Source organism: Lonchura striata, chromosome 17 (assembly GCF_046129695.1).
Source record: "Lonchura striata isolate bLonStr1 chromosome 17, bLonStr1.mat, whole genome shotgun sequence".
NCBI classification, from domain to species: domain Eukaryota; kingdom Metazoa; phylum Chordata; class Aves; order Passeriformes; family Estrildidae; genus Lonchura; species Lonchura striata.
Genome location: NC_134619.1, coordinates 7,401,139 through 7,646,533, shown reverse-complemented (window position 1 = coordinate 7,646,533; position 245,395 = coordinate 7,401,139). Strand labels below are relative to the sequence as shown.

Below are 245,395 nucleotides of genomic sequence, written 5' to 3'. Positions count from 1 at the left end.
ATACAAAAAGTTTGTGGTATACAAAAAAGTCTCGGGACGGACCCCGGCCTCCCGCTCGCCCCCGCCCGCACCGAGGGTCCCAGAGAAGAAGGTGGCACACAGAGTATTTACAGTACGTGACAGCAGCCACCAGGCCCCAGTGCTGGGGGTTCAGGGATGTGGCTGAGACCCCGCGGCAGCCCCTGCCAGAATGAACTTTTCTCACTCCCTGAAGCTGGAGCAGCCCTGCTGCCACCCCTGGCCGCCACCCCAAGGGGCCAGAACCCCGCCATGCCCAGTGGGAGCTCGAGCACCCCTGGAGCTGTGCCCATCCTCAGCCCCGGCCGTGCCCTGCTGTCATCCCAGAGGGCAGGAGCTGCCACCCCGATGGGGGACAGGGCGCTGGGTTTGGCTGCCACTGTGGTACAGGCTGGGTGGGGGAAAGGGGGCTGGCCTGGAGCAGGAGTGAGACTGAGGGGTCCCCCCAAACCCCCCATGTGGCCAGACTCCTCTGCCCAGAGCAGCCCAGGGCTGAGGGTACCGTGGCTTGAGTGCATAGAAAAGTGTCCCTCTGACCCACCAGCGTGGCCCTGGGGTCCCCCACAAACCCCGGCATGAAGGGCATGCCCAAATGGCATCTCTGCCCTGGGGTGGACAGGGGCAGGGGGAGCCCAGAGGAGCTGCCCCATGCTGGCACACAGTCCCCATGTGGCCCATCCCCAGATCCTCTGTGAGCCAGACCCAGGGAGGGGCTGCCACCACCTGGGCACCATTCAGGAGCTGCGGTGACACTGCAGTGGTGAGCCCCCGGGCCAGCCTGGCACCCCTGACTGCTGCCCCCACCTTCCCTGAGGAAAAGAGACCCCGCCCCAGAGCCGCCCCACGCTGGGGCTGCCCCAGCACGACCAGCACACACCACCGGGGGCTGCCCTGATGGCAGTGAAGGAGGAGTGCAGGTGGCAGGGGCCCAGCCCACTGCCCAGCCCCAGCCATACTCTGCACCCTCCTCCTGAAGGGTTTCCAAGGCTTCCAGTTAGCACCAGTTAGCACCAGTGAACCCAGCGATGGCCAGCCCAGCCTGCTGTCACTCCAGCTACCAAGAAATGGGAAACAAAAGCAACGTGATGCCACCACCACTGCCACCACACACCCTTCCACCCTGGCCGTGTCATAGGGCCGGGCACCCACACTGGCCCCCAGGGACCCCACATCCCAACCATTCCCAGGTGCAGCTCTCCCATCCCACCCCTCCCATCCTCTAGTACCTCACACGGTGCCCCATGGCACAGAGGGGCTCTCGGTGCTGCCCACGCTCCCCAGCCCGGGCAGGGCTTGGCACTGTGGCTCGGGGCAGACAGAGGCTGGAACCCTTTGGAGCCACGGTGGGGGCACAGGGGAGGCAGGGAAGGCACAGGGGCCGTGGGTGTGGGGGGCAAGGGGGGCAGCACAAGGCTGGGGGGTCCAACAGCTCCCCTACCCTGCCAACCCCTGCCAGCCCCAGCACACACTCACACACACACACACACACACACACACACACACACACACACACATGCACACAACCCCCAGGACAGTCCCGGCCTGGGGGGCACAGGGTACATTCAGCCCAGCCCCTCAGTGTGGGCCGGTGGATCTGGGCAGGACCAGGGAAACATTCAAAGCCAGAGCCCAAGCAGCCCCACTCCTCTGGGGAGGCAGGAGCAGACAGGGGCAGGCGGGGCAGAGGCTGGGGACAGGAAGGGAAGAGGCAGGGGGAGGGAAGGTCCCAGCTCAGGTTTATACTGCAGAGCTGGAGGGGGGTGATGCTGATGAAAGAGTGAATGGAAATGCTCCCGGGAGGGAAGGGATGCCAGCCCAGGAGAGGAGAACAGCTGGGGGTGAATCCCACTTTGGGGAATCCAGGGAACGCCGGCGGCCCCGCAAAAACCCCTCAGTGGTGCCAGCCAGGCCCTGCCACCCCCGGCCCCAGCGGAGGTAGAAAATGTCACACAAAATGTCACCATTCAGGTGAAAACAAACCCAATGAGATGAAGCAGTTCCTGTGGGGATGGGGGAGAGGATGGGGTGCAGCCATCCTGGCTGCAGCTGGGGTGCAAGGTTCATGCCCACCCAAGAGGGGCCCCCCAGGCCAGGGTCTACACCCCACAGGATATTGGAGACCCCATGGAGCTGGGAACATGGCTCAACCCTAAGCCAGGGGGACTGAGGATGGATATGAAGGGGCTCACTTCAGGTTGGTGTGGCAGAGTGTGGGGGAAATGGGACACATGGTGGGGGACTGAATGGACCCCGGCTGTCCCTGCCCCAGCTCCCTGGGGGTCACAAGCCCCACGTACACCCCAGCGAGGCCATGTTCCATCCCCACGGCTCTGCCGTGGCACAGGCACCTGTGTTCACGTGTGCTGCCCACCGTGCCCCACCGTGCCCCTGGCAGCTGCCAGCCCCCACCCCAGGGTGCCCCCGGTCCCCATCCTGCACCACCGATATGCTGATACGGGCCACCGCACCCACCGCCTGGGCTCAGGCACCGGTGAGGTATTTTGGCAAGGACGAGCCCCGGAGGGCGTGGGGGCGGCCGCGGTCGGGTGGGACGGGTCTGGGCTGCGGGAAGGCAGCGCGGGGAGGGGATAGCACCAAGAGACCTCCCCGGCCACCTCCCACGAGATGCTTGGCACGGCGACGCGGCAGCGCCGGCAAATCCAAAGGAAGGCAAACAGCTGTGGAGACACAGGGTGGCCTGGTGGCACCGGTGCTCCCGCCGCAGCCTCACGCCCCGCAACCTACACGGTGGTCTCGTACTCCAGCACCTCCTGCGGGGCGCCGGGGGTGCGGTACTGCAGGCGGGGGGTGGTGGGCGAGGCGTACTCCAGCGCCAGGATGGTTTTCCGCAGGCGCCGGTCGATGAAGTGGGCATCCCAGGCCGGGTACTTCTTCCTGGGCAGGTCAATGCGGATGACGGGCCCCTCTGTCCGCGGGGCGCGGGCGGCCGGCGCCGGCGGGGCGCAGGGTCTCACCTGGAAGACGGGCACGCAGCTGTCCCGCTCCCCCGGCGCCCCGTCCCGCTCCCCCCCTGTAGTCCGCGGCAGCGAGCGCGGCGGGCTGGTGACGGCTTCCACGGGGGACCCCGGCACCGGGGGCGGCTCCTGCCGGAAGATGCAGCCCACGGAGCGGTGGCTGAAGATGGGGCCGTTGGGGTGCAAGAGGCAGTAGTAGATGAACATGAAGAAGATGCCGAGGGCGAAGCTGGAGCTAACCACGCAGACGAGGATTAAGGCGTTGAAGTCGGAGGTGGCCTTGCGGTCGTAGTACAGGAACCAGAGGATGGTGAGGGCGGCGTTCTCTGACAGCGTGATGATGTAGTAGATGCACATGCGGTAGCGGCTCCGTCCCTCCTTGACGTTGAACCAGCAGAAGATGTAGATGATGCCCACCACCATGTTGTAGATGATCTCCTCCCACTTGGACATGCAGAAATCCGTCTCGCCCTGGATGATCCAGAAGGTCATGATGCACCAGTGGGTGACGATGAAGATGCCGAAGTAGAGCTGGAACACCGAGGCGAAGAGGGCAAAGGCGATGGCACGAGCGGCGATGGTGAAGAGGTGCCAGAGGATCTGCACCACGGCGCCCTTGTAGGACATGGGCATCTTGTCCTCCCGCGAGTCCCGCAGCACTTTCTGGTAGGACGCGATCATCCAGGCCAGCGAGACCAGCGAGGCCGAGGCTGAGAGTCCTGCGGGGAGCGGCCATGAGAGCCCACAGAAGCCAGGGACCTCCCTCCCCCTTCCCTGTCCCCTGCAGGCGCTGTCCCTTACCCTGCAACGGCTCGATGTTGTTCTGCTGCACCATGATGCTGAGCTGCAGCACGAGCTGGGGCGCGCTCTTGAGGAAGGCCTCCAGCAGCCGCAGCATGCTGATGTCTGCGCTCTCAAACATCATCCGCCAGTAGAAGTGGCGGCGGCGGTGCTCGGCCTGCCACCGGCTCTGCAGCCCCAGGTACAGCGTGCGGAGGTACCTGTGCGAGGCAGGGGAAGGGTGAGACGAGCCCACGCTGCCAGATGAGCTCACCCCACTCTGTCCTCTCCAGGAATGCCCTGTGACTCCTACCAACCTGCTCCTGCTGATTTGGGAATGGAAAACCCCCTGGACCAGGGGTGCCAGGAGCTGCAGGGCAGCAGCAATGACGAATGCATCCCTGTCCCAGGCCAGGGTTACAATCTGAGAAGGGGCAGCTTGTGCAAAGCCAGCTCAGAACCCCAGAACCCCAGGCTATCGCCACGCTGCCCATCCAGCCATACACTGCCTACCCATGCATCATCCCAATCCTTAACCACCCATGCAGGGTCTGGCTTCCCCCAGCCAGGGATCCCATCCACAGCTTCACTTTCCAGCCACCCAGTGATTCAGGCTGCCCCAACCCAGCACCACATCCGGCTGCTTCTCAAAAGGGATATTTTGGTCCCAGCTGGCGCAGAGCCCACCCTGCTTCCTCCTGCCCCGGCCAGGATGGAGGAACCAGCTGGTTGTGCCGTGCTGCCCACAGGAAGCTCCTGGCGCTCATGCCGGTGTTGCCTGGGCTCTTGGCAGGGCTGTGGGCGCAGCCACACGCTGGCCCTGGCCATCTGGTCATCGGCCGGGGGTCAGGGGAGGTGTGCGTGGCACCGACGCACACCGGGCTGAGTCACCGCCACCAGGGACCCTCCCCGTGGCACCGGGCCAGATCTGGCACCACGGGAGGGGACGCAGGGCTGGCCAGGCAGGGCTTCCCCGGCCAGGCCTGCCCGCAACATGGCCAGGGCTCTGCTGGCGAGGAGGAGAAGGGAGCCGGGTGAGGAGGAAAACAGGTGCAGCAGGAGGACATCAGGCCACAGATTCCTCCCAGAGAATAAAATCCTCTGGCAGAGCAACGGCTTCTCCATCAGCTCCAGAATGTGCTGCCAGACAACTCCATCAGCCCAGAGCATAGGAGAAAGCCTGATCGCAGCACTTTCAGCTCATCCGTCAGCAGGAGGAGGCAGGAGCCAGCCCTGCTCCCGCTGCAGGGACAGCAGAGTGCTCCCACCCCCGGGGCTGCACAGCCCGGAGAGCACAGTGAGGGCCACCAGCTGGGGCCACCGAGCCCTCAGGACACTCTGCTGCCATCTGCTCTGCCCTGCCAGCCCCACTCCCAGCCCTCACCGGCTTCTCTGTGCTGGTGTCAAAGTGACGTTTTAACCTCCACCTCCGGGGCAGCACCTAATTTTAGCCTTTGCTGCAGCCTGTCCCTCACTGCTTGGGGTGGGGAGAGGCTGTGGCCACCTGGCTCCTGGCTCCCGGCACAGATCTGCAGCCCAGTGCCACCTGCTCACGGCAGCCAGGCTGGTGCTGCCATTGGGGCACCACCAGGGCCACAGTCCCTCAGAAGGGCCTGGTGAAGGATCCTCCTCTCTGGTGGGGAGCAAACCAGTGGGCAGCCCAGGGGTGGAAGGCACAGCACGGGGGAAACAACAGGAGAAGCAATGTAAAGCCCTGGCTGCTGTAGGGCACCACGGCTGTCCCAGGGTGCCCATGCATGAACCAGGCTTGGGAGCTGGTGACCTCATCCTGTCCCTGTAATTAGTCTTGATAATTGGGCTCATCAGTGATCCCACTGTCCCTGGCACAGAGCAGCCCCCTCACACACTCCAGAGCCCCAGCCCTGGGGTCCTGCCCTGTTCAACAAGTGACCCGTGGCCTCCCCAGCTTTCAGCAAGGGCACAATTATCCCTCTGTCTGCCAGCTCCATAGGTCTCATTAAAATGAGATTTCATCTCCCATCAACTCGCCCGAATGAAATGTTGATTCTTATTTGTTCTGCATTTGATCATCCCGTGGTGTTTCAGCCCAGCGAGCGATCCCGGCGCTGCCAGCACGGCGGGCGCTCCCCAGCCCTGCGCCATGGCAGCTGCACGGGAAACACAGAATCAATCACTTGAAAAAAAATCATTTAATTTTCAAAAAAACTGATGATGAGGCAGAAACCGACAGCGAGAGCTCTCAGGGCTAATTGCTCCCTCCTTTGTATTGCAAAGAGTGATCCGACAAAAACCCTGCAGCAGGAAGGTGGTGGCTTGGTTGGGCACTGGTTTTGTCAGAGCCCCACTACTGGTGACAAGCTGGATTTGTCACCAGTGTCACTGTTTGCCCCCAGCTCCCAGCTACTGAGCCCAGTTTTCAGGTGTTGGAAAAAAATGAATGAGGAGAAAAGCCCAACCCTGGTTACAAACAAATCCCCTAATCGTCAGCCTCAGATGGAAAAGGATGAGGGACCCTCTGGTCCCAGAGTGAGCCATGGGAAGTGTGATTTTCCTAGAAGATAATTTGGGCTCTCATCCCTTAATCCTGTATTTAAACAAGGAGAAAATTACTTCTCTGTTACAGCCATTTTAATCCCTTACACATCCTACCAAGTCAGGTCATCAGGGAGAGCTGCACATGTGCCATGTCACCGCACTCACTGGTCCCACCAGCCCCACACCCCAAGATGCCCTGGCTACTCGGGACAGATGGAAGTACCTGAGGGCACCTGTCCTCAGGGAAAGGCTTTGTCTGGCCCTAAAACCCCCTTGTCCTTTGCATCAGGGCCAGGTGGGATCCGCCAGCACTGGGTCCTGCAGCAGAACAAGCTGACACCCCAAAGCTGAGTGTTCCCAGGGCTGGGAGGGTTTCTGCCCCTACACAAAGAGAGCAAAGCTCTAGGGAGCAGAGTGGTGGGGAAACCTGCAGGTCACAGCTCTGCCACCCCTCATGAGCCCACCCAGGATGACCTTGCTCTCCTGGACTGCTGCCAGACTGGCACCAGGACTGAGGGGTGGCACTGGGTCCCCAGGCCAGCAGAGGATGGGGGTACACAGGCTGATGGGGGCTTTCAGAAAAAGAGGGAACTGCTGGTCTGGCCCCAGGGACCCCAGGCAGCCAAACCTGTGTGACCCTGGGCTAACACAGACACAGGCACAGATGGGGCTGTCCCCAGCCCAGTGGGACCTGCAGCACACCCTGGCCAGCCCACGGAGGTGGCAGGGGACCCCAACATGCTTCTGGGCAGGAGGCACACTGGCATGTGCAGCACCCCTGCCCTGCAGAGCTGCTTTGGTGAAGAAGCTGAAGACTTTGTGAGTGGATGACAATTTCTGAGCTGCAAAATCATCCAAGCATGGCCCAGAAGTACAGTGGTGGTGTGGAACCAGCTGGGGACAGACCCATGCTGCTGCTGCTTACACGGGCACATGGTCATGCCACCGGCAGCATCTCCAGAGACCACCCGTGATGGAACTTGTGCATGTGCACCATGAATATACCAATGACAGCTAACTTCAACAGATTTAATTAGGGATAACCACAGAGCCAGTGCTCAGGGCTGCTTTTGCAGTGGGAAGTAGCTTTCTTTTTGGGGATTGGGTGGGGTCTTTATCAAAGGTGTGGCTCGGGGCTGTGCAGTGAGGTTGGTAGAGGTAACATCTGCAGAGAGAGGGAGGAGGCAGGTAAATCAGGAAGGGGGAGATGTTTGGCAAGGGGCACAGTGCTCTGACCAGGGAAAATCCTTTCTTTAACCTGCAGCACTTATCCAAGCCTTCTCTAACTGCCACATCCTCCTGCACCGGATCCAACCCCACTAATGGGTTTAACAAACTGCATTTAACTGGTCACCCGAACTAATCCCAAATCCAGAGATTAGAAAGAGCCTCAGCTGCTGCTTGAGACCAACGTGTCCTGGAGGGTGAGTGCTGAGAGTTACCGCTTTAATTGGCTTAGGAGTCTCCATGGTGCAGCCGATCCAAGAGCGGGACTGACACCCCCAGGAGCAAAGCCCCCGGCTGCGGCTCAGCTCCAGCTTGGGCTGGGATCAGGTGTGTCAGGCTCACACCAGCCGCAGGCAGGGCCAGAGAGCTCCTGTCCTCTCCCTCACCAGCTCCCCTCACACACCAAAGAAGGTTTTGCACCCACCCTGCAGCCAGAGTACCCTGAGAGTGGCCCCACGTCGGGGGGTGGGGGAGGGCAGGTGTGCTGGTAGGTGTGCTGAGCACGGCACACGCTGCGCTGTCAAACAAAGTTAAACACCCCGGAGCATCCCAGAAGGAGCAGCAGAGGAATGAACATGCAGACACCAGGAGTGAACGAGCAAAGAGCTTCTACTCCAGCACTTGGGAGGGGAAACAGGATGGAAACCCGAGCGGGGAGTGCTGCCGGCTCCACGCATTGTTCCGGGCATTGCCTTTGTCTGCCCTCCCGGCACCAGCTCCTCAAGAGCCACTTGGTGCCAGTGCCTGGCTCTTCCCCAGTGCGTGGGGCTGGAGCTGGGAGGGCGTGGGGCTGGGTCTGCAGCACAGAGGAGGAGGGTGCCAAGAAAACATCACCTTGAGCAGCTGGGGTGTCTGCAGAGAGGAGGATGAAGGGCCTGGAGCTGTCCCAGCCTGTCTGTCTGCTGCTTTCCCTACCCACACCACCAGCCTGTCCCCAGGACTGGCATGGGGCAGCAGCAGAGCCTGGACAGGCTGGGAACCACCAGCACCTCCTTGCCCACCACTCCACAAATACAAGTGAGATCAGGACAGGAGCCTCAAGGTGTTCAGGGCCCAGCATAATCACTTCACACCCCTAGGACCACACTGCCATGGCCAGGCAAGTCCCCAACAGGCCCAGCACCACCTGGCAGCAGGAATGGTAGGGCTGTGGCACCGAGCTGGGCTGCAGCTCCTCACCCGCACCCACAGCTCCTACCCACACCCACAGCTGCTACCCACACTCCCCTGTGCCTAGGGCTGAGAGCTCTTCTCTACCACCCATCTTTCTGGGGCTGCAGAGAGACTGATCCCTGTGCCTACCCCAGCTGTCTGGGCCCCTTCTTCACCTCTCCATCCCCACCCATTTCCCCATGCCCTGCCAACCCCTCCTGAAGTCTCCATGCTGTTATCCCCACCCATGTCCCTGCTGCGCTGTGCCGCTCCCTCCAGGCCAGGCCTGGCTCCATGACCCCCATGTGCCCCCCTCCCCCTGTACCTCCAGCCCCGCCTGAGCTTTAGCAGGCGGATCAGGCCCTGCAGCAGCCCCATCCCAGCCCCCTGTACCCTCACCCCCAGGTACCCTCGTACCTCCAGACCTGCCCCAGCTGCACCAGGTGTATCAAGCCCAGAAGCATCCCCATCCCCTCAGCACCCCTATCACCCCAATACCCCCACACCTTCCCATACGGCCACACCTGCCCCAGCTGCAGCAGGTGAATCAGGCCCTGCAGCCGCTGCATCCCCGCTGTGCCCCCACCCCCCCAGGCACCCCCACGCCCCGGGTACCCCCGTACCTCCAGACCTGCCCCAGCTGCAGCAGGTGGATCAGGCCCTGCAGCAGCCAGACGCAGAGGCGGCAGCAGCCGCGGGGGCCGCTGTCCTTGGTGCCGCCGCCGCTGTCCTTGGTGCTGGCGGCGAAGTCGTAGACGAACCACCTGAGGCTGAGCATCTGCACCACGAGCGAGGGCAGCAGCACGAACAGCAGCGTCAGCCCGAACCACCAGCGCTGCCCCCGCACGTAGTAATGGGCCGCCAGCCACAGGTCCGAGGCACCGTCCGCGAAGCAGACGAGGAGCGCGCAGAACACCCAGCACCCGTCCCGCAGCCGGTACCGCCGCGCCGGCGGCTCCGCGCCCGCCTCCCGCCGCCCGCCGCCGCCCTCGGGGCTCTCCAGCAGCACGGCCGGGCCGCCGCCGCCGCCGTCCGACTTCGCGGCCATGTTGTCGGGGGAAAGGAGGAGAAAGGAGGGAGCGGGAGAGACTTCCGGAGGGATGGAGCCCGCCCCGGCAGCGCCCGCCCCCGCCGGCCTCGCCCCGCGCCCGCCGACACCGGCTCCCCCCGCCCGGCGCCGGGAGCCCCGGCGGGTCCCGCCGCTCCCCGCCGGAAGGGGCAGCCGCCCCCCCGCCGGCGCCGCGGGGTCCCGGAGGAGCGCTCGGTGCCGCCGGCGCCGCCCCGCGCTGGGAAGGGCGGCCGGCCCCTCCCCCGAGCGGCCCCCACCCCCCGGTCCCCGCCGGTAAAACCGCCCGGACCCGCCGAGCCCCGCACGGTGCGCCCCACCCCGTCCCGGCGGAACCACGCTGGCCGTGCTGTCCGACCACCCCTTCCCAGCCCACCGGGTACCGGAGCTTCCCGGGAAGCTCCTGGGTAGCCCCGCGACCCCCCAGCCCCGAGGCTCAGTCCAGGCAAGACCCTGCCCGTGAGTCCAGGCTTGGGCCGAGGTCCGGGTGGGTGGGGGCGTGGGTGCTTCTTCTCCCCTTGGGCTGAGACACGACCGCAGACCTCCAAAGCCCTGCCCGATGCAGCCAGAGAGGCCAGCAGGGACTGGCTGGGCTGCACCTGAGCCCTGCTTTGGAGGGAGACTCATAGAGTCATCATAGGATGGTTTGGGTTAGAAGGGACCTCAAAGATCAATTTGTGCCAACGCCTTACCAAGGGCAGGGACATCTTCCACTAGACCAGGCTGCTGAAAGAAGTTGTATCCTCTTTGAGAAGACCAAAGATGGGGTTTGGGAGTAGGCTTTCGTTGTTCCCGAAATGAAACTCGTGAAAGAGTTACATATGTTATTCCCCAGCCTTGGGAATGTCCCTGAAAGTGAAGTACCAAGGCCACTGGAGTCTGGGTGCACAAGAGCCCTGACGCTGCCCCGCTCCGGCGCTCCACCTCTCCGCTCGCTGCCCGCGGCAGCTCGGACACAAGGTGTCGGGCAGAGCGAGGGGCCGCACCCCGGGACAGGAGCTCAAAGGAGGAGCAGCGCTGTGCCGGCATCCCTGGCACTGCTGGGCGGGAAAGGGCTGCGAGGGAAAGGGCTTCCTCTCCTTTGTGGCGGGTCTCCAGGGAGGGTGACTGCATACAGCAGCTGCCTCCTGGAGGCAGCCCCAGCCCCCAGCCCCCGAGGCTCAGCCTGGTGCCTCTGCCTGCGGAGGAGCCCGGCTGGAGCCCGGCCCGTGGTCAGCACGCCGTGCCACATGGAGAGGAGGAGGGTGTTTGATCCCGGGAAACACAGCTAACTTCCAAATCCTGCCTTGTAGGATGGCCAGAGGGATCAGCACAAACCGGGGGTGGGGTAAGCCTGCATTCCTGGGATGAAATCCAGGGGGTGAAGATGTTACTCAGCACAAGGCAGTGGCCGGGCCCTCGGCAAGGCTCTCCCCGTGCTGCATGTATTAGCATCGATAATGAAACACCTCACCTTGAGATGCTCCTGACAGATCCCCTCCACAAATGCCTGCCTGGGGGAGGGGATGCTCCCAGCATCCCAAAGCCTGAAGAAAGCAGCCTTTCATCAATAACCAGGCAGGGCAGGGCCCCTTCCAAGGATGGGGTCCACTGGCCAGAGCCCCTGTCAATATTTGGCCACTCCAGACCTCTTTGGGCTTGGTCCCTGGGGGCTCTCTGTCTTGGCTGGGTGATGGAGCACAGACCACGTTACCATGACGGTGGGCACAGCGCCAGGGAGAGGGGACTTGGAAATCAGGGAGAGACAGACCCACCTTTCTCCCCTGACCCTGAAACACCCCCTCTGAAGCAGCAGTTAAAGATCCACAGCCTGAGAACATGGAGACCGTGGTTTGAAGTCTGATTTATCTTAACAACAGGCCCCAGCAGCCACATGAAAGAAGAAGAGAGAAAAAAAGCCTTATAAACATCCCTGAAGCTTCCTGTGCAGCTGCCAGCAGGCAGGGAGGGTTTCTGGCTGCATACAGAAAAGGGCTGCAAGGAAGAAAAAGGAACATGATGAAACCAAACCTGCTCTTTCCACAAAACACACAGCAAAGCAAAGCAGCTCCCGGCAGCGGGTGGGTGGCTGCTTCCCCTGAGTGCCCAGTTCCCAGGGAACTGGTCCAAATGGACCTCTGGTTCCAGTCTGAGTCCAGCCTCCAAGCAGAATGTCTGCCCCTGGTGCTGGCTCCAGGAGGAGAAATCCATGATGATTTGTGGCTGGCTCAGAGCTGGCTGGGGAGAGGCCGCAGAGTGCAGCACCAGCCACTTCTCACTGCCCTGAGAACGTTTTCCAGATGCCCATGGCTTGGCGATCCCTCAGCTGTGCTTCCCCCATGCCTGTGCTGAGCTGGAACCCACTTTCCCAGGGAGAGCAGCCCCTGCCCTTCCATGCAGCCCAACATTCCTGGCAAAACCCTGTCTTCACTGCACTGTCATTGGCAACCCCAGAGTCACTGTTTCTTTCCACTGCTGCCAGGACACAGCCAGCCTGCTCCCATCCCTGTTCCCATGTCACATCTCATCCCATCCCCATCCCCATCCCCATCCCCATCCCCATCCCCATCCCCATCCCCATCCCCATCCCCATCCCCATCCCCATCCCCATCCCCATCCCCATCCCCATCCCTCCTGCCCAGACTCTGAAAGCCCTCCCTCCTTCCTGCTTTTTCAGATCTCCAGCCAGCTGCTCCCACCGACAAATGAGCATTTCCTAGCATTGGCATCCAGCCCCAATCCCAGTACATTTTCTGGCTGATGTCAGGAAGGAATCTAACCCGAGTGTGGATCATTCCCAGCCTGGAGTGCCTGTGTGTGCCCCAGCAGTGGCTCCCACTGCTCCCCTGAAGCTTCTGTACTTCATTTGATGCAGCCACAGACAGAGATCTCAGTTAACTGAAACAAATGATCTTATGGGATTAGGGCCAGTAATCTTCCGATCTGGGTAATCTCCCTTAAGGGATTATTTGCCCACAGAAGTGTGGTGACCACCAGCCAGCTGCTGCCTTTCTCTCTCCATCCCTGTCCCCTGTGGTCCTCATCTCTGGCAGCTCAGAGGGGCCACAGCAGTGGGGTCACCACCTTTGCAGAGCTCCTTGTCAAATGAGTTTCATGAAGTGCATGTGCCAGGGCCCCCAAGTGCTGGGGCTCCTCCTCTCCCCAGCCCCTATTTGCTGCTTCAGGCAGGTTCTTGGGGCTCCCTCCCTTGGAAGCACTGATCTAAAGCAGATCAGAGGTCCCCCCACTATCACCAGGAAAGCAGCAGCTGGGGGGCACAGCCATGGTGGCAGAGATGGACAGCTGGGGACAGGGCTGCATTCAGAAACTTGAGATGCTGTTTCAAGGCTCTGTCCAGAGAAGGGACATGGGACATGAGAACCCATGTGCCCTGTTACCCGCCAGCCCTGGGTGTGCTCCTGGGGGCCCCTTTCCCTCTGCAGAGTGCACACGGTGAGGGTCTACCAGTCCTCACCATCAGTGCTGTGTCTCTGCATCTCCCACACCCCATTTTTGCAGCTCCTCTTGCTCATGGCTGGGTGGGGCAGAAAGAAAGGGATAAAAAGGATTTTGAGTGGCAATATATTTGCCTTCCTGCAGGCAGGGGTGTTCAGAGCAGCAGATGGATATGGTCGCCTGCCAGAGCATTCCCGGGACCAGCCCTTGCCTGACACAGACTGGGGGGCACCGGGGCTGGCTGAGGGTGAGTCAAGCTGCCGGGACCACAATTGGATCCAGTCCCTGGGGATGGCAGGTCCTGGACGCTGAGCTACAGATGAGCCACCAGCTGCACGAAAGGAAACCTGAGCTAATCGCCCCTCTCTGAGTGCCCTTTATTGCTTTCTGGGATGACAGAGAGGTCACCTGATGCTCCAAGGGCCCAGCTGCCAACAGCGGCACCGTGCTGGGAAAGCAGCGAGGAAGAGGAGACAGACGGCGGTGCTGGGGGCGAGGGGATGGGCTGTGAAAAGTGATAAATAATTCACACACAAAGGGACCAGGCAGGCCAGGGCTCTCAGCCCCTGTCCCTCAGGGCTGTGCCGAGCGGGGTGGGTTGGGGGCCGGCGACGGGGCCGAGACCCCCACTCCGGGGCTCGGTGCCACGCGGCCACACCGAGCCCTCCATCCTTCTGCCGGGCACAGAGGCAGCGCGGAGCCAACCGCGGCACCGCTAGTCTGCACTACGGAGGAGACCCCGCGCTGGCAGCGGGCACGTCCGTGCCAGTGCCAGCCCACGGCCGTTCCCGGCCGCTCTCGCCCCACGCGTGTTCGCGGCCCGTCGGTCCCGCCGCTCCCCGGCGGCGCTCCCGGCGGCGGCCGCCAGAGGGCGCGCTGAGCCCGGCGCCTCCGCCGCGGAACCGCCCGCGCGGCCGCGGCGGCGGCCCGGAGCCGGACGGCGGCGGACCCGGAGCGGCCCCGCCATGGCCCGGGACCCGGCCTTCGTGCTGCGCTACCTGGCCGAGGTGGAGGAGCTGGCCGAGGACGTGCTGGCGGCACGGCAGCAGGTACGGCCCGGCTCCGGCGGGCCTCCCCCGCCCCGCTCTGGCCCGCCGCCGGTAGCCCCGAGTCCCGGCCGCTCCCGCCTCTCTCGCTCCCGTTGCAGATCGTGGACCTGGACGTGAAGCGGAACCGCAACCGCGAGGCCCTGCGGGCGCTGCACAAGGACCCGGAGCCCGACGGTGAGGCCGGGCGGGCTGCGCCCACCGTGACCTCGTGGCCGCGGGTCGGGCTCCGCTGACAGCCCCTTCCCTTCCCTTCCCTTCCCTTCCCTTCCCTTCCCTTCCCTTCCCTTCCCTTCCCTTCCCTTCCCTTCCCTTCCCTTCCCTTCCCTTCCCTTCCCTTCCCTTCCCGCAGAGAAGGCCATGGTGTGTTTCGGGGGCATGTTCATCGAGCTGCCGAAGGCGAAGACCCGGGAGATGCTGCAGCAGGGTGAGCTCACCCCGAGGGCTCCGTGTAGCTTTAAGTGATTTAATCAGCACCGTAATTAACAAGATGTTGGCTCAATTAACGGACTTGTGCCCAGGGATGGGCTCTGAGGTGCCCAGAACCTCTCGAGAGGCTGATTCTGGCCCGAGCTGTGCCTTGGGAAGCACACGGGGAAGCTGCTCAGCCCCGGGGGTGGTGCAGGCAGGGTGGGACTCCCCTGTGCCTGTGTTGTGTCCCATGGGAAATTGAGCCTTCATCCCAGAGCCCACCGCAGTCCTCCTCACTCCCTCCTCTTATCCCAGACCAGGCAGAGCTGGATGAGGAGATAAACAACCTCCGGAAGGAGCTGCGGGTGAAGGTCAACCGGCTCTATGAAGCTCAGGGTAAACTCTCCCGCTGGAACCTGCTCAGTGCTTGGGAGCTGACTCGTGTATCAGCAGATTCCTTAGTTCCATGTGTTCCTGCAGCCTCTTTTCCACTGGTTTTGCAGTTCCCTCCCTGCCCCAGCAGCGTTGTTTGTCTCTGTGTGGAGCTGCCACCCAGCAGCATCCTAAACCCCCTCCAACCCTGTGCTGGGGTGACCCCACTTCAGCTTCCCGGGCTGTCCCTGCCCTCCCCACAGCCCCTCTCGAGTTGAACATGAACTGCTGCACTTCTTTGGTGACAAAATCCTGATGTTTTCAATGTGTTTTCTCAGGTAAACCTGAGCTGAAAGGGTTTAACCTGAATCCCATGTCTGCTGAGGAAATGAAGCTCATCAACCGCATCCTGGAGGGCTGAGGTGGCTGTGCCATTGTCACAGCGTGTTTGGCTGTCACTGTGGGCTCATGTTGCAGCAGCCACAGTCCTTGGGATTTGTAGGACGTTGGAGTGTCCAGAGCCCACCCAGGTGAGGGCCCTGGGAATCCTTTGCCTCCTCAGCTGCAGCTCTGCAGTTTCTTTGGACCACAAACCCTTTCCTGCTCTGTGCTGGGTCTTAGCACAGTGCTGGGCAAAGGCCCACAGCTGGGGTGGAAGTGGGATCATTAAAATCAGAGCAGTGAGACATTCCTGACTCCATGTGCATGTTCCTTGTTGGGGGTTTATGTGAACACTTCTGGGGCTTGGCTTCAGAGCTGCTCCTTTGTCACGCTGGGAACAGGAGTAGGAGGGATTGGGAATCCTCCACATGCCTGAAGCACAGAAGAGGAGTTGTGCACGCCTGTGGCATTCAAACAAAGCAAAGCTGTACATCTGAGGCACGTCAGGAATCTCTAAGGATGTGTAGGGAGGAGCAGGAGGAGGCAGCATCCTTTTAGTCTTGCTGGGAAAACATGTTCCACTGTTGGAGGGCAGGAGATGACAGAAATGAGGCTTTCAGGACTGGATGAACTCATAAAACTGGGGTATGTTTTAAAAAGCAGCCTGAGGAGGGCTGAGCAGGAATAGTCACTGAGTTTGTCTTGTAGTAAAAGGACAATTGATGTCATTAGTAGTAGTTTCTGCAAAGGTTTTAAAATTTGCTGTTTCTGTGCTCCTCCAAGTGATTAACTTGGTCAAGAACATAAGTTTTTAAAAAAATTAGTGATAATTAGTACATGACTATACAGTGAGTTTGATATTTTTCCTGCACACAGGGAAGTGTCTGGGTCCAACCAAGCCCTTAATTTTTTGAACTTCTGTAGAGATATTTCTGGGCAGAGTTTCAGAACTGTAAACATGACTGTTGTCCTTTCTCCAGCCCTGAGTTGCTCACCTGTTCTGCCAAATCTTGCATGAGCAACAGAGCTGGCTCCTGGTCCCTTGCTCTCTTTCCTTTTTCCCAGCCATGAGAACATCAAACACAGCACCACCATTTCCCTGGCTCCCTGACCACCTTCCAACTGAGCAAGGCATTTTCCTGCCCTGGCCAGTTCTAAACACACTTCAGATTACAGAGAGTTCCAAAAAAGACCCTGTATCTGACCCCTTAAAACCAAGGTGTGTTTTCTTTAAACCAAAAATCCAACTACCATTGCTTGGTCTAACTTTTGAAATTCTACTGCTGACACCACCTAAATGTGTTTCTGTCCACTTCAGGCTTATGTTTCAGATACACAGACTAAAAATAACAGACTTCCTACCCAAACTGTCTTGCCTGCAGCTTTTTCAGAAGCTTGCCTGTCTCCTGGGAGCAGGAGGCAGCTCACAGTGGCACATCCCAGTGCTGGAGCTGCTCTTACATAAGCCATGTGGTGCAGCCAGTCCGTGTCTCCATAATGTGATGGCAGGGTTATTTTTACAGTCTCATGGCAACAGGTTTTCTGCTCTGACATGTTTCCATAGTAGTAGCAGGAGGAGGATCAGGTGCCTGCCTGCCCTAAAAGCTTTGTTTTGCTGTGCAGAATGTGTTTAGCCCCTTTGTTTTCTTACATGGAACAGAACTCAGCTCTGCAGTGCAGGGGGCCAGCTGAGCAGCCAAGCATCCCTGTGTCAGCTAAAATACCTCATTCCAGCCCACTGCAGCTTCCAAACTGGGAAATTCTCAGAAGCAAGGGAGCCAGTACCTTGTACTGAGCCTGTGTGTCCAGAGAGAAGTGGGAGCTGCTGCCCCTGACACGAGGGGAGAGTGAACTTCATCCATGAGGGTGTCTCCCACCCCAAGCTTGGGATCAGCACCACCACACTTTCTGCTGTGCTGCCAGATTCCTGTTTCTTCATTTGTTTCTTCCTAGGACACAGCAGCCACAATGAAAGCATTAACAGGCAAGTTACACAGCACCTTCCTCTTCCTGCCTGTAGAGGCAAGGTGATGTTTCACTTTCAGGTGAGGCTCTACTCGTGGGTTGTTAGTTAGAATCCACAGCCAGAGATGATGCTGCACACACTGAGGTGTGCATGGCAAAAGGAACAGTGTGAGTCAGCTTCTCCAAGTATAGAGAATCCAAGTACTGCTTCCCATCAGTAAAACACACAACTAGCTTCAGGAGAGTGCCCAATAAAGTCACCACAGTGCCTGCAGTCATTTTTGGAAAACATTTGGTCCTTTTGGTCTCCTATTTCCATAAGAGCTCACACACCCATTCTTGCTCCCCAGTGAAGATGTGCATTCCCCTCCTGTGCCAACAACTTCAGGACCCAGCAGAACACCTGCCAGCACCGGATGATTTCTGCACCTAAATGTGTGTTTGCCATGAAGTTCTCATTCACAGAACACCCAGATCTCCCCCTCTGCTGACAGGTCAAAGCCTCCACCATGCTGCTCCTTCCCTGTCAGCCTACAGCATCAAACTCGTGGACTGAAGCACCTGAGCAATGACAGTACCACAGCTTCATGCAGGAATCAACTCCCAGACAACCAGGGACACAGCTGAACAGCTGAAAGCAGAGGACATCTCTCTGCTATTAATATCTGGGGTTAGCACAGTTGTATGGTCAATGACAAAATGCTGCAAGACCAGCTGCTGGGAACAGAGTGCTCCAGCAGCAGCACGAGTGGGAGGCACAGTGCACAAGGACCTCTGACAGAGAGCTCTTGTGCAAGTCCTGGCTCCAACATGGGCTGCAGTCCCTTGGCAGCCCCATGCTGCCTTGTTTTCCCACTCTGAAGGGGCAACTTGCTTCCTTACTTTGTTCTGCTTTTGGATATTCATCATTTAATCACTATGAAGGTTAGAGGATTATGATCAGTTGCCAAGAAAATCATGAAACCAGACCGTCCATCCCAAACAGTGTAATAAAACCCCTCAGAAAGTGATAAACATCTTCACCCCACCCTGCTCTCCCTGTTCACAATGCAAAGTGAGTCTTTCAGAAGATGAACTTGAGTTCAGAGTCTCCCTGGCAGCTGGCAGTGTGTGAAGTGTTTACCTCCAGAACCCAGCTGAGGAGATATAACAGTATATTAGGGAGAAACAGGCAGTTTTACCAATGCCTCATTAAGAAAAATGCCTGCCCACAAAATCATTACCCTGCTAGCAGGCAGGAGTGAGTGTGAAGCAATAGGAAATCCAACCCTAAATCTCTTTCCCATGTGCTGAGCCAAAGAACATTCTGAGCTTGTTGCAAAGTTTCTATTCCTGTTCTTGATGATACTAAAGAAAAAAAAAATCCCTTTGGCTTCCAGAAAGAAAAGTAAAAAAAAAAAGTCATGCTGAAGCAGCAAGTGCTGAGGAAGGTTCACAAAATGAGCATTAACCCTTTTTAATTGCAGATGTGGGTGTCTGCAGGGAACAGGTTCCCAGCAGAGTGTTCAGATATCTCTCTGAGAGCCCAGCAGCACTGTGATGACATCAAGGACTTTCATTCCAATTAATTTCTTTCCTGACTAACTGAAGTTACTTTGGCCCTTTACCTGCAGGCTGCCTTAGCAGTAATTTTGTTTGAGGCTGTGAACATAGTAGATTGTACACATTAGAGCTATTCCAGACCAGAAATGAGCTTAATTTATTTGTTCATTTGAAATAAAACTGTCCCCAGTGGCACCATGTGAAATATTGGGCTGAAGCTGACAGGACACATTGCTGTAACAAGTAATACCAGTGACCATGTCTTGTTAGAAGAGTTAATTTAGAGGCATTTGATAGAGCACCAGCAATCTAAGTCACATCTAAGGGAAATTGCCTTACCTGTGCTTCTGCTTGCTCTTTACATGACTCAGACTGAAAGAATAATAATCGTATTTTTGCTTGTCATTTTTGTAGTGCTATTTGCTGTTTCTGTTTCTCTCAACTCTTGTAATGACACATCAGTTGTGTTCTCAGGTTTCTGCTGTTGCAATACTTCTGTTGCAAATTCAGCAGATAAATTTCTGAGAATTTCAGCTGAATTTCATGATAAATATTTTTCACTTAACTAGGGAGAAAACCTGTGTTAAAAAACAAACAAACAAAACCAACCAAGTCAAATTCTGTTTTAAAGGGGCTTTTTGTTGTTAAGTACCCTCAGTTCCTGGTCTGCATCTCAGTCACAGCACCATGGACGTGGTGATGTTCATTGCTGGCAGCCAAACCACTCTGGGGGGAAGTTTATCAATGCTGATGGGCACTGCTGTGGGACACATAAGCAGGAGAGGTGATCATAACCCTCCAAGTGCTCTGATACTTGTGATTTGCTGGTATTTGGAGGGGAATATCTTCCAGAAATAGCCAAGTTGGCAGGGTTTCACAACAGGGCTAGAGATCTGACAGAGTTACATGGTGCTGCACCCAGCTGAAGTCTGATACTCTGATTAAAAGCAGCTATATCCTTCCAGGTGGCAGCTTCCTTCATGTAACCAGTTCACACAGCCGTACATCTCACTTGCTGCACCACACCAGCTCACTCAGCCTGCAAACCCCTCCCTACCTGCAAGGTGTGAAAGCATCACGAGACACCCCCGTGCCAGGGCCAGCAGCTGACCCGACACTGTAATCCCCTGTCTGCTTAAGAACACATTGAGGGTTTCAGATCCTGACAGGTTGGGATGTCACAGCCCAGGAGATCAAAGTAGCATTTGTCACTGCTAATCCCCTTCTGGATGAACACTGGATGAAAGTGCTTGTCCATATCCACAATGAGAACCTCCAATGGCCGTGGCCCACACTTGGGAGTTGAGCACTGTCCAGTTTGTTTGATCACTCACCTGCAGTCCTGAGACATCCAAACAATTACACAAAGTCATTCCCAACAGATGAGCACACATTTAGTCCATGTGATTTGTTTTCAATCATAATCTCCACAGCCCAGCAAGAATTCTGAGTGAAAGGCCAGAGACCATAAGGCTGGGGCCACCAGCCACACTCAGCAGTTAAATCCTCCAGGGTTAACTACTATGCACCTATAGGAGAAAACAATCTCCAGGTCTCCATCAGAAGTTCCCCAGAACAATTTACATTCTCTCTGCTATCAGGGTACTGCAAAAATTCTCCCTTCCTTAGTGACAAGAGAGATTTATAGAAGAGAGCAGCCCATAAAATGGGATATTAATGGGGAAAATGGGAAATACACCATCCTCCATTATGCTCAAACACCATTCTCAGATTCATGAGGAATCTGACAACCTATTTTTTCCCTTCCATCCTCCCTCTCTCTCTCCCTCAGCTGCCACCTCTTGGGAGAGGCAGCTTAACAGTGACAGCTGTGTGCAGCAATGCCAGCCTTGCTGTCCCTCTGAGGTCTCAGAAGCAAAAGGCTAAGCTACATCTACCTCTCAGGAGTGCACTAACAAGAACATAATTGAGTTTAAAGTAAAAAAGATCCACATTATAGATGCACAAAGTGACATTAAAGCAGAAGGCTGGCCCAGCCTCACACCTAAAGCTGCTACCAGGGAGATCACCTGGCTGTGTGTCAGGGGAAGAGGCAGCACAGTTAAGTGGCTGCAGCACACGTGCAGCTGGCAGGGCAAAATCAGCTCACCTGCACCTGCCAGAGATGCCACAGCAAGCAGCCAGGAATAGCCTGGAGGCAGCATGTCCCCCTCCCTAGCCAGGAGCAGTCAGGTGCAGGCTTTTGTGCTGCCACATTTGTGAGAGGAACACCTGGGCTGAAATAAAGATCCAAGACAAACAGACACTGAACAAGCAAATATGCACTTCTCACTCTGACAGTCCTCTGTGCCCCAGCAACAGTTATTTTCCCTGTCTGTCCCTAAGCATTTTCTCAGTTTTCAGCCACCTGAGCACAAATCCAACACTGCATGATGCTATCTGACCAAAAATAATAAAATTCAGAAGTAGTCGACAAAGTAATGGAAAAGGAAATAACAACAGCCCTTAGTGCTGTACCTTAAGGTGAGACACTGGTACAAGTTGCCCGGAGAAGCTGTGAATGCCTTGTTGTGATAGACCAAAGTTTGCTTAGATAAATTGGTTGAGCCCTGCGATCTATTATTTCCCAGATAACCCACTTTGACAAAGTGTTATTGCATCAGATAAAGGAAAAGGCATATAAGAAGCAGATCCTGCAGAGGTGGGCTAAGGTTTTTGTGACATGCCAATTTCCTCCATCCCTATAAGGCACAGCTTCATGTGACAGAGTAACCCTCCACCCCAAAGGGAGGTATCGAGGCATTTCCCCTAAGACTGAACACATATAACCCATGGAAGTCTTTGTTGTGTGTGGGCACCTAATGGATGAAGACTGTGACCATCATGCAGACCACAGACATTGAAACTGCAGTGATGAAATCTCATTACTGGATCCATGGGTGGTGATATTTTTTCCTCTCCCCTGCCTTTTGTTGTTCTTTCTTTCTCTTATGTTTCCACTTCATTTTACTTTTATATTTTTATAGAAAATAATCAAAACAGCTGTATGCTTCTTTTTCTTTTAATTTGTTTTAAAACAAGCCTGCCCTATATATGTACATTGGTCATTCAGTGTAATTTCACCCTAATTCTCCCCAAGAGATGTATTAACAAGAACCTCAGTTACCACTCAAGGGTGAGTGCTAACACCCATCCCTGGAAGTGACCAAGGCCAGGTTGGATGGGGTTTGGAGCAACCTGGGATAGTGGAAGGTGTCCCTGCCCACGGCAGGGGGCTTGGAACAAGATCTTCACGTCACCATGTCTTAAACCTTGGCACACCCTCCCCCAAGGGTAGGGTACTCTGCACCCGCTACTCTGGAAAGGCTTTTGATCATTTAGAGCGAGTGTGAACCCTGCTGAACTTTCAGAAAGCGAACTGATGGATTTTTCTGTCTCCTAAACCATCAAATTGAGGCGGCATAACTTTTGGGAAGATGTGTTAATCAAATGAAAGCTATCAAACTCAATACAGCAGCAAGTGTGACACGTTGAAAATCAAATAGTTCTCTCCCGTGAATCACCCTGTCCTTACATTCTGTGAACCCAAGGAAGAAGAAAGGCTGCCAAAACTCAACCACTAACAGTAAAACCAGGAGTGACATTTCAGCTTTGTTCTGAGCTGATTTGTCAAACTGACATTTCCAGTGATCTGATGACACCAGTTTTCCAATGAAAAAGGACTGGAGAGAGACAGGGTGACAGCAGCAGCGACAGGCCAGCCGAGTCCTGTAGGTGTTTGCAGGAGTTGGAAGTGACAAGGTTCATCTGATGCATCTAATACCAAGCAGTAGAACTGCACAGTCTCTTTCTTACCCTGCTGGAATCTTAGAAAATCCTGAGTTGCAAGGGACCTACAAGGATCTAAGTCCAACTCCTGGCCCTGTGCATGATCAACCAAAGAATATATAGTATAAATATATTATAACATATGCATATGTTTTATGTATATATGTAACCCAGTTGCTGCCTAGTGTTAGATGTACCTGAGATTGGATGTTTTTATATAAATATGTACACAAAGTGTAAAAAATCAGATCCCAAAAGAAATATCCATCCATTTGGAAAAATCCATTGTAAAAAGCTTTATTGTTAACCTGGAGAATGGTGAAGAGTATGGCAGGAGGTCATCATGGGAGAACAGGCCAAGCACTGGCAGAAGGAGAGGATGAAAAAAGAGCAAATGAACAAAATGCCTGTTGGATATTCCCAAAGAAAAGACAGTCATTCTCACCTTCTTCAGTCAATTATACATTTCAGTTTTCAGGAACATTCCCCCACCTTGTGACTTGCCAACCTACAGATGGGAGAGCAGACTTAGTGGCTTTAATGTTAGCATTTCCTGCAGTTTCCCAGAACTTCAGTGCAGAAGACCTGCATAACCTGATTCATCAGCTGCTCGTGTGCAAGCGTGTTTATTTAAGGTTATGGGGGCAGGGAGATTCAACAAAAACCCCCTCATGTTTGTGTTTGGAGGATTCCTGGAGGAAAGGCAGAGCAGGCAGCCTATGGGGAACTCCCACAGCACCAAATAAACAAACTCTGTCACACGTTTCCAGAAATATACGTAACGCAACATATGTTGTTGGGAATTTTAAGTCCCATTTAAAATTTGTGTATGTTACAGAAGAACTTAATTAAACAGGGAAGACAAAAAAGGTGTTGGAGAACCATGCAAAATGAGCAGAAAAATCTTGAAGGCAAATCTATGCAAAATATTGCATAGAAGAGGGTGAGGAGTGGCCCAGATAAGGCAACCAAGGAGCACAGCTCCCACACTGCTGCCCAGGTCCAGCTTCCTCCAGCCCAGGATGTGGCACTGGGCACATCCTGACCTACAACTGCCTATTGAGTGTGGGAGTGGGCAACCCAGGACATCACAACACAGGGCTGCTCCAGAACACAGAGCAACAGAAGGAGTAACATGGAGTTTATTTTTACTTGCCTGCAAGTTTTGAGGTCAACCACAATCTATTTAAGTTGTTGGTATAATTTCAGTAATCACAGGCTTTTCATATATCCTTATTTACTGTGTTCTGGTTATTTACCATGTTAATTGAGGTTGTGGGGCAGAAAATCAGTTTAATGTAAGGGTTTTGTTGCCAATTAACATTTCCCATTTGTAGAGTTAGATAATCAATAGCTGCTATCCTCCTGGTTGTAATTCACGAGTTAGTTTGCATAATTACCTCCCAGTTATTTCTCACAAGGGTAAGACAAATCCTCCTGTCCCAGCCTCCTCACCAGACCTGCTGCACAAAACAGAGGAACTGCTCACTTGCAGGGGTGTGTTTTTAATTATGCATCACAGCACAACACTTAGGATGTTAAATGGCTTGAGTCGTCTGGCACGGGCAAGGCATTTCTCAGTGTCACATTATATTGTCAGGATTTCTAAAGCAAATACAATTTTTCCTTAACCCCCAGATCACTGGCTGAAGTGGAAGCTGCTGTGTTCAGCGTAGCTCCATGTTTGTTCAGGGGGACAAACATGACTCAAAGCATAAGGCTGCCCTTCTCTACCTGTAGGGCAGGGAGAAGTTCATGCCAACCAAGTCCACCCCACCTTGTGCTCCAGACTGGTAATGGATAGCCCTTCCTGGAAGAGTTCAAGGCCGGACTGGACTTGGGTTTGAGCAACCTGGTCTAGTGGATGTTGTCTCTGCCCATGGCATGGGGATAGAAAGACATTAACTTTAAGATCCCTTGTAACAAACCAAACCATTCTGGGTTTCTGTGATGACGGAGCCTTCCATAATCTCTTCACAGTCTCAGGCTGGAATTCCACCCAGTAAGTTTACACCAGACTTGACATCTAACACAATGGGATTTCCCTAAATCCAAATAGCTCCATCTTTGGGGGCTGCCCTAATGCTCGTTAACCAGAAGCCAAATTAGCCACCTGTCCTGCACACGCCACCTTCTTGCACACCTGCAGCTGAACTGAAAGATTTCAGAGCATGAACTCAGCCAGAACCCCACAGTCAGAACCCCTGGGAGCACAGTCTGTTCCTCCACACAGAACTTTGCACTTCATACCTTTACCACTGAATTAACTTTGGTTCTACAAATAAACAGAGCTGACTTTTGGCAGCTGAAATAAACTCTTACACAAGAAGCAGTGTTTTGGTGGTACATGTTGATCAGAAACCTGGCCAGGAGCACTGCTGCTCCATGTTACCTTGCTCTGCCCAATTCTTCCTGCGGGTTTCCTGCATATTTTCCTCTCCCCCTGAAGAACGAAGGCATCCATTCATCTCTCACTTTCCTTGGGAGAGCACACACTTACCAGTATCATGACCCAAATGATGCCAGGGTTCTTGCAAAATTCTTCCACAAACAAATAGTACTCTGAAGGCATTTTCAGGGTCTTCAGAATAAAGGCACGTTTTCTTGCCTCAGGCTTCCCCGCTTCCCTTTCTAACTGCTTCTGAAACCTCTTCAGATCCTTTGCTAAGCAGCTGTTCTGACTCAGCTGGGTAGGAAGAGAAATACAAGATTCAGCACAACAAATGCTCCCACAGTATGACTTGCTTTAATTGCCCTTGAGAAGCTTCTGGGGATCAACTGCACCTCATATTCTGAGAGGAAAAATAAATAAATATAGATACCACTGATAACTGCTTTTTCTTTGTGGAGGAAGAGGATCGACTTCAATTTTTGTCTCTCTGCATGAGCACTAGGGGCTAGGACAGGGCAAGTATTACAGTACACGTTCCACCATTCCTGCTGTAGCTTTCCTGTGCAGCCAGCATCCCCCTCTCCAGGGCAGGCAAGCGCCCACAGTGACCCTGCAGCAGCTCAGCCACAGCACTCCTGAACCACTGCCCGTCAACCCAGCATTACAAATCACCCTCCACAGAGTCACAGACTGGTTTGGGTTGGGAGGGACCTTAAAAGTTCATCCTATTCCATCCCCTTTCCATGGGCAGGCACACCTTCCACTAGACCTGGCTGTTCAAATGCCATGTCTGGTGAGGGCTGAGGCTCCCAGTGGGATCACATCCTGCTCAGCCACTGTGCTGCAGGAGACATTGGCCAGGAGAGGACTGGGCTGTAGGTGTTTGTACATTGGAATGGGCTGCCCAGAGAGGTGCTGGAATCACCCTCCCTGGAGGTGTTTAAGGAAAAACTGGAGTAGCACCCAGTCCATTGGTCTGGCTGACAAGGTGGCGCTCAGTCATAAGTTGGACTCCACGATCTCAGAAGTCTTTTCCAACCTAATTAATTCTATTATGCCTGTGGCATCTAAACCTACCCATAGATACCAGCCATACTCCCATACACAGTGGGAAGTTTGGGGAGGGGGGCGGAGGGGGCACAAAGAGCATATGGGGCTTAATATATTGCCCCGGGGACATGGAGGAGCTGGGATACAGAGCTGGGAACCCGCCAGGAGCCCCCCGGGCACCCCCCGGGCCCCGCTCCGAGCTAGGCCCGACCCCCGACCCGCGACCCCCGCCCGTCCCCATGGCAACCGCGCCGCCGGCCGCCAGGGGGCGCTCTCGGCACCGCAGCCCCGCAGCGCCGGCCCGGCCCGAGCCCCCCGCGACCCCCGGCCCGGCCCCGAGACCCCCGGCCCGAGCCCCCCGAGACCCCCGGCCCGAGCCCCCCGCGACCCCCGGCCTGACCCGAGACCCCCGGCCCGAGACCCCCGAGACCCCCGGCCCGACCCGAGACCCCCGGCCTGACCCGGCCCCGCGACCCCCGGCCTGGGGCCCCTGCGGGCCGGCGGCGACAGGCAGGGCGGGGGAGCCCTCAGCCGGGCTGGGGAGCCCTCAGCCCTGCCCCTCCTGCGGCCCTGCGAAGTCCCCAGGACAACTCCTGCAGCCTCCCGGGCAGGGTATAAGGATCCTGCGGCACCTGGCTGCAGGTGGGCACGGGCAGGGGTGGGCTTGGAGCGGGCAGGGCAGGGCAGGGAGGAGTGTGGTGCAGGCAGGGGTGGGCACGCTGCGGGCAGGGCAGGGATAGGTATGGTGCATGCAGGGGTGGGCATGGCGTGGGCAGGGGTGGGCATCCTGCCGGGCGCTTCGCCGCGTGGCCGCACAGACCTTCCTTGATGGAGTAGGACAAAGGTTTTGTTCTTCTCCCAACAGTGCAGCCTTGTGCGGCCGCGGGCAGCGGCGACAGGCAGCAGCCAGCGCGGCCCCGTGCTCCCACGCCACGGCGCAGGGGGGGAGCCTCTCCTCCTTTGTCTGCTCCCGGCCAGGCAGCGGCCGGTGCGCGGCAGCGCCGGAGCAGCCGGGGAAGGGCCTCGGCAGCAGCGGCGGAGGACGGCGGCCGCGGTCCCCCCTGCCCCGGCACAGCCACCGGCCCGGCCTCGCCGCGCTGGGAACGAGCAGCGAGCCCGGGGGAGCCAAGCTCTTCATGACGGGAACCCGACCAGGCAGCGCGGACGGCAGCTGCGCCCGGGGACGGGGAGGACGGCAGCATTGGGGACAAGGACACCCGCGCCCCGTCCCCACCCCCGGCGCCCGCCGTCGGCCATGGGGAACGGCATGAGCCAGGTAAAGGGGAGCGCTGGGGCGGCTGCTCTGCGGCTCGGTCGTGCCCGGGCGGCTCGTCCGGTGCTGGAGCTGGGAGCCCCTTACCTGGCAGCTGCCTCTGCCGTGCCAAGCGGCGTTTCACCTGCCGGCACCGGGCTCGGCTGGTTGTTTGTTTGTCTGCCGGCAGAGCACACCGGAGGTGAAACAGGCAGGGACACTGCGCTGGGACAGCTGACAGCTGCCCGGGGAGGGGTGGAGGGAAGGGGTCACAGCGAGTTCCTTCAAGGAAGGGGGGAACTTTTCCCAATACCTTTAATCCCAAGGAACCAGCCACAAGCACACACTGTAAGCCCTGTATGACCCCGAGCCTGGTGGTCCCGCACCCCCTGTTCAGCGGGGCTGGGCTGTGCATGGGGCTCGGCACCACAGAGCAGAGGGGATGGGCACTATTCTATTTATGTGCTGCCCCGTTTTCTCCTCTGAGGAGCGGGTCAGCAGGGTGCTGGGGACAGGCACATGCTGTTTATTCATGGTTCAGTGTCCTGCCCTTGGGAGCTGCCCTTGCTAACTGGCGCTCTCCCACCCGCTCCTCTCAGTGCCGCAGCTGTGAGTTAAAGGCACCCTGTCGATAGGAAATTGATCTAAAATCACAGGAATCACAGAAAAACCCCACTTCTTTAAGCTGTTCAATCGAGAAAAACGTTTCCAAATGTGAGCAGTGAGACAAGTGTGAGTCCAGCTGTGCTGGTGAAAATCACTTCCACCCGCCCTGGGCACCAAATATTGCTGCAGGGAGAAACTGGCAGAGAACTGGCTTGATACAGGATTGAACTCACTGCCCAGGCTGGGAGTGAAGGAGAATATAAAATAGCTCTGGCTGACAAGGTTTGCAAGATGTCCTGCTTCTACATCTGCAGTGCTGTTAACAGAGGCCTTGTCAAGTAATTATCTTTTCATCATGAGAAGTGGAATTTCCATAGGGAAATGAGCTGAAAGCATGGTGTCCAGAGCAATCTGTGCCTGAGCTGTGAGAAATGGGCTTCCTGCAGTGTAGAGTGAGGGGAGTGCAGCTCAGGGCTGGGAGGGGGACAGCTACACTCCCTAGAAGCTTCTCTGTGCCTGTTGCTTTCCCATCCTTCGAGCAGCAGGGCTTCCACAGGTCACGGGTATAGTCCAAGGCTGTACAAAGGTGTATGCAACTTGCTGAGCTCAGGTAATAAACCCCAATGGAGGCCTAATTGATGATAAACAAGAGGAGCAATAAAAAAATCCATGTCTGGCTCCCAGCACCCATGAGAGTGCAGTGCCAGGGCTACATCCAGCCCCACATCCTGGATGCCAGGGCAGTGGCAGCCCTGGGAATGCACAGGTCCAGCTGCCCTGGCACCGTCCCTGCCCTGGGGCTGGCAATGGTCATGTCAATGCCAGAACTGTGTTCCCTCCAGCCAAGGTCAGCGCTTCCCAGCGTGGGTTCCAGCACAGTGGGTACCACAGCACAGGGTCACTGCTCACACTGCCGCTTCCCCTTGTGTCCCACAGATCCTTCCTGGCCTCTACCTTGGGAACTTCGTTGGTAAGTGGAACCCAGCTGCTGCAGAGAGTGGGTTTGCTTGAGCTGGTGTCTCCCTGCCTGCAAATGCTGCCTGACATCCTGCCTGCACCCACCACCCTGCCTGTGCCCACGATTCTGCCTGCACCCACAGCCTGCTCTGCTGTCACCCAGCTTGGGTTGGCAGTAGTGGGAGTGAAAACACTGTGGGAAAGGCAAGGCAGAGACCCCTGTCTTTGCATGGTTTCTTTATTTAACAGCTGTCGTGAGCTCTTGGGATGCTTGGGGGAAAGGAGCCAAAGAGGAAATATGGATCCTGTGCCAGCAGCAGAGGAGCTGGTGGTGCCACATGGGTGCAAGGGAGCGGGACTGGGGCACTTCAGTCAGTCAGCACTTCCCCAGTGTTGCACCTGTAGAAGAGGCCAGAGAGGGCTGCCCACCCTCAAGAGGCAATTTCCCAGAGGCATAGTTACCCCTTCTCACACCAAGTCACTATTTTAAGGAATTTTCATTGTCAGGGGACAGTTAATGACCAAGTGTCAGCATCTGCCATGACAAACGAGCATTTATGAGTACTCCTGCCTCTCTGATTGTCTCCTTTGCCAGCCTGATTCCTGCTGTAAGCACTGCACAAGTTTAAAACCACTGGTGTGAATTGCTAAGGAAATGTCACTGGCGTGGCAGCCCTGTTCTCCCTTTGCCCCATGGAGCACTTCGGGTTGGGCTGGGGGAGCTGTGGCTTGCTGGGAGCAGAGGGACAAGGGCACCCAGCTGCCAGGTTCATCAGGGGGGTTCCTGTGAGCAGCCTCTGCTGTGGGGCCTGGGTGTGATGACATCCAAGCACTCCTCATCACTCTGCCAAGCAATCCAGGGTGACAAGATCCTAGGCCTGCAACATTAAGCTCACAGAGGCATCTCCTCCAACTGGAAGTTTTTCCAGCCTCAGTGAGCCTTGATTTCAGTGTCACCACTTGCTGTCACTGCCTGCTGAGGCGGATGGGAAGATGGCAGGTGTGTGAGTCCTCATCTCCCTCCCCAAACAGAGTGCAGCTTCCCTGCAGAGCACCTCCCTTGAGACTCACTCCTATTAAAATTCACATCATACCGTTAGCACTTCCCGGGCTGGATTCCTGAGCCAAGGTTTTACACCACGTGAAAGTTTAGAAACCCAAAAGAATGAGATGGGGAAATGTTTCCCCTCCTCTCTGGCCACACTTGCTGCATCTGCTGGTTGTGGCATGAAAGGGAGACATTTGGAAGCTGCTCAGCAAGACAAGCACGCTCCCCTCCCTGTGCACCAACTGCTGTGCTGGACCAGAGGCCAGGATCACATCCAGAATGTTGAAGCATTGGTGAGAGGCAGAGCATTGCCCCAAACAGCCAAGGACACCCCATTTCTGTCCACACAGCTGCAGAGAGAACAGACCAGAGAGCAGCAAGTCACTGCTCAGGTGTTTTCTACAGAAAATCAGAGTTGATATAAATTGCTGCAGCTCCACTTCCATAGTTCATAAGATGAAGCAGTTCTCTCAGGCTGCAGCAAGTTCCAGTGCTGTGTGTGTGTCTGATCAAGGAGATGTGGGCAGGGCATGTCTCCTCCCAAAGTGGGGACAAGTACGGGCAGGAGGGACACAGCCTGCTGACCCAGAGTGTTTCTGTGCAAATGTGAATGTTTCAACTAGCATGAGCAGCAGGGAGGAGGGATCATGGAGAGGCCTCTGTTTTGGGATCATGGGATTGGCATTCCAGCTTTCCATGTTTGCCCATGTCTGCATTGCTGCATGTGGGGGTGGGATGCAGTCGATCTTCTGGAGCAAGGCTCTGTGTGCTGGCTGGCTGTAGAAGCAGGGTGGGAGCACTGTGGGAAGAGAAGGGTAGGAAATAAATACATGTTGATGTCTAGTTTTATCCTTCAGATGCCAAAGACCTGGAGCAGCTAAGCAGGAACAAGATCACTCACATTGTTTCGATCCACGAATCCCCCCAGCCCTTGCTAAAGGTAGGGTCCTGCACCAGATGTCACCCTGTAGATTCCTGCAGCTCCTTCCATGCTGCATCTTCCTTCCCCCTCTGAGAATCCTATGGCATGTACACCTCTCCCTGGTCACTGATCCCAGAGGGGCTGGGTGGCCCCCTGACATGGGAAATTGGCTGTCATGTGACTATAACCCGACCTTGAACACTGACGGGAAATAATTTCCAGTTCTCCAGACTCCTCTTGTTTCCCGTCCTCTCCCACGAGCTGCTGGTGTCCACTTGCTCTGCCCTTCACCCCAGGGAGAGTGTGGCCCCATCCCCATGCTGGGGGGATGCTGTGTGGGGGAAGCAAAACCTTGTAGGCAGCTGTGGGCGAGGAGCAAAGGTACTGCCAGCCCTGCTCTGACCATGTGTGACACCCTGGCTGCAGTGCCTGAGCTTCTCCTCTTCCTATTCTGTCTTCCAGGACATTACCTACCTCCGCATCCCCCTGCCTGACACCCCTGAAGCCAACATGTGAGTACCCTGGGCACGGTGAGGATGTGCAGGGAGGTAGGAGGGTGACCAGAGGTGAGGGTTCACAGCTTCTCAAGCCCTCCATTGTGCTCCAACTCCCTCCAGCTCCTCAAGCACAATGACCCACAGGCTGGAGATGTGATGCCACAGTGCAGGGGACCACCCCTGGACCCCAAGAGCATCCCAGTTCAGTGACTGCTGGGAGGGTGTGAGCCCTGGGGTGAGGTGAGGGGCAGCCACTCCACAGCACCCATGGAGAGGGGCAGTAAGTGTCCCCCCAGGAAGTGTGTGGGGAAGGGAGAGCACATAAAGGGTAGGGAGCCAGCCAAGGGCACAGGCATGGCTGGAGATTCAAGCAGCAAGCGTCCCATTGCCCCAGCATGAGTCACACAAGTCACAGGGCAGCCCCGTGCATCCCCAGCACAGTGTCCCCTTCTGTGTCCCCAGCACAGAATGAGCTGGCAAATCCACCTTTCCTTGGGAACAAACAGCACTGAGCTGTTCAGGTCTCAGCAGTGGCTGGAAGATCCCCTAAAACAAACATACAGGGCTGTTCTGCCTGCAGCTAAAAATGCTGTTCCACCCCTGAAGTTCTTATTCTGTCTGGTTTATTTTTCCTGCTAGCAAGAGGCACTTCAAGGAATGCATCAGTTTTATCCATCAGTGTCGCCTTCGTGGAGGGAACTGCCTCGTCCACTGGTAATGCTTCTTGCCCTGAGCCTGCTGCTGTGTCCCCCCAGCTCAGCAGATACAGCCCCCAGCCCCTCACTTTAGCTGCAACCCCTGATCAAAGCCAGCCTGTACCACAAGGCTCTGTGCCAGTGGACCCACCCAGGATCCACCCTTGGATGTGGCTTGTGACTCAAACCCAGCGGGATCCAGGCAGTCCTGGAGCCGGGGCAGCTTTTTGCTGCAGCTGAGTGTGCGGGATGAGCAGGGTTTGGGGCAGGCAGCCAGGCAGTGGCTGCTGCTCCCATTCCCTGTAGAGGAGTGGGTATTTATAGGCACTGATATCCAGGACCTTGGAAGGTCTCAGGCCTCTGGGAGAGCAAGTCCTTGGAGAAGAAGAACTGAAATATCCGAGGCACAGGGGTGGAGGAAGAGGCAAGCATTGGGGCCACGGTGTGCCACTAACACCAGCCCTTCTGCACTTTCCCTTGCCAGCCTTGCTGGCATCTCCCGCAGTACCACCGTGGTCGTTGCCTATGTCATGGTTGTCACGGAGCTGAGCTGCCAGGAGGTGCTGGATGCCATCCGAACCATCCGGCCCGTCGCCAACCCCAACCCCGGCTTCAGGCAGCAGCTCTCCGAGTTCAGCGGCAGCGCAGCCCGCAAGGTGGGACAAGCCTCTGCCACCTGTGCCCTGCCCCGTGGCTCAGCCTGCCATGGGTCTCAGAGCAAGGACAAGTCCTGAGGGGATTTAATTTCTTCCCTGCTCCCTTTGCTAGCAGGCTTGGACCTACCCTTGTAAACCAGCACTATATTTTACTTCTCGCTCCTTCCCCAGGTCCGCAGGCACCTGAAGCAGAAGTATGGGATGTCCCCTTTCAATGACGAGGAAGAAATAAAGGCCTTGCTGCCAGCAGGGAGAGAAGGAACGTCCAGGACAGAGGGAGCTGTGCAAGGACTGGTCCCAAGAACCAGAGACATGAGGAGCACAAGTCCCTTCCTGCTGAGGGTGAAGAGGACGTTCTCCTGCATCCCGGCTTGTCTGAAGTGACTCAAGCCAAGGGAGAGCAGTGAGCATCACCCAACAGCCTGGGAGAGATGAAGGAGATGCAATACAGTGGGACAGGGAGCGCTGGGCAGGAACCTGCACAAAGCCCAGCTCCTTCTTCTCTTCTAGGGTGGGAACGTGCCACTCGCTCTCTGGGCAGGTTTCATGGATGCTGTTGGGCTTTGCAGCACATGCTGGGCTCATCTTCCTCACATTCAGTGTGCTGGGGACACAGACCTCTGTCCCTGGGTCACTGCAGGCTCCTGCTTGGGGCAGAACACAGAGGGGGTCTCTTCTGCCACAGGCCAGTACCCAGGTTGCCAGCAGCAGCTTTAGCACTTGGGTACCCGCTGCATGGCCTCAGGGTGCACAGGAGAGCCGGTGCTCCCCTCAGCGGTTTTCCCACCAGCAGCACAAGCTCCCAGCGTCCAGGTGGCTGAAGAGCAGGGACACACCAGTGTGCCAGCAGGTAATGCCACCACACAGGCTTCCAGGCAAGGGTCCAGCTCCAGACTGGCCAAGCACAAGCCCTGAGCAAGCACTGTAGCTTTAGGAATCCATTGCACCCCATTCCCACCTATCCCAGGGCACAATCTGTAGCAGGTGGGAACCAAGCATTTAACCTGGCCAGACCTCACTAGAGCAGAGCCTTAAGCCATTTTGCTTAAAGACTTTATATGTTCCCCAATAATAAATACCTTTCTCTGTGGTCTGACTCTCCTGTGATGGCCAGGTTGAAACAGGGATGCCAAAGGGGAAGGTCCCAGCATGGCACCAGTCTGGAGCTGCTGCTGGCCACTCTCTGGAGTGGGCTGGGGACACTGGCATGCCCAGACTGCTGCCTTGTGGCAAGGTGACAAGGGAGGCCAGAAATGTGAGTGCCAGGGCAGGGCTCACTGGGGACAAGCACTGCTCCAGGAGAGGTTGGGAGCAGCAAGTGGGAGCTCACCTGGAGCCTGTTTCACTGTAGCCTCTCCACTCACTGGATCCAGGAGCACGAGGTCCAGGAGTCTACTGGCTCCTCCAGCTGCTGGGAGTCTGGCACCAGCTGACTATCACAAGCTCCAGACCTGTCCCATTTACACCTTTTCCTAGAGCAGAGTCCCAGGTGGGAAAAATTCTGAGGATGCCCAGCTGGGTCATCAGCATTGCCCCTGTTGGGACTCGGAGCAGGTTTCTGGGGTCCCTCTCATCCCTGCCCCCTTTCTTCTATGGGGAAGGGATCCCCCAGGAGACAAAGCTTCAAGACCAGGGTTCCTTCCTGCTGCCAGCATCTGCCTGCTGAGCTGGGTGCTGCCTTGGGGTGACCCAGGCAGATTGAGAGTTCCACCCTCTCTGGGTAGATCCTGAGCAAACTGAATAACCAGGGGTGCATCGTCCTTCACTGCTCCTGCACCATCTGCCATGGGAGCCCACTCTCCTTCCAGGTCCTTCAGGCTCCTCTACCCATGCCCTTTGCCTCAGGCCAGGCTCTCCAGCAGCTCAGGCCAGGCTGCTCAGCACCCAGCAGGGTGGAAGCCCTGCAGCCCAGGATCACACATCTGGGATAGATGTGTGCCCCATGCACAGATGCACCCTCTCACACTAGGACACCTTATGCCCAAGGTGTTTACACCCAGAGATTCCCCTGTTCCCACTGTAAACCACACAGGGACCTCCAGCTCAGCTCCACAGCACAGCAGAATGTATTTATTTTGGCAGATCTGTTTTACAGTGCTTGGAAAATCCCAGACAAGGGCAGGGTTAGCTATGAGTTAATGTTTGACTGCCTTTTGAAGCTCATTTTGGCATGACAAGTTTAAGGGTTAAGCAGCTTCACTTTCCCCGGGAAGGGAGAAGCTGGTGAGGAATACAGTGGGAATCCGGCTCCTGAGCGTCCTCGCTGATGCCCGGGTAATTAGATCCCGCGGGTCCTGCGTCACCAGGCGCTGCCACAGCACATGAAATCCCCGGCCGGCCGATCAAACTGATCCCGGCGGGCCGGGCTGACAAACGAGCCGGCGGCTGCGATTATCTCCCGGCCTTGGATGTAATCAGCGAGGCCACCGGGAGGATGTGCAGTGACTCCTTGCCATAGCACTGCTTCCCAAGGCAGAAAGGGGAGATGTGGATTCTCTGTCGGTCAGTTCCCAGGCCCCTTTCCTAGAACACGGCCCTACAGCTCACCCAGATGGAGGGCACAGGTGGTGCCTGGGCTTCACTGTGCAACAAAGGGGTCGCGGGCAGGCTCAATAAGGAGAGAAAACTCCTGCCGGTGGGGCTCGCTCACGTACCCCGTGCGGCCCCATGTGCCCTCTGTGCCACGTGGCTGTGCCCTGTCCTCACATCCTCTGGGAAAGCCCAGGACTGGGCTCTCTGCCACTGATTATTCATTTGGAGACTTTGCAGCTCCAGTAGCTCTCAGGAACTTCGCTTCTCCTCTCGGCCGGAGGTGACTTTCTCTGACTCAGAGCAGGAAAGGAGACCTTGGTGACTGCAAAAGAAGACTTGGGGGGCAGCAGCCGGGCAGAGGAGCAGGGTTTCCCTGCACAGCGACATGAAACTCTGCAGCAGTGATAGAGGAACCGACACCGTTGTCACCTCAGGGTGGCCCAGTGACTCAGCCCGTGCCCTGCTGGGGCCAATGGGGCGCTGGTGCAGGGTGTGTCCCACCCCGGTCCCGGCAGCCCTTGGCACAGCTCACCCACCCATTTCCCGTTCGACTCAGCATCCAGAGCCCCACGAGGCAGGTGTTAGCATTAGGGCAGAGGAGAGATTTCAGAGATGGGGACATGTGACTGTTCCCACCACCCTGAAAACCCCGTGCTCTTCCCGCAGCTCCTTGCAGCTCCCCACACCCATGGATGAGCAGCTGGTCCCATGGGAGGACGCAGCCCCTGGAGCTGGAACGTGTCCGGCTGGGTCCCCAGTGCAGGAAGTAAAGGGAGTAGGGTCCCTCGTCCCCTTCGGGGAGCATGTGGGAGACCTGACAGTTTTAGAGTAAGCATTTGGGAGGGGTGCAGGAGAGTTCCGTGTGCCTTCTGGGGCCTTTTCCCCTCTCCCGGGGATGCAATGTGCCTGCCCCTCTCCCGCGAGTGCAGGGTGACTGTTGAGAAACACACCTAGTGCAGGTATCTCGGTATGTAAATTACCAGTGCGAGCTGCACATTGTGTTCTGCACGGCAGGAAAAGGCTGGAGCCCCAGGCAAGAGCCGGCAATGGGCGCCCACCCTTTGCCTAACAAAGGACACTTCCCAGAGTGGGGGTCAATCACCCAGAGCCTCTGCAGGAGCCAGTGAACAACGGGAAGAGAGTAAAATCACCACTGGCGTACATGGGTGCACACATTGTGAGGGTCTGAAACCTCGGGGATGCCTTTGTCGGGGGTCCCTCCCAGAGGCACCAGCTCCAGCTCTTCCCATTGCTGTAACCGTCAATTACGACATCACTTTTTCCTGAACACGGATGACTGACGCTGCTGCGTGGGGAAAAGCGGAGCAGAAAAAAAAAATTTAAGAACCGTCCCCCCTCCCCGCCTTGGGGCAGCCAGAACCTGCGTCTTGTGCCAGGAAAGGGAAAGTGAAAGCTGGAGCCGCTTTCGGTTTCGCCGCCGGGCCGCGATGGCGGAGCCGGGGTCGCCCATGCGGCTGAAGGAGTGGCTGATCGCGCAGATCGACAGCGGCCGGTACCCGGGGCTGCGCTGGGAGAACCGGCACCGAACGCTCTTCCGCATCCCCTGGAAGCACGCCGCCAAGCAGGACTACCGGCAGCAGGAGGATGCTGCGCTCTTCAAGGTATCCCGGGCTCCCCGCGGTCCCCACCCGGCCCTGGGGATGGCCCCCGGGCTCCGTGTGCCCTCCCGGGGCTCCCCACCGCCCGGGGCTCCGCACCGCCCAGCTCCGTGCGCACCCGGAGCCGCTCACCCAGCTCTGTGCAGCCCAGCTCCGTGTGCCCTCCCGGGGCTCCCCACCGCCCGGGGCTCCGCACCGCCCAGCTCCGTGCGCACCCGGAGCCGCTCACCCAGCTCTGTGCAGCCCAGCTCCATGGGCACCTCCAGGGCTCTCCGTTGCCTGGCTCTGTGCGCAGCGCCAGGACCGGCTCCGTGCACACCCCTGGCACACACCGCCCAGCTCCGTGCACGCTCCCGGAGCTCCCGGTGTGCTCCCCTGCCACCCCGCAACCCCCCCAGCTCCCCGCAGTCCCCCAGGACACACACACCGCCCCGGCTCCCCGTCCCCACCGTGCTGGACCCCCTTGGACAGCCGAGCCGGGGGTCAGGTTGTGGCAAACCCCCACAGAACAGGGCACCCTCTGTCCCTCAGGCTTGGGCCATCTACAAGGGGAAGTACCACGAAGGGACGGACAAGGCCGACCCCTCCACCTGGAAAACGCGGCTGCGCTGCGCTCTCAACAAGAGCACCGACTTCCAGGAGGTACCCGAGCGGAGCCAGCTGGACATCTCCGAGCCTTACAAGGTGTACCAGATCGTGACCGAGAGAGCCTGTGGTGCAGGTGTGTTCCTGCCGTCCCTCCTCCTGTGCCAGATGTGGGGCTGATACCTGAACGATGCCCTTTCTCCCCACTCCTTTTCCTCTCTGGGTGTCCCGGGACAGCCAGCTGCCTTCCCTGGGGCTGTTCCTGCTGTTTGCCAGGGGTTTACCTATTCTTTCTTGCTCTCTGCAGAGGACAATGACACACAATCCCCAGGCAGTGAGGACCAGCAGGTGAGCCTGCCCTGTGCCATCCAGGCAGGGGAGAAGGTGGGACCCTCAAATCCCCCCCTCACCCATCAGCTGCTGCCCTGCTTGCACACTGACTGCATTTGTCCCGTGGGGCATCAGAAAGGGTCCCCTGTGCCACGCACTGCCAGGCAGGGGATCTGCTGGCTTTTGGGGTCCGTAGTAGAGGAAGGAGCTGGCTCAGGATCCCCCACTGCCCGCTCAGCCCTCACCAAGGCTGCTCCTACCACCAGGGCAGCACTCCAAGGAGTCCAAAGAAGGAGGAAAGCCAGGACATGCTGGAGAGTGTCCACAGCCCATGGAGACATGCCTACGTGTCTCCACAGCACCGGGTCTCTGGTCACCCAACTGATCAAGGTGAGGAGGGTCCCTCTCGGTGGGATGGGGTGGGGGCAGGGAGTGCACTCTTTTGCCAGGATCCTGCTCTCCTGTCACTCATGCAGACAACACTTGTGGGGATTGAGGTAGGTGCTGAGGATTCCCACCCTACCACAGCAAAGCCATACACTTAGGGGATATGATGAGACCCAGTAATGAGCCAACACGGTGGGACATGTGGGCCCAGGGTCTTGGGCCAGGAGAGTGCCTGGGAGCCCTTGGGGTAACTGTCCATGTCCTTTTACCACCTCATCTCTGCCCTGGTCCAGGGTGCCTTGTGAGGGGAGTCTTCTATGGCTGGAGCCCAATCCATGGCCAGCTTCTGCCCGGACCCCAGTCCTACCTCCCTGTGGAGGATGTCAACAATTCAGGTAAGAGCCGTGTTGCAGGCAATGTCCTGGGTAACCCCACCAGCCCAGACTGCCCATGAACCGACCCTCCCTTTGCCCCAGACTGCTGGCTCCACATCCGCCTGTACTACTGCGATGTGCTGGTGAAGGAGGTGACCACCCGCACGGCCGAGGGCTGCCGCATCACCACCAGCATCGTGCCGGCCGACAGCGAGCACCTCTACGGTCCCTCCTGCATGGAGCAGATAAAATTCCCCCCGCCGCAGGTGCTCAGCAGCCATGGCCATGTGGCCTGCATGACTGACGTGCTGGAGCGGCTCTTGCCCCACCTGGAGCGTGGGGTGCTGCTGTGGGTAGCACCTGAGGGGGTCTTCATGAAGCGCCAGTGCCAGGGCAGGGTGTACTGGAACGGGCCATTGGCCCCACACAAGAACTGGCCCAACAAGCTGGAGAGGGAGAAGACCTACAAGCTGCTGGACACCCAGCAGTACATACAGCGTAAGTCCCTGTGAGACCCTGCTCCCCTCGGGAAGAGGGGCAGGTCCTGCTCTGCTGTAGCTGATGGGGCTGTGAGCACCCTGTGTCCCCTGACAGGGTTGGTGTCTTGCAGAGGTGCGGGAGTACCTGAGCAACGGGCAGCTCCTGCCTCAGTACCAGATCTACCTGTGCTTTGGGGAGGAATACCCCACCAGAGATGAGCATCCCTTCCAGAAGCTCATCATGGCTCACGTGAGTAGCCAGGCACAGGGACCATTGCAAGGCAGGGACACGGACCTGTGCCCATCCTCTGTCGTTCTGTGCCTCCACAGGTGGAGCCAGTGTTCGCTCGGGAGCTCTTCCATCACGCCCAGCGCTTGAGGCCGACACTGCTCTGCAATTCCCCCCAGCCCTGTTCCCCTGGCACCTCCAGCCATGTTCTCCATGTCCTCAAACAGCTCTGCCAGCCCTGAACTGGGTGGGAGAGGTGACCCCAGTTGCCAGAGTGGGAGGCTCTGAGCCCCATGGCTGCATTCCAGCTGCATGTCCCAAGGCAGGGTGCTCAATGTATGGGACCAGACAAGGACAGATGTTAGCTGGGTGGGCAGGTGTTGCTGCCCCTGTGATTGCTGTATTTATTGCCCAGGAGTCTGCCAGGTGGGGTTTGTTATGTGCCTATTCAGCAATCCAGGGCAGACCTGGCCCTGTCCTTGCAACTTATGCTGCCAGGACTCGTTGTTACAAACCTTAGAAATAAAGGTTGTGTTTTCATATGGGTGTTGGGGGCTGGCTCTCGGGTGAGGGGCTGATGCTGGTCCAAGCGGGAGCACAGGTGGCTGGGGAAGCTGAGTCCAGACAGAGCCTCATGTGAGCAAAGCCCCAGCCACAGAGTGAGACAACCCCTGCCCCAGCACTGGCTCCAGACCTGTCCTGCCCCTTGTCCCAGCCCCTTGGCAGGAGTGAAGGCAGCAGCGCGGTGCCTGTTAGCTGCTCTGCTGACCTGGCAACACAGAGGGTTGTCCCAAAGGCAGTCAACCACCTGTGTCTCTGTTTGCACTCATGAGCAGTGTGATGGAGCTCCTGGGGTCTGTGCTGTGCCCAGAGTTTTGGGAACAATGCCGGAACCTGGCACAGGAGCCAGCACAAGGCCAGGCTGGGGGCAGGGGCTGAGGCACTGGGGTGGGCAGGGGGCAGATGGGCATCCGAGGGCAGGCAGCACCTCAGTCCTGCCAACATCCCTCACTCAGCCTCACTCCAGACCCAGCCAGAGCCCGGCTGCTCACCGTGAGCAGGACAGGATGAGAACCAGGTCGTGGGAACCTTCCGTGGGAAAGGGGGCTGGGGAAGCCGGGGGCTGCGCCCGCCTCTGCCCTGGGGAGGCCGGGGCCGTGCCAACCGCGGGGCCACTGGCTGCCGGCCGCAGGTCTTGGCGGCGCATCCGTTTGTCTGTCCGCAGGGACCGGTGCTGGACGGCAGAGCCCTGCTCCGCCCTGGGCGGCCCCTCAGAGGAGGGGCCCGCCGCCCCCTCGCCGGCGGGGCTTTAACGGGCCGTGCTGGGGCCGTGCGGCAGAGCGGGGCCGGCGGGATCAGCGGCGGAGCCGAGCGGCGGGGCCGGCAGGGAGGATGCAGCCCGACCTCCCCGTCGGCGACGCGGCGCTGCGCAGCCCTCCGGCCCCTGAGCCGGCCGGCGGCACCTTCCCCAGCGCTGAGGCCACCAAGCCACCCTACAGCTACATCGCCCTCATCACCATGGCCATCCAGAGCGCGCCCGAGCAGCGCATCACCCTCAGCGGCATCTACCGCTACATCATGGGCCGCTTCACCTTCTACCGCGAGAACAAGCAGGGCTGGCAGAACAGCATCCGCCACAATCTCTCCCTCAACGAGTGCTTCGTCAAGGTGCCCCGTGACGACAAGAAACCGGGAAAGGGCAACTACTGGACCCTCGACCCCGACTGCTACAACATGTTTGAGAACGGCAGCTTCTTGCGGCGCCGCCGGCGCTTCACCAGGAAGAAGGGTGTGCGGGACGCACCGGGCACTGAGGGAGACGAGGGGCGCGGCAAGACCCCCAGGCAGCAGGGGCAAGGGCTGCCCGCTGCCCCGCTGCCGGACGAGGGGAAGGCAGAGGGGGGCTACAGCTCGCCGTCGGCCACAGGACGCCTGCCGAGCCCTGCCGCTCTCTCAGAGGGCGCCGGGGCGCCGGGGTGCACCGAGCCCTGGGCCCGGCGTCAGCCACCCAAGGCCAGGCAGCCCTGCCTGTACCTGCCGGAAATGGCACAGCCCAAGGGGCCGTTCTTCACGCCCCCCGAGAGCCGCCCGCCCAAGGAGACTGTCTTCGGGGGGCTCCCGGCGGCGCTGCAGCTGCCCCGGCCAGGTCAGTACCCATTGCCCAGCGAGCGCCCGGCCCAGCACCAGCACCCTGCCCTGCTGCCTGCCCTGCTGCCCACCCAGCACAGGGACCCCCCGCAGGACTCACCGGCCACCCCAGACACCCCCCCAGAGCAGCTGGAAGGCAAGGAGCTGGCTGCCACTGGGTTGGGGCCATGTCAGCCATTCGGGCAGGTGCCACCTGCATTCCCTGGCAACCTGCTGGGCACGGGCAAGCCCTCCCCATCGTGCTTCCTGGAGGGAGAGGGCTACACGCAGCCCCACCTGCCCGTGTTCGGCTCCTTCAGCCGGCCGGGCCCCGAGGCGCTGGGCAGCAGCTATCAGTGCCGGGTGCAGGCGCTGAGCTTCTGCGTGAAGGAGCGGCCCTGCAGCACAGCGCTGGAGCATCTCCTGGCTGCAGCCCCCCCGGCCTCCACCGCCCCCCGCCAGCCACCCTTCGGGGCCATGGGGCCACGGGCAAGTGAGCAGAAGGAGCCATGGGGGCCGGGGACCACGATCCCACTGCAGGGGGGGAATGGCTACCCCCTGGGGCTGCCCCCCTGCCTCTACCGGACACCCGGCATGTTCTTCTTTGAGTGAGGGACTCCCCACCCCGGGAAAACCCAGCACCTAATAAAGCACATTCCCCAACGCTGCCTCTGTGGTCTCTATGCCCCATTCGAGGTGGGCAGTGGGCAGGGGCAAGCTGGGGATCCTCAGCCCCAGCCCAGGTGCTGGCTGGGGGGCACATGTGCCCAAGGCCAGCCTCCATCCCCACCAGTCCCTCCATCAGTGAGCACTGACTGAATGGTGAGGCCATGTGGGGATGGGGAATGGCCTTGGTCAGGGCACCTACACCCAGGTCGTGTGTCCCAGAGAGATGCTGGGGACAGGGTCCTGCCACAGTGTGGGGCCAGGAGCCCCTGAAGCACCATCCCATGGTAGTACGAGGGAACTTCGTTCCTGGGGGTCAGGGGAATGGGCTGCAGCAGAAGTTATCCCCCAGTGGAGCCTCACTGTCACCTCCCTGGGCCTGGGACCCCTCCAAGCTGTTTTTTTCACAGGATGTCACACGTGGCACCAGCCTCTGTGTGTGGCCCTGCAAATGAACCCGTGTTGCCCCAGAGTTTGCAGGGAGGCACCAGGGGTTGTAGCACAGTGTGGAGGCTTTGCTATGGGGGGACAGGGCTCCCTCCCCTCTCTGTCCTTGCTTGTGGCTGTGTCAGTGCTTGGCTGGAATTCCAACTAGTCCCTGCAGACTCCGAGACCAGGGCAGCCCCAAAGATGGGCTGTGCCAGGGGCTGCAGCTCTGATGGGAACAGCCTGGAAAGTGGATTCCTCCAACCTGAATCATGCAGGGTGGCTGCCAGTGAAGAGGCACCAGCTGAGTCACCGCTGTTCACACTGGGCTGGGCACAGGGATATGCCCCAACTGGCCCAACTGGGGCCATTGGAGTGGGCAGGGTCCCCACACAGCCCCAGGATGGGACCTGGCCACCAGCTCCTTCCCACACAGCGCTGGAACACCCAAGTCAGCACCTCTGAGCACAGGAGTGGGGCCAGAGTAATGCTGGAAAAATGAGGGGGCTGTGCTTGCACCCCTCATCCTGCCAACCCCAGGCTGGGAGCGGGACCTCCCCAGGAGCAGCAACACCCAGACCCCATGGCACAGCCAGCCCTAGGATAGACACAGCGTTGGCAGGGGCTCTCCGTGCTGATGTGAAGACCAAATTTGTGTCAAAGTCCCCCCAGCTCCCCAAGGCCAGGGGGACTCCAGTTTGGCCAGTCTCGGGGGTCTCTGCGGGGGCCGTGCTGGCACGGAGGAACACTGCCGTCACTCGGGGACCGGGAGCACCGCGGCCGCGGCCGCTCTGTTATCAGCCCGCAGTCTGCTGCTGCTGCGCCATGGCTGAGTCCCAGCCCCGGGCAGGGCAGGGGGGCCGCCCTTCATCGTCGGGGACTGCCACTCAGCCCTAGGCCGCTCTTTTCTCCCTTTTTTTTCCCCTACCCAGTGGAAAACAATATTTGAGCGCCTACATCATGCTGGCGTCTCCGGAGCGGCCGGCGGCGAGCGCGGCTGACCTCAGCCCCCTCCTTCGCACGGTCCCCGGGGGCGCGGGAGGAAGCAGCCGTGCCCGGGGGCCGTCTGGTTCCCACGCAGCGTGGCCGGGCCCATCGCCCGCCGCGGCTGGGAACACACGGCCCCGGCCCCATGCTGTGCCCGAGATGGGGTCCCTGTGCTGGGAGCAGCGTGGCCCATCTCGCTGTCCCCCAAACTGCAGCAGCCGCTAGGGATAGGGATGGGCGCTCCTGTCCTGCGCTGCCCGGGAGCGCAGATCAGAGCCGTGCGCTCTCCCAGCGCTCCCCTTTCCCGTCCTCACCCTGACTGCCGGTCATGGACCCGCTGTTCTCCCAGCTCTGCCTCCTCCCTGGCTCGCTCCCGGCTCGCTGTGGGTGGCCCGATCCCCCGCCCGCTCGCCCGTTCCCATCCTGGGCCGTGCCGCGGCCGGGCCTCGCTGCACCCGGTCACGGGGCGAACCTGCTGCGCTGCCGGCGGCGCTGCCAGGTGCCGGAGGTCTGCCCGCTCCCCTCCTCTCCCCGCACTGCCTGCGGGGATCCTTCCTTCTGCAGCAGGGTGCGTGCCACAGGGACAGGGTGCATGTGGAATGTGTGCTGCTCCACGCTCCGGGGATGGATGCTGAGGACACACGCGTGCACATCCAGACTGCGCCGTGCATCCGTGGGGGTGATGAGGACCCCACGTATAAGGGATGGACCTGGCTGGATGTGTGCTGGACCAGGAGCATTTAGCTCCAATGGGACCAGTCAATTCCAAGCAGCTTCAGGGGCTCACGAGCTATCTGTTGGGAGCATAGGATGGGATCACAGCTACTTCCATGGGTGTCAGCCCTGTGGCCCCATTCATCCAGCCCCAGTGTGTGTCTCTGTAGAGCCCCAGGGTAGGAAGGAGGGGACTGGAGAGACCAAACTGGGCTGTGGGGTAGAGGTCCCACACCCTGGGTTGTGCTGGTGTCTGTGCATCCCTCTGCCGCAGATGTGCACACCCAGGGCTGCATTCAGGAACTGATCCCCTACAGCAGATCAGGATGCCAGGAATGTCCGGGGCTGATGGCCCATCTGGAAGCCCCGTGGCCACCCCACTGCAGTGCCCTGCAGCCCCTGTGGCCGTCCGGGGCCAGGGCCGGGACCGGGGCGATGCGCGGCTCCTGGGGCCAGACAGGAAGGAGACGTCACCGCCGTGGAGCGTAACTCAAACCAGATGGGGCTGCGCTGGCGTCCAGGCCTGCGGGGTGGTCACCGACAGGAACCGGTCAAAGGCTGCCGGCAGGAAGCGGCTGGGAGGGACGCCTGCGGCGGGAGCTGGAGTCCCGGCTCTGGCAGCTTTAACCACTTCAGAGCCAGCCACAGCTCCCCTGGGCAAAGGGACACCCGCACCCACCCGCCCTTGCCTGGGCATCCCACCCGATATGGGCAGATGCTGAAGATGTGAAGAGACGTCTGAATGACAGCTGATCCATCCCCCATCCATCCGGTCATTTTCCCTTCCCCCATCCCCCTGGGGTGCTCAGAGCTGTTGGGTGTGTAGACCAGAAACCCTTGGCACTATGCCTGCACAGCCCTGCCCAGGATGTACCAGGTGGTCCCTGTCCACAGCACAGCTTGGACCCATTCCCTCTACCACAGAGATGAGATTCTGCTTCCCATCTCACTTATCCTGTGACTGTCAGGCCCCACAGGTGGGAGCAGGGCCTCCCCAGCCCCCAGAGTGGCAGGTGTGAGCTGTGGGCAGACCTGTACATTTATTTACAAGAAGGTGAGCACTGTGGAGGGCTCCATTATGGGGCAGGGTCCCACCAGCCGTGGCTTCTGCCCGGTGGGGACAAGGCTGAAGCCCCTTCCCCTTGCTGCAGCCAGTGTGGGGTGGGCAGCAATGATTCCCCGTGCCTCTCCCCAGTGTTTTTCCAGCAGGCACAGCGGGCAGAGGCAGCTCCAGAGCAAACACACAGCCTTGACTTGGGGGCGGCTTAGCCATGGCAAAACCAAAGCTAGGGGACCTCTTGCCAACCCCATCCCCTCCTGCAGTGGGCAAGGCTGGATGCTGCAAATCCCAGGGGATGCCCATCCTCTGGCAGCACCGGGGAGGCCCAAGGGGGGCAGGCAGAGAGGACGGGGGTCGGGACAAGGCGCGGGGCTGGAGCAGCACCCTCTCCCCGGTCGCAGCAGTCCCGCGGAGCCCCGCTCGGGCGGGGGAGCGGTTCCGGTGCGTTGGTGGTCGGCTGAGCGGTGCGGCCGGAGCGGGGAGCGCGGCCCAGCTGCTCTGCATTAGCCCGCCTCGCTCATCGCGATCTGCCGGGGACGGGTGAAGCAGAGGTTGTGTTTTTCCCCCGCTGGCAGAACCGAAGGGCAGGGAGGGCAGGAGGAACACAAAGCCTCCTTCTTTCCTCGTTGGCTCCCAGCTGGGGACGCCGCTGGAAGCGTGCTTGCTGCTTCCTCCCTTCCTGTGCGAGCAGCAGCTCGGGCCAGCTCCGCTCCCACATGGCCAGCTGGCCAGGAGGAGGTGCCTGAGCCCCGGCTCCGGTGCCAAAGCACCGGGGTGAGGGTCCGCGGGGTGCTCCAGGATCATCGCCGAGCCGCAGAGCTGGGAAGGGAGGCCGGGCAGTGCAGGGGCCAGCGGCAGTGAAGGCAGGCAGGGCTGCGGCATTTACAGGCAGAGAGGCACATTTTGAGTCCAAAAGCAGCAAGCACCAGGTGGCCGAGGCAGCGGGATCACACCGGAATGGCCTTCCTCCTCCGAGGGCACGAGAAGGAAGCGTGAGCAGAGCAGAGATGCTGCAGGTCAGGCATCACACAGCCAGGCCAGGGCCAGAGCTGAGATCAGAAACCTTCACTCCGGAGCAGCCTCACAGTCTGAGACCCAGCAGTGATGTGGTCCTGAGCGCAGTGGGACCAGCTCGACAGAGCTGCTCCAGACTGGTGGGGGTCCCTCAAGTGGCTCCTTTCTGGCCTCGGCTCTCCTGGGAGCCCAGCTCAGATGCCCAGCGCTGTCAGGGACCCTGAGCTGGTGATCTTCCTGAAGCGGTTGGCAGCGCACACCCCGATGAAATTTTTCTGTGAAAGGGGAGAAGAAAGATTCTCATTCTCTGGCAAGGGCTGTGGCACCAAAGGTTGAGCCAGACTCCACTCTGGGGCCTGACGCTACTCCTGCCCCTAAAAGCTGCCCTTGGGATCAGCTCAGGAATAACCACCACAAAGGGACCTATGCTTGATAGGGGCATCCCTGCTCAAGGGTCCCCAGCCCTGTGTCCCAGCTGCCAGCAGCACAGCAAGACGGAGCCATTCTCCATACTCCAGATGCCATCCATCAGGACAGGAGGAGTCTGGCAGCCCCCTCCCAGCCCCCTCAGAAGCTGCTGACCCTCATGCCCTGGCCAGACCCCGCACCTTCCAGCGGCGCCTCATGACGTATTTCTTGAGCAGCACTTGGGACTTGAGCCGCCGGTTGGAGCGTTTGGCTTTTTCTGCCAGGTTGTTGAGCCAGGGATGCTGCAGGCACTGGTCAGCACTCATCCGAGCACTGGGAGAAAGATGAGCCCACATCAAGCCCCTCACCCCCAACCACCCCCATCTCCAGCCACTCCAGAGCCCCAAAACCCCACAGCCCTGCAGGCAGGAGCCAGATGGAAGGATGTGCCCAGGGACTGGTGGGGCAGGGCAGGATGCTGAGGGCTCCAGCACATCCTGCTTGGGACAGGTGTCCCTGCAGGGATACAGGGCTCTGTTGGGGACAATCAGAGTGGGGCAGAGCCCCATGGGGTTAATGCAGGACTCAGGGGATGCTGCTGGCTCTGGTGAAGAGGCAGCATGTGGTACCCAAGCCAGCTCTGGGGATGCCCATCCCAGGACCCCATGGCCACTGCCAGCCTCACACCTCTTATCCTTGATGATGAGGTTGGAGACAAAGTCCTTGGCCTCATTGGAGACACTCTCAAAGGTCTCCTCGTCGAAATACCAGTTGGCAGCTAGGACATTGTTGAGTGTCTCGGTGTCATCGTCACCCAAGAAGGGAGAGAGGCCGCTGAGCCTGGGGGTGCAGAGAGGTGAGGAGTCAGGTGCTCTCAGGCTTCAGCACCTCCCAGACCCCCTGGAACAGAGCCAGTCTGGCCAGGGATGTTCCAGGGATGTGCTGCCACCATCCTGAGCCTCTTCATGCTCCCCCAGCCACACACAGCCCCCTCCACATCCAGGACCCACCCCCCCACCCCTGCCACCAAGCAGCCAGGTGCCTGGGACAGCTCTGCACCCAGAGGAGCTGTGCCCCAGCTCTGCAGCTCCCCAGCACGGCTCTGACAGCCCCTGCCCAGCCTGACGTACAGCATGTAGGTGATCACACCCATGCTCCACATGTCCGTGGTGTAGGAGACCTGCTCGTAGTTGACCACCTCAGGGGAGAGGAATTCAGGGGTGCCAAAGTTCACTTTCAGCTTCTCATTGGGATTGTACCTGCAACCGAGGAGGGGTGCAAGTCAGTACAATGGGGACAGGCTGCTCCCCCAAACCACTGCCCCCCTCTCAGCAGATGCTGCCCTCCCCAGCTAGTCAGGGAGTGCCATAGGCAAAATAATGGCCTAGAGCAGGTCCTGAGGCTCCTGGTACCCAAAGGCACACACAGATGAAGGGTGGAAGGGGAACAGGGACAGAGCTGAGAAAGAAAACCTCACCTTCGAGCCAGCCCAAAGTCGATGATCTTCACCATGTGCCCGGTGGCAGCGACGCAGAGGATGTTCTCAGGCTGTGGGGACAGGGTGACCATTGCCTCACCACCAGGAGGGGACATCCCCACTGCACAGGTCCAGCAGCCCATGGGTCCTGCAGCTGACCCCCACCAGAGCAATGCTGACCCGCAGGTGTCCCTCCCACAGTGTCCTGCTGTCACCCTTGGCCCTGTCATTGTCAGCCCCCAGCCCCACACCTTGAGGTCGAGGTGGAGGACGCCCATGTGGTGCATGAAGCGGATGCCCTCGCAGATCTGCCGCACGAACACCATGCAGTCCACCTCCGTCAGGTGGTAGTCGTCGTCGATGATCCGCTCGAAGAGCTCGCCACCCTCCACGCTGCATGGAGACGGACCAGGGGGTCACTTTGGGAGAACTCTCTGCCCCAAGCCATCCTCCTGTAGAGCTCCTTGCCCTCCTGAGGAGACTGGCCCGGCTCTACCAAGGGGGTGCTGAGCAGAGCCAGAGTGGGATGGAGCACTTTGGGGTTGGACAGCCCCAAGGTAGGCACAGGCACTCACAATTCCATGAAGAGGATGATCTCCCGGGGCGTTTCGATGGCATCGTAGAGCTGGATGAGATTGTGGTGGTTCAGCTGGTTCATCACGTCGATCTCCAGCAGCACCATCTCCTGCAGAAGGAGCCCCGTGTGGGGTGTCAGCCCTGGCTGTGCCACTGGGACGGGCTGTGTCCCCACACCAGGGGCACGCAGAGTGTAACACTGCCACCACCTGCCCGGCATCATTCAGACCTTGTCCTTTGCTCCCTGCTTCCGGATCACTTTGGCTGCCAGCTTGAGCCCCGTCTCCTTCTCTGTGCACGTGTGGACTTCACCAAACTTGCCCCTGTGGAGGGAAGGAGGAAGGGAGAGAGGGAGAAGTGCCCCCACCATCAGCCACCCAGGCTGCTGGGGACCCCCACACCTCACTGTGGTGCTGCTCTGCACTGCCCCAAGCACCCACACATCATGACCACTGACACAAGACCACTGCCCAAGGCTGGAGAGCAGCTTGGACAGTGCCAGGAGAAGCACTGGGGCCACTCCTTACCCTCCCAGGATGTTCTTGGAGTTGAGGCTGAACTGGGAGCTGACGCTGGCGGAGCGCAGGGTGACGATGCGATGAGCGAAGGGTGCTGGCGGCGGAGGGACATCATCTGCCCAAGAGAAAGGATGAGGTGAGAAGGGGATCTGCTGTCCAGGGGACCCCACTCTGGGTACCCCGGGCTGCCCTGATGTGGAGTGAAGACAGGCACCCAGCCAAGCCTGTGGGTACAGGATGTGGCCAGGCACTGCGTGCTGGGCTGTGAGCCAGAGGTTCACAGCCCCAGCCTGGGGTTGCACTGGATAATGCAGCAACCCTGGAAGGGTCCCTGGCTATTGCCCACAGCATTGTCCTGCTGCATGGCACCAAGCCTGCTCCATGGAACCCACTCACCTCCATGGCACCCATCCCATTGCACAGCACCCACCTTACTTGACAACAGCCACCCCCACCAACCCACACGTCACATTTACCCTTTCCAGGCCATGTCATTGTCTGTCACCCTCTCCAGGCCAATTCCTCCTTCCATGCCACCACCTCCTGCTCATAGTCCCAGGACAGATCCCACTCAGGAGCACTCCGTGCACACATTCCTGAGCCACCCTTTCCCAGCTGAGGGCAGGACCCAGCCTCACAGGGATCCCCACAAGCACCCACTGCCCCAAAGCCCTGCCATCCCCACAAGGACAGTGGTGCAGGATATGAGGACATGCTGTCCCCTGCCACCAGCCAGACAGTCACTGTCACTCCCCAGGCTCCTCTTCCTCACAGTCAGTGTGGCCAGAGCAGGCCAGGAGGGACGCGACGTATTTAGCCCTGTTTACAGTGAAAGGGGAGCTCGGAGGCCACCGGGCAGGTGACAAGCCAAGGACAGGAGCTGGCAGCACGGAGGGCAGTGTGGGCAGCAGGCAGGGCCAGGGGTTCCCCGGCTGTCACTCCACAGAGTGTCCAGAGGATAAGGAAAAGACAGCTACCTCATGACCTTACCCAATATCTCAGAAGGGTCTTCCTTCCCAAAATCGGGGGTGAGGTAGGGGCTGGGGGGTGGCTTTGCCTCTGTCAAAGATGGTTCCACCACAGGTCCAGGCTGCTCCACCACCCCAGCAGGATCTGGGGGCTGTGCTGTGGCACTGGGCAATGTCCTTTCCTGAGGGGTGCCAGGGGGTTCCAGGGGCTGTAGGTCCCCCAGGGCTGGTGGGCCAGAGCCAGGCTCTGTCAGACCCTCTTTCAGCTCCACCATCGTGGACTCCTCTTCTATTGTCTCCATCTCTGCCACCTCTGCCCAGGGCTGCTCCTGCCTGGAAGCAGGAGTGGCAGGTGAGCAGAGCCCAGCCATCAGCTCCCGAGCCCAGCACCCAGAGACCCCGGGCTGCCTGGAGCAGTGAGGGGGATCCCCCCATCCCAGCAGGGTGTGGGTACCTGTGGCAGGCAGCTGGGCAGCTCAGGCTCTGCAGCAGAGCTGGGCGCGGGGCCTCGGGGATCGTTGGTGGCTGTCCCTCTGTCCCCTTGGACACTTCCTCCCCTTCACCCTGAGCCTTCACAACAGCCATGGCCGCTGCCTCCGTGGGCTCCACAGCCCCATCCCCAGCCTCTGCTCCAGGCGTGGGAGGCTCCACCTCTGCAGCTTTCTTCCCTCCATCCTGAGCCTTTGCAGCAGCAGGGACCTTCTCCTTTTCAGAATCTTTCCCTTCATCCCCAGCCTTTGATGCAACTGTGGATTTTTCCACCTTTGCAGTTTTCTTCCCTCCATCCTGAGCCTTTGCAGTAGTTGGGACCTTCTCCTTTTTAGAATCTTTCCCTTCATCCCCAGCTTTTGATGCAACTGTGGATTTTTCCACCTTTGCAGTTTTCTTCCCTCCATCCTGCACCTTCACAGCTGCTGGGGATTTCTCCTCTGCAGGCTCTTTTTTGCCTCCACCTTGAGCCATTTTTTCAGCTGGTGTTTTCTCTGCCTTTGCTGCTGCCTTCTCTCCATCCTGAGCCTTAGCAGTATCTGGGGCTTTCTCCTTTGCAGGAATTGCAGCTTTCTCCTTCACTGAATCTGGGGCTTTTTCCTTCACTGGAGCTGGAGGCTTCTCCTTTGTGGGCTCCTCTTTGCCTCCATCCGGAGCCTTTTTAACTGCTGGGGCTTTTTCTGCCTTTACCTCTTTATTCTTCCCACTCTGAGCCTTTGCAGCATTTGGGGCCTTCTCCTTTGCAGCAGCTGTGGTTTTCTCCTTTGCAGGCTTGGTATCAGCTGGGGCTTGCTCTGCCTTTGCATCTTGCTTCCCTTCATCCAGAGCTTTAGCAGTGGCTGGGACCTCCTGTTTTGCAACCACTGTGATTTTCTCCTTTGCAGGCTCTCCTTTGCCTCCATCCTGAGCCTGAGCTGCAGCCAAGGGTGTCTCCTCCACAGGTTTTGCCTTCCCTCCTTTTGAGTTTGCTGCAGCCAGAGCCTTCTCCTCAGTGGACTCTGCTTTTCTACCACTCTCAGCCCCTGACCCACCAGGTATTTCCTCCTTCTTGGACTTGTCCTTTCCTCCATCCTGTGCCTCAATTACAGCCTGGCCCTTCCCCTCCATGGGCTCATCCTTCCCTCCATCCTCAGCCTTTGCAGCAGCTGAAGCCTTTCCTCCTTCGAGCTCTCCTGCAGCTGGAGCTTTCTTCTCCCCAGGCTTCTTGTTCTCATCCTTCCCTACACCCTGGGCCTCAGTGGCAGCCAGCACCTTCTCCTCTGTGGATGCTGCCTGTCCTCCATCAGATGCTGCCTGTCCTCCATCATGCTGCACAGCCGAAGCCTCCTCTCCTGGAACAGCTTCCCGTCCATGCTGGAGCTCTGGAGCAGCCAGGGCTGTCTCCTGCTCGGGCTCGCTCGTCCCTCCACCAGCCTTCTCCTGCCCAGGCTCATCTGTGCCTTTGTGCTGTGCCACGGTGGCGGCTGGCGCTGTCCCCCGTTGTGGCTGGGCAGCCCGGGGGCCGCCAGCCCCGCCGGTGTCGGCATCACCCGCGCCTCCACCCCGCTCCATGGGACACTCCAGGTGCCCTGCGGTGCTCCCGGTCCGGCGAGGCTCCTGCGGGAGAGAAAGCAGCAGCTGAGGGCTCGCCGGACCCGATGCCCTGCAGAGGGAACGGCAGGGCTCAGGCAGAGGCTCTGCTGCTGCATGGGTGCGCTGCTGCAGGGGTGAACTGCTGCAGGGGTGCGCTGCTGCAGGGGTGAACTGCTGCATGGGTGCGCTGCTGCAGGGGTGCGCTGCTGCATGGGTGCGCTGCTGCAGGGGTGAACTGCTGCAGGGGTGCGCTGCTGCAGGGGTGCGCTGCTGCAGGGGTGCGCTGCTGCAGGGGTGGGCTGCTCCCATGCAGCCGGGAACCGTGCCCCTGCCACCCAGCCGGCGGCTCCCGGGCCGGTGGCACCGATCCAGGGACCCCACGTGGCCACCGGTCCCATTGTGCCCCGATATCTGCCCCGCGGTGACTGATCGATGGCCTGACCCCGGCACCTGTCACCGGGTGCCTGGGGCCTCCGACGTGCGAACAGCCAGGGTGACAATTCAAGGCCACATCCCACCATGGCAGGGCAGGAGACAGCGGCTCTGGCCCCGGCTGGCAGTGGGGATCAGGAGAGGTGAGCATTCCCGGCACGGCCCCACCATTGCTCCCCACAGGAGGTCCAGCCATGCAGGCAAGCCCCATCTGCTCAGGGGCCACACAACCCCCACACCCAGCAGCCGCCAGCGCTGCTCGTGCCCCTGCCCAGGGGCACCAGCTCTGCCAAGGGCACCTGTTGGTACCTGTACCTACACTGGCCTCCAGCCCAGCACCTGATCCCCAAATCCCCTGGGTTGTTCTGCCCTGGGCTCCACTGCCCTCCTGTGCCCGTCATCTTTCCTCACTCTGTCCCAAAACACCTCCCTGTGCAGCCGTCCAGAGCCCAGGACAGCCCAGCCCCAGAATAAACCCAGCAGCGACCATCCCAGTAGCAGGGAAGCTGTTTGCTGGCCTACTAGAACAGGAGGTGTAGCAGAGCAGTCCCTGGGAGAGCGTTCCCACATCCCACAGCTCAGCACAGGAAGCCCGTGGGGATGGAGGTGTTCTTCCCTGGGCTGGGGGCTGCACTATCCGCAGGACCCCCCACCACTACACCCCAAATCAGAAGCCATGGAGACCCCCCCGGCCCCGTTACCTGGTGCTGGTGCAGTGGGTGGTCAGGGGGGCAGCATCCGCGCTGTGGCAGTGCCGGAGGGAGGGAGCAGCCTCTTCTATCCCGGGTGTAACGGAGCCGGATTAGCCGGGCAGAGGAGGATCCTTTACAGCAGCGGGAGCCGGCCCACTTCGCCTTTCCCAGCACCTGTTACTGCTGGAGCCCGTTCAAAGGACACGCCACTCTCGCCTGTCCCCCGTGGGCTGGGGACACACACACAAGGGGCAGGGGGAAGGGATGGATTTGCCTCCCGCTCCAGCACAGCACCACAGGGAGGGCTGGCACTGGACACAGTGGCACCCCAAAACCATCCCATGGGGGTGGCCTGGGTGAGCTGGACAGGATTCAGGTGACTAAGGCCCTCCAAAGTGCCCACAGGTGACACAAGGATACTGGCCAACCCACGGGGATGGTGGCCAGGAGCAGCTGGTGATGGTGCTGGTCCCTGTGCTGGTGAGCTGTGGCCAGCTCTGCCCACTGGCACTGGCCCTTTGGGAGAGCAGCTCCAAAGGACCCTGTACTCTGTGGGCATGGTGTGGCGCCTCTGGGCACTGCCACTGCGCCTTGATGAAGGGGACAGCAGCTGGGAACTGGGCATGGCCAGCAGCTGCAGCCTTCCCTAGCAACAGTTAAAAGACTTCCTCCAAAATCAAGTGTTTTGGGAATCAGGGAAAGAAACAGAGGAGCTGGAGGCTCCAGAGGGGTTGGGCTGTGTGTACAGGCATTGCCAGCTCTTTCTGGGGTGCTGCACCCCAGGACACACCTCAGGCACTGTGTGGGGCTGAATCCTGGCATTTGCTGGAGTGTGACTCTCCCAAGGCCCAGGCTGGCCAGGTGCCCCTGGGGAGGCTGAGATTACCCTGGGCTCCTCCACCCTGCCAGCTGCAGCCTGGTTCTGCCTCCCAGTTCCCCCCACCCCACAGCCACACAAAGCTCAGGTCCTGCCTGACACCAAACCTCGCTGTTTAAACCTTGCTTTGCTTTCTCCTTAGTTTAAACCTTACCTGTGGCAGGGCTGGAGGCTGCAGCAGCAAAGGAGGTGGGGAGGCTGCCCTGGCCAGTGCCACCCATAATGGAACTGAGACAACCAGCAAGCAGCAGCAGCCCTCCAAGAGCAGTGCTCAATTTGCCTGAAGCACCTCTCAGGAGGACCAACACTGCTCAGGCAGTGCTGCTGCTCCACATTGGCAAATCCCAGCTCCCAGTGAGCCACCAGCATCTGTGTGCCACAGCCTGGGGTCAGACTTTGCCAGTGGTTCACATGTGGCATTGAAATTGAGAAAAGCCAGGAAGGGATCACAGCTGTTCCTCTGTCCTTGAGGTGCTGCTGTCCCACCTGTCCCTGGCCTGAGGCACCCACCATCAACACCTCAATGCAAGAGCAATACTTGCTCAGTGGAACAACTGAACTGCTGGGGACTGCTCAGCAGATATGGAGCTGTCCTGCTCCAGCCTTCACAGATGGAATTTGTGGCTTTAACCAGGCCAGCTCCTTTCTTGAAATCCATGGCGGGACTTGGAATGTGATGAGGACTAGCAGGGATGATGCAGGAGCAGGCACACAGCTCCAGCTCACTGATGTGTTGATGCAGTTGTGTACAAGCAGAGGTGGGAGCATCACCAGCAGCCACAGTTCTTGGTGACAATGACAAACACGCTGCCCAGCCCTGGCACAAGCACCACTCTGTGATGAGTGGGAGTCCCCCACCTTGGCCGCTGTAGGGCCACGGTCAGGAATAACTGGCCAGATGCTGTGCCTGGCCAGCGGGGCCTCTGCCCATCGACTGTCATCGCCAACATACAGCTTGGAATTGCCTCTCTCCTCCTCCAGCCGAGGGCTGCCAGGCACCTGGAGGCCACCAGTGTCACTTCAGGCACGTACTGCCACCACTCCGCCAGCCTTTGGCTCTGCACCCTCCTGGCAAACCCGAGGTGGAAGAAGCACATCCATGCCCAAGCATGAGGCAGGAGCCCATGAGCCAGAGCCATGCCCCACAGCCACCTTGGAGCTCTTGGTGTGGTGGATACCAGGATAAAATTCTCCAAGGAGAGCAGGAGCAAGCAGCTGGACACCAGCCAGCCTTCCTGGGATGCTTGCAATCTTCCACGCTCCCTGGGAGAAAGGTTGGTCTGGGCACAAATTCCTGGCACAAGGTGAGGAAGCAAAGCCCTGGGTGCAGGTACTGGGGAGCCATTACTGGCTTTACAAAGGCAATGGGGGACCATGGTTTGGAATTATCAGATAAAATTCATTTGTGGGCAGAGAGAAATAAGCTGAAATCAGACCTTTGGGAAGAAGGAATTGTAGAATTGAAGGGCACTATCTGTTGCACCCCAGGATTTCAGATGCCTTGGTCCAAAACCACATGCCCAAGGAGCAGCACAGTGCTCCGGGGCTCTGCAAACCAGCCACTACCCAGGCTACTCGGCCTGGGCTTGGGGGTTTTTCTCCTCCCTTCCCATTCAGGAACTTAAACCAGAGCCTACATTGGCTGCAGCTGGGAAACAGCCTGTCCTGGGGCTATCTGGCAGCGCCTCAAGCACGCTGTTCCCTGGCGACGCCGTTGTCACAACTGCGGCAGCACACTTTAACCTTTACGTTTACCCTGGGAAGGGAGGCTCTGCGGGGGCAAAGCCGGCCCATTCCCGGGAAACCCTACACCCCAGCTAAATCGAGCAGCAGGGAAGGCTGAACAACATCCCCACCTGAATCCCAGCCATGCTGCTGAAACACAAACCAGCCAGGCTGTCTGGCTCTACTGCTTCCATCAGAACCAGGGCTTCCACCATGAGCGGCCATCGTGTCATGACAGGTGTCAGCAAGGTGATGAGGAAAGACAAGGAAAAACTCCACCATCATCAAAAGAGCATCCAGAGTGATGTGGCCACCACAGGAGCAGCAGGACCTGCCCAGGTCCAGGAGTTCTTGCCAGGTTCAGGCCAGGTCACACAAGCACCTGCAAAGGTTTCCCAGTGGAGACAGAAGGGAGAAGCAAAGCTGTGACTTGAGAGCATCATCAAGCCTTTTCATAAGAATTTATTCACCAGACAATTTGATCTTGCAGTCAACATGAAAGTCCAGGAGAACATTGGCTGCCTTTAAGTTCCAGCCCTAGTCTCTGTTCAGCAAATTATTTTGATGACAAATTGAGTACAGCCCAACTAGAAGAACAGAGGATTTTGTACCCAGACCTCCTCTCTCCTCCTCCCAATCCTTGCTCTCAAGGCATGCACATAAGGGTGATGAGCTTTGAGTACTGAAATAAAAAAATGTTTTTGCAAAATCCAGACAGAGAACGTAGATTTTACATCAGTTTCTCAACCTACCCTGACTCTAAAGGGAGGTGTTCCAACAGCACTTGGTTAAATCCCAGTCTGTTGCTCCCATCCTGTAAATTTGTTCTCCCCAGCAGAAAAATCACCTGCCACCATTTTCTTGCTGAAGCCTTGGCCAAATCCCATAGTCTCCAACATCCAGCTCCTTCAGATGATTTTTATACTTTATACACCAGAGCAGTTTTCCCACCACGTCACCACTTCCCTCCTAATTAAGAGGACAGGTCCCACACCCAGCCCGTGAGAACCTGGTGGGTGACTCCAAGCTCATACAAACACCCCAGACCCTTGGAGGCACAGCTGCCTGATGCTCCTGCCCCTGTTTGCAATGCATGGGGAATACAAGAGGCCATGTCTGGGGGAAGATGTAATGTCTTTTATTAGACCCAAATGATACCATTAGGGAAAAAATACTGCCAAGCTGTCAGGCACACAACCCCTTCCTCAAGGCAGAAGAGGCCATGTAGGGCCATCAGGGAAATCCAGCTACTTCATCCTTCAGGGATCAGTGGCTGCTCCAGTTCCACGGCCTCATGATCCTGCTTGCATTCACATTCTTCAGCAGCTCATCATCATTCCAGCTTCCCCCTGACTCATCATAAATATTTGCTGCTTCTGCTGCCCACACGCTGCCTTCCCCAGAGCTGGTACTCGAGGAAAAAACAAGGGCTCCCTGACAGCACATCTGAGCTTTTGTGATGTCCCCATCCAGTAGCAGATCACAGGGAACAGCCCCACCATGACAGAAATGGGGTTAAGGCAGACAGGTCAGATCCACACAGATTTTCATTTTCAAGAAGAGGATGCTGACATGTCCCTTGTGCTCCAGCCAGTCCTGCAAATTGTCACAGAAGCAGTGACAGCTGTTTTTTTCTGGCTGTCCTGTAACTCTCAGCACAGTGACAGGGGGCTATTGGCAAAATCAGAAAAATGTAGCTGAAGGCAGACTGGGTGATTAGATCAAGCTTTTGGGCCAGCCTCTGCCACAGCTACACAAAGTTCCTCACAAGAAGGGAATGAAAAGCTGAAACTTGAGCAAAATGGAACCATGTTTGAGCTCACCATTTCCAAGCACCCACACTGCCACAGTGTGGGTCATTCATCCTTGAGTGCCAGCACACTTCCCCAAGCTCTCATTCTCCATTTCTTCAGTTACTAACTGCATAAAACCTATAATTTTTTTTGAAGAATCCTTGTATTTCAGTGTGGGTGGCTTTTCCTCTTTTAATCCCAGCACTGCAGTTTGAAGCTGGAGCTCTTGAAAACACTCCCATAGAGACCCCAGCTGTTCTGCAATGACATCTCTCTTGAGCATCACAATTTTTAGGAGAATTCCTGCAGAATCATCCCTCGGGTCCAATAAATGTTCATCTTGGAATTTAGATCTCTAAGGACTTTCTTTCACTGTTACCTCTCTCAGTCTAGGAGTAAAATAGTGATTGCTTGACGTACTTTGGCAAGAATGAGGTAGCATCTCTAAGCACCCCCTTAGGTGGAATCTAACACCTAGTTTGAACTCTCCTTTTCACCCAAAAATCTAAACAAAAAGCTACACACTCTGGGAATAACTTCTTCAACAGTATCACAATTCAGAAGAAATGAAAGCAAATGTTTTCCATAACCAGCAAACAAGAAAGTTTATCCAGTTAGGACAAATTAATTCTAAATTTCTCTTTCCCCCTCTCTACTAAGCAGCACAACCGCACAAGCAGCCCTGCTCATGTGTTTCAGCAAAATATAAAGGTAAGAAATCAGAGCACAGTACTAAGTAAGAAATAATTATTAAAACTTTAATCTAGATGTGTCCACTCTTCACAAGGCCAGCAGTTTTGTCCTCCAGCACATTTGAGCCCTTGGGCTATATTTAGCTCTGCTCGCTGCCCAAACTAGCCAGAGATGCTGATGGCTCTGTAGCCAAGAGACCTGCACTGGCAGAAGCTATGGCAGCAGCTCACAGCAAGTCACTTGCCAGATAAATTGTTCCCCAAACAGAAGGACTTCAGCTATAAAACAGCAAGATGGTTTAATCCTCTAATATACACAAATAACTACTTTTAAACGTGGGCAAGATTTATATTTGTAGTCATCTAAACATTAACAAGGAAGGCCAGACCCACGCTACACCGGCTTGAAGGGACCTCACTTAACACAATTCAAGCTAAATATAGATTAAAAGACTAAAAAACAGACACTTGAAAATAGCACTTAGTGTAAAAATACAAGACAGCTCTGCCAGATGCACACATCTGTGTGGGCAGTCTTTATCAAAAACTCTTCTGCAGGAAAGGGCTTCAGCCCACTAGCCAGAGACAGCAAACAGATTAGGAATTTTTATTTAGTTAGGTACAAAATACGTTGGTTTAGTCTCTAGAGAAGATGGGGTCTGGATACACAGCAAGGCCAGGAGGCACTGCTGAAATGCCATGGGCTCAGGTGAAGTTTAACTACTCGGTATAACAGCAAAACCAAGCACAGGAGTTCAGACTGAGCAGTCATGGAAAAAAGTTGCTCCCTCTCTCCTACCAAGGGAGAGGGATGGGATCTCCCACCAGCTGTCATGTGGATGCTCATCAGCATCGGAATCTGTCTGAGAAGTTGGGAGACTTTGGCATAGTCAGTGGTTGATGACTGGGCTTCACTTCTAGGCTGCGGTATTTGCGTATTGGGTTTGCCTTGTGAACCTGTGGAAAAATAAATATAAGTAAGGGCAAAACAAAGCAAATTGTTGCAGTTATAATAAAGCTGAAATTCGCAGGTGAGCTGTGGATGAAGTGAAGGCAGGCATCTGCTTGAGACCACCCTGGGCACTGGAGTGAGGTAGTGGGAAAATACACAGCACATGCTGGGGTTGTGGGTTTTACTGAGATCATTCTGCTTTGATAGCTACACATGTGCATCTCCAAAACTCAGCCAACTCAGCACAGCTGCTTTCTTTGTTTGCATAGTTTTGTAGGTCTGCTTTTTTTTTTTAAACCAGTTGTGAATTTAGTGAGTCATCAATTTACAAAGAGAATCTTGAAAAGGCAGTTTTAGCACAGTTCAACTGTGACATTAGCTCCATAAGGATATTCCCACATTCCTTTGGGTTACTTTATAGCCCTTGCTCAGAAACAGCTCACTTACCATTTCTTGTCTTAGCTTAGCAACTTCTTCCTTTTCACGCTCCTCTTGCTGCTGCCTGATCTGCGCCTCATGCCTCTCCCTTAAGGCTTCTGCGTCTGCCAATCGCTTTTCAAATTCTTGCCGTTCTTTTGCTCTTCTTTCTGTTGCTAGCTCAAAGCTTTCAGGAACTACAGAACCAGAAAGGCTCTCTAAGTTTAGAAATAGAGGAGATAACATCGTTTCAAAGACAGTCAGGTAAAGCAGAGCAGCACAAATGTCGATGGAAGCCTCCCTTTGGAGAGCTTCCTCTTGGCAAGGGTGGTTAGGAGATACCTCCAGGCTTCAGGAAAAGAGAAAACTTTACTCCCAGACGTGAGCAGTGTTAATGCAGACGTCACCCCGTCATGGGTGTTCTCATGGGAGGGAGCAAGCACACAATTGTTAGAACAAACATGCTTTTGGCTGGTTTTATGCTCTACAAATCTTAGCCTACCCAAGCAGTAGATGCCTTCATCTCACTAGAAATGGGAGGGAAAGAGTGACAGCACTGCAGAAATGCCAGCTGTCTCTGCAGGGAGCTCCTCACATTCTCAGTACCCTTATCCTGAGCTGGCACACATCAATCATCTGCCAATTGCAGCACAGCTTCTAAATACAGCTGCCATGCTGGAGCAGGACAGGGGGTGGAGAGGAAATCCCCTTGCTCCCAGGGGACACAAGCTGTTAGGCAATTAGTCGATTAAATGCAAGGCATTATTGGCTGTGCTGATGAAGAAGAGGCAACAGCCAGAAAAAACATCACTTAATTGCATCAGTTGTGAGCTATCAGCCAAGCCCACATAGCAAGTACTTGCAACTGTACCTGACAGCATCTTATGTTCCTTTTTGGGCACAAAAGGCTCCTGGTACATCACTGTGTTGGGACGAGCTTTAAAACATGCTGCCTCTTTCTGCCTTTTCATGTCTTCTTTAAGCTGCAAGAGAAGAGAGCATGTCAAGTGCCAGGCAGAAAGAGACCATCTCCCTGTGACCCAGACTCCAGCACTCCCTACACAGGAAAAGCCATGCTGACGTGAATAATTTCCATAGAAAATTATATTAAAGCCAAAAATTGGTGTCACTTATTGCCTGACTGTTGCTTTGCCAGAAATATCCTGAAGAAAGTTTCAGGTGTCCACTGCAGACTTCACATGAGCAAAAGAGTATATTTATGTGTCAATAAATTCCTGGAGATAGTTAGCAAAGGGATTCAGCTGCACAGAGCTGCTACTCAGAAAATACCCCACAGCTGTTCATACAGTTGTGGTAAATCCCATCATTTACCATAAAGTGAGAAAAAAACAAACCATTGACCAATCCTTAACCTATAGCGCAAGTCTCATGTTAAGTACAGAAAAATTCCTTGCTCCAACTCAGCGACCAATTCAATTCAAGGAGGACAGTTTCTCTAGTCAACCATAACTCCACCAGTTGATTTAAGTCTGGTCATTCCCATTATCCTTTTCATCCTACCTGCTGTTTCCAGCTCTGGAGCTTGGCAGCTCCCCGTTCATCCACCTGCAGATGGAATGGCTCAGGCTGAGTTGGTGTTTTGACCTTCTTTTCTGGCAGTTTAACTTGGTCAAAGTAAGGCAGAGGCAGCGCTTTGAACTTTGGCACCTGAAATAAACAACTCAAAATATTTCTTGTCCTTTCCTTGGAGGTTTAATAGACAACAGCAAATCCTATCACACTTTTTTACTGAAGGAGTGGAATCCAAGGTAGCTTTTTACTCTTACCTCTTCCTTCTGTAGTTCTTCTATTTTTTTCTCTTTTTGTATTTGTCGTTCTCTGTCCCGTGCATCAAAAGAGAAGGGGCAAACTTCCACATGCCTCTGCTCTGGCATTTTGGGTTTGAATGGCACTCCATAATGTGGCATAGGATTAGCTTTGATCACAGCCACCTCCTCTTTTTCCTAAAGGGATATTAGCATTAGGATCTGCTTTTTTACTTTGGCATAGGCTGCAACTCCTGCCAAGCAAAGCCACAAAGAGCTTTGAATGAGGTCCTTTAATAAGGGGCACAGCAGATTCTTACAAACAGTGGACACTACAAAAATTAGAAAACCAAGAAGTATCAATTGACTGGCACCCTGAACTACAGGTCCAATACTTCCTTTTTTGAAACCACTCTCAATTCTAGTACTCATTCAAATTATACTGTAATTATTTAATATTCTCTTGACAAGAAGGAAAGAAGAAGGTTGTGAAGCTTTCAGAATCCTGCTCTCCACCTTAGGGAGAAGATCATGTGCAATATCTGCCTTCAGTGACAGAAGAGTGAGAAATCTGAGCAGTTCACCTTCCTCATTTATAGCAGCAACACCTCAGAAACCCTCATCAGTGCCCTAGCATTTAAATGATTTCATTTTTTATGAGAATTCAGTTTCTGTAAAATGAGTAGCAATAACCAGATTGTTTCAAGTGAATAGCACAGACAAAGGTAACCACTGGAGGAACTGCTCACAGGGGGGAAGGAAGAGGCTTCCAGCCCCAGAGCATCCCACCCACATCCAGAAGCACGGCAGGCACTGCAGTGAGAACTGGGCCTGGCTCCAGCCTCATCACAACTGTTACCTTTTCTTCCTCTCTGCCAGACACACGGGTCCTGCTCCTCAAGGTAAAGGCTGGAGACTTGGGGACAGTAACAGGAAGTGCTTTCTTCTCTGGAACACCCTGTTCAGAAAAGCCAGTAAGGAGTTACCCAAGGCCAAGCGCCAAGAAAACGCCTCAGAGAAACAACCTGACAGCACAGGATGTACCTACTGCGGTTCTTACCTAATCACACACACTATTTACCGAGATCATTGAACACATAATACAACATAGCTACAAACATTTTGAAGCTTATTGCCACCAACTCCCAAGCCTGGGTGTTATTAAATTTCTTACCACAACATCCTCCAGGATTTTTGTGGGACATGGCCTGGAATGGAATTCAAAGCGCTCTTCCTCCTGCTGCTTCTTGCTCTCACGCTCCTGAATCCTTTTTTCTATTTCCAATTGAAAGCCAATGGGTTGAGTGAGCTTCTTCACAGGGGGTTTACTGGGCAGGAGTGGCCCACTCTCAAAGATTTTGTGATTGATTTCTCGTGCTTTGAATTTGTACCTATGGAGGAACAATGGAGACAGTCACCAATTGTACATTATTGTGCAGCTATAGTTAGCAATTCTTCCTTTGCCTTCAAAACAGCAAGATTAATAAGGAAAATCTTATGGATTGTTTTCCTAGAAATCCAAACCTTTGCCTAGTTTTGAAGTGCATGCAGGCTGCATTTCTATACTGGGTTTGCTTTACTCATTGTAAGTTGTACTCAACCCAAGATCAGCTCTCCTAAGAGCACGTTCTTAAAAATTAATTGTTTATATTTCACTTCCCTAAAATCAGAACTAAATAATTATGAACAACCTAAAGGAACCTCAATGGTATATGCTACTCATTCTTTCACACAAAAAGGGTATTCCAGAGAAGTGGCATTTTGGTACCTGAAAAATATTTCCAGTGTGATACAATCATCCCCTGGAGGACTAGAGTAAGCCCTTACTTACTGTTGAATTTTCTCTACTTCCTCTTCTTCTAACTCTGCAGCAGTTTTGCAGGTGACAGGTCTCAAGCGCTGCTTTGTTCGCAGCACTGGTGTTTTGGGGTGTGTGAGCCGAGCCTTCACTGGCTTTCTTGAAACTGAGCCTAGAAATTCAAGTCACACAGACCAGCAGTTAATGGCAAGGCCTGCAACAGACACAGGCCATGTGCTGAGTGTAGTTAAAGCATCTCTTGCTCTACCACCATGTCTGTGGACACAGCCAGGACAACTCACCCTCCTCAGATTTCCTGCTCCTCAAATGGTAACGAGGGGGTGTGCGTTTTTGGAATGCTTCTACCTGCTCAGCAAAGGACACGTATTCTGTTGTGGCTTCTTCAAGTTTTCTTTTGTTTCCCTGGGACAGATTGAAAGGCTTGGGGACAGTGTGTCCCTTTGGCATTCGCACCTGAAGACATAAAACCACAGTAAGTATGGCCAGGAGGTTTTGATGACATTTCCTCTCCCCACTGACGCACAGTATCTGTCCCTTCCTCTCACTGCAAAGAAGATAACACCTCACATTAAGCACAAGTGTTAACAGTCTGAAAATGCACAAGTTATATTGGGAAACTGTATCGAGCAGATTAAACCACAAAGTGGAATGACTGGAAAATCTGACATTATAGGGCTCCTTTTCCCACAAGGTTTCTTTGGAGTTTTATGGCAACACAGACACACAGGAAGTCTGCAGTCACATTTGCACAACACCTGCCTCTCCTGTGGTAACCTCTCTGTGGGTATCAACCCAAGCACTGCACAAGCAGCAGGGAAATAGTGGCAAGGATCAGCGAGCTGAGTGCTGGCAGTGCTCTGGCTCTCACCGGAGAAGGGGGGTGCTTCCTCAAGACTGCTGCAAAATCCAGCTCCTTGTACTCGTTGGCAGGCTGGCTTTCTACATTCTGTTTAATTCTAGTCTCTGTGCAGAAGTGGAAATCAATTGGCTTTGTTACTTGACCAACAGGTTTCTTCATGGGTTGTCCTAGAGGAAAATAACATATAAGCACTAGAAGCCTTTTGCTGTGGGGTAGGATTTGTGGAAATTAAAAAAAAAAGCATTTAATTTCTAACAACTAGGTAAATTTTTAGAGAGCTCATCTTTAACATTTCAAAACATGACATAACCCAAACCCACCTGTTTCCAGGCAGTTTAGAGGCTGATCTACATTAAATGGCTCCTAATATTTATTGCAAAGTCTGAAATGCTTGTTTCAAAGGTACTTGCACAGCAATGTACAGCACTTTCAGCTGAGCCTAATGCAGCTTCATTTGGCAATTCAGGCAGAGCCCACCTGCTCCAGCAATAGCAGCTTTCAGAGACTCCTCGTTCTTCTTTCGCAGCTCCATAACCTCCTGCTGTAACTGCTGCATCTTTTCCACCTCCTGCTCCTCTGTACTCTTCAGCTTGCTAGGAGGTTTGGTCCTCCTGCAAAAGCACATTAAAAACTAAGATATGGCTTCCTACTTCCCTGGTTATTAGCATGATGTTTCTGCAAGGAACATGCTTATCCTCCAGCCTCATTGCAGGAGCATCACTGGTTATAAAAACATCCTCTTTAGAAGAGATCTGCTTGGGTTTTGTTTGTTCAAGAAATCTCACAGCTAGCTGCTATTCTGCAGACCCACTTGCTGTGTGCATTCTCAATCCATCAGGAAGAACAACTTTTTCCTCAAAAGAACATCAAAAGCTTTCCTCTGCACAGGTTCAGCTGGTGAAGTACATTTCATCCTAATATTGTTGCCTTGACCCAGTGTTTACTAAATGTGATACCATCACATGCTAAGTTGAAGCTGAAAACACTCAGCCAGGACTGTCACCTAAATCAACTGTGATTAGCACACAAGTCACAAGAAAGCCACGTACTTTAACATTGTTGGCGTGCAGGGCATGGTCTGTTTGCTTTTCCCTCTCCCTGGGGAGAGGTCAGGATCCTGCAGGGGCTCTTTCTTTGTGGATGCTTCTGTCGCCTTCTCTCTGCTACCAGAACTAAGAGGAAAAAGGTGTTAGGGCAAACCCCTCGAATTAACTGTATTCTAAATAAACCACCACCTGCAGCTCTCACCACCATGCACAACATCCCAACACCTGGTGAGGTCTAAGGTATGCCAGGCTGGCCTTACCTCACCCCACGCCCAGGTATAGCCCATCTAGCTTTCTCTGGTACTCTAAGGCTGCAGAAGGAAAGATGAATTACTGAGTTTTTGGAACTTTTTTGGAGGAGGGAGGTACACTGAAGATCATTGAGATACAGCAGTGTTTCAAAGATCACACTTTAATTTCCTGACCTCATTAATTTGAGAAATATTTTAGCTGTGACTCTTTTATAGCTAATGACTGCCTGATGACTTCCTGATGGGTAAGTTCAGACAAATTTAAAGCTGACAGACACTGAGTAAGAAGTAAGAAGGTGAAGAAGGCCATGCTTATTTCATTCACATCTCCACCTCCAAACAGAGCAATTCCTTCAGCATTTACAGCCATTTTGTGTTCATGAAATCAGTATCAGCAACCAGTTTCAGCCACCACCCCCTAACCTTCCTGTAAGAACCTTCTCAGCCAGGTGGAAACTCTTTCCAAAGGGTATCCTTTTTCCCAGCCCTAAACAGAAGGACTTGGATGACATACAGTCTCATTTTCTTCAAGGGTGGAACATCTTCTTTATTATCCAGGGCATTGGCAATTTCCTTTGCTTTGATTCTGCCTGGCTGCTTGCGCTGCTGGGTCTTCCCCTGCTTTGTAGCCAATCTCCTGCCCGGTCTAGAGTAGAACAGAAAGCAGAGGTCAATTTTCCCACAGATCTGAGGACACACCTGACCTGGATAACACATTTGTCAATGCGTCCCCTAACTCCACCACATAAATTGTGTTTAACACAACAATCCAAACACAGCACAATTCATTAAAGTTTAACAATCCATAAACTAAATATTCTTTGCTATATATGAGCATGCAGAACTTGTATTCGTATCAAGAATGAGTTCTGCCCAAGTCAGGCAGATATAAACAAAGAAACTTTATAAGCCATCTCAGTTTCAGATATCCTCACATTCCAGAAGCTCCTGGCGCTGCCGAGTCTCATTTGACAAGTATGTGAGACACTGCATTACATTTCCACCCTAGAGACTGCCCCTCCAGCCTAGCCAGCAGATCAGATGTCCCAATGCACGATCTCCATGTTGGAGAACTCCAGCCCCACAGGATGCCCCAAGAACAGCTTAGACCTGCAGATCCTGAGAGCAAGGAGCTGCTTAGTTACACCATCATCAATCATTGTACAAACTGAACACAAATATTTCACCTCTGAGGGGCCTCTGCAGGGGCAGCAGCTCTCCAGGTTGCCAGGGACCCAACAATGTTCTGAGGGACCGTGTTGCCCTGGGCACATTCTGCTTCACCATTGCTTTCACCTGAGAAAGGGGCAGGTGTCAGCTCATCTGTATATACATATACAGAACAACAAGTAAAACCACATGAGACCTTGCAGGTGAAAGTTTATGAAATCCCACAAAAGCCAGACAGAGGCCTTTTCATTTTGCCAGCGAAAAGCAGGTAAAATTTATTCCCTCCCTGCCCCACTGTGACAGCTTACTCATTGCTACTTCTTGTGATGGGACAGAAGAAAGAATAACATCAGGCTTTGAAGAAGCAGGGCTGAAGTGTGAGACCTTTGCCAGATTTTCTGCAGGAGGGACATTCTCCAGATTGGCTTTTTCGTCTGTAAGGAGAGAAAACTTTCACTATACACACCATTAGGAATACCCCAGAACATCATTATTATGAGGTTAACAAAGGCAAGTTACAGATGACAAAAATGAAATACAAAAAAAACCCCAAAAAAACAACAACAAAAGAAACCCCATGCATGATGAATGATGCAGTTAACATCATGATTAAATGCACAGAAGCCAGGCCCAAAACAAGGATCACACTAAGGTGTCATCCAACAAGGAAATAAGGAGTTGGAAGCAACTTACCAAACCAAGAGTCTGCATTGTGCGCATCATCCTCATTCAGAGTTGCAAAATTGATGCAGATGTTTGGGACATCAAAAGAATAACGGGATTCTGGCTTAGACATCTTCACAGTCACACTGTCCCCAAGAGTCCTCTGTCTGCACTGCTACAGCCCTTTAGACAACAACAGGGAATCAGTGGAATCATCCCTCACCTCTCTGCAGAGTTTCTAGGGACAGGCATTGGGGACAGCCTTTGGGACATCCCCCCTTCTTGCACTTCACACTTTTGGGCAGAACCCCTCATGAGCAATATAGAGTTTTATTCTACTGCTGATCTGCAAAGCTAAGGATATTTCACCACTGTTGATGTTTGCAGGTTCAAAACTGTCAGAAAGATCAAGTTTTAACAGGATTTTTTTAGTACCTGTATATGCTAGAGTTATATTTTTTAAGGAGTAAAGTATAAAGCTTTTTCAGAGAGTGACTGATTTGCACTTTCTTCCCTCACGGTGCACAAGAAGAGTTCTTACCCTCACAAAATTCCCTCCAGAGCACTGCAATGTACAGCCTCTCTCTCTCTCTGAAGGGCCCACAAACAAGAACTAATAACACAAAGGTGCTCTTCTATATAATAAATTGATTTTTCAAAGCAGGAAGAGAGTTCTGTAGAACATTATTACTGGGCAAACAGTCAGAAGGAGGGCAGTGTCAGGCCCTCTTGCATTCCTTAGCACTAGCCCAAGGCTGGCCAGGCTATAAACAAACTGAGCACTGTGATCCATGTCAAACAGTCCCTGCAGTTAATTAATGAAGCACTGACAGCAAGAGGAGTCCCTGTGTCAACAGGTGATATTAAACTCAACAGAACAGGAATAAAGCCAGTGACAAAGTTATAAACCCTGAAATTATACAAAACCTTCTTGCAAAGGTGCTTTTGTGATGCCTTGAACAGCTGTGAGGCAAAGCCCATGAGGATGTTATAAAACACTCCGCAAGGAAATCACCTGAACTTTGCTTTTATGAAACCAAGCAATTCCAAAGCAGCATATTCCTAACCCACAGAGCCTCAGCCCTAAACCATCTGTCTAGGCAGACCACACATGGTTCAAAACCCAGATGGTGCTCCTCAATAAATAAGAAAATGACCAAGTGTAAACCAAAGCAGTGTTTAGGGGGGTACCATGTTGGTCACAACCACTGGCCCCCAAGGATGGGTGCACAGAGAGGTCTCCAGCTCCTCAGAACAGAGCTGTGATAGTTAAAGGCAAGAATGTCATTAGAGAAGCACCAGCTACATGGCTGGGAAGATGTCAAAGTAGGGCCCAAAGAAGGCAAACATAAGAATTAGAGCCAAAACCAACTGTAACTGAGCTCGAGACATGGCTGGAATCAAATGCTTTCCTACCGCCCTTAATCAAGATAGAATTTCTGTCAACACTTTAGACTTTTTTAAAAATCAAATGCGTCATCTGCATTCTCCCCTCACCCTCTCCAGTCAGAGTCAGAGCTCTGGGCATCATGTTTCACAGCTACTTGTGCCCACTGCTACATTGCTGCAGTTTGCAGCTTTTTACTGAGTAGAGCCCATATTCCACAGTGTCACCACCCTCATCATCGACCTCATTGCTGACCACTCTCTCTCCCCTCTATCCCAGACAGAAGAGAATAGTCAGGAAAAGAAAAGGATTGTATCGCTGCCTCAGTTTCATACTCTGTTTCTTGAAAGAGACAACTGGGAGATAACAGTTATTGTGACTGCGCTCCAGAAAGTTCATTCAGTCAGATGAACTCATGACATCTGCTTCTGAAATCCCCACATATCCTCCAAGTCCTGCCCGGAACAGGACTGAGGGTGAAGCAGCAGCTCACTGAGAGGCATCCTGCTCCTCCACCCACCGACTCGGGCTGGGACAGGATCAGCCAGGAATGCCCCGGTGATTTATCACTCCTGTGCCCACCATGAGGTATCTGCAATGCCAACAGGCTCTGCCAAGCACAGCCCAACACCCGCTGCCCACTCCCTGCAGGCATTTTAAAACACACAGTTGTGATTTTGACAGCTCAACCACATTTATCTCAATCCAAAATTCTTTCTCTCCACTGCAGCACTCATCCACCGGAAAGGAGGCGTGGAAATTTTTCCTCATTAATAGGGACTTTCCCTAATTAGCAGGCACTGTGTGCATTTCCCAGGCGTGATTACAGGCACGCTGTAATCCTACACAGCTCGGCGTGGACTTAAAGCATGACCTTGCTCTCCCCCACATCCATCACCTCCTGTGTCGACACGGGTGTCTGCAGCGAGCCAGCCGGGGAACCCTCACCCCCGTTCTGCAGGATCGGCTTTCACCTGGTTTGCAGAGCTGCTGAGGCAGGAAAGGAAGATCTGATCTTCTCGCCTGCAAAAAGACCCCAAATTCCTTCTATAAAGTGACTACTTAATTAAAATCTTCATTTTCTTTCTAGGTCTCCTCTCTCACTGACCTAAAAGTGCCTCCAGAGCAGCACAGCTGTATCCACAGGGAGGAATAGGCAGTGGGTTCCTCTAGACATCAGGTTTCTTTTGAGTAACTACACTTTGGCACGTTCCAGAAGAGTGCCTTGGCATGGTTTAGATTAGTTAGCTTTGAAAAAGGATTACAGTAAATTGGAACAAGCATTCCTATCCCAGAATAAGACTGATCCAACAGCAAGTGCAATAGGTATTTTGGAATAACTTCACACCTCGCTGTAATCCAAATTAGCTTTAAAATTCTGACACAATTCCATCACAGATGTGTTCAGTGTGTTTGTCTCACTGAAATTGTGAATTTTGTTCCAACAGCACAATCTGCCTGGACAAAGAAGCCTCCTAGCCATTCAGGCCATGGTTGGAGATAGGATGCAGCATTCCAACATGAGAAATCAAGGTCAGAGGGAGAGAAAATGGAGGAGTGTGGGAGAGTAGCAAGGACAGGATAGTGATAGGGACACCAAAAGGTTGCAATAAGACAAGTGGGAATGGCTTCAAACTAAAAGAGGAGAGGTTTAGATTGGATATTAGGGAGAAATTCTTCCCTGTAAGGGTGGTAAGGCTCTGGCAAGGGTTGCCCAGAGAAGCTGTGGCTGTCCCTGGAAGTGTTAAAGGCCAGGTTGGATAGGGCTGGTCCAGTGTCTCTGCCCAGAATGGTGATGGGAGTTTGGAACAAGATGAGCTTTAAGGTCCCTTCCAACCCAACTCAGTCTGGATCCTGAGGAAGGCAGAGTTCTGCTCTTTCTTGCCACCTTGCAATGTAGATAAGGCCCTGGTGAACTGGAGATGATGCCTTATCACCACACACCACTGGAACTTCACAAGTGACAGATGTTACTTATGGCAAATCCTAACAGGATCAGAAAGCACAATAAACAATAACAAACACACAAGAAGCTAGTCTAAGTTACATCAGCAGATAAACACAAAGGCAGCCGATCCACATGCCTCAGAACCCAAAAGAGGAAACCAGGAATGAACAAGAGAAGCTTCCCCAAGGCCGAGGCAGCTGCATGGGAATGTGCTCCAGCAATTCCAGGGCCTTCTGCTGGGCTTCAACACCAGCTGCCACTTAAACAGAGGAGGCTGCACTAACCAGGCAGCTTTAATTCAGCCTGGCAGCTTCTTCATTGTCCTGCACCTTAGAGTTTTCTGTTCTTTTTATTGGGATAATAATCCAAAGGTCTTGGATGCTTTCCAGGGTTTAACATGTAAGTTGGAGCATTAGAAATGGATTTACAACAGCCTAGCGAGAACCATCCCACCACAAAGCCATCATCTGAACTCCCTCTGCGTGACACTGACAGCCTCAGAAAGTCACCCTTCATCCTTGCTTTTCCCTGAGCAGGGTGGAAGTGAACACTTCCAACACACTCTGGATCTACAGCTTCTCCCTCCTCTCTTGTGCCCCTTACTCAAAGATCAACTAGGCTTTTCTGCAGCACACAATCAGCAATGGATCCACTACCTCCCAGAACGCTGCTGTTCCATCATTTAATTCTCAAACTGGGAGAAAAGGCCTTTAACTCTCCTCAGGTGAGAGCTGAGCCCGCAGAAAGCTCCGCAGACCACCCCGACCGGCAGCCAAGGCAGGGGCGAAGGGCAGGCACAGCCTTTGCTCTGCTAACGGCCCAGACCCGCCCCCATTCCCAAAAATAAACAGCCCTGACATCTCGTGCTCCCTAAAAAAGATCCCACAAGTTTCAGAAGACATAAAGATGGTACATTCTAAGAATAGACGTTCAGGGAAAATAAAATTATTTTTAGCTACCATAACCTCAACTAATTGTTACATTAAGTTGAAGGTCTTCAAGCTTAAAAAAAGCCCCAGATAAAAATAGTACCCCGAATGTTTTTTTCTGATACTTGGGCCAGGTTTTGCCTGGTTTGCTTCCCTCCTTTTCCTGGGAAGGGGGATTTGGACTGAGACATTACAGAGCTTTCCGCCGTGAAATACACTGTTTCATCAGATTGCGTGACTGTTGAAAAACTTAGAACTTTATTTCACTGCCGAGGCACCCACCCCACCGTAAGGCACACGCCGGGAGCTCCGGTACCGCGATCCCCGCCAGGGGAACGGGAACCGCCCGCCACGGCGGCTCCTCCCGCTGCCGCCCGGGGGCACCGGGCTCGGCTTCCCCGGACAACACGGTGTTCGTAACCAGCCCCCGGGGCTCCGTTACGAGCCCGCCCGCCAGACCGCGATAGCGGCTCCGGCCACGGGCTGAGCGCCCGGAGCCGCCTTCCGTCGCCGTTTCCCAGCCGAGCCCTCGGCCCCGTTACCAATACCTGGGCTCGGAGTAGGCCTGGGGAACAGCCGCAGCGAGAGAACGACCAGATATGGAGAAGGGCTGCGGGTTGGGAAGGAGAGGCGAGGCCGGGGGTGCCCGGCCGGCGCCCCGCACTCACCTCAGCAGCGCCGCCGCCACTCCGCGCGGCGCCTCTGCCGCCGCCGTTAACGGATTTCAAACAGGACCCCGCAGTCCGAACTCACCAATCAGCGCCCGGCACACGCCCTTTGAGGCGCGCTGATTGGCTGGACCCCTTCAGGACCCGGATAATCAGACCCCAAGCAACGCAGTTGCGCTCTCCCTGCAAAGTCTGACGGGAAATGTAGTACGTGCTTGCACAGCGCCACAATGACCGGGCGAGAACCGAACCACAACTCACATAACGCACTGCGGGACCTAGTAGACCAATCAGAAAAGGGGATGCCTTGAGTGTCGTTCCGGGTGGCCTATCAGCGACTGGCGGGCGGGACCCCGGAGCCAGTGTCAGCCGGTACGGCCGCGGGGCCGGGCAGGAGCCTGCCGGAGCCGGGCTCAGGTACGGCGGCTGTATCAGTGTCCGCTGCCCGGCTTCCACCCGCTGTTCCTCAGCAGATCAGCCTTCGGACTGCTGGGCCCGGGAAAGGCGGCTTCCGCCGTCTGGTAAGCCCGGCTAGGTTTCTCGATGCTGTGAGGACAAAGTGCCATTTGCGCAGTGGCGTTTTCGACCCCAAGTAGTGCATAATCTTCCCCGCAGTGCTGCAGAGGGATGGGTAGCCAGCTGTTAACGGCGGGGCAGGCCCCTGCTGCCACAGTCGCTTTCACAGCTTCGGCACTACCCCCATAAACCTCCCCTCACAATCCCAGCACGGGCTCCCTGAGCACTGTGGAGACACAAAACACCCCACGTTAATCCCGGAGTGCTCTGAGGGGTTTGCAGCCGTGTCAGCGGCAGGGCCGTGTCCGCAGGGCGCGGCGAGAGCGGAGGCCCGAGCTGCCACCGCCGCGGCCGGCAGGGGGCGCCGGAGCTCCGCCCTCCGCCCGGCACATTCGCGCATGCGCACCGGCCCAGCCGGCGTGGCGCGTGCGCGCCGTGCCCCCGCGCAGTCCAACCGACGCTCTTCGCCCAGCCTCAGAGCGCTGTGCGCATGCGCACCGCCCCTCTGCTGCCCCCTCCCACCCTACCGCACCCCCCCGGCCGCTCGGCGGGCGATGTGGAAAGGATCCGGGGACTGCTGAGCGGGCCGAGCCCCGGCGGGGCTCCCGGCGACCTCCGGCGTCGCTGCCAGCCGGGCCCGCCCAGCAGAGCCGGGAAGGACGCGGACCCTCAGTCGGGCGCTGAGGTGAGGGGCGGGGTAGGGTGAAGCTTGAGTGACGCGCGGCTCGGCCAAAGGGAGCGGCCGCGGCCGGGCCCCGCCCCTCGCGGCCGCTGATTGGCTGGCGTGTCGGCCGCGCGGGCGCCCTGTCGGCCCTCGTGCGCGGCCCCGCCCCCCAGGTACGGCGACCGGTGGGGCCGTCCCGGGGCCGGGGGGGCGGTGCGGGGCTCCGGGGGACGCGGTCCGGTGGGGGGGTGGGGGGCAGTCTGCTGCTCGGGAGGACCGGGTACCCCCTGCGGCGCTCCCGCCTGCCGCTGCCCGGCGTGTCACCGTCCCGGCCCCAGCGGCTACGCGCCGCTAACCGTGACTGGAATCGCTCCCGTAGGGACGCGAGGCCGTGCGGCGGCTCCCGCGGTGCCGAGCGCTCGCCGGCTTTCAGCGGTTTATGCTCTCCGCCTGCGAGGGGAGAGGGGCTTCGGGGTGGCGGGGGGCTGCGGTGACCATCAAACCGGGCCGCCCCGGGGCTGCCGTGGTCCTTGGGTAGCGCTGCCCGCCCGCTGCCGTGGCTAACGCCGGCGGAGGGGGCGGGGGCGCCGGGCCCTTTAACGGGCGGGGCGAGGCGGGGGCGGTGCTGTCGCGTTCCGGGCCGACCCGAAGCTCCAGCAGAACAAGAACCGCCTCCGCCCCGGCCCGCAGCCGGCCTGCCAGGCGCAGCCCGCACCCGGTGAGATCTGGGGTCTGCTCGGAACGAGCTTGTGGGGGGTCCCCGGGGCTCAAGGCTGCTTTCCGGGGAAGGGGGTTGGTTGTGGTCGGTTCTCTGTGCAGCTTCAATCTGGTGGCCCTGAGCCTCGGCGTAGAGCTGCGGGGTGATCTCAGTATAACGATAAGCTATCGGTGGTAATGGCGCGGGTGCATCTAAGAGCTGTGGCATTAACCGTTTCGGTGCCTCTCTCCTCATCTGTGCTAAGGTCAGATGCTTCCATCGGTCGCGAGGAAGAGGAGTGGAGTCGGGACCTGCTAAGTGCTGATCAGCTTGTGCTCCGGACCATGGACTCATTGAGGGCGTCCCAGGTGTGAAAATGTACAGCAGTAACCGGGAGTTAGTGATTGACTTTGTTTCCTACAAGCTCTCACAGAAAGGATACAGCTGGAGTCAGCTGGAAGAGGAGGATGAGAACAGGACTGACTTTGCAGGGGAGGAGGACGAGATGGACGGGGTCCTCAACGGGAGCCCCTCCTGGCACGCGGCCACCAGCCACATAGTGAATGGAGCCACCGTGCACCAGAGCAGCCTCGAAGTCCATGAGATCCGTCGAGCAGCCGATGTGAGGCAGGCACTGAGAGAGGCAGGGGATGAGTTTGAGCTGAGGTACCGGCGGGCGTTCAGCGACCTCACTTCCCAGCTCCACATCACTCCCAGCACAGCGTATCAGAGCTTTGAGCAGGTAGTGAACGAACTGTTCCGCGATGGAGTGAACTGGGGCCGCATCGTGGCTTTCTTCTCCTTCGGAGGAGCCTTGTGCGTGGAGAGCGTTGTTAAGGAGATGAGGGTATTGGTGAAACGCATCGTGTCTTGGATGACCACGTACTTGACCGACCACTTAGATCCCTGGATCCAGGAGAATGGCGGATGGGTAAGATCACCTCTCTGTGCTGGGGCTGGCTGCCCAAGCCTTCCCTTGCTCCAGGCTGGCAGTGGAGCTGGTCAAGCTGGAGTGCAGCTCCCTGCAATGTATATGCTAGAGCTTGTCCTACTCCTTGCAGGGAGAATAAAGGGGTGTGTGGTCTTGCCTTCTGTGCTCTAAACACTGTCCCAAGAGGGCCAACGCACCGTGTTGACACAGTCTGTGCTCAGATATGTCTTTCTCCATCCCTCCTTTTTCTCCTTCTCCCTGGATGTTATGTAAAAGACCTGTTTTTCCAAGAGCCTTTGGAAATCTAATGTCATCCAAGCTTGTTCTTCAAGCAGAGCCATGGCTCTGGGGCATGTTCTTGGTGTCATTAACAGCAGGGAGTGGAGCTTCCTCCTCTCAAAGCCAGCGTTGTGGTGGGCTGGCTGGTGGTTTGCTGAGGTAACAGCTACTTCTTCATTCTGGAAACAGCATTTGCCTTGCTCATGGTGAAGTGAATCCCACAGCAGATCCCGGGGGGTGGGTGGGCTTCTAGGACTGTCTGAGCTGGTGTGGTGGGAGCCAGAGCTGAGGTGGAGGCAACCTCTGTGCTGGGGAGCTCTAAGCCTGCAGCTGCTTTTCCCTTGGCAGGGAGCAGTGCTCCCAGCTGCCCCAGCAGCAAACCCTGGGAGCTCTCAGTGGTGAGGTATTAACATGAATAAGCATTTCTTCAGGAAGCATTCTTGAAATGCCGGGTCCGGCTGTGCGGTGCAGCCTGGGACTGCCGGCGGGAGGTATATGACCTACAGATGTCTGAGTTTTCATTTGGCTTCTGCATCTTAGTGATTCCCTGCTGGTGTAACCTTTACCGGTTCCCATTGGAAAGAGTTCATGCTGTCAGGCATTGGCATCTAAACAGTGGGGAATTGCCTCCTTGCTGGGAGCTGAGGCCTCTTGGCCCCCTTCAGCTCACGGTCCATTGGCAGAGCCCAGCATTTTGGGAAGGGGACAGGAGCCTTTGAGCCCAGTGCTGTGTTCTGTGCCCTCCTCACAGAGAAGAGGCTCTCCCCAGCTCCCCGTGCCTGGCCAGCAATGCTGGGGACCCCAGAGATGAAGGGGAGAGCTGGTGCACCCAGGGAGAGGGAGGTAGTTCAGGAAGACTGAAAGAATTCCAGGAATGTGACCGCCCTGGGGCACTGCCTGGGTGGGGCTGCTCAGGCAAGGAGCGGAGCTTGGTTTCGATTAGTAGCCCGGGATCTGCTGGCCATTTCATCTGGCTGTATGTGGCCCATTAGCTCTCTCATCCTGCAGATAACCCTGGCCAAATACGGAGTTCCTTCCCCCTCCCTCTGCTTTTGGCTTTTAGAGCCACAGATTAGTTTTGGAATTAAGTGATCAAACTGAGGTTTCCAAGCTAGTGTGGCTGTTGCTGTTAGTGACTGGATTGGGCTGTATCCTGGAGACCTAGGCGATAATGCAATCTGATTTTTTGTAAATGAACTCTCTGGGGGATTTAGATTAAATCACTGGTGGAAAATCACTGGTCCCTGCTTGTGGGGAATCAGACACCTCCTCCCTCTGTTCCCCACCCCCAACCATCACGATTCAGACTCTTCAATTTTTTTGTGTCTGTCTCTAAATTAATTGTTTGGAACAAATATTTGTTCAACAGATTGCGGAAGGGTCAGGACTCCTCTCTATCTGACCCGCCTACCAGCTCTCTTTGAAAAACGCCGTTTCCCACTCAGGGGACCGCCTTGCTCTCTTGTTCTAACCTTGAACCGGGCTTTTAACTTCCCTGCCCAGGCTGTGCCGCTGCCTGGGCTATGCTGTGAGCTGAATGGAAGCCAGGCAGGGTGGTGAAGGCCAGTGTGTGGGGAATCCACACCACCAGCCACCAAAAAAACAGCATTGGGCAGTGTTATTGCTGCCAGCCTGTTGCAAACCCTGAGTGCTCGTTTGACATCTTGGCTGCAGCTTTCTTCCTCTCAGCTTTCATCATGAATGGAAGCCATGTACTCCACACCAAGGGACAGAGGCCATAAGAGCTCCTGAGTGCCTCACATGTGGGGTGTGCATGGGGATGCTTTGCTTTCCTTTGCTCTCAGGATTCCAGCTGCAGGGAGAAAGCCGCTGGCCTTCTGCCAGCTCTCCCTGCAAGAGGAGTGCCACCCTGCCCTGGCTGTGATGGAGCCACCCCTCTCCTGCTGCCCTGTTTGCACAGGGAGTCTGTTTGATGCATTGGAGCTGTTAGAGCCTGTCCCATTCAAACAAAGCACTCCCAAGAGGTGCAGCAAGCAGGTCCTGGTGAGAGAGATGCAAGTTCTGGCAGGCCTGCTTGCAACCAGGTGGTTTGTGTTTTGGAGCACTGCAGCACTTCTCTTCCTGGAAAGCCCCTCTAAAAGAGGGAAGGAGAATGGCTCCATAACAAGTGCTGCACGGCCCAGTTGTGTAGGAAGCTCTGTTTCATTCCCCACCAGTGGAACAAAGGCAGCATAGGAGGACCACAGGGTGCAGGTGCCTTTGAAGGCTGCTGTGTGCTGGGCTGTAGCAGTTCTCTTGAGAAATCAAGTTTTGAGGCAAGGGGAAATAGTAATTCTTGCTCCATAACGTTAACATAGAAGTGTTTTGTCACATTTACTGGCTGTGCCTTGGTTTGCCCTCTGCTCTGCAATCTGGCACTGGGAAAACAAACAAACAAGAGCAACCCAAGGGGAACATTTAATAACCAGCCAGAAGAGAGCTGCTGCCTTGGCAAGCGATCACATCCAAAAAGGAGGCTTTCCTGGGCCAGTTACTTTGACCAGGACCAGGTCCCACTAGCTGTGAAGTTGAAATGGTGGTGCCAGTGGGGATTGGGAGTTGTGGAGGGAGAAATCTGGTGAGTGGGAAGGAAGGAGGGGGAAGCACAGGGTGAACAGGAGAGAGCCTGGCAGGCAGAGATGTACTAACCATGCTTAATCTGTTTGAGAAAGGAAAGTGAGCAGTAGTTCCTGCCTGGCTGTGACCCTCCAGTGCATGGCTGCTTTTCCTTCAAGGCTAAATCCACATTCAGAGTGGGATTTAAAAGAGCGTTTTCTGGTTGAGCTTGGAGTTAGATCTGTAGATATAGACAAGAGGTTTGTGGGGCATATGGTGGGGACCCACATGAAGGGGCTGTGTCAGACTAGAACTGAAAGCAAATAGCATCTTTAGCACCAGTCTGTGGTACATGAATCCCAACAAACTTTACTAGGCTGATGGAGAATGAACTACTTCCTGCGGTGGCTCAGTGCTTCCTGGGCTCTCAGTTGACCCTGGCCACACAGGACTTGGTGTGCTAGGACATGTGTTGTGTCACCCTGCAGGGGACTAGAAGCTTGTGATTCTCTTTGGGGAAAACCCTTTGAAGATGTCAATATAGCAAGCTCATTTTTATCTTTTAAATTTTTTTTCTGAATGATAGGAAATGACTCAGCCTGTGTCATATGACAACGCACAGCTGGGATTTCGTCCTGTGCTCTGGCTCCAAGCTCCTCAGTGGTTTCAGGCTGAGAGTTAGACTTTGATTCTCATCTCTTTGGAAATGCTTTTTGGCCTTGTGTCCCAGGTATCCTGCACAAGCTGTCCCTGCCACTACCACATTTCCGGGGAGTGTGGTTTGCCAGAGTTCTGCCATTCTGAGTGTTACAGGTTGGGTTTTGGGATGCCCCAGCACTTCTAATCCTGTTTGAGATCACAGCCATCTGTTCCATGTGGTGGTCAACGTGGAGCAGAACTGACTCAGTGGAAGTGACTGAGCATGGCCAAAGCCATGCTTTGTGGTCTTGAAGATGAATCCTATGGCTTCATCTCAAGCTGAGAGAATTGGGGTTGTTTGGCCTGGAGAAGAGAGAGCTCCCTGCCAGTGCCTAAAGAGACTCCAGCAGAGGTGGAGAGGGAATTTGGACAGGGGCATGGAGTGACAGGACAAGGGGAAATTCCTTCCCACTGACAGAGGGCAGTTAGATTGGATATTAGGAGGGTTCTCTGCCCTGTGAGGTTTATGAGACACTGGTAGAGGTTACTCAGAGAAGCTTTGGCTGCCCCATCCCTGGAAGTGTTCATGGTCAGGTTGGATTGGGCTTTGAGCAATCTGGTCTGTGGTGCTCAGTTGTACTGTTGCTTTGTACTTTGTCCTCTGTAATTCCTTTACAGCCTTGATTCCTTGCAGCTGAGACGATAGCCCCATTGTCATCATCTGCATGGGGTGAAAAAAGTACTGTCCTGCCAGTGGAGTTCCCCATGTCCCTTCACAGTGCTGGGTATTCTTCCCTGGTTGTGGGAGCTGTCGTGGCTCAGGCTGTCCTGCCTGGAGCAACCAGCCCAGGTAGCTGTATCCTCACTGACAGCTGGAGATCTGGGCTCAGCGTGCAGATCTCTGGCAGCTCCTCACCCAGCCTTCGACCTGGGAGGCTTTTTTGCAGTGCTCTCCAGGAAATGCCATTGGAGTGACTTCCACTGCAGCTTCCTGCCCAGCCCACAGCAGCATTCCTGCCACTAGACCAAGAGCAATGCAGAGGCTGATTTCAGAGCTTTGCTCTTTACCCCTTTTACTCGTTCTCCTTCTTTGGGGCCCTGCCTGTTTTCCTTGGTGCCTCTTGGTGTGTGGTGCAGTTTGATTACGTTCCTTAGATCTGTGATTACAGCAGGCGCCTGGAAAGCCAAACTCCTGCCCGTGGCTGGCTGTGGCTCAGAGCAGCCCACTTAACCCCGGGGTCTTTGAGCAAAAGGGATAGCATTTCCTTCACTCCCAGGGGAGCCACTGGCAACTCTGATTCGTAAAGCACTCCGAGGCTCTTTAATCCGAAGAGCTGAGTGTCATTTAAAAAAAGACCTGTGAAATAATTAACAAACTGTTTCTTGCTGCTCTGTGTTCACAGCTGCTCTCAGTAATGTCATTCCGCCTGCTCATCCTGCTCCTCTCTGACTCTGGAGCCGGGTCCCTGGAGCGTTGCCCAGGCTCTCTCTCTGCCTCAGCAGCAGTGGGGTGTCCCAGCACAGCAGAAAGGGTGGGTGGGAGCTCTCTTTTCCCCAGTGGAAGCTGGAGCTTTCTCTGTGTGTCTGGGCTGCTGTGCCTGATTTCCATGGAGCTCTGTTATGGTTTGTGTACATGGTTCCCCCCGGGAGCAGCAACACGCCTGTGGCACACACTGAGCGCAGCTGAATGGTGGTGTGGTGCTCTGAGACCTTTGCTGAAGCTGAGAAGGTTTGGTTTCCTTTGGTTTTTACCAAGCAGCTAACGGCTGTAAGCACAGTCCCATCCTGACATTATAAGTATTTCTCTAGCAGCTCCTTCCACACTAGCTGTAAAGCCAGAGTATTCCCAGGAGGAACTGGGGGAAGGGAAGGGATGGATATCAGTTGTAGAAGTGTTGCAGACCTGCTGAACCAAGAAGCAAGGGATTAATGGTGGCTTCTGCTGTGGGGGCAGAAGGGGGCTGGGGGCAGCTGCTCTGTCCCCTCTGGGGACCCCAGTGCAGCCGGGATGTTGACCTACCTGCTGATTCAGAGCGAAGGTATTCACTTTGGGTGGCTCTGCCTTGCAGTGGCAGGAGAGCAGCCACTGTCCTCCACCCTCTGCTCTCCTGCTCCACCCTCCCGCAAGGGAGGGATGTTGCCTTTAAACACTATTGTTCCGAGCCACTAAAGATTAACACATAGAGTGGAGGCACGAAAGAGAAGCAGAGTCCCTCAGTGCCAGGTCATTCCTGGCTTTATTGCCCTGACCTTGGACAGGGAAACTTCCTCCTCCCTGCTCCTCACCTGGAAGGATGTGTGGAGGGGTTCTTGGTGAAATTTCTCTCTGGAATCCTGCTCCTAATCATCCTTGAGATGCCAAGAGCTCAAGTTAGGCAACATGCATTCCAGAGGCGTGGGAGAGCTTCTCCCACAGTGCACCCGTGTAGGGGGCAGTGGGGCAGGCTCAGGGCACGGGCTGGCACCCATCGTGGTCAGGTGGGGAGAAGGGTTACTCTGCCACAGCACAACAGCCCAGCGGAACGAGGGTGCTGAGGGCTGCTGGGAGGCAGAGCCGTTAGCAGATGGCTCCAGCTGGGCTTACCGGAGAGCAGGTGTGGGTTTCGGGAGCAGCCTTTTAAGAGAGATGTCAGTTTTGAACCCGGGAGGCTCAAGGGGCTGAGCCGTAGCTGCCACAACTCGCATGCTGGGGAGCTGTGACCTAGTTGTGCTGTAGAAATGCTCGGTTTATTTTTTTTTATTTTTAGGTATTTTGCTTATTTTATCCTCATGTTTAATTTAGTTAGTAAAAAAAGAAGAATCGGGAGGGCTGAACAGTGCTGGGAAGGACTGCCTGCAGGCGGGAACGCCCGCTGCAGCTCCGTGCAGCCAGCATCTCTCCAGCCGCCCGTGTCTTCTCTCGGACACGTGCTCACGTGTACCAGCCCAGTGCTGTCTCTCAGGATCTCTTTAATGGGAAACCCAGTGCACTCAGAGCTGCTGCCTGCCTCCGGGGTAGCGAGGGAGGGAGGGAGGAGCGGGATCCGGAGCGTTAACCAGAGAGGCTCCCGTGACCACAGGGACTGTTTGAATGTTGTGCTGTAACTGGTCTGCCTTCCCTCTGCTGCTGGGAGCAGGAAGCTGGGGGAGCTTGATGTTTCAGGGGGCTTTGGGCTGGTTACTTTTTCGACTGCTGCTTGCCTCTGCACTGGCACAGCAGGCCCAGGGAAGGGTAATGGGCTGTATCTGCAAAGAGGGAAGTTTCAGGGGGTTGTGCGATTCCCTTGGGGAGAGCTGTTTGAATTTATTGCATTATCCTCCTTCCTGCTCAAGCTTGTGTTTCAGCTGTGTCTGCAGACGTAGCTGCTGATTTAAGTAGATCCAATTAGTAGCTAGCTCCTGGCATCAGTATCCTGCTTGGGGAGATGAGCCCTGGAGATGAGGAGGCTCCAGTGGGAGCAGGGCTGGGCTCAGCCTTTCAGCCCCCATTCCTGATTGAGGATGGACCCAGTTCCCCAGCTCACAGCCTTGCACCTGAGCTCAGAGGGAAACCAAGGCAGGTGTCCTGCTGCGTGCTCTGCCTGGCCAAGAACAAAGAGCAGGCAGGTTCTCCCTGCCTGTACTGCTGCCAGACAGGTGCTCTTAAGAGTAAAATCAAATACTCCAAAACGTGACAAACTGGCAGCAGGCAGGGCTTGGAGCAGGAGCTGGAGCTGTTCACACTGGGACGGTGCAAGGGGCCTACGGACAGAGCCATGCACTGACCTGGCCCCTAGGGTAGGATTCAAAAGGGAGCTGCTGGAACTGGCTGCTTCCTGAGGGAGCACGGAAGGGTTTTCTTCTCTGATGGAGAATGAAAGGCTCTTTGTGAAGCTCAGAGAAGAGGTCTAGGAGCTGGTTTGGTTTGAATGCCGCTAGTACCATGATGAGGTGGAGCAGGACAGCTGTCTGCATTGCTTCTCTGAACAGTACCAGTCCCACCATTTGCCCAGCTCTCTGGTTTGTGCCACCATTGAAGCTGTGGAAGGCTGGGGACACTGCCTGTGTTGTGCAGGGAGCACGTCTGGTGGCAGTATGTGGCATTACTCTCTGTGTGTGCCTTGTGGTGAGCTGGCTCAGGGTTTGGGCTGGGATGTGGGTGCTGGGTGTGTGTGTGGCCCTGAGTAGTGTCTGGGTGACATATGACTTACATATGGAGAAAATGAGGTGTTGCTACCTGTAAATCAGTCATCGTGGAGTGTTGCAAGTGCCTTCATCCTATACTTGTATGGCTCACCAGTGTATTAAACTTACTGGAGAGCTAATGTCTTTTAATAGAGCAACTGACCTCATTTAGAAGCTTCCAGTGCACCAGCCAGTGATTATTTCATGCAACAACATGCATGGAAGAGCCCAGGGCAGAGCACAGTCTCCTTCTCATGCTGCACTGCTCTCTCTCACGTTTGCTGCATCAGCTGCCTACTGTGCTTCCTGCCCTCAAGTCAGCAAGGATTTTGCTAAAAGGGATTTTGTGGCTTGAATAATTTGAGATTCTATGGAACTAACAGGAAGTGAAAACAGAATGAGCACATCTTCCTCCTCTTCCTGCACCTCCACCCTTTCCCCTTTTTCATTCAAGTGGCATGTAAGAATTACAGCAGCCTCGTGAGGTGCCGGGACTGAAGTGGGAAGTGGTGAACCTTGGCTGTCGCTCCTCCAGGATGCTGGTGGAATGAGTGGCTGAGGCAGGAGAATCAGGCAGCCTCGTGAGGTGCCGGGACTGAAGTGGGAAGTGGTGAACCTTGGCTGTCGCTCCTCCAGGATGCTGGTGGAATGAGTGGCTGAGGCAGGAGAACCAGGCAGCTTTTCCCCAGGGTCCATCTCAGGGCACCATCCCTGCACCCAGCCTGGCTCCCTTGAGCTGTGGTAACACCAGTGTTCTCTGTGGGGTGGGTTTGGTGAGGCTCACGGTGCGGGTGAGGACCAGAAAGAGCTGTCAGCATCGCCCACTCATCCCCTAGCAGGAGGGAACGTGGCTCGGCAGCCGGGCACACGTGAGCATGGCACGTCTCCCCGGCACAGGTTTCCCCACGGTTACACAAGGGCACGATTGCACAGGAGCTCTGACGTCCAGGAAGAGCAATGACAAGGTGAAAATTGAGCTCTGTTCCCTGGGTGCCAGTGGCCCTGCTGAGGTGCTGTCCGGCACAGCGAGCAGATAACCGGGGCATGAAAGCAGGAGCCTTCCCTGCCCCCCCGAGCGCGCCCCTCGCACAAAGGCTGCTCTGCTGCAGGGCTCAGACACCATCTGTCCGGTGGGGAGAAGCATCAGAGAGACCGTCTTTCCTCGGACTATTCCACTTAATGCCCTTTGGAAAACAATCCCATTCCCAGCAGGTGCTAATCTCTTGAGTGGATCCGGCTCAGCCAGTGTGTTCTTCACTGTGCCTTTGTACCAGAGCCGTGTCTCCTCCCATCCTCGCCAACCCTGCCGAGTGGCCCGGTGCCGGCCAGGGCCTGGTGCTGGCCAGGGCTGTGGCACCTTCGGGAGCCCTCAGCCTGGTTAGCTCTGGGAGGAACACTGATGAAAGATGGATGCAAGTGGATTAGTCATTCACATCGTCTCCGGCTTTAATACACATGAATGTTTCAGCAGATTTCTGGAACGGAGAGCGCAATTCCCTGCTCTCCATCTCGTGCTGTGCACAGCAGTCTCCCGGGGCAGGGACGGGGGTTACAGCTGTCACCGTAGCCTCTTTCATGTATTTGGAAAACGCTGAAATTGTGCTGAATGGTGTGGGGTTATTGCAGGTTCCCTGGAGCCGGTGATGAAACCAGTTTGACAGAAGGCTGCCACGGCAAGGATTAGGGCTGGAATGTGCTAGTGAGGGTTTGTTTCTGGTTAGAAAAGAGCTGGCTCTGGCCTGGGCTAGGCTGGAGCCCCGCAGGTCTGTTGGGCTTAGGCCCAAGGGACAGCCTCCCTGCCAGACCCCCAAGCTACAGTCCCACAGCAAAGCCCGAGTGAGAAGAGAAAGAAGAGGGGATGTTCTTATTTAATTGACTCTTTTGAATTTATGGCTGCCTCCTTCGTAGTCGAAGGTTTCAATGAATGCCCTGGGATTTGGGGAGGGCCAGCACCCCAGGGTCCACAGCACCCCAGCACCAGCTCCCAGGGCTGGAAAGGCAGGAGAGGCTGGTGGGTGGGTGGCATTCCCTGCCATTGTCATGGAGATCAGCAGCTGCTTCCCTGGAGGTCACCATTTGCATAACAGTTAGAGCTGAGTCTCTGGAGTATTTGCACCTGCAGCTGCTGTCCCCAGAGCCCCTTCCCCTCTCTGTGTCCCAGAGCCCCTAACCCACCGCATTCTGAGCCTGCCTGGGGTTGCTGGTGGGGACCAGTGGGGTGAACCTGCAAATCTTCTGTGCCCATGGAAGGGGGATTGGAATTAGATGATCCTTAAGGTCCCCTATAACCATTCTAGGACCTGTGTTTCGCTGGGGAAAGTCAGACCTGCCTTGGATGTCGGGTTCCCTTGCCATGCTCCTGAGTCAGGTGCTCACGTTGACCTCCACTGCCCAGCACTGCAGGCAGTCCTGTGACCTCTGCAGTCACACTCTGTCCCTGCTGCTCTCCTTTCAGGGCTGGGAGTGGTGAGGGCCACACGTGGATACAGCATCAGGGAGAGAAGGGCAGAGGGAGAACCTCTAGGATGTCTCTTCCATTCATATCACAAAGGGACCCATAGAGCCGTGTTTGCACGATCCCAGTGGTAGCCTTTGGGAATGCTTACGTTTTCTTTTATTCTTAAAGCTCTCAGCTGCCTTTTCTCCCCTGTGCTTCACCTCCAGGTTCACATATGCCAGCCCCATGTGGTGAGCTGGCAGCCCAAAGGGGCTCTGGGAGCAGGTTGCTGTCGATACAGGGCTTTGTTGTGGTCTGTGCTGAGCTGCTGCCTTTCTTTTCCCCTCCTTGTCTTGCTGCTCAGCACAAAACTGTTCCCAGCATTCATTAACAAATGTCTGGTCATCCAGATGACTCTGCTCCCGGCCGGCGGTTGCTGTTAGACCTCTGAGCAGGAACACAGCTGTACTTACGGTGAAGGTAAAACAGAAACAGCCTTGTTTTCAAGGGAAACATTGCCTCGTGATGAGAATGCCTGGGTTGGGAGTCAGATGCTGTGGCTCATGCTGCTGGCTCGCACACAGCTCTGGGAAAGGCTCTTAACCTCCCCATAGCTCTGTTGATCCATCTGGGAACAATGCTGATTTATCCCACAGGAGGTTCTGGGGAACCAGATCATTTTTGCTAAAGCACATCAGGATCCTTGGGTTGGAAAGGCTGCTGTGCATGCTGAGGTGCTGGGGGTATCTGTCTCACTGGGCTGGCTGGGTATCAGAGCCTGGGGAAGCTTCAAAGGTCCTGCTGGAGTCCAAGTCTCCCTGTCAAAGTTTGACCAAGTTCACCTGGATACTCCCAGGAGTGCCTGGCTCTTCTCTGCTGGTTTTCAGAGCTTTGTCCCGGTATCTCAGTGACCTCCATGCCCCTCACCCCCTTGTGGAGGGAAAGCTTTGAGCCCCAAACTGCCAGAGCCCTCCCCTCTCTGCTCTCCTGCCTCACCAGAGGCCAGATGGGAGTTTATTGCCCACATCTGCTTCCTTCACCTGCCCTCATGGCTCAGTGTCACCGAATCCTCTTTCCCCAAGTGCTGGGGCTTATCTTGAAAGAGGAACCTGCACAGTTCTGCTCACCCTGAATGGGATCCAGCAACTGTTCTCCTTCCCTCATGGGCAGCACTAGTGAATGAAACCAACCAAACGAATGAGAGCCTCAAATTTTAGGTGTTCCCCTTCCCAGGCTAGGATGTGAGTAGTGTCTCAGGCAGAAGTCGTGTTTCTTTAGTCTTCTCTCCCAGCTGAGAGAGAGCACGTCAGGTCAGACCTGCTTCTCTTGCCTTTTTGCCACAGGGTTGTGGGTGGGCACTGGGCAGTGTTTAAATGGTTGCTGCATCCCCTACAGCGGTGGGTTGCAGTTTAGGGCTCTGTGAGTGTCCAGAGAACTTTTGGCACTGCAGAACCTCTGCCCCAGCTCTGGGCAGTGGTGGAGCCTGACTCTCCAGGCTCTGCCTCCTGCAAGCAGCATGGTGCAGCAGGAGGGGAGCACGCCCTACCCCAAGTCCTTCAGCAAGTGATGTTTTAGGCTCCAAGAAAATGTGGATTCCTTCCCCAGCTCTGGGGAGGAGAGGCAAAGGCAGGGGATTGCCTCTTGCATAGGAAGAAGATGTCTGCTTCCTCATTGCCTGCTCTGGAGCAGCCTCCTCTCGGACGTGTCACCCGGGTGGGGAAGGGGATGTGACGGGCGTTCTGATGGAACAGCCTGTCCTGTCCGGTGGAGGAGGCCCATGGATTGAGACACTGACGTGCTGTTGCTACCACAGTCCTTGTGATCAACTCAGGAATTCCAAATATTTCCTCTCAGATAAAGGTGACTGGAGGAGGCCAGAAATATCTGGACATGCCTGGGCAAGCCTGAGATCCAAACACCAGGCCAGAGAGGTCAGGATCAGTCCTGGGAGTGCTGGGCTTCAGGTGCGGAACGGCCAAGGCCCGGGCTGGTGTGGGAACAGAGCAAGCTGCCTTTCCCTAACCTTCAACCCACCCCCAGCATGGGCAGGGAGGACATTCCTGCCTGTTTTCCCACTCCCTCTGGTCTGGGATCTGGTTCCCAGGGGACACATCTGGGATCAAAGTTGTGCAGAGGCTGAGCTATCACAGCTCCTAGGGTGGTTTCCCCGGGGAAGGGCAAGGCACTCTCCTCGGGTCCCCTACAGCCCCCAGCTGCAGCTCCAGCAGCTGCTGCTCCCTTCCCAAGGGAAGGAGAGGGGCTCACGTCCCCTCCCTGCCTGTGCTGGGCCCTGGCTGTGCTCCTCTCCGCCTGTAGCACCCGATAGCTCTGCGTTCACTGTGCGCCATTTATCTCTCCTTCAGCAAACATTTCCTTTTCTTGGAAGCAAGGGTTTCTTGGAACTGCCTTTCCCCAAGCTCGGCAGCACATGCCATGGAAAAAGCAGCATGGAGAACCGGCTGCCAGCCCTCCTTGGCTCCCTGCCCTGCCAGGGGGGCCTCTCTTGGTGCCTGCCCCACGGAGAGGCTGGGTAGATGTGTTGCCCTGTCCAACACTGCAGCCTTGCACAGTGGGGATGTCCCTGCTGTGGGTCAGGAGGAGCCTGTGGAGATGTGTGGGACTCTCAGTGGGACAGGTCCTACTGAATGCCTGAGGAATGCTGATCTTCTGGGGAATACATCACAAGGATGCAGCTATCTTCCTCCAGCTGAGCATTCTACAGCCTCAGGTGCTGTGAGCAAGTGGCTGGGATGTGTGTCCAGGGGAAGGACCATCCCTGGAGTGAGGGCCCTGGCACTGAGAGATCAAAACCTATGCTGAGTTGGAAGAGACCCACAAGGATCATCAAGTCCAACTCCTGGCCATGCACAGGACAGCCCAGCAATCCCACCATGTGCCTGAGAATGTGGTCCAAACACTCCTTGAACTCTGGTTCGGGCTTAGCGCCATGACCTCTGCCCTGGGGAGGTGGTTCCAATGCCCAACCAGCCTCCTGGTGAAGAATCTTTTTCTAACATCCAACCTAAATCTCCCCAGACACAAATGTTGTAGGGGTGGTGTTTTTTGGACAGGTGCCTTCTGCCCCAGTTCCCTGTGCCCTCCATCCCTGCCAGCCTGCTCTCAGTTTGCTGCCACTGCCATGCCCTGTCACAGCTCCATACTCATCACCACCTATCAGCAGAGGGATTTCCTGTGCCACTATTTAAAATATCTCCTCCTTAGGTTTGGGCTCTGCTCCTGTACCTCTCCTGCAGCACATCACTTGCTGTTCCCTGGGTGAGTGGACTGACAGCAGGCAGCAACCCTCACCTTTCTCCCTGGACAGCATGTGCCTGTGAGCTCCATCCTGCCCATTCCTGCAGGGCCAGGACACAATACAACACCCCCACAGATCCCATGCCAGCTGGCAGGCATGGTGGGAAGTGAGCTGCATTCTGCCACTCTGTGTAGGTGGTGGAAGTCATGGGGATGAGTGTCATATCCCTGAAGAGGACTCTTGAGGTGGCAGCAATGAAATGCTCCAGAGTGAGTTAGCAAAGTCCCTGTGTCCCAACACTCTGCCTTTGTGTCTGTGAGTAACTCCTCATGGTCATGGGATGTGGAAGGCAGCTGGGAGAGGTGTCTGGTGGGAGATGAAGAAGAGCTTTGGTGGCAGAGGCAGGTGCTGAGTGCAAAGCTTATCAAGGACCAGGTCCCCTGTAGCCATGGAGAGGGACACAGCCCAGCTCCCTGGGAGTAAGCGTGCAGGTCTGCTGCAGACCCTGCTTTGAAAAACTGTGTCTGAGCTCGGTCATAGGTATGTGGCAAGGTGAGGAGATACCCCACAAGCTGTGGCCATTCTGGAGCTGTTTAATGCAAGCTGGGAGACTTGGCACCACGTTCCATGGAAGAGAGGCACCTGGTGCCAGACACGACCTGGGCACCAAACCCCGCAGTGCTGCGGCCGCAGGCTGTGGGCAGGTGTGGGAGGCAGGGTGCTGGCAGAGCAGGCAGGCAGGAATGCTCCCCCTGCCTGCGCACAGCGAGGCGTGACAGCGTCAGCCGGGCTTATCTCTGCTTTCCCAGAGCAGCGGGTTACTGGAACTGCATTCACTTATCAGGAAACAGGGGATCTTGCTGAGAAGATGGGCTCAAGGTGCGACAGCATCCAGCCTCTGCTGACGCTGAGCTGCTGGCGATCCCTGAGCCTGGAGCTCGCAGCTTCCTCTGCATCCAGCCCTGAGCCTCCTGCTCAGCCCTGATAAACCTGAGAGATCCTGGGCCACGTGTTTTCCTGCTGCCTGCCCAGGGACCCCTCCTGCCCTGCTGTGTGTGGCTCAGGGACCCCAACAGCTCTCCTTACCATGGGCTGAGGTCTTCCCAGCTCCTGCTGCTGCTGGAGGCAGCCGGCTCGGACGAGCCAGGCCGGAGTGACTGCATTCCTGGCCAAGCCTCGTGCTTGGCCTGCTCTCCTGAAACCGTGGGAAGGCAGTAGCTTGGCGACCCAATGTCTGCCTTCGCCGCAGGGATTTGTGAATTCCAGCTCGTGTTGTGGAGTAACCTGTGAGGGTCAGGATGTGGTAGCGGGAGGTGGGAGGCTCCACTGTGGACACAAAATCACTGGGGGGATGCACGGTGTGGGCTTCCACAGCCGTGGGCACCAGCCCTGATGCTGCTTCCACAGGCCTCGGCCAGGGAATGGAGCCCAGCGGGTTCCCACTGCAATGACTTCTGTCACACTTGGATGCTAATTTTAGAGAGCCAAGAGCACGTGATGCATCCCCTGCCCTGCTCGCGTGGTGTTCTCCTCACAAATCCTTTCTGGCATCCTCTTCTCTCATGACTGTGCTTGTCCCCTTGCCCTGTGTGCGTGATTCAGAGCGAGGAAGCACAAGGCATCTGTCATCTGCCCAGTCCCCACCACCGCTTTCCTGCCAGCCCTTCCTTCTGCTCCACTCACACCCCTGTGCTCACCACTCCCCTGTTTCCACAGGAGCGCTTTGTGGACCTCTATGGGAACGATGCTGCTGCCGAGATGAGAAAAGGCCAGGAGACCTTCAACAAATGGCTCCTGACCGGGGCGACGGTGGCCGGAGTGCTTCTGCTGGGATCCCTGCTGAGCCGCAAGTGAGCGGCCGCCGAGCCCCCCGTGGCCAGGACGGCTGCGCCTTCACCGCCACATCCACTACACTCCACTCCTGAGCACCGCCACCGGCACAGGGGCAGCCCCTCCATCCCGGCCGAGCACCCTGCTCCGTGGAGTTTTCTCCCTCGTGCAGCCAGCTCCTTTTATCGTAGCCCGTCTTATTTACTGTTTCCGTTGTGTTTTAAAGGCGCTGAGGCCAATGCAGCACTTCAGCCACCAGGTCCCAGCGCTGGGGAGATCCAGGCAGCTGGGGAGGGGGGGGCACAGGCTAGAAGGTGTCCCAGCCCTGCAGGGTTCTCCAAATAATTTGGAAGAGAATAAACAGACTTATTTTTGCATGTGTGAGTGCGTGCGTGTGTGTAGATGTGTCACTAATATAAAGTTCCCCAGCCAGAGCAAGGGTCAGGCTCCGTGCCCCCGTCTCTGGCACGCTCAGGCACCAGGAAGAGGCAGGCTGCCCAGCGGAATGGAGCTTCCCTGCAGCATCCCTATCCTGTTCCTGCTTCTCCAGTCAGAGCTCATCCCTGTGGCTGGGGGAGCAAGAGGAGGAGGCAGAGGCCAGAGGTGAGGTGCTCTGCCCTTGGTCAGAATTCCTTTCTCCTCACATACTCAGTTGCTGGGAGCTGCTACCTGTCCCAGACGAGGATGGTGTGCCAGGCCCAGGGCTGTGCATGGTGTGAAGGGTTCTTTGTCCTCTTCCTCCTCCTCACTCCAAATGTAGATGGCTGTGGGACAGTGCTCATCCCTTCCCAGCCTTTTCTGGGCTGGTGAAGGAGGCAGGAGAGGGGAGAGTGCTTGTCCCTGGCACAAAGGGCTTTGCAGAGAGCTGGGGTTGTTGTGTCCAGGAATCCAGAGCTGGGGACTGGAAGGGTCAGGGGAAGCACCTTCACAGGGGTGGCAAAGCCCAGGGAGCAGCTGATTCATGAGACGAGTAGGGAAGCAAGCCCAGGGGAGATGGAAGTGAGGGCTGACACTGGCTGAGAGCCATCTCCACCTCTGGGGAGCCTCTTTGGGGACAATAGGAGCTGTTGGCCTTTCTACTGCTGTTCCCCATGTTCCCAGTCCCATAGTGCAGGCAGATCCCTGTGCCCATGCGTGGCTGTGATGGCTGCATGCAGTAACTGAGGTGTCTGGCTTCCCTCCCCGTCATTCCCACGCTGCTCCTGCTGCTGGAGCAGGGAACCTCCAGCCTTTGAGCTGAAATTAGCTTCCAGAATAAACGCCCTCATCCTTCGGAGCCCGCTGCGGGCAGACACAGCTGTCCACAGCTTGTCCGTGTACATACTGCCCGCGCTCTGCTGTACATATACGAGTAGTTTTTAATTCATTTGTGAATACTATTAATGCTATTTTTGTTATCTTGTCTGTCCGTATTTATGTGTGGGACCGTGCTCCCTGCAGAGGCCAAGCTGGGATGGAGGTGAGGGGAGAACCGGAGGTTCCAGGAGGGCTCACTTGGCCACTGAGCACGGACTCGTGCTGCTCATGTCGGACCCGCTCAGACCCCGCATGGGGAGCACGAGGATTAGCATTAGCCCATTGAACGCTTCGGTTTGCAGGTGGAGGTGAATCCACAAATAAATTTGTCATTCGAGCTGCTGGTGGTGCTGTGGTCTTTGCAATCGTTGGGAATTTGAGAGACTTTGGGACCAAAGCATTTGACTTCAGTGGGAGGGATGGATAGATGGATGGAGGGATGGATGGATGGGAATTAGCTGCTCTCCTGACCTAAGGAAGAGTTGGGGTGATCTTAGGGCAGTTTGCTGTGGTCCAGTGGGGTGGCACTAAGGGGTGATGGGGACAGGAGAGCTCAGGCAGGCTCTTAGCTGGGCTGGGGGTGCTGGTTCTGGGGACATGGGCTCAGCACCCATTGTCACGTTGGGAGGAGGGCAGGAGACTCACAACCTCACTGGGACCCACATCCCCCCGCATTCCCGGGGCTACCCTTCAGAGGAGCACCTTCCCTTTGTACGAGGCTCATTCCAGCGCGGTTTGGACCACACAAAGACTGGGGCTTTTTGGGATGTCACGAACATGGGGAACGCCGAGCCACCCCACATCGCTGTCACGGCAGGACGCGCCCAGCTCAGCCTTGCCCTGTCCTGTCCGGGGGCCTGGCGGGTCCGTGGGCGGCGGACACGAGCACCCTCCCGTGGGCAGCGGGAGCAGCTGCCGCGGGCTGCGGGAACGGCGGGACCCGCACATCAACAGAGCCGCGAGGGTTGGAGACAGCCCCGGTCCCGAACCGGCCCCGTCCCCAGCCCGGAGCCCCCCGCGGGGCACGGAGCCCGGCACGGCACCGCCAGAGCCCCTCGCAGCACGGGACACACGCGGGGTCGGGAGTGGGACCCTGCCGGGAGACAGGGTGAGGGGGCTCCCCATTCACCCCACAGCACTCAGGGCCGAGCTGCGCTCCCGCTTTAATCCCTGCCGAGGATGGGGGTCCGTGGGTCCCGCGGCTGGGCGCTTTGCCAGCCAGGAGGGCACGATGGAAAGGGGATGGAGATGGGGACAGGGCTGGTGGGCGCTGGCGGGTTCCCACGAGGCAGGCGGTCTCATGGCTCGTACTGCAGGTCCGTGGCGATGAGCACGAAGCCCTGTAGGGAATCAGGGTGAGAGGGGGGATCTGGGGGACGTGGGGAACCCTGGGGTAAGGGGACACTGGTGGCACCCACCTGCTGCAGTGAGAGCCGGGGTCTGAGCAGGCTGAGGCCATGTGGGAGGGGCAGGGGGATGCCAGCCTGGAGCCACTCTGTGGGGGGACAAAGTCATAGCAGGGGATGGCCCCGGTGCAGCTGTGGGAGGATGGGGACAGGAGTGGGATAGCACTTACTGTTTGCCCGGGGAACCCCAAAAAGCCACAGCCCGAACTTCAGCAGGGTCTCCAGACGCTTCACCTGTGGGACAGGCAGGCCCTGAGCCCAGCACAGCACAGGTAGAGGGGTCCATGCTGCAGGCAGGGCTCAGCCCCCTGCCAGACTTGCCATGCATGGGGTCCACAGCACCCCAGATTCCCTCCAAGGTGATGTGGAATCCAAGGCTCCCTTTGGCTTCCCTGGCACAGCCACTCACCTCCACTGGGCCCACATTTGATGCCACTTGTGTTACATGGAGCCTGTGGGACAAGATCAGGGTCAGAGCCAGGCACAGGGATGGGGACTGTCCCATCCCAGGGTGGGGACAGGCTGAGCTCCATGGGGGGACCAGGGCCCCAGCAGAGCAGATCCAGCTGAGGACCTACTGCCAGGGCAGTGGCACAGATGTGAACTGGGGGCAGGATGGGGTCTGAGAGGCAATACTCTAGCAATACAGGACTCAGGGAGGCAAATGGGCAGAGGTGGGGAATGGGGGAGCTCTCCAGGTATGTCCTGGGGGAGCTCAGACCCAGCTCAGGGTCGGACACTAACCCTGTCAGTCTCACAGTGCCCCCGAGTCTGTTCCTGGTGATCATTGGCTTCCCTGTCACGTTGGCATCCTGCAGCAGGAAGAGACATTGGAGAGACCAGGGCAGAGCCTACAACCCAGCATCACCCAGCATGGCCCCAGCCAGGAGCACAGGCACACCAGCCCCAGCCAAGTCCTTTGGGGTCCCCTGGCTCCCTGAGCCATGGCAGCAGCAGCCACTCACGATGTTCAGCAGAAAGGCAGGGACACGGGTGGCGTTGGGCAGCACCACAAAGGCCTCGGCAGAGCTGAAGAGGGTCCCATGCAAGGCATCAGCATGGCAGGAGAGCAGCGGCTGCTGGCGGGCCCAGAGCTGCAGCTCCATGGGATGGTCTGGATAGTGCTCCTGCAGCTGTGAGGGACAGGGCAGGGGTGGCACAGAGCCATGCTGGCCATGCCCCCATCAGGTCCCCACCGTTGCCCATGTCCCATGTGCCCATCACTGCCTGTGTTCCTTTCTGTCTGCATCCCATACTGCCTGCAACACCTACCACTTCTACTGCACCCCATTCCCTGTCCTGTCCCTCGTGCATCCCATTTGTCCTCTGTGTCATCCCATGTCCCATCCCACCTGCAGCCTTTCCCTCCTGCATCTCATCCCTCCTATGCCCCATCCCTCCTGCATCATTTCATGTCCCACCCTCCAGCATCCCCTTACATCTTCTGTTCCTCCTGCAATCCCATCTTGTGTCCCATGTCCCATCCCACCTGCATCCTGTCCTACTCCATGTCCTACCTGTGTCCCCTTCTCCCTGCGTCCCATCCCGCTCACCTGAGGGGAGAAGACCTCCATGCTCTTGGTCCTCAGCTGGAGCGGGAACCGCCGAGGGAGCTGGAAGGCAGGGAGGGATCAGGGTGCTGGGGCCGAGCAGGGCTGGGCATGGGGACACCCCAGTGGGGACAGCTCTGCTCTCCGGCCACCCCTACCATGGCACTGGAGATGTTCCTGCGCAGGGCCCCGGCTGTGAAGTAGGTGAAGGCAGCTGAGCTGGCGACGAGCTCGGTGACAGCCAACAGCAGCATGGGCTCATGTGCCAGGGGTGGTGTCGTGGGCAGGGGCGTGGGCAAAGCCACGGGCAGTGCCATGCCTGGTGCCACAGGCGGCACTGCAGGCAGTGCTGAGCGTCTCTGCTGGTACGTGCCCACCCTGAAGATCTCCCCCTGCACAGACACACAGATGGGTGTGAGGATCAGCCAGGCTCCCCTGTTCCCAAATCTGTTCCAGGAATTATCCCCAGGATGACATTACCTTGAGGGCAATGTCCCCATACTCCTCTGTGAAGGTTGGCGGTCCCAGCAGGGAGTAGTCGATGGCAGCAATGGTGTCCAGCTGGGTGGACACTGCAGGGACATGGAGGTGGTCAGGAGGAGTCAGACCACCAGCCCCCTCCCACAGCCTGGCTCTGTCAGGATCCAGCCCCACAGCGGGGTCCTGCAGACCCTGCTGGGCACCAGTCCTGTCCACAGCCTCCCAGGACCACCCTGCCTGTCCCCAGTCTTGGGGTCCCCTCACCCACCTTTCATGTGCTTCAGGGCAGTGTCCAGCCGATCAATGCCCCTGTGGAGCACGAGGCAGAGCTGGAAGCAGAGCAGGGTGTCAGCGAGCCCAGGGATCAGGGTCTCCAAGACTCTCACTGGGCTGGGGGGGAACAGGGACAGCAACACCCCAGGGCACAGGGGCTGAGCACCCACCTGCTTGTTGAGCTGCTGCTGCAGGGTTCTCTGAAGCAGAGGTGCCAGCAGGTTGTAGAGCCAGCTGTAGGGCAGAGTGGGGTGCTCAGATCACCTCATGGCACCCACCCAGCTTCCCCCAGCCCATCACCCTGCCTGGGGCACCAGTAGTCCTTGCATGCCAGGGACAGGACAGAGCAGGGGGTTGGCATCACCTGTAGCCACGCTGAAACTCCATGTGCAGGTCGGTGCCGCGGGTGTCACAGCCGGCGCTCCAAACTGTGGGGTGGCCGCTGCCATCCTCACTCACCCCCAACACAGCTGCCACGGCCAGGTCCTGCATGTGGAGCTCCACAGAGCCGCTGTCCTGGCTGGGCACAGAGAGGGTGAGCACAGGGACAGTGGTGACCCTGAGCCACCCTGAGTCCTGCCCCGTCCCCACGAGGACTCACACGGCGCCCAGCTGGGCTGCCCAGTCGGCGCTGAGCTGGATTCGGGCGCGCTGCACCGTCAGCCTCAGCCCCACGTCCTCGGCAAAGTCCAGCGTGGATTCATTCATCTGCAGCTCATGGATGTGAATCCTGCACAACACAGGCAAGTTGTGCTTGTGGCTGTGGCGCAGACAGGGATGTGGACAGGGACAGGGACCCCATGGGTGGCTCTTACCGTGGCACGGCGTAGGTGAGCGTGCCCAGCAGCGGGGTGTTGTAGGAACCCGTCAGGTTCAGCTCATGTTCCTTCTGCAGCATCGACTGGAGCATCTCCAGCCCAAAACGCCGGCCTGGGGCAAAGTGGGAATTTGGGGTAACACCAAGGAAGGGGCTGGGGTACCTGGGGTGTCAGCAGAGTGAGCAGCCAGGACCAGGATGGTCCTTCCATCCCCCATTCCTGGCAGACTTGGCATCATTCCTGGGAGTTCCCCTCATTCCCCATCCTTAGCAGTCTGGGCATCATCCCCCTCTGGTCTCCCCCATCCCTCCCCACTCAGGAGCACCAACTCACCGAACTCCAGTGTCCTCTGGGTCAGCCAGGCCTTGATGCCAGGATTGGTGCCGGGGCTGGCGATGGTGGCAGAGGCACAGGTGGGCAGCAGGAACAAGAGGCAGAGCCATAGAGTACCTCGAGGCTGGTCCTGGGAAATGGAGGCTGGAGCAGAGGACATGTCTGGGAGACACGCAGCAGGTGTAGAGACCCCTTCCCTGTGCAGCAGCACAGCCTGGACTTATACTGGGACAGGGAGCCCCGGGTGACATCAGCACATGCGGGGACACCACAGTGCTCTGGCCACCGAAAGCCCGGCCTTGCCCAACGCGTGACTCAAAGGGGAACCCCCGTTGTTCCGCACTCGTGGCCATCGTGGGAGCCGGGCAGTGCAGGGTCCCACACCAGCCCCGCCAGCCCCCACCTGGGGGGACACACGAGCCAGGGACACCAGCAGGGGCTCCCCACAGGGGCACAAGACACAGAGACACGGCTGGGGCAAGGCCACACAGAGCTCTGCCTGGAGCATGGAGGAGTGGGGAACAGGGACAAAGTGAGCTGGTCCTGGGCCGGGGGACCTGCTCCAGGGCAAACAGGGCTCAACCCATTTGCACCAGGGGGCAGCAGCCGGTCCCACTTTGGGAAGGGCTCTGGGAACCCTGCCTAGGGTTACCTACATTTCAGGGTGTCCAGGGTGTGGAAGCAACCCCCAAGGAAGTGATGGAAAAGTTGGGACAGTCAGAGCGAGAGCAGAACTGTGCAATCCTTCACAAAAAACCCCAGCTGTGGGGAAGGAGCCACCCGCACTGCCAAGCCCACCATCAGTGGCACCGTCCCCTAGCCAGGGCAAGCCCCTCCAGTGCCGTGGGCTATGGATGACAGGGTCCAGCTGCCCTCCTGGATCCAACGTGGCAGACCCAGAGGTAGGTCTAGGAGGGCCAGGGTCCCATCTCAGCACCACAGGGGCACACAGAGACCACGGGCAGTCTCACCAGAGGGACTGCAACCCACATAATTCACCTCATGGAGATCTTCAAAGCAGCTACCCACTGGCCAGGGATGCCCAGTGCCACCAGCCGTGACTGCGGTGGTGGCCGGTGCCCCCAGCAGTGACCCAGAGGCCAGCACTGACCCTGCCCCCCAGCCCAATGCCTACCACAGCCCCTCTATCCCAGGGTGCCCCTGCCCTATGCCAGCACTCACCGTGGCAGCTGGGTGCAGTGCCCCACACCGCGGGGGCCGCGGGTCCTGCCATGGGTCCCAGCTCCTCCGTGTCCCGGGGACTGTACGCGGCAGTGAAGGGCAGGGGCCAGCTCTGACGCCAGTGTCCATCCCGGGTCCTGGTCAGACCACAACGTCACCCATTTCCCACGTCCCTAATCCCTTCCGGGATGAATCAGGTCCCGTGAAAACATCCAGGGACCGGTTGGGGCGCAGGTGCCCGCGGGCTGGGCGCTCCCTCGGGCTCTCCTGGTGCTGCCGCATCCGGCATCCCGACACGTGCGGGCGGCTGAGCCCTGCCAGCCCCGCTGCCAGCCTGCGCTGGCTCCGTCAGCCCCTTCCCCAGCTCCCCTGTGCCAGGCACCCGGTGGTGGCCGCCCCGCGACCCCTGAGGAGCGGATGACAGCCAGGGCTGCACGGCGAGGGCTCGGTCGTGGGGCACACAGGGCTTAGACAGGGGTCAGGCAGGGACGTGGGGACACACGTGGACACACACGGAGCCCCTCTCCCCACCGTTCCAGCGGGAGCTTCCACATCAGGCGGCAATGAACAGGTAAGGGCGGCACTCGGGAGCGCGGCCCGGGAAGAGCCCCAGCGCCTCCCGCGCTGCCCCCGGCCCGAGCAGAGCCCCCAGTCCCGGTTCTCCCTGTCCCGGGACCTTCTGGGCTACTCCAGGAGGGCGGCCCGGACCGTGCAGTGCGAGCGGACACCGGGAGAGGGACCCACCGGCCCGTCCGCACCGCGCTCCGGGACTGCGAGGAGGGCGGGCGGTGGAGGAGACGCCAGGACGGTGAACAGGACCTGGGGGTGATGGAGGGGACCCATCCAAGGATGGACAAGTTCATCCACAGACATCCAAAACCCCCCTGCTCTATGTGTCCCCTGCTGCTGTCACAGCCAGGACAGGGGTGGACAGGCAAGGCAGTGTCCTGGTAGCCCAAGTCACCTGTGCCCTGCACAGGCCCTGCCAGGGGATCTGCGGGCTGGGAAAGCACGAGTGGGCACGGGGACACGCACGGGACACTCTCGCAGCTGTGACCGTGCCTGTAAACACCAAACACACACAGAGGGCGTGCAGAGCTTCACACATGGACACGCCTATGCCTGGGGCTGCTCAACACCTTCCAGCCCCAAATCCTTTGGCTGGGAGACCCTGGGAAGGGAGGGGCGCCTAAAGGGTGCCACCAGAGTAACAAGAACCCCTCCAGGCACCCCAATTGTCTCCTGCCAGGACCGTAGGGAGGTCTGAACAGATCTGGAAGAGGAGGCTGTGAGATCCTTGGGGTGTTTGTGAGTCACAGGGAAGCTCAGGTAAGGGCAGCTGCCCGGGGCACCCCCAGGCCTCAGGGTTGCATAATCCCTGATGCAATTTCCTTGTCCCAAGCGGTTGTCTGTCCCCACAGGCAGGGGTTGCACCAGGAAGAGCAGGAACCACAGGGGTGGGGCCACAGAGAGAAGCACCCCAGGATTTGTATCTGCACTCCCCTGTAAAGGGATGAATCCCTACATGATCACCCCTGTAATCCCACAGTCCTGACACAGCAACAATTGTGGAAGCCTCGGAAAGGCTGCTGGGTGCAGCTGGCCCAGCTGGGAAGGGGAATGAAGGGAATTCCAGGCTGCAAACACGCCATTGTCCAGGCAGATGGGGAAACCACACTCCCACCTGGGCACAGAACCCCACAGCTGGCTCATAGCACTGTCCCCTCTGTGTCATCAGCTCATCAAGGTGCCTAATTAGGAGAAGATGCATCCCAGCACTGCTGCATTATTCCACCCAGAAGATAGGGTGGGAACAAGCTTTCCTCCTGTGTCTGACCCTCAGCACCCCACGGCTGAGCCCAGGGAGTGAAAACCCACGGGAACTACTGGGAGAGGCTCTGTGGGGGTAATTCTGGGACACAGGGAATTGAAACCAGCCCGTGAGGAGCCCCTTTCCCAGCACCACCACAGGGTCCCAGACCCTGTATCCCCCAACATACCCACCCAGCCCACTGTGGTCTGCACAAGTTGCTCCCCCGTTAAGTGGGGCACAAATCCCCGGGGCTAAATACACCCAAGACGCAGGGGAGGGGGTGTGAGGGGCAGGAGGAAAACGCACACGTGGTCATCAGGGCTTGTTTAATAACAAAACTCCAGCTATTGTAGAACAATATTCTCCAGCATCATTGTAATATACAATACGGGGAATGCTCTCAGTAATCTGAGAAGGAAGGATCCGGCCCACAGCACCCCCTGCCCAGGCTGCGGGGGGACCCCCAGCGCAGCCCCGTCGGGGAGCCAGGGATGCGGGTGAGCCGCGGTGCTCGGGGATGGGGTCCCGGGGACGATGTCCGTGCTGGGACCGGGATCCCGCGGATGATATCTATAGTGGGACCGGGGATGATCCCGCGGATGGTCCGTGGAGGGTCCAGCGCGGTCTCAGCGGCAGAGGATCCGATCGGCAGCGGGAATGCACGGAGCCTGCGGGAAAGACACGAAGCGGCCGGTCAATACTTGCCAGGAGGGCACCGGAGAGGACGGGGATGGAAAGGAGGCAGGAGGAATGGACCCCCCCCCGGGAAGGAGAGGACGCGGTGGAGATCGGGGGAAGGAGATTCCAAGGAACGCCGGTGCTGCCCGTCAGGAGCGCGGGTCTGAGCCGTGGGGTCCGCACTCACCTCGGGGGAGTCCCCAGCAGCGGCGGGGCAGGGGGGGCCGCACTGCAGCTCCAGCTGCAGGTCCCAGATGTAGTCGATAACGTGCTGCAGCAGCTCCACCTTGGAGACTCGCCGGTGCCGCGGCAGCGTCGGCACCAGCGCCCGTAGCCGCGAGTAGCAGCCCTTCATATCGTACAGCAGCGCGGCGGCCGCCTGCTCCGCCACCACCGGGGACACGCCCGGGCCCGGCCCGCAGCGGGCGGCCTCCCCGGGCCGCACCGCCTTCAGCGGGCCGCCGGCGCCCGCGGGCAGCGGCGAAGAAGCGACAGCGGCGACCTTCATGGCGAGAGGCTGCGAGCGCGGCGAGCGGAGCGGGGACGCGGCGAGCGGACAACGAGCCCGCGCCCGCCGCGCCTCTTATAGAGCGCCGCCGATGGTGGGCGGGGCCGCGGGGAACGCTCGACCAATGGCAGCGCAGAAAAAGCGGGCGCGGCCCCGCCTACTCCATTCATGCGCCCCTAAGGGAGCGTCTTAAAGGGGCAATGGCGGAGAGAGCTCCGTGACGGGCGGGTGCTACGAGGGTGCGGAGCGCCCACCCTTCCCCGCAATTAACGTGGGTGCATGCCCGGGGACTCCCGGTGTCGGGCTCCCCGCAGCCCCGCTCGCTGCTTGCCCCCTCCAGGCCCCGGTGCCCCTCCGGGCGCTCGGCCCCCCCGCACTCCCCGCGCCCCTCCCTTCTCCGCGGCGGCTCAGACCGTGAGACGCCAGGGTCGTGACGTCACCCATTCATAAAACCCGGCGCGCTGTCAGCGCGGCGCCGGGCGGGCGGTGCCCATGGCGACGGGGGCGGGGCGGGGACACACACCTGCAGCCCCTACGGGGGGCACCGGGACCCCCACGGAGACATCGCGACCCCCACAGGGACACCGGCACGCCTACGGAGACACTGGCGTCCTCTCCTGGATACGGGGGCACCGGGACCCCCGGGGGATATCTGCACCCTGACGGAGACACGGGGGCATCGGGGCCCCACGGTGGCACAGGAACACGGGCATCCCCACAGGGGACAGCTCCGCGCCCCCTGCCCCGAGTTTGGAGTTCTCCGTTCCCCCCTTTCCCTCCCGGGGCTCAAACCTCCGCAGAGCTGCTCGGTGGCGGCTGCCGGGGCGGCGGGCGCCAGGTTCGGGTCCACCCGAGGGACGGGCAGAGGGGTCGAGCCCTGAGTGTGTGGGGCGGCACGGGGAATGGGCTGCGAGCACGGTCCTGCCGCGGGCAAAAGCGGTGGAGGTCCCATCCATGTGCGAGGCAGCCAGTCCTTGCCCCGAAGGGTTTCTGGTCTGGGCTGTAATTAGCGTTACTGCTAATTACCCCGCACCTGCGGGGAGGGCAGGCAGCGCCCAGGGAGGGCCCCGAGCGAGACCCCGGCACACCCCGAGCAGCATGAAATGGTGTGGGAAGGGAGGGAGGCAGGCAAAGCTGCAGCCTCAGACACTCCCGGGTGTGTGTACAGACACAGACACGCAGGGTGGGTGTGCGTGTGCACACACAAAGGTATGGACACACACGTGCTTGCACACACTGATGTGTGTGGGACATACCCAAATATGTGCACAGGAGCATTCACACACATAGACAAACCTGTGGAGACCAAACACAGCCACAAGTACAACCACACGGATGGACACAAACACAGATACACACACGCACGTGTACACACATGCGTGCTCATACACACATACACCCTGCCTTGCACACCAACACGTGTGCCCAAGTGCCAGCACAGCTCTCCCAGCCCTTTATGGGGTTGGGCTGGGGGTGGCAGACCCTGCCGCACATCCCCAGGCATTCAGGGAGCAGAAGGCCTCCCCTCTTCTTCCTCTTCTGGGGAGGGCAGCAATCCTGGAGAGCACGCATGAACTCCAACCCTGCCAGCCTGGCTGGGGGGAGCCGGATCCCCCTGTCCCTCCCTCTGTCCCTCCTCCCTGTGTCCCCCAGCCTGGTGCGGTGGCGGTTCCCAGGGTGGGCACGGCGCTGGGGTCGCCCCCTCCATTCAGGGCTCGGCGGAGGGCCCGGTGCTGCCCGGTTCCCACCGCGGCTCTCAAAGCTGCTAATTAGCCCCCATCTGGCGGCAGTGGCCGGGCCGCGGCGGGAGGCCGGGGACATTGTGCACAGGAATGTCTTTCAGGGCCGCCGGCCGGCCGCCGCCACCGCCAGCTGCGCCGCCAACAATGCCAGGGTGAGCCGGCCCCGCGGCCCTGCCACCGGCCACCCCGAGCGGCGTGGGGACGTGGACGGGTTTCGTGGCCGTGGTGGGTGTCGTGGCACACATGGCACGGCCGCCCTGGCACAGCCACTCCAGCTGCCCCAACCCACTGGATGCCCCCGAGAGCAGGACAGCCTCACCCCATCCCTCTGCGCGTTGGGGTGCTGGGGATGGGGTGCCGGGTCAGGGCTGCCAGTGTGGCACCGGGACACCGCCTCGGCCACAGCTGGCCGCGGGGTCCTGGCCTGGCACGGCGAGCCGGCCGGCGCAGCGGTGTTGTCCGGCAGAACACAGAGCTTCATTTCCATCTCAATTCTGGGAACGGGGCGCTCGGCGCGGTAACAGCAGCCTCGGCCATATGGTGCTGGCGGGGCTCAGCCGGGCCGGGGGGGCAGCCGGGGGGCGGCTGCTTTGCGCTGAGCAGGGGTTGCCCGGCAGCCGAGCACATCAAAGCCCCCGGCCGCCCCCGCCCCGCCGGGACCACACAGGGCACGGCCGCGCCAGGCCGCCGAGGGGCCGGGGCTGCCTGTGCCGCTGCGATGGCGGGCACGGGGTACAGCCGGCACCCCAGAAGCGGCAGCACCCAGCCCCGCACTCTGGCATGCAGGGCTGGAAGGCAGCACAGACACCGCGGGTCAGGCTGGGCCCCCACCAGTGACCAGGACCCCCAGACTTGGGCTGCTCCTGTCACGGTTGGGGTTGGGCTCCGTCCAGATCCCCTCTCCCGGTGCCATCCGCAGGTCACCCCTGAGGCTACACAGAGCCTCCACCCCCCCATGTCCGCACGACACTGCTGAGCCAGGGTTGCAGATGTGCCGGGCCGCCGGCACAGCTGGAGCGGGGCCGAGGCCTGAGAAAGCCCCTGCGCATTCCCCTCCCGCCTTCTCCCTTCCCGTTCCCAGCTTCCATCCGCTGCAGCCCAGACCAGCTGGAGCCAGGCAGCCCTTCCTGGGATTTATTCCAGCTTCCTGCCCCTCCTCGCCGGCCGACCGGGGCTGGGGCTGCCTTGGGCTGCTTCCTTTCCCTGCTCGCAGCCGCCGGCCGGGCGCCACTGTCAGTACCCATCATCACACGGGACCCCAGCTCTCACCACCAGCACCCATCACTCCACGGGACCCCAGTGCTCATCACCAGTACTCACCATCCCAGCAAGGCACCCCTCACCCTGTATGGTAGAGCATGAGGTACAACCACAGCACCCATCACCCATCATCACCCAGCTGCAACTCTGCTGCGGTGGGGAGGCTCCACGGGGCTCTAAAGACAAGCAGCCCTGGCGTATCCCCCTCACACCAGGCACCAGCGCTCCCAAAACATGAAACCACCTTCCCCCTTGCCTGATGTTTGCACCCTGTGCACTGCCAGCTCAGCCCATCCCACCCCACTGCAATTCCTGGTGGGAGCTTGGCACAAGGGACATGTGCCCATGAGCTCCCCTGGCCAACAGGCATCTACACCACTGCCAGAGGTGCCATGGGTGAGTGGGTGGGTGAGGATCATCCCAAATCCCGCATCTGCTGGCAGCAGAACAGGCAGCTCTGGCCCCTGCCCTAGCTGGGCGCAGTTAAGTGGACGGAGGTTTCCTGCCGGACTCGGCACATCCATGTTTCCGCAGCCCCCACCGAGCCGGAGGGACCCTGCGGAGAGGGGAAAGTGGCCCAGCAGCGGCCCAGACACACTGGAGCCGTGTGGCCTCAGCCCTGCCGGGACCGGAGGTGCCACAGGCCCAGGTGCAGCAGGCGAGAGAACCAAGGAGCGCTGAAGCGCCGGCTCCTCTGGCGGCTCCTTGCAGGGCCCAGCACACTTCCTTCCTCCTGGCCGGCCCTGGCTTATCGGCCAGGCAGGGTGAGGGGTGACCCCGCTCTCCCCTTCCCAGGCCTTCCGCTCCCTGCAGCCCTGGGAAGGCTCCTGGCCACGCTTCCACCACACCGACAGCAAGCAGGAGCTGCTCGGAGCTCTGCAGGGCAGCAGGGAGGCTGCTGGGTGATGCTGGCACGGGGGGTACCCTGTGCACCCCTTAGCCTGCTCCTGCACTCCTGGGGCCTCTGGAGGCTGCATGGGGATGCAGTTCCTACCACCAGAAGCCAGGAAGGAGTCAGAGGTTCCCAGGATGTAGTGTCAGCCCCGCACCAAGGGACACACCATTCCGGGGAGTGGGGTCCTGACTCAAGGTAGGGTCCTGCACCCCACGGCAGAGCTGAAGTCCTTTTCCACGGAACAGTGGAGGCTGGTGAAATCACATCTGGAGTCTAGACTCAGTGACTCGGTGGGCTGGGCCTGGCGGCCGTGCTGTACCCAGACCCTGCTGCACACTGTTTGCTTAGCTGGAGGTATTTAATTGGAATTAAAGTGGCCCCTCTTGTTTTTGCGGACAGGGCTGTTGGAAAAGGAGCTGTAAGTCATAGAAAACATCTGTAGGAGCTTGCGAAGGGTCATTAGATGGCAGAACGCGAGGCGCCACTTTTAGTGCTCGCAGCCGGCACAGGGAATAATGGTTAAATACGGCTTTTGTGGAGGAGCTGCCAAGCCAGCAAACACTTTCTATTTATTCTGGCAGTGGGCATGGCCGAAGGGATGCAGGATCCTCCACATGTGGGCCTCCAGGAGGGGTAGGGAGGACACTGCCAGTGCTGCAGGACACAGGGCAGCTGGTCCCAGTGGAAGCCGCGGTGGATGCTGGAGCTGCCCATGCCTGCAGCCCCTCCAGCCCCCTGCAGAAAATGCCTGCACCAGCATTTTCTGCCCATCCCAGCCCTAAAGGGTGCAGGATGGTGCCTGGCTCCCTGCAAGGAAGGGGGATAATCCATACTATCCTTACCCTGCCGCAGGGCTGGGTTTGAGGTTACCCACTCCTACCCCTCCCATTCCTGCTCCCCGAGGCCATGGGGCGTTAGCCTCAGCTTGATGAGCACCCCAGCAGCTGAGGCAGAGCACGTTCCCATCCTGTGAGGTTCCTGCATCCCAATCCCTGATCAGCCACCCTTCTCTGGGACCAGATGCTGCCTCAAACCCACACAGGGCTCAGTGACTCCGGCCCTAAATCTGGGTATCACAGAGCAGGGGCCAGACTGGGGGAAGGCCCAGTGCCAGAGAAGTGGGAGGGGGAAGGGGATGGTCACTTGGTCACTTGGAAACAGCCAGACAATAGCCACGGGCTCCAGTGGGAGAAGGCGGGGGAGCTGGATGCCAATTCCAGTGCCGGCTGAGCAGGGGCATGGCCACACCAGCACTCCTTCCTTCAATATGGTTTAATATGAGAGAAAGCAAATGCACAATACAAAATTTAAAAACCGGCATACATCGATACCCCACCTGGGTGGCTGCTCCGACACACACAACACGATGCTCTTGCACAATTGTTTCGTCGTCTGTCACTTGCAAAGGGTCTTGAAGGGCCCCAGCCCAGCAGTGCTGGGCACGGCCCATGGGCAAGGTCACTTCTCCTTCTTGGAGGCTTCTGTTGGCTCTTCTTTGGAAGCCCCTGCTGCCTCCTTAGGGGTTGAGCTCTCCTCGTAGCTGGGGACAAGAGGGATATGAGTGGAGCCAGCTCGTCCCTGGGGACAGAACCCCATGCCATGTGGGGACAGCCCAGCCTGTGGCCTTGGCTTCTGCCTTGCTGCTGTTGGAGACAAGGTGGGCTCCAGCCAACAGCACCCAGCACAGGAAGCCCTATAGGGGAGACGAGGGATGCATCCCCCTAGACATCTCCAAGGGTAGGGTGGACCCAGCCAGGGGCCAGCTCTGTGCCTGGGCATCTGTCCTTGTTCCCAAGAGCACTATTGGGTATGCTGTCTGAGCACGGGTGCCAGCAGGGCCAGTAAACAGGGGAACTGCAGCAACACCAACAGCAGTGTTCCCTCCCAGGGTCTCACTCCTCTGGCTGCAAACCCCCTCCAGCAGTGGCCCCAGGGCTCTGGCTAAGGAAATGGGAATGCTGCTCCAAGCAGAAAAAACAAGGTCTGGGATGTCAAATCTTCTTGCCCTTCCCAGTCTCCTCTCTCAGAATGGACGAGAAGCCGGCTCACAGCAGCACAGAAATAGCTCCAGCCTCTGCCCACAGAGTGAGGAGAGCTGTGAATAGGGAGAGATTGGGCCAGGGAGAGCAAGGACCTGCCCCTACCTGGCCAGAGCGACAGACAAGGGGCCCCGGTGGCAGTGGCTACATGGCACTAGGGCTCTGCTGCCGGCGTCGGCGGGGACAGGACAGTTTCTGCTGCATGGAATCAGCCAGGCTGGCCGGCGAGCCAGACACCGTGGGGAAGTGGGTAAGTCTTGGTGTGTGAGGCAAGATTTCAGCAGAGGATTCATAGCTGCAGGAAAGAGAGGAAGCAGGAAGGGAAAGACAAGGACAGAAAGAAGAGGGTGGGGAGAGAAGAAAAAGCAAAAGAGTTTTGGAGTGAGAGCACCGAGAATGCGCCACCCTGTGCAGGAAGCCTGGCATCCCCCTTCACCTGCTTACACCTCCTGGCCTCTCCTTGTCTGCAGTCTCCAGGACAGGGCTGCAGAATGTAAAAGTGAGCACTGAAACTTGGGGATGAGGCAGCTCCCATTGGCATGAGCAGAGCCAGGCAGCCAGAACCTAGGGAGAGCAAGCCTGGGCAGTGGGAAGGTGGTAGTGGAGCAGCCCAGGGACTGGGCAGGTGACAGAGAGATGCAGCAGACCCTGTCCTGCCACTCAAGGACAGTGTGCCCAGGGCAGATGTGGGAGGCAGGATGAGTTCCCACTGCTAAGGGAGCTTCCTGCCTAGCCTAGGGAGGTTTGGCATGGCTGAGAGCCATGGAGCTGATCCCAATGTCACTGAGCTCTGCTCCCCCAGCACCCTTCCCTGGGCCTGCAGCACAGATCTGCTCACTCCCACCCTGCCTGCAGATCCTCACTGCTGTGAGATACCATGTGCAGGCAGAGACCACAAGAACTGCCAGCACCAGGGAGGATCCGGGCACACCAAAGCAGCACAGCAGAGCTACCTACACCTGGTGGGATTCCTTCGGTGGGAGCCACTGCCCTCCAGGCATTGGTCCCTCTGAATCCCACTTCCTCTGCCTGCAACTGGAGCCGCTTCAAAGGAGGTCTGGCCCCCAGGGGCCATCAAGTCTGTAACCCTCCAGCATCCTGCCCTTGCCCTGGCAACACTTTGCTGCTGGAGCAGCTTGTGCTATTGCTCTGGGAGGGCACTAGGCCCTGGCTGCCAAGCTCCCTGCGGTCCTTGCTGCCCAGTGGGCCCGGCCTCACAGCTCATCTCTCCCCAGTTTCCTGGCAGGAGCTGCTGCTGCTGTCAGCTGGTGAGTCACGGCACTGGGGAAAGCGGCTGCAGGATCCCAGGTGCACAGGAAGGACGATCCCAGGACACTCAGTGCCTGCAGCAGCGATTGTCAGAAGCAAACATCAAAGGAGGGGCAGGTGCGGCAGGGCTGGGGACGGCCCAGCTGAGAGCCGCTGGGAACATGCATACCTGCATCTCCCAGGGGAGGGGAGGGAGGACAGCTGGCTTCCCGTTGCACCCAGTTTCCCTCTGAGGAGGCTGGGAGCTCAGGAACGCTCCCCAGGCTGAGGCACTGGGGAGGCTGGAGGGTAAACTGCCCTGCTTTAGAATGCTCCCTTCCCTCCTCTGCATCAACCATCATTACTGTGCTGAGCCACCACCAAGTCTCAAGCATGGCAGAGAAACAGCTCTCAGGCAGGAGGCCAGAGCTGCCCACTGACAGCCTGGACAGGCTCCAAGAACAGCTGAGCACAACAGCCCAGTCCCCCTTCCTCTGTGCCCACAGCCTCTGGGGCAGGGGGACTACTACAAACCACAAGACTTTGCCCAAGTGGGGAGGCTGGGATGTGCTCAAACCAGCCTTGGCTGCTCTCACAGCCAGCTCTGGCTCCATTTTTCCCCACCCACAGGCCCTGGGACACAATGACCAAGTATCTCCACACCAGGTGTGCAGTCCCACCCTCCCCTGCCTGCCAGCGCATGGGAAGAGTCTGTCACTGAGGCGTAAAGCAATACCAGGTGCTGCCTGCCGGTACCACACCACAGCTCCCACCCAGCGCCCGGGAGGCGGCTGGAGCCAGGCCCGGCATGTTGGAACGCAGACCCGCTCCCTCCACCCACGCACGTGCCGGCGCACACCCCGAGCGTGCCCAGATGAACCCGTCCCTCCAGCTGTGCCCGGGCGTGGGAACATCTGCACGCTTCATGTGCTCCAGCGCCGCCGGCAAAACAGCTCCATCGCCAGCTGAGGCTCACCTGAACATTTCGGTTACTTCTCCCTTTGCCAAGGCCACCAGAAGCGGGAATCCAATGCAGGCAGGGACCAGGTACAGCAGCGCAGGCTGCGGGGAAGAAAAACAACTGTTAAAGCAAACCACAAATCAGCCTGAGGGAAGAGTGCAAGGTGAGCTCGTGGCCTTGCCCCCTCTGCACCCATGGTATCTGCCACACGGCTACACAGGAGTAAACACCCCTAAAAGCAGCTTCAAGAGCTAAGTTCGAGCTCCAGCAGCATGAAGCTAGATTGGGTATTAGGAGGAAATTCTTTCCTGTGAGGGTGGCGAGATCCTGGCACAAGCTGCCAGAGAAGCTGTGAATGTTCAGTCCCTGGAAGTGCTCAAGGCCAGGCTGGAAGAGGGCATGGAGCAGACTGGTCTATTGGTTGGTATCTCTGCCCATGGCAGGGGAGTTGAAACAAGATGGTCTCCGAGGTCCCTTCCCAGATCATTCTAGGATTCAGTGAAAATGCTCACTGGAAGGGCCCAGTGGGCCATGAACACACTGAGAGCCCCTGTGCAGACCACAGTGTATGGGCTCCCAGAGCCCCCTGCAGCAGAGCCAGTGGGTGCTCAGGGGAGCTTGGTTGCAAAGAGCCAAAAAACACAGGGCCCTTGGCTGAGGGGCTGTTCTTGGAAACAAGGAGCCTTGCCCCAAACAGGCCTCTGCTCCAGCTGGGCACAGGAGCTTTGGGAAGGGAAAGGTACAGGCAAGCACTGGAAAATCAAAGCCAAGAGAAGAAATAAATCTCCTTTTTCCTGGCAGGATGCAGGAACTTCGTGGCCAAGCTGGCCTGACCCACTTGGATGTGCATTCACAGGAGGCAGCAGGGTGGAGCTCACCTGGGCATGCTTGAAGATGTGCATGATGAATATGGTGAGGCCCAGCCCAAAGATGTAGGCCACAAAGCTGGTGTAGAAATACGTGTGCGTGTTCTTCTTCAGGCTGTAGGGAAAGGGAAGAGCTCAATGACCTCCGGTTTGGAATGCCAGTGGCCAAAATGGAATTGGCCTGGTACTCTTGGGCATCTCCCACCACAGTGGAGTGTGTGGAGTGATGCTCTGCCTGTGTAGCCCGATGCTGTGGGAGCAGTGTGGGACTGAAGGCAGTAATAGCCAGGTGAGGGGCTGGAGAAGGGAAGAAGGCAAGAGATACTGCTGCTGGATGGCAACTGGGAAGGGAGGAATTAGGGCTAGGACCCAGGGAGAAGGTCCATTATCTTGGTGGAACCTGTCCCTGGCTCTCAGCAGTTGCTATTTTATCACAGGGCAGGCTGCAGGAACTGGGATTCCCAGCAGGTGCAGGCAGGATGTGGGTGGTAACACCTGGAAGAGCTGGCACAGACCAGAGGGTCTGTGCAAGAGCAGTGGGAGTGGGGCCACACCAGCGCAGTCACAGAGCACCCTGTTCCCCAGAGCCTTTCAGTGTGGGGCAAGAGCTGCAGCCCAGCTGTAGGTACAGCTTCCCTACGTGGGAAGGAGCTGCCTCCTCCAACATCAGTGGCAACCTGGAGGCAGCCAGCACTGCCAGGCACCCATCTGCATCCATGCGAGCACTTCCCAGGTGCCAGCACCCCTGGCTCTTTCCCACGCTGTCACTGCTTCCTCTCACTGCCCTCCACTCCTTGGCTCCAGGGAGCTGGTGAGGCTCTGTGGGGCTGCTGTGTGCTGCTGCCTTGATCCCCATCCCTCTGCTGCCTGCCCTACCTATGCTTGAACTGAACCACTCGTCCCCAGTGCTCAGGACGTACCCACAGAGCCAGCCCCCTCTTCCAAGAGCTTTTCCTTACACCCCCTGGTGTCTCCACACCAGCTCCAGAAGGGAGCACAGGACTGCACTCCCGGCTCCCCCTTCTCTTTTTTCCTCTACAAAAGCAGCTCAAATATGCTGCAAGATCCAACCTGCCAGAGACCCTTCCCTGCCGCCTGCTCACCTGATATCAAACCGCAGCAGCAAGGCAATGAAGATCCCTGCAGGGAGAAGGAAACAGTGAGGGGCTGGAGGTGGCCGAGGAGGGCCAGCGAGGGGCCGAGGGAGGCGGGCAGGACCCGCGGCGCTCCGGGGCCGCTCCGGGGCCGCTCCGGGTGACAGCGGGGTGACAGTGCCCTCTCGTGGCACGCGGCACCGGGACAGCGCCCGGACCTGCGCGGAGACCCAAGGGCAGAGCCAGGCACCTGCTCAGCTCCCCGCAGCCCCCTCCAAGGAGACCCCAGTCCCATCCTCCCTCTTCTGTCCTCACCCGGAATGACAATGTCTCCCAGTCCCAGCATGGCGAAGTTGTCGGCATCCAGCCCCTTCTCCAGCAGGTCCTGAGGGAAAACCACTGCGAGGAGCAGAGCGAGGCACAGTGAGGGGGAGTGTCCCCACTGAGCAGACCCCAGCCCCAGTGGGCCTGGCAAACAGGGACTAGAACAGGGCAAGGGGCCTGTCCTTGCCCTCAGCCCCCCTCCTTCCCTTTAGCTTTCCTTGTTCTTTCTGGGACAAGAAACCAGCGACCAAACTACTGCATGCTCCACAGCAGCACCAGTTCACCCTGCCTGCTGTTCTGAGGCTCTGTGGTGTGGTTTGTGTGTGGGTCTTTTTTTTTTTTTTTTTTTTTGGTGTTTTGTTTTGGGTTTTTTTTGGTGGCGTTTTTTTGGTATGGACTGTTTTTACAAGCAGGTGAAATTGCACACTCCAAAGGTGCAGAGTGACCCAGACAGACCAGGGCACTGCAAACCATCCCTTTCCAGAGATATGCCTTGGCTTGAGGCTGGCCAATGACAGGGAGGAGGGGTCACTAGCAGGAAATGTTCCTGCACACATCCCAGCCTGAACCGTCTCCAGAGGTGGAGGGTGCATGGGGCAGGGCTTGCAGCAAAAAGGACCCCAGCACACAGGGAAGATCTACTCACGTTTTATTGGGGCCTCAAATGATTTGGCAACTGTCACCATCACGTTGGTGCCAAAGACCTGGAACAGAAGGAGCCCACGATGACCACAGCTGCACAGAACACACACACAGGCTCAGCTACAGACTCACCCCACAGCCAGAGTGGCCTCAGTGGCAGAAAATAGCCAATGACCTGCCAAAATGTGGGCACAGGAGCCCTGCAAGCAAGCCCACAGTCTAGGGGAGGAGGCATACGGTAGCACTGGGGGAGGTGGCTGCTTCACGGCTGTCCTGCTCTCAGAGCAGCATGGGGACAGCATTCACATGGCAGAGCTGCTGCCCACCACCCAGCCCTGCACCTCAGTTCAGCTTTAATCAGTCAGCTCCATGTAAAGTCCAGTTGGAGGGCAGGAGTTTCCAGCAGAGTGTCCCAGCCTGGGAGCTTCCAGCAGGGACAGAGGCCAGTGTCAGATCAGCAGCAGTTTGCTCTGAGGTCGTTTACTTGCATGGCCCTATCAGCTGTAAATACTGGCAGCATTTGCAGGGTGGACTGTAAACACTGAGGGCAGCCACTCTGATCTCTGCACCTTGCCATCTCTAAGCTTCCAGTCCAGCAGGCAAAAAAACAGGCCCTGGTTAGCATTGGGTGAGCAAGACCCTGGAGCCTTGACACTGGGACCAGGGAAAAGCATCACATGCCTCCCCAAAACTATGTGGGGGCAACAGCATTGAGATCTCCTTCCTCCTTGAAACCTTCCTGGGATCCACTGTGACTGAATCCATGCCAAGACCCAAGTGACCAGTTCCTGCAGAAGGGGACAATACGAGGGCGTCCACTTCAAGGCAGCCCCTCCCTAAGTCTCCAGCAATAGCCTGATCCATGGGGAAGCTGAGGTGAGAGACAGCCAGCAAGTGGAGAGCACTCACTGTCCCCAAAGCACTGGGAAGACACTCCCACATTAAGCAGGGCCTGGGGCACCAGGTGTGCTAAGGCAGAAGGCTGAGTCCCCTCCAGCTGAGAGTTGCAGAGGAAGTGGCCCACAGGCTAAAAACCACAGAGCCCAGACTGTTAACGAGCCTGGGAAACAGGGGCACCACCAGCCAAGTACAAAACAGCTCACAGTGGCCAGGCTCAAATATGGAGGGATTACACAGGCAGCTGCAGAGCTGCTGGACAGACCTCAATGTACACAAGGCTCTCAGACATTTGGAAACATGGTGATTCAGAAGGTGGAGGCATATGGAGGAATATGGACATTACAAGGAGAAACATTCTCCCATGCATGGAGCAGAGCACACAACTGCATTCCTGCCTTCCCTGCCCCCCTTTCCTCTACAAAAGCAGCTCAAATACCCCGCAAGAAATAAGGAAAACCTCAAAATGAAGAAGTCAGGATGCAGCACTGGCTGAGGAAAAGGGACTGGAGGCATTCCAGTGTCTGGTCCTCTGTGCAAGAGGACAGAAGGACACTAACGAAACCAGCAGATGACAGCCAAGGCACAGCTCATACAAGCAGGCTCAGTGTGCCCCAGAGCAGCCTCCAGCCCACCCAACAGCTGTCAGGCCTTGGGAAGACCATAGTGGGGAATATAGGACCAGATATGACAAACACTGAGTACCCCACAATAACTCTGATGAGGTCCCTACCAGCCCTGGGCTCTCTGAGTGAAGAATAAAATAAAACACACTTGATGAGCCACATTCTGCCACTGTGGATTCTGTCATCAACCCTGCCACACCCCTCTGGGCTGAGAAACCGAAAAATCTGACTTCAAGTGTGTGTCCAGCCAGCGTGGTGCCCCACAAAGGCAGAATGCCAGGCACACACTTCCACCAGTGGCCTGCAGAATGCTCCTGCTTACCCAGAACACATCGTAGATGAAGAGGCCCCCAAGCAAGATGCAGCCAGTGCTGACGTTGTTCAGATGCAGCAGCTCCACCCCGTTGAGGGAGAATGCCAGCCCAAAGAGATTGTTGGCAATCCAGTGCTGAGGACAGGAAAAGGAGATCTGGGTCCTGCTGTACATGGAACCCTCACCTTGCATGGAAATGAGTCTGTGTTTGATCCAGCCCAGTCCCCAGCTGTGCCTCACTTACCTTTCTCAGCAGGTACCAGACCCCCACAACACTGCTCAAGGCCAGGCACACGAGATCCTTGGTGTCAAACTCATAATTCACTATTTCTGCAAGAAAATGGAGAAGTCAGACTTGGGGCAGGCTGGGCAGCTCCCCTTCCCAAGCAGGGCTGAGATGAGTGATTCCACAGCTGGGGAGCCCAGAGCTCAGTGCTCACGTCCCAAACGAGGGGACTGTACCCGTGGTACACACATGCAAACCCCTGGGAACAAGCAGTGGGCTCTGGGAAGCTCAGACCTTCTCCTTCAGCCAGACTCTGCACATGGACAGCATCCACGGTCCTGCTGTCAATAAGGAAATTGGATTCAGGCACTGCCTAAGGCAGGGAGAGACAAATCTTCTCCCTCTTCCTGTGCCAGTTAACTCCTGGTGGTATCACCAGAAATACTCCCTTACCAGTAAACCTAAAACAGGGGAGGATACTTATCAATGCATCTTCTGCCAGTGCAAAGATCTGGCCCAGATAAGGTAGCACAAATCAGTCAGATCTATGCTTTCCAAGGGGCTTAAATAAAGGCTCTGCATTTAATGATAGCCATAGCTCCATCCCCACAGCACTCTGGGAAGTGTTTCTGGGGTCTCCCTGCCATCCAGAGACAGCACAACGTGCCAGCCCAGCTCTGCAGGGACACATGGGGCTCAGCAGGGAGCAAGAGGTGAGTCTTTGAAAAGGTTGTTTCAATGGGCTGAGAGTAACAAGACCAAAAAATGAAAAAAATAAAAAGGAACAGTAAAGGCAGAAAGCATTCAGGCTCCCCTGAAAGACTGGAAAGCCAACGTACCCTCCTTGCTCTCCCCGGAGCCCTGGGTGAAGAGGAGCTGGTACTGTTTGTTGGGGAAATTTGCAGGGAAGAATCTGTTCATCATGGGGCTGAAACGAGAGGTGTAGAGAAGGGCAGTTCGACAGAAACCTCACAAGACATGCTGCCCAGCACCTCTGCATTTGAGGGGGCCCCACACCCCCTCCCTAGAGGGGAAACACCATCTGCTCCATCAGGGACTGGCCTAGACATCAGGGACAGGAGCCACAGCAACTCATCCTGCACAGAGATCTGATCTGGCTATATGTGACAGTCCCCCAGATCCTCCAGGGCAAGAAAACAGAGCATCGCCCACAAGAAAGGAGGACCCACCCCAGACCCCAGCAAATGCCCTATGCCCCAAAAAACCCTCTGGGTACTTAGCACTGACTGGCTCTGCTGCAGAGCCAGGAGCAGAGCAAAGCCCTTGCCCAGCACCAGTCTAGGGAAATCATCTGGTCCCCAAAGCTGCAGAGCTCACGAAACAGGAAATCAGTTCAACTTTTTCAGTTACTGAAACAGCCTCAGCTTTCAACACTTCATGCCACGTATGGCCACGAGAGGCCAGAGACATTACCATGAGCTCCAGCTGCCTGTGTCACCCATCCCAGTCAGGGTGCTGAAGAGCTCTTCCCTCTGCAGGGCAGCAAGGACTGTGCCAAGAGGGGTTTAAGTTGGATATAAAGAAAAGGCTCTTCACCCAGAGAGTGGCTGGGCACTGTCACAGACTCCCCAGAGAAGTGGTCATGGCCCCAAGCCTGGCAGATTTCAAGAACTGTTTGGAAAACACTCTCAGGAACACGGTGGGATTTTTGAAGTTGTCCTGCGGAGGGTAAGAAGCTGGACTAAATCCTTGTAGATGCTTTGCAACTCAGGATATTCTGATTCTGTGACTCTGAGCCAGAGAAGCTCCTTAGGGTGAGCTGGCCTTGTCCCAGTGCTGGTGTACAGGATGCTGGCTTCCCAGGACCCCCAGGGTTTTGGTTCCCACCACCAAGGGACAACACCCTAATAGGTTGGGCAAATACCCTAAAGACCTGGCTCTCCTGCAGGGCAGTGGTGTTCTGAAAATTTCTCAATAAAATGAACTGAAGCTTTAGGTAGCCCCACCCCAATCACACCCATCCTTGTGCTGTACCTGATAGTGTGGGACAGGGCCAGGATCCCCAGCACAAAGAAATACATGGAAAGCAGAAGATTGATGTACTCTTGAGAGAATATCTGCAAGACAAAACCACAGAGGGGTCAGTAACCACAGCATCCTCCCCATCCTCATGCTCCTGTTGGCAGCACTGCTGTGTCAGTGCTCCAGGGAGATGAGAATAGCTAGAATAACCCAAATTCCTGCACGCTGAGGGAGAATATGTTGGAAATAGCCATGTGCTCAAAGAACAAGCACAATGGGCCCATGAGCTGTAGCACATCTGTGAGCTGCTCAGGTCAAAAAATAACTCCAGTGCTGCAGAAAGGAGGCCAGAGCTTCCCCTGCAGAGCAAGGAGAGAGGCACTGCTCCCAGGGGCTGCCCAGGCCCAGGGGAGCAGCAGCATCCCCTGCCCTAATTAAACAGGGCATTACTAAAACTCCTGCCCTCCAAGTCACACACTCCCCTACTGAATCACACCCCTACAAACCAGTGTGGAAGGATCCTGGGGCCCTTTGTGCCCTCCTGGAAGGGGGATGCTGGAATAGGCAGCACATGGCACACAGCCATTGGCAGAGAAGGGACTGAACTGTACCATTCCCAACTCTGCACCTTAACCCTCAGCTCCTGGCCAGCCAGGAGCACCCTGGCACCTTGCAGGCATCTCTAAACAGCACAACTGGAAGCTGCCATGCCCACAGGGCCACTCTGTGCTGCAGCTCCCCAGACCCTTCTGGGGACTCAGCCATGTGCCAGACCTGCATGGGCAGCCCAAGGAGCTTGATGCCAAGACACCTCCACACCACCACCACGTGCTGCTGAGAGTTCCCATCCATTTCTCAGGTCATCTGGCTCTGCCTGTGGGCTCTGAACATCTAAAATACTTCACCTGATGACACCAGGGCTCCCCCAGGCCTGCAGCCAAAACAGCTCCAGGAGCACAGAATGGAACACAACACAGAGCCAGCAGCCCCTCAGAGACCCTGGCACCCTCTGGCTCCAGCCTATGCTCTGTCAGGTCGGCCCATGGTGACAGGAAGAGCTCAGGGCTATTTGCTCCTCGGCAGCTCTCCAGAAACAACCTGTGCACAAACAGGCTCTGATTTCCCTCAAGCTGGGACAATTCAGGCAAGAACTGATGTCCTCCTGCATGGTGACACCGAAAGAGCCCGATCTGTGCAGCCTTACACACCTTCTGTCCCAATACTAAGGGCCAAAAACAGAGTCACTCCATTATGGGAGCTCCTGCCAGGTGGGAGAATGTCCTGCCCCAGCTCCAGAGCCACTCACTTACTTTAAAGAAGAGGTAGAGCCCCAGGAGGGTACAACTGGCAACAATGGGAAAGCGAGCAGCATCTCGGCTGGTAATCGTCTCTGGCATCTCCGAGGAGTTCTGGGGAGAGAAGGATAGAAAGGAATGGACCAGCCCCTGCCCTGCCTTCACACCTGAGCAGGGGGTGGACAGACACAACACACAACGCTCCACAGTGATTTTGAGAGGGACAAAACACCCACTGGCTCCTGCTATATCCGGAGATGAGGCTGTGTCAGAGGCAGAGCCTGAGCTGGAAAACACAAACAATTGTCCTTTCCAGGGCAGCCACAATTTATTGCTTTTCTCCTCCTGGAGAAGGAAAAAATCCTGTGCTGGCACTGTTCCGTTCCCCCCTGCCCAGAGGGGAGCTGGGCTCCCTCACCGCTCACGCCCAGCCAGCCCCATCTGTGCCACCATCTGTGATCACCCCGTGCACGACACGTCTCTCCAGCCACCTCCTCATCTCTCACCTTGCTCTTGGGACACTTCTCGTGCTCAAAAGTCCCAGATTTATAAACCCCTTCCAAGACATCTTTGCACCACCTCAACCAGCCCCTTTCAAGCCATTTCCCATGGGAGACCTTCAGCTTTCAGAGGAGGCAGAGGGCTGCCTGTTTTCTGCCTGCTCCAGGCCCAGCTGGCCGCTGCTCGGAGATCTAATCTCACTCAGGCAAACACCTGCGGCCAGCACAGATCGAGGGCACCTCAAAAGCCCTTGTGCAGCTTATCCTGGGCACGGCAGTTGTCACGCTGCGCCCGGCAGCCCGGAGGTGCCCAAATTCCTGCTGCTCCCTGCAGAGTGAGGGATGAGAGCCCCCATCCTGAATTGCTGCTGGGCTTTGCTCACAGCCCCCCACTGCCTGGATGCCAGAAGCCCCTGATATGAGGCTTAACAGCACAAAAGAAGATTTTAAAAATAGTATTGGATCAGACTGTAAAACAGTCCTTCCTCCTGAGCTACAGCAGCCCAACTGTTGGGATTTGAGTCCCTGCTATGAAACGCAGAGAACGGTGGGAGAATACCGGGACAGAACAGGGAGTGCAGGCGGGAGAGCACCCCGGAGCAGCCCCGGTGCCGCGGGGCACAGCCACACACGAGTCCCCCCAGCACAACTCCTCCTGAGGAGGGACAAGGGGCGGTTGTGTTTTGCAGCACTTGAATTTATCGGGGCTGGAGGAGCCCCGGGGTCCAGGGCCGGGGCCATGCAGCTGCCGGTCCTCCCGTGGAACGGGGCGCCCGGAGGGGACCCTCGGAAGGGGGGGCTCGGCCTACAGGCCCGGCTGCCCCGAGCCGCGGGGGTACCTTGCTCTTGGCGCAGCTGACGGAGCGCAGCGCCCCGAAGAAGATGGGCAGCAGCGCCATGAGGACGAGGCTGCCGTAGGCCAGCGCCATGCCCTCGGGGGTGGCGGGCGGGCGGGCGGGGGTCCCGGGCGCGGCCCCGGGCGCGGCCCCGGCGGCGCTGCCGTTGTGCGCCGCGGGCTCCTCCATGGCGGCTGCTCCCACCGCGGTCCGCACCGACACGTCCCCCTTACCGACCGGAAGTGCGTCACGCGTAGCGGCGCTGAAGCCGGCCCCGCCCCGGCGGCCGCGGTGCCAGGAGAAGGGCAGAGCCCGGCGCCGCCGCCGCTCCGGGCTGGGCTCCGCCGCCCGGCGCTCGCTGTGGGAGGCGCAGGGAACTCCCGAGGAGCTCCCCGCGGGCACCGCTGCCGGCTTCCCGCAGCCCCCCTGCGAGCGGGGAGGTGCAGCTCCAGCTCCACCAGCGGTTTGCCTCCTGGGCTGCCCTGGGTTTTGCTGCCCTTCACCGTTTCCCTGTTCTTGGGAATCCCCCTGAGTGCTCCCAGCCCAGCCCTGAGCAAACAGCGCTTCTGTAAAATGCCTTATAAATGGCGGCAGGTTCTCCCCACGCGCTGGACCGGGACCAGGCTCTGCTGGAAAATTGGCCGAAATGTGTGTTTTCCTCACAAATACTCCCAAGTCGCTGGCAGCTCGGCTGTGCCACCCAGCCTTCTCCTCCTCCTCACCAGGTTGAAAGTCTGCTGAGGAGCAAAAATTGGTGAAGATTTGAGCACAGTGAAATGGTGCTGCCCCCAGTTTAGATCTGAGCCATGGGCAAGGAGATGGGAGCACAGCAGGGATTAAAACACGAGACTTTGATTTTTTTAAAAAATGTCTTTTAAATTTTATATTTTAAATAAAAGGAATCTATTTCAGGAGTGGGGTGATTCATAGTTCCGTGTTTCAGGCGGAGGGCAGATGGGAAGGCCTCCTGGGAGCCCCTCTCTGCGGGGTTGGCCTCCTGCCCGGGATGCTGCCCTCTCCCTGCGACTGCTGTTCCCAGAGCGGAGCAGGATGGGCAGCAGAAGGCAGTGTGCCCACACACCCCCCTGCATCCCACCCTGGCACAGCACAGCTCCCGAGCCTCTCGCTGCCCCCTTCTGAATGCCAGCCTGGCTTGGGAATCCTCACAAAGGGCAGCGTCGCTGTGCAGAGCGAGATGGGGGAGCCGGGGGCTGCTGGCCCAGGGTGGCCACATGCCAGCGAGGAGCCAGCAGGGTGGTGGGCACCGGGAGCCCGTGGGACAGGAGGAAGTGTACTAAGGCTGCTGGCCACCCAGGGATGGATAGCACTGGAGCCAGTGGCCACCCAGGGGCTGACGGCACTGGGATAGCCCCGAGAGCACTCGCTGGAGCAGCCGCTACCACCCAGACCTGGCACCACCTTCCCCAGGAGTGGGCCCAGATGGGGACCACAGGCAGTCGCTGGTCCCCTGCCAGCACCTCCTCCCTCCCCCTCCCTCCACCCTCTCTCCGTTTCCCAGCGCCTCACCGTGGCCCCCCTTGGCCTCTCCTCCCACTCCTCCCATCCTCCAGCACGGCCACATTTTTCTGGGTTTGAGCTCATTCTTTCCACTCCCCTCTCTGCTGACTGCCAACTTTCCATCCCATGGCCCCCCTCCCCCGCCTCGGCCGCAGGGAAACACCAGCTGCAGCTGCGGGAGGGACCGGCAGCAGCAAGGAGCCCCTGTCCCTCGGGTGCAGCCCCCAACCTCGGCTCTGTGAACCGCAGCATCACCTCCAGCAGCACCAGGAATCAGCGGGCTGGGAGCTTGAGGACAGGGCAGTAGGAGCAGAACAGCAGCAATGCCATGGAAAATAATCTGAGCACCCACCTCCCCATTTCTGAGGTCAAAACTTGGGATTTGCACCTCTGGAGAGACTAGTTTTCCATCGGGACAGGGTGCTGGCCCATCCCAGTGTCCCATTTGTGCCAGCCACAGCCAGTGGTTCCCCACGGTCTGACCGCAGAGTGAGTGGAAACTCCCGACCCGAGTAGGAGGGCACCACTGATCCTCCCTGGCATCAGGCCCGGGATGTTGAGCAGGTTCCCCCGTGGTATCCCAGCTGCTGGATGGCAGCACAGCCTAAAAACAACAGGCAAAGCCCACAACAGCTCCAGCATCGCCTCCCTGGGTGCCCAGGGTCACTCCCTGCTTGCTGCAGCCAAGCACGTCCTTTCCTGACTGGGCCATTCTGCTTGGCTCCTGCTCCCTGCCCCTTCCCGGGGCACCAGGAGCCACCAAGTGCCCAGCTCCCTGCCCAGGCTGCAGCTCCCACGGTGCTCAGGGGCTCTAAACCTGCAACTCAGCAGAGCTCAGCCCTTCCCACAGGCTTTTCCAGAGCTCTGAAATGCAGGGGGCTTCACAGGGGACAATGCTGGAGCACTGGGTGAAGAACTGGGACCTCCAGCAAGGGTGGCCAAAGGAAGCTCTGGGCTCTCCCTGCCCCAAGATACTCCAGCTAATGGAGGAGCCAGCCAAAGCCTGGCCAAGAGCAGGAAGAGGATCCTCAGCACCAGCCATAGGCAAGTTACAGAGCTTCAATCTATGTGGCTCTGGGATGTGGCTCCCCAGGGCAGGGACCCAGCAGAGAACAGCACCTCCCTGATGTGGTTTATTCTGCAGATCAAGGGTTTCCCCATCACACCAGTACAGAGAGAGCACAGAAACACTGGTGCCAGTGAGACATGGCACAAAGCCCTGGCACAGCAGGGTCAGGGTGCCAGGTGACGCTGCTGGTGCTCCCCTGCCCCTTCTTCCCAGCCAGACTCCACGCTGTCCAGGTGTCCACCAGGGTGGACAATGCCACTGTGCCCTTGCCAGTCCCTGCTGCCCTGCAAAGGACAGCACTGCAAGTGGGACCTGCCACACTCCTGGTAGCCTCCAGCCCTGCTCTGGGGCACAGCCACCCCTCACCTCTGGCTCTGCAGGAGGAGCTGTGATCCAAAATCTCACCCAAGTGCAGGTACCCATCCCATCCTCCACTCCACGGACCTGATCCCACTTATCCCCTCTCCTGCAGGGGAATGGCTGGATCCAGAGCACCTTCACATCCCTCAGTACCAGTGAAAACAGCTCCACATGCTCAGCATCACTCCAGCCCCGTCTGAGCTCTTCACAGAGCCGCTGGCCACATGGCTGGCACAGAGCAGAGTCCCAGCTGGCATGTCTGGAGGGACAGGACTGTGGCTCTCAGAGCACAGACAGGTCATGGCAGGACTTGGAACGGACTTTGAGGGCCACTTTGCTGCTGTTCCTGGCCACCAGCCTGTCGAGGAAGTGCCGGGCTCTGCTGGCGAGGCTCTCCTTGTGCTTCTGGCCAGGTGTGGGGTGCAGGTGGGACTTTCTGCCCCCTTGGCGCAGGCGGATCTGCCTCACCACCCCCTCGAAGAGCTCGGCCACGTTGTGCTGCAGAGCCGCTGACGTCTCGATAAACTTGCAGTCGAAGACGGCGGCGCAGGCCTGGCCCTCTGCAAGGGAAGGGCAGGGAGGGGGCATGGCCCTGCTGGCACCTCAAGTGCTGTGGGACGGGCACTGCCGCATGCACAACAGCAGCTGCACGTCCAGGGATGAGGGGACAGATGTGGGGGAAGCTGCTGGGCATGGAGCCCCCTCAGGGGTCTCCACCAGCCAGAACCTTCATCCCTACTCACCTTCCTCAGACACCTCACGGCAGCGCACCAGGTCAGTTTTGTTCCCCACCAGGATGATGGGGATGTCCTCAGCCTGGCGCGCGCGGCGCAGTTGGATGCGCAGCTCCGAGGCGCTCTCGAAGCTGTCCCGGTCAGTGACAGAGTAAACGATGATGTAGGCATTCCCTACGTGCAGGCAGTGGCTACGGCGCTGGCTCTCCTCACCCTGTCACCACATGGGGAACAAGATGTCACCAATCCGTGGCCATGACCATTTCCAGGGGACAGCAGAGCACCCTGGCACTGATGGGACCTGTCAGCACACCTCACCAGCCCCCACACTGTGGTGAACAGATGTGTTACCCTATTAATTAAATACAGATGAAAAGCTCTTGATTTTGAGGGGAGTGCTTGGGAGTTTTCCTCTCTATCAACCACAAACTGGGGCTGTGGGCTCCGGTTGGTGGGGGGAGGTGAGGCTGAATCCCCTGGGAATGGCCTGGGACAGTGTGGTGGGTGCTGCACCCTGCATGATCCAGGCACTGCTGGCCAGTGTGGGAATAAGCCATAGTGGGAAAAAGGGGTCATTGTTGGGGTGTCACAGTGCTGGGGCACCTCTGGGCAGTGCGTGCCAAACACAGCTCAGTCCATTTAAGTGCTGCACCCCTGTCCGCAGCTTGGGCACTGACTCTGTCCCCACTCCTGGGGACTCACTGCCTGGTGGCACCTACAGGAATGCAGGGCCCTGGCAGGAAGGGAAGGAGGGAGGCGTTTGGAGGGAGGCAGTGACAACAGCACTGGCATTTCTGCCCAGGAGATACCTCATGATCTAGGCATGAGGAATGCCCTATGCCAGGCTCTTGGGAGCACCGTTCTGTCCGTTAAAGTGTTTTGGCTGGCGATACCAACTCGTGGAGTTACCCAGTTAGCTCCTTCAGCCCCATTACCAAACCATTTCCAGGCATTTTGAAGTGGGTTTTCATATAAGAACACACATCAGTGAGAACACGCCGGGCAGCCTCCCATGCCCCAGGAGGGCGGATGCAGAGATGTGACCCCAGCCTGTCTTGCCCAGTGTGTATCCTGTGCTCCAAGGTGGTGAGCCCCAGAAATGGACGGGGGGGGACCCAGGTTGCCCTTCAAAGCGCTCAGAGGCCCCAAGACAGCGCTTGTGCCCATACAATGTCCCCGTGGCACATCCTGGCTCGTTCAGCTCTCTCTGACACCCAGCCCCGCCGTACCCGCTGCTCTGACTCCCAGGTGTCCAGCACCAGCAGCGCGGTCTCCTCCCCATCCACGGTCAGCCTGCGCTCGTACGCGGCCCCTGCGGGACACCGGGAGAACTCGGTCAGCGCCGCGCTTCCCAGCACGGTCCCGGGCTCCTCTCCGCCTCGCACATGGGTTTGTCCCATCATGGGGCCACGGGATGCCCCGCAGGTGACCAGATCCCCCCACCAGACACCCACCTCCGTGCTGGTCCAGCAGGTCCCTCTCCTGGACGCCGGCGAAGAGGTTGACCAGGCTGGTCTTCCCCACGCCGGGGTCACCCAGCAGCACCACTCGGTACCGGGGCTCCCTGAGCCTTGGGGAGCCCGAGGAGTCGGGGGACCAGGTGCCGCGGGGGTCTCTGCCGCCCGGCTCGGAGGCGGTGTGGCCGAGCTGGGGGTGATAGGACTCACCCCGCGAAGTGGCCCCGGAGCCACCCGGCCGCGGGAGCGGGGTGCTGGCCCTCCGCCGCAGCGGGCTCCTGCTCCCGGGCTGCGTGTTCAGGGTCATCGCCAGCACCGAGGGCAGGGGCCGCAGGGTGGGCGGCGGAGTGAGTGTCGCCCCGAAGGGCCACCCGCACCCGGCAGCCCCGACCGCGCCGCTGCCGCTCCTGCAGCCGCTCCCCGCTCTGAGCCGATGGCGACACGGGCACAACTTTCCCGGGACACCCGCACCGCCGTCCGCCCGAGCTTTAAGCCTCAGGAGGTGGAGCCCCCCGCCGCTCCGATCCCTCCCTCGCCGGACACACCCCCGCCCGCACTGGCCTCGGTCCGGCCCAGCCGCCCTGTCCCGGTCCCCGAGGTCCCCTCGGGGCTTGCGGTGCCGAGGAACGGCGAGTTCCCCCGGGACCCGTACCCCGGTCATGGGGAGCAAGGGTTACATGGGGATGCTGCGGGATGCGCCTCCGCGGGCGGGGGCTCCACCACGCTCCTGTCCTGCGTGGAGCTGCACCAACCCAGTTCCCGGCCCTGGTCTCGCCACCCCAGGCTCAGCTCCGCCAAGGAAGTGAGCCGAGCCCGGTCCGGTCCTGCCCTGCCCAGGGGAAGAAGTGCTTTTTCAGGATTTAGAAGCCCAGAGCCCGTCTGTGCAGCTCTATCTCCAAGATGCAGTGGTTGAATACAAGGCTGAGGGTCTCCTGGCACGGGCAATAGCAGGAGCTGTTTTTATTTGATCCTGTCTGTGGATCTCAGACACCGGTAGCATTGTCCCAAAATATCCCAGTGCAGGCACTGTTCTGACCCTACACTGGGTCACCAGTCCAACCACACTGGGATATATTGGCAGAGCCTCATGGCACTAGGGCTGGTCCCAGGACATCCCTCATGATCAGAGAACAATGATGGGGAGGGCAGGAACCACAGTAACAACTTTATTGTGCCATAAAACCACATCTGCAAATGCCCAAGGTGCTGAGCAGGACTGGGGGAAAGAAGGGCTGAAGGCAATGGAGTCATCTTGTCACCTCATCCAAGCCTGGCTACTCCAGGCACTGGGCAAGGGGCTGGCATCAGACAAGTGTCCCTCCTTGGTGGGAATGCTGAGAACCACCTCAATACCCAGCACGGGTCTGAGAGAGAGGAGAGTCAGGAGAGGCAAAGCACAGAGGGAATAAGGCACTGTGCTTTGGCTGTTTGGGTATGAGGAGAAGCAGAAGCAGGAGCAGGGTGACTGCTCAGATGGACTGTGCTCAGAGGTGTCCTGTTCCCTGCATGGCAGTCCCGTTATCAGGGGGCACAATGTGGCCAAAGGGAAGCCTGCCTTGTGTCAGCTGTGCCACCCTCTCTATGTCCCCAGGGTCCTGCACTGGCTTTCAGCGGGGTCAGCCCAAATGCTTGTTCTGGGATGCAGGACCATGCAAGCAGCTAGGGAAAGAGGCAAACCCTTTTAAACCAGGTGAGGGTACTGTCCAGCTCCTGTTTAGTGTAAACCAGTGCCAAACCTGACCTCCAGTCAATCCATCAGTATTTTCTCATGCCTCATGGTCTGCCACAGTCACTGACCACTCTGCCAACCACCAAAATCTGTTCCAGCCCAAGCCCTGCTCCACCACCCTCAGACCACCCTTTGTATGGCAGGCTCAGCTCTTGCCAGCCTTCCCAGAGCAGAAGAGCCAGACACAACTTCTGGGCCTCTGAGAGGGAGAAGGAATGAATTCAGCTGCTCTTATTGTCAGTCCTGAAAGACAAACAGAAGCAGAGAAAGCCCTCTGGAGCAGCCAGGTACATCTGCTTTCTCGCAGTGGGGACAAGTGCAGCAAGCTGGGCTTCCTCAGAGCTGCCTCATCCATCTCCGTCTCAGCTGAGGACAAACTGTGCATCCAGAGTGTCCCAGCATAGAGCTCAGACCTACCAGTGAAATCCACCCAGGGCCTCTGGAAACTGGAAGATTTTTAAGGAGGGGAAGCTGAAATGCAGATGGGAATGAATACCGGGGGGTTACAGCTCTTCTGGGCTCCACACGCTGCCAGCGACATGCAGGGACCCAGGGAGGGCCAGCATGAGCACTGTGCTCCTCTGCACCCTCACGTTCCCAGGATGAGCAACTTGTGGCTGATTTTGCTCTTTCAAGATGCAAGCCCAGTGTCTGGAAGCAAAGGGTTAATTAGCAAAACGAAGGGCTGGTGATGTCGTGTGAAAAGTTGCAGGGAGGTCAGTGGGAAAGGGCTGAGGATGGTGGAGAGGGCTCTGGCACAGGCTCCCGCCTGTCAGGGCGGGTAAGCACCAAATGCCTGACTTGTGATGTTACAGAAACTTTCCATTTGGGCCTTCCTGCTATTTTTAACTCTTCTCCCATCCACCCTCAGTAACCCCAGCCCCACCAGCTGCTGAAGCGAATTAATTCCTCTTATCATTTTTTTTAAACAGAAAAAAATTAAATTCCACTAATCTATCACACAGCCACTCGCCTCCTGCCTCCTGACATGTTCCAGGCTTTTCTCCTCCTTCAGCTTGTGCCTCCATAGCTACAGCCATACCTGTCTTCCAGCTAAAACCCAGACCCTGGTGCAGGAGATGCCCCCTTGACACCCACACCACTGCTGCTCTGTGGGGTGAGTGTCTGCCCAACAGGGTGGTATTTCCATGGAAAATAAGCCCTGTGTGCACCCGGGTGGCAGGAGCTGGGATACACCAGGAAGGAATGATCGCATGAACAGACCCTCCCCAAGCACAGGTTGCTGTGTGTCACAGGGCTCTCTCCCTCCTGGCAGGCTGATGGGAAGATCATCCCCACAGAGCAAATGGGATTCATTCTCAGAAAGGGAATTGTTTGACATTTATAAGATCAACACAATGTCTTTAGCCGAGGATGGAAAGCAAAGGTAACATGACTGTATAGACTCATTTCAGAGTGATGTGAGCAACTAGCTTCCCAGATTATTTTCCATTGTTTTTTCTATTTCCTGGAGTTCTGCCCTCACTGTATCCAGCCGGTTCTGACAGCAGGTCTGTACCACTGCCTTCATCCTCTGCAGAGGGAGAAATACAATTACTGCTGATTCCTCAGAGCTGGGAAATGTCCCCTTGCACCAACTCTGACCTTACCCTCAGGCACTGCTGCTTGCACTGGCAGCACAGAGGAATCTGTCACCGTGCCTGGTGCCGCTCCACACAGGAATGGCTCTGCGAAGCAGAGTGGTGTTCCAGCAGCCAGCTGGAGCCGGAGACAGTACGGAGGAATGGATTTAGTAGGCTGTTGCAGGGTGATACCGCTGCTGGTCTACGGGGAACCCCTCCCGGCTCGCTCTTTTGCCCACTTGGCAGCTTCCGTGCCTCCTGGGACACCCCCACATCCCATTGATCCTCACCATCCCCTGCTGTCCGGGGACGCCCGGGCCCTATCGCCCTCCGGGAACCCCTCTTCCCTAAGGCCTCTGGGGATGCCCGTGTCCCCCGTAACCCGAGCCGGTCCCCGCGGCGACAGCGGCAGGGCCCGGGGCCGGGCGGGGCCCGAGCTCACGGGAACGGGCGGAAGGGACGCCCCCTGCCGGCCCCGCCCCGGCACCGCACCGGGACGGGATCACCGGCACGGGATGCACCGGGCGCGGTCTGCGGGATTGGAAGCAGCTGTGGCAGCCCGAGCTGCCCGGCGGGACCGGCCCCGAGCTGCTTGAGGGGCGGCCGGGGCCGGGAGGGAGCAGAGGAACGGCTGTCGCAGGGAACCTGGCTAGAGGCGGGCCCGGTGCACGAAACCGACGGGCATGGGGAGCCGCCTCCGGCCCAGCAGAGCTGCTCGACGGCACGGGCGTTCCGTGTTAATGCGCACGCAGCCGGTCCTGCCGGCGTGGCGGCAGCGAAGACCGGAGGTGTGTGGGAGCGGCCGAGCAGGTGCTCCGGGCCAGGGCCACGCGGGTGACCCGTGCCGGGCGTGCCCTCCGGCCGTAACGAGCGGGAACAGCTCGGGGAGGTGCCGCCCGCAGGCAAGGCGCAAAGCCGCGGTGGAGAACCGTGTGGTGCTCCCCGCGCAGCGCGGCTCCGGGACGGCGAGGGCAGCGCTCGGGGCTGCGGCCCGGGCCGGCGGGAGGGCAGGCCCCGGTGTCTCGGCTGGCCGCAATGTCGGGGCAGCCGGCAGGGTCGGGACAGGTCACAGTTCCTGCTCAGGCCGCAGGACGGCGACAGCCCGCGGTGCCCGGACAGCAGCGGTGCCCGGACAGCAGCGGTGCCCCGTCAGCGGCGGTGCCCGGACGGGTCGGGCGCGGCCCCGCGCGCTCCCCTGTCACCACAGCAACTGGCGGCGGCGGCGCAGCCAATGGGCGCGGCCCCCGGCGGGCCCGCGCGCGGCAGCGGCAGCCAATGGGCGCGGCCCCCGGCGGGCAGCCCGCGGTCTCCGGGACAACAGCGCCGCCGCCGCTGCCCCATTGGTGCCGCCCAGCGGAGGGGGCGGGGCCTGGCCGGGAGGGGCGTGGCCCCACCCGCGGCACCGGGGAGCCGCGTGTCCGCCTCGTGGGCTGCGCGTTCCCCGCCCGGCGCTCCCGTCCCCGCCGGGGGCCGATGCACGGGGAGACGCCGCTGGAATGGGTGGCAGGGATATGTCCACGAAGGCGTCGGTGTTCCCACAACGCGGGGCGCCCTAGTGAGCGGCCCGGGGACTGATCCGGGCCGGGGCTCTGCCCGCATGACCGGGAGCAGTGGGTGTCCTGGGAGCCCGGTGGGCCGGCAGGGCAGGGCTCAAGCACAGCATTCCGGGTTGATACTCGGTGTTCCGGCCGGTCAGAGCCGTGCACAGGCTCCCGGCGAACCGCGAGGGGTGTGGGCGCTCCCGGGGGTGGGGATGTCAGGGTCATCGGGGACATCGGGGTGCCTAAACCGGGGGAGCAGCGGGTTACTGGCAAGAGCTGGAGCATCCTCGGGTGGGTGCCTTAGAGCACAGAGAGGTACCGACGTACCGGGATGCTTGTCTGAAGGTACCGGGTGTCACCGGGTGTTCTGTGCTGCTCGTGCCGGGGTACTGGGGGCTGCCAGGTTGTCGTGGCAGCGGTATCGGGGGCATCGGTGTGCCGGGTTACCAGGGGGTAGCGGGGGGGCACCGGGGAGTACCGGGGTAGCGGGGCGTGCCGGGTAGCCGGGCGGTACCGGGGGTACCGGGGCGTGCCGCGCTGCCATTCTCTCCAGCAACCCCTCTCGGCGGGCGCCCATTGGCTGAGCGGGATCTGCCCCCTCGCCCCACGGCCAATGGGCGGCGGGGGGCGGGGCCGGCCATTGACAGACCCGGCGCGGCGGTGTTTACCGGGGGCGGCGGGGGCGGGGCGCCGGTGTCTATAAGAGCGGCACCGGGGGGCGTGCGGCTCCCGGGCTGCCCGCACCGCCCCCGCGCACCCCGACCCGCATCTCGACTCGCCGCAACCACCCTACATCATTCCCGACCGAAGCATCTGCCGACTTAACAGGGGAGGCATCACCGGGGCGGCGGGGAGCGGAGCAACCCCGGGGCGGAGCCCTCACGGCGTGCAGCATCCCCGAGCCTCTACAGAGCATCCTGGAACATCCTCGAGCCGGCGCCGAACATCCCCGGGTTGGTGTGGAGCATCCCCGAGACGGTACAGAGCATCCCGGAGCATCCTCAGACCGGTACCGAGCATCCTCGAGGTGCTACAGAGCAATCCCGGAGCATCCTCAGACCGGCACCGAGCATCCTCGAGGTGCTACAGAGCATTCCGGAGCATCCTCGGACCCGTGCAGAACATTCCGGGACAGGACCGCTTCAAAGCATCCCCGAGCCGGAGACCACCGGGCCACCCCGGGGCCCTTCCGGAGCATCTCCGCGGCCGCCGCCCCGGCGGAGCCGGCTCCGCCGTGCGCCCCCGGGCCCCGTCGCGGCCGCCTGCGCCCCGCCCCGCCGCCGCCCGCTCCGCACAATGGGGGCGGCGCGGCGCGGCGCGTAGCGGCGGGCGGGGAGGCGGTGGCGGCGGGCAGGGAGGCGACGGCGGGAGGGGAGGAGGAAGAGGCGGAGGCGGCGGCGGGATACCCGGCTCCGGGATGGTGCAGCGCGGTCCGCGGGGCCGGGGCGCGGAGGCTCGGCGGGAGCCCTGCGCCCCGCTGCCCGCCCGTGACACCGAGCCCGCCTGGTGCAAGACGCCGAGCGGGCACATCAAGCGGCCCATGAACGCCTTCATGGTGTGGTCCCAGCACGAACGCCGCAAGATCATGGACCAGTGGCCCGACATGCACAACGCCGAGATCTCCAAGCGCCTGGGCCGGCGCTGGCAGCTCCTCCACGACTCCGAGAAGATCCCCTTTGTCAGGGAGGCCGAGCGCCTGCGCCTCAAGCACATGGCTGACTACCCCGACTACAAGTACCGGCCTCGGAAAAAGGGCAAGGTGGGCACCGGAGCAGCCCGCCCGCGGCTCCCAGTGAAGATCAAGCCCTCCGTGTTGGGCCGTGTCTCTGCCAGCCGTAGGCAGCCCGCCAAGCTGCCCACCGGCCCCGACACCCCGCAGGAGCCCGCACCAGAGGTGCCCGCTGAGGACAGCCCTGTGGTGCCTGGCACGGCTGCCTGGAACCCGGCACCCAACGGGGAGAGCAGCCCCCAGGAGCCCCCTGCACCCCTGAGCCCTACCACACCCTGCCCGGAGCCAGGGAGGTCCCCAGAGAGCGGCTCCCCCTCTCCCATGTCGGCTGGGTCCCCTCCCTCTTCCTTCAGCTCCTCAGACGAGGAGCTGGAGGAGGAGCTGCTGGGGATCATGCCCGGGCGGGCGCCTGCTAGTGCCACCTGTGGTGCCCTGGACTGGTCCGTCTTCGACAAGGACCACGACCTCTACCCGCGGGGAGGCTCCTCGCACTTCGAGTTCCCGGACTATTGCACGCCCGAGGTGACGGAGATGATAGCAGGGGACTGGCTCATGTCCAGCATCTCAGACTTGGTCTTTACCTACTGAGTCCCACGCTCTGCAGGTAACACTCATTTTTATTTTCACCCACAATCAGGTCATATCAAAAAACAACCCAGGAAAACAAACAAACAAACCGAAACCAGCTGTTTACATGCAGGAATCAGGTATTTTGCCTTGAAGCTGCTGGAAGGCAGAGCCCCTGCTCCCCACACCCCCTGGCACACACCCATTCTCCATCCGTCTGTCTGTCCGGCTCTCGCTTCGTGCCCGCAGGACGCATGGCCGCCCGCTGCGGTTATTTGCCCGTGAAATGCATCTCATCGGGTTTTCATTGTCACACCCGGCTGCTTTCCCCCATGGCCCCGGCACTGACAGCCATGGCTGCTCCTGGCTGCTCCCATCTGTGCCAGCGCCGTGTGCCCTCCCGCTCTCCAGGAAGCAGGAGCATCCATGCCACCCCAGCTCTCGGTGCCCACCCCACCTTCCCCATCCCTCGGAGAATGGCTGATTCCGTTTGGTTTTTGACTGCATTGAACACATGGCTTCAATTTTCTCCTCTTCCTCTTCGCAGCCCTTGGGGAGGGATGCCGAGCCATGCCAAACTGTCCCTTCCCAACTCCCTATTTTGTGAGGGGTCCCTGGCTTGGGGGTTCAGTGTCCCACAGCAGCATCTCCTTCCCTGTGGCGCGTGTTCCCCGCCACTCGCTTTGGGAAGAGTGAAGTTGCACACACGTGATGAGCACGTGGGCGCGGAGGCTGTGTTGTTTCTCTCGCCAGGCAGTTGTGCAGGGAAAGCTGTGCCACGGAGGGAGCCCGTGTCCGGAGTCACCCCAAAATTGTATGGGGACCAGCCCTTCACTAAGTAGCCAGCCCTCATTTTAACCTTGGAGCCTGTGCCTGTGCGGGACCTGCTGAGGGCTGGCTGACCTTGGCCAGTGGAGCTGGGTGTCACTGTGCCCGGCCGTGGCGTGTGGTGCTGCCGGGATGGCAGGGAGCAGCATGGAAAGGCAGGGTTGGCAGCGAAGGACAGCTGTGGAAAATCTGCCTTAAACAACCACCCAAACTGCTCCAAGAGCAGCTGCAGCCAGTGTTGGTGGGCATGTGGGGCGTGGGTGATGCTCTGGCTCAGGGCTCCTCCACACAGCACCACACTGGGCTCCCCTGCCGGCTATGCCAAGAGCAGGGACGTGCTGGCAGGGAAGATGCTGCTGCAGCGGCTCCTCCAGCTGGGATTTTCTTTGCTTTTCCTAATGGCTCCTTCCTGCGACAGCCGCCTCCTCCCACTGCCAGGAGCACGTGGCTGCAATGCTGGCTCGGCAGCTGCCGCAGGCTGTGGTTGGGGGGGGCAGGGGCTGCGCTCTGGTACAGCTGTGCTGGGTGGGGACCCCACGCATCCCTGGGGATGTGGTCATGGCCTGGGCTGGCAGCGTCTGCAAGAGCTGTACTGGGCTCGGCAGCAACCGCTGCTTGGAGCAGCCCCTGCAGTCCCCCATGACCCCCACTCCCCAGGGACTCTGGATTTGTGGCCCCTCTGATCCTTCCCTGCCGGTGGGGTGCTGGCAGCAGCAGAGCACCCGCTGCTTGAGGCTCTGCCTCCCTGTTTTGGGGCTGCCGGTTCCCCCAGTCACAGGCTACCCCGTGCCTGCCCCTTGCTGTCAGGCTGGACTGAGCTGTAGCCAAGGGAAGGACATCCCCCTCCCTTGTCCTGGCATCCCCTGGGGGTGCCTCGGAGTAGGTGCCCGGCCCTGCTGCTGGAGCTGCTGGTGGTCCTGGCTCAGCCGTGGGGATCGGCACTGCAGCGCAGGGAGAGGTGTGTCCCTGGGCCCTTTGCAGGGATGCTTCATGTCCCCCAGTCCAGTCCCTGGGGACCCCTCGAGGCCCCCCGCGATGGTCAACCATCAGCAGTGTAGATGTGTCGGTGTGTAGCGGTAGCTGTGCGTGTGTGTTGGCATTAGCCACGGTGTTTCGGTACCCCCGTGCGGGTGCCAGCCTGCGGAGCCAGGCGGGCATCACGCATCAGACACGTGTACCCTGGATAGAGCGCGTCCTCTTCTCTGCATCCCCTCCCTCCCCGGCCTTCCCCACCAGATCCAGTCCCGCCCCCAAAGGTGGAAAAGCCAAATAAGCGCCGGGACAGCCGTGATTCTGGCAGCCTGCTCCCGCCTCACCGCCGCCTCGGGGGGATTTTGCCTTCCCACCCCCTGGGCAGCCCCGCGCCAGGAGCATCTGAAGCCCCCTCCCATGTGTGAGCCGGGTTTGGGGTTCCCGTGGGGTCCGGCGGCCCCAGAGCTCTCTAACACACACAGATCTCACCCAGCACCTCGGTGCCTTCTTGGGGTGTACAGCCACCCCATGCTGTGGCCAGGGCTTCTCAGAGAGGGCACTGAGGCTGACAGTCACCTGCCCTCTGTCCCTGTCCATGGGAAGCCAAAGCCCCCCGGTACCAGCAAGGCCTGAGGCCACACTGAGGGTCTCGCATCACACGTGTGCTTTGCTGACCCTGGAGCTCAGGGCTCAGCTTCCGTTCCTTGGGGGCGCACCTGGGTCCCAGTGGTCCCCTACGTGCTGTGCATCACCCTTGAGCCAGGGTGATCCCCCCACAGACTGTCAGGCGAAATATTTCCTCAGGAGCAGGTTCTGGGTCAGTGCCAGAACCGGAGCCAGTGCCGGGGTCTCCTGCCCTGGCTGCAAGCACAACATCATCCGCTTTGTCCCCGTCCTCACCCCTGTCCCCCTCCTCGAGTCTCGCCGGGTGTGTTTGTCAGGGAGAACCGTCGTGGACAGTGGTGGATTTTCTGTGCCGTGTGGTTGTAGTGCTTAGAGACCCCTCCCAGCGTGCGGCCCCCTCCCGCTGCGCCCCCGCTGCCCGGTGCTGGCTGGCATGCGTGTGCGAGCGTGTGTGCGTGCGCGTGCGACATCCCGTCATCACTCCAGACAAAGCGAATAATAATAATAGTAATAATAAATAATAAAAATAAACCAAACCTCTCTCAGGAAGCAGCTGCCCTGGTGGCGGCCGAGTGGGCCGGGGGTCCCCGGAGCTGGTGGGGCCCCGACGCAGCCTGCGGATGGGCGCCAGCGCTCGGGGTCACCTTTGTAGTGTTGTGTTAGTGAAGGGTCCCTGTGTCTGTTATCTTGGAGAAACAGGATTTTAGCCGAGGGGCAGTGACGAACCCATCTGGGTCCATCTTGGGGGCGTGACACAGCTGGCCCTTGCTCTGCAGAACCTCGGCTAACAATGATCCTGACTGTTGTGATTATGGAATAAAGTGTATTGGTCTGGTCCCCATGGCTCTGGCTCCTTCTGTGCTGTCTCGCTCCTCCCAGGAGAATTTGGGGTTCCCAGGGCAATGTGAGGTGCCCAGGGAGATGTGGGATTCCCAATGGCCAGCATCCAGCTCCCAGGCATACAACTTCCCATCCTGAGCCCTGGTTCCTATGGGCTCTCCTGCAGCAGGGAGGTTCACCCTCATCAGTCAGTGTGGGCTGGGCGTCCCTGGAAGCAGTGTGAGCATGTGCGTGTATGTGCACGTATGTGCTGTGCATATGCAGCCCCTCGCCCCACCCGTGTGCGTGTGTGGGCAATCCCGGCACCGCCCCCGACTCCGTTCAGCCGGGGGAGGGGACCGAGGGTAATCAGGGGGGGAACTAGAGAGGGAGGGAACCGGGGGTGCTAATCCAGACCCACAGGAGGGCCGGGGGGGCCAAGGGGTCACGCACCACTTGCATCACACCCAGACCCCCGCCCCCCGTCTCACCGCAGCTGTTGCCACGGCAACAAGAGGAGCCCAGAGCATCCCCGGGTACTGCCAGCCCCTCCTGCTGCCCCGGCGCTGCTGGGGCCGGGCTGTCCCCGAGGGAGGGAGAACTGCAGGGGGTGTCCATACCACGGTGACCCCCCAAATCTGCAGGCTGCAGCCACGGGACAGCCCCCAGCACCACCCGGGGCCTGGGCGGTACCACAGGGACTGCAATCTTCCAGTGTGGCATCACTGCAGCCCCCGGCAATGGGATTCCTCTCTGTGCAGGGGCACTGCTGGGAGCAGGGGGCACCATGGGGCAGCCACAGTCAGAGCTCATGGCCATCACCTCTGCCCCCATCACTTTGGTAAGGTCAGGGCCACACAGGCACATGCACACATTGCCACTGGCCTGGTTCTGAGTTATATGCGGCAGTGGCCTCTTGGCTGCCCCAAAGGTGCCACATACCATCTGCCACCACTCTTCCTTCCCCCTTGCTGCCCAAAGGGCTCCAAGAACTCTTGAGAAAATGGCTCCTGGAGAAGCCACAGCCAATTAAAATAGCCAAGCCTTGAGCCATCCAGACAAAACCGCTTCCAGCCTGGCCAAGGCGGCTGCATCACCCCAGTTCAGCAGAGCATGCCCTGGGAATTGGGCATCATGCCCGGGATCTCCTCCTGCAGCCAGGCACCCGGCCTGGGGTACAGGGCAGGCTGGGAGCTCAGGCTATTTCCAGCCCCGTGTGCTGATGGAGGGGACACCCCGGAGAGCCAGCAGCACACACAAGGCCTGGCGTTGGCCCAGAGGGAGGCAGATGGATGGAGAACAGTGACCGGGGCACGCACACACCCTTTGGCTCTGCTCCTGCTCCTCTTCCCACAGGGCTGCTGGGTGTGAGGCCACACTGAGCTGGCCTGGACGCTGCAGGGAAGGTGCCAGTTCTGGGCCCCAGGGTGCTACAAGAGCAGATCTGGCAGCCCTGGTCTGCGGAGGGTAGGAAGTGTGTTTAGTAACTGTTTATTTTACAGTTTTAGGGCTTGTAGAAATCTGCATTTACAGGGAGTGTATAAGTCTTTGTACAGAGTAACTGAAGCACCCTGGTCTCCTCCCAGGCCCTTCTCCCCACCAGGGACAACGCAAGAACTAAAGTGCATCATGGCCAGGGAATGGAGGGGCTGCAAGGGCTCCTCCTGGGGGGCTCCAGCCATCCCCTCCTCCAGTGTGGTGTACAGAGCAGTCCTGGGCCCTCCAGCAACATTCCCAGGTCACCACACTCTCCTGCACCAATGGTTTCTAAAGTGCTAAGTGACCCAGCCCCCAGTCCTGCTCTGCTGCTCTGGGGGTGCCAAGGGACCAAGAATGGGCTCTGAAAGCCACACTGGGAGGAGCCCCCTGAGCAGCCCCAGGTCTCTCCAAGGCCACTGGCACCACTGAGGAGAGGAGGGAACAGATTTTGCTGCCTGCCTGAACAAGGGCAGTTTCACACACTCCACATTTCACCTGCAGAGGCAAAGGGAACACCTGCTCAGAGCTTCATGGGAACACAAGTCAGAAATGAAAACTGCCCACCTGCCCTCTGGCCAGAAAGGCACAACCCTTCCATGAGCAAGGCATGGTGCAAACCAGAACACAACCAGGGCAGTAATGGACCAAGAAGGGTAGGAGTGGGGGGTGCTGAGCTTTGCAGGGCATGAGTTTTCTTCTCTAGCCCAAAATGCCTTCAACCAACACCTCCTTTTCAGGTGTGCAGACCCTGGGCATGGCACAGATGGCTTTGGGCACAAGAGAGCAATGATGGGGCAGCGGGAGGGACAGGTAAGGACACTTGAGGGAGATTTAGCAGCTTGGGGGAGAGGTAGAGGCATAGAGTGTCTATTGGCTCTGTCTCAGTGGGACACTGACTTATCTATAAGGATTTGCTGCTTAGCTTGGAGGGCAGGGATGCTGGGACTGCCAATGGAATTGGTGAGGAGATGGGAGCTATGCAGGGGCCAGGGTGGCCTTTTTGGGAAACCCCTTGTGTTATTTGCAGAAGTGATGCTGAAGCCTGATCAGCTCATTGGGGGGGTTTTGTCACATTTCCTAGTGCAACAACTTCTACCCTGTGCAAAGTGTTTCACAAGGTGGAAAAAGCCTTTCTCCATGTGGGCACGCTAATGTCCACTTCCAGAGCTATTAAAGAAGTCTGCAATGGATGTTTACAGTGCCACTAAGACTTGTGGTAGCACAACCTGGCACATGACAGTACACACCTTTGGCAGGGTGACCACACTTGTGTTCACTTCAGTGACCCCAGATATGGTCACAGTACTGCTAGGACAGCAGTGGCAGTGCCCGAGAGCTGAGGGGAGCTAAGGTCTGCTCCTGGCCTCTACAAACATATCACGCTGCAAAGATGTGGAAACAAAAAGAGCCAGGGAATGTTACACGCTGAAGAGAAGCTCACAGCATTGTGCTGACTGGGGTGTGGGAAAGGTTTGGCTCTGCTCAGAGGGTGTCCACAGGACAGGAAAGAGCTGGAGCACCAGCAAAGCTGAAGGCAGATCATGGGGCACACTGGAGCAATGAAGAGCCAAAGGTCTGCCCTGTTCCTCAGAAGTGCAACACTCTCCACCCTCACACACGCAAGCACCCAGAACAAACCCTGCTGGACACTCTCCTCCAGGCGAAGATCTGTTCTCACTCCCACTAGTTTTCCCCAGTGGAGAACACAGGATCCTTTGGGCACAGCCCACACTCAGCTCTCCCTCTGTATAGTCACCTGAGCACAGCTTTAACAGACAAATGTGTCCATACCTCTGGTTCCTCAGGAGACAGCAGGAGTACCTGTCTGCTCGCCCTTGCACAGGGAGAGGGGAACAAGGTGAGCATGGTGTGGGGAACCGTCTGGCTGGAAGGGTTCCCTCAGTCTCTGTCATAAAGGCCAAAAGTGTTACTGGATGCAGTAAGAATAATAAATAATCTTCAGACGGGTTGTTTCTGGACAGGTCCTTCATCAGCCATCAGCCCTTCCTGCTGGGGATGGGTGCAGTGACAGCAAAGGCCCTTCCTCCAGCTTCAGGGGAAAATCTGCAGCTGAAACTTGGGTGCCCACTCCAGTGCACTCTTCACCATAGCCAGGGCAGCTGCTCCCAGTGCCACCGTCAGCCCCATCACTGCCAGCTTGACAAAGCGGTTGGTCCGGGGTTTTGTCAAGATGGATTTTGTCCGCTCCTCCCCTCGGAGCCGCTCCTCCCCTCGCATCCGCTCTCTGAAGCGTTGCCTCAACACAGTGTCTGGTCTCTGCTGCACTGATGCCAACTCAAAGTCCTTAAAAGTGGAAGCCGCAGTTCTGCAAGAGAAGGAACAGGTCAAGGAGTGCCCCCCGCTCACCCCTGGGACCAGCCTCCTGTCAGGAAGGTCTCCACAGCGAGGCAAGACCTGGCAAGGGGATGCAGGGAACACATGGGCTCCCAACACTCACCGTTCCGCCTGAGCTGCCTCCTTGGTGAGTTTGGAAGGCGGGAACTGGACAAAAATCTCCCCGGCTTTGCTGATCAGAGACTCATAAGGAAGATCCTGTGGGATCTGGCACAGGAGGTGGTGGACAGAGGCCATGTCACACTCGCAGTCCAGAACTTCCTGCTTCCGGTGCAGCACAATCTGCAGAGGAGTGAGAGGAGGACAGACAAGGAAGTCGAGACAACTCCTTGGCACATGATGGCACTTGTTTCAGAGCTAGAAGAAAAAAAACACTTTACTTCCAGCTGAAAGACCTTCTTCAAGAGGATACACTTCAGTGAAACATTCACTGGAAAGAGAAATGCCAAACCTCTTCTGAGGCCATGGGAAGCCTCTTTTAGGGTACTTAGGTCTGTCTGCTCAGAAGAACCTGCTATTGGCAGGCCAGAGATGGGGGCAGAACCTCAGCAGGATTTGACTTCATGACTTGCTGCTTGCTTCATCCTCCTGCTATTGAAGGATGGGCAGGTGGATGCAGAGTGCAGGGCTATCCTCAGCCAGCCAGGCATGTGACCAGAAGCAGGACCAGCACACGAAAGGAAATAAAAACACTGTGTCATGCTGCCTCCACAGCACTGAACTGGTACAGCCAGCACATTTGGACACCCTCAGGCTGCCCTGAGTTCCCACCTGCCCTTTATCATCACCAAGGACATCACTGACTGAAGCTGCAGAGCAGGGTACAGCTGGGGACAGCACCAGCACTGGGTTTGCCAGCCTCCCTCTGCAGCCCCAAACTCCTACCACCTCAGAACAGAGCTGTTAATCCCTCACCATTCCATCAGTACCTACCACAGCTGCAAAATAAATGGGCATCAGTGGGTGGCAAGCCAGGAAGAAGTCATATAATCGCACAACGTGCCGGAAGTCAGATAAAACATGGCCAAACCAGGTGATCAGCCAGCTGAGAGCAAAGATGGTTCCCACCTCCGCACTACAGAGAGAAAGAGCCATGAGGTCAGCCTGGAAACAGGGATGAAATGCTCTCAAGCCAGCCCTGCGCTGCACAGCCATGCCTGGGGAACTAGAGCTGGCTGTCAGTGGAGCATTGAACCCCCCCAGAGCAGGAACTGCACCTCTGACAATAAAAAGCGTTTATCCCCTGTCCCAGCCCCTGTGGCAAAGTGCTGCCACTACTTGTGTCACATCCAGTGGGGCCACAGCACAGGCTACATGCTGCTTTCAGGGGACTCTGAATGTGTCCTGTATCATGGCACTGTCTGGCTTGCTCGCCTGAGGACAACTGAAGTCCTGCAGCACAGACAAATGTTTGGGTTCCTTCCTACCCTGAGGGCTTACTAATTCTGGGAGTTTGCAATCAGGGTTGGTACCAAAGGACATTTTACCTGTGGAGAAACTACACAGCTGCCCAAAAAAGGGCTCTGAACTGATTCTTCCCATTTACCTTCATGCTTCTGATTTGATCTGTCCAGACACACCTATGTGTCCCTAATGCAAAATCTGGGAATTGAAACACGGATGAAAAATCAAACCCCCACAATTCCTATAAAGATAGATAGAGAAGGTATGTTTATTGCAGTGCTGGATGCATGTGGGGATCATTCCCCTTCAAAAGACATGCAGGCCGCTGAGAACTCCTGATCCCTTTTTATTCTTCCTCACTAGTTTACATATGCATAGAATTTCACAATAGGTAAATGCATATTCATTCTGCTGATTTCAAGTTACACTTACAGCTCATTACACTTGTAGCTAGTTTTTTATCAGAAAGTATGGAAAGAACTTCTGGGTCATTCTGCCCTGTCTGTTTCAAGGTTTGAGGAGTCTCTCTTATCTCTTCAGCTTGGAAATTCACATTCTTTCTCCTCAGCTGGGACAGTTTTACTAGTGCTACAGTTATCAAACTAAACAGCATATTTTACTTATGCTAGCAAGCTCAAAGTGGCACATTTCACCTACACCCAAATGGATTTCTACCCTGTTAAATTTTCACTGTGTCTCAGAATTATCCCCAGAACTAACAGGCCCACCAGCCACACAAGTGGTCACATGAAGCAGTTGTAGCATTTGTAGAACACTGTCCCCAGATCCGCAGCCCTACCAATACAGACTGCAGACAAATGGGCTGAAGATGGCACCATGTAAAACCCCTCCAGATAGGCAGCAGAGGTTTGAGCCTGATCAGAAATGAGTGCCACATGCCTCTGGGGTGTCACCATCAGCTGTGGGACAGCTGTTGACTCCCTGAGGAAGCCATTGTGGGGATGTGCTGGTGAAAATGGCCTGTGAACAGTAACCTGAGACGGGCAGGGGAGAGCCAGGAGGCTTTAAGAGAACATTTGCATACCTCTTCATGAAGTCGTGCACCTCAGGGTTCACCTGGTCTATGATGAGCATCAGGTAATTTAAAATCTGCTTGGTATTATCCATCGTTGGGTACATAAAATCCCTGAGGAAAGATTTAAAATGAGCTTTGTCAAGCAACAACATCAGCGAGCTCTCCCTCTAGGGAGGCAGCAGAAGGTGAAGTACATGCAATAGCCCTTGCTGGCAGGGCTGCTTTAACCCCAGCCCCAAGGAATTCTGTCCTTTTGGAGCAGCCTCCTTCCAGCTTATCTGGAACACACAGGGCTGACCTGCACACAGAACCCAGGCCCAGACCATCATGCTGCTGTCAGCTGACACATCTTATTTTGCTGCAGTGCACACAAGAACCATAAAGTCTTTCCAGTACCCAGAATCTGACTCCTGCCTGGGAGAGGAGAGATAATCCCTCTAAACCACACTCTCCAGCTGGAAGCTTGCTCTTATTTCAGTGCACAAACAGGAAAGACTCTTTATGTGGGGTACAGGACACTGGTAGTACAGACCACACTGCCCAGGCTATGAAAGGACAAGAGGGAGGCAGGTGCTGAGCCAGCCCACAGAAGAGGGAGAGGCCCTGACAGCCACACAATCATGGATAATGCATGTGCGTTGGCTTTTCCAACTCCAAGAGATGCTATAAATTAACTGACAGCCTTCAATTATCCCTTCCCCAGGGCACAGCTCCCTGCAAAGCCACATGCTGTTGTGTGGTCAGGCTGCTCTCATTCACCCTCAGGGTACAGGCATGACGGCTGCTGCTTTAACCCAAGGCTCTGCCTTCCCAGGTCCCCTTCCAGGCCAGCTCTACCTGCAGAGGTGTCCCCACAGCCTGAGGACATGCAGTTGGCTCCTCTCCTCCCACTGAGTACCTGAGATGATGTATTGAGAGCTTCTCCACCAGTGCTGTGGCCAGCCTGTCCCCCACGACCAGCAGGAAGGTGACCACGATGTCATGGTACCCCTGGTAGTAGTGCAGCTGGGGGTTGCGCTTGAGGACGTGGAGGATGATATCGATGAGCTCCTCCTGCAATCCTTCCCTCTGATCATCTGGCATCCCTGTGGGAACAGCAGAGATGGCACAGCTGTGTCACCTACCAGAGCCTGCTGTGGGAGCAAGGGTGACTGTGGGGTGCAAGGAGAGCACCTGTGCTTCTACTATCCTGCCTGATCCCATGGGATGTGGTGTGTAAGTAATGGGTAGTACAACTGGCAGAAAAAACTATCCAAAGCCCTAATGCTGTCTCCCAAAACTCTGCAGGACCAGGGGAATCTGCCAATTACTGAGAGGTTTAATCTTTAGATCTGCAGGACCCTTATCTGCAAGGAAGCCACTGTGGAGGACAGGAGCAGGGTTTACAGATGTTTGCACAGTGCTGCTGTGAAGAGAGAATTGTTTTACACATCCAGCACAGATGAGGACGTTTTAGTAATTTTTAATTTCCCAGGAAATTTTCTCTAGGAAAAAAATCAACAGGACCCATTTTCACAGAAACTATGCCAACTGCATTAGACTGCGAGGCCTCCACCAGCACAACTTTATATCAATCCCCTGCTAAGAACACGTGTTTAGGGACAGGATGTCACAGGGAAAACATTGTTCCTGCCCTGCACAGCTGCAGCCAGTTACTGGCAGCCCTTGTCAACAGATAAAACACCCAAAGGCCAACCAGAGAGTCCCAGTGGAGATCCTGCAATGACAAAGTTCTCCTTTTCCTCTGCTTCACTAACGCAGCTAAAAATAGGCAGGAGGCTGCCATTCAAGGGCAAAAAAATCTGTAGGAGCAGAGCCTCCAGGAATCAGGCCTGCACACAGCAACCATGCCTGCAAGAATCAGAGTGAATAAAGTGTTTATACAAAATAAAAGTGGCAGAAGGGGGAGGCAGATTCTGGCCAGAAATAACGACTGCTCAACACAGAGAGCTGCTGGATTTAGCATTTTATAAATAACACAAGGCATCAGCCTCCCATCAGAACTAAACAACTGCAAAACCATTTTGCTTCTACATGTTTTAGGTTCTGTTAAATTTGAACCTGATTTTGAGACTGTTTTATATCGGGGTTGTTCTAAGCACAGACAAATCTGCCTTCCTTGCCCCTGAGCTAGACCATGGACTAAAATAAACCAAAGCAAATGGCATGTTTCTCAAGCTTTCCATCTGTCCTAATCTCAACAGGTCATGGTGCAAAAGATCTATGCAGGATCCATCCTCTCTCTGCTGCAACTGTCTGCCAGTAGCAGCCTTCTGGCAGAAGGGCACAGTGGGGCAAGGGATGTGGTACGCTGGAGAAGCCACGTCAAAAACCATCTGTGCAGACAGCTGAAGGAAACTGATGGCTGTGGAAGGGCTTCACTGCAAGAAGCAGCTGCTTCATATTGAAAAGGTTTTCTAGAAGTCAGGCCCTTGGAGTAATAATGGAATGCCACCTTCTGCAGCCTCCCAGGGTTGTCTGTGCCAGCAGGAGCCCCACGGCATTGCTCTTGCCCCCACAGAGTGGGAAGAGCAGGATCCCACTCACCTGGTGGGAAGCGGCGCAGGGATCGCCGCACATCCAGTAACACTTGCTGGTAATCCTTATTGTCCTCTCGCAGCTCCTTCCCTGCTGAGAAAAAGAGGAACAGGAGTAACATGGAGCAGTGCAACGGTACTGGGAAGAGAGTGAGGTGAGGAGCTGGGAAGGTCCCTGCTGAATGTGGACACGAAGCTGCACACACCACCTACTCCACTGTATATCCTCTTTTCCATGTCACACCTCAGCCCTGTCCCTGCACTTTCACTGACACTAACAGCAAATGAGACAATTATTTCTTTAGACAACACATGTTAAAATGCTTAAACTGACAGCAGCACTCCCAGCACTCCTAGAAACATCTCTGCTACACAGTTTTGCTGTGCAATTCAAAGTGTACTCAGCACTGGAGGAATGCTATGAAGGCCACAAAGACTCATTTATAAAATAGAAACAATTTAGAGGAAAATCTCACCCAGGGTTAGCTAAGAGTTAAAACAGGAAAGTTCAGTGAGCTAGCAAATTCCTTCTGTGGGATCATATAAAGTTAACATTGTCTTCCAGCAGCTCTGGTCACCTCACATCATCCTAATGCCAGTCGGCTCTTGACTGAGGTGGGGGGATGCACGTTTCCAAACAACCACAGAATCAGGAACAGCAACAAAATCTGTCCTGGGTGACTTTAAAGCTACAGGACCTACAGCTCCTGCTTTGCTAAGGTTTAAAAACCATGTGGGTATTTCACCAGGAAGATTGTTGTCCCTGTGCCTGTTCTGACTAAAAAAACATGTGTGCTTCACACAACAAACTGCTGCCTGGAAGAGACACATCAGGAGAATTTTGGCCACACCAGGGCTCAGCACAGCCACCTCTTCATGGGAGCAAAACAAATCAAGTCTGATTCTTTCTACTGCAGGTGAACTTACATATGTCAGCTAATGCTCAGGGCTACACTGACTGCATCCACAATGAACTGATTCCATGACTATCACTAAAGAAAACAAAAAATGTTGTTTTTAGAAGTAATGTATTGTTTACATACAACACAGTATTGGTGCTGCAGTAAGTCCCCTTTGTACATGAGCTTAGTGGGAAATGCAACACACATAGGTAAAAGGCAGGTCAGAAAGCACGTCCCTCCTCTAGGGACAAAGGTCACTGAGCCTTTCCTCCTGAGCAGCTGAGTCCAGGCTGTTCCATACCTGGAAGAGGGGGTAGGTTGTCTGTATTAACACTGAGCAGCTTTGGCCACACTTTGCACCGGATCTCGTCCGTGAGCAGCCCGCCCTTGCTGATCGCCATCCGCCTCAGCTTTGGCACGTCGATGGGGTCACTGTTCAGAGCCTGGTAAATCTCTGCCACTTTTCTTTTCTTCTTAGCATCAAAGTCTGCAAAAGGTCACAGAGATGTGAGCTGACAGGCGGTGCTAGCACACAGTGGGGGCTAGCAATAGCCACTCACAGCGATGTCACACAAGATGACACAGGACAGTCATCACACTGTCAGGACAGGGATGACTCATGTGGGGACCCCTCCAGCTGAGTGTCCCATTTCTGCAGGCTCAGCATTGGGAGCACCTCAAAGGGCACTTTCACTACTTCCCTATCCTGGGGGTCCCACTGTAGGAGGCAAACACTGCTCCTCCTGACACCGGAGCCACCAGCAGTGCCCAGATGGAGCCCTTGGCTCCTGTCCTTCCCAATGGCTCCATACAAGACAGCCCTGCAAAGCCCCATCCTGAAACTCTTTGCCCTCTGATGCAGCTGCCAGCTCAGATGTCAAGTGTTTCCTAAGACCAGGACTTAGGAAAGAGTTCAAAGAAAGGTTAGGAAAGTGTTCCCAAAACTGTGTTCCTACCGACTCCCAGGTGCAGCCGTCCTAGGAAGAAGCCTGAGAATTTCCACTGACAGCAACAGACACAAGAAAGGACATAATTATACCAGAGTTAAAGAATCATAAGAACATTGACTTGTCCTATAACAAACACAAACCTGCCAGCCATCAGTACACACACAGCTCAGCCAGTAGGAAATAATTCCCGCTGTTTTGAGGAGCACAGGACTCGGGGCAGGGAGGGGAGGGGGTAACACACAAAGCACACAGTGCTCGGGTTAGACACACTTACAGGACACCAGGGTGCTTCCCAGGGAGCGGAGAAGGGACACTACTTCACACCACATGGTGGAATTTGTCACCGCTGCCTCATGTGAGGAAAGAGAAAAGCAGCCGAGAGCCACTCGATATCCCACACTGGAGGAGTTCCCAGTAAGGAGTCTTTGCTGAGCAGCTGCAGGACTGGAGTGCAGGATAAGGCCACAAACACTGCCTTTCCCTAAAGGCTTTTCCCATAGATGCAACAATTCTTGGGATCCAAACAGGACTCGTTCTATAAGGGACGTGTCCAAATAGGATTTGGGGTGGGAGGAATTAAAAGGATTTCAGTGGAGAAACAGCTGTTTCCCAAGGCTGTGCCCTCCCGGCAGAGATAGGGGAGCTCGTTCCTCTGTCCACGTGGCACCTCAGCCACTGCCCCGGCCCTGCTCCTGCGCTCCTGGCTGGAAGTGCAGCTCTCAGCGAGGTCTGAAGGGAGCCGGCAGGCTGTTCACACACATGGACGCTAAGTAGGTCGAGCAGTGGATGCTGTTCCTTCTCAAAGACACTTTTAAAATACTTCTTGGATCAAAACAAACTGTAACAGCCTACGACAAACTCCACCTCCCTTCGAATTCCAAGGTCCTGGTAACATTAAATCTCCTATCGCTCACACAGTGACTACAGTTTCTTTTATTTCCTTTCCGGCCTCTTGTGCAAGCAGAGTTATTTGCACAACAGAAGCCAGCTCTGCTCAGCCGGTTCCCTATTCCCAGCCAGTTCCCTACCCCCAGCTGTTCCTGATCCCCTGCCACACGCACACACGGGGTGTCACATACCGATGCCTCGGGAAGGAGGAGACAAAGCCTACGGGAAAAAGAACTGTTCACACACAAAGAACTTAAGGAGTAGTGGGAAGGAAGCAGCACGTCTTTCGGGCTCCTCCTCTCAAACTTACTGAAAAAGACCGCAATATTTGCACTTTTCAAACACACGGGGGATAATAGGTGCGAGTGTTATCAAAACCAGTGCATTTCAAAAAATGTTTTATGCAACCACAAGACGTTAACTTGCGGGTTCACCCTAGGAAGAAGAGGCACAAACGCAAGGTGAGGGCGGTCTAAAACCGAGTTGAGTCCGCCGGTGCTTCTGCACCGCTGCAGGCTCCGGGCACCGACACACGGCCTCGCCAGGTCCGGCCAGCCCGGCGCTGCCGCAAAGCCCTCGGTGACTGCCGGGGACCGCCCTCGGGCCCGGCTCGGGTCAGGCAGCATCAACCGCAGCCGGCTGCTTCCTGTGCGCCCGAGCCCGCGGCGGCCGCACACGCGCGGGGTGGGCCGGACCGTTCTCTCGGTCCCCGGGACCCCCGGATCCCCCGCCCGCTCCCGCCGGGGCGGCTCCGAGCGCAGCACCGGCCCCGCCCCGCCGCCAGGGGGCGCCGCCGCGCCCGCAGGGGGCGCTCCAGCCCCCGCCCCCTCAGCCGAACCACTGCCCCCCGCCCGCCGGGCCCGGCCCAGCCCGTACCGTGGCCGCCGAAGCCGTTGCGCGGCGGGCTCTGCCGGCCCATGTTCCCGGGCGCTGCGGCGCATTCCGGACACCGGACCGGACCGGGCCGGGGCTCCGCGCTCCCCGCGCCGTTCTGTCCCGTCCCGCCCCCGCCCGCTGCCCCCCGCCCGCCGGCGCGCGGGCGGGACGTCACGGCGCCGCAGTGCGCAGGCGCGGCGCCGCTAGGCGGTCACACGGGCGGAGGCAGCCGCGCATGCGCGAGCGGGGCCGCGCGGCCTGGACGCGCTCTGGCCGCCAGGGCCCGTTTAAAACCAGCAAAACCAATTCCCGAACCCTCCCCGATGGCCGCCGGACGGGGCATTCCCAGCGCTGGCGGGGCCGGGTAGCACACCCTCCATGGTGCTGCACGCAGTGGCTGCTGCCACCACTCAAAAAACCCCTCCAAACTCCCCCGTCAGTGCTTGGAGACAGCGCAGTGGGAGAACAAGTGCCCGGCCCGTCCATGAGGGCTTGTGACGTCCACAGAGCTCCTTCCATGCACAGGGGTCCGGGCTTCCTTGTGCAAGGGCTGACAGGCACGGGGGCCCTCCACCACTCCCGGTTTCCTCTTCCATTCTTCTCCTTCTGCAAACCTCCCTCGCTTGGAATAATGAAAGAACTGGGTAAAATGTCCTGCATAGCTCAGAACCAGTGCAAACAAGCTGTATTTTGTCATACTGGGTGCTTTTACGGTACAGCACATTGAGGTAACAGTCAACACAGTCCAACTTTCACATCACTTTAGGATATAAAAGATTAAGTACAATGGATTTCCACTGGATGAAGGCATGGAGGAGAAAGCTATCCTGTGTATGTGAAAAACCTCATCTCCCTGCTGGCAATCTCCATGTCCCATATATCAGTTTAATCCAGCCCACCTGCTCTATCCTAAAATTAACTAAGCAACATGGAAGCACATGTCCATCCTCTCCAGAGAACAGACGAGGGATGGGTGCCTGGACAAGCAGGAGCTGCAGGCCAAGGCTTCAGCACCCACTGAGGAAGGCGAAAATCACTCAATGTCCACAGGAACAACTGCAATGGCTTTGGGATGAGAGGGCACTGTGAGGCACAGGTGCCATCGTGCCTGCAGCCACACCAGCTGAGCCAGCCTAGCATTAGGTGACTGAAAACAAGTCACAGAAATCCAGTGAGTTGCAACAGGCAAACAACTAATAATTGGTTTATCACCTCAATTCCCCACCATCATGGCTGAGACAGAAAAGGAGGGGTTTTGTTATGGCAAAAGATCCTTCTCCCAGGAGATACTTTGGCTTTGTGACATCTGTGTAAGGCTTCTCTGCACTGCTCCCCATGGGTGTGACAGGGACATGGCCTGCCCAGGGCACATGTGGCTGTCACCACTCCTGTGTCAGTGTATGACCACCCCAGGGAGGCCTCTACACAGGGAACTTAAATCTAACCTCGATAAATAAAACCAAATGTTTATTTACACCAAAGAATTCCAACACTGGATCTTTCACATATGAAGGACAAAGTATATATACACAGCAAGGGGTAGCAGGGCTGTAACAAGGGTGCTTTTCCGTTGTCAATGATAATATTTGTCCACAATTACTGATCTACCATTTCAGTTTAAGTTAACGTCTCCTGGCTCCTTCCTCTCAGTGCATATTTACAAGACTGTGAGGTAACTGGTATTCTCACCACATGGCACGTGAGGGAGGGGATGGTGGGTGAAGATGTGGGATCGGACTTGGCGCAGTCTGATTTTTCCAGCTTTAAGTAGCCACCAGCTCGAAACCTATAGAAACAATTTAAAAACAATATACCCAATAACAAATTAATTCCAGAGATCCAAGCCAAGCAATGGCTGGAAGAACCCTCCACGAGAAAGGGGCTGATCAGAGCAGGGCTTACTCTACAGAAGCACCTGTCTAAGGAGGTGCCAAGGACTCCAACTGGATCAGTAACTTCATTTTTAAGACTAAAATTACATGCAAGGGGTGAGTTAGCATTCTGGTTGACTCCTAAGGAGACATTATCCAATCCAATTAGAATTTTGGACACTATCTGCACTTACTCTTTTTAAGCTTATCCCACCTCTCCCTACTGGAATTGTCTCCTCAGTGTACCCTGGCTGGGACATATGCAGGACATGGGGTTCTAGTGAGTGGTACTTTAAGAATCCCCTCCCCTGCCTCATGAAGACTTGGTTTGGTAGTCTCTGGAGAACAGCACAATCCCCCAAGGCTTGTGGAGGAATAATGATGGGAACATGAAGAGAAGAGATTTCCAGCAGGATGCAAGAGCTTGGAAATGCTGTTGATTTCATCTTTGTTATTACATGAAGAGTTGTTTTGTTTTTTGTTTTTTTTTTGGGGGGGAGGGGTGGGGGGGAAAAGAAAAACTGTCCAAGAAGTATTCCATCTGTAGGTATTTTCAGGGAATCCCCTGAGTTACGAAAAGTTCAAGTAAAAAAAGAAAAATCAGCCTATAATAATTTTGTATATAATGACTGAACTACTATAAATCCACAAGCAACAGTTCAGACACGGTGTCTCCAAAGCGTTCATCCCCTCCCTTCCCCTGCCAGGCACAAGCTGCGTCCTGAGGAGAGGTGGAGGGGGAAACCTCTTCCCCACCTGACTCAGCTCAGGCAGCAGGAGACAGAGCCCGTCACTACTGCTGGGCGCCCGCAGCAGCTGGAACCGGCATCCCCAGGGTGGTGGTGGCAGAGATGACGGGTGAGCCTGCTAGAGGTCCAAGGGGTGAAGGTGTTGGCACTGAAGAAATCCCTGGAAGAGACACAGGTAAGCAGGAATTAGAGTAAAAACAGCGCACTGCTATCCAGGACAGCTTCTGAAGTCAAGTGGGAGCTTTGTGGGTCAGTTATGTTTTCAGAGCTGCCAAAATAATTAGAGATAAAGTATCTGTCACTGTTCTCTGTAGTTCTGGGAATGGCACAGATTTGCACACCCCTTTTTGTCATTGATGGGCAGAGATATGGCAGGATCACAGAATGGTTTGGGTTGAAAAGGTAACCCTAAAGCTTCTCTCGTTCCAACTCCCCTGCCATGGGCAGGGACACCTTCCACTAGACCACGTTGCCCCAAGCCCCGTTCAACCTGGCCCTTAAACAATTCCAGGGATCTGACAGCCACGACTTTTCTGGGTAGCCTGTGCCAGTGGACTGTCCTTTAAGCTGCTGCCAGAAAATCAACTGCAAAGAACTTCTTAAAATGAGACCAGAAAAACAGGTCAGGCTGCCCAAGGCCTTAGTTATCAGACCCTCCCACCCACTTTGTAGCTCTCCTTGCCCTTGTCCCCAGTCCCGGGAGATGATCCAACACTGCCCTGCCTGCTGAACCCTCCCTCCCGGGTCCTCCCACCCACCCCACACACTCAAATGCTTCAGCACACCAAGCACCAAGGGGAGTTAACAGAACTGACCTGACATCATGCTCGCACTGCTGACAGGAGTGCTGCCACCCGCCATGTTGGACGAGCCCATCCGAGCCTGGTCTTTCACAATGGGGTCTAGGAAGAGCACACTACCAGTAAGTGCTGCCAGAGACCTGCTGAGGCACACAGACTGCCTGTGCCTCTGCGCTCAGCCAGTCCTGGCACTCTGCCTGTGTCAAATAACATCAACCATCATCTATTGAAATACAGACATTTCCACCAACTCCAGTGGGAAGCACTCAAGAAGGTACAAAGGTCACAGGATATCAGGGAAAAATCAGCTAAATGATGTCATGTGGGGTTCAGCAGGACTGTCTGACAGGAAATGACAAAGGACACTATGGCAAAGTTGATCTTTCTGTGCTAAGCAACTGTGTAATTGCAGAAAGCCAAACCCAGAATATGGGTGTAGCAAGCAGAAAGATTATCACTGATTATAATCATGTGTCATGTCTCTACACACATCTTACACCTCTGTGAGCTGTCAGGTGTGTCACTAGAACTTGTCTTCCATGAGATAACTTACTATTTATTTTCAGCTGCATGTAAATAAGGCTCTCACCTGAACAGGGACAACCCCTTACTGCCTCCCAGGCCTTCTGTGTCAGAAAAGGGAATTCCAAACTTTGCTGAGCTCAGCACTACATGTATCTTCTTGTGGACACAACTTAATGAACTGTTTGTCCAGCTCTCACATTCCCACATATTGGGTTCTCTAATGCTAATACTTGCATAACATTTCCCTGGGATTTTTCCAACAGGAGTAACACAGATCAAAACAGTCTGTTAATTACAGGGGTCCCTTCAGCAGCAGCTAAAAAAACCCCAAAGCCAAACCACCTGAGCAAATATTGACATTATGCATTGTTGCAGCTGCTTCAAACCCCTAGATATCAATAGCTGTGAAAAACAGCAACCATTTAAAAGCATTTACAGTGAAAGCAACATTTCTGCTTGCAAAATCAAGTCCTGAATATAGCAGCAGCTAAGCAATTTAGCAACAGGAGTAAAAACGCCCGTTTATCAACAAACCAGAGTTCTCTGGGTTTATCCAAACAGAGAAATCCATGCACACCTGCAGAAAGCAACCCCAAATTATGTGATTTAGGTGACTTTCCTTAATGTTACTTGCTGATTCATGGGCCCAACACGGGCACCCAACACTGATTCCTTGGCTAGTGGAGGTGGCACACAGAGACCAGCAGACTCAGCTCCTGCACTATTATTTGCAGATCAGGCTTATCATTGTTGGTATTCTCAGTTCCCATCTGCACAAGGCATGGGAACAGAGATTTCCCAGAGGCAGAACTCTCAGGACAGCAGCTGATACTTACAGAAGTAGGGGTGTTCCATGGCTTCTCTCGCTGTGAGTCGTGACTGGTGATCATATCGCAGCAGCTTGTCTAAGAAATCCAGAGCTTCTGGACTCACCAGATGTTGGTTCTCACTGTGGACAAAGCGCTCCCATCGCTTACGGGAGTGTCTGCAGGAAAACAGACCCTAATCAGGCCAGCCAGGGGACAGTGATGTCAAACCTCACTTTCTTAAGGAGCAAGAACTGTCACAGATGTCCAGCCCTGAAGGAGGCCACTGCACTGTGCAGCAGCCACGGAACTGAGGCATTCCAGAACGGGAAGCAGTGTCACTGTGTCTCCACGCGGTGGCACAGCAGTCACAGCCCCAGCACAGCCACCTCTGCCACAACAGTCCCTGCACGGCCCTGCCATGACCCCAGACAGCAGCAGGACTAATGCTCAGAATGGATTATGGGCCTAAAATTGCAGGTTCTGTCATCTCTTATGCACCCAACATGAGCTCCTTTTGAGTCCCACTATGAGGAGAAAAAAACATATATATAAATCTTTAGCAGCACCTGACTTTCTGCACTATAATGCTGAGAAACACCATTTTGTTTTTTTCCCTCCAGACTGAACAGGGCATTTGCCCTTCATGCTTTCTGCTCCAGTAGTTCCTTTATGGCCTGAATGACATTTAAAAATCTTTCCTCAGGTCCATTTCCATATAAAGGACTATGGGAAGCACTGGCAAAAGGGACCAAATGCACAAAGTGTCAATTCTCCAGAATCCTGGCTCTGATTTCTTCCACAAACTTTTGTTCATTTCAAGGTCTGTTGACAAAGCTGTTAACTGTCCAGGTCTATAAAAGAGACTCCAGAACTTGGCTCACCTGCCCAAAATGTCATTGAAACGTGGATCCAGCTCAATGTTGTATTTGTCAATGTAGTCATACAGATCTTCTGTCCCCAGAACCTTGGCTATCCTCACCAGCTGGGAACAAACACAAAAACAAGTCACTGCTGTGAAGGTATGATAATACCAGAGCCTGCATGAAGATACAGCAGCACATTCCCACGGGAGCTGGAACCTGATCCCAGCAGTATGAATCAGAAGCCACAGGGTCAGCCTGTGGCTCTGGCTTCCCCAGCCACACATCAGGAACATGCCTCCACTTACAGCTGGAGCTCAGTACCCCAGGGCAGCCAGGAGGGAGCCACAGACCCTAAAATCTCTAAAACCTGAGACCTTGAAACACTGCCTTCCTTAGTAGCATGAAAATATTCAAAACCAACAGAAGGGAAGGCAAGAATAACTGGTCAAAAAAGCAGAAACTCTGGATCTTGCATGTGAAAGGTGAAGAACAACCCCAGAGAGCTCCAGAAAAAAGGCTTGAGAATAGAAGGTCCCTGTTCCAGAATATTTGCATGGCAGTCACATGCATGTGATAAAGGTTTAAAAGTAAAAAAATTTGGTCTGAAGGCAACACATCAAAGATTTCAGAATCTGTATAAACCTGTACTAAATTCACAGTTTCTATACAGATTTGGGGGGAGAGTGGGTAGTTACAGGGGCTTTCCACATAACATAACCTCAGGAATAGTCAAACTATGTACTAGAACACACCAGCCTTAATATAACTATTTCTACAGCTTTTCCCAGACACCTACTGAGGAGCTCCTAAGTACAAAGCTCTATAAATCCATTGCTATTTAATTGGTTACATAATCTTGCACACTTGAGAAAAGGACTGTGGCTTCAAACTGAGCTAAGAAGCCATTAGAGAAAGGCTTAAAAATTCTCTGAATGACTTGATAGAAGCCTAAGCAGGAAACCTTCATGGTGCTAAGAGAACAGACATTGTACATGACCAGCTCTCACCTGATCATAGTTGTCATGGCCATGGAAAAATGGCTCCTTTCGGAATATCATACTAGCCAACATGCAACCCAAGCTCCACATATCCAGACTGTAATCATACATCTGTACAAAACCAGAAGGACAATTCAATTTCTAATGAATTAAGCAGAACAGACCTCCAAAACTAACAGGGTTCCCCCCTCCCCAACAAGGCGATATGAACACAGCTATGTCATGCTGGAAACAAACTGAACTATCTTCATGTTTCTTCAACCCTAAACAACTGTTCAGCTCGGTGTTCCAGTTACTCAAACTGGGATACAGCAATTAGCAGGACAGCAGGTATCCTAATTCCATCCCTGTCTGCCAGGACATTAAAGATCAGAGCTTTCTTCTATTTTCACTGCAGACTCTAATGTTATAAACCACTGAGAAATGTGTTGGGAAAGGAAGCATTGCAACAAACAACAAAAGGTGTGGACTCCTCAGGGTCCATGAACAGGTAAAGATGTGCCTTTTTCCAGAACCAGCATGGTCTGAAAGTCACTAGGAACACTGTGATTTCCATACTGTAAACTGCCATCAGATAAGGGGATGCTTTTAAAGCTTAATTTAGAAGTTCATGCAGTACTTGCTGTTCCCACAGGGGCTTTGTTTCATTCCTGTACCTTACTGCAAACATAGCCTTGCTAAAAAAATATTTAACATTTGTATTCCAAGATCCATAATGATAGTTCTGCAGCTCTTCCTCAGGTCCTGAGACTACTCATTTGTTTCTTTCATTCACATGGCCACTGCTCTCTGCCATACATTTTGGAACAGACTGTGTTTAGCTTCATCTCTCTAGACGTATGAATTTTGGGTTTATTACCTTGAAATGGCACTGACTTTCCATATCAAAGTCAGTAAGAAGTCCTGGTAATTCTTACCTGATAATCTACAAGAAGTTCAGGTCCTTTGAAATATCTGGAAGCCACTCTGACATTGTACTCTTGGCCGGGGTGATAGAATTCAGCCAAACCCCAGTCTATTAGTCTAAGCTAAAAATGGTAGAAAACAAAGAAAAAAGGCTCAAGGGATGCTCCAGATTACCACTGGCTGAATGACACTGGTGAACTTAGTATGAAGTTAATTTGTAAGTCTTCCATTTTCAATTAATTTTATCAGAGTGTCTGGTTACATATTCTCCCCAAACCCGTATCACCAAGCAGCCTAAATAAAATACCTCTCCTTACAACCCTGCCTCAAAAAGCAGCACAATATTCTCATTTTACATTTATCCACGCCATGAGAACAGAGTCCTCCTCACAGAGGTCTGCTAGAACCTCTACACAGGAGCACCCAAAAGGGATCCCAATTTGCCAAGAGAAAAGCAGGACCCCTCCCTGCCCCCCAGCCACCCCACACTACCTTTCTGTGCTCATGGTCAATCATGACATTGTGAGGTTTGACATCTCTGTGCATGATTCCCATGCTATGGCAGTAATCTAGAGCCTGCAGGTGAAAGAAAACAGATGCTGGAGTCACAAGAATGTGTCAAGTTAACAATATTCAAAAGTATTTCCACACATATCAAGACTAAATAGATGACAGGACTGTTAGATCTTGGACTAGACTCACTGATCACAGAAAATGCTGCTAGAGCCCCCTCTCAAAAGGAGGTACCAGCAACACAAGTGTCTTGACTTTGCTTTGTGTGCTTCCTCATAAAAATTGGAATTTCAGAGTCTCTAAGAGCATAGTTACTAGGCACTATTAATCCCACAAGCCCCCTTTCTCCTAAGGAGAAATTACTTAGTTCAGAAGAATGGATGAAGACATTTGACTCACATTACGCCTGAGCACAAACCCAGCCAGGAACAGCTCACAGTTTTCTTTTTTCAAAGGCTACATGTACTCCTGATTTAGGATTTTAAGGTATCTCAATGTACCAAAACACTGAAAAATAGACACTGACTTGATATTTTTCTGCCCAATTCTTCTATGGACTGACTCTTTCCTTCCCTTAGTGATACAATGTCACTATCATCAGTGACATGAGAACCATCTCTACAGGATTAGCTGACAGCAAATACTAGAAATAAACCAACAAAACAGCAAAACACCAACTTACCTTCAAAATCTCATACATGTAGAATCGAATATCATAATCTGTTAGTGTCTGGTATAATTGCTGTGGGACACAAACAAATCATGTCAGTGTTCAACATCCAAAAAAAACCCTGTTCTGGGCTGCTGGTATTCTCCCAACCCATCTGAAGGTTTAGTCTAAGTTTCTCAAGTTACTCCGACCCCACACATGACTCTGATCAGTCAGTTCCTCTCCCTTTGCAAATCCCATACATAGTTTACTTCCAGCTCTGCTCAGACAGCACATCCTGGTTCCTGTCACTATCTCCTTCTCGTTGTACCCACCCAGCACAAGCATGATGGATGGCATTGCACAGCCTTTCTTCTTCTGAGGCAGGTCAGTATGAAGGGACAAAGAAACATTTAAATCCCCATTCTCAGGAGTATGGAAGGCCACAGAACAGCTGTCCACATTTAAAGTGGTTCCAATAAATAGTTGTATACATAAAAGCCAAATGCCTCAAAAAGACAGGCACTGATGGGCCACAAGATAACAGATTCATCTGCTTGCTCCCAAGGTTAAATACCTCTTGGAATCTGCATTCTCATCTTGCAACTTTTGTGGCAAAATGGTACTGGTGGGCTAATTACAAACTTCTGTCCCAACTGCATTTACCTTTAAAAGCATTTCCTATGCTGGAAGGAAATGCCTACCCTATGTACTTTCCCTTCCCCAGAAAGAGAGTATGAGTGGTTTTCAAACACAAAAACAGAAGTCACATGCCACACTGTACCTTAAAGTCTGTGTTGTTTACATGTTCAAAAACCAGAGCGGGTGTTCGAGACTGAAACAGAAAAAAAAAAAGCAATCAGCCATGTTATGTTATGTTTCCACTTAGAATAATGAATTGCATCTTTTTTTCTACTAAAACTGCATAAATCCCTCTGCCTTGGACATATTTATGATTCCTCTCAGACAGAGAGAGCAGAGCCTCAGCCCAACAGCCTCCAGCAGCACTGTTTGCAGAGTGAATTAACTTGTCTCAGCTCACTGGTATCTCTTCCTCAAAGAGTGAGGGGCTCTGGAGGGACCTGTGGGGGAAGGGCCCTCTAAAAGAAGTTTATCAGATTAAGAGCTGATCTGATCAGTCAATTCAAAAGCAGGATTTACGAGCAGGGGAAACAAAAAGCCAGGTCAGAGCTGAAATCAAACAGAGCAACTTCACCCATAACCCCCTTGAGTTTCTCTCTTACTCACCACAGGATCTTTTACTATATCTGCAAGGGTGATTATATTGGGACCGCCTCGCAAGTTCTCTAAGATCTTGATTTCACGCTTGATTTTCTTCTTTTTAACAGGCTGAAGAATAAAAACCCAAAGTGTAAGATAAAGCCCTGCAGTAAAGTGAGGCTAATAGCTCAACACCCAGATGACAACACCCAGGTGACTGCAGATCAGCAAAATATACTGAAACCTTTGCAATTTCACCCGAGTATGCATCATACCAGTAAAGGCTCAAGTATCTGCTGTCTCCTTTCTAACCACACAAGCCTAACAGCTACAGACAATAATTCCAAGTGGAAGAGAGGCAGGAAGATGGCATAATTTAAAAAAGCTCTCTGAACATAATCTGATAGATCAAGAGGAAATGGCCTCAAGTAATGCCAAGAAAAAGTTTCTTCACAGAAAGGGTTGTCAATCCCTGGAACAGGCTGCTCCAGTGGTGAGGACATCATTGTTGAATAGATTTAAAAGATGTAGATGTGGCACCTGAGGACATAAATGCTGGGGTGTTGGCTGGACTTGATGATCTTTGAGTGCTTTTCCAACCCGCATAGCTCTGTGATACTCCAAGACTTCTTAACTGGCATGTGGCAAATGTTTAACTATGAGAAGTCCATGGGCTATTGGAGGGTCACTAAATGAAGGCCATGACAGCCTGCCAGGACACCAGCATTTAGAGAAACTGAGAATTTTGTAGCCAGCTGCTGAAATGTTGCTTAGCTCCAAATAAAAAGGTGTGGAACATCAGGGTTTCTTTAAGACAGAGCTTAATTCCTTACAGGCAGAGATCTAACTTAAGTGCAGGGCTTATATCAGGAGGCTCAAAACGATGGCCTGTTTCACTGAGTAACGCTCCAAAGCCAGGCTTTAAGGATTTCAGTTTTAGAACATCAAAAAGCCCTTTCTGGCCTCCTGATCACCTCAAGACAGATTTTATCTTTTGCCCAATCCCCAGCTCACCTTGAGAATTTTAACAACTACTTTTTCATTATTTGTAATGTTGATGGCTTCAAATACTTCACTGTATTTGCCTCGGCCTAATTTTCGAACTAGCTGGTAGTCATCTTGATTTCTGTGGAGAGAAAAGGTTAGAGTTCCAAAGGGCTCATCATTTCCATCACAATTTATAAACTGCTCCTTAACACTCCATCGCTGCCTCACTTCACAGACAAAAGGAATTAAATAGTGCCTTCAGTCTCCTGAACTGGATGATTTAAGAAATAGAAGAGAAACAGGGAGCTTCTATTTGTCCAAGAGATTTAAGCCAAAAGTATGGATTGAAAGCCCAACTATGTATTTCAGCATTAGCAAACTCGAACTATCCCTTCTCTATATATTTGTAAGCTCCATTTTTCCTTGTATGCTGGTAAAATTCAACAAAGCCAGTATGAGGAAAAATCTAAGTGCAAGGCTGTTTAAAAACGGTCTGGGCACAAAGCAGCACTTATGCTCAGATGACTGTGTACATTCCAGAAAGTGGGAACTGCACAGCTGAGGGCAGAACTCTGTCTGGGCCCTCCATATCCCAGCAGGAATGCAGAGCTATGAAGCTGCCACCACTGCTGTCTGATTCTGGGACACTTTAGTCATGAGCTCAATTTAGACACCTCCTTCCTTCAAAGAGAAGCAGCCATGTCTTTCCAGACACTTGCAGAGAGCTGAGCAACAAGTCATAAAATAGTATGTACCTACGTAAGTCTGTGGAGTTTCTTCACTTATCCAAGTCAGCAGCAACTTCAGTTTGAAAGTCTTTTCATTTCTTTTCAGCCCTGCACTCAGGACTGTTTGGATTGTTTCAGAAATAGATTTTCTTCCCTCTGAAAGGGGATGTTTCTCGATTACCTGGCAAAACTTCTTCAAACTTTTAAGGAAGCTGCTATAAATGTTCTTCCACAACTGGGAATTTAAAAGTTTGATAAAAAACATTTTTCTGAAGAGAAGTTGTGATCCTTTCCCTTGCCATCTGCCAAGAAGCGTGAAAAAGCCTCACGCAGCACAGTTGCCTGAACTCCCCAAGTACCACTACTCAGGATCCACAGGGATTGATCCTGGTGCAGGGACATCCAGAAGCAGCCCAGACTTACCCCCACTCAACAACGTGAGACTCATAGTCCCAGTACTCCCGGGGTCTGTGTGTGTTTACATCCGTGTAAACTCTGGCCCTGCTCGGCACGGGTCCCGACATATCAGACAGCTTGGCAGGTGGAAGTGAGATGTGAAATCAGAGGCGACCTGGTCTGCAGTGCTGACAGAGGAGAAAGGCCTCAGATTCCTCCACCTGCAGACAGAACATAAACCAGAGGTTAAATTCTCAAGGTACTTCAAAAGTATTTAAGTTAATCATTAAAAGCTGCTGCAAAGGGGAGGCTGGAGCCTGCCCAGCCACAAGCCTGGGATTTCTTGAAAGCCATTTGTCTGCTCTCCCTCACACAGGACTGGCCCCTAGCAAACCAACCCCCTGACCTGGTAATTTTCAGCACCTTGTTTCCAGCTGCTGGTTGTAGGGGTAACTTTCAAAAAAAAAAGAATGCCATGTGCTCTGTATCTGCAGACAGATCCCCTCTTTTTGACTCCAGACTGATTGCAGCCACAGGCTGCAACTCCCATCACAAGTCTTGGGCCATCCAATGTAACAAAACCAATTCTGCTGGGATGGAAACCAGCTTTAGTCATAACTTCCTACAGTCAAAACATTAAATCTGACTGCCCAAAAGACAACAGCATCTGTATTGGATTATGATGATTGGATTATGATTCAAACATGAAAGAAATGCACTGCTGCAAGGGTCTAAAGATGTTCCTTTGCATTCTGCTTGCCCAAAGTACCTTCAATCCTTCCTCCTTCCAATGCAACTTTTGCAAAGCTTCTGGTAAGTTTTATCAGTATTGAGACTGGTCAAAACCACTCAAAAGAAATTTACTGTATGTCAGAGACAAACACTTATCTTTATCCTGTATGTCTGAATACTTTATCATCCAGATCTGAATATTCAGGACAGCGGTAACTCACTACAGTTTTGTATCAATATCATCCTACCCAAGGTAAATGTGGTGTCTTTACATGTCTTTAATTTTTCACAAGGGGAAGTTAACACCCTTTTAGATGTTTAAATAGAAGAGTCCCCTTAGCTTTCAAAATAACTTACAAGAAAGGGAGCTGTATTGGAGCAGGGAAGAGCATTATTTGGTGTGCAGCAGCACGTGGCAGGGCCTTACAGCCCTGTGTATGTGCTCAAACAGTGGGCAACACTGTTATCTAAAATAATACACTTATTTGCTATGCCAAACTTATCCCTTCACAGAAAACGGGCAATTGCCAGACTGCAGAAGTAAGTAACAGCCCCATTAATCACACATTAATGAGAAAGACCAAGAAATCTGCTCAGAGCAGTTCACTTAAGCTACTAGAACATGTTATAACAGAAGAAAATTCTAGAAGCAAAGTCCTGCTGTTTATTTGGGGTCTGCAGCACTCCTGTGAGGACCCAGCAAGATCCACTGGCTGTGAAGATGGCAGAGGACCTGGGGACACAGGTCTGACATCCCTCACTGCTTCCAGAGCCAGAAATGCATGCAAGGGCTCTCTGACATGAACAAAGCCTCCTCAGGTGGGACAGAGCTCAGCACTGGGATATTTTTTGACCTACTGACACGCAAATGGTGTTGGTGGCAGCTTCAGGTAGACAGGGTTGCAGTAGTCCAGTACACAAAAGGGCAAACAGGGGATACAGCATTATCTCAAAATCCACTATGGAAGGGTGACTGAGGCCTTAGACCAATAAGAGAAAGATGGGGCACTTCAGCCATGTGTCCTGCTAATGGAAGAATATGAAGCATTCCTCAAAATATAAGTCTATTCCTGGATAAAATGCCTGGATAAAATATAAGTCTATTCCTGGATAAAATGCTAGTTCTCTCACAAAATACAATTTCAGAAGATGAGGCAGCAATCATCTACAACCTCAAAGCATTTATGTGGCATGACTCAGACACTTAGAAATTAGATGTCCCCAGGCATTACTAGAGCATGTAAGTTTACTAGAACAGTTTAGCATTGTGAAATGTATTAGAATTCAAAGTTCAATCACTGTGTTTGTGTTTCTTCTCACTCCCTGGGCTTCTGGCAGGAGATGCACTGGCCCATTTCCTCTGCCCAATTTCCTTGTGAAGGAATTAACTGAACTTATACATGTCTCAAATGACTTAGCAATTTTAATTTTTAAGCACAATCTAGTATAAATAAAGCACACATGACTGTTCCCCTCACCCAGCTTAGAAAGATCAGTTTCAGCACAAAAAAAACAACAACAAAAAAAAATCAATCACATTATCTAAAGATAGATCAAATTTCACAGTGGCTATTTTTTGTCACGTAGCTCTAGCCTAGCTCAAGCAGCACATTGTAACAGGCTGCTCAGAGAAGGGCTTTTTCAGGAAATCATCAACTGCAGCTTCTAAGAATGGCACACAATGTCTATTTACGAGGGTAGGTATTATTGTCTACTATTCTTTACACAGGAAGGGGAGAGAATCTGCACAGATAACTGAATTTTAAAGCAAACAGAGTCACAGGCATACACAAACTTACCCTGCCTGAAAGCTGCTCACTCTCTGCTCAAAACTGCCAAGGAATTTGTATAGATTTTTGGCTTCAGTGCCCCTGGAGGGGGATTATTTTGCAGTGGATCCAAGCTCTTTGGCAGAAGGGAATGACACAAATAAGGACAGATAATGGGAACAGGTGTTGACATACAAACATCGGTCGAGCCTGCAGTTTTAAAGCAGAAAAATCTACAATATGAGCAGCAATTGCACCTAGAAAAGTGCCCTGAGCTTGTTATAAAATATTAGTTCTGTTTCTGCAGAATCCAAACAGAATGTTGTCATTTATTAATTCCTGCACTGATGACAGAATCATAGAATAATTTACTTTGGGAGAGTCTGCTCAACATCATCTAACCAAAGTAGATGTGGTGAGATCAGGGTCCGGTGTAGCCTTGAGCATCTCCAGAAACAACATTAAAATTTTAATTTCTCTGGTAGAGAAGTGTTTAACTAGGAAACAAACATGAGCTTTTAGGCAATGTACCAGAGGTCACAAAGAGAGGAAGACAAAACTCCCAAGCACAGTCTGACATGCTGTTCACTGCCAATGCCTGCCTGTGCAAGGACACAGAGCAGGGCTTCTCAATCAATCCCTGTGGTGACACCCCTTGGACAGATATCACCCAAAAGGGCTCACATGACAGCTACAGCTACACCATGCCAAAGTTTCACTGTTGGCTTCTCCCATACAGGCCTGTCCTCAAAAATGCCGTTGGAGTATTAACAAACTGATAATTAGCTGATTTCTTACACAGCAGCTTTATCAAGAGGAACCCTGCTCATCCCAGACAAGAACAGAGCCAAACACAGCTCCTGTCCAGCTGACAGACTCCAGGGGAGTACCCAGAGACAAATAATTGTGCTGCCACCATATAGGAATTTTTTAATTGGAAGGCCTACTAATTAAAGAATATCAGTTCTTAAAAGTTTGAATTCTTCTAACAGTAGCCTGTTGTCTGAACAGTTTGGCAAGCTTAGACATTTTGTGCCTGAAGTTCAACAAAATGGTAAAAAGATGCTTAATGTTCTCTTTGACTCTGATTTTTAAAACATTTTAATCTAAACCAGTTACAAACCCCCTCAATTTTAAAAAGGGATGTTACCATCCTTACAAATGCACTCTAATTCTAAGGGCAACCATGCCCCCATAGGGAATTCAATATTTTGTGAAGGATCCATACTCCCAGCACTACTCAAATTAGTACAGGAATTTCCTACACCCTCTGTCCTTCCAGATGCATACACTCAGAGCAAGTAGCAACAAAACACAGCTAAAAAAATCCATGCAGATTAGTTTCTGAGAAACACACCTACTTCGCCTCTAGTAAAATTTGCCTTTTTTTTTTTTTTTGGTCCAGAATAACTGAGATACCAGAATGACTTTTTTCTCTTTTTAAATGGAAATGTTCTTGGCATGGAACCTCTCTCAAGCAGTTACTCATTCAGAACTTAAAACCTATGAAGTTGCCCCAGTATGATCCAGCACTTACAGAGGCTCCCAGTGAGCTGAAAGCCGAGAGCTTCTCAGAAGACTGAGTCCAAAGGAACTCACAAGTGCTATCCAAGTGATGACCTTTGTGGATAAGGTTTGGAGTATAAATAATGTACCCAAGAACACAAACACCGCTTGACACTGGCTTCCCTGTGGATTGCTGTTAACAGCATGCCTTGCCCTCAGTGTGAACACTATACTGCCAGGAAGATCCAAGTTCATCCACAGAGAATGGAGTGAACCCAGAAAACCATGTTCAACACCACATAAACCTGGTTATTCCCGATGACCCACCTGAACTCTGCTTCAGTGAGCCCGCAGTAGTCCCAAAGGAGTGAAACAGGCCCTGAACTGCAGCAAGCTGAACTCGAAGAGCCAAGAAAACATTTCCGTAGCTTTACAAATTCCAGACGAGCTCACCTTCCTCTTGAGGAGAAAGCAAAGTGGACAGATTGGCCAAACAGGTCTAGAGACTTTCCTCTCACTTCTACTTTCCCCATGTAAGCTCATTACAGTGGCGATTGTGCCAGCCTAAGACTGTAAACAGGCTGAGACAGCAGCGGGTTTGTTGTGAGAGAAGAAAAGCTCTGTCAGTGGAGAAGAGCAGAATTACAGTGCAGAGTCTGGAACCGAAAGGTTATTCTCCTTCTTTTATCTACAACTGCAAGCAAGATGTTACCTTTCATAGCAGAAAGCTTAAACCAGCCTTTAAAATCATGAGTGTAAAATGTGATTTGGTAGGGTGAGCAAGAATTACAATTATCAGATAAAATTGTTGATGATTTCCTTCACATAGCCCTGTAATGCTCTCAGGGAAGTGCACTTGCTCCTTCAGAGTTTGGAGAATATCTAATACTGGAGAAACAATGAAATTAAAAATCAAGACATGCCTAAATATTACAGTACTGCTTGCTGACAGTCAACATCAATCAACACCCAGCTTACTTTTAAAAGAAATAATAGTAACAAACTTCATTTAAAAATATGCTCTATTTCACAAAAGAAACCTTTTTTGTGTGTTCTCATGATGCTGAAACTTCAGCAATACAAGTAGGGAACAAATGACCTCCAGAAGTCCCTTGCAACCTATATTTTTCTGTGATTTTACAGCTAAAATAGAAGCAAGCCTGGATTAACAAAATTGACATTTTATATCCTTTCTTTAAGATAATTTCCCTTCTAAAGGGACAACATTGACAGAAAAGTAGATTTTAAAATCTGAGTTTAGGAAAAAAGCTTAGGTTTGAAATCAAACTTTTCTCTGGGTATTGTTTTGGAACAGCACAGTCTGATTTAACTGCATCTTCCATCTAAATTATTTTCCAGATTTCTTTTAAATAGCTGGTTGCATCCAACTGTAGAGAAATAACAAATGATAACATAATGACCTCAACATTCCCTTAAAAAAGAAACATGAACTGTTGTGATTAATTCAAAACAAGACATGGCCAGTCTGTAGGGAGAGCAGTTGACAGGTTTAGTTATATTGCAAGAAACATCTCGGAGTAATTCTGCACTAGAAGCATCCTAAATTTAGATTGGCTCTTCCTACATCAGCTCTACTGATTCCTCTCTGAATTCATCACGACTCCTGCCAATGAAGAAGTCATCCACTCTAATGAGGATCACAATCTATATGGAAGCCACAGAATGGTTTTACTGTAACTCCATGGTTTATTATCCTCTTCACAGTCTTGGGGACAACTTCACTGTCCCACTTTCCCAACTTGGAAAGCAGTGTGTAACATGTCTGTCACCCTCCAGGATGTCCTGGCAGTGGCTCTGGTGCCACACACTCTCCTGGCAGAAGGTCTGTCATGCTTTGTCTTCCTTTTTGTTCAGATCTCTAACAGCTGAATTTTAGCAGCACTCACATGAGCCCTCTATGGGTCTCCAGCATCTCAGCCTGGTTGGACATCTGTCCTTTGCCAAATATCAGTGCTGGCAACAGCACGTGGACCTGGGGCAGAACACTGGGATCACCTCCAGCAGCAGTGAGAGGAATGCTGCTCACTCCATCTCTAAGGGACTCTATGGACAATTTCCCAAGATCATGAACATTATTATTTTCAGAGCTAAGTTAGTTAACAGCACATGGAACAAAGGGAAAGACCCCAAAACACAAAGACCCTAGAGCTGACCTTGGACGAGGCCATGTAGCTGCAGAGGGCAGCAACATCAGCAAGACACCCAAGCCCCAGCAGCCGAGCACAGGCTCTGCCTCTTTCCCATGCCTGCAGCTTCTCCTGCCACCCCTCCCAGCACCCAAAACCCCAGCGGATATCCTCCCTGCCAGTGCCCAGGACTCCTGGCACCACCCGATAAAAATGGCTGCAATATAACCAGGCACTGCCAAGCTAACTTGTCTGTACACACACACACACCAAACAAACCAACAACAAAACTCTTCTGCTTGCACCTCTTCCCCAAACTGACAGTTCAGGCCGAGCAGGGAGTGCAGGAAAAGCGGGGGGGATTTATTTTGGAGGAATATCCCTTCAGGTCTGCCCTAAAGCCAAAGCAATACTTCAACAGGAAGCAATTCGTTTTTCTTTCAAGAGCACTAACAAAACTAAATCTCCTACTGCTGGAGCTTTGGACAGTATTCCAGTTACCAAAACTACAGTTTCTGAGACCCCAGCAACACCAGGGAACTCTTCCTGGAGGCTCACAAAGGGGAATGTTTCAGCAGCACTACGGGCTGACATCAGGTTCTACTGGCAGCATCCTCTGGAAAGTTCTACCTCCCTAATTGCTGCTAAGTGACACAGTTGTTTTCCTCATTAATTAGTAGGCACAGAGGACTGCCAGGACAATCATTCAGCTGATTTGACTCCTATGGTTCATGTACAGAGAGGGATTTAGGCAGAACTCAGAAAATTGACCTGTACCAACCATCTGTAGAAGTTATAGAGTTTTAATTGATCTGATCATGCAATTCCTAGAGGCAAGAACAATTACCAGAGTGAAAGGATAAACCAGAGGACACTGCCTGTAACCATTTCTTCAAGAAATCCCTGAGATCAGCTGTTCCATGGAGCAGGCAATGCACCACAAACCACCTCCAACCCTCAGCCAGCTTCAAGCAGGCTCAGCAAGAGGCACCTGGTACAAACCCCTGCCAGCAAGTGAAGTTCTGACATAATTCTTGAAAAATTTATCATTATTAACACAAGATGAAACTACCTACCACCATTCCAAGAATCAAATGGAAAAAAACCTCAGCTATTAAACTCCAGCAATCGGCACTCTCTTTTATACCTTACAAGCCCCCAGTAAAGCCATTGTGCCAAAACTTGTAACTTCATTTGTAAGCTCAGTTGAAATTAATCTAGATGCTGCAGAGTGAGCAGAAAGCCCTCTTTTTCCTTCTGGAGTACAACCAAGCATGGAAGAAAGGCTGGAATTCAACAGCACACTGGTAACAGATAGAGAAACCTGTGAAAAAGGCTGCAAGAGAAGGAACACTGCAGGAGCTCTTGATTTTCTAGACTGGAAATTAATTTGTTGTGCGCGTCCACGCTCATCCATTTTCTGAACACTAAAAATAAAGACTTTCTGACAACTCACACGCACATGTGCAAATATGCTCTGAGAAAATGCCTTCTCCAAAGGCTTTGGTAACAACAGAGAGAGGTACCTTTTTGCTCCCTGGACACACAAGAGGATTTGGGGCCACTTCTTCCCACCACAGGAAGACCTTTCCCACCCAGGGAAAGCAAGTTCTGGCATGTAATTCTGTATGAGCACGCTGGATTCTCCCTGAACTTGGCTTAATTAAAAGAGGACTAATTTAGCCTTTGGTTTTTCCAGAAAGTGCAAGGGCAGAGCCTACTTCTCTGCAAAAACAGAGTGAGTAACTTCAATTTTCTAGGTCTTCTGTTAACACTTCAGACTATCCAGTGGGAAACCTGCAGCCAAACTCTTGCCTTGACTCAAAATTGTTTTTCATCTAGGACACAATTTATTCACCACTCACATGAAATAAACTGCCATAATATGATACAGCCATTACATAGGCAGGAACTGGACAGCCTGCTTTAGAAACCACCTCCCTGTAAATGGTAGTAGTAATTAAAAAATAGAACTCAGTAAGGAGGACATAACCTAAATCTCAAAACTCAACTCCGTGGAAAATTAAAATTATTGAAGTTGTAACCTTCCAAATGTGAGTCTGTGGTGGTACCAAGTCCTCAAAGAACTCCAAGCTTCCCTTCTGCTCTTCAGCCTCTCAAAGCAGCAGTTTGAAATGGGTAATAAAACCATTTGTCCAGAACGGTGTGAAAACAGGAGCAGATGAGACATGGGCCAGGCTCATGTTGCTGCTTCTCTGCTGGACTCCTAACCAGAACATATCCACAAACCACTGATCCCATGACCACATCAACAATCCCACTTCTCATCAATCTTTCCTACCAATATGCAAGTTTGGCACCTTGATGGAAAAAGGGGCCAAGAATCAGCTTGAAAAAACACTTTACATTCAGCAACAGCACTGACACCAGCTCAAAAAGCTGCAGCCTCCTCTTCCAAGCAGTTTTTCAGGTTCAAAGGAGAACTCCCTTTCTCCAATTACATTCTGTAAATTCCAGGGAAGTCAGCTCTTGGAAGCCCCTGGAAGGAGATATCCAAGTTTAGAAAAATTATCCAAGAGCTGTCTTGCAACAAATGTTTGCAGTATCTCCTGATCTTAAAATCTTTTTTTTTTTTTTTTTTTTCCCTCTCAAGACCCTTATGGGACAGTAAGATCTAAGGTGGCAACAATTTCATGCACAGAGATCTAAAACAGATATCTTAATGTAAGCAATTCCATAACGGAGGAACAGTGGAGGTGATAGGTCTGGTAACCCAGAAATAAATCCCTGCCTCTTCAGAAATGTGACACAAAATTAATCACACCACCACAATGTCACCCATTTGCTTCTCCTGTCTTCCTTTCCCTTATTTCTCAGAGGACATGAGGAAAGACAAAGAAAATTAGTTCTGTAAGGAGAAAATGGAGAAGAACTGAAATGGAAGTGGAAGGACACCCACCATTTAATAAAATTGGGAAAAGTTGGGTATGTGTCCCTTTCATCAGAGCAGAAAAGTTTCTTTCTCTACAACTCCACAAACCTATAATCACCTTTCAACATCTTATATACCCTAAGATTCCTACTTCCAACACATTCCATGCTGATGAACCTAATCTGCATTACTTGAAAATGCCCCAAATACCAAACACTAAATATTTCCATGTCTCGCCTTCAGGAGATAGTAATTTACCAAGTCAATTCCCAATCCCAGGTTTGCATCTTCATTCTTGCATCTCACCAACTTTTTTCAAGCAAACAAATACCAGTAACTCCCCCTGCACAAACCTCAACAACCTTAGTGTCATGCAGCACTCCATGATCCAATTTCCTCCACATTTGCCAGGACCTACTGCCAGTTTTAACATCACTTTTTCAAAGAGCCATATTCCCAACATCCAACAAGCCTCATTTTCCCCCATCTATGAACCCATGAGCCCTGCCAAACCAAAAAAACCTGTTCTGACCCTCCCACTTGGAAGTGTCTGCTTTCTCCTCCAACATCTACCTCTCACCACAATTGCCCATGCTCTGTGCCTCATCCCCAGATCTTCAGCTGCATGAGTTTTTGCTTCTTTGCTGCAGAAGACCATGTTCCCTTCCTCAACCCTGTTTCAACTCCCCACAGGCAGCAGCTGACTGGCCAAGCTCTTTGTTCTGAGTGCAGAACACCCAACTCAACCACCACACACACTGGGAACAAGACGACAGCAAATTTCACTAACAACAGAAATTATGCTGCCAGGTATTGACATAAATCAATAGAGAAAGGTGAAATAATGGCAACTTCTCCCCGTTGGCAAGATGAAAGGAAAGGATCACTGCCCACCACCAAAGATGGACATTCTTCATGCTCAGGGAAAGGTCTGGACCTTTACAATTAAAATTTCCCTTCCCTCTCTGGAGTCATCCAAAGAGAAAAGGGATTCCAGCCACAAGGCCTAGGCAGATCTCCTGAGTGCAGAGCACTGCCTGCCCTGTACCTGGGATCAGACACACCAATCCCAATTTCCATCTTCGAGTTACAGACATGGTGTGTGTCTCCACAGAACCCGTGCTGTAGCAGCTGGAATAACCCTAATCCTAGTTTTAGGGCTAATTAAGGAATTGATAAAGCTTCACACTTTCCCAAAATCTCGCCTCCCACCTTGCCAAGCTCACTCTCTCCTCTCCTAGCACAAATTTGCCCTTTTCTACATCACTCCAAATCAGCAATCACAGCACGAGTGATTCCTGTCCCAGCTGATGCACCCAGAATCCACGCTGGATTCACATCCAACACCCAGGATGGCTGGCAGGATGGCACAAGCCCCAACTCTGAGTCTGAGTAATTTGAGCAATTCTCTTTCAGAAAAGAGAGAGTGTTCAAAGAACAAAGAAATCACTCCCAGCCCCAAGCAGAAATGCTGGGTGTCCACTTGCTTTCCTCTGAACAGCTGCCACTGTGCCCAGTTCCCTCTGGCAGGGGCTCTTCCCAGCCCATTTGTGGAGTGCACCCAGGATTGAGCTTCCATGAGGAGCCAGGTGAGCACATGGCACAACTCTCTCCAAGGACACGTGCCCAGTTTCACAGCCTGGCACCAGGGTCAGTGCAAGAGCAGCCCCACAAGGCCCCAGCCCAGGGGCAGGTTTGAGCAACACAAATCCAAATCATGAGAGACCCCTCTCAGGGATACCAGGGCTGGAAGTGACCCACAAAGAACATCAAGTCCTGGCCCTGCACAGGACACTCTAGCAATCCCACCTTGTCCAAATGCTCCTTGAACTCTTGGGGCCGTTACCACTGCCCTGGGGAGCTTGTTTTAGTCTCCATCCACCCTCTGGCTGAAAAACCTTTTCTTAATACCCAACCCAAACCACCTGCAGACAGCTCCATGTCATTCCCCCAGGTCCTGCAACCGATCACCAGAGACCACAGGTCAGTGCCTGCCCCTCCACTTTGCTTGAATATTCACAATCCAAACTTTATTGGTTTTACCCGAAGCCCTCAGTAAGAAAGAATTAAGTGATCTGACACACATGGGGTTCCATAATCTTATCTGACCCTGCTCTTACAAACCACATTTTACCAACAGACACACGGCTCTCGGTCCCAAGGCACAATTAACTAAATTACAGCGGGGGCAAGCCTGACCACCACTGCTTGCACAGACTGGTACGGAAAGCCGTGAGAACGACCTTCCCCTCCACCCAGAAAGGCCCAGAACGGAGTCCCTGCGCAGCCGGGGGTGGCAGCGAGCACTAACAGGCCTTTCCAAGCCCCTCCGCATCTCCCCGCTTCTCCGGGCAGGGCGGGGAAGAGGCACGATAGAGCAATTTAGGTAAATAACACCTACACGGCCCGAACGTGCGAGCGGGGAGAGCTGGGGGAGGGGCTGGCTCCCGTTCCGCGGGGCTCTGCCCTTCCTGCGCGGCCGAGGGCGGCCTCGCACCGGGCTGGGGGCAGCGGGGCGGCCCCTCCACGGCCCCTGCCCGCTTCCCCGGGGACTCGCAGCCCCTCCGAGGGCAGCAGGCGGCGGGCCGTGCCCTTCCCGCCGCACCGGACCCGCCCGCTCTGCCCGCTCCCCGTCAGCGCCGCCGCGGCCCCACTCTCCTGAGGGGCAGCCGCGGCCCCCCGGCCCACACCGCGCCCGCGGCGGGGGAGGGGGGGGGGCGGAGGAGCTCGGAAGGCGCAGCGGCGCCTCCCCCCCGCCGCCCGCTCCGCCCGCCACCGCCGCGGGGCCCCGCTGGGGCGCCGGAGCCGCCGGTACCTGGCGCGGCCGCTGCCGCCGCCGCCGCCGCCGCACACAGACAATATGGCGGAGGCACAAGGCTCGGCCGCCGCCGCAGGGACCAGAGCGAGGCGCGCCGGAAACGGAAGCCGCGCGGCCCCGCCACGCGCCGCGGGGGCGTGCGCAGGGCAGGGTGGAGCTCGCCGCGGGGAGCTATGGGAGTTGTAGTCCCTGGTGGTGGCGGCGCTGCGCGAAGGACGCGGGTTTGTTCCCGCTCCGTGTCCAGGTGTGTCCCCGTGAACCGCAGGAAGGTGGCGGGGTCCGTGTCGGCTTCCGCAGCGCCGGCGGGAGGCCCGACCGTGAGCTGTGGCCGCTTGGGCCCAGCCCCTCTATGGGGCTGTGTGCAGGGCCCGCCGCCAGGGGGCGACTGTGGCCTGCGGAGGTGCCCCGGTACCGGCGCTGCCCCCGGCCCCTCCACCGGCCCCGGCCCCGGTCCCGGTCCTTCCCCCGGTCTTTCCCACGGTCCTGTCCTGGCCCTTCCACAGCCCTGTCCCTGCCGCTCTTCAGCCCTTCTCTGGCCCTTCAATCAGCCCTTTCCCGGCCCTTCCACCGGCCCGGCCCGGCCCTCCCAGCCCCGGGCCGCCGCAGAGCGGTGGGTCCCGCCGTCCCGCCCGGTCTGTGGGGCCCCGGGCGCTGTTCATGGAACGGGTTTATCCCTCTGCCGAGAGAGCAACCGGGCCAAGCCTTGACCTCCAGTGCCCTGTGACCTTCTCTCTCTGCCTTTCACCTTTTTAGCCCAATTTCTTGCCGTGCAGCCCAGAACATCCCTTTTTTCCCCAAAGGACTGGCCAGAGAGAATGGTCCACCTGGCACAGGCTGAGCTGGGGGTGACCTCGAGGTGGGAGAAAAAGCATCCAGGTTCAGCCTGAGGACGAGCAGGAGCCTGGGCTCATGGCACACTGGGACCAGGGCTAGCTGGGGACACGCAGCTCTGGTCACTGTCCTCCCAGCCCATGTCCAAGCTCTGGCCCGAGCTGAGCCAGCCTGGAGGGGAAGAGGTTGTGCTGAGCTATGTCTGCACCCCTTTGACCCCCCCAGATCTCCCCATGCCCTTCGTAAGGGAGCCAGCCTGGCCTTCCCCTCACCTCGACCTCATGGAAAGCTGAGCACGGCCAGGCTTCACCCCACTTCCCCCCCGGTGTGGGAGTCCCAGGGGAGGCCGCTGGCCCAAAGCTCGCAGCCCCTCACCCCGGGTCACTCCCATTAGGTAAAGGAGCAGCTCGTCCTGGCGGGGGTATCTCCCTCTCGCGCTTTCCTTGTATTGTACGGGCCTGGGTCATCGAGGAAATCTTACAGGTCCTTCTGCTGCCGAGTGGTCACGGGGGAAGCCCGGCCCCCTTCCCCCCATTGTCAGCGGCCGGGCCGTATCCTCGCTCCAAGCCCCGGCCCCTAAAAATAGCTCTTTGTCAGGCGATTGTTCCGACACCTTCGCGGCGGCATTGACGTGGGCCGGAGCGGGAGAGCGGTGGGGTAGGTGGAGGGGAAGGGCTGGAGGTCCCCCCTGGGACCACTCGGAGGATTTGCTGCTGATAAGGGCTCCTGTTGTGGGGAAATGGGCTCCCGGCGCGAGGCACGGTGCCGAAGGCCTTCCCGTGCCGCTGCTGCCCGCTGGTCACCTCTGCCCCACCTGCCCCAACCCTCCTGCCAGCCCCGCGCCCCACACCGCCCTGGGTCACCAAGCAGGGGAAGTGTCTTCCCAGGGCTCCCAATACCCCAGTTCAGATCCTGCAGGGTGGTGTCCAGTCCTGCCCCCCAAAACCAGCTCCCCTGGGTATCCCTGCCCTGCTCACCCCATTGGAGCCAGGGCAGGCAGGGGCAGCCCTGGAGGTGTGGGGCTGCTGGTGTGTGGATAGGGCACATTTTGGAGGGTTTAAGGCCATCCCTCCAGCACTGTTCCTGCCTTGAGGATCTTCACCAAGACCTTTTCTCAGAGCTCCATCTCCAGCCAGGGTGCGTGTTTGATTGAGTGTGGGCCCTGCTGTGGGATCCCAGGGAACCAGCACCACTGCAGGGCTTGTACTGGGAAAGGGGCTGTGCAATGGAGACATCCTGGGACAGCCCCCTCCCTTGTCATCCCCAGCCACCCAGTGCCAGCTGAAGGTGACGACCCCCTGGGCCCTCTCCTGCTCAGCCACCCCAGCTGCAGAAATATTTCCCATGAAGAGGTTTGGATTAAAATAACCTCCTGGCCCAGATCCCTTTTTTCTGATGTGGCTGGAGATGTTTGCCCACGGCCCTGCTGGGTATCCAAGCCTTGACCCTCCAGGCTGCTGTCCCCATGGTGGGGACATGCTTGTCCCCACATTTGTCCTCTGCCCGGCCTTCAGGGACGTATCCCTCTCCCATCCATGCCCGGCCTCTCTGACTCAGAGCCTCTGGCCCTGCTCACCTGCTGTCCACAGGCTGAGCTGAGCCCCCAGGGCCGCTGGCTGTGGGGCAGGGCACGGGGCCAGCCCTGCTCTGATTACCCCCAGCGTTTTTTCCTTTTTCTTCCTTAATTTACTGAGGGCTAAATCCAAATATTACAACTTCCCCTCCGCGCCGCTGGTTACGCAGGCGGCCCCGGCCGGGCATTGTCTTATTGTTTGCAGAGGGAAGCTCCAGCGGGAGATTAACCTGGCGTTCACCCCGCGCCACGGCCTCACACCCTGTCCCTGCTGCGGGGCTTGTGTCCCCAGGGACCGCAGCTGGCACGAGGTCCCAGCAGGGCGAACAGCTCTGAGGGGTCCAGGGCACGGTGGGGACGTGGCGGGGTGGTGGCAGCCCTGCAGCAGTGCCCACTGCGCCCCTGGGATATGTGGGACCTCGGGGCATTCTTGCTGTGCATCCCTTGTGATGGTGAGGATCTGGCAGGTGTCTTGGGGGTCTCAGGCAGCCCCTTTGCCCGTTTTCTTCCCCAGAGACCCTGGCAGGATGCTGGAGGGTCATTACAGTCTGGGTCTGCTGGCATGGGGAGGTAGACAATGCCCAGCACCCCCACCTGGAGGACCATCGTGCTGCCCCTTGGTCATCCCATCCCGTCCCGTCCCGTCCCGTCCCATCCCATCCCTCCCCTCCCTGATCCTTCTCTCCACCCTGCCCTGGGCAGCAGAGATGTGTCACCCTGTCCACTCTCAGTGCCATCTAGACCTTAGGGGTCCCTTCCCAGTCCTTCACCCCCAGGTGCAACAGTGCTCAAAGGGACCTGTGACACTCAGTTGATGGCTGTCACTGTCACAGGGAGGATTCCCCAGGCAACAGGCAACTGAGCTTTGCTCCAGGATAGACTGGGGTCTTTATCATGAGACTCCCTGGGAAGCCCAGGGAGGGTCAGGCAGCACCCAAAGATGTTGCCAGAGGACAAGGAATGAGTAGGGCTGGATCCTGGCCCCAGAATACATCTTTGCGTCCTCTATCCCTGTCTGCCTCCTCTTGCTCCGCTGACTCAGACTCAGACAGGGTTTGACTCCACAGCCCCATCCTGGGGGTGGTGGGTCAGGAAAGCAGCACTGCCCACGGACTGCAGGCTCTGCCTGACCCCTCTGCCCTCTGTCCTCCCACACCCCATGGCCAGACCGACCTTCCTGTGTCCCTGCATGGCCATGGATCCCTTTCCAGCAGTCCTGGTGCATAGCAGTACCAGGGGCTATCAGGTGCTGCCCCTGTCACTGGGGCTGAGCCCCAGCCTGGCCCCTGCCCAGCAGCTCCTGCCTGGCCAGACCCAGCCTCATCCATCCCAGCAGCAAGGCAGCTCCCGGCACCCGCGGGTGCAGCCCTGCTGCATTCCAGCCTGGCTGGCCAGCCTGTGGGGAGGCTGAAATATTTGGGAGGGGAATGGAGAAGGGAAAGGGGAAAAAAAATAATAAAATAAAAATCTATAAAAAGAAAGTTTAAAAACACAAGTTAAAAAATAAAAAAATACCAGGCACGGAGTGCAGCTGCGTTCTAGTTCCAGTTCCCAGGTGATGTCAGGCCTGGAGCCTCTCCAGCCCTGGCCCCTCAGAGACGGTCTTTGTGGGTTCAGCACTGAGTGTTTTTCCTTCCTGAGACTCGGGGACACCTTCCTGTCTCAGAGAAAGCGGCCAAGAGCCTTTCCAAGGGTGTCCGCACGCAGGAAGGGGAGAGGATGGGAGGGGAGCGTGGCTGAGCTCAGTGCAGGGCTGCGGCTGCCGGGGAGCCGGCGGTGGCCGTGAGCGATCAGTGGCCACAACACTCACCCCACCGGGGCAAAGGGGCACCCGGCTCCCACCAGCCCGGCAGCTCTGAGTCACCGTTTCCCTCTCACGGTGCTGGGAGGGGTTGGAATGTACTGGGACCCACAGGGTTCTCACTGGGACATGCTGGGACCCGTGGCCCCAGTGCTGGGACTTGCTGGGATCCATAGCCTCAGCAATGGGATGTGCTGGAATCCACAGCCCCAGCACTGGATGTTATTGGGTACCCAACTTCTGCATGCTGGGACCCAGGGCTGTCACACTGGAACGTGCTCTGGGGTCATTATGCCATCCTTGGCACTGGGGTGTGCTGACATCCATGGCCCTAGCACTGGGACATGCTGAATCCCACAGCCTCAGCACTGGGATGTACTGGGATGCATGGCCTTTTTACTGGAGCTTTCTAGAGCTCTAGTCTCTGGCAGTGGCACATACTGGATGCACAGCTCCTGTGCAGGGATTCACTGGGGCTCATGGCCTTCATACTGGAGCTTGTTGAGGCTCCAGTTGCTGGCACTGGGATGTACTGGGACCTATACACTCAGTGTTGGGACCTGCTGTGCCCCCAGCACTTGGACCACCAGCCCTCGCTGACCCCCTGGGGGCTCCAGAGCTGCTGCTTCACGAGGCCGGTCCCCTTTTATGTGCGGGTTGGGTTGTTTGCAGAGCACAGCATCCCCTATGGCCCCTGCCCCCCGATAAACCCAGGGGCAGGGATTCTGTGTCCTGGGCTGTTTGGAGAATCTCACGGCTGTTTATTGGGGTCTGGGACACATTAGCCACGCTGAGAACAAACTTCTCCCACCCACCCCGGTCCCTGCTTGGGACCAGCTCTCACAGCTGCACCGCGCTGTCAGCTCCATAAATCAAACCCGGGGGAGGGAGCCCGGGGCAGGCTCACCTCGGTGAGCAGGGGGCCAAGAGGTGCTGTGGGCTCCCAACAGAGCCCCTGCCCGGGGCAGGCTCCAGCGGGACCCCCAGCGTGCTCCCCCTGCTCCATGTTGGCTTCAGGACCCTAGGGAGATAGGGCAGCTCCAGTTCTTCAGCCCTTGGGGGGAGCCCCCAGCCGCCCCATCCACAGCTGCCTCTGCTCCGTGGGACACGCTGGCCCCTGGGAGCCGCCAGCCCCGGCACAGCACCATTCCCAGGCTCAGCGATCTGCACCGCCCAGCCAGCCAAGCAGAATCCCATGTGGGGATCTGGCCTGAGAACCCCCATGTCCCCACCTGACCCCATGCAGGTGCTGCTGCCTGCAGCCCCACCATGCAAGGCTCTGCATGGTCATTGTAGTGGCGGTAGCACAGTAGCAGTCACAGCGGGGACAGTCATTGTGCTGGTGGCAGTCACAGTGTTGGTGGCAGCGGTGACGATGGTGGCAGTTGCAGTGGCAGTGATATTGCGCCTGTCATGATGTTCCAGGTGGAGGGCAGGGCACCAAAGCAGTTACATCAACCCCGACCCACCACTTGGGCACCCGCGGCTGCAGCATGGGGCTGGCAGTGCCATCCCCATCCCATGGCATGGCACTGACCCCCTTGGGACTTCTGCAGCCTTTGTGGGGCTAAAGCTGTCATCAAGACCTGAGGACACAGGGACAGCTCACCCAGGACTCTTACCCATGTGGATCCCACTGTGGCACAGCCTGGGACGGTCACACTGTGGGTAGGGCTGGCATGGTCACGCTGGTTCCAGCGGCACAGAGCAGCAGTGCAGGGCTGGGGGTCCAGACCCATCTTGGGGACCCCCACCTCACCCCACACAGGGGTGACAGGCAGGCACCGGCCCATCAGAAAAATAAGATTTTATTTTCCAAGCAGCTGCACGTGCACAACCAGCATCCCCAGGGCCACGACACTGTCCCCCCGGAGCGCCTCGACGCCGGCCGCACACAGGCCCCTTCCAGTCCAGCCCCGGGGCGCGGGGACCCCCCTCCCCGGCCCTGCCCCGCGTGGGCAGCCTCGGCCACGGGAGCGTCCTCCCGCCCCACTGCCGGCTCCAGGGCCAGTGTCGGTGTGGTGCCAGCCTGGGCTCGGCCGCTGCCGCCTCAGGTGAGCAGCTCCCTCCCTCCCCGCTGCGGTCTCTGGGCTGGCGTGTGCGGGCTCCGTCTGCCTCTGCCGCTGTCTCAGGTGGGCGCTGCCGGGCCCCGGCTCATCTCCGCGACACTCGCAGGGGCGTCATCCCTCGCACCTTCAGGCAGTTGCCCCCGAGGTCCCTCCGACTGCCCTGCAGAGAGAGGAGGGAGAGCTGCAGGCGCCATGGGGTGTCTGGGTGGGGGGCACTCCGCTCCTGCCCACTGTCCTCCACACCAGCTCCTCCATGGGACCCGCTGTGAGATGGGCAGTGGCTCAGTCTTGAGGTGGCTCTGTGCTGCCTGGAGTGGACACACAGACAGATGGGGCTATGCCTGACAAATGGTTGGGTGTGTGGCTGGGAGGTGGGTGCTGTGCTGGAGCCCCAGGGTGGGTCCCCCTTGGCCTTGCCACCCTACAGGACACAGCCCCCATGGCTGCGCAGCACCGCAGGGCTCAGACCTGCAGCAAGGGCCAGTATCACCCCAGGACAGACACATTACCCTAGACAGACCCACAGCCCTGGAAAGACAGACAGAGTCCAAACTGGGATGGGGAGAGTCAGCCCTACCTCACAGTTTATGAGAGCAACATCAGCCCAGTACTGCCCAGTATAACCCTGCACAGACCAGCATGGTCCAGATTTAGCCCAGAACATTCCAGAATAACTCAGCATGGATCAGCAGAGCCCAACAGAGCCCAGTTCCAACCCAGCCTATTTCCAGCCTTGCACGGGCAAGCACGGTCCAGTACAGTTCGTTTCCAGACCATTTCCACCACAGTACAGCCCCTTTCCAGCCCTGCCCATTTCCAGCCCTGTACAGCCCCTTTCCAGCCTCAGGGCTGGGATGCAGAGTCAGATCCCAACCCAGCTTCCCCCCTTGCCCTCCAGCAGGAGCTTCCCAGCCCCAGTGCCTCCACAGGGTCCCCTGGGGGATCCAGCACTGTGTCAGACCCCTGGCTTCAGCCCCAGGAAGCAGCCCAGAGGATCCCAGCTCTGCCAGGGACCAGGCCTGGAGGACTCCAGGAGGGCTGGAGAGGCTGCTGATGGGGGTAGCAGGAGCAAAGAAGCAATAAAATGGAGCAGCAAAATGTGAAAAAGCTCTGAGGGCTGGAGTGTGACCCATGGCTGTACTGCCTGGAGTCACACATGGGACATCTTGAGGGTCTGTGGGGACAGCAGCCCCTGCTTACAGCCCTGCCAAGGGATGTCCAAGAGGTCCGGCAGCTTCCAGCCCCTCACCCTGCACCCCATATCCTGCACAGCTATTCCTGGGTCAAGCATACCCTGGCATGGGCAGCAGGGTGGGTTCACCACCCTGGTGAAAGGGTGGGCTCATCACCCTTGAGCTGCAGGGTGCTGGGCAGGGCAGGGCAGCTGGGTGGGCAGGGCAGGGGTGTTCTGCCATGGCCTAGCTCAGCCATGTGGGAGCTGTGCCAGTGCTGCCAGCAGACCTTGCATGGGAACACTGGATGGGGAACTCTGTCTGGGCCCCCTCAGGGGGTGTCTGCTGGGCTCTTCCTTCCTCATCACATCAGAGAGCTGCTGGAGTAGCCCTGCTGCAGTGCTGGTGGGCTGGCAGGGTTGGTTATGGAGATGGGGCTGAGGATGAGGATGAGGATGGGGATGGAGAAGGGGTCAGCCAGCGAACTCTAAACCCCACTGGGACGACCAGTGCTGCCAGCTCCGGGGTGACTGTTTAACCCCTGAGACCTCCCAGCCCAGATGGACGTGGGGGAGCAGCCCAGCCCTCTGACGTGAGCAGGAGCTGTAGGCGTGTGGCTACAAGCAGGATTTGGCCAGGAGCAGCCAAAACCTCCAGTGGGAGCTGGAGCCAGAAGCTGTGGTTCTCACTGAGCCATGCCAAGTCTCCTGCCCCGCGCAGCCCAGGCAGGGGCTGCTTCCCCCCATCCCTTGGGTACATGCTGAACCCCACTCAGGCCAGTAAGAGGAGGAAGAACCCTAACCCACCCAGAACCCCGCTCACCCCTTTCCGCTGGTTGCTGAGGCAGAAGGTGCAGATGCTGCGGGGCTGTTTGCTGTCCAGGTCGCCCTTGGTGCCATAGATGGCACTGAAACAGGGCTGCCCGTCCTCGCAGCCCTCGCCCAGCAGCAGCACGTTGGCCAGGTGGGAGATGTAGCTGGAGGCCAGGCGGAGGGTCTCGATCTTGGACAGCTTCCGATCCACGGGCTCGGTGGGGATGAGGGTCCGCAGGGCGGTGAAGGCCGTGTTGACGCTCTGGGTCCGGTCCCGCTCCCGAGCGTTCGCCGCCTGCCTCTGCTTCACCATCACCATCGGGCCCGGCTTCCGCGGCAGCTTGCGGCGAGCCTCGGCGCCCTCGCAGCAGCCGAACGACTGGTCCGACGTGTCGCTCTCGCTGCGGTTCTCCTCGTCCTCCGAGAGCATGCCGAGGTCGGGGTACAGCACGCGGGCGGCCACGGGGCGCAGCATGGTGAAGGCCATGGCGGGGTGCCCGCCCGCACCCCCGGCCCGGCTGGGGCACCCCGGGCTGCGGGCAGCCTTCCCCCGCCGGCACAGCCGCGACGCCGGCTCCGGACGCCTTCCCGCGGCCGCTCCGAGCGGGGCTGGGACGGCTGTCTGCAGGGGGAATCGGCATTTATACGGCCGGGGAGGGGCTGGCTCCGGAGCCCACCCCCAGCCGGCCCCCGAGCTCCGGCCAGCGGCCGGCGTCCTCAGCCGGTGCTGGCTCTGGCCGCTAGCCTGGCCCCGCTGCGGCACGCTGGCCTGGCTGCGGCCACCTTGACCCCAGGTCGTGCCCACGGAGCTAAATGAAGCGTGGCAGTGCCAGGGCCGCTGTCCGACAAGTGCTCCCGGTGCCTGGAGTCTGGCAGCTGCAGAGCAATGTCACACACAGTCGGCGCAGAGCCAGCGTGTCCGCAGCCCCTGCCTGGCTGCCGCTTGCCAGCCCTGGGTCCCGCACAGGGTGGCATGAGATGAACCTGGGGTGCAGGAGCCGGGATGGGGAAGGCAACCACGAGTGGGTGGCGCTGGTGCAGTACCTGGGGTGTTTATCAGAGGAATGCCAGTGGGGGACACGCTGCTGCCCACACCTGCTATGCCCCACTGGGACAGGGTCTGTGCCCAGGAGGATGCCCAGAGCAGTCAGGGAGCAGCAAGGGCAGGCAGCCCTGCAGGGATGCACTCCTTGCTCCTCTGTTCCCGGTGCCTGCCATCATGGGAGATGACAGGGAGACATGGAGAGGCACGGGCAGTGCTCCGGCAGCGCTGCCAGGAGCATTTCCTCCCGCTCAGGAGGAAGGTGTGTGCCGGCAGTGGAAACACGGAGTCTTTTCCTGAGAGGGGAGCTATGAGCTGGCAGCAGCAGGAATCACCAGTGTCCTGGGAAGGGCTGGGGGTGCCTCCCAGCCTGACCATCGCTCCTTGTCATTCCTTGGCACTCAATGCCACAGACTATGGCCCTGCTCCTCCTCGCCAGCGAGGTCAATGTGGGTCCCACTCTGCCTTCAGCCCCCCAGCCCTGAGCCCAATGCTCCTGGGAGCAGGCAGGGGGGTAGCCAGCTGAACCAAGCAGACAGGAGGCTTCAAGCCTGCCTTCCTCCCCTTCCTCCTCCTCCATGATGCTCCAGGCATGATGCAGGTCAAGCGGCAAAAACATGTGTAGGGCAGGACCTGGCTCCTGGTGGACGGGCCCAGGGCTGCTGGGGAAGTGGCTGGGAGACTTGGCAGTGCCAGCTGTAGTCCCTACAGTCCAGAAGCTCCACAGCCAGAGAGGGATGCTGGGGGAAATCCTGGAGTCTTGCCAGGGCTGAGACAGTGGCCATGGAATGCAGCTGGCATATCACAAACCCCAGTGAGGTGGTCAGTGGGCTGCCCTGGGGGTCATGGGGTGGCATCATCTTCCTCAGTGCCCCATGGGCAAAATGATATGGTTGCAGGACTGCAGTTTGTGGTATGACTCCTGGGGTCTGGGTCCCCACATGGGCTCTCCTAGTGCTTCCAGGGCTTGTGGCTGCCGGACCATGACAGGGACAGCTGTGCTGCCTGGCACAGGCACCACTTCAGTGCCTCCCATCCTGCTGGCTGTGAGCAAACGGCCCCTCTGCCCCCCGTGGGGCACAGCAGTCCCCGGCCGGCGGGAACCCCTGCCCTGTTTTCCTTCACCATTTGTCTGCCTGTGCAGAGCCTGTAAATCACGCAGTGGGGGGCAGAGAGATGGGCTGGGGGCTGGTGGTCTCGCTGGGGCTGGGGATATGTAGGGCTGCACCAAGGGCCAGGGGTCCCACTGGAGCAGGAAACATGCAGGGCCACACCAGGAGCTGGGGACATGCAGGGCTGAGCAAGAGGACAGGGATCCTCCTGGGGATGAAAATGGGCAGAGGCCTGCACTGTGTCCACACTGGCAGCTCTCACCATGCATCAGTCCCCATGAGGGGACTTCTGTAGCATTTGCCCAAGTGCAGACCCCACAACAGGGTACGTGCCAGCAGTGCCAGAGGCAAAGCTGGGGATGGGCAGGCCCTTGGCATGACAGGCAGGGAGCAGGCAGGGAACAGGCAGATGCCTCTACAGAGAGGGGAACACCCACTCTGCCCCCCTCTCACCCCAGAGTCTTGCTGAGCCATGGCTGGGGGTCCACAGGCCCTGACAGGTGGTAAGACGGATGGCAGGGGCTGTGTACTCAGCTGCACGTCCCACACATGGCCACCAGCTGACCAGGACAGGCTGGGGGGGTCACCCAGTCCCCACACCCAGCCAAACTGCCCCCGGGCTTTTCTGGGGGGCACGACCACGTGTGGGGTGCTGGTGGTCTGTGGGGTCTGGAACATGGCAGGGCACAGGCAGGGAAGGAGCAGCAGACAGGAGATGGCTCAATGTGGGGTGGGGATAGCACACGTGTGTGCACACATGAGTGAGTGTGTGGGTGTGCAGCTGCACACATCTGTACATCCAAGCATGCATGGTGTGTATATCCGTGTGTGCGTGCACAGGGATGTATGTGAGTGTGAGGCTGTGTGCACATTTGTGCAGTTGCACGTGGAAGTGGGTGTGTGCCTGTGGGTGCCATATAAACCCCGAATGCCACCACCTCCTGCTGCAGTGACACCTCCATGTTGGCACAGACCTGTGTATGTGTGACCACCGCCTCGCCAGATGCTGCACACGGAAGGATGGATGGACAGGAGCTGTCGTCCCTGACTGGGAGAGCAGCAGGAGCCATGGGAAGCAGGGAACGCTGCCGGCTCCCTGCCTGAGCAGCTCCTGCGGATGCTGCGGCTGCGGGGCAGGAGGACGCGCGGCAGCAGCCGGGTTTTCCTGTGCTGCCTGGCAGGCGTCTGGTACAGGACGTGAGCCCCGTGCCTGGGCCCCCCCAGCTCCCCCAGCACTGCAGCCTGGGCTCTGACTCAGCTGGGCAATGCGGGGTGCAGTTGAGGCTGTGACAGCACAAACCTTCTGCCAGCTTGGGTGGGTGCCAGGACGTGGTGTGGTTTGGCATCACAGCTCTCCCAGCTGATCCAGCCGACCCCTGGGCAGTGGCTCAGGCATTCATGGGACCCTGCATGAGACATACAGCATGGAGGGGACATGGACTGAGCATGGGGTTGCAGCCCTGAGCCCAGTCAACCAGGCATCTCCTGCTTGGTGGGATTGTGGGGTCAGGGTGCTGGGCACCCTGAGGGCTGGGTCCTGCCTCTGCTGCCAGGGAAATGCCCCCTGCCCCCCACACCAGGGAGTGTTTATCTTCGAGGTGATACTTAAGTGTAAGAAAATAAACAGGGAGCAGATGGGGCAGGGGCCAGGGCTGCCTCCGGCCCCACGGGAATGCTCCAGCCCTGCTGGGAAAACACCACAGCCGGTGAGGCAAATGGATTCCAGACCCGCGGCAGTGGTGGAACATGTGGCCACCAGGACACTGGGCCTGACCCTGTTGAGCCCTGGTGAAGCAATGCTGGACTGATCCATTCATCTCCACATCACCCCACCCCATCCCATTCCATCCCATCCCACCCTCTCCTATCCTGTCCCATCCTATCCCACCACAACCCATCCACACCATCCTACCCCATCCCACCCTACTCAGTGCCCCAAATCCACAGACCCTGACCAGACCTTGGCACTGGGCACACACAGTCCTGTCCAGCTGGGCACACACAGTGTCCAAGTCCAGCTGAGCCCAGTGAGGCAAGGGTCTTGTCCCAGGGGAGTCTATCCCTGCTTCCCAACACTGGCAGACCAGAGATGGCAAATCTGTGAGCCTCTGGAGCCCCTGGAGCCCCCTGGGTGGGGAGGAGCAGTGCGTGCCATGGGGACTGGGCACTGTGAAACATTTGGGGGAACAGGAGAGTTTCCCCATTTTCCTGGATCAGGGCTGTATCAGGGTGACCTGGTGGGTCCCCAGGCAGTGTGGGAAGCACCAGGCCCCCCCTGCTCCCCAGGCTGTACCTGAGGGCTGGGGCTGCTGGTCTGGAAGGCATTACACGCCTGTCGCGCGGGGAAGTCTGTCCCAGTTCCGGAGCTGGGACCCCTCCCCACCCTGCCCGGGCTGGGGGGAGCCCACAAAGCGCCTTTGTTCCTGCCCTGGAACGAATGGATTGGAGGCAGCCGGATCGGCTGTCAGCCGGCGACACCAGAGACCCCGCGGGTCAGGCAGAGGGAAGGGGGACAGGTGGAGGACGGATAGATGGAGGCAATGCAGGGCTCTGGAGACACCCGTTCCTGTGCCAGCTGGGGAATTGTGGCACCAGCAGCCCCTGCTGGGAACCAGCTCCCACTGCCCACACCATGCCAGCCCCATGGATGCACCGGTCAGCCCTGGAGATGTTCATGCAGCACCTTGGACACAGCTCCAGTGCCCGGAATCCCTGGGAGTGATGTCAGGACACCCTGAGAACCTTTGGCACTGTTTGCAGGGGATGGTAAGCTGCAAAAGCAGATCCTGCAGCAGGCTTCCCAACTGGAAGAGGCCTCCATGACTTCCAGAGGTGCAGGATCAGGGCAGCCTCAGTTAATTCCCACTTTGTGGAATTCCCAGCTCTGGTGAGCTGCCTCTTAGACCGGGAGAGTGGGGCAAACAGAGTTCATGTGAGATGCCCAGCAGTGGGGGCACATAGGGTTTGGGCAGACAGTCCCTGCCATGGGACACCCGTTTGGGGGCAGTCTGGAAATGTCCACATTGCTCCAGGGGCTGCCGCAGGAGCTGCTACCTCCTCCCTCCACCCCCTGCACTCTAACAAGAGGAAACTTTTTAGCACGCCACAATTCTTAGGAGAAATTTATGGCCCATCAGGGAGCCGCGGAGCAGGGCTGCTCTCTGTGAGTGCTTGCAGGGCTTCCTCCCAGCACACAGCTGCTTTCATGCAGTCCCCCTCCGTCCCTTCCCCTCATCCAGCACCCCCAGCCCACCCTGCTCTTCCTCCCCAGTGGATCCTGCGGAAACGCGGAGGCAGCGGTAAATTGTGCCGTGTGCGATGCCAGCGCTGCCAGCTCCTGCCACTCAAACAAGCCGGCCGTGCCCTTCTCTCCCAGCTCGTTTCTGCCTTAGGGGAACAGGATCCGTTCAGGGAGGAGCATGGCTGATGGGGCAGAAAGCCCGGCCGCACTTCCCGTCCCACTCCTGCTGACTCACGGCGTGGTGAGTGACTCAGTGGCCTTTCCCCTCCCTGGATGGAGGCTCTCGACTTAGAGGGATGCTGGGATGCCCAGGGGATGCTCGAGGCGATTTTTCCACGCTGCACGTGGGGTGACGATGTGGTGCTTGCAGAAATTACAGCATCCCAGCATGGCAGGACCACATGCGTCCCCACAGCTGGACCAGAGCTGACCCTGAATTCAGCTCCATGGCACGGTGGGCTGGCAGAACATTGTCCTGTCACAACATCCATTCCCTTGCAGAACATCCATCTCCTTGCAAAGCCTGTGTCCTTGTTCTGTGTGCCCACAGCCACTTCTCCTGCTGGTGCCAGATCACCGTGCTGTGCCATCTTGTGCCATGTTGGACCACTTCCTGCTCCCAACCTCAGCACCCGCAAGCACCACGCCAAGGAGCTCCAGGGGTTTTGACCATCTTTATTCCAGGAGCGGCAGTGGCTGTCCCCACCACTGGGTTTTGGAGATGTTCCCCACGGAGACTGGGACCACTGGTGAGCCCAGAGTCACTGAGGGAGGGCTGGGGACTGACCATGCCAGGTTGGCTGTGTCTCTTCGCTGTGTCCTGATTCTGTTGTGTCCCAGTTTAACCGTACCCCTTCCCGGTTCAGCTGTGCCCCGAATGAGCTGTGACTTGTCCCAGTTCCAGTGTGCTCCGGTTCAGCCATTCCCGCTTGAGCCATGCCCCGATTAAGCCCATTCCATCCCGGTTCAGCTATTCCCGGTTGAGCCGTGCCCCGGTTTAGCCTGTTCCATCACAGTTCACCTATTCCCGATTGCGCTATGCTCCTGTTCATCCCACCCCAAACCGGTTCCTCCCGTCCCGGTTCCCCCCATCCCGGTTCATCCCGTCCCGGTTCTTCCCGTCCCGGTTCCCCCCATCCCGGTTCCTCCCGGCCCGTCCCGGTCCGCGCGGTCGCTCCGGGCGGCGCAGCGCGGCACAATAGCGCCACCTGCCGGCCCCGCCGGACGCCTCCCGGTACCGGCGAGAGCCTGACCCGTCCCGGCTGCCGGGACCCCGGGGACCCTCCAAGTGTGGGGACCCTGACCTTATCCCCCTTGGAGGAACCCCGGAGACCCTACAACTCTGGGGACCCTGACCTCTCCCGGCTGGAGGGACCACGGGGACTCCCCAGGGCTGGGGACGCCGACCACATCCTCATCACGGGCTCACGAGTCAGAACCAACAGGGACAGAAGGGGCTGATGGGCATCCTCGGGGTGCTGGGCTAGCGCAGGTGAGGCGTGGAGGAGCCGAGGTAGGTACGGAGGTCGCTGAGGGTGGAGGGGATGATCTTGGCGGGGATGGTCTCCCGGCGGAGTGCCTGGTGGGCAGCATAGCGGTGGCAGCCCCCGAAGGAATAGAAGTAATCGCCGCCCTCACTGCCTTTGATCCAGAGCACATCGATGGGGGGCACCCGCTCGGGATCCTCCTGGGGAAGAGGAAGAGACATGCAGGAGCAACACACCCCGCCACTCCCAACCTTCCCTGACGCCCCCCGACCGGACTGTGCCAGGGATTGGGTGCTGACAGCTTCCCCAGCAGTGCCCTCTGAACGGGTGCAGGAGGGGCTGCCTCTGCATCCCGGGGGCTGTGCTCACCTGCAGGGTCTCCATCAGGCTCTGCACCTTTCCCGGCTCCAGCACTGCCGGGATGGGCCGGATGAGGACCCGCATGGGCACGTTGTGCACGGCCGAGATGTGCTGGGTATGGATGCTCCTGTCTTCAGCCTCTTCCATGGCTGTGGCTGCCAGCCGGCCTTGGCTTTCCTCTGTCCTGCTCAGCCGAGCCCTCCGCTCTGCCCCGAGCAGTGCAGCGCCCAGTCGTACCCCTCTACTTCCTCCTTGCCCAGCCATCGTCATCGTCACGGCCTCCGCCCCACTGTTTTGCAGAGTCACAGGGAAGGGGCAGGACAGACTTCCGGGCCGGGTGCCAGAGCCGGCTGGCCCGCTGCCCGCCCCGGAGAGCCTGCGGCCAGGGCTGCCCTCGCTCCTGCTTCCCGTGGGACACCCCTGGGCACGCGGCAGCCGAGCCCCTACCACGAGTGCTGGGGGTCCCTGTCCTGCCCGTTGGGGTCTCGGGTCCCACCTGGCCGTGCTGGGCCACTAAGGTTCATCCTGCAGCTGAGATTTGGGGTATGTCCCCCCCCGCCTGCCTGGTTGTACCAGGAACACGTTCCTAACCCAGAGCCCCTCCCTGCTGCGCTGATGCCTATGGGGTTCACAGCAAGGAAGATGAGGCATGAAACAACTGCAGAGCTGAGCAGTGATGCTGGGATGCTCCACAGCCCTGAGTCTTTCTAGGTCATTTCTTCAGACCAGTGTTCCAAACGGGGAGAGGCTCCCGGGAGGAACTGGGTCTCCCACCCCTCTGGCTGCTGCAGCCGGGACACCCTGTATACACAGCGGGGACACGATGACAGGGGATGGCTGCTCCCAGTGCCCTCACCCTGCCTCCCTGGTGTCATGGAGGGTCCTCAGCCCCAGAGCTGACTTGGAAGCATGCAGACGATGGTCAGGGATGGTTTTGTGAGGCTCTGGAATTAGTTTCTTGCAAGGTGAATCTGGTAATGACTTTGTGCGTGAAAGATTGCACTGATGTCACTGGGAGCCCAGGGCTCAGCTAGGTCTTTGCTGACAAGCTGGATGCTAAAAATAATTTGCCTTCCCCCATTAGCACCCACATCTGGGAAAGGATGAGGAAATAGGGGTGGGGAGCAGGAATGCCTGTCTGCCCCTGGGAGCAGGGGCTCTAGTGAGTTGTCGTCACCGGGGAGTTCAAATAAAATTTGCTCACGGAATCCTCCCCATCCCGCGCAGCGGCGCCCCGGGGCTGTGTGAGCATTACCGGCGCCCTTGCCGGGCTGCCCGCCGCTGCCGGGATTTCACACGCCGCTTTACTTCCAGGTCAGCGCCCCGCCGCGCTCACAGCCCCCGGCGCTCTCACGACCAGGGTGGCATCGTAACCCCTCCTTGTCACAGCAGGGGTTGTCTGGCTGCTGCCCACTGGCTGAAGGGCTGGCAGAGCCACGTGGCAGCGTGGGATGCTCAGGGTGTCTCAGCCACCCGTTTCTAACAGGTTGCCAGGACATCATCCCTCTGTTTGGGGCAGCTCCCTCCAGGATGCTCCAGCCCAGGAGTGGGCGTGGGCACAGGGCACCGTGGGATGGGCAGGGTGGCAGCTCGCGTGCCGCCACCCGCCACCGCCGACACAAATCTCCCAAGACACATGGTTAGTGGCAGAAATCCCTTTTATATCCCTGAATTGCATTACAAGTAATACTGCGGGTGGCCGGATCTCAGTAGACTTGTCATACTGGGGCTGGCGAGTACAAAACCTGGCAGAAAAAATCTATCATGCACGGAAAATTATTGCTGTAGTATCTGCTATTTACAGGAGAGAGGGGCAGCGGCGCAGCGCTCCGAGCCTGCCGGCCTCAGGACACCGTGCTCCGCGGAACGGCGCCGGCATCGTGGGGAAAACCCGGTGGGGTGCCTGCGTGGCCGGGGCCATGCTCATCCCCTCTGTGGGGTGCGGACGTGTGGTCACCGTGCCATGGCAGCGAGGACCATGACATGGACATCCCCACTCAAGCCGTGACCAACACAGGCACCGAGGCAGCGGGAGGAAGACGGTGGAGGGAGGAAGACGGCGCAGGAAGACGGTGTGGGGGTGCGCGAGTGCGGCCCCGCGGGGTGCCGGGCTGAGTCCCCAGGTGCTGGGGACCGGCACGGGGTGATGGGGCTGTGGCAGCTCGCGGCCCGAGGTAGGAAGCGGAGGCGTGGGTCGGGCCCCGCTCCGGAATGCCGAGCGCGGAGCTTGCTCCGGGGCCGGTGCGGGGGCGCTCCGCCGGGAGGTTGCATAGAGTGGCTGGTTTGTCCCCACTGGGCTGGCGCGGGGCACGGAGCAAAGCAGGAGCTCGTGGAAGCAAGGAAGACAAATGAGAAGGGCTTTGCCTTTGTGGGAGGCTTGCAGGACGTGGAGCCTGGGCTGCCGGGTCGGCTCGTGCCCTCCTGCCTCCGTGCCCGCCACACAGTCCGCTCTCGGGGTCCTGTCCCCGTCCGTGTCACCGTGGCTGTGTCCTGGGCATGGCACTTCTGCTGCAGCTCTGCCACCTCCTGCGAGCCAGCGCTGGCATGGCCCGGCCAGTCTTGACAAATAAATAGTGAAAAGCATAAGTTATAAATAATATAAATAAGAACATTTAAATAGACTCACCCAAACTTTACAGCTACTCTGACCCCCTCCTCCTGAGTGCAGGTGGGGGGCAATGGCGAGGGAGCCGGGAGCCGGCTGGAGAAGGGGCTGGGGATACATGGGGGGTGGTTGGGGGTTCGGGTACTACCTGCCCCAGGGCTGGGTCTCCAGCCCAGCTGCCAGCCCAGCCCTTTGCATGGGGAGGGGGGCTACACCTGCCTGGAGGGGCTATTCCCCATCACCGTGGCAGGGACAAGTTGTGCCTGGCCAAGCCAGGAGCTGCGAGCCAATGGAGGTCATGTCCTGTGATCTCTGCTGGAAGCCCCTGGTTCCTCCCTTGGCTCCTCCCTTGGCTCTTCCCCTGACTCCAGGGCTGCGGATCTGCAGTGCCAGGGTGAACGCTGTGGCACAGGGCAGAGGGGCAGCCGGGTGCCCTGTGTGGTTGCAGGGACCCGAGGCTCCCAGGGTGACTGGCAGCCCTGCCCTCTGTCAGCCTCAGTGGCCATCAGTCCTGCCGAGCTGGCAGTAACGCCAGCCCGTGGTTTCATCAAGAATAGGGTCGAGGGGAGGGTTTGCTCCTAGCGGGGAGCAGAAAAGTGTCTTTTCTCTCCCGGGATCCCCCGGGAAGAGAAGCAGCAGCTCTAAATAAATAATAGTAATAAATTAAATAAATAGAGGTGAAAATCACAAGCTAGGGGAGGAAAGTCTCTCCTGGGTTGGGAAGAGGTCCCCAGGTGAGTCCCCCGCAGAGAGACCTGCCTGGCTGCGGGGGGGACCCAGAGGAAAGGAGCTGGGTCCCACTGTTGGGGACCCCCTTCCCAGGGAGCAGATGGGGAGTGAGTCTGTGGGGATGTGTCGTCCAGTCTCAGCACAGCAACAAACCAGCTGGCTGCAGCTGCAGGAGTGCTGGCACAGGGACTGGGACCAAGATGGGATGGGGATGGGGACAGTATGGGATTTACAGGGGAATAGGGATGGGCATGGGATGAGATGGGGACGGGGAGGGGATTGGATAGAAGGATGAGGTTGGGAATGGGGATGTGCCACAGGGCTTGGGGGGCTAGTTCCCTATTGCACAGCTGTGTTCGGAGCCCTTGAAGCAGGCGGACTCGTAGTGCTTGTTGAGGTACGACTTGAGGGCGAAGGTCTTCTCGCACTGCTTGCACTTGTAGTGCTTGAAGGCGGAGTGGGTCTGCATGTGGGCGCGCAGGTTGGAGCGGTCGGCGAAGGCTTTCCCGCAGTGGGAGCAGCCGAACGGCTTCTCCCCGGTGTGGGACCGCATGTGGCCCTGCAGCAGCCAGGGCCGGCTGAAGGCTTTGCCGCACACGTCGCACTTGTGCTTGAGGTTGTGGGTGAGGACGTGCATGGCCAGGGCGGGCATGGAGACGTACGCCTTCCCGCAGGTGGGGCATTTCCTGGCCATCTTGCTGTCCAGGCTGCGGTGGGTCTGCTTGTGCCGGCTGAGGTTGGAGGAGGTGGCGTAGGTCTTGCCGCACTCGGGGCAGGAGTGGCGGTGGCTGCCGCGGCGCTGGCTCTCGCTGCGCCGGCGCGACCGCCCGTCCGTGATGAAGAAGGCATCCATGGAATAGCTGTCTGTCACTGCCGCCTCCCCGTTGAAGTAGCGGGCGGAAAAGCTGGACTGGGGGCTCTCGGGATCGCTGTACTCCTCGTGGCCAGGTGCGTAGGCTGGGTCTGGTGGCGGTGGTGGCAGGCCTTGCTTCTTGTCAGTGTCATAGCCAGCTGGCGCCAGGCAGTGCTGGAGGTACCCTGTGGAAACAACACAGTGGGGTCATCGTCCCTCCAGAGCAGCTTCACCAGGGACAGGAAAAAGCCACAAGCTAAAATTTCCCATAGAAGGTGCAGAACCAGAGTTGTCCCCCCCCCAACTGGTTCCTGTCCCTGCGGAGACACTGAGTACCAGTGCTGCATTGTCCTGCCCTGGCTCCTGTCTGCATCTGTCAGCAGGATGGGTCCCATCCCGCAGGGCTGCCGGGGATGGGAACTGGGGATGGAGCTGCAGAACGTCCAGCTGCGCCTGCCCCGGCTGTGGGCAGCCCCCAGGGGCTATTAGCTGCCAGACAGCTGTCGGTGCCGGGAGCTCATTGTTCACCGGGGCCATGCCGGTAATGAGCTACGCTCTACGCTCCGTGGGCAGCCCGGATGGGGGGGATGAGGCTGCTCCAGGTTTGCCTTCCTCAGCAAAGGGGGCTGGGAAAGTGCCCCACCTCTCTGCTGTCTCCGCAGAGCCTGTTCCCTGGAGTTGGGACAGCACCAGGAGGACAGCAGCACCAGGTCAAGTCCCTGGCCTGCTGCCAAGCTGAGCGATGCACAGCCCCCCAGGTGTGGAGTTAGGCTCGGGTAGCACTCCACTGTGTCACACGCATGTGACATTGGTGCAAGTCTGCTCATGACACTGCTTTGTATATGGGTCTCCCAGCCCGTGTCAGAGTGGGCGCTGCATTGGCATCCCAGTCCCTCTGTGCTGTCACACAAAGGTGACAGCAGGAGCAGCAGTGCAGCCCCCTTCCCATGAGACCAGCAATTCTGGGGACATACTGGCACCCCAAGACCCCCGGATTGGTCCCAGCAATCCCCTGCCTTGTGCACATTGGTCCTTGCAAGCTGCTTCAGAAGCCTCATCCCCACTGATAGTGACAGAGGGGGGATTGGGGTCAGTGCAGTTAGCTGGGCTAACCCATGCACACCGTGGGGCAGCAGGGACATCCCGCCACAGCTGCAGCTGAGCATCCTCTAAATCCACACAGCCTCTGGCAGCACCCACGGGACCCCTTGGCAAGCAACTGCTGCCGTTTGTCCCGTGGTGGCCAGGGATGCTCGCTGTGGGGAGGGGGCTGTGGGGCAGAGCCGGGCCCCCCCGTCCCCCGCGCCGTGCTGACAGCGCGGGCTGTGCAGAAAGCGCTCTGCTCAGCAATTTCTCACGCTGCCTCCGAGCATGCAGCAAGGTTATTTCCAGGAGAGCAGCGTCGGCAGCTTCTGCCCAGCTGCAGCACATCCCTCCCCCACCGGCTCCCGGTTGATAGGGGCGAGCAGAGGACCGCCAGACCAGACAGGCTTCGCACCCCGGCCCCTGGCAGGGAAAGCCCACCAAGGGCTGGGGAGCACTAGAAACGGGGGGGACAAGCGCCGCAGCGGCTGTGCAATGTCAGCTTGTGCGTGGATCAGGCCCATTCCCGCATCCAGCTCCGTTTCCCGACCCACGAGCAGCTAAGACTCGCCAGCCTATGCAACAGACCCCCCTGACCCACGGCCAGCCTCTCTTTCTGTGCAGGTGCCTGGGCTGCCCCGTTGTAGGGCTGTGCCAAGCCCGGGGAACTCCGAGCCCACCCCAGTGTTCCCCCGCAGGACGGGATTCCAAGGACCACGGCCACCCCCAGTCCAGCCTTTTGCACCTCTCCCGATGCTGGGGGTACCCCCCGGTCTCTCTCCCGGCTCCCCGCGCCCCGGACGGCGCCGGGCCCCCCCCGCGCTCCCGGGGGGCTCGGGGCACCGCTGCGAACAATGAAACCCTCCGGCACGGCGAGGCTGCTGCCCCCCGCCGCCCCCCGCCGCCCCCGCAGACCGGTTGCTTCTTATCCCCCCCAACTTGTCGTGGGAAGGAGCCCACCTCGCTGTCCCATGGGCGGGGGGCACTCAGGGCTGCCCACGGGGCTGACGCTGTCACGCAGGGGATGTTTCCCCAAGGACCAACTTTGGCAGCGGCCGCTGGCCCCGGAGCCGGGGGACAAGACGACGGCGAGGGATGACACACCCCACCCCGCACCCCTCGCCCGCTGCGGGACACAACGCGGGGACCCCCTCCCCGTCCTGCCCTGCGTCCCCCCGTGTCTCCCTCCCGGTGCCCCGCCGGGCGCACAGACAATAGAGGCGGGGGGGCCCGTCCGGACCCCCGGCCCCGCACTCACCATCGCCGGCGGCGGGGCCGGGCAGCGTGTAGGGGGGATCCAGGGGGGCGTAGGGGGGCGCAGGGGCCCCGGCGGCCGGGAACGCCTCCGCTTTCAGCTTCTTCACCAGGAAGGAGCGGGGCATGGCGGGGCCGGGCAGCGCTGGACACCTCCGGTACCGGCACCGCCACCGGTCCCGGCCCCCACACCGGCCCCGGCCCCCCCCGCCCCGGCCCCGGCGCTCGGCCCCGGCGGTGCGCACGGAGAGGCGCGGGGAGGCGAGTGCGAGGGGCGGGGAGGCGGCAGGGCGGCGAGGAGGAGGAGGAGGAGGAGGAAGAGAAGGAGGTGGGGAAGAGGGGGGGGAGGAGGAGGAGGAAGGCAGGCGGTCGGGGGGGGAGGGGGCCGCTTCGCCCGGCCGCGCCCGGAGCCCCCCCAGAGCCCCCCGAGCCGCCGGTAGCGCGGGGTGCCCCGGGCATCACGACACTGTGGGGTCCCTGGTCCCTCCCCCTGGTTCCTCCCCCCACCCCGGCCACGGACAATGGGGACACAGGGGGACGGGGGGGGGCGGGACGGGAGGGGGGGGCACATGCCTTTGCCTCCCACCGCCTTTGTCTCCCTGCCGCCAGTCCCCGGGGCCAGGGAAGGACGGGTCTGCCGGGCAGGAGTCCTCATCCCCATCCCTGTCCCCATCCATGTCCCCTGCCCCATTTCTGTCCCCTGTCCCTTGTCTTGTCTCCATCCTTGTCCCCTGTTCCTGCTTCTTGTCCCTTTCTCCTTTCCTTGTCCTTGTTCCTTGTTCCTATCCCTGTTCCCAGTTCTCATTCCCATCCATCTTCCTTGCTTTCATCTCGGTCCACAGACCCTTTCCACTGGCCCCTTTCTCTTTCCCTTCTCCCTTCCCCTGTACCTTTTTCTCTCTCCTCAACCCTTTCCCCTCTTCCCTGCTCTCATCTCTATCCCCCCTCTCTTGTCCCCATCCCTGCTCACTGTTCCCATCCCTTTTTTCCCACCTTCTCTCCCCTTCCCATGTCCCTGTCCCACTCCCAGACCCCAGGAAGCACTGTGACCTTCGGAGCCACAACAATAGCTGGGCTCGTGGCAGTTCATTGTTCCCGACCAGAGCCCCACTCTTGCTCCCCCCTCCTCTCATTGGAGCCCCCACTCCCACTCCCCCCCTCCTCTCTGCGCTCCGCTGCAGGCAGCTGGTGGTCCGGGGCTGCCTTTCCCTGCAGTTTTGCCATCTGAGGGCCAGTGGGTGACACGGGGACCTGACAGGCTGCTGGCCGTGCTTTCCCTGAGCCCTGTGCAATGCCCAGAGAGTTGCAGCACTTAATAAAGACGGTCCCTCTGCAGTCACCACAGGCAGAGTGCTGGCACGGGGCGGCCCTGGGCACACTAGCCCCTTTGGCCAGGGACGTGGCACTGGGTTTGGGGACTAAAAGCAGCATCCCCACAGGCAGCACCATGGGCCTGCCTGCTCGCAGCCTTGTCTGCTACTGCAGTCATGCCAGAGCTACATCTGGAGCCAGCCCTGCATCACAGTGCCCTGCTCACTGCTTTGTGTGCTACTCCACAGCCCAGGGCATTCCAAAGCATCCCACAGTATCCCATAGCCCAGGGCATCTCACAGCCCACATCATTCCACAGCCTAAAGCATCCCACAGACCACAGCATCCCTCAGCATCCCACAGCATCTGATATCCCACAGCATTCCACAGCTAAATGCATCCCACAGCTCACAGCATCCCCCATCCCCGAGCATCCCATATCCACGGCACTCCACATCCTACAGCATCCCAGGGCTGCTCCCCATGTGGGCTGGGGTCACTCCACTTGTTCCCGCAGCGCTTGGCCAGGGATTGCCGGCAGCACCACGAGTCCCATCTGTCCCTGCAGCGCTGCCCTGACGTCAAGGCTCTGCCAAGTTCAAGGTCACCTCTCCCGAAGGGCTGCGGCCCCGAGGGGACATCGCCTGCCGGGCTGCTCGCGGCATCCCACACACGCACTGGGCTCCCGGCCTCCGCTCCCTGATTTATTTATCCGTGCGTGTGCCTGTTCTCCCCTGGAAGGCACGCTTGCAGAACGGGCGATTACTTACGCCCTAGTTGGGCCTGCCTGCCGCTGCCTGCCCGCTGCCCGCCCGCTGCCCGCCCGCTGCCTGCTGCCTGCCTGCCCGCTGCCCTGGGATTTTGTCTCTCTCCAGGCTGCGGTGTAATAAGGGAGGTAATTAAGTGTAAAAGGCAGGAGGAGGGAGGGCTGGGAGGGGGGAGCAGCCCCGGCTCCTTTCGGAGGCAGGGGACTGCGATAATGTATGGTAATAACCGCAGCCAGCCCTGCCGAGCTGATAGCGCTGACGGCAGCGCCTGGGCCCCCCCAAACCTGCCCCCGCCACTGTGGGGAGGGGGAGCAGCGCCAGAAGAAAGGCTCAGCCTTCCTCCACCGGGTTTGTGCCTTCCTGAGCAGCTGTATGGAAATAATTCCCATCGGAGGCAATTGTTTCCCCGACAAGAGGGAGGGGGCTGCAGGGGTACTGTGGGTGAGGGGTTTTGGGGGCTCCCAAGGGCAGGATCATCCTCTTGGGGGGCAGGAGGAGAAAGGTTAGGTCCTTACTCCAGCTCCCAGTCTACCCACAAGGGACATATCCTGCTACTGGAATGAGACAAACTGCCTGGTGGTGCCCCCACATCTCCCACCAGTCCTCAGCTCCCCCACCCTCCATGGATCCTGGACAGGGGCTGTGGGATCAGCCAGGATCTGCCAGAGGATGCCCACTGGTGCCAGGAGGCAGAGCCCCCACTCCTGCCTCTCTCTGCTGCCTCAGCTGCAGGACCCCCACCACTGCCAGCTTGGGGGGCTGCTGGCCATTAGGTATTCCAATCTCGTTCTTCCCAGAGGCACCCGGGTCGCAGCCGGAGCCCCGAAGTGGCTCCAATCCGTGGTCTGGTGCTGCCGCCGGCGCAGGGAGCAGATGCCAGACAAAGGGCCGGGGACAAAGGCCCGGCTGCCTCGTGCCCCAGGGAAGGGGCGCAGGCGCGTGCAGGGCACGGTGCTGTCCCACCCCGGGGCTGCTGCTGCCTGACCTCCCGTGCCTGCCATGTCCCAGCGTCCATTCGGCCCTGCCCTGGCTGGCATGGTTGGGGCACGGTTAGGTACCAGGTGGGTCAAGCCTGGCACTGGTGCTGTGCCACCCCTGCCACGGGCCCTCTGCCTGCACTGCTCTGGTGCGAGGTTCTGCTGCGGCCCCCCCCATCCAGCTCTGCCCACCTCAAGGTTCAGCAGGGCTGAAATGGGGTGCAGCGGGGAAAAGGGCTATGGGGAGGGAGCAGAAAGCATGGATGGGACCACAGCAGAGAGTGGAAAATATCACACGTCACTCCAGTCCCACTGTGCCTCAGTTTCCCCAGCTGCTACTGGGGGCCTTGTGAATGTTCCGTGTTCCCCCACCATCCCCCTCCCCACAGCCACCTTTGTCCCCACTCCCCCCAGCCGGCTGCAAAGCCCCTGTCTGGGGGCAGCTGCCACAGCACAGGGCCAGGAACGCCACCGGCGCTGCCGGGTGCAGCTGGGGCTGTGCCCACCCACAGAGTCCAGGGGGGCTTCAGGGCACGATGCCAAACCGTGCCAGATCCCCCAGGGGAAGGGACTGGGCATAGCCCCAGTTGAGAGGTACCCAGGTGGGGGGCACTGGCACAGACAGCCCCCTCAACATGGGGGGTGCAGGCAGCAGGGAGGCAGAGGACTGAGTAAAACACCTTCTATTGCTTTCACAGGATGGAACAACCCGTGCCCAGGCTGGGGACAAAGCCCTGGAAATCCTGCATCCTGGCAGAGCCCATCAGGGAGCTGTGTCTGCAGCCATCCTGGTCCCAGCGCTGCTTCCCAGCCAGCCAGCCTCGCTGATTTTGGGAGTTCATGTTGGCAAGAGCAGCGGTCTTGGGGCGTCCACCCCACTCATGCTGGGCACTGCAGGCTGCAGTAGTCAGCAGATTTGAACAGGCCATAGACGTTGACAAGGGGGAACATGATCAGTGCCCCGAGGAGGGAGCCCAGCTGCTCCAGCACCCCGTACCACACCAGCGCGCTGTGGCTGCGGCTCCGCAGGATCACCCCGGCCATCACCTTCATGTAGGAGAGTGTCCCGGTGAACAACACCCAGGAGAGGACCTGGTGGCACAGGTGGAAAAGTGGTCAGGGCCAGGGGCTCCCCACAGTGGGGACATTGCGGTGAGGTCAGGTCCAGGTGTGGCATCAAAGGCCTCCCTGAGGGAGAGGGACAACGTGACTTACGATGATGACATCGCCCCACTGGGACTGCTGGAGGAGTGGGCAGGGACTCATCACTGCGATGGCCATGTTGTAGGCACCAAAGCCTGTCCCTGCCATAGTGAGGATGACCATCAGGGTCAGGGACCTGCAAGGGACATGTGAGTGTCACTGGAGAACCTTTCCCTGGTGAGCAGCACAGACACGCAGCACATTCCAGCTCCTTGCTGGCTCCATCCTCCTTTCCTGGGTTGTCTGTGCTGCCAGGGCATGGACACCCCACAGGCCCTCTCCCACCCAGTGCCTACAACCCCAACCCTTGCAAAGTAGGGGCCACTCATGGGGCAGAAGCCCCTGGTGTGCACCCTGCTGCCACCCCCAGGGCCCTGTAACTCACCTGCTGGGCAGGAACATGGCCACGATGCAGGCCAGGGGGTTGGCCATGGAGCTGAGCGTGGTTGCCAGGTGGTACGTGGTGTGTCCGTAGGGCAGGCAGGAGTAGGACTGCACGGATGGCAGGACCCCGTTTGTTAGGGCGCTCACCCAGGCAATGAGGAGGTAGATGAGGGTGAGCTGGGCTAAGGAGTAGGAGATCTTTTGTGTCAGGATGTCCCCAGGTCCCTTGGGATCCTTTGGACATGGACAGCCTCTGCTCAGGTGTGAGTCAGCTCCCTCGTCAAGAATCTGGTCAAATGAGTTCAGCACAATGCTGCTGGGAACGAGGTGCTGCTGAGAGAGGTCCCACACCTTGGGTTGCCGGGTGAGGAAGAAGAAGGCCAGCAAGCAGGTCAGCATCATTGCAGTCATGAGCAAGAAAAAGATGAGGGTGGAGAAGTTGGGTGGGAGGTAGCGGCTCTCCATATGGAAGATGGTGCTCTCCACGGTCTCATTGCCAGTGGTGATGTTGACCTTGTAGCTTACATTGGTGCAGCTGGAGATACCAGAGCCCTGGCCCAGGGCAATGAGAGAAGGGATCAGCCCACTTAGCCCTTCACCTATGAAGAAGGTGTTTGTGTACTGGGGCTGCAGCTGCATCATGAAGGGCAGGAAGGTGACAGAGGAGGTGCAGTCCACCAGGGCCAGGAAGAAGGTAAGGATTAGGAAGGGGATGCTGTGGGATGTTCCGGCAATGACAGATGTGTGGCTCCAGAGGAAAGCCAGGAGCAAGCAGGCTATGACACCCATGGACACGATTATATAGATAACAACCTCCTCCCTCAGCAAGCCAGGCCGAAAGCGATTCAAGAGGGTGACGAAGAGTGGTCCCACGTTGGCCATCTGGATGATGACGGTGATGTAGGAGGGGAGGTACCACTGCTCCGGCAGCACCGTCACCAGCAGTGGCAGCTCCACCCACAGCCCGTTGATGGCCACCCAGGAGCCCATGCCGAAGGCACAGGCCAGAATGTGGGTGAGCAGTGCCATGGCTCGGGGCTGGGTGCCTGGGCCTGCGAGTGATGGTGCTGTGCTGTGGGGAGACACTTTGATGAGTGGTGAGGTAAGAACTGACCCTTCCAGATCCTGGCCCTGTCCTCCCATGACCACTGCCTGTTTTGCAAAACAGCTTCCCTCCTACGTGCCACGAGGGTGTGGGACGCACAGCCCAGCCCAGCCCCACTTTGCCCTCTGCAGCCCTGTGGACCCCTCTGCCCCCTTCACGTGAAGATATGGTGCCCTCCTGCCCTGGGTGTGGATCCTGATGAGCTTCACCTGGTTTCATCCCGGAGACCTGAGGCTTGGCAACACCAGGTGTGGTACCCAGGAGGGCATTGAACCTGTGCCAGCTCACGTTGCAGTTCCGTGAAGCCTGGAAGGGCTCGGCACAGCCGGGTGCAGGGGGAAGAGGGCTCTCACCTGGGGGCTGAGAGGCCTGGGCAGCTGCTCTGCTGGGAACGGACGCCTCGTACCTCCCACTGCATCTGCAGGGCAGGAGGACGCAGCTCCCGTGCCCTTCCAGTCAGGAGCTGCGCGATCCCGACGCGCTCCGCTGGCCGCGGGCGCCAGGCCCCAGCAGCGCAGCCTGCAGCCCAGCCTCTCTCGTACCACTCAGCTGAGTCAGCTGGGCTCCGGACACATCCCTTGCCCGCTCCCATCCCGCTGCTGGGAGGAACTCTCACGTCCCGTGTCCCTACGTTCCGAGCCCTCCCGGTCCCGCAGAGCCGTTTCCAGCCCTTCCCCGGAGCGCTGAGGCCGCAAGAGGAAACTCACGTCTCACGGGGCTGAGCCCGGCGGGCGCAGCGACCCAGCCATGGCTCCGGCGCCGCGGGGAGGCACCGGGCTGGCAGCGGGAGCCGGGAAGGAAACGGGCTCCGGTCTGACCGGTCCCTCGGCAAGCTCCCAAGGGTAACTCACTGCGCTTTGGGGAACCGGCCGCACCACGCGGGCGGGAGCCAGTCCTGGCTGCCGGAGCCGTGACGTGAGGAGGGCGCGTCACCACCTCCGGATGCGGACCGGTGTCAGCCTGGCCCTGCTCTGCTCCTCGTCTTGGTCCCGGCTGGCAGAGTCCGCAGCTCTGGGGGGTTATTATTCTCGGCGGTGTCCTGGACTTTGTCCTTGTCCCCGCCTGAACTGCGTCCCAGCTATCACAGACTCTTCTTGCAGGTGCAAGTGTCACCCGATGGCGGTTCCCGTCCCCATCGGGATCTCTGCGGGGCTCACGGCTTGGCACGGGGCGCTGGGGGAACGTCCGAATGTGGCAGTTGTCCCACCTCGGGACACTGCGGGGACCAAGCCGCGAGCCGGCGGATGAGCCACTTGCACCGGTCGGGAGGAGACACGGGTGAGGAGACAGACCCCCGGTCACCCCCAGCAGCAATCCCCCCTCTCCCAAGCCAGGACCCACCACCATGGCAGCTCTTCCCCCAGCACCCACCGGGTGTCGCTGGGAGAGCGGGCTGCAGCCCTGCAAAACCTGGGGCTGCCTCTTCCCGTCTGCTTCCCTGCCTGCTTCCCTGCCCCGCCTATCTGCAGTGCCCCTGCCTGTCCCTGTCCCTGTCCCTGTCCCTGTCCCTGTCCCTGTCCCTGTCCCTGTCCCTGTCCCTGTCCCTCCCGGGGACTACAGTTTGCTCCTCCACCCTGCCCTGCGCCTGTGGGAGCGCCCATGGCAGACGTTGGGTGTAGTGGGTTCAAGTCTTGTCCCCGGGGCTGCAGAGATACTGGGTGACACTGGAGGGGCATGGTCACAGTTTGAGGTACTGCTGTGATTTAATCCCAGCAGGCAGCTTAGACCCCCTCAGCTGCTCACCCACACAAACACTCCCGGTGGTACGGGGTACAAAATGGGAAAGATAAAATGGTAAAAGGGACTAAACTGATGGATCAGCTTAATAGGAAAAGCAAGGATGTCCTATAAATCCAGGGTATCCCAGGGCAGGGGGGGGAGGGGGAGTGGCAAAACTGTTCCATCCACATCCCCTCCAAATTTCTATGCACCCCCAGGACTCTCACTCGCTGGTGGGGCAGTGGGAGGAGCAGAGAAGTCCTTGGGGCTTCTGTGAACATCGCTCAGCCAAGATCAGACACTCCTGGGTTATCAGTACTGCTGTCACCACAACTCCAAAACAGTCCTGTCACTGTGGGCAGAATGACCTCTATCCCAGTTAAACCAGTACAGGACCCCAGGGTGCCTGGAGGGTGGGGAGCAGGTGCAAGGTGCTGGAAAACCAGGCGCAGAGAGCCTGGGGTAGGCACAGGGCAGCTGAGGCCACTGTGTGTCCATGGGCATGGGGACAGGGAGGGGACAGCAATTGTCCTGTGTTTAATTTGTCGGCACAAAGAGGCGGCTCAGCCGGCAGTGAGACCCTTCCCAAGGGTGAATGGCTACAGGGCAGAGGCAGCTCGACGGGGTGCTGGGTGTGGGACCTCCGTGTTGCCCCTTCATGCTACTCACCCAAATCCACGCGATGCGTGCTGCCTGTGCCTTCCCCGCCCCCTGCCCGCCCCCCAGCTGAACTCCCGGCCCCCCGGCCCCTCGCCCCTCCGCACCCCCGGCAGATGCGAGCGAAGGCCCCGGAGCAGATGGCAACATTTGGTAGCCGAGTGGTCCCTGCCTGCGGGACTTGGCTGGGCTGTGATGACCATCCCTCCAGGAAGCCCCCTCCTCACCCAGCCAGGGCTGGGGAGCCCATCCCAACTGCAAGCCAGCGCATGCCAGGGGGTGCAGAGCGGATCCCCGGGGTGGGCACACTGCCCACGCCATGGGAGTAACAGGGTGGCAGGAGGGCACGGGAAGATTGGCAGCCCAGAAAAGCAGAGGTCTGTCCTTGAGCTCAGCCCTAGTGAGACCCATCCCCTAATATCTTCTTCCATGTGTGAGCAGTGGGGATGGTCTGCCTGGGCAGAGGGTGGCTGCTACTCCATGGGGGGACAAGGGGACCCCCTCACTCCAGGGACTACTGGCCACCCTATTTGAGAGGGTATGACCCCCCCAGACTTGGGGACCTGCTGCCGGGTCTCAGCCTGGACCCTGGCAGCCTCAGCCCTATTTGCATCCATTTCCATGTGAAAGGAGCAGGTCAAGTTGAAAGTGGAAAGGCTGGTGGGGGCAGCAGGGAAGGGGCTGCTGCCGGAGGTGAGACCTCAACAAAAGGGCCGGATCCCCAGGGCCCAGTGCTTGCCTGGCCATGGGCTGCGGCCACGGCCCCACGGCAGCCGCCATCTGCGGGTCTGTGCCGCTGCCACCACCGGCCAGACAAAGGCCTTGTGCCCAGCATGTCCCCATCTGTCACCTCCCTGGCTCCCAGATCCCTGAGCAGAGACGGAGTGTGAACATCCGGGTGCGGGCAGCATCATTCCCTCTGCCCACAGGGAATGGGGTGATGCTGGGTGCAGCGGGTGCTTCCCCATTCTGTCCCCATGTTCCTTCTAGAGTAGCTCTGTAGAGCTCTTGCTGGGGAAACTGAGGGAGGAGCAAGTGGTGGCTTATCCTGGGTCAGGGCATGGCAACAGGCTGCAATAAAGCACCCAAGATGAAGAGGCTGGGGATCTCTCAGCTCTGGGGATGCCTTTGCCCATGCAAAGTGACGAGCCCTAGCCCTGCAGCTTGGCAGGTGTTGCCAGGCGCCCTTAGCTGCCTCCACCCAGCACTTCCACGTGGGAAATTGGGTGCTGAGTTTGTTTTCTGCTCATTGGCAGCTTAATTTACCATCCAAGAGGTCCTGGCAGTGGCACGAGGGTGTCTGTAGAAGGTGAGAGCAAAGGCACTGCCAGTGCCTCATTGTCCCTCTGCTCACAAACACCGTCCATGTGTTCCTGGGCAGCGGTGCGGATGCTGCACCGGGTGCTGCAGGAGCATTCCTGCAGGAGGCTGTCCTCCCGGGGCATGTCCCGGGATGCTCCCGGGGAGGGCGAGGCTTGGGTCGCTGCCTGGATCCAACGCCCCGCTCCAACGGGCCAGACGTGCCCGAGCAGCTCCTGCAGCCTCCTGCCTGCACCCGCACAGCCTCGGCGCCTGTGGGGGGACGCAGCCTGCGGGCTCTGCCCTTGCCTACCAACTGGGATTTTCTAGCTGAGCCCGTTGTGCAAATCTGGGCTCAGGGCAGACTCTGAGCTTCCCTTGGCTCTTCTCCCTCCACCAGCTCCTTGTCTTGCTCCAGGAGCCATTTGAACAATGCAGGGCTGTAACTGAGCTCCACAGCATGAGCCAAAAGCTTGTTCCCTCTGTGCAGAGCTGAATGCAGATGCCTGAACCATAGGGCAGGAGCCACCGTGGGGCTGGGTTCAGGCCAGCAGGTCCAGGTGGCTGCAGGCTTGGTGACCCTGTTCCAGTCTGTCACTTCCCTTCCTGCTACCCAGTTTATTTTCCTATGTTTTGGAGTTTATTGCTGCTGGGTGAGTGGAGAAACAAGATGAGATTTCCAAATCAAAGCAGGCCCTGCCAACTGACCATACCACTGATATGAGGGAATCTGGGTGCCCACAGGAAGGCTGGGAATTTCCCCCGTGTCCCTGAAGCCCTAACCCAGCACAAGGACCCTCTGCCCACAGCGAGCTGTGACATCCAGAAGCATTTTGGATTTGTCACTGTGAGCATCTCGGGCCGTGTGTGTATCCAGGCTGCCCAGCCGGCACCGCGGACTGAACCGGCACCTGGGAGGTCACCAGACACCGCACGCTGCGTGGCACAGCCTGGCACACAGGAATGCCCTGTGGTTTCCATCCCATGTGAGCGCTGAGTTGCCTCCGAGGGCGTCCTCGCCCGGTGCTGACTCAGCGGCAGCCGCCGCACGCAGAACCGCTCCGGCACCCTGCAGCCGCCAGCACGCGGGGAGACGGGCAGGACGTGGCTGGGGAGCAGGAGGCTGGGGACATCAGGACACCATCAGGACATCCTCGGAAAGAGCAGGGAGAAGAAGTGTGGCAGCTGATCCTTGCCAACGAGGCTCCCGCGCTGCAGGGCCAATCCAGGTGGGTGGCAGAGGGGGTGATGGTCTCGTGCTGGTCCAGTGCCAGCAGAGTGGGGCTGGGTGAGCCGGTGAAGGGGTCATAACCGTGCACCTCTGGAGCAGCTCCTCCAGGCAGGAGGTGGCCTGGTGTGCCATGTGAGCCTGGCTGGACTGCCCACCCCAGGAGGGAGAGGAGCTGGGGCCACACTGGGCAATGCCCAGAGCTCAGATCCCCGCACTCCAGCTGGGTTTGGGGCATGGGATTTGTTTGTTGCCGAGTTTTTGGGGCTGTTGGGAGGGCGGCTCCGCTCGGCTCAGCTTGGCTCGGTGCAGCCCAGCTCGGTGTGGCCGTGCCAGCGCAGTGGCTCAGCACTGCAGGAATGTGGAGCAGCAGGTTGTGCCCGGCCGGGCTGGCCGTGCTGGGGAGGGGTCCCCACACCGGCCACTGGCAGCTGTGCTGGGGCTCCCATGACCTTGTCCCTAAACTTCACAGCCACCTCCTCTGTGGCTTGGCTGAGTGTCTGGTACAAGGCTGATCTCCAGTGCCTGACGTGTGGACATTTTCCTGCTTTGCCTTGCCTGGGGGACACTCTTGCACCCCTGTGCTGAACCGGGGAGCCCTCCCTGTGCTGGGCACAGGTACAAGGGCAGTGAAGCTGGCACAGGGGTGGAGCAGCACGGGACCTGAGGGGTAGGGCAGAGGGGTGCAGAAAGCTGCCCCGGGGAGGAGGCAGGAGGATCTGTGCCGGTGCTGGGACCATTCCCAGCTGTCACACGCCTGGCCGCCCCCCTGCAGACATTTTCCAGGTCAGGAGGCAGCATGTCCCCCCAAGGCAGGGGACGAGAATGGGGAGAGGGGCAGCCAGCCTCCCCCATGGCCACTCGTCTGTCACAGCGTGTCACAGGGATGTGTGCTGTGCAGGGATCCTGCTGGGGTCCAGATTCTGGGGAATTTGGCACCCGTGGGCTGGTAGGGGATGCAGACAGCCACGGCTCGGCAGGGCTTTGGGTGCTGCTGGGAGAGGCTCTGGGCTGCTCCTGCTGCTGGGATAGGCTCTGAGCTGCTCCCAGGAAGTTTGTGCACGCAGGTTGAGCGGGTGAAGGTGGCAGCTGCCTGCTTGGCGCTCCTACGGGAGCGAGTGAGGCCACAGCACACCGGCTCTGCCCTGCCCACCACTGCACCTGGTGAGTGCTGGGGCTTGCTGCCACACCCTCGGGCTCATCGGTGCCCCAAATCGGGACCCTCAGGAGGAATCTCAGAGCAGCTTGGAAAGGGGTTGGGGGAGGGGGTCTGACCCACATATGCTCCTGTGTGCCCTGCCACTGCTGAGCCCCTCTGGGTATCGGGGATACTCTTGGTGTGTCCACCTCTGGTCAGGGGGCTGCAGAAGGGTGTGGGGCTGGTTTGGGTGCCCTCCCCCACCTTTTTGCTGTGGGCGGGCTGGTGCCTCTGTGCGGCCGTTGTGGCGGCTGCGCTTGTTGGGGCTGGCAGGGACCCAAGGACACGGGGTGCACAGGGCCTCACGCTGCCCCGAGCACACCGCGGCCGGGGAAGCACGAGTGGAAAGCCCCGTGCACTCCACTTACTTTCCAAGGAGTTTCAGGATGAGAGCAGGGAGCCTGGGAGCAGCCGCGGAGCTTGCGAGAGCTGAGGGAACAGCAGAGGGGAGTGGAGCATCGAGCCCACCAGCCCGGCGGGGTGGTGGGTGATGGAGCCATGGGCATGGGGGATGCACGCCTGGGAGCAGGCAACGCAGCCCTGGGCACGGGTGATGCAAGGATGTAGATGAGGCACCCTTGGGTGCAATCGCCCCCTGGGAGTGGGCGATGCACTCCTGGGAGAAGGACTTGCCCCCCTGGATGTGAGCAGTGCGCCCCTGAGCATGGACGATGGGCACATGCAATGCACCCCCGGCACCTGCGACTTGGGCAGAGCATCAGTGAGGGGTTCTTGGCTCTCTCCGCGCCACTGTCTCCGCAGGGTGCCCCTCGCCGGCACCGGGGCGCCCTCCCCGCCGGCGCCATTGGCCCGGTGCGGTTTGAAGCAGGCGTGCGGCGCGGATTGGCCGCGGCACTTGTCGGGGAGGCTCGGCAGCGGCGGAGGCGTGGTGACCGCCTTCAAATAGGCAGCCTGGAGCCGGGGGCGCAGCGAGTGCGGTACCGCACGGCCCGGGCTGTCTTTGTCTGCCGCGGGGCCGGGGCGCGGGCAGGGGCAGCATCGCCGCCGCTCTCACTCCGGCCCCGCTCTCGCTCCGCAGCCCACGGCACCTGAGCCCCTCGCTGCCCGTGGCGGCCGCTCACGAGTGTCCCGGTGGCGGCACGGAGGATGCCCGTCGAGGCGCTGCAAGCCGGTGACACCATGAAGGGGGTGACGGTGACGGCGCCTTTCACCTCGGCCATGCCCGTCCGTATCCTCCGCAAAGGGCCCGCGTATTTCCGCCGGCACGCCGAGCCGGGGGCCGGGAAGCCCAGCGCAGTGGAGAGGCTGGAGGCCGACAAGGCCAAGTACGTGAAGAGCCAGAAGGTCGCCAGCACCAAGCAGGAGCCGGTGAAGCCGCTGCTGCTCAAGCAGCCCCTCTTCACCGCCGGGGTGCGCCGGGCTGTGCTCACCCCCAGCCGCAGGGCACCCCCGGGGCCACGCCGCGCCGATGCTGCCAGCCCGAAGACCTCCCTTGACCTGGAGATCCTCAACAACCTCATCAACCTCTGCGACAGCCCCTTCCCTAAGGCGGAGAGCCCGCTGGGCAGGGAGTGCAGGTGGCGGGCGGAAGCGCCAGAGGTGGAGGGGGCTGTCAAGCCACCGGAGAGCCCGGCCACCACCAAGCCCCCCGGCAGTGTGGCCGTGCGGAGGGTGGACGTCCGTCCCTGTGGAGCTCCGCGGAGCCCAGTGACACCTCTGCCTGCATCCCCCATCCCAGGTGGGCTGCCTGTGACCCCGTCCCGGAGCTCACCCGCCCGCCCGGAGAGCGCCCGCCGGCAGCCGCTGCTGCACCGCTCCAAGTCGGACCTGAGCGATCGGCTCTCGAGGGCCACCGCCGACCTGGAGCGCTTCTTCAACTACTGCGGCCTTGACCCCGAGGAGATGCAGGACATGGGGGCTGAGCGCTTCGCCCGCGCCAGCTCTGACATCGTGTCCCTCAAGTTCCACAGCGTGAGCACGGCCAGCTCGGAGGGCGGCCACTCGCCACCCAGCGCCGCCACGCCGGAGGGGCGGCCGGCGGAGCGTGTGCCCTACGGCATCTCCATCATCGAGCGCAACGCCCGTGTCATCAAGTGGCTCTACGGGCTGCGCCAGGCCAGGGAGCCCCAGCAGGTCTCCGATGTGTAGCAGTGCCGTGGTGGGCACCGGGGATGGGCCGCTCATAAGTGGGCAACGCTGGATGGGGACAAAGCGCTGGCTGTGCCCTGCGAGGAGCAGGGACCTTTTGGTGGTGACAGGACCCTTGAACTCAGCCCTGCTGTGCCACAGCATCACTGGCCTGATGTGGCCAGGGATCCATTGTCAGACCCCTGTGCCACCACTGTGCCAGGTCCCTGCAAGCTCGTGGGAAGGCAGAGGACACGTGTCCCCCTGGGTGTGTGGCTGGTCCTCAACACCCACAGGGCCTCGTGTGGCTGCCCTGCCTGCACTGCTGGCAGCTCCTGCCTGTCCTGCTCCTCACCAGCACCCTGGGGTGGGGTGCAAGGGGCTGGTTCCCCCTGCACGAAGCTGGGACACTGCACTGGTGAAGGAGCAGCCTCCACGGAAGGGGTCCCACTGCCTGGGGTGGTGGCCACATCCTGGTGGTCCCATCTTATTGCTGAAGAAAAGCCTGGTGCTTTGAGGTGTGAGGGGGAAGCCTGACCCCCTGCTTCAAGCTGCCCAGGGCTGTGTGTCTGTGTGTCTGCAGATGCCTGTGTTCCCCTCCCCGGCTGCCAGTGGGCAAGAAGCCCCCACCATGCTGGGCCTGGTATTTATGAAGAGAACAGTTCCTTTTTTCTACTCTTTTCCTTACGTTTGATCTGTAAATAATAATAATTATAATGCAGCCAGTTTTATTAAATACCTGTGTTTTGGAGGCTGTGTGTTGTCTTTTGGGGCGGTGGAGGTTGGGGTGGGACAGGGACTCTTGGGGTGCCTGTAGCTCTGCAGGGCTGTGGGTGCTGAGTGGATGGGTGCTGGAAGGGAATCATGGGTTCCATACTGCAGCGTGCCAGCGCGGGGCCCGGCAGGCATGGCAGGGCGGCGGCTGGGTCGGGCAGGTCCCGGCAGAGCTCCAGCTGTTGGGATTCCCCTCTGTGCCATGCACCCTCCCCTGCCTCCTTCCCTCCCTCCTGCAAAGCTTGGCCAGGTCCCGGCTCTCCAAGAGCTGGGAGATGGGGGCGGCAATAGCAGAGACCTCCCAGGTGGGCTGGGATGAAAGCTGGAGCAGGGAGCGCTTTGAAGATGAAAAGCACCCGTGTGTTCTCCCAGGACAGCCTCACATGGCACCGCAGCTCTCCCAGCACCTCAGGTGCCACTTGTGCCCCGTGGTCCCCATGCTCCTGATGTGTCTGCTGGGGAAGGTGACATTAAAACCACCAGCAAGCACCTGCACCCAGGGACCCCACCTGAACCCGGGCCTGCCGCAGCCTCCCTTCAGTGGCAGCCCCCCAGCAGCTGCTGGCCACAACAGCACCATGGGCCCCTTGACTGGGGCTTCCATCCAGCACTTGGGGTCCCCAGAAAAGCTGTCATAAAGATGAATTTGCCACCCCAGCTTGAATTCTGCACTGTTGTGTGTCCACACAGATCCCCTGCTTAGGGTGCAGGATCCACGTGAATTCTGCTGGGTTATTGTCAGGTCCAGCTGCCGGGAATGTGGAGGGCAGGATGTGGTGTCAGGACGTGGTGACAGGACATGAGGATGGCATCTGGCTGTGAGTCAGGCTGATTAAGTGCTCTGAGGAAGACACACAGACCCAGGGGATCCTTAATGACGGCACATGGGACACTGGGTGCCTCCCCAAGGAAAACACCCCGGAAACCAGAGGGTGACAGGGACCCAGGGCACTCGCCTGGGGACAGGCTTTGCCCTTGGGGAAATCTCTGAGGGAACCAGATCCTGGCTGGTGGCTGGGACCGGCTGTGCTGCCGGATTCCTCGGTGTGGTGTGTCCCAGGGCTTGGTCTAAATTTGTTGCTATTGCTAAGGAGAAAGGGGGGGGCACCAGTCCCCAGCCAGGCAAGGGCTGAGCAGCCACATGTCCCTTAGGTGCTGCCAGTCCTTGGTGCAGCTCTGGTGTCCCATGCCCTGCATGACTGGGACCCGACATGGCCATCCAAAGCCCAGTGTGCTCATGTGTGCATGATCCTGTGCATGCAGGATGTCTGTGTGTCCACGTGCACACGTTTCTGAGCAGCATTTTGATGTGCACACACAGATGAACACACAGCAGCCTTGTTCCCGAACCAGGAGTCTCCATCTGACCCCCAACCATGGGACTGCCAGCGTGAAACCCTGGCACAGACACATTCAGACACCCCAGAATGCCCCCCCGTTGCATGTCCCCGCTGGGGACAGCAGGACAGCCCCACACTGCCTATCACTTTCCCTGGCAGCTGCTTCCCGGTGGCTCCAGTTTCGCGGGGAGCACAGCTGAGGCCATCAGTTATTTCCAGAGAAGAGGGACAGCCGGGGAAATGTCCATCACCCTCTGTGCTGAGATTCCCCATGGGTGCCCCATGTGCAGGCAGGAGGTGCAGGCAGGCAGCCAGGACAGAAGGAAAACTGGCAGCACCGCCCCCCATGTTTTCCATTTTTTAATTATTCCCCACTGATGAGCATCTTCTGGAAGCGCCAACAACGTCACGTGCTTTAATCAGCGTTAATTAGCGGGTGCCTCGGGACAGTGATGAGGGCAGGCAGCAGGAGCCCCCCGCTGCTGCGTGCACAGCCGGTGTCGGTGCCAGCACCCAGCACCTTCCACCTCCCAGCCCCTTTAACCCACAGCCCCCTCCCCACCCACGACCCCCCAGCCCCTTCCTGCCAATCCTGGGGCCCTGCCAGCCCCTGCCACTGCAGTGCCTGCTCCTTCCAGAACTGGGCCATTGGCCATCCCAGGACTGGTCCCCAGGAAGGTCCCCAAGGTTCCCTCTGCTCATCCTGTCCTCTCTGAGAGCTGGAGAAACCCAGCTCCATTCCGTGAGGAGCACTGCCTGTTCTGCCATACATGGGGACAGTGGCTCGGGCCGTGTTTGGAAGGGGGCGGCCTGTGGCCCTCTGCATGGCTGTGTCTGAATAAAAGGTGAAGGAGGGACACCACCAGCCCCCCCGCTTATTGGGATTCCTGTCCCATCCAGCTCCTCTAATCCTGCAGGAAAGTGGGATGGTGGGGGATTTACAATATCCAAAATTAGTGAAAAGGCAAAGCCCACCTCGTGTCTGGGGTCCCTCTCACTGCACATGGTCCCAGGGGTTCTCAGAGCCCCATAACTGGGTGGGGTCTTGGAGCCCTGTCCCCAGGAAAGAACTCTGAGGCCCAGCAGAAATTTGGGGAGAGAAGTTGAGGTGAGATCAGAGGGTTTCCATAAGCTGGAGCCCACGTTGGCAGGTCTGGCTTTGTCCCACTCCAGCTCCTGCAGCTCCATCTCCTGCAGCGCCCTTCAGCCCTGCCCACGGTTCCTCCAGCATGGCGGTGGTGACACTGCAGACTTCTGAAAAATGGGATAAATGAGAATAAAAAATATACTCATGGTAAAGGTTCCCTGCAGCAGGTGGGGCATCCTAGCTGCTCCCAACCATCCCTTGTCCCGGACTGCTCTCAGAGCTGGCACTGCCACGGGCACGTTAGAAGCTGGTGGGCCGGATCATCATGCGGGTGCCCTTCAGGGAGTAGCTGGGCCCCTGGAAGTGGTGCCAGCGGATGCCGTTGAGCTTGCGGATGTTGTTCCGGGCCGGGTAGTAGATGCCATTCAGGTTGGAGAGGCCACAGGCATCGAACCACCATCCTGTAGGAAGGGAGAAGGGCGGGAAGGTGGCATCGCAGGCTGGCACCCATGGGTGCCGCATGGGGCTGTCCCCCTGCCTCACTCACCTCCCGAGAGCATCTGGGCACACTTGCAGAGACAGTTGTCGTTGTCGGCGTCACGGGTGCTGAATTGGGTGCCCTGCAGTGCCAGGCCACTCTGCTGCCCAGCAGTGCCACTGTAGTCCTGCAGCGACAGCCTGTGCCCGGCAGGAACACAGCCACTGTCACTGCCGGGGGGTCACAGAGCCCCCAGCACTGCTCAGGGGCTGCCATGAGCTGAACACAGCACAGAGGGATGTGGGCAGAGATCTGCAGCTCCAACTTGGCCTCCTGTCCTTGGCCTCTAAGAGTGGGAGTTGTGATATGCTGGGGCAGAGAGGACCCCCAAGTCTCCTCCAGTCCTCTTGCTGGGGTCAGCTCGGTGCGTGCATGGGATGGATGGTGCTGGGGATGTCTGGGGTCTGGTTCCACCTCCAGCCCAGCAGTGAAGGCCCCCACCTGCTTTTCACCCTCCTGCCCATGGCCAGGAGCACATGGTCATGGCAAGCTGAGCATTAGGAGCACAGCATCCCTTCGTGGACGTGGACAGCCTGGGGATGCCCAACACCCCTGGGAATGCCTGGTGGCCACAGCTGTGTCACCTCCCTTGCACCAACAAAGAACCTCAGTGCAAGTGCCCAAGTTGCTCCCACTGGGATGGCAAATCCCACTGCATTGATGCAATTTTATACATTAAAAATCTACTTCTCAGAAGCCCAGGGAGAGATGAAAGCGTCACAGCAATGTGCCTGGCACCTAGCACCATAACTACACCAGGACAACCCAGTGAAGCCCCGGGTGATCCTGCACCTCCCTGGGGCACCCCACCCAGCCCTTCCCCCTGGCCACAGTGCTTGGGGGCGGTCAGAGATGGGAAGTGCTGGGTGCCTCTCCCCTACCTGTAGAACTGCCGCTCGCTCCCCAGCTGGAATTTCCCGTAGTGGGCATACACCTGGCTGCCCTCCCAGTCCTGCAGCTCAACCCGCAGGGTGTAGGGCACCCGGCTGGTCAGCAGGTGCACGGCCTCATTCCCCAGCCAGTACTCCCCCGACGCGTCCCCGAAGCCCTGTGGAGCAGCAGGGTGGGTGAGTTCAGGGTGCCTGGGGGGCCCCGGGGTGTTGTCCCCCTCCCCGGTCAGGCACACACCTGCTTGTACTCCCTCCAGCTCCTCTGGAAGCTGAGGCTGCCGTTGGCACGAAGCTGGATGATGGTCCAGCCCCCTCTGTCCGTCTCCATGTCACAGTATGCCTGCAAGGGGAGCGAGGGACAGGCTGGGGGAGGCTTGGAGGGGGCAGCCAGGTGCATCCCTGCCAGGCTGGGCAGCTCAGCGTGGGTGCTCTATGGGTGCTAGAGCTGCCTGAGGGGCTGACGAGGGTGTGCTGTGCCCAGTGCCTGGCTAAGGGGTCTCTCCTCCCTCCATGTGGACAGGGCCTGGGGTCTGGTGCTTATAGGTCAGGGTGCCAAAAATCAGTTTTATGTCCCCATTTGGAAGGCTGTGTCAGCCCTGCTTTCATCCCGTGGGGGCTGCCTTCACCCCTGTGCAGCCCCCAAGGCTGGATGGGGTGGGGAAACTGCCCTGGGATGTGCCAAGCAACAGGGATCTGGTGTGGGGCTGGTGTGCACTGGGTGGGCAACACTCCGGGGTGCAGCAGGGAGCCCTCTCTGGACTGTGCTCACCTTTTTGGGCTCGCTGAGGTTGGCAATGTGCAGGGTGTAGATGCCACTGGCATGGATGCCCGCCCGGCGCACCTCAGCACAGTCCTGGAATTGTTGCTCCTGTCCAGGTGACGTGGCTGTGGCAGAGGGGACAGTGAGAAGGCAGAAACCGTGGTGGCCCTGAAGCCCTGCCTGGTTTTGCTGTTTTTCTCTCTCTCTTTGGATGCCTTTGTGCTCACAGATTAGTTTTTAATCTTCTGTGCCATCTCCTGAGGGCTGAGCAAGGCAGCTGTGCCACCAGGGCTGCTGCCAGCCTAAGCCCTGGGGGTTTGCCATGGCTGGGAATGGCAGCAGGCTATGGACCCACCCCTTGGGACTGCAAGCTCCTCCTTGGTTGCAATGAGTGGATAATTTACTGGTGTAAGGCGTTCCTGCCCATGGCAGGGCGTTGGAATGAGATGAGCTTTAAGATCCCTTACAACCCAAACCGTTCTACGATTGAATGATTCTATTATTTTTGAGGTGAAGTCACTCAAGCTGACTTGAGTGACTTGACACAGGGGGCACCCTGGCATGCTCCGGGGAGGACAAGGAACTTTCCCACTGCCCCCACCCTGCCCGCACACCCCGCTCACCTCTGCCCTGTGCGACGAGGCGCATCAGGCTCTGGACAGACTGGAGGAGCTGGAGCTGCTGGCGCTGGAGCAGGCTGGCGTTGGCACTGGCAGCCAGCAGCGTCTTTTCCATCTCCTCGATGGTGCCGCTCTGCCGGCTCAGCAGCCGCTGCAGCTTCTCCTTCTCTGAGTGGGCCCCCGCCAGCTCCGCCTGCTGCTTGGTCTCCATCTCCAGCACCCGCACCTCCAGGATGCTGAGAGTGGGATGCAGCAGTGATGGGGTGGCAGAGCAGTCCCAGCGTGTCTGCAGGGACCCATCGCTGTCCCCATGCCCTGCTGCACCCCCTGAATTGTACCCTCACTTCTGGGATGTGCCCAGCCATGGGAACCCAAAGCTCAGTGGCCGTGCTGGGGCTGTGCAAGCCCCTAGGGACCAGAGCCAGCACCTGGAGGGGTTCAAACCCCCTCAAAGTGCAGTGTGAGGTGGGAGACACCAGCCTCCCCGTGGGGTCCAAGGGCTGTGGGGTCCCTGAGCTGCCCCAGCCCCTACTTGTTTCTGTTCTGCAGCTTGTGGATCTCATTGGTCTGCAGCAGCAGCTGCTTCTCCAGCTTGGTGGTGGACAGGGAGTTCTCCTGGAGCTGCATCTCGATGCGCCACGTCTGATTCAGCACCTGCCTCGGGAGCAGAGGGGAATCTTGGCATCAGCAGCCGGGGCCACACCACACCTGTGGTATCACCAGGCCAGTCTCTGGCACACAGCCTTGGTACCTCCACCACTGTGTCACCTCAGGGCATTGCTTTTACCTGCAGACAAACTGTGCCACCCACCACAGTCCCAGGGTGGTGGGGACGTGGGGACACGCGTGCCATACCTGGGCCTCCACGTCGGTGAGCTTGCGGCTCTGCTCGGCGCTGCGGTTGAGGAGGGAGCTGCCAATCTCCAGCATGGCTGCGGTCTGGTTCTGCACTGCCGTCTGCTGCAGCTCCGCCATCTCCGGCTTCACGCTGCTCTGGATGTAGCTCTCCAGCTGTGCAGGGAAGTGAGGATGCAGGGGATCATTTGGGCACCTCTTCAGGTCCTGTCTCTCAGCATCCCAGCTGAGCCTGGCACCGCTGGGCACAGCCCCCGGGCACAGGCACAGCCCCCGGGCACAGGCACAGCCCCCGGGCACAGCCCTGTGTCCCCACAAGGCTTGACCCACCTCAGGCCCCTTAGAATCTTATCAGAGGACAGAGCAAGCTGAGCTGCTGCAGGGGAGGCTCCTCAGGCACCGGCTGCCAAGATTCCTGGGCTGTGGTACCAGCTGGGGCCTGGCATGGGCTTCTGTGTGCCCAGGTGTGCTGGCGAGTTGGGGCTGATGCCCAGCCAAGGTTGCCTGTGCCAAGCAGCCGGGCAGAGAGTGGCTGGCACTGGCATCAGCATCAGCTGTCACCCCCAGCCGCTGGGGATGTGCAGGGTGAGGGGACATCATCAGCCAGGGAAGGGGGGTGTCCGGCACCCGGTGCTGCTCCACCACGTGGAAGCGCTCGGGGCTGGGAAGAAGCTGGCTGCGAACACAGCTCGGACACAGCTGAGACGACGCATCCGCTTTCCCAGCCCGCGGGGGAGCCGCCTTTCCCAAAGGCTTTGCTATTTCTGGCAGCCCCGCCATGAGGTTCCCATTCAGCCGCTCCCCAGGGCGATGGCCTCGCTGGGGGCGCGGTCCCTCGGCGGGGCCACGGGGAGCGGAAGGGGCCGCGCTGCCGCCCACGCTGGGAAAGCAGCGGGGACAGCGGCTGCCCGGCTCCCTGCATCCCACAGATGCTGCTTCCCTGCAATGCCCTGCCTGGCTCCCCAGGGGTGCAGGCAGAGCCCCACATCCCCGTGCATCTTGTGGGGTTGAGGGTCAGAATCAGCAGGGTTGGGATGCTGCTCTCTGGGTAGGGTGGAAAGCAGGCAGCGGTGCTGGGATGTTCTGTGCCATGGTGGGAATGCAGCCATGGTGGGAATGTAGCAGTGCTGGGATGTTCTGCACCATGCTGGGAATGCAGTGGTGCTGGGATGTTCTGCACCATGGTGGGAATGCAGCCATGGTGGGAATGCAGCAGTGCCGGGATGTTCTGCACCATGCTGGGAATGCAGCCGGGATGCTTTGCACGGTGGCAGGCAGGCAGCAATGCTGGGATGTTTGGCACCATGGAATACCAGAATATTCAGCAGCATGGCAGGCAGCAGTGTTGGGATACTCAGCGTGGGAGTAGGGCCGGCAGTGGGCCAGGGCACAGGGTTCTGCACTTGTTTGGCATGACGAAATCTCACTGCTCCTTCCTCCTCCGCACCAGGCAGTGGCAAAACCATCACCCCACTGTGAGCATCCATGTGGGCAGGAGGGTCTCGGGGCAGGAAGGTCCCAGGGCTGACCATCCCAGCCTGCACCCGTTTCCCTGGGGATTTTCCCTCACAGGACACGCTCTCAGGGAGGAAGCAGGGAAAGGTCGGAAAGCCGCGTCTGGAAAACATTTCCCCGAGCTGAGGGATTGCTGGAGAGTTTCCCTTTAACCACGTCGTTAATCTTGTGGCTTCACAGGGCTTGGGGAGGCCTTTTCTCCCTCTCAATCTTGCTTTTTTAAAGTTTTTTTTTTAAAATAAACATATCTGTGAGCTGAGGGCAGAACATACCCACAGAAAAGGTCAAGCTGGCATGGGGAAGGCTGAGAGCCCTGGGATGGAGCCCTGGATCCTGGCCCCAGCAGCTCCCTGGGAGCTGGAGTGGGGCACAGTGTCCCCAGGCATGCCTGGCAGAGGGGACACAAGTGGGGCAGGCTCCGAGCCAAGGACAGGGAATCCGGGATGCCCCCTCCTTCATTTCATGGGTGCTGATGTGAGCTGTGCTCTCCTGGTCTCAGAGACTCATTTCTCTACCATAAGGGCAGAGGGAAAAGCTGTGCTGCTGTTTTGGTCACCCCAAAACATCACCGTGGAGCAGGAGGAAACTCAGCCACTCGCTGTCCCCATGCTGGGATCCCATTGCCTGCAGCTGGATCATCCTGTGCTGCCTTCTTGCAGCCACATCCTTCCCCTATGCCCCACTTCCTATCCTGCCCTGGCATTTCTAAACATTTCACAAGCACCAGCTCGGGAATCCCTGAGGCACAGGTGGGTGGAAAACCCTTCACCTGCTCCCCCCACAGCTGCACACATTGCAGGCTGAGCAGCATCAGCCCCTGTGCCTCAGGCACCTCAGAGCTGCCAAAATGTCACTGCCTCGCTGGAGACCCCATCCCACCCCAAGTTCCCCCCCAGACCCAGCGGCACCATCAAGTGTTTGTGTTTGAACTAAAATTAATTCCTCTTGAGACAGAAGCGGCTGATGTGCCCTTGTGTGCTGGGTCCTGGCCATGTCTCTACCAAGGGGTGCTGAGTGGGGAGGGTGGGCCAGCCCCCAGTGCCATGGATGGGGGTCCTGGGGGAGGTCAGTGCTGGAGAGGCCTGAGGGGACCTGGAGAACCTCTTGGGTGTCAGGAGACCTCACAATTTCTCAGCATCCTGCAGGGCCCCCCATGCCAGGGCAGAGCAGACAGGGATGCAACGTTGTTTACGATCTGTCCCTGAACCCAATGCCTCTTTTGAGCCCTCGTTTGTTTGTTCAGGGCTGGAGTCTGACCAAAACAAGCGTTCTTGGGCAGCTCTGCTGAAATTTGGGAAGCTGAAGAACAACAGCAAAAAACATAGCTGCAAGCTGCCTCTAAAAGGAGAGAGCCATGCTGCAGGATGGAGCTGGATGGGATGGGATAGGGTGGGGTGGGATTGTTGTGATGGGATGGATGGATAGAACAGGATGGGGATGGGGAAGGAATGGGGCACTGGCTGCCCAGTGCTCCACTGCCTTGTGCTCCCTGGGACTGTGGTGAGGGGCATTGCTGCCCACTGCTGCCCAGATGTGCAGTCCCAATTTGCCTGTGGCTGTCTGCTCTGGACAGGGACCCTGGTCCCCTGCCCTCATCCCTAGAGCTGGCCTGGGCACACAGGGCACAAAGACCACAGAGCACAGGGACACCAAGGCAGAGAGCCGAGGGCACAGGGACCCCAGGACTTCTGTGCACCCAGCAGACCCAGCAGGTTCCACAGTGACAGAGATTCAGCACCACCAGCCAGGTTGTCACTGGCCCTGCTGACCCCTCTGCAACACTCTGGGCTGGTGTCCAGCAGAGCCACGGTTCAGCATTTTCCCAGCTCTTGAGGAATTTGTTCTCTAAGGATGGCTGAGGGGACAAGGAACAATGTCCTGCACGTCCCTGCTGCCTGCACTGTCCCCCACAGCCGGGGTGGCTACCCAAGCAGCACGGCTGGCATGGGCCATCCCCGGGACCCCCACTCAGCGTGGTGGCCCCATCCTGATCCCCGAGTGCTGCAGGGGCTGGGCACGGGGACATCACCCAGGAAATGGGACTGCAGAGGCACACAGGTCCCATTACAGCCTGGTGGGACACCACAGGACACGCATGTGGCTCTGCTGGGTCGGTGACAGCTGGGGACAAGCTGTTTCCCCTCCCATTAGTGCAGGCACCCAGTGTTCCTGGCATGGCTGTGGGGTTCAGGGCCCCCCAGGGATGTGTCCCTTGGGATGAGCTATTCCTGGGTCTGACGCAGGCAGTTGTGCTCAGCTGCTGGGGGCTCCAGGAAGGAAATGCTGCTTCCTGCCTCAGGCACTGGGGACGGGGAGAGCCAGTGGGGGCTGGGGGTGGCAACCCTGTGGGTACACAACCCCTCTGGTACTGCTCCCACTACACAGCACCCACAGGCCACCCAGGAACCATGGGTCCCACACAAAACCTCACCAAGTGCTGGGAGCTTTTGTAAAGCCTGTAGGAGGGAAAATTATTAAGCTGGAGAGATTTCGGTGACCCCTGCCCTTGGGACCCTCTCCCTACCACTGGCCAAAGCCCTTCCCAGTCTCCTCACCCAAACTTGGAATACTGATCCCCAAGGGATGCTTGGCACTGCTAACCCAGCAAGGACCATGAGGAACCCTATGGCAAGGATGGACAGGGAATACAGCCTCAATGGGAAGTGCTCTGGGCACCCATGAGCCGCAGCACCTGCAGAACCTGCAGCACTCATGCCCTCCATGCAGACAGTGCTTGATGCCAGCTGCACACCTGCGGATAAAGGCTGACCTGGATGCCCACAGCTGTGCCACAGGGATGCCGCAGGAGCGAGTGCTGGACACAGACCCCTGCCCACACCGCCCATCCCTCACCCTACCTTCAGCAGCCACTGGGTGCTGTTCTCCAGGATCCTCTCGAGGTGCCGCAGGCGCTGGGCAGCCCCGTGCCCGCCGGTGCCGGCCGGCGAGTCCCGCTGGAGCAGCACATGGGCCGGGCCGGGGGCGGCGCCGGGGGCGGCGGGGCAGGGCAGGGGCTCGGCCTCGGGCAGCACGAAGGTGTAGCTGCAGCGGCCGTGCTGCACGCGGTGGGAGCGCCGGCGGCCGCCGCCCTCCGCAGCCCGGCGCGGGGCTCCGGCGGCGCACAGAGCCGTCGTGGCGCAGGTCAGCGCCACGAGGCCGAGGCCGAGCGCCCGCATGCTGCGGGGGTCCCCGCGGGACCGGGCTGCCGCGGCGGGGGATGCTCCGTGCCGGGGTGGGTCAGTGGGCGCTCGCCGCCGCGTCCGACCGCGGCGATTTCGGCATTTCCTCCCTCTGAGCCGGCGCTGGCCGCCCCGGGCTTTTATCGCCAGCCCTCGCAGGGGGAGAGGGGAGAGGAAAAAAAAAAAAAAAAAAAAAAAGAAAAACAAAGGAAAAAATCTGTTTAAAAACAATACTTCTATCTTTTTTCTTTCCTCTGAGTCCACTGCGGGGAGATCAAGTTTCACACGTGATCTATAAATGTCTCTCTCTCTCTCTCTCACACACACACGCACACACACTCAGTCGCACACGCAGCCCCCTCCCTCCCCCGGGCGTTCTCTGCAGAACTCATTGCACGTCCCGGGGTGGACAGCGCCACGGCAGCACCGAGCCCTCCCACCCCCGGCCCTGCACCCCGAGAGTCCCCCCGATCAGCACCGGCTGGGATGCACCACGCCCAGGCACCCCCATCCCAGGCAGCGCAGCTCCCTCCCGAGTCCCGGCTATTTATAATGCCCGCCGGAGCCAGGCCTGCATTTCGCTGCTCTGGCCATGGGATGAGCCCGTGGGGACCAGGAGGAGGGCGGGCTGTGTCCCAGGCAGAGCTTGGCAGGACACAGCCACACTTTGCACGCCCAGAGCCCAGGCCGGGGGTTTGCCAGCAGCTGATGACTCCGACCAGAGCTGGGGGTCAGCACGTCTGGCAGCCCAAGGACTGGGACGGGTCTAGGCTGTGTCCCCCAGGAGGAGACAATCCCGGTGCTGGGGACAGGCTGCCAAGGGGATGTCCAAGCGTCTTAGCAGAAGGGGATTTTCTCCAAAAAAAACCCCTGGTGGTTCCCAGTCTTGTGGAATGGCAGTCCCAGTGTCACACTGGCTGCTCGTCCCAGTGCTGGCTCAGACAATGAGAGATGCTGGTGGTACTTTAAGCAAAAACTTGAAATAAAATCTTTCCCCAGTGCCCCAGTACTGGGGGGCCGGGGCAGGGTGTCCCCCCACAGGGACCCAAGCTGCCGAGCTGTGGAATACAGAATTGCACCGTGGCCACAGCCAGCATCCCAGACCCCATCCGGCAGCAACTCGTGGGAATGGGGAAAACAGGGACGCGGGAGCGATGCCGGGGGTTTAATCCATTTATTTGTCATGAAGCGATGGGAGGAGGTGCTCCGGAGCGTTGTGCCGGCTCTGGGGCTGGCTCGGTGCTGACACCCAGCGCTCCCGTCCTGAAGGGTCTGTGCAGCCCCCGCAGCCTCCACACCCCCGGCCAGCCCCGGCCTCTCGCTGCTCACGCTCAGGGCAGGGACGGGGAGTTCGCACCTCGGCAGTGCCCGAACGCAGAGCTGCCGGCGGCTGGACAGCGATTTGAGCACACAGTCACGCCTGGGGATGGCTGGGAGGGGTTGCAGAGCTGCTTCCAACACATCCCAGTTTGGGGATGCAGGACGTAGGAGCATCCCCTTCCTGGGCTTGCACTTGCACTGTGCATGTCCCTGTCCTAGACAGACACAGTCACCCCAAATTCCTGTGCCCACATCCAGCTGGGAGAGAAGCTCTTTGAGCTTCTCTGTGAGCCTGAGGAAGACAGGATTTGGCCCATGAGGGTGCTGTGTGCTGGGCTGGCATGATCCCAAGAAGGGTTGTCAGTCTGGAGGTCCAGCTGCCCTCCAAGCCCCAGGAGAGCAAGATTTGGCCCTGGGTTTTGCTAGTGGGGATGCTGAGCACCCGGCTGGGCTGCTGTGGGCAATGGCACAGTCCCCAGTGGGGTCGCCCCAGGAGTCCTGCTGCTTCCCATTCCCGTGGCTGAGGATGGGGGGACACTTTTCAGCACCTGGAGCAGCTCAGTGGTGCACTGTGCCCCTCAGCACTCCCATAAAACCAGGACCCTGTGGAGCCAGGGCATCTCCCAGCCCTGGGGAACAGTATCTAGGCAGGCATCAGCTTCATTAGCAGGGTCCAACCCCGGTCTAACCCCATCCCACCCATCTGGAGGAAGGGATGGAGCAGGCTAGGGAAGAGGGAAGACCAGAGGAATAAAGGAGCCACCCCCTCCCCAAGCCCTAGGGCTTTGCTTTGGACATTGCAAATTAGATTTTCTGAAAAGGAAATGTTTTACACGCCATAAATTGTCTCAAAAGGAAAGGGGGATGGGGGGGCAGAGAAAATTGTGCAATGTTTTTTTCTTTTGGTAGATGGAAAACCAGGGGTGATGTGGCTGGAGCACCGTGGCAGGAGTTGGCTGGGAGCTCCTTCCATGGTGCCCCAGCTCCCGCGCTGGTGCCCGCTAGGTGCCCGTGTGCCTTTCTGTCTTCGGCTTCTTCTGTCTCTTTTTGCCTTTATTTTTGGGTTCGGTTTTCTCTGCAACAGAAAAAGGAGAAGAAAAGGAGCGCTCGCTCATTGGCCAGGCAACGTGATCTGACCTGAGCCCCATCCATGGGACGCTGATCCCATATCCTCAGGGTGTTAGTGCTGGACCCAGTTTCTGATTTTGGGGACCCCAGAGCCCTCTCCCAGTCATGAAACAGCAATGTGGGTCTGTAGAGGGTTTGGATGTGCTGATGGCAAGGGCAGAGGGACACTGGCGTGCTGTCCCCACATCTCCCATAGCTGGACTCTCAGACCTGGTACCCCAAAATCCCTAGGGATGGGGTGGGGCAGCTCAACCCAAGCAGAAGCTGCCTGAAGGAACCCCAGCTCCTCTCTGAGCAAGGACTGTGGGTACTGGAGAGGGGCAGTGGCTGTACCAACCCCCCCAAGCCATGGCACAGCTGTGCTCAGCTCTGCCATGATGTGGGAGCCTGCCCACCACCATGGGACCTAGACAGCCCCTGGGAGGATTTGGGCATGGTGGGGAGCAAGGTGGCTTTGGAGTTCATCCTTACATAGGTGCTAATTCTCTCTCCATGTATGGATAGTCCCCATCCCAGTGGCACAAGCAATGTGCTGGTGGAGCCTGGCTGCACCCCAGATCAACCCACTGCCAGCTTTCCAGGGTCAGGCTGTTGGAACCCAAACCTTTGCTCACCCCGAGAAGCTGCCACACACCCTCCAGCTGGCCAAGGTGCTGCTGCTGAGACACCAAAGAAACAGGGATTCAGGATAAACCCTGCTGTGCTATGGGCTCCTCTGGGAGGGGGAGTCCATGCTACAGATCAGAATGGTTGCCCCAAAAACTGGGCAGCTTTGTTGGTCCTTGCCCCCCTGCACCCACTCCAGTTAGAGCCACATGGAGGGGGTTCAGTGGTGTGAGGGGCACAAGGGACCATGACTGTCCCCGGTGCTGCGTGTGCCAGCGCTGTTGTCCCCAGTCCCTTCTGAGGGCTCCAGTTCTTGTCCTGCCTGGCTCTGAAACGCTTTTTCTCAGCTCTGATCTCCAGACAGTTGCCACCCACAAAGGAGAGGGCACGGCACGCACGCCAAGCGTCTGGAGAGCGGGACAGACACCCAAGGCAGATTTACAGCAGTGCGAGGGGTTTGTGCCACAGCCAAGCGTGGCAGCTTTTCCCTTCCAGCCGCCTGGATGGCTCAGAAGTGGTGGCACAAATCTCTCATCACACGGTCGGGTTCGGCTGCCTGCCTTGGCTCGCCTGGGCTGGGGGTGTCTCAGATGCATCAAGTGAACTCCTCGTCCTCCTCCAGCATCTGGATCCCATAACCCAGCACTTGGCCAGGCGGGCAGGAGCCTGGGAGCGAGGGCAGACACACGCTCTGCCGTGGCAGGGACTCCGAACAGCCTGCCCAGGAGTGGGAGACATGGAGGGGCTGCTCTCTCCTGAGTGGGTTGCTTGGGGGGCACTCATGGATTCCTTCTGGTGGGCAGGAGCAGGCCTGTCTCTGAAGCTTATCCCTGATAGGAGCCTCAATAGTAGAGTCCTGCCAGTCCCTAAGCCCACCACCGTAGCCCCACGGCTTCCAGCTTGCAGGAGCACAGGCAGAGACAGGAGGCCAAGCACTTTTCTGGGGTGCCAGTGCCTTCTCAGTAACTTCACAAGATGAGGTGCCCCTGAAACACTGGCACAATAGTCCCTGCCAGTGGGACCTGCTGTGTGCCAGTCAGGGCAGGGCATGGGCACGGTGCTCCAGGACACAGTGCTCCGGAGCAGCCTGTCCTCCCACATTAAATTTCTTGCATCAAACTGTCACCAGCTCTGCGGGTCTGGAGCTGCCACACACCAGCAGGGAGGAGAACATCCTCAAAATCGAAGCCACCTGGCACCCCAAAGATGTGAGTTGAGACCTGGGTGGGGAAGGGAATCAGCTCCTTTGCACTGTCAGCAGGAAAATATTACTTATGATTGATGCTGCTGGGATGAAACCTCTCTCCTGGCTCTGTGGCCCTCGCCCAGCACGCACGTCCTCTGCTGCTGCCCCCCTTCTTCATCTTTTTTCTCTCCACCCTCACAGCCCTGTCCTCTCTGATCCCCGCCACGCTGGCGGTGCCGGCCAGCTCATCCCACGGCGCAGTGATCCCGCAGCTCCGAACCGCAACCCTCGGTGGCTCAGATCTGCTGCCAGGCACTTCACATCGGTATCTCATGCATCCCCCTTTCTGCCAGTTATTAAGTGGAGATTTATTAGGGTAACTTCAGTCCAGAAGCCTGCATCCAAAAATGACATCAGCCACGTCCTGGTTCCCATCGCCAGCCCTGCACCCGTGCACGCACCGCCCGGACAGACCCTGCAGCGTGTCTGGTGTGTGAAAAGTGGGGAGATCCCTGAGCCAGGGAGCCCCCAGCCTGGGAATGAGTTGGGGGGAAGTGCAGGGACATGAGTGAACATCTGGCCAGATGAGCCATGGAGGGGCACTGTGCCCTGGGGTGTCTCCCAAAACTTTTGCCATCAGCAATCCTCTGGGTGATGCCCTCCTGCTCTATGAGCATTTCAGCTTTTAGGGAGCTCAGAGGATTTTGCAGGAGCCTCCTCTATGTCTCAACCCTCCTTACCCACAGCTGCAGTACAGAAAGCCTCCCTTCACGTCGTGGCAGAATGGGAGCTGGAGCTCGGCAGCCTCATCCCACCACGGCGGTTCGTGCCAGTGCCCAGCCCAGCCCAGCCCAGCATGGTAGGGGACACTGGCTCGTCCCAGGCAGTCTCGGGAACTGCCAGGTGGGAGCAGCCAGCCCTAGGGCTGCTCAGCACATGTGCCTGAGATGACGGCTTTACCCAGAATTTCAAAATGCTTGGGAGATGATGACAGCACGGTTCGCCGGCCACTGCCAGATCCCTGCTGCCATCGTCCTCCCGCAGCACCCCTCGGGCTCACTCTGGGGGGACGCGAAGCTGTCCTGAGCCCCTGTGGCACGGTGCTCACCTCCCGGGCAGTGCTTCTTCATGCGGCACCTCCTGGTCTCCAGCAGCGCGGGGCAGGCGGTGCCCTCCTCTCGGGCAGCCTCGGGCACCTCCCGCACCCGCGTCTCCACACCCCACCTGCAGCCGCAGGTCCGGCTCTCGTGGGTACAGGCGCTCCACTCGCTCCACGGGCCCGGCTCGCACGTCTCTGCAGGGACAAGGACAGGGACAGAACGGACCGGTGACCCCTCGGAGCCAGGCACGTCGCCGGGGACGGCGGGCGCGGGGTGCGGGCGCTGCTTACCTTGGCACTCGCGGGTGCCGGGCTGCGCCGCGGTGCCGGCGGGACACTGCCGAAAGCACTGGCCCTTGTACAAGTAAAACTTGTCCTTGCACTTCATGCAGAAGTCTCTGCTGAAGCAGCTCTCGCAGCTGGGCGACCTGCACTCTGCCGGGAGGGACGGCCGGTCAGCCCGGGACACCCCCGGCACCCACCGGGGACCCAAAACCTGCGGGGTCCAGGCTGAGGCTCTGGGCAAGGGCAAAGGGGACGAAGCCCTCCCAACCCGGCTGCCCCTGGATCCAGAGCCACCAGGGATGCTGCGGCAAATGAAGCCACCGCCCTTCCCGCAGCGCTGGGACCCGCAGGGTGGCGAGGGGAGCGTGGGCACTGGTAGGAGCAGGGGGACCCCGGCTGGCGCGGGACGTACTTGTGCATCTGTTGACCTCCAGACCCCGCACACCAAAGTAGCCTGGGGGACAAGTGTGCACGCACATCCCGTACTGGCGGATGCCGTCCCTCCAGATAAGCAGGAAGAGCCGGTGGTGGCAGGTGATGCAGCCGTTGTCCTCAGAGCACAGGACGCAGCCCGTGCAGTTCTCCAGCAGGCCAGCACTCGCTGCAGGGACAAATGGAGGAGAGGGGCTGTGGCAGAGGTGCTGAGGGGGATTCCAGCCCCGTGGTAGCCCCTCTCTGACACACCATGGTGACAGTGCTGTCCTGTCTCCCTGCAAATGCCACCTCACCTCCCTCTGCTCCTCAGATCCCCACCTCTGTCCACGCTGCATTGATGGCCTCCATCACTCCAAGATCCAGGCTGAGGGTTTTCCCTATGCCCAGCACTGCCCATGGGTGACAGGCTGAGCCACACCCCAAGCCAGCCTTGCCCATCCCGTGGGAAGCGGAACAACCACTGGGTCAGCGGGTAGAAATATGATCTGACCTGGATTAATCAGTTAATACCTCTCAAGTGTCAGAGGACAAAGGGCGTTTTGGATGCACTCAAGAGGAGCTGAGAAAAGAATCTGCTCGAGAACCTCTGCTGCCTCCCTGGCTGCCTGTGCTGTACTCCCAGCCTGTGGGAAGGTGATTGACCCTGAATTGGGTGACCTCTGTTCCCAGGGACAAGGACAGGGTGACAACATCCACCAGGCCAACTGCTCCTGCTCTCTGAGCCCACAGAAAAGCCACAAAAGGGGCCACTGAATTCCTGCATGCAGGCATCCAATACTTTCACCATGCCCCTTTGTTGGGAACTGTTTGCTTGGTACCACAGCCTGAGCAGCAGTGACCATGCCAGAAGCCCTGGTATGGCATGCTTAGGACCTGGGCTCTATAGAACCACAGAATCACAGAATGGTTTGGGTTGAAAGAGAGACCTTCAAGATCATCCCAAACCCCCTGCCATGGGCAGGGACACCTTCCACTACGCAAGGTTGCTACAAGCCCGAGGCAGCTGCTGGGTGCTGCCCTGGGAGGAATGCGTGGCACTGGTCCCTCTGACCCCAGAAGCTGCATCAGAAGGGTCCCGTGGCTGTGGGGCTGGGGCAGAGGCGCTGGGAACCGGGGAAATGCTGGCAGAGGATTCTGTCAGACGATGATGGCGGGCGGTGCCTCGCAGCCCCGTGTGCTGGTCCCTGGCACAAACCAGTCCACGATGCCCTGGTGCCATGCAGTTGTCCCCAAGCTGGCTCATCCCAGAGCCTTCTCTGGGACGCACTGTCTGGGATGGCAGCACTGCCAGAAGCCCTCATTAGAGCTGCGTCTGCTGGGAGCGCTAACGAAGCACCTTGGATCCATTAAGTTGTTATGGTCTCCGTTACATATTTACCAAACGCTGACAACATTTGTGTTCCTGGCTGCAGCTGGAGTGGCTTCCCTGGAGACCCGTGGATTTACGAGCCTCTTTCCCTTCCCTAATTTTTTTTTTTTAATATTTAGGGGTTTTTTTTGCTGCTCTCCTTCCACTTCCAGCCAGAGCAAAGAAGATGGGGAGCCCTGGATGGGCTCTGGGGCCTCCTTCCTCTCACTGGCTTTAGAAATAATTCCACTATGTGGAGCTGGGAGAAGTGGGGTTGTCCTCCTCCACTCCACAGTGACGCTGGCATGGCACACACATCTCTGCCACCAAGAGTGACACTGGAAGCCACCACAGAGAACAACAGAAACCGTGGGCTTGGGGATTAGGAACAAGAAGTGGGTTCATCTCCTCCTGTCCAGTGGTGATGGCAAAGGACAGGGATGGGCACAGGGCATGGGGAACAGTGGGTACTTGAGCTTGCTGGACATGGGTGTGACGTCCCCCATCTCTGCCCACCCTACGCCCAGTCCTGCAGGGCACCATGAGTCCTGGGGGAACGGGACTGCCCGGACCAGAGCTCCCAGTGGCAGTAGGGAGGCTGTAGGGTGCTGCAGCATCTTTTGTGGCTCCTGGACCCTGTGCTGGCTTTTCTGTGCAGGTTATCCCAGGGTATATAACATGTCTGGGGTGTGAAGCCACAGCCAGACCCCCAGGCTGCCAAGACCTGAGGCCTTTGGAACATTGTGCTACCCAGCAGGAAGCAGTGGTAGCTGGAGCCCCTCTTGGTGCTTGGTCATTTCACATCAGGGGTGTTTTGGCCACCAGCCTGGCCACCCACATCACCACACACACCTACTGCCTCTGCATGCCTTTAACAAGGAACAACTTCAAGGGAATCTCTCCAGGCCCCAGCCCTGAAAGCCCTGGTTCTGGAAGGTCCTGCCCCTACCCTAGCACATGTTGGCCCCAAAACCAAGGCATTCCTGGCACAGAGCTGAGAACCAGCCCTGGACCCACTCCACACAGCCAGCTGGCACTGCCTGGCACTGTCCGGTGAGGGACATGAGCCAGTGCCCAACGGAGGGGGCATGTACCTCGGCACAGTCCCAGCACACCCTGCCCTTGCCCAGGCACTGAGCAGTGGTTCAGCTGGTGCCTCTTCCTGGGGAAAGGATGGGGCAGGGGACAGGCAGTGCCTGCCGTGGCTCTGAGCATCCTTCCAGGAGGTTTTACTCCTAAGGTACCTAATGTGCTATGTAGAGAAAGGAAATATCTGGATATCAGCCCATTTTGTACTATCCCCACTGTGTCTGGCTCTGCTGGGGTTTGCAGAGCTGGTCCCAGTGCCAGCCAGTGTCCCTTGTCTCCTGCCAGCCCCAAAGGCAGGGCTGGCACCGGGCAGGAGTGCTATGGGGCTGCACTCTGGATCTTCCCAAGCCAGCCCCGAGCCACGCACCCAGAGGGGAACACAGACGGTCCCCAAGGGGGCTCAAGGCGAGGGGTTGGGGTTATGCTGGTTCCTGGCACCTCCAGCCCTGCTTCACAACTCCTCCCTGCTCTGTGCAGGCAGGACAGGCAGCCTGGTGTCCCAAAGCCACCCCGCAGGACCCGGGCGGGACAAGCCCACTGTGCACACTGTACCTTGCTTCTTCCACCGGTTCTGCGTGAGCATTTCCATGGAGCTGATGAATAACAGCAACATGAATATTATCCACTGCATCTGGGCAGGAGTGATGTCGGACAGGGGAGAAATCAAATCATCCAAGCGGCTGGCGGGCTCGGCTCCTGCCAGAGCCGGTGAGGGGTGGTGGGAGGGCGACGAGCGGCTCCGGGCTCACACCATCCCAACACGAGCTTCGGACACACAGCCACGCTTCAGGGCAGCTTGAGCCGGCGACTGTGGGGCAGGCTGGGGTTGTCAGGCCCGGGGAGTGCTCATGGTGGCGGGGAAGTGCCGGCTGCTCCGGGGAGCTCTGCCTTTATAGTCAGTGTCAGCCCCCTCTCCTCACCCTCCCTTTCAAAATAATAATAATCCTGGAAAAAAAAAAAAAAAGTAAAAAATCCCCCAAGAGCAACAAAGCGACTGGCAAACGCCCTGGCTGGATCCCCCCGGAGCACTCCAGCCACCACCTCGGCTGGGAACCGTCCCGCCGTCCCGCCGCGGTCCGACTGTCCCGCTGCCATCCCAGCGCCGGGGTCACAGCGAAGCCCCCTGCGATTTTGGGGGGGTGGAGCCAGGGGGGTGACGCTGCCTGCGCCGGCCCCACGGCACAGCCCCCCGGCTCAGCCCCCCGGCTCAGCCCCCGGTTCAGCCCCCCGGCTCAGCCCCCGACTCAGCCCCCGGCTCAGCCCCCGGTTCAGCCCCCCGGCTCAGCCCCCGGTTCAGCCCCCCGGTTCAGCCCCCGGTTCAGCCCCCGGTTCAGCCCCCGGCTCAGCCCCCCGCTCCGAGTCCCCGCAGGGGCAGGGGGGCAGTGACAGCCCCCGGGCAGGGCCGAGCCCCCCGGGCAGGGCCGAGCCCCCCTCTCGCCGGGAGCCGTCGTGGGTCTCCGGCAGCTCCGGCGGCGGCTGCGGGTCTGCCCCGGCTTGTCCCCAGCATTGCAGCTGACTCTGATTTTCCGAGCGCTTCTTAACTCACCTCCCTCCGAGCTGCGGGAGCGAAGCTGAGCCGAGCTGAGCTGTGCCAAGCTGTTCCAAGCCAAGACGAGCTCGCTGCGTTCTGGGCTCCCATGCGCCTGTCCACACCCCTTATCCCATATCGTGCTCCTCAAAACCCACCCTAGGGGCTGTGTTTGAAGTGGGGTGCAGGACAGGAGGGGGACACCTCACTAGCCAGGTACCCGAGGTGACCTACAGGCGCAGGTCCCCATCCTGGGACCCCCACGTGCTCGTCCCGTTGTCCCAACCCTGTGCCAGGAGCCATAGCCCGGAGCAGCCTGGTGACCTCCAGCCAGGGCTCCAAGGCCACCGGCCACCAGTGAGAGCCTCAGTGAGAGAACATTCACTCCTGTCATCACCACGTGCAAACCAGCACACGGTGCCCCTCTTCTGCCCTCAGAGGGGGCACAGAGAAACTTTCTGGAACCACAGGACCCCTCTGAGCACCCTGGGGGAGATCACCATCTACCTGCTCATCCCATATGCCAAAAAGCTGCAGGGCTCCTTTCCACCTGGGATGTTTTGGGTCTGCATTGCCTGGGAGGGACAAATGGACTGAAGATCAGCAAGCTCATTGCACCAGAGTAACCACCCACAGGGCTGCAGTGGACGTGTCCATCGGTGTCCTGGGGTGTCCAGCCATGCCCAGGGACAGTACATTGGGGTTACTCTTCTCTCTACCCCTCAGATTTCTCCCTCCTGTTTCCCTTCTCTCCCCCAGCCCCTCTGAGCCTCTCTCCCCACCTCTCCCATCCGGCACTGCTGCATTTCATTCCTGAAGGGTTAATGATCAGACAACAAAGGAGCCATTTCAGACCCCTTTGGCCTCACTGTAGGAAACCAGGAGTAATAACTGAGGAAATCAGGAATAATAATGGTTGGGATCACTTTTTTTTTTTTTTTAATTATGAAATAAATTGAAAAATTACACATAAAATGCATAAATTGCAGCATCTGGCTCAGATGAAATTTCCATAAACAACCAAACCTGCAGCATGGCATCACCATCAGGAGTTTGCAAGGGCTGGGGCCCAAGTGGACATGGGGATGCTCCTGCCATCCCAGCACAGAAGAATAGGGACATGGCAATGGCATTGTGGATATCTGAGTCTCTCCAAACCCTGGCTGCAGGCAGCTGCATTGGTGTGGATGGCAGTGACAAGGATGACACACGGGTGCTGCAGGGCAAGGAGCTTCCACAAGTCCTGTTGGGTGCCAGCACGGCTGCCCTGGAGCCCACAGGGAATTTCCTTGTCCAGATCTAGAAGGCAAACACTGGGCAAGGGCCAGGGAAGCACCTCATTCCAGGTCACGCTCTCTGGCTGCTGGCATGGGTGAGCGGATGTGGGAGCAAACCTTGCCAGGGTGACCCGTCACAGGAGGACGCGCTAATTAGACAGCTCTTATTAGTGCTGGATCCTGGGGGCACCACATGGCCATTGCTCAGCCCATCCCCAGCTGGTTGGGATCAGGGGGATTTCGGCATGTCCCCATGCCCCTGCTGCTGTGTGCCAGGTATCCCTGAGAGAGAGAAAAAACCACACGTTTCCCTTAATTTGTCTATTTATGACACATCCTAGTGTCGGTGGGAGGAGAGGTGGTGTCTGCTGTTTAGCTGGGCACTTGGCAGCCCTCTGTTGTGCTGGGAGGGGTTTGGGGGGCTGCGGGGAGGGGGAAGCCCAGCGGATGATGCCAGGGCAGCCCCCGCGGTGACTCAGGGATGATGCCGGGGACAAGCGAGGCTGAGCCGCGGGTGCCGCTGGCAGCTCCCGGCTCCTCACGCAGCCCCGCTCCACGCCAGCACAGAGGGAATGAAATGTTCCTCCTCCGTCTTCCAAAGCAGAAGGGAGAAAGTGTCCAGAAAGATAATTTGGAAAGTTTGTTTGACACTTGAGCACACTTTCATCTTCGGAAAAATCTTGGTGACCTTCCAAAGCTGCACCGCCTGCTTCCCGGCACGGCAGGCGCCCCAGGGCACACGCCCGTGGCACCATCCCAGTGGCTGCTTTCGGGATGCTCAGGGCTCTGGAGGGGACAGTGTGGTCCCGCCGGGCCCACAGGTCAGCAGGGATGCAGTCACAGAGGGGTGGCACAGGGATGCAGGCACAGGGATGCTCTTAGGAAAGGTAGTAAAGTGAAAATTAAATGTCTGGAGCTGGCTAGCAGCAGGAGACAGGAAGGGGCAGGGGGATGGAGGGAGCCCCTAGATGAGGGCAGGGTTTTTTCCACAGGTGCCATGAACTCCCAGGAGCCACGAGGCTGGGAGGGATATTTCCCATTGCATCCCGGGCGATGAATGTGGGTTTGATCAGGGGAGGGTTTGAGCGGATGGTAGTGGATAAGGAAGAAAAATACTTGGCATTCCTCTCCCATCATAACAAGCCCAGATGCTTGGACGGTGGCAGCCCACTTCCCACAGGAATGGAAAGTCACAGCTGCTCTCGCGCCAGTTCGGCAGAGGCCCTTTCCCTGCTCTTAAGAAAAGCCAGCTCCACCTCACGCCTCACCACAGCCCTCCCTGACATCCCGTGACACCACTCCCTCCATCACCCGGGCCCCTGGGGGTGGCACTGCCCATGACCCTGCTGCAGGAGAGGGAAATGTGCTGGGAAAGGCCAAGCATCAGATTTACTGCTGGTGCGGCCAGTGCTCCTTCCCACATGCCAACATGTTGGGAATACCTGGACTAGCACAGCCCTGCAAGGGAGGAGTGCTCTGGGGAGGCAGATGCTGTGGGAAGCATCAATGGGAAGCAACTCCTGTCTGGTCAGAGCTGGTGGGAGCAACTCCAGCCTCTTGGCAGCCCAACTCACCACCTCCCATACCAGCACAGGGCCAGTGAGGTCCCTCAATGTTGGGGTGCCGTCAGCTCTCCCAGATGAGAAGGAAGGTGGCTGATTTTAGTGCTGACATTGCCAAGTGCGGCCCGCAGCACACTCATGGCACATTTACTCTCCCTTCCTCCTCCTCTTCCTCCTTTTCCTTCTCCTTTTCCTTCTTCTCCTCCTCCTCCTCATGCCACACTTCAGCCATTCCTGGGTTTGTGCCACCTGCCATTCCTGCTGTTCTCAGGGAATGTGGCATCCAAAGAGGCTTAAGATTTGCCATAAATCACATCCTTCATCCCAGAGTGAGCTCTGGAGCTCCATCTCTTTTCTTGGCTCCTTTGGCTTGCTCCAGTCCTGGATGCCAGCGTGGCTGCACAGCCTTGAAGTGCTCCAGCTGCCAAAACAGGAGCAAGGCCCAAAGAGGGAACTGGCATCAAGTGGCACTGAAGGCCAAGGGGCACCAAGAATAGGAGAGAGAGCCAGGAGGAAAGGGAAGACAAGCACTGAGGTGGGAGGGAAGGCTTAGTGTCGAAACTGAATTCCTGGTCCATGTCAGCAAAGCAGATTTCCCGTGTTTATTTTATCTCTTTAGTTGAGCCCCTTTGAGGCAGAATATATTAAATGGCCTGACTTTATATAATGGAAATAATTGAAACAATACTCCTGCTTCCAGCCGCAACGTGCCGTGATTTCAGCCAGGAGTGGCCAGCCTCCTCGAGGTGCTGGGGACAGCCGCTGCCGCCGCTGGCGCTTGTTCACTGGTTATTGTTGACACATGTCAGCGTCGCCTTCCAATTTCCGTCCAGCTGTCAGAGCGGGGAGAACACCCGGCGGCTGGCGCGGGGTGGGCTCAGCGCCGGCCAGCACCGACGGGCAGGGGGAAGGATGGCATCCTGTTGCCTTCTGCTGAGAAGGCAAGGCGACCTGGTTCCAAGGGACAGCACGGCAGCCCGGCCTCGCCCGGGCCACTCGGGCCACAGACATGCACAGACACCAACGTGGTGGATGGGCAAATGGCGTTTATTACCTTATCTCGTGAGGTTAAATAGTCAAGGGGGCTTTGCTATATCAAAGGAAGAAGGTAGGGTCTCTAGGGTTAGTCAGGAGTGGAAAACTACTGAGTTAGGAGGGGTTACATGTCTCAGGGGTGATGGATTACATATGAGGGGGGAAGGGTCTTGCTTTTCATTACATCCCGAAATCTTCCGTTCGCCTGTCCCTATCTACCGCAGCATCCCCGTGCTGGGATGCTCTGCTCTGCCCGGCTGGTGGCTATGGCTGAGCTGGGATTTCCCAAGGGGATGTGGTGCTGGGGCAGTGCTCTCAGGTAACCAGGAGAATGTAGAATGTGGAGAAGCCTGGGAGGATGGAGGGTGTGCTTGCTCACTGCATGAACTGTTGAACTGGGACCTTGGTATTCACTGGAGAAGGTGAAACGAGGAGGTGAAGGTGAAGGCTGGGGGCTGTTGAAGGTTTTATCTAAGTCTGCCCCAACAGTGGGTGACACTGGGCAGGGAAAGCCCCCGGCCCCAGCATCCCTGTGGGAAAGCACTTGCATCAAGCACCATCTTTGAAGCCAACATCGATCTCCATCCCACATGAGCCACTGAAACTCTGTCACTGAAAATCTGTCATCAGTCCTTGAGCAGAGCTGAATGGAAACGAGCAAACACGGTGGTCAGGAGTCACCAACACTGAGCCAGGCCATAAACCAATTCCCATTTGTGGGCACCGCAGGGTTCCAGGGAAAAGCTGGCAGGAGGTGACAGTAAGAGCAACAGCAGCAAGGACTTTGAGGAACTGTGACATGGTGTGAAAAGTGCTCCACAATCTCTTCCTGCCATTGCAGCCACTCCCCCTGGCTGTGCACAGTGGGGGCTCAGGGAAGGTTTCTCCAAGGAAAGGCAGGAGATGGGACTTGCAGTGTAGGACAGGGAGCCTGGAGTTTGAGGCAGCTGGGCTGCAGATTCCTTTGCTGTAGGGAGCTGGAATTTCCCAGATGAGTTGGGTGCTGCTACTGTGCTCAACAGGACCCCTCAGCATGGGCAAATCTGCTCTCCCAGCAAAGCCAAAGCATTGGTGACCATGGAGCATCCTCCTCTGGGCCAGATGTGCCTCTGCCTTCCCTGCAATGAAAATCATCTGTTTGTTACTGGAAGGGAGTGAGGCAGCAGTATTTTAGAATCTGGCCCTCTTCTATTCTCCTAAGAACCATATATGCCAAATTCCAATAGTTTTTTTTTTTTAATATTTGGACTATTTAAGGAAAGTATTGAGAAAGACAGATGGAAGCATCAGTCAGATGGATGTTCCTGGCTCCACGTGAGACAGCACTCAGAAGTCCCATTCTTTTTCAAATAATTTTAATGTGACTACATGGTTCCCTCTTGCACATCATTCCCCAGGAGGGTAAATCCTCTGACTCTGGTGGATGACTCTCACCAACTGGAATTCAGCAGAAGAAAAAGGCTTTGAGCAGGCTGCTGGTTGGGGATGGGGAAATGCCCCCCTGCAGCCACAGAGCCCAGGGAGGGCTGTGGAAGCAGCTGCTGCAGTCGTGGCTCTGGTGCCCATGGCCAGCCCTGTCTATGCCATGCCACAGCTGCAGCTCCCAGAGGATGTGCTCTCAGTCAGAGGACGTGGTGAGAGGCTTGAGGGGACTCCAGGCAGTGGAAGGCAAGAAGTGTGCCCATCAGTGTGCCCTCAGGGAAGCAAAATTTGGGATATGTGGCTGCACCTGCACTTCAGCTTGTGCAAGGGCTGAGAGCCTGATGTTGGTGCTGGCATCACTCAGCTGGGACTCGGCCACCAAAGACTGTGCTGGTGTCTCTGTCTCAAAATTTACATTTAAGCTATTTTGCTGATAATCCAACCCCAGTGTCTCAGCTCTTGGTCCTCTGGTTGTAGAACGTGGACTTTTGCAGCATCCCAACCCTCATGGACCCTTCTTGGCAGCAGGATGTGATTATTCCGTGACAAAAGCCAGCGGCTCCTTAGCTCCCGCCTGCCCTGGCCAAAACTGCAGGGATGTGCTCATGCTTTGGACACCAAGCCAGGAGGAAATGGCGTGTCTAGGAGCTTGTCCTTTGATGGACCCTGCTGTGCTGGCACGGGGTTGGGAAACACCCGATTTAAGTTCATGGTCCACAGGAACTGGAATTTGGGTCTTCCACAGGGACATGGGTCTCTCCTCACCCTCCCAGCCTCAGGATCCATCCTTAGTCCTGCTGACATCCCAGCTCCTAGCTGTGTCCCTGGGTCTCTAGGGCACTGCCTCCCATCCCTCCACTCCAGAACAATCCAGGAACGTGGCATAGCAGGGCCAGCCTGGACTTTGGTCACCAGCCCTGCTGTGGCTGCCAGCACCCCAGGGCTGGCGGCCGTGTGCCACAGTGACTTATAAAGGCTTTTTTTCAAAATTAATAACAGGAGGAACACAAACTTTAATATTTCTGAAGTGAAAATGGAGTGATAATTGTATTTAGCCGACATTCAGGAAAATTATTACCACCTGGCAGCCCCATTTGTGGCTGACGTCAAAGAGCATCATAAACCACCGTTAGTTTGGAGAACACCAGGGGGAAAAAAAAGGAAAAGAGGAGAAATGGTGACCTTTGTATTAAAAAATCCAGGATCAGGAGTATCCTGGGATGCTGAACAGAGCAGGTCCCCAGGGCCTGTTTGTCATCAGGAGGTTAACTAACACTCAGGAGTGTCAGCAGATATGGTCCTCAGAGGTTGAAGGAAAAGGCTTGGAGAAAAATATTCCTCTCTCCTTTTTATTTTTTTCAGTCTTTTATATCCTGTTTATGCCACTAACAAATTCAATTTTCAGGAGCTGGAATAAAGACAAAGCCTGAGCTGTTTAAAATGGGTTGTGGGCAGCTCCCTCTCAAAGCACACAGAGAAGGTTCATCACCCCAGAAAGCACCAAATTGCAGGAGTGGAGAGAAAAGGGGGTTGGAATGGGACAGCGGAGCTGAAGCAGTGATGGAGAGGGTGCCAGTTGGGTGCCCTGAGCCTCGTGCCCACTTCTGAGCATCCATGCTGCTGCAGTTGGAGGGGGGATACAGGGGCATGGTCTCCAACTGGTCCCCAGTGCCATGGCTGGGCACAAAGCCGTGGCAACAGGCTCTGGCTCATGGAAAGAATTCTTCACTTGGGAATTTGAGTAAAAAAGATTAAATGAAGTAAAAAATGCATGTCACACTATGAAAGCAGAGAAAGAACATTTCCAAATATCCCCAGCCTCCTCCGCACCCTGCACGCACTCCAGGCCCTCTCAGCTGCCACCTCTCCTTCCCACAGCATTTTGGGGGTTCATGGCTCCCCACCAGAGAGGAGAGCTGTGTCTTGGCTCTAAGACAACCACAATATGGGGAGACATCATGATCTGCTGCCTTCATCTCTTTCCGTCCATGCTCATTCTTCCCTGGCTGTCTGGGAGGCTCCCAACAGAACCAACCCAGCCATCCATTGCAGTAAGGAAGTTCCAGCACCTTCCTGCAGGCAAAGGATTCCTCCTGCTGAGGTCTCAGCCCTGGCCTAAGGGTGCTCTGGGGTGCAAAGAGTGATTCCAGTCCTAAGGGAATTGGTGCTGCTCAGAGTTCCCCCGGAGACAGGGAATAAATCAGCATCAGTTCTCTGCTGAAGAGGCATGCTGGGCATACCCAGGAACAGGGGCCCTGTGAGGATCACAGTGGTGCTTCCCATGGATGGGGATTTCCAGGGTCCTGGCATAGCAGTGCTTTCCCACTGTGGGCCTGGAGCAGGGCTGCTTACAGACATAAGCACTGAGGAAAAATCCCATCATACAGTGATGAAAGAGCAATGTGTGGCACGGCCTCCCCAGGTGCAAAATGCTTCCTCCCTTAGGAAAAGGGCATAATTAAAGGCCACTGATGTTTTGAACTGTTTAACAATGCTGGTTCATTAATTTGAGCCCTCCTGGAAGGCCACACAACAATCCCTGTGCTCCCACACTCTCTCAGCCAGCCCAACAGAAGCGAGGCCAGCAGTGGTTCCCTCAGCCAAACCAGTTCTGCCTCCAGTGCTCCCAGTTCCAGTGGAGCCACTGGGATGGGGATGTCTGTCTATCCCCACATGGGGATGAGCCCCAGCTCTGCTGGCAATGGCAGGGCTGGGAGCACCTGGATTTGCAGCAGGTTTGGAGTGTCCCTGTCCTTGGCCATCCCAATGGCATCTCATTGAGCCTCAACCAAACAACTGGAGATCACTGAGACCACAAACAAACAGCATTTTATTAGATTACTTTTTTTTTTTTACTTTTTTTTTTTCCTTAAAAAACAAAGAGAAGAGGAAAATTCATATTTCCTGTTCATGTGAAAGGAATTTGCCAGCATGTGGTGGGGAAAGAAATGCTGGTGGCCTGGAGAAGTCACCACCTCATGACTCTAGGAGCAAACAGGAGCCAGGAGGTGGCTGGCATGGAGGCCCCACACCCAGACACCTGCACAGGGTCACAGGGCAGAGCAGGGAGCTCTTGCCAAGGCTGCAGTTCCCTAAACCTGGGTGCTGGGAAGAGGCAGGATGGCGTGGCCAGACCAGGCTCAAGCTCCAGTGCTGCCAGGGTCTGAATGTCTCAGCAAAGCGGCAGCAGCGCCCAGCCAAGGCTTCAGGAAGGAATTTCAGAAAATGCTTGGTGTGGCCTCTCTTTTCCCAGATCAAAAGTTGGGATCTGCTCAGCAATCCTCCTCCATCAATTTGCCAAATTGCCTGGAGGGGTCAGAGGAGCAGAGTGAGGCTGATCTGAGAAGGCCTCGGCACGCTGGGCTTAGGGAGAGGATCTGCATGGGCAGAGGGACCATCAGGTCGGGACTTGCATCCCTGCATCCCCACAACCCTGAATCTCTGCATCCCTCCATCTCTGGGTCCTGCCTGTCTGCTTCCCCCAAATCCCCACATTCCTGCATCCATACATCCTCTATTCCCATATCTCTGCATCCCTGCCTCCCCATAGCCCTGGAAGGCTGTTCTGCTCTCAGCTTATTCAAACATCCTGTCATTCTTCTCAGATGCTTGGTGCTGCTGGTTGTTTGGCACATCCTACTGCACTGGACAACTCTGCAGCCCTGGCATCTTACTCTCAATCAAAGTTACACATTCACTGAATTCTTCAGTTTTCATATTCATAATGGATAAATCCTGTTGCATAATTATTTTCCATATCATCTCTCTTCCCTGGTGCTGAGAGGCACCAACCACCCTACTGATCCCTGCATAGCTGTGGTAAGTGTTGGGCACCCTAGTGCTGCAAAGGGGAGTGCTTGTCCCTGGTCCCTTGAGGCTGGAGATGCTGCTGGGTTTGAGTTTCTCAGACCCTGGATGTGTTTGAGGCCAGGTAGAATGGTCTGGTGGAAGGTGTTCCTGCCCATGGCAAAATAGTTTGAGCTGGATGATCCTATCACTCCCAAAGCCTCCAGCCCCCTTCTCAGTGCTGCTGAAACCCCAGGAGCCCTCAAAACACTGTGGGGTCTCAGCCAGACCTTCACCAGACACCAGCACAGCCCCTGCACTCTCCTCCAAGCACCCCTCAGGCAGGCTGCAAAGGGGAAAAGATGCTGGGGAGGGGCAGGATGCAGCATGCCAGGGGTCCTGTGCCAGGCAGGGACATGGACCAAGGTGCAGAAGCCCCTGGGGGACTGGCAGCAGGATGCAGTGCCATCTCCATCCCTGGAATGGGCCCTCCTGCTGGTTCTGGGGACAAGAGCGGCTGGGGGCGAAGGGAGCAGCGGTGTCAGTGCACGGCCAGTTCCCAATTTGCACCAGCTAGAACAATGACAATGACAATGGTAGAAATAAAGAGATGAAAAATGTGTCTGTGATTTGAAGAAGCTGGAAACATCCAGCAGGGGACAGAGGGCGGGAGGGTGGCTCCCGACTGGCCATTGCCCCGGCAGCGAAAGGGGTCCCTAATGCCTCCAAGCTGTGAAGCCCTTCATGGGGGCCAGCCTGGCTTTCCACAGTCACAGCTTGGGAATAATTAAAAGATTTTCTTGTCGGGAATTTCTTGCTGGGAGTGGCCATGGGCTTTTATGTCTGCACCGAATGACTGCAAGGGGTTGGAAAGGCCCCATGGCCTTGTGCAAAGCATCCGTGTCCTGCTCCCATATGGAGAGCAAAGGAAAGGGAAAGGCTGAGTGGTGGGAAAAACCACAATCATCCAGGCCTCAGCAAATGGCAGGTCCCACTCCAGCACCCGTTTTGAGGCAGTGGCCACATCTCTCCCAGTCTGGTTTTCCATCCAGGATGAAGTGGGAACAGGAGGGGGCATCAGTGCCAGACCATCCCCGGAGCCTGCCATGACAGAGGTGGCAGTGGCTTGTCCCAGCAACAACCCACAGCTCATGCCCTTCTTGGGCTCTTCTCCTTTCCTTTCCTCCCTGGAATTTTGCCCTCCTGGTTGTTTTTTTGTTTTGTTTTGTTTTTTTGTTTTTTGGTTTTTTTTTTTTTTTGTAACATAAAATTTTTCATAGCCTTTTAAACACTGTAAAATTTAATACAAAGGAAATTAAAAAACCCAGAGGAACTATTCTCAAAATAATTTCACAATCTGCACACATCCCTCAGCAAATTGAATTTGTAGGAAATAAAGAACCAAATATGACAATAAAGGGCTTCTAAACAAATCCTAATGTGTCACATATGGAAGTGCAAATGCCAGCCTGTGTGCAGGCACTTGGCAGAGGTGGGTGGCATGTGGGTCTGGGGGGCACAGCCCCCAACACTGCTGGGAGTCCCTGCACTCCTGGGGGCAGCTTGAAGGAGCCAGGGGAGTTTTGCTGCCCCAAACTTCACATTATGAGCCCTGTCTGAGCGTGTCTTTCTTGTGTCCCAGCAGCTCCAGCTCTGGTGGCAATGCTGACAGCATTGCCTCCTTCATCAGCCTGGATCCTGACCAATTTGCGGCAGTTAATGGGGAAAACTTCAAAGGATCTGAATCAGCTCTGCCCGAGTCCCACAGGCTGAGCTGGGAACCTCCTGCCTCACAGCAATGCCCACAGCATGGCTTCCCCACGGCCACTCAGCATCCTGGGGGCTTGGTGGTGAGGGGACATGGGTGGCTACGGCACCCCCATCCTCACACCCCCATCCCACACACACACCCAACACCACCTACCTCCAAGAAGTATATCCTTCCCAGATGTTCCTTGTCCAGCTGTAGCCCTGCTTCTCCCCCCTGTTTTTTTCCTTTTCTATTAATAAACCTGGCACCTGATGAGGAATTTTCCCTGTAAACACCCAGCCTCACACTTTAGTGACTTTTGTTCTGTGTTTTAATTAACGAACTGGAAAAAATGTCAATTGTTACCCACCACGAGCACGTGTGTCCTGCAGGCTGCCAGAAGCATGTCCTCCCTGCTCTGTCCCATGCTGTGGTCACAGGGCAGAGCCACTCTGCCCTTTGCCAGAGGGAAAATAGGGGATATCTGGAGGGTTGTACCCAAATTGCTGATCCACTGCTGCACCCAGGGGAATCCAGGTACTCTCCCTTGCACAGATGCCCATCCCAGATGGTCAGCCCAGCCCACCACAACTGGACCCCTTGCATGCCCTCACCATCCCCAACCCCACTGGGCAGCATGTCGGACCAGTTTCATCAAGGAATATTCCCCACCAGCCTGGAAGCCAATACTCCCCGAGAACATTGCCTCATCCCAGCCGTGCGTGTCTGGGATGGGGAGAAATGCTGAGGAGCTGCAAAAGACATCCAAAAATTAATGTACTGTCTGCAGCAGCGCTGGGGCTGCAGCCTGGGGGAAGCGCCCGCCGTGTGGCATGGAAGGAACTGCAAAGGGTCTTGTGAGGATAGCAGGAGCTGCACGGCAGGAGCAGGCTTTGCCCTGCAGCCTTCCCACAGCTCCAGGATAAGCTTGGCATGGCTCTTCCCCCATATGCAATGCCACCTCCTGCTCACCCCTGCAGAGGGAAGGTGCTGCCAGCCCTGGAATGCTACAGTGGTGTCCCCGCATCCATGCACCCCCACCTTTGGTGCTCTCTGCAGCCGCTGTGACCTCGGACACGTCTCTCCATACTCGGAGCAGGGAGCAGCGCTGCATCCCGGCTTTGCTGCTGGGGCTCAGGCAGTGAGCAGAGGCCAAGCCCGTGTGGGCAGTGCAGACAGGCAGCCCGTGGGCAGGGCGCTGCCCGTCTGGGGCTGGGACACCCCGGCAGCCAGCTTGGGACACCCCGGCAGCCAGCTGCTCCTGCTTTGATGTGGGGTCCCTCAGGCTCCGCACAATGCAGACTGGGGCAGGATGAAGCAAGGGTGATTGATTGTCTTGTTTTGTTCCTCCAAGGCTGTCCTGGACAGCTTGGATTCACAGCTGAGATCCCCCAAGAGCAGGGGCTGGCAGTGTCCACCCAGGCTGCAGGGATGGGGTTGGTGGGGTGCAGGCTCTGGCTGGAGGCAGTGGACTGGTCGTCTGAACCCTCTGTGCCTCAGTTTCCCCATCATCACTGCCCTCTTGGAAGCTCTTTGTGTCTCTGGATGAAATACATTCCCTGAGACTGTCCTCCATTACTTTCAGGTGTGCTGGGCATCCCAGGAATTCAGGTTGACAACGGGACCAGAGGAGTCCCACCAAAAGTAAAGCTCATTAGGATTTGAGCATGTTGACCTTCGAAAAATGGAGTTTAGCTCCATCCAGTTGATGAGTCACGACTCTGTTTGTGCGATGCACTCCCTGCAAGCAAGGTTTCCACCGCAGAACTAACAGGCTTTTCTGGAAAGCACAGGGGTTCTGGGTTTCCTAATTATTTTCAAACCCTACTGGCAGCCTCTCTCTGACAGGGATCACGCCTGCTCAAAGCGCAGCACTCAGGCATGTTTAGAGTCCTGAAGCACTAACTGACTTTAGCTCGGCCTCGCTGCTGAGCGCCGGCTCTCGCAGCCCCAGTCCCTCCTCCTGCCCGAGTCTGCCTGCATGTGGTTTGCATTTCTTCCCCAGAGAAAAAACCCCTTTCTCCTGCCTCAGTGTCATCTTTCCCTGGAATTGAATTTAGAAGAAATGAAGGGGAGGCCGAATTTTCATCGAGTGACTACCTCCTTTCAAGGCAATGATGGCAGTGAGGGGAAAAGTCCATTCCAGGAACCCCTGCCCCGGTCCACAGCCCTTGGCACTGGTGATTTTAGTCACAATCAGGTGGTTCCTTGTGAGCCAATAAGCCCTGAGGCACTGAGCAGATTGTGGAGGAGCTACTCCAATGCTGCTGGCTTCTCCTGCTATGCAGCAGGGGATCCCATCTTTCCTTCCTACTGTGTGATAGGAAACTGCTGCCTGCATGGAGCAGGACAGAGATTCTGGTAGAAAACATGGCAGTGCCATCCATCACCTCACCCTGCTCACCCTGGGTGATGGGGGGCTTTCCCATCCATGGGAGGGAAGCAGAAGCCTGCAATACCTGAACATCAGCCTGGGATTATCCACAGCCCCTCTCTGCCTTCTCCTGTGAGACTCTGGGTCATACCCAGCATGCATAACACAGCACAGCACAGCACAGGGGTGAGCCAGCTGCCCTGGCCGTGCTGGCAGCCATTCCCAGCACAGAGGGCTCATGGGCTGCCAGCGGGGTGGGTGGTTGGGAAATCTGTTTCCTCTTCTGCTCGTTACAACACCACAGTGGGCGCATGCAATGGGAGCAGTGAGGCAGTGGGAAAGTATGAAGGTCAGGGGAGATTGCGGTTCGTGTGATGGAAGTGACCCCGGCTGATGTAGCCTTGTACCTGCTCCAAACACCGCCGTCCGGCTGGGATAGCTCCAGCTACTGCCTCCCCTGGGACATCACCCCTAGCCATGCTCTGTCAGGGAGCAGATCCCCACAGATCATGTTCCTGGGTGAAAGAGGGAGGAAAATGGCCAAGGGTGGCTTACTTGGTGCAAGAGCTGGGTGTGAATTGGCATGAACATGTGCGAGGTATCAGGGCACTGGCTGCTCTGAGAGTTTTGCTCAGTTCTCACAGCATCGCTCCTGCTCCCAGCTAGGCTCCAGCAGTCCCTAAAAGGACATGGCTGCTCTGATGATGGCACCAGCGTGCCCGGCAGCCACCCTGACGCACTCGCCTTGTGCCGGCTCTGCAATCCTCATCACCTCCTGAGTGACTTGGCTGTTGATTCCAGCCAGGCCGGGCTCTCCGTACCTCCCACACAGTTCACAGGCCCCTAACTCACATTAGGGGGCTGCTTTCATGTGGCCAGTGGTTTTCATCATCATTAAGCCATGGAGTGAATGAAGCACGGGAGCAGAGGAAGGAGACAACAGGGAGTCAGGCAATGTGGGCCAGCTTGGCACCGTGGGTGCTGGAATAACGACTTTGATGTAGTGGCAGTCAGCCCTGGGGCCATGGGCTCAGGTATGGTAGGGCCCTGGCTCCCAGGAGGGTCCTGAGGTGAGGGGATGCATGGAAGCATCCTGCTTTCCTCACTGCTGTGCCCATGGAGAGGCTGATCAGGCCAAGGGAGACTTAGCACCAAAAGTCACTTTCCAAGAATGGTCCGGGGCAGCTGACACAACACAGTGTGGGAAAATAAATCAAGGATGGACATGGAGGTGAGGCCACAGGAGGACAAGCTGAGGGCTGGATGGGAGCAGGTAGTGAGGGGTGAGAGGGTGGGGAACGGATGGTGGGTAAACAGGGATGGCAGAAATTTGGATGGGAAATGGAAAGCTCAGCAAGCACGCAGCAGAGCTTTGGTGTGATCCTGCTAAGACACTGACAGCTTCTGAGGCCACCAATCCTAAATACCCTTTTGATCCTGCACCTGCAGGAACCTTGGCAACAGCTCTACAGGAGCATAGGGTGAGTCCAATAGCAGCAGTGAGATACAGGATTCCAGATCGTTTCTGGAGGGAGATCTGTGATTTCAAACTCTGCCTCAGAACTGGGCATTTAAATGGAGCCACTGGTAGCTCCTGGCCCACCCAGGGCCAGGCTGGGAAAGTGAAATGTGGATGTCATCAAAGCCTGAAACCGCGGCTGCTGCCCAGGAGTGAGCTGATCCATGGAGTGGAAATGCTGCTGCTGCTCTGAATCACATCTGAGTGATGGAGAAGCTCTGGCTGAGGCATTTCCTGCTGTTCCCAGCTCATCCCCATCCGATGCCTCTCTCATGGAGCTCCTGTGCTGCAATCCCGGCCCTGTGGAAAATCCACAGCAGCTTTCCTGATGAGTCCAGCTGTCTTCCCTGAAGAAAGGAGGGCCAAAGTATGGCAGGAGGTGTGGTATCTCCTGGTAGTGATTCCCATGGGACCTGCCGGGCTGTGGTCGGTTGTTCAGCCTCAGTGACTTCTTGAAGGGGAAATGGAAAGAGAGAGCAGTGCAAGTTAATTAATTGACGCATAATGAAGTCAAGATGAGCATCCCCCAAGGAGCTGAAGCTCAGATTAGGAAAGCAGCAGATGATGGTGTTTGCTGGCTTTGTCCCGAGCCCCAGCCTCCTGCCAGCCATGCTGAGGACACTGGCTCTGGCCCAGGGGCAAGGCAAAAAAAGCCCCTGAATGCCTTTTAATGGCAACTTTAATAGAATTTAGGTGTTATAAGCATTGTGGCCCAGACAAGGAGTTATGGAAGGGATGAAATAAACCCATCAATGGCTGTTTGGTGCTTTGATCCCTTTGGTGTCAGCATGACAGCTTGCTATGGCAGAACAAGCAGACCCTGCATGGACTGGACTCAAATGCTTTTCTGACGACAAGAAAGAGCCAGGAGCAGGGAAGGAGGCTCAGAGTGATTAACCAGGACGGTGCTGGATGGTGCTGGGCAGACACCCTTCACAGGATCACGGAATCCTTTAGGTTGGAAAACCCCGCTTAGATCGAGTCCAACTATTGCCCCAGCACAACCAAGACCACCACTAACCCTTCTGGCGAATAAATTTTCCCTAATATGCAAAGTAAACCTCTGCTGGTACAACGCGGGGCCGTTTCCACTTGTGTCCCTGAGCACGATAAGAGCCTGACCCCCAATGGCTGCACCCTCCTGTCAGGGCGCTGTGAGGGTGAGAAGGTCCCCCTGAGCCTCCTTTCCTCCACGCTGAGTCCCCTCAGCTCCCTCAGCCTCTCTGGTGCTCAACCCCTTCCCGAGCTCCATTCCTTTCTCTGGACATGCTCCAGCCCCTCAACGTCCTTCTTGTCCGGGGTGGCTCTGAACCGACCGCAGGCCTCGCAGCGCCGTACAGCGCAGAACGCCAAGGCCGCTCCGCGCGGCGCGGGCCCGGCGCGGCGGACGGGAGCCCTCTAGCGAGGGGCGGTGCGGGCCCGGCTCCGCCCCGGCCCGGAGCAGCCATGGCCGGCCTGGAGCCGCTCTACGCCTGGGCAAGGCCCGCCATCTCCCGTCCGCAGGACGCTCTGGTCTGCGGCATCCACTGGGAGCTGATTCGGCAAGGCTACCGCTGCCTGGGTACCGGAGACCAGGTACGGGCCGAGCCGCGCTGCGCCGCCGCGGAGGCCTGGTAGGCCGCGGTGAAGCCTCGGTCTTTCCTAGCGCCGCTCGCCGGCGCCGTGCGACCGCTGCCTGGGCATGGGGAGCCGGGCGGCGCCGGCGGTGGTGGAGGCACCCGGGCCGGCGCGGTGGCCTCAGGGCCTCAGTACTGCTGTGGAAGTCAGAGCGGGCGGCTGCGGGGCTCGGGGTATCCCGGTGCTGTAGGGGGGTCTCGCTTTTGGGAAAATGGGGGTGCTGAGAACATCCCGGTACTGGGGGCACCGAGGGTCCTGATGTTGCGGGGTGGTCGGGGGGATGTCGCAGGATAGGAGATCCTGATGCTGGTGCGATCAGTATAACTCCGGGAAGAGAGTTATTATAGTGCTAAGTGGAGCATGGTGGTGAAGCAGAACTCTGTAAGAAAAGGGAGGTGTCCAGTTCAGTGCTGAGGAGGAAATGTACTGGGGCAATACCAGAGGTGGGGCAGTCTACTTGTGGACCCAGTGTTAAGACGGGGGTCTAGTGAATTTGGATCCTGATGAGTGTCGGGAGAATGCCTGATGTGGTGTTGGGGGGTAATGGGGGGTGCAGGGCACTGTCACAGCAGAGGACTCTCCTCAGTACCACAGGAGGTGACTGTGTAGGGCACAACCCCCCAGAAGCAGTGTTGTGGGGCTGGGACAAACATGATGACAGCCTTCCCCCGTGCCCCAGACAGTTCTTTATCATGCTGAGGAAGTGCAAGGTGTGTGACAGGGAAGAGCATTGTCTCCTATGTGGGTGTTTGTGACCGCTTCCTGCTTGTTGTGTCCTCCTCTTCCAGCGCAGGGATGCTGTGGGAGGCTGGCAAGCAGGCAGGGCCAGTCTCTAGGAAATACCTGCTTGTACTGTCAAAACCTGGAAGGCATTTAGGGATCCCCTCCCAAAAACCTCAATTCCCTCCTGGATCTCCCTGTGCAGCCAAGACAAGACCCCCAGCCCTAGGAGGTCATGCTGGGCTCCTGGGCAGGGTCTCGGCAGCCTGTCTGTTCCATTGCAGCCAGGTCCTGATGAGAGGAAGTCAGAGCTGTTGCCTGCTGGCTGGGAAGCCAACAAGGAGGTGTACACACTGCGCTACAAGTCCATGGATGATGCCCATGAGCTGCTGCTGAAGGCCATCATGGTGGAGGACAGTATGATCCTCAATGTCATGGTGAGCACCCAGTGGTCCCTGTGGATGTGGGGTCCTTTGGCTGAAAAGAACATCGGGGCAATTTCTTAAATTCTTTTGCTTGTTGTGCCTGGAAGTGGTGTTTGTCCCTCA

The 245,395-nt window shown here is 57.3% G+C and overlaps 23 protein-coding genes and 1 non-coding gene across 35 annotated transcripts in view; 8 read left to right on the top strand and 16 right to left on the bottom strand.

The window, feature by feature from the left end:
• Nucleotides 1-2,759: 2,759 nt before the first annotated feature.
• XKR7 (XK related 7) lies at nt 2,760-9,717 on the bottom strand. Its single transcript, XM_077787008.1, has 3 exons — nt 9,293-9,717; nt 3,795-3,994; nt 2,760-3,712 (listed from the first exon to the last, which is right to left on the bottom strand). Exons 1-3 carry the CDS (start codon nt 9,715-9,717, stop codon nt 2,760-2,762), a joined length of 1,578 nt encoding a protein of 525 aa, XP_077643134.1.
• A 4,372-nt stretch (nt 9,718-14,089) lies between these two features.
• PDRG1 (p53 and DNA damage regulated 1) lies at nt 14,090-15,687 on the top strand. Its single transcript, XM_021527437.2, has 5 exons — nt 14,090-14,219; nt 14,318-14,393; nt 14,569-14,643; nt 14,943-15,023; nt 15,338-15,687. Exons 1-5 carry the CDS (start codon nt 14,136-14,138, stop codon nt 15,418-15,420), a joined length of 399 nt encoding a protein of 132 aa, XP_021383112.2. The 5' UTR covers nt 14,090-14,135; the 3' UTR covers nt 15,421-15,687.
• Nucleotides 15,688-22,957: 7,270 nt separating this feature from the next.
• On the bottom strand, nt 22,958-27,603 carry LOC110468995 (uncharacterized). 3 transcript variants are annotated; one of them, XR_013340894.1, is made up of 4 exons: nt 27,479-27,603; nt 25,177-25,362; nt 23,122-23,184; nt 22,958-23,039 (listed from the first exon to the last, which is right to left on the bottom strand). It is a non-coding gene; the product is annotated as an uncharacterized LOC110468995 (transcript). The 3 variants fall into 3 exon arrangements; XR_013340895.1 differs by lacking the exon at nt 27,479-27,603 and adding an exon at nt 26,939-26,991; XR_013340893.1 differs by lacking the exon at nt 27,479-27,603 and having other exon boundaries at nt 25,177-25,623.
• DUSP15 (dual specificity phosphatase 15) lies at nt 26,944-33,847 on the top strand. Its single transcript, XM_021527380.3, has 7 exons — nt 26,944-27,394; nt 28,913-28,946; nt 30,839-30,921; nt 31,366-31,415; nt 32,040-32,114; nt 32,580-32,751; nt 32,923-33,847. The coding sequence occupies exons 1-7, from the start codon at nt 27,374-27,376 to the stop codon at nt 33,133-33,135; spliced, it is 648 nt and encodes a 215-aa protein (XP_021383055.2). The 5' UTR covers nt 26,944-27,373; the 3' UTR covers nt 33,136-33,847.
• A 2,144-nt stretch (nt 33,848-35,991) lies between these two features.
• Nucleotides 35,992-39,826, top strand: LOC110468994 (interferon regulatory factor 4). Its single transcript, XM_077787007.1, has 8 exons — nt 35,992-36,905; nt 37,434-37,623; nt 37,795-37,835; nt 38,084-38,207; nt 38,498-38,599; nt 38,681-39,076; nt 39,189-39,307; nt 39,388-39,826. Exons 1-8 carry the CDS (start codon nt 36,732-36,734, stop codon nt 39,526-39,528), a joined length of 1,287 nt encoding a protein of 428 aa, XP_077643133.1. The 5' UTR covers nt 35,992-36,731; the 3' UTR covers nt 39,529-39,826.
• Nucleotides 39,827-40,678: 852 nt separating this feature from the next.
• FOXS1 (forkhead box S1) lies at nt 40,679-42,076 on the top strand. Its single transcript, XM_021527407.3, has one exon. It carries the CDS (start codon nt 40,679-40,681, stop codon nt 42,023-42,025), a length of 1,347 nt encoding a protein of 448 aa, XP_021383082.2. The 3' UTR covers nt 42,026-42,076.
• Nucleotides 42,077-46,474: 4,398 nt separating this feature from the next.
• Nucleotides 46,475-52,312, bottom strand: MYLK2 (myosin light chain kinase 2). The gene is made up of 12 exons (XM_077787077.1): nt 51,020-52,312; nt 50,682-50,932; nt 50,250-50,560; nt 49,269-49,374; nt 48,971-49,064; nt 48,741-48,850; nt 48,417-48,558; nt 48,166-48,236; nt 47,819-47,947; nt 47,376-47,528; nt 46,889-47,021; nt 46,475-46,555 (listed from the first exon to the last, which is right to left on the bottom strand). The coding sequence occupies exons 1-12, from the start codon at nt 52,265-52,267 to the stop codon at nt 46,475-46,477; spliced, it is 2,829 nt and encodes a 942-aa protein (XP_077643203.1). The 5' UTR covers nt 52,268-52,312.
• A 7,029-nt stretch (nt 52,313-59,341) lies between these two features.
• On the bottom strand, nt 59,342-72,839 carry TPX2 (TPX2 microtubule nucleation factor). Of its 2 annotated transcripts, XM_021527433.3 has the most exons (17): nt 72,636-72,839; nt 67,473-67,625; nt 67,088-67,213; nt 66,797-66,905; nt 66,124-66,255; nt 65,362-65,484; nt 64,790-64,923; nt 64,322-64,479; nt 63,735-63,906; nt 63,466-63,604; nt 62,809-63,025; nt 62,494-62,592; nt 61,656-61,832; nt 61,390-61,536; nt 60,740-60,851; nt 59,899-60,086; nt 59,342-59,456 (listed from the first exon to the last, which is right to left on the bottom strand). In XM_021527433.3, exons 2-17 carry the CDS (start codon nt 67,573-67,575, stop codon nt 59,346-59,348), a joined length of 2,247 nt encoding a protein of 748 aa, XP_021383108.2. In that variant the 5' UTR covers nt 67,576-67,625; nt 72,636-72,839; the 3' UTR covers nt 59,342-59,345. The 2 variants fall into 2 exon arrangements, with proteins under 2 accessions (XP_021383108.2, XP_077643132.1); XM_077787006.1 differs by lacking the exon at nt 72,636-72,839 and having other exon boundaries at nt 67,473-67,689.
• Nucleotides 72,840-73,407: 568 nt separating this feature from the next.
• Nucleotides 73,408-91,955, top strand: BCL2L1 (BCL2 like 1). Of its 6 annotated transcripts, none has more exons than XM_021527378.2 (3): nt 73,408-73,575; nt 74,522-75,182; nt 90,209-91,955. In XM_021527378.2, the coding sequence occupies exons 2-3, from the start codon at nt 74,628-74,630 to the stop codon at nt 90,344-90,346; spliced, it is 693 nt and encodes a 230-aa protein (XP_021383053.1). In that variant the 5' UTR covers nt 73,408-73,575; nt 74,522-74,627; the 3' UTR covers nt 90,347-91,955. The 6 variants fall into 6 exon arrangements, with proteins under 6 accessions (XP_021383053.1, XP_021383052.1, XP_021383051.1 ...); XM_021527377.2 differs by having other exon boundaries at nt 74,517-75,182; XM_021527376.2 differs by lacking the exon at nt 73,408-73,575 and adding an exon at nt 73,674-73,727 and having other exon boundaries at nt 74,517-75,182.
• Nucleotides 91,956-92,916: 961 nt separating this feature from the next.
• On the bottom strand, nt 92,917-96,758 carry LOC110469014 (bactericidal permeability-increasing protein). The gene is made up of 15 exons (XM_031506552.2): nt 96,479-96,758; nt 96,143-96,257; nt 95,929-96,057; nt 95,692-95,847; nt 95,498-95,561; nt 95,323-95,383; nt 95,055-95,146; nt 94,733-94,966; nt 94,578-94,637; nt 93,990-94,157; nt 93,769-93,836; nt 93,434-93,476; nt 93,195-93,258; nt 93,037-93,113; nt 92,917-92,958 (listed from the first exon to the last, which is right to left on the bottom strand). The coding sequence occupies exons 1-15, from the start codon at nt 96,636-96,638 to the stop codon at nt 92,917-92,919; spliced, it is 1,533 nt and encodes a 510-aa protein (XP_031362412.2). The 5' UTR covers nt 96,639-96,758.
• A 3,024-nt stretch (nt 96,759-99,782) lies between these two features.
• Nucleotides 99,783-100,686, bottom strand: ID1 (inhibitor of DNA binding 1). The gene is made up of 2 exons (XM_021527431.3): nt 100,339-100,686; nt 99,783-100,141 (listed from the first exon to the last, which is right to left on the bottom strand). Exons 1-2 carry the CDS (start codon nt 100,657-100,659, stop codon nt 100,100-100,102), a joined length of 363 nt encoding a protein of 120 aa, XP_021383106.1. The 5' UTR covers nt 100,660-100,686; the 3' UTR covers nt 99,783-100,099.
• A 5,127-nt stretch (nt 100,687-105,813) lies between these two features.
• Nucleotides 105,814-118,612, bottom strand: HM13 (histocompatibility minor 13). Of its 2 annotated transcripts, XM_021527371.3 has the most exons (13): nt 118,410-118,612; nt 117,086-117,184; nt 115,788-115,870; nt 114,632-114,720; nt 113,811-113,896; nt 113,576-113,701; nt 111,735-111,792; nt 111,080-111,163; nt 110,774-110,810; nt 109,683-109,785; nt 108,820-108,905; nt 106,701-106,890; nt 105,814-106,096 (listed from the first exon to the last, which is right to left on the bottom strand). In XM_021527371.3, exons 1-12 carry the CDS (start codon nt 118,593-118,595, stop codon nt 106,740-106,742), a joined length of 1,188 nt encoding a protein of 395 aa, XP_021383046.1. In that variant the 5' UTR covers nt 118,596-118,612; the 3' UTR covers nt 105,814-106,096; nt 106,701-106,739. The 2 variants fall into 2 exon arrangements, with proteins under 2 accessions (XP_021383046.1, XP_021383047.1); XM_021527372.3 differs by lacking the exon at nt 106,701-106,890 and having other exon boundaries at nt 118,410-118,610.
• A 3,023-nt stretch (nt 118,613-121,635) lies between these two features.
• REM1 (RRAD and GEM like GTPase 1) lies at nt 121,636-123,851 on the bottom strand. Its single transcript, XM_077787076.1, has 4 exons — nt 123,542-123,851; nt 123,302-123,399; nt 122,097-122,286; nt 121,636-121,913 (listed from the first exon to the last, which is right to left on the bottom strand). Exons 1-4 carry the CDS (start codon nt 123,849-123,851, stop codon nt 121,636-121,638), a joined length of 876 nt encoding a protein of 291 aa, XP_077643202.1.
• Nucleotides 123,852-129,778: 5,927 nt separating this feature from the next.
• SOX12 (SRY-box transcription factor 12) lies at nt 129,779-131,746 on the top strand. The gene has a single exon (XM_021527370.3). It carries the CDS (start codon nt 129,815-129,817, stop codon nt 130,712-130,714), a length of 900 nt encoding a protein of 299 aa, XP_021383045.1. The 5' UTR covers nt 129,779-129,814; the 3' UTR covers nt 130,715-131,746.
• Nucleotides 131,747-135,411: 3,665 nt separating this feature from the next.
• TBC1D20 (TBC1 domain family member 20) lies at nt 135,412-146,496 on the bottom strand. Of its 2 annotated transcripts, none has more exons than XM_021527367.2 (8): nt 146,364-146,496; nt 143,951-144,136; nt 142,758-142,841; nt 141,109-141,295; nt 140,220-140,321; nt 138,704-138,845; nt 137,874-138,052; nt 135,412-137,741 (listed from the first exon to the last, which is right to left on the bottom strand). In XM_021527367.2, the coding sequence occupies exons 1-8, from the start codon at nt 146,404-146,406 to the stop codon at nt 137,468-137,470; spliced, it is 1,197 nt and encodes a 398-aa protein (XP_021383042.2). In that variant the 5' UTR covers nt 146,407-146,496; the 3' UTR covers nt 135,412-137,467. The 2 variants fall into 2 exon arrangements, with proteins under 2 accessions (XP_021383042.2, XP_021383043.2); XM_021527368.2 differs by having other exon boundaries at nt 142,758-142,838.
• A 530-nt stretch (nt 146,497-147,026) lies between these two features.
• Nucleotides 147,027-170,363, bottom strand: CSNK2A1 (casein kinase 2 alpha 1). Of its 2 annotated transcripts, XM_021527365.3 has the most exons (14): nt 170,241-170,363; nt 158,406-158,599; nt 157,282-157,393; nt 156,295-156,396; nt 155,831-155,881; nt 155,080-155,139; nt 154,377-154,460; nt 153,896-154,006; nt 152,988-153,089; nt 151,999-152,099; nt 151,145-151,293; nt 149,799-149,885; nt 148,991-149,143; nt 147,027-148,149 (listed from the first exon to the last, which is right to left on the bottom strand). In XM_021527365.3, the coding sequence occupies exons 2-13, from the start codon at nt 158,504-158,506 to the stop codon at nt 149,028-149,030; spliced, it is 1,176 nt and encodes a 391-aa protein (XP_021383040.1). In that variant the 5' UTR covers nt 158,507-158,599; nt 170,241-170,363; the 3' UTR covers nt 147,027-148,149; nt 148,991-149,027. The 2 variants fall into 2 exon arrangements, with proteins under 2 accessions (XP_021383040.1, XP_021383039.1); XM_021527364.3 differs by having other exon boundaries at nt 147,027-149,143.
• Nucleotides 170,364-176,240: 5,877 nt separating this feature from the next.
• Nucleotides 176,241-179,026, bottom strand: TCF15 (transcription factor 15). Its single transcript, XM_021527429.3, has 2 exons — nt 178,512-179,026; nt 176,241-176,677 (listed from the first exon to the last, which is right to left on the bottom strand). Exons 1-2 carry the CDS (start codon nt 178,986-178,988, stop codon nt 176,603-176,605), a joined length of 552 nt encoding a protein of 183 aa, XP_021383104.1. The 5' UTR covers nt 178,989-179,026; the 3' UTR covers nt 176,241-176,602.
• Nucleotides 179,027-184,556: 5,530 nt separating this feature from the next.
• SRXN1 (sulfiredoxin 1) lies at nt 184,557-186,088 on the bottom strand. The gene is made up of 2 exons (XM_021527363.2): nt 185,753-186,088; nt 184,557-185,583 (listed from the first exon to the last, which is right to left on the bottom strand). The coding sequence occupies exons 1-2, from the start codon at nt 186,011-186,013 to the stop codon at nt 185,380-185,382; spliced, it is 465 nt and encodes a 154-aa protein (XP_021383038.1). The 5' UTR covers nt 186,014-186,088; the 3' UTR covers nt 184,557-185,379.
• A 1,295-nt stretch (nt 186,089-187,383) lies between these two features.
• Nucleotides 187,384-192,461, bottom strand: SCRT2 (scratch family transcriptional repressor 2). The gene is made up of 2 exons (XM_021527362.2): nt 192,272-192,461; nt 187,384-190,115 (listed from the first exon to the last, which is right to left on the bottom strand). The coding sequence occupies exons 1-2, from the start codon at nt 192,393-192,395 to the stop codon at nt 189,409-189,411; spliced, it is 831 nt and encodes a 276-aa protein (XP_021383037.1). The 5' UTR covers nt 192,396-192,461; the 3' UTR covers nt 187,384-189,408.
• A 3,529-nt stretch (nt 192,462-195,990) lies between these two features.
• On the bottom strand, nt 195,991-199,010 carry SLC52A3 (solute carrier family 52 member 3). The gene is made up of 4 exons (XM_031506523.2): nt 198,722-199,010; nt 196,911-197,981; nt 196,538-196,661; nt 195,991-196,414 (listed from the first exon to the last, which is right to left on the bottom strand). Exons 2-4 carry the CDS (start codon nt 197,936-197,938, stop codon nt 196,202-196,204), a joined length of 1,365 nt encoding a protein of 454 aa, XP_031362383.1. The 5' UTR covers nt 197,939-197,981; nt 198,722-199,010; the 3' UTR covers nt 195,991-196,201.
• A 6,212-nt stretch (nt 199,011-205,222) lies between these two features.
• FAM110A (family with sequence similarity 110 member A) lies at nt 205,223-206,224 on the top strand. Its single transcript, XM_021527403.2, has one exon. The coding sequence runs from the start codon at nt 205,223-205,225 to the stop codon at nt 206,222-206,224; it is 1,002 nt and encodes a 333-aa protein (XP_021383078.1).
• A 2,439-nt stretch (nt 206,225-208,663) lies between these two features.
• ANGPT4 (angiopoietin 4) lies at nt 208,664-217,758 on the bottom strand. Its single transcript, XM_021527402.2, has 9 exons — nt 217,441-217,758; nt 213,068-213,223; nt 212,745-212,866; nt 212,216-212,448; nt 211,602-211,717; nt 211,071-211,172; nt 210,824-210,990; nt 209,952-210,082; nt 208,664-209,865 (listed from the first exon to the last, which is right to left on the bottom strand). Exons 1-9 carry the CDS (start codon nt 217,756-217,758, stop codon nt 209,705-209,707), a joined length of 1,506 nt encoding a protein of 501 aa, XP_021383077.1. The 3' UTR covers nt 208,664-209,704.
• Nucleotides 217,759-220,082: 2,324 nt separating this feature from the next.
• Nucleotides 220,083-226,888, bottom strand: RSPO4 (R-spondin 4). Its single transcript, XM_021527401.3, has 5 exons — nt 226,810-226,888; nt 223,798-223,986; nt 223,392-223,535; nt 223,110-223,295; nt 220,083-220,156 (listed from the first exon to the last, which is right to left on the bottom strand). The coding sequence occupies exons 1-5, from the start codon at nt 226,886-226,888 to the stop codon at nt 220,083-220,085; spliced, it is 672 nt and encodes a 223-aa protein (XP_021383076.1).
• A 17,033-nt stretch (nt 226,889-243,921) lies between these two features.
• The window catches only part of PSMF1 (proteasome inhibitor subunit 1), a 7,156-nt gene continuing 5,682 nt past the window's right edge, over nt 243,922-245,395 (top strand). The window contains exons 1-2 of the mRNA XM_021527359.2: nt 243,922-244,085; nt 245,132-245,284. Of these exons, the coding sequence (XP_021383034.2) occupies nt 243,957-244,085; nt 245,132-245,284 (282 nt within the window). The 5' untranslated portion in view covers nt 243,922-243,956. The remainder of the gene's footprint in view (nt 244,086-245,131; nt 245,285-245,395) is intronic.

Bases quoted from the DNA above. Each gene is read 5' to 3' on its own strand.
- XKR7 (XM_077787008.1), bottom strand. From the start codon at position 9,717: ATGGCCGCGAAGTCGGACGGCGGCGGCGGCGGCCCGGCCGTGCTGCTG. The intron at 3,995-9,292 runs GTACGGGGGTAC...TGCCTCGCACAG, and splicing joins CAGCTGGGGCAGGTCTGGAG to GTACCTCCGCACGCTGTACC. The intron at 3,713-3,794 runs GTAAGGGACAGC...CGCTCCCCGCAG, and splicing joins CAACATCGAGCCGTTGCAGG to GACTCTCAGCCTCGGCCTCG.
- PDRG1 (XM_021527437.2), top strand. From the start codon at position 14,136: ATGGCCCGGGACCCGGCCTTCGTGCTGCGCTACCTGGCCGAGGTGGAG. The intron at 14,394-14,568 runs GTGAGGCCGGGC...CCCTTCCCGCAG, and splicing joins CAAGGACCCGGAGCCCGACG to AGAAGGCCATGGTGTGTTTC. The intron at 14,644-14,942 runs GTGAGCTCACCC...CTCTTATCCCAG, and splicing joins CCGGGAGATGCTGCAGCAGG to ACCAGGCAGAGCTGGATGAG.
- DUSP15 (XM_021527380.3), top strand. From the start codon at position 27,374: ATGGGGAACGGCATGAGCCAG. The intron at 30,922-31,365 runs GTAGGGTCCTGC...TCTGTCTTCCAG, and splicing joins CCCCCCAGCCCTTGCTAAAG to GACATTACCTACCTCCGCAT. The intron at 32,752-32,922 runs GTGGGACAAGCC...CTCCTTCCCCAG, and splicing joins GCGGCAGCGCAGCCCGCAAG to GTCCGCAGGCACCTGAAGCA.
- LOC110468994 (XM_077787007.1), top strand. From the start codon at position 36,732: ATGGCGGAGCCGGGGTCGCCCATGCGGCTGAAGGAGTGGCTGATCGCG. The intron at 37,836-38,083 runs GTGAGCCTGCCC...TCCTACCACCAG, and splicing joins CAGGCAGTGAGGACCAGCAG to GGCAGCACTCCAAGGAGTCC. The intron at 38,600-38,680 runs GTAAGAGCCGTG...CCTTTGCCCCAG, and splicing joins GGAGGATGTCAACAATTCAG to ACTGCTGGCTCCACATCCGC.
- FOXS1 (XM_021527407.3), top strand. From the start codon at position 40,679: ATGCAGCCCGACCTCCCCGTCGGCGACGCGGCGCTGCGCAGCCCTCCG.
- MYLK2 (XM_077787077.1), bottom strand. From the start codon at position 52,267: ATGGAGCGGGGTGGAGGCGCGGGTGATGCCGACACCGGCGGGGCTGGC. The intron at 50,561-50,681 runs GTACCCACACCC...TCCTGCTTCCAG, and splicing joins TGCCCAGCTGCCTGCCACAG to GCAGGAGCAGCCCTGGGCAG. The intron at 48,237-48,416 runs GTGTGGGGCTGG...CTGTCCCCACAG, and splicing joins TCCTCCACCTCGACCTCAAG to CCTGAGAACATCCTCTGCGT.
- TPX2 (XM_021527433.3), bottom strand. From the start codon at position 67,575: ATGTCTAAGCCAGAATCCCGTTATTCTTTTGATGTCCCAAACATCTGC. The intron at 63,026-63,465 runs GTAAGTAAGGGC...GTTCCTCCATAG, and splicing joins GAAGTAGAGAAAATTCAACA to GTACAAATTCAAAGCACGAG. The intron at 61,537-61,655 runs GTAAGAGTAAAA...TGTTTATTTCAG, and splicing joins AAGAACTACAGAAGGAAGAG to GTGCCAAAGTTCAAAGCGCT.
- BCL2L1 (XM_021527378.2), top strand. From the start codon at position 74,628: ATGTACAGCAGTAACCGGGAGTTAGTGATTGACTTTGTTTCCTACAAG. The intron at 75,183-90,208 runs GTAAGATCACCT...CTGTTTCCACAG, and splicing joins TCCAGGAGAATGGCGGATGG to GAGCGCTTTGTGGACCTCTA.
- LOC110469014 (XM_031506552.2), bottom strand. From the start codon at position 96,638: ATGTCCTCTGCTCCAGCCTCCATTTCCCAGGACCAGCCTCGAGGTACT. The intron at 94,967-95,054 runs GTAATGTCATCC...GTGTCTGTGCAG, and splicing joins ATGGGGACATTGCCCTCAAG to GGGGAGATCTTCAGGGTGGG. The intron at 93,259-93,433 runs GTGAGTGGCTGT...CCTGTCCCACAG, and splicing joins CAAATGTGGGCCCAGTGGAG to GTGAAGCGTCTGGAGACCCT.
- ID1 (XM_021527431.3), bottom strand. From the start codon at position 100,659: ATGAAGGTCGCCGCTGTCGCTTCTTCGCCGCTGCCCGCGGGCGCCGGC. The intron at 100,142-100,338 runs GTGAGTGCGGAC...TCTTTCCCGCAG, and splicing joins CTGCTGGGGACTCCCCCGAG to GCTCCGTGCATTCCCGCTGC.
- HM13 (XM_021527371.3), bottom strand. From the start codon at position 118,595: ATGGAGGAGCCCGCGGCGCACAACGGCAGCGCCGCCGGGGCCGCGCCC. The intron at 114,721-115,787 runs GTACAGCACAAG...CTCTCGTTTCAG, and splicing joins GCCCTGTCCCACACTATCAG to CCCCATGATGAACAGATTCT. The intron at 111,164-111,734 runs GTGAGTAGATCT...TGCTCCTCGCAG, and splicing joins ATTTGAGGCCCCAATAAAAC to TGGTTTTCCCTCAGGACCTG.
- REM1 (XM_077787076.1), bottom strand. From the start codon at position 123,851: ATGACCCTGAACACGCAGCCCGGGAGCAGGAGCCCGCTGCGGCGGAGG. The intron at 122,287-123,301 runs GTGTCAGAGAGA...GAGGAGAGCCAG, and splicing joins AGCGGGTACGGCGGGGCTGG to CGCCGTAGCCACTGCCTGCA. The intron at 121,914-122,096 runs GTGAGTAGGGAT...CTTCCCTTGCAG, and splicing joins CCGTGAGGTGTCTGAGGAAG to AGGGCCAGGCCTGCGCCGCC.
- SOX12 (XM_021527370.3), top strand. From the start codon at position 129,815: ATGGTGCAGCGCGGTCCGCGGGGCCGGGGCGCGGAGGCTCGGCGGGAG.
- TBC1D20 (XM_021527367.2), bottom strand. From the start codon at position 146,406: ATGGGCCGGCAGAGCCCGCCGCGCAACGGCTTCGGCGGCCACG. The intron at 144,137-146,363 runs GTACGGGCTGGG...GACCTTTTGCAG, and splicing joins CAACGGCTTCGGCGGCCACG to ACTTTGATGCTAAGAAGAAA. The intron at 142,842-143,950 runs GTATGGAACAGC...TCTTTTTCTCAG, and splicing joins CAACCTACCCCCTCTTCCAG to CAGGGAAGGAGCTGCGAGAG.
- CSNK2A1 (XM_021527364.3), bottom strand. From the start codon at position 158,506: ATGTCGGGACCCGTGCCGAGCAGGGCCAGAGTTTACACGGATGTAAAC. The intron at 151,294-151,998 runs GTGAGCCAAGTT...GTTTTCCTGCAG, and splicing joins TTCAATGACATTTTGGGCAG to ACACTCCCGTAAGCGATGGG. The intron at 149,144-149,798 runs GTCAGTTCTGTT...TGTCTCTTCCAG, and splicing joins CAGTGCGAGCATGATGTCAG to GGATTTCTTCAGTGCCAACA.
- TCF15 (XM_021527429.3), bottom strand. From the start codon at position 178,988: ATGGCCTTCACCATGCTGCGCCCCGTGGCCGCCCGCGTGCTGTACCCC. The intron at 176,678-178,511 runs GTGAGCGGGGTT...CTCTCTCTGCAG, and splicing joins TCAGCAACCAGCGGAAAGGG to GGCAGTCGGAGGGACCTCGG.
- SRXN1 (XM_021527363.2), bottom strand. From the start codon at position 186,013: ATGACGATGGCTGGGCAAGGAGGAAGTAGAGGGGTACGACTGGGCGCT. The intron at 185,584-185,752 runs GTGAGCACAGCC...CCTCTTCCCCAG, and splicing joins GCCTGATGGAGACCCTGCAG to GAGGATCCCGAGCGGGTGCC.
- SCRT2 (XM_021527362.2), bottom strand. From the start codon at position 192,395: ATGCCCCGCTCCTTCCTGGTGAAGAAGCTGAAAGCGGAGGCGTTCCCG. The intron at 190,116-192,271 runs GTGAGTGCGGGG...TTGTTTCCACAG, and splicing joins CGGCCCCGCCGCCGGCGATG to GGTACCTCCAGCACTGCCTG.
- SLC52A3 (XM_031506523.2), bottom strand. From the start codon at position 197,938: ATGGCACTGCTCACCCACATTCTGGCCTGTGCCTTCGGCATGGGCTCC. The intron at 196,662-196,910 runs GTGAGTTACAGG...TGTCCCTTGCAG, and splicing joins GCCATGTTCCTGCCCAGCAG to GTCCCTGACCCTGATGGTCA. The intron at 196,415-196,537 runs GTAAGTCACGTT...CTGTGCCACCAG, and splicing joins AGTGGGGCGATGTCATCATC to GTCCTCTCCTGGGTGTTGTT.
- FAM110A (XM_021527403.2), top strand. From the start codon at position 205,223: ATGCCCGTCGAGGCGCTGCAAGCCGGTGACACCATGAAGGGGGTGACG.
- ANGPT4 (XM_021527402.2), bottom strand. From the start codon at position 217,758: ATGCGGGCGCTCGGCCTCGGCCTCGTGGCGCTGACCTGCGCCACGACG. The intron at 211,173-211,601 runs GTGAGCACAGTC...CTCCCCTTGCAG, and splicing joins ACCTCAGCGAGCCCAAAAAG to GCATACTGTGACATGGAGAC. The intron at 209,866-209,951 runs GTGAGTGAGGCA...CCCTTCCTACAG, and splicing joins TGCCCAGATGCTCTCGGGAG to GATGGTGGTTCGATGCCTGT.
- RSPO4 (XM_021527401.3), bottom strand. From the start codon at position 226,888: ATGCAGTGGATAATATTCATGTTGCTGTTATTCATCAGCTCCATGGAA. The intron at 223,536-223,797 runs GTACGTCCCGCG...CCCTCCCGGCAG, and splicing joins GGAGGTCAACAGATGCACAA to AGTGCAGGTCGCCCAGCTGC. The intron at 220,157-223,109 runs GTGAGCACCGTG...TTTCTGTTGCAG, and splicing joins GAAGAAGCACTGCCCGGGAG to AGAAAACCGAACCCAAAAAT.